Source organism: Harpegnathos saltator, unplaced genomic scaffold, assembly GCF_003227715.2.
Source record: "Harpegnathos saltator strain DR-91 unplaced genomic scaffold, Hsal_v8.6 scaffold163, whole genome shotgun sequence".
Lineage (NCBI taxonomy): Eukaryota > Metazoa > Arthropoda > Insecta > Hymenoptera > Formicidae > Harpegnathos > Harpegnathos saltator.
In genome coordinates this window covers 11,380-299,737 of record NW_020229943.1, presented here as the reverse complement: position 1 = coordinate 299,737, position 288,358 = coordinate 11,380, and the positions used below count along the sequence as shown (strand labels likewise).

The 288,358-nt window shown below is 41.2% G+C and overlaps 5 protein-coding genes, 6 long non-coding RNA genes and 1 pseudogene across 14 annotated transcripts; 4 read left to right on the top strand and 8 right to left on the bottom strand.

Moving 5' to 3' along the window:
* The first annotated feature begins 16,334 nt into the window (after nucleotides 1-16,334).
* LOC105181440 (uncharacterized) lies at nucleotides 16,335-21,797 on the top strand. The gene is made up of 9 exons (XR_003112601.1): nucleotides 16,335-16,568; nucleotides 16,682-16,873; nucleotides 16,949-17,041; nucleotides 17,466-17,636; nucleotides 17,798-18,025; nucleotides 18,106-18,377; nucleotides 20,128-20,743; nucleotides 21,446-21,516; nucleotides 21,601-21,797. It is a non-coding gene; the product is annotated as an uncharacterized LOC105181440 (long non-coding RNA).
* A 1,335-nt stretch (nucleotides 21,798-23,132) lies between these two features.
* On the bottom strand, nucleotides 23,133-23,849 carry LOC112588157 (uncharacterized). The gene is made up of 3 exons (XR_003112600.1): nucleotides 23,596-23,849; nucleotides 23,338-23,515; nucleotides 23,133-23,255 (listed from the first exon to the last, which is right to left on the bottom strand). It is a non-coding gene; the product is annotated as an uncharacterized LOC112588157 (long non-coding RNA).
* Nucleotides 23,850-32,325: 8,476 nt separating this feature from the next.
* On the top strand, nucleotides 32,326-34,257 carry LOC112588155 (uncharacterized). The gene is made up of 7 exons (XR_003112598.1): nucleotides 32,326-32,448; nucleotides 32,522-32,684; nucleotides 32,774-32,977; nucleotides 33,099-33,269; nucleotides 33,421-33,570; nucleotides 33,654-33,829; nucleotides 34,125-34,257. It is a non-coding gene; the product is annotated as an uncharacterized LOC112588155 (long non-coding RNA).
* A 24,606-nt stretch (nucleotides 34,258-58,863) lies between these two features.
* Nucleotides 58,864-59,224, bottom strand: LOC112588158 (uncharacterized). The gene is made up of 2 exons (XR_003112602.1): nucleotides 59,086-59,224; nucleotides 58,864-59,006 (listed from the first exon to the last, which is right to left on the bottom strand). It is a non-coding gene; the product is annotated as an uncharacterized LOC112588158 (long non-coding RNA).
* A 13,372-nt stretch (nucleotides 59,225-72,596) lies between these two features.
* On the bottom strand, nucleotides 72,597-75,896 carry LOC112588150 (uncharacterized). Its single transcript, XM_025296950.1, has 2 exons — nucleotides 73,314-75,896; nucleotides 72,597-73,190 (listed from the first exon to the last, which is right to left on the bottom strand). Exons 1-2 carry the CDS (start codon nucleotides 75,894-75,896, stop codon nucleotides 72,597-72,599), a joined length of 3,177 nt encoding a protein of 1,058 aa, XP_025152735.1.
* Nucleotides 75,897-76,833: 937 nt separating this feature from the next.
* Nucleotides 76,834-77,716, bottom strand: LOC112588156 (uncharacterized). Its single transcript, XR_003112599.1, has 3 exons — nucleotides 77,352-77,716; nucleotides 76,976-77,143; nucleotides 76,834-76,874 (listed from the first exon to the last, which is right to left on the bottom strand). It is a non-coding gene; the product is annotated as an uncharacterized LOC112588156 (long non-coding RNA).
* Nucleotides 77,717-86,187: 8,471 nt separating this feature from the next.
* Nucleotides 86,188-189,886, bottom strand: Septin1 (Septin 1). 4 transcript variants are annotated; one of them, XM_025296945.1, is made up of 7 exons: nucleotides 189,785-189,876; nucleotides 189,398-189,534; nucleotides 186,665-186,857; nucleotides 152,270-152,528; nucleotides 151,721-152,086; nucleotides 98,630-98,734; nucleotides 86,190-86,621 (listed from the first exon to the last, which is right to left on the bottom strand). In XM_025296945.1, exons 2-7 carry the CDS (start codon nucleotides 189,419-189,421, stop codon nucleotides 86,489-86,491), a joined length of 1,080 nt encoding a protein of 359 aa, XP_025152730.1. In that variant the 5' UTR covers nucleotides 189,422-189,534; nucleotides 189,785-189,876; the 3' UTR covers nucleotides 86,190-86,488. The 4 variants fall into 4 exon arrangements, with proteins under 4 accessions (XP_025152731.1, XP_025152730.1, XP_025152727.1 ...); XM_025296946.1 differs by lacking the exon at nucleotides 189,785-189,876 and having other exon boundaries at nucleotides 86,188-86,621; nucleotides 189,398-189,502; XM_025296942.1 differs by lacking the exons at nucleotides 86,190-86,621; nucleotides 98,630-98,734 and adding an exon at nucleotides 150,531-151,650 and having other exon boundaries at nucleotides 189,785-189,886.
* On the bottom strand, nucleotides 136,402-140,142 carry LOC112588147 (uncharacterized). The gene is made up of 4 exons (XM_025296947.1): nucleotides 137,286-140,142; nucleotides 137,061-137,208; nucleotides 136,869-136,976; nucleotides 136,402-136,793 (listed from the first exon to the last, which is right to left on the bottom strand). The coding sequence occupies exons 1-4, from the start codon at nucleotides 137,373-137,375 to the stop codon at nucleotides 136,591-136,593; spliced, it is 549 nt and encodes a 182-aa protein (XP_025152732.1). The 5' UTR covers nucleotides 137,376-140,142; the 3' UTR covers nucleotides 136,402-136,590.
* A 1,659-nt stretch (nucleotides 189,887-191,545) lies between the features above and the next one.
* Nucleotides 191,546-195,743, top strand: LOC105181932 (uncharacterized). The gene is made up of 6 exons (XR_003112597.1): nucleotides 191,546-191,874; nucleotides 192,187-192,381; nucleotides 192,575-192,703; nucleotides 192,805-192,920; nucleotides 193,010-193,268; nucleotides 193,727-195,743. It is a non-coding gene; the product is annotated as an uncharacterized LOC105181932 (long non-coding RNA).
* A 4,542-nt stretch (nucleotides 195,744-200,285) lies between these two features.
* Nucleotides 200,286-200,752, top strand: LOC112588149 (neurocalcin-delta B-like; the record flags this gene model as incomplete). The annotated part of the gene is made up of 2 exons (XM_025296949.1): nucleotides 200,286-200,507; nucleotides 200,624-200,752. Coding segments are annotated over 2 exons (261 nt in total), but the record flags the coding sequence as incomplete, so codon positions are not given.
* Nucleotides 200,696-202,636, bottom strand: LOC112588154 (uncharacterized; annotated as a pseudogene).
* A 37,778-nt stretch (nucleotides 202,637-240,414) lies between these two features.
* Nucleotides 240,415-243,344, bottom strand: LOC112588148 (uncharacterized). Its single transcript, XM_025296948.1, has 6 exons — nucleotides 243,275-243,344; nucleotides 243,062-243,183; nucleotides 241,787-242,411; nucleotides 241,250-241,552; nucleotides 240,978-241,093; nucleotides 240,415-240,936 (listed from the first exon to the last, which is right to left on the bottom strand). The coding sequence occupies exons 1-6, from the start codon at nucleotides 243,342-243,344 to the stop codon at nucleotides 240,415-240,417; spliced, it is 1,758 nt and encodes a 585-aa protein (XP_025152733.1).
* Between the last annotated feature and the right edge of the window lie 45,014 nt (nucleotides 243,345-288,358).

Sequence of the window (288,358 nt, the reverse complement as noted above, 5' to 3'; positions counted from 1 at the left end):
ATATTTCAAAAAAATATCTTTCTAAAAGTTATTATTATTCAAGAAAAACCTAACGACAAAAAATGTACGTAACATAAGTTTTTACAATTGTAAAATTTATTATAAAACTTACCTTTTTAAACAAAAAGGTAAAAAAAGGCGCCAAGCATAAGCACAACACATATTGTGTTATTTTTAGAAGTATCAAACTCAAATTTTTTTTTTTAATGTATATATGTGTACATAAATTTTTACAAGTAAAACTTATAACTATAATAAAACTCTGCAACACTATTCTACTGTACAAACGAAATGATATATTATTGAGTTGGCAACTAAGTGATTGCGGATTTTAAATAAGAATGAAAATTCAAAATTTTAAATTTGCTTTTTTAAATTTTTTTCAATGCACGTATGCGATACATTGAGCTTCTCTGCAATATCATGTGTTGTGCTATGACGATCTGAACCGATAATGGCCTTGATATGGGTCTTATCGACTTCAACTGGACGGCCAGATCGTTGAGCATTTTTCAATGAAAAATCACCAGAACGAAATCTGGCAAACCAATTTTGAAACTGCCATTCTTTCAAGGCTTCATTCCCATATATGGCACGCATTCTTGTGTGCTTGCGATGCGTTCTTGCCTTTTCAGAAATAATACAATAAAATATGTCTGAAGTGCACGTCTTGCTCTTCCATTTTTAAATTGGGATAAAAACAAAACTAAAGAACTAATCGATATAATTTTTGTATTAAATGAAAGGTAGAAGTCCAAACAATAAGAAAATATGAAAATATAGGTACTTTGAACACGTTAACGAAACAAAAGAAAGTGTAAAATCCATCTGTCGACAAAATCCGCAATCACTTAGTTGCCAACCCAATAGAATAATAGCGCCAACTGAGAAACCTAACATATATATATGATTATTGTATACTTAACTTAATATTTTTAGAAATCTCAAATTCAAATTATCTTCTTTTTTAAGATATATATTATATAATATATGTACATAAATTTTTAAAAGTAAAAATTATATCGTGTTATAAAATATATAGTGTTATAAAAATTTTACACGTTTGTTAATAGTGTCCAATATTCAAAAAAATATCTTTTTAAAGGTTATGTTATTCAAAATATTCAAGAAAACCTAGCTTACAAGTAAACTTTATCATTCTTTATTAGAATACTGAGTTATATGGTTATTTTACTTGTTATTGTAACAAATTAATTATTATAACAATGCAATAAAAAATATTTAATACAAAAAATCTTGGCGCGGCTGCACCAAAAACTATATCGAACTAAAACTTGTTTAATACATATATGACAGCATTTTTATTATAATAAAATGTACTTGTGAATTCTCTCTATACATATACGGTGTAATGTTTTATTTAAGTTTATATAGTGTTATAATAAATTATAAACCTTCACTATAGAATATACATATCGAATGTGTATATATTCTACATATTTTGATATTTTTTTATTGAAAGATGTTATTCTTATTATAATTGACGAAATGTCAATGATATCTAATTTGACTTTAAAAAACTATATCGAACTAAAACTTGATTAATACATACATGACAGCATTTTTATTATAATAAAATGTTCTTGTAAATTCTCTTTATACATATACGGCATAATGTTCTATTTAAGTTTATATAGTATTATAATAAATAAATCATAAACCTTCATTATAGAATATATTATAATAAAAATGCTGTCATGTATTAAACAAGTTTTAGTTCGATATAGTTTTTGGTGCAGCCGCACCAAGATTTTATGTATTAAATATTTTTTATTGCATTGTTATAATAATTAATTTGTTACAATAACAAGTAAAATAACCATATAACTCAGTGTTCTAATAAATAATGATAAATTTTACTTGTAAAAATTTATGTTATTTTATTAAAAAATTTTTCGAACGAAAGTTGCATGGCTTGAAGAACGACACATAACGGAAATGTGGACTTGACCTTGAGTGAAGTAACCTTGTCAAAATCAGGCCAAGGTCATTAATATTTTTTTAAATAGAAACTACGATTTTTTATTACATATTCTTGTAGCTTATTTCGAGAGCATTCCAAAACACTCTAACAAAGTTACATTTCATCGAGTACTTTCCGAGTTATGAAGCTTGGAACTTAAGGCAAGACCGATCACTGATCCGACCAATTAAGGCAAGATCAATTCGAATATGTCTCTAGCCGTTAATAAGTCTTGGCCTTAGAAGTACGAAATAAAACCTCCTTGCTTTTATTACAACATCCTGTAAGTTAGCAAATATTTTTCACACATACAAACATAGTATTATTATATTTTTATTGAGTAGCGCACTGAACAACTATGACATTGTTCTGAGAGTTTTCTCATTTAGAGCGACAAAACAAATATATTTTATGAATTTTTTTTCGCGCAGATAGAAAATTTCACGGATGTAATTATTTTTGGAGATTATTTAATACTGTATGAAAAATATTTATTAACTTACAGGATATTGTAATAAAAGCAAAGAGGTTACATTTCATACTTCTTGATTCTGTTACAATATTCTTTTATATTTCATACTACATCCTTGTATAACTTAAAATTATTCTTAAAATATTATTAAACAATTCAATAATCAAACCTGTGAACCTGCCCGACTCCGCAAAGTAATTAATAAAATGTATTTCATTTTCTTGGCGCCGAATATTATTAATATTATTACAAATAATATAAATTTTTAAAAATAAAATTTGTAAAAATTTGTATTATTTGTAATCTTATTATATAATTACAAATAAAATTACAAATAATATATATTACAAATAATAATATTATTAATAATAAAATATTATTTGTAATAATTTCGGTGCGTCGAGTAGACAAAACTTTTCAGTATTGTCATAGAGAGGAAAGGAGAGAGAGACAGTCGCGCCCGCGATTCAGATTATAGGTAAGAAAGAATTAGGCTCGCTCGTTGAGCGAGAACGAGAGCGACAAGGAGGGAATAATATTCTCTCTCTCTCTCGCTCGCTCAGCGCGTCGACAATTGCCGATCGCGTGGCTCACACGGATTGACCGAGCTGGCTGTGTGCGTATATGGGGGGGGGGAGGAGAATCCTCGTGCAAGCCCGTCACCAAATTCGCATCACTGATACCAATGATATCAAAACCGAACAAGCTACGGACAAGCGTAACTTGTAAATACCGGAGATCAATTGTTTATCAGTTCATAGACAATTAATATGACGAGATACCCGCGGAGACCCGTGTACTTCTCTTTCGTCTTTGCGTACAATTGCGATCAATAAAAAATTTTCACGAATTGTTCGGTTTTGACATCATTGGTATGTGTGTGTATGTATACAATTGCGTACACGTACAATTGCGATATACATTTATCACGTTAGCATTGATCATTTTTATTCATGCTAAAAGAAATAAGTATGATTATGTAAAGAATTTGTCTGCGTATTATTATACATTCTACATAGTTCTCCCTGTGATAGTAAAAATAACACACTTGAACAACCTCTACGCTCATATCACAAAGTCTGATCCACTGCGCTACTGAAGCAAATTGGTAATTCTTCTGCTATAACGACATTAACAGAAAAGACTAAACTTCAAACTACATTTCTCAAAAACATTTGAGATTTGCACCGTTTTTGGATAGCATTTGTTACTATTACATCAATATTATACTTTTCTAAAAGCAAAATCGCACGGTGATTTCAAGGATGAAGATTCCTCTTGTGTGAGATATTAATTATTCATTCTTTATTAATGGGAAAATATTTTTCTTTGGTTTAAATGTTCAAGAAAAGTTATTTGTCCTCTGAGAATCTTTCAATTTTTATGTTCGTGAAAAGTTTACAAAATTCGCAAAGAAAAAAAATTATTTTACTACCTACCTGTTCAAGAGTTGCGGATAAGAGATATTTTAACAAATCTGAATCTGAATCAGTCAACAAATTAAATTTTTCATTCAAAGAAGCATATGTAGGGTAAGCATAAGTAAGATAAGTATAAATAATAAATTAAATATTATTCTCTGAATATAATAATAAATAAATGTTTTTTTCTTTAGCTGAATCATCGAAGTAAATACTCTATTATAAATTGACTTTTCGGATTACAATATTAATTTGATTTTTCAGAGCTTTAAAATTGACTCTACGGAATAAGCTATTAAATTGACTTTTCGGAGTACACTTTTGAATTGACTCTTCTGACTACACATTTGTTAGTTGACTCTGTGGAGTACATATTTTTTAATTAACTCTTCGGAGAGAAGAGAAGAGGAACATTTTCTATTTTATTTAAAAAATCTTAATTTTTGCAGAAAACTGATTGATGAAGAAAAAAATTAATTCACGACCTCAACGAAGATCTTAAAAAAATTACTGCAAGAAATGAAGTTGTTGTTATTATATACCATATTGTACAATATTAAAACATACGCGCAATAATTATCTATAATTTGCATATATGGGCGTTTATGTAATTATAAGTAATATAAAAGTCATGACAAATTAATGTGGCCGCGTGTTATCTCTGTCGTCATTGCTAGAAATCGTCCGAACTCTTGAAATTATTTTCTTCCCGAATTATGAATATAAAACAATTTGGAAAGGAAAATAAGGGGGTGAAAGGGGAGACGGCGCTGTCTGCCTTACGGTAACATCGCTGCTGGCTCGCTTCGTCGCGATTGTCTATTCGCTGGTGGTGAGACAAAGACCGATTCTTCGTTTTTATCTAACTAATCTAGCTCGCTCGTGAACATAGCACAGAACAGAACCAAATAATTATGGACATAGCACGGAATAGTACCAACAAATCGTGAACATTGGCTTAGTAGTTCATGTCCATGAAAAATGGACCCAGTTGGCGCTGCGAATCAGCCAACTTTTCCATAACGCTGTAAATGCAGCCATGCCCGCTCTCAGGCTTCTCTCTGCGTCTACATGGATTGTTTACGCGTAGTCTACGTATTGTTTACATGGCCTTTTTCCCACGTAGACAATGTAGACAATGTAAACTACGTAGACTATTGTACATTTTATTATTATTATTATTATTATTATTTTTATTATTATTATTAATAAGTACAATATAAAAGAATTAAACTATAAAACAGTTACCACACCCACGTATATCTAAGGGAGGGTCTATAACCTTGCTTTAAGCCGTAAGCTGTAAGCAAATTGACCAACCACAGTCAATTATTCTTAGAATAATCTGGAAAGAAACGTATCCTTGGAATAATTGACTATGGTTGATCAATTTGCTTACGGTTTAAGGTTTAAAGCAAGGTTGTAGACTCTCCCTAATATGAGTGTGTTAATCATAAGCAAATATAATGTTCAAAAAAGGTAATAAATTGTATTAAATATTTATTTTATTGTAATAATTAATACAATTAACTACGAAGTTAAATTGTAAAAAGTCAAACATTTTTATGGGAAATATTAATAAATTTATTGATATATTCTTAGGATTAAATTAAGAAAAATATAAAAACTTATTCTTACATCTTTAATATTTTATATTTTACATATACATACATATATTACGTTTAAAATAAACTATTTATTATATGCATATATATATATATACATATATATATATTAATCGTTGGTTTTACAGAATATGTATACAGATTAAGTCAACACATACATTTAAATAACCTATAAAATAAAATTTCAAATAAACAATTATATGATTTCTAACAAACTTCTGAGATTCGATACACATATAGCCAAAGGCAACAGAAAAAATTTACCAATTTACATATTTAATAAATATCCCATAAACACAAAAGTTATATGAATGTTCAACTCAAGCAGCACACAATATTCTTAAATTATTTAAAGATATTTTAAAAATATTTGAAGTGTTTTTAAAATATTGTGTGTTATATCTTGGAAGAAATGTTTTACGATTTGCGACCTGTGTAGGTTTAAATGGACATTTGTACATTTTACAAACATTTACAAATAATTCTCGAGAATATTTGAACAATCTTGAAATGTTTACAAAATGTTTGTATGTTTGTGAGGTAAATAAGAGATACTAATAATCATTAGAAATATTTGAATCACGAATTTTATGTGTGTAATATATATGTAATAGTTTTCTAGATCGTTCAAAATCTAAACGATTGCGAATGGGCGATTGTACAAAAGACCAATTTGAAAATACCCTTTCAATTTGTGCTGATGATGCAGGTATTTCTTGCAATCTTAACGCTAAAGAAGATAAATTTGGATGATACACTTTTACCATATCCCAAAATATTATTGGATCTTCAACATGTTTTTTAAACAAAGTTTGAAAGATCCCTGTTCTTTCATTAAACGTATGAAGATCAACTATTCCTTTTTCATCGAGAATATTTAATAAAAAATTTGTATCTTCTTTAATTGTGTAACGAGGAGTTTTACCCCCGTTACCATCGTGTGACGGCGACCACCGATCGTCACACGATCGCGAGAAATCATCGCTATGCGCCCGGCAACACCTATGCCGCGGCAACCCGCCAGACCGCCGGAAAAAGCTGAATTCTGCGAAGTGATCGGGGGAGATCGGTCCCCCCAGAAAGGGGTAATTCGCGAAAATCGCATGCGCGACTTTCCGGGAAATCGGGGGGAACTAATCCCCCGATTATCGGCCACCGATCGTCGAGAGGAATTTAGGGTATAAAACCTGCTCTCGACGAGAGATCGAGGCAGACCGTGAGAGACAGTGAGTCCACTAGATCAGTTACCAAGGAGAGCTCCAGCGAGAATCGTGAAGAGAAGTCGACGAGAAGGCAAGGCATTCGCCGGTGAGTAAAGCTTCCACACCGTACCGAACCACCGGGAAATTTTACAAGACCCGGCAGCCGAGCCTCGTCGGCCGACCAGGCATCGCGACTTTACCGTACTTGTCCGTCTGTGTCGGCAGCAGTTAGCCACCGGCACAGAATATCTCTAAGTATCCGTTCGCGAATTCACCGTATCCGTCCGTCTGTGTCGGCAGCAGTTAGCCACCGACACGGAATAATTCTAAGTCTCTGTTCGCGAATTTACCGTATTCGTCCGTCTGTGTCGGCAGCAGTTAGCCACCGACACAGAATAATTCTAAGTATCTGTTCGCGAGATTACCGTATTCATCCATCTGTGTCGGCAGCAGTTAGCCACCGGCACAGAATATTTCTAAGTCTCTGTTCGCGAATTTACCGTATTCGTCCGTCTGTGTCGGCAGCAGTTAGCCACCGACACGGAATATTTCTAAGTATCTGTTTCCCAACGAACGGCAGCAGTTAGCCGCCGTTCCGCGATTTCTAAGAGTACGTCCGTCTGTGTCGGCAGCAGTTAGCCACCGGCACAGAATATTTCTAAGTATCTGTTCTCAAATTTACCGTATTCGTCCGTCTGTATCGGCAGCAGTTAGCCATCGGCACAGAATATTTCTAAGTATTTGTGCGCGGAATATAAGTGCTCGTCCGTCTGTGTCGGCAGCAGTTAGCCACTGGCACAGAATATTTCTAAGTAGCTGTTCGCGGATTTATACGTGCTCATCCGTCTATGTCGGCAGCAGTTAGCCACCGGCACAGAATATTTCTAAGTCTCTGTTCGCGAATTTACCGTATCCGTCCGTCTGTGTCGGCAGCAGTTAGCCACCGACACGGAATAATTCTAAGTCTCTGTTCGCGAATTTACCGTATTCGCCCGTCGGTGTCGGCAGCAGTTAGCCACCGGCACAGAATATCAGGTATAGTAAAAAGAAATCCATTATTTTTCCAATAGATGGCTTTAGTTATCTGTATCTCACGTTGTATAAGTCCGATCGGGTTCCACTAGAGCGTTAGAAAGATGAGATTTCGTACTAAAAAAACTTTTGTGACAGTTTTGTGATTAGTTGACTCAGTTTTGTTTGAGCGCACGTCAAAGATGGACACTAGCAAAGAGAAAATACGCTATATTTTATAGTTTTTCTTCGATAAAGGCGAAAACGCAAGCCAGGCGGCTGAAAATGTGAATAGTGTTTATGGTCCTGATACTGTAACAGCCAATCACGTGCAATTTTGGTTTCGTCGATTCCGTTTCGGTAATTTCGATGTCAAAGATGCACTACGCACTGGAAGGCCAATTGTCGAAAATATCGATAAAATCATGGACATTGTCGAGTCCGACCGTCATGTAAGCACTGTTTCGATTGCCCAAGAGCTAAAGATTGCACAAAAAACCGTTTGGAACCATTTGAATAAGGCTGGATACAAAAAGAAGCTCGATGTATGGATGCCACACGAGTTAACGCAAAAAAAACCTCATGGACTGAATTTCCATCTGCGAATCGCTGCTGAATCACAACAAAATCGACCCATTTCTGAAGCGGTTGGTCACTGGTGATGAAAAGTGGATCACTTACGACAACGTCAAGCGAAAACGGTCGTGGTCGAATCGCGGTGAGCCGGCGGAAACGGTGGCCAAGCCAGGATTGACGGCCAGGAAGGTTTTGCTGTGTGTTTGGTGGGATTGGCAGGGAATTATCTACTATGAGCTGCTCCCCTACGGCAAAACTCTTAACTCAGAACTGTACTGTCAACAATTGGACCGTCTGAAGGAAGCAATCGCCCAGAAGCGGTCAGCTTTAGCCAATAGGAGAGGAATTGTGTTCCATCAGGACAACGCCAGGCAACACACATCGATAGTGACTCACCAGAAGCTCCGGGAGCTTGTTTGGGAGGTTCTTATGCATCCACCTTATAGTCCGGACCTGGCACCAAGTGATTACGATCTGTTCCTGTCCATGGCGAACAATTTTGCTGGTGAAAAATTCGCTTCAAGAGAGGGTGTGAAAATCGACTGTCTCAATTTTTTGCCAATAGGGACGAGGGCTTCTATGAGAGAGGCATAATGAAATTACCTTCAAAATGGCAACAAGTTATCGAACAAAACGGCGCATATTTGACCTAAATCGGATAATTCTAACTATGGTAATTAAAGCCTTCAATTTCGTGCAAAAATAATGGATTTCTTTTTACTACATCTAATATTTCTAAGTATCTGTTCGCGGATTTATATGTACTCGTCCGTCTGTGTCGGCAGCAGTTAGCCACCGGCACAGAATATTTCTAAGTACTTGTGCGCGGAATATAAGTGCTCGTCCGTCTGTGTCGGCAGCAGTTAGCCACCGACACAGAATATTTCTAAGTCTCTGTTTCCGACCAAACGGCAGCAGTTCGCCGCCGTTCCGCGATTCATAAGTGCTCGTCCGTCTGCGTCGGTAGCAATTAGCCACCGACGTAGATTAATTTCTAAATTCCTGTGCGCGAGGATAAGTGTTCGTCCATCTGCATCGGCAGCCGTTGGCCACCGACGTAGAATATTTCCGAAGCATCGGTTCGCGGAATTATCAGTGCTTGTCCGACTTTGTGACCGTGGTAAGCTGCCCGGAATAAACCACCTCCCGCTTATCCAAAGAACAGCTGGCGTAAGTCGCCCTCAACAAGACTCGTGGCCGAGGACGTCGGACCGCCAAGAGGCCGCGGAACATCCCCTCTGATCCCGCGGATAGGGGACCATCCTTGCGGCTACGCCGGAATCACGGGCACCAAGGAACGGACATCGCCGACGCCACACCGAGCCAGCGAGCCGCCCACATACACTTATATATATATATATATATATATTATATAGCATCGAACGTCTTTTAAATAAACGGGGCGCCTGGCGGGACGCACCCAACTTGTTAACACAGAAACGCTGAACACACATTTCTTCCGAGAAGCTACCTTGGATTAGCCCTTCACCCGAGTAACGCACCGACGCAGCGGCGAGCGAGGCGTCGCGGAAGCGACGAGCCGGGCGTGACGGTGGGGCGACCGATCGCACCGAACCCCGCGGGCGTTACCGTTACAATTGTTCAGTTGTCAGCGTTTCATTTACATCCTCGTGATATTTAGGATGCAAATAATATGCAACAAGTGCATAAATATTAAGTGCCATTTTTTTTCGACGTTCTAATACAGATTGAAAGTCCCAGAATTTCTGTGGAAAATGAAGAGTTAATCAAAGATGTGCTACTTCTGCAAGCGAAGATTCAAATTTTTGCGCAACATTTATCAATTTGCATATTGTTTCAAAAAGCTCAATATTATCTTTTATTAAATCAATAAATTCATCATTAAATATCAATGTTTTGACAACTGTTTTCATTAGATCTTTAGATTTAAATAGATCATCATCAACTGTTAATCTTTTCATATAATGAAGGTTTTTTAACAAACATGCGTATGAATCTCGATATGTGCACCAACGAGTATCACAATTAATATTATAGATAAACTCACCTTTGCTCATCTTTCCAAATTTTATTGCTATGTTACTGCTCCAATGCATTAATGAATCGTGTTTCCTATTTCACTAGAAAATATCACCAAAAATGTGTCGTTACGGCGATACCGTCACATCCCGGGGGGTCACGTTAAAGTTTGTCGCTATCTAACGATGTTTATCGCGAACTAACGACAAATATCGTTACGCGTTCGTCGTTAGCAGTGGTACAGAATAGCTTCTTCTACCGATACTTGTCGGTCGACGCCGTTAACGACATCGGTAGTTGTCGTTAAGCGTGTACGGAATAGCACCTCCGATTTCCTGCAATACTTTCTAAAAATAGACATATTATTTTCATAAGGAAAAGCGGAGAACGATTCTAAATTACCAAGGCGTCTTACGTCATTACCCAGATAGCACACAATATTCTATGAATATTCTTATGAAGTACGAATGTTCTATTTTTAGAATATTCGAGTAGGATATTCTATGAATGTAAGTAGAACATACTACCGACTTCCTTTTTCGAATATTCTCACCAATATATTTTGTGGATGTCCTGTGGATGTCCGATGTATGTCCATGTTCCTTTGACATTCGAAGTTGTGCCAAACGTATATTCTATGAACATCTTTCGTAACAAAATAAACGTGCAATGAACATCCATTGAATGTCCGTTTGCTATATAGGTATATTGTGCGTTCACATCAGTAATTCGCGCCGTACGTCTACAAAGTCGCCATCTATACACGACGAAGTGAGTTACAACACCGAACTTCGTTGTCTCCAGACTCTGTTTTCGCTGTGCCCTTTCGCCAACATTTCTTGACATAATCTTAATCAAAGGTAATCTTCCTCTTTCTTTTGTAAATCATATTGTATCAAACATTAAATAAAGTGTAAGAATAGTTTCTTATATATTTTGTATCATATGTTTCACGCATCTTTAATAGTTCGTCAGTAAAACACTGCATAAAATTGGAGGTTATACTTTTAGAAAATTTTACAAGCAATATATAAATATTTATTTATATTCTTATTCTAATATTAAACTCTTTGTATGTTGCAGCAAAGAGAAACTTTTCAGCATAGATACACAGTCGCAATACAGCCGTGTTAGCGACTTCTTACGACGTGCGTCATTCTTTCATGTTATAAAGTATTTTATTTGTGTTCCGTCATCCGACATGTGAACAATAAGAGACACATATATCTAGTGTGGGACACGAAAAGTAAGTACGAATTAATAGCGTTTGCTATTGAGAAAACAAGAATAGCACTAGTGCAATAAATTCAGGAATAAAAAGGTTGTTACTACTGTTTCGATGCAGTTTGGAGCACAGCTAAATTGTTCAATAAAAGAATAAATGATTTGAGAAAATTTTCAAAATGAGTTCTTTTTAGGTTAATTAGCTGCATTCTAAACTGCATCGAATAGTGACCTTTTTGTTCATAACTGTATTACACCAGTGCTGTATTAATTTTACCAATAAGAAACGCTATACAAAAAGGAAATAGGAATGATTTTAGCTCATTCTACAATGGTTGTGAGCATATGACTATAAGACTGTCAGGAGTGAAATGAATTATTTGCATTTGCTGATAGCTTACGTTACAGCCTTATGCCATATACTTACAGCTATGAATAGGCTTTGTTACGTCATAATATAAAGCATGGAAAATATAGCAAAGAATTAATTTACAGATGTATTTAAATGAAGTACTCTTCCATGAATATATGTAATTACCAAAAAAATCCTATAATTATTTGTATAAGTTATAAGTTTAAAACAATCTGTTTGTTATTTTATTATAAGTTGAAATTATATACAATTGTATTTTGATTTCAGATTTTCATACCCATATTGCATTTTAATATTTTTATATATAAAAGTAAAAAAGAATGCCTAGGTGCAAAAGTAAACGTACTTTTTTCAGAAAAGTTAAAAATAACACAGATATGTGTTATAAACTTATGAATGAACATGTTAATTTAGATGTTGATGCTAATGTTAATTCGAATAATATGTACAGAATCAATTCTAGTAGTGAACGTAATAGTTCTAGCAAAATAGATGAAATAGATGATAGTGACAGCAGTATTGCTAATGATGAGTTTTCAAATCTTCTTACTGAAGATTGTAGTAATACTTTAAACAATTTGGATAGCCAACTTTTGACTATTTCTAATATTAACTTTGATGTTAATTTAGAGGACAATAGTTTAGAAAATAATTTTTTACATGGTTTGCGTCAATGGGCGATTACATGCAATGTGCCTCATGGCACTTTAAGACAATTATTAAATTTACTAAAGACGATACCTATTCATTCAAATTTACCAAGTGACCCTTTTTTTTTTGGTGACGCAGGGGAAATCCATCATGGATACCCCCCCCCTTGGGGGGGAGGGGGTTATGTTGGACTCTTACCGACTAAAACCCCTGCGGGATATCTACCTGTCGGGCCGTTGGGTGGGGAGATGGGGGAACTGCTCCCGCATTCCCTCCCCAGCCCCCCGGCCACAGGGCTCTCCGAGAGCCTCACGCCATCAATGTACCGCGCCCTGTCCCACTAAGGGAGTCCAAGGCGCGGTCCCCGGTGAGTTGCCCATGTTGCCAAGGTTGGCCTTCTGGTCACACCTATTAGGAGGAGGGAGATATCCACCCCCCCCTCCTTTACTCTTCCCCCCTTTAAGAAAGGGGGGGGTGGGGAAGCGGGCCCGGCCTCAACCGGGACACCGCCCCCCCTTTTCCCTGCTTGTCCGACCGCGCGGGGGGACCAGGGAAACCTAGTCCCCCCCACCCGGACGGTGGCGGGCCAGAGGCGGCCGAGGAGTCCCCGACCCGTCGCCCGGGGCAGTGGTGGCACCGAGTGGTGGGCTTCTTTCTTATCTGGTGCAGATACCGACCGAAGCAACCATGCCCGGTCAGCATCTGCACCAGGTGGAATGACATTCCACGTCCCCTCCTGCCCGTCACCTCAGACAGGCAGGGGCGGACAGCCGCGGCCGTCTTGGGACCGGACACCCTCGGGTCGGACAACTCGTCCTTCCATTTCCGAAGGGTCCGGTCTCTGGCCTGGAGTTTCAGACCCTTCATATCCCTGGCCCTTAGCGTCCCCTCCGCGCGGAGCTCCTTCACTCGCCAATAGAGAACGGATCTCTCATTGGCAAGGAGCTCCACGAGAGGGACGCCGGCCAGAGTGGTCGCCGCCATGTACGACACGGTCCGATACCCCCGAATCGCCCTTATTAACACCGGCCTCAAGGCCTGCCGGAGGGAGTGTTTTCCCCTCCGGCAGACCAAGAGGCTAGGCGCCCATATGGGCGCCCCGTAAAGGGCGATCGAGAGCACGGCCGTGACGTACAAGCGGCGTGCCATCCAACCCGGACCCCCCTGAGCGCGCATCAGACTGGCAACCGCCAGACCCACCTTGCGCACCCGGGGGGGGGGGGGGGCCAGGTTCCCAAAGTGGGGCCCGAAACTCCAACGGCTGTCCAACATCAGGCCGAGATATTTGATCGTCGGCCCGACGCGGACGTGGACGCCATCCACAAGGACCTGGGTTTCCGGAGGCGCCCCTCGACCTCGGCCGTAAAAGTATACGGCCTCGGTCTTCTGGGACGCCACCGAAAGGCCCAGGTCCTTTATGGTGCCCACCATCGATACCAGTGCCGCCTTCGCGCGGAGACGGGCTTCCCCCCAGTTCTCCCCCCGGCCACCACTAAAGTGTCATCTGCGTAGCGGATGACGTGGCAGCCCGGGGGGAGCGGAGTTCTCAGCACCCGGTCGAACGCGATGTGCCATAGCAGGGGGCCCAGGACGGACCCCTGCGGAACACCGCGCTCCATGGTGCGCCGGCCCTGGACCCCGCCCTCCACTGGGAAGGCGAGGTCCCTGTCCCCGAAGTAAGCCGAGAGGATATGCCGGAGATAGGCGGGCACGCCGTGATGCACGAGCGCCCGCCCAATCTCCGGCCACGGCAGGGTGTTGAAGGCATTCCTTATATCTAAGGAAACGGCCAGAAACACCTCGCCGTCCTTCTCCACGACCGCCTGGGTCAGGCCCCGGAGACACTGGACAGCGTCCAGCGTTGATCTCCCGGGCCTGAACCCAAACTGGCGGTCATGGAGGTTCGGCCCCTCCGAGGACAGGTGCCGGACGAGGCGGTCGGCAATGATGTGCTCGAGCAACTTGCCCTTTGCAGGGGCCGGGGTCCCGCCCCTCCTTACCAAGTGACCCTAGAACTTTACTTTCAACACCTCGGAAAACATTTTAAAAAAATTGTAGAGCCAGGAATGTATGTACATTTTGGTTTAAAGTGTGCAGTAGAAAAATTAACTTCTACGGTGGACATTTGCACTATATCATCGATTGATTTACTAGTTAATATAGATGGTTTACCTCTTAGTAAAAGTTCTAGTAGTCAAATATATCCAATTTTATGTTCCTTATATAAATATCCTAGTAATATATCTGTAATTGGTATTTACCATGGTTACGAAAAACCAACTAATGCTAATGAATTTCTCTCTGAATTTGTAGAAGAAGCTATTGAACTAGTAAATGATGGTTTTGTACTTCAAGGGCAAGTTTTACCATTTACAATTAAAGGTTTCATTTGTGATGCTCCTGCAAAATCGTATATAACTTTTTGTAAAGGTCATTCCGGATTTTATTCTTGTACTAAATATATACAGAAAGGTAAATACATCAAAGGTAGAGTCTGTTTCATTAAAAACAATGGAAAGAAAAGAACAAATGAGAGTTTTCGCCGTAAATTGCAGCCAGAATATCATAATGAAGTATCTATTTTAGAATATATACCTAGTCTTGGAAAGGTAACTAATTTTCCTTTGGAGTACATGCATCTAATTTGTTTAGGGGTTGTAAAAAACTGCTTTGCAACATATGGTTACACGGAAAACCTTCACATAAATTATCAAAGGAATGTGTAAGAAAAATATCGGATTTACTTTTATCCTTAAAAAGTTACGTTCCAATGGAATTTGTTCGTAAAACGCGTTCCTTAGACGAAGTAAAATGATGGAAAGCGACAGAATTTAGATTTTTTTTATTATATACCGGACCACTAGTTTTACTGAATTTAATATCTTCTAATAAATATTTACATTTTCTTACCTTACATATTGCAATAAGAATTTTGATGTCTACAGATTTAAAGAAAACATACATTGAGTTCGCAAATAGCTTATTACTATATTTCATTGATCAAATAGCAGTTATTTATGGTTACGAATATATTTCGCATAATGTGCATGGATTAACACATATAGTGGAAGATACTAAAATCTATGGAACATTGGATTTTTACAGTGCGTTTCCGTTTGAAAATTGTTTGCAAATCTTAAAAAAATTAGTAAGGAAGCCAAACCAACCGTTACCTTAAATTGTACGTCGTTTACATGAAAAAGATTATGTACTATCAACATGTGATACAACGCAAAACGATATAGTGTTAAGCATAAAGCATAAAGCATAATGAAGGACCTTTGCTATCAAATGACTTTGAAAAAGAATATAAGAAGTGTACATTCAAATATTTTACACTGAGCACAAGCTCAGGAAACAATTGTTGTTTACTTAAGGATATATCTGTAGTGCTTATTGAAAATTTCGCTATACGCAACAATAATTATTATATTATCGGTAAAAAATTTCAAAATGTTAGTAATTTTTTTAATGAGCCTTGTCAGTCGTCGCGATTAAATATTTACTCCGTTGATAATCTTGACTCTACTTCACTTTGGTTAGTAAATGATGTTAGTAACAAATTTGTTTTTTTTCCAAATAATAAATGTTTTGTCATTTTTCCTCTCCTTCATGTTTAAATTTTATCTTATATTACACATCACATGTGGAATTGAATCTGTAAATGTTTGTTTAACAATAGCTTTAATATTCATGGACTTTAAAATACATTAATGAAAAACTATTTTTGAAATACATATTTTCTTATTAATAAAAATAACATATATTTTGTTTTCTAAACCTATAAAATCGCATCTTCAGATTTGATTTTAATAAAAGTTTCGAGATAATGGAATGGATTATAGTTTATTTCGTTGATGATAATGTCGTTGAGGCAGTACCATCTAATTGGATGTCCGACGACACTTGTTATTGACCACCTTATAAAGGATAAAAAGTAATGCAAGCGATATCATCATGTACGTCTCCAACAATTGGTGAATGGCAATTATGTAACATACGGCAATTAGCAAATGGAAAAAAATATGGTAAGTTTCGACAATATCACATCTCAAATAATATCATTACATTTTATGAGATTGAATAGTTTTTTCAACTTATTAACTTATGAAATTATTAATTGCATGCATATTTGTTTCAGATAACTTGTTAGAAGCAAAAGCAAAGTGTGCGAAAGCAAAACATACGTCGGATCTTAATTCCGAAGTGGAAAATACAAGACAAAGAAAGAAAAAACGATTTTTCGATGAAAATAATTCAGGAGACGATATCGCTCTGGATGATAGTAACCTTACCCGTAAACATAAAATTTCATTATGTCCCACACGACAAAGTAAGATATAACTTATTTTTAATGTGTTATACAATATCTTACTTTGATGATAAATAGTGTTTCGTTTAATTACAGCGCAAAAAATAAACACCAATGTTTCCGAAAGTTCAAGTGACTTTTCCGAAAATGATATACGGAATACAAAACTGCCTTTTTCACCATCTAAAAGTATGTTTTAGCATATATATATATATATATATATATATATTACATAATCCATATAGCCATATTTGCAGATAACAAAATACCACAGCAGATCCATAGCCTATTATGTCCGTATTAAGCTCATGTTCTGTGCACAGCGTTTGTTGAAATAACCTTATGGCATGGTTGACGGCAAGAATGGTCATTCCTATCGCTAATCTGTCATCAGATTATTTCAACAAACACTATCCATAGAACACGAGCTTAATGCGGACACAGTAGGCTATGGATCCTGCTGTGAGATTTTGTTTTCCGCAGACTGATATATTTATATATTATATATTTATATAAGATATATATATATATATAATATTAATCATTTTATAAGCACTGATCAACTTTTAAATGGTAATAAAGAGAGTACAATTGTTAATTTTAACTTTGACAGCTGCTGTAAAATCATTATCTACTTCACAATCTGCAGTCAGAAATAAATGTGCGATTGAATCAACAGCAGTAAGAAAATCTAATGAGAAAGAAAATCGTGAACATCTACCCAGTACATCTACTTCCAATAAATCTTCATATGAAACTATACAACCATCTGATTATCTGTATGGTAATATTATATCTTTTTTAAGTTTTCCTAAATAGATAGCTACATATGTATTTTTTCTTTAATGTATATTATAATCATGAACAATGGTTTGCAGTTATGTGTGCTATCTATAATAATGGACATTACTAATCTAAATATATTTACGAAATACTTTGTTTCAGATGTTAATTTCAAAAAACAAGTATTACAATTGCAAATAATTAATATCAGATAACAACAAATGTCAGAAGATGTCAGTATGTTATTGATGAAAGCAAATTCGGAGAAAAATGAACCGATTGTTTCAAATGAAGATTTTATATTTAAAACTTATAATTTCCCTCTGAAAACTGTAGCAGAATTGGAAGAACTAGAAGAATTTTTAATCCAGGATGAAAATTTCAACACTTGTAAGTAAATTCATTAAGTTCATTTACTAATATATTCTGAGTGTATTTATAATTTATACAAATTTATGATTGTTGTTTAGGTCAAAGAAATTTTACAAATTAGGGGAACATCTTACAAAAATATGGTGAAACGTATATTGCCAAGAATAATGTCTAATGATTTGGCGAAGACATATAGTTGGATAAGTTTTAAAGGAAAACAGAAGTTTTCGAATCTTCGAACTTGCTCAGCAATATTAACTGCTACTCAAAAAACGCACGGTTGTTCCGAATCTACGATAGAAGATGTAATCAAATATTGGCTTGTAAAAGCTACTGAACGACAAAAGCAATTACAGAAAGAAAAGAAATCGTAAGATTGTTTCCTTCCAAGTAAAAGAACATTGACTGTTCAACATTTGCGAAGTTTGTTTAATAATTAATAACATGTTCGACATATATTTATTAATTATTCATTTCTTTAACAATTATTCATTTCTGTAATACTTGTGCATTTCTAAAACATCTTACATTCTGAAATTATCTTTTATTTTGACACATGATTACTTTCTTCACTCTTTTTTTATTTTACGATCTCAATATATACCTAGATATGCATAATCTTCAGTATTACTAGATATGCATAATGTTTTAGATCCATATTCTAAATCTAAGTATTAAGTTAAAATATTGTCTTATTCTATGTAAGTTCAAGAATTTTGTTCACGTTTTGAATGTTGAATTGATGATATTTTATGAGAAATGTTTTCAGCTTGCTTTTTGTTACACGAGACTCATTACGATAATTATACCACATTAATCCTTTAACACTAGAAATTATCTAAGGGATCGAAAGTAACTTGTTTGACATTCTTTTAAACATTGTTTATGTATAAAATATGTTAAGTTTTGCAGTTTTCCCACAATTTTATACATGATTAATTGTATAATGTTTTTGTTTTTCTAAAGTGTAAATATATGCATAGATTTATATATATATATATATAATCTTTAGTATTTCTAGTGTTAAATTCAAAAAGTTTGGTTATTATAGTGTTTTTTTTATAAAGAAGTTGATTCCACCAGTGAATGGACAGCTATACTAATAAATGGACGGGGAGATAGAATAGAGAAACGTTCAATAGAGATGATGATGTTTTACCCCGTAAATTATTAATTATTTCATTTTGCTTATTGTAGATTTTTCGTGAATAAATCATTTTGTCTGTTCACTAACTACTCGTCTATTTTTTGGTTGACTTACCAATACTTACATATTTATAATGTTTTTAAATTATGTTATTTTTTATTATTTTCTTTGAGAATAAAACATTTAGCTTGCAATCAATTAAATATATGTATTTTTTAATTACATATAAACCTCTCTCTAATATATATTCCAATAATAATAGTTCTAAACATATATGAAATTACCCATTGTTTCAAGCAGTTATAGTTATCTTTTTTACAAGAAAAGCATAAAGTATCTAATTTTGTACTTACAAGTTAATATTACAAGTTCATATTTCCACAAACGGCTAAATTCGATTTCACTTTTTCATAAGTAAAATCCAAATTATCATAGTTCGAAGACAATAGAACTTGAGAATGTTAACAGTTAACAGATAATATTAATACTTTAACATTCTCAAGTTCTATTGTTTTCTATGATAATTTTTGTTTTTTTTATGAAAAGTTGAAATTCATTTAGACGTTTGTAGAAATATGTTCATAGAATATTTATTCAATATTCTATGAAAATACTTGGAATGATTCGTAGAATATTCAGTACCATATTCTATGCATGTTTAAAGCATTTTCTGTTGCTATTCTGATAGAATATTCTATAAATATTCATAACTTATTATATAGAATATTCGATAGATTATGCTATTCACATTCTAATAAGATTTATATGAGTGCCATTCGAATGTTCTACGAACATACGATGAATATATAAGAATGACCTATGGAATATTCCAAATATTCTTGAAGAATATTCATAAAATATTCATAGGAATGTCTTGTGCTATCTGGGTAGTAAAGTGAAGCAGACTGTGAACATTATAACTAATGAAATTAGAACCATATAAAGTATTACTACGCAATACAAATTTTTCCAGTGCAAGTTCCGCGAACCTCAGCTGTTTCTCTGATGGAGATTTTAAAAGCAAGATTCTTATAGCACCATGTAGAAGCAAGAAGTGCTTATAGAGTCATTTAATATTCCATACATTACACCTGGTCCTGTATACAGAAGAAACTGGCGAAATTCTGTTGCTTTATACTTTGAAAAAATATCTAGAGATCTAGGGCGTCTTGCAAACTCGGCAGGACAATATTGTGTCAACATTTTTAAACGATCACTAATTCTTGAAATCGATCTTCCACACAGTTTCGACATTCGTGAGTATTTCCCATATACCCAAGCAGACAATAATTTTTTTACTACACCTAAGCATACTAAATGCATATATTCAAAGGGGACCTGCGAAACCATCCCCATAGGTAAAACTGCTAACGGACTTGTGCCCTCTTTGTGATGATTTTCATCACGACGCAATCTATAATTTTCATCCGTACGAAGAAGATGTTTGACACCATGAAATACATTGCGATCATCGATCTGCATGCCATTAACTTTGCACTTAGAGCATGGGTGATAAGATGTATGACCACGATGATGTAAAAGAAAAACTCGAGCAGGTGTATCAGCTACGAAGGCTCTTAATCTAATTGGTATTAAAGCACCGTGAAAATTTACACCTTCATTACAAATAGCTGTTATATCGACAATAAATTTTTCAAAAAAAGCATTAGCATTAGTTAGGCTTTTGTGCACCTTTATATATTCCAACAACGATGGGTTTTGAATTTTGTAAATTTGATATTTTATACCGAATCGGCCAAATTTGAATTGTACCTGATCTATCTAATGTACACCCACGGTAATCGATTCTGTTCCTTGGAAATTTTCACAAATTGAGAAGTGACTACGTTTCTACACTACTCACAATCCATGCACGATTAATAAAATAACTAAAACTTACGCTCGCTTATGGAAGATTGAGGCCTGGTCTACAATACGTGTCGTAAGTTGTAAGCCGTAAGAATTGGCGAATCACAGTCAATTATTATAAAAATAATCGGCTATAATTAGCCAGTTCTTACGGCTTACAGCTTACAACATCTATTAAGGTCATTCTACGACACGTGTCGTAAGTTGTAAGCCGTAAGAATTGGCGAATCACAATCAATTATTATAAAAATAATCGGCCATAATTGGTCAGTTCTTACGGCTTACAATTTACGACACGTATTGTAGAATGACCTTTATAGACCAGGCCTCAATCCTAATATCAAATGCACATTGAACATTAGAAAGATATTCTACAATTGCTACTTCCACATTGAAATGTATATATTTCCCTGGCTCAACAGTGCATACAACGACACGATGCCTTGGTGTGTTCAGCAAGGTTCTTACGTCTTTGGGCAAATGAGACAAACAAGTATGTGTTCCCAAACAGATAATATTCTATTTCCTTGGCTATGCGTCAAATTGCAATCAACAAATAAAGAAGCTAAATTTTCAGTAAAGGATGGTTCTGACAAACTACTAAAACATGAAGCCAATACATAAGAACCATCTGAAGAGATGGAAGATGAATATGATGCTCTATCATCCTCTACGTTTACTGCTTATGCTGGCAATATTTTCGTTAACGGAAGGCAAGTTATTAAAATAAGTACATTGCGATAAAGCTGAAACATTTTGCAATACGGAATTATCATTGGATTCTACATTGGTTACGTTATATGTACTCTTTCCTTCAGAATTTTGTAGCTGAAAATTGCGCCGTACTTCTTTCATAATCATATTTCTTCGTCTTCTTGATAATTTATGCAACGGTTTACGCGAGGTGGATAATTTTGAATATGGCTTCCCATACAGCACAGAAAGATTGCAGCAACATTGCAGCAATCTAGTTTTGCAAGATTGTATCATTGCAACATTATTGCAAAATGTTGCTGCAATTGTACAGCAATATTGCAGCAACATTAAAATGTCCGCTTGCAGTAATATTGCATTGCAATGATGCAGCAATATTGCATTATAATAGCGCAGCAATATTATACTGCAATAATACAGCAATATTCTGTTGTAATATTGCAATAACAATGTTATATAGTATACATGCAATAAAGTTACAGCTATTATGCCTATATATATATACATGTGCGTGCGTGCGTGCGTGCGTATAGAGTGGCGTAATAGCTGTAGTATACAAAATTAAACAATACAATATTATATAGCTCTAACTATAGCTCTAATATATGCAACTAAACCATTCTAAAACATGCATTCAACATTTTAATTATACAATTAATACAAATATTTATACAAGTATTATATTACATTTATACAAGTAATTATACAATTCCATATAACATAATTATGTGTTAATCTTTTTTCCACAGATACCAGCAGATGGAAAAATTGTCAGTATAACATTATTGCGATATTAAAAGTTCGCTTTTTATCACATCTAAAACGAAATATAACAATTACGTCAATGTTATGTTTTGTTATAAAAGTGTAATAAAAGGCGGATATTTGAATATTGTCATAATATACTGAAGTATTTTTGTCATTTGATATCCACAAGATATCTGTAGAGATTAGCAAACAGCTATATTACGTAGGATATCATAATTGCAAGTTATTAGTTAGACTCACATACTATAGTATAGGTATTATGTTAAACAGCAATCGCAGTAGTATTGTAACTATTAATAAGTCAAAATTATAACATATATATATATTTATTTATAAACGTATGTTACAACAATTAATATTAAATAAAAATTTGCTTCTTTGGTTAATATACTAAATGGTGCACATACATAATGGTGTTCGTAACAAAATATAAACATATGTATATAAAACATAAATAAAGTGTTTTATCAACTTTAGTAGTAAAAAATAAACGAAAAACATCAAAGAACTATCAAAAATTATGAACACATATATTTAAAAGGAACACATAAATGAAAAATGTTATATTAATACTATTAATAAAACTATTAATAAAAATACTATATTAAATGATAATATCATTGTTGATCATGAGCCACCGTTTCTCCAATTTTCTGCCTTGAAATCCATACAGTGCTTGTGCAAGCCATTTCGATACATATTCCGCATAGTCGTTGTCTGTCATTGCGCTGTGGGATATACGAACAGCTTCTGAAATATATATCATTACCATATTATTATTTTTCTAAAATTTTAAATAATAATTACATAGCATCTTGAATCTAAATAATACCGTTATTTGCAATATTGATCAAAATCATATTGCTTTACGGAGTAGAATAACACTTTTTTCTTTAAAATTCGTTCATTTTGTATAAAAGCGAATCGAAATAGCTTATAGTCTAATCACAATAAGGCCTTTCAGAAAGGTTATAAAGCTCCGTCAGTTTCTCAACATACATTTGTGTCATCTGCAACTTGACAAAATAAAATATAAAGGGACGAATTGTAATATTTTACGGAGTGAATTGCGTTGCAAAACGATATTTACGTTGCCATTATATGTCGATAAGCGTTCTTTCTCGTTTGAGATGAAAATATGACTGCGATCTAGATCAGTTTGAACAATCGCAGTCAAGTTTTTTGTAACATCTATCAACGAATAGAGGTTAAAAGAGGAGGTAAAAAGAGGAGGTTAAAGCGTTTAGCGTCGCATAGAACATTCGTTCACGGATATTCAGTTGTTACTGCAAATTAATATCTTTGCAATATAGCTGCAATATTGCAGAAATAATATTGCACAATATTGTTTTTGCAATTTTGCTATAATATTGCACTGCAATATGCAATTTTGCAATGTTACAACAATGTTGTTGCAGCTTCTGTGCTGTATGGGTTCATATTTACGTAACTTTGTTATTGTAAGTCCAGGTCCAAAATGTTTGCTTGAAATGTATGCTGAAAATGTATGCTTGAAAATCCTTGAGACAACTCGTTGAATATCACACTAAATATCACTTGAATACGGCAAATTCGTCCAACACAACATCTTTCCGAAGATGAATGGAAATGCACCAATCAGAATGCAGTATTTTCATCGAGCAAGCAATCCAGCACGAAAACAAGCACCGTGTGCCGCTGGCTTAAAACTTACGTTTATGCAATTATTTCAAGAATATAGTGCCAGTACTCGACAAGTAGAATAGCATTCGATCGACCAATGAGGACCACACGAACGAGACATTCTTTATCATGATTGGTTAATTGCATGCTGCTCTCAAGCATAGGTTAATTGCATGCTGCTCTCAAGCACAGTTTACTGAATGCATCCAATGGCTGCATTCAGTAAACTCAACAGTTGGACAACATTACTAGATTTTCCACTCAATCTCGCTCCTGATTGGTAAATACTTCTGGGTCTATGAAGAATCTAAAAGTATGCTCCAATCACAGACAATAATCACTAAACGCTCTCTGATCACTTTGTTCTACTGAACGCGGCCAATGGCTGCATTCAGCAGACTCAACAGTTGTACAACATTACTAGATTTTCCACTGAATCTCGCTCCTGATTGGTAAATACTTCTGGGTCTATGAAGAATCTAAAAGTATGCTCCAATCACAGACAATAATCACTAAGCGCTTTCTGATCACTTTGTTCTACTGAACGCGGCCAATATTACAACCGCTCACTGAGCGCTCAATGAGCTTTTACAGTTGATTGGTATTGGGTGAGTGCAAAAGTTCGTGCGGAGTTTCAATAGATGGAGTTATAAGCGTCGTAAAGTGTTGTCATTAATACTTCCATCTACATATTATATAACGTTGGAAAGGTGACGTCTTCAGCTGTTATTAAAAAAAAAATCATTTGTTTTCATACAAACTGCTTCGAGAAATATCACTTTAAAAATGAGTATCGATAAGGTGCATTTACGGCATGTTATGCTTTACGAGTTTCGGAAGGGAATAAACGTTGCCGCAGCCGTAAAAAACATTCAGGATGTTTATCAGAATGAAGCACCAGCTAAACGAACTGTGGAAAAATGGTTTGCTAAATTTCGGCGCGGAGAATTTAACCTTGAAGACGAGCCACGCTCTGGTCGACCTTCTGACATTGATGACGATGTTTTGCGTACTTTAGTGCTCAATAATCCGCGAATTTCAACAGAAGAAGTTGCTACAGCACTAAACGTTGACCGATCAACCGCTTTTCGGCGTTTAAAAAAGATGGGATTCGATTTGAAGCTCGATATATGGGTGCCCCATTTGCTGACCGAGAAGAACAAAATCAAGCGAATTTCTGCAGCCGTTTCTTTACTCGGGCGGCTCAATAACGAGTCGTTTTTGGATCGACTAGTGACGGGCGATGAGAAATAGGTCCTCTGCAACAATGTTCAGCGCAAACGGACATGGAAACAATCAGGTGAGCATGGTGACGCAATGCCAAAGGCCAGTTTGCACCCGATGAAGGTGATGCTCTCTGTTTGGTGGGATTGCAAGGGCATAATCTATTTCGAGCTTCTCCCCGCTGGCGAAACGATTGATTCGGACAAGTACTGTCGCCAATTAACCAATCTGAATCGAGAAATAAAAGAGAAACGTCCGATTTTGTCAAATCGCAAGGGAGTCGTCTTTCATCACGACAACGCCAGACCACACGTTTCGAAAAAGACGCTGCGCAAACTGAAGAGCCTGAAATGGGATGTCTTAACGCATCCACCGTATTCTCCTGATATCGCACCATCTGACTATCACTTGTTCCGGTCATTGCAAAATTATTTAAATGGAAAAAACTTTGACTCTTTGGAGGCCTTAAAAAACGGCGTCTCTTCGTTCTTCGAATCTAAACCGCGCAGTTTTTATGATCGAGGCATCCGTATGCTGCCAGAACGTTGGGAAAAGATTATAGAAAACGATGGAGAATATATCATTGATTGAATAAAGATTTTTGTTTGCCTAATCACTGTGTGACTTTTACTCACAAACTCCGCACGAACTTTTGCACTCACCCAATATATTCCTTTAGATTTAAAAATATACACCAATCAGATGTAAGAGTTCACTTAGTGCTCAGTGAGCGGTTGGTTGCGTTCAGAAAACAAAGCGCTCACTGAGCGTTTAGTAACTATTGGTCCTTACTATTAGATCCTTACATTCAGGCCAATAACGTTGACGAATTATTCAACCGTTGTGTAACCGTTGTGTTTTCTGAACGCAGCCGTTGTAGTACTCAGTGAGCGGTTGTAGTACTGAATGCACCCTTAGATGGACATTTGAGCCTGAGGGCCCATCTTGAAATTTTCGCGTATAAGCTATTTTTACTACGCAGTTTTTTATGATATGATTAAACCTCGGCTGGGGCTAAAATTCCTATCAAACTCTCAGGGTACACTTTTCGAACGCAGCTCGTAAGGCTGATGTCCCATGAGCGGAAATTTTCAGCAGAACGGAACGCTCGAACCAATCACAGCCACTCCATTCTTTTCACGAATAGAATAGAATGGCTGTGATTAATGCGCACGTTCCGTTTCGCTAAACATTTCCGCGGGGCATCGGTCTAACGTCCTCCTTCAACTGTTCTCTTAATAAGTTTACGATTTTGCGGTCAGTTATACAGTATATTTTTCGTGATTACGTCGAGTAATATAGAAGATAAATATTCTATATTGCAAGTGTGATATAGCAAGGGTTCATCATCTTCACTATGTCACAAGAAAGGTAAAAATATTTACTCTAATCTCTTTATTGCATGCTCTAAAATAAATTGCTTCTTTAAAATAAATATTTGCTTAATTATTTCCGGAATTAGCCCCCTTTATGAAATAATTTTTTGAAATAATTTAAAATAATTTTTTTTCTCTTCAATTTCATTATATATATAGATAGATAGATAAGCTGTTTATTGTTTTCCTGTGGAGTTACAATTTTATACATCTTGCTTCCTCGCCACTTTCACTCGCCCACTCCCTATACCTCCCCCCCCCATACACACACACACACCTTTTCTCCTTTCTTCCCCTCTATCTGTCCATTAATCTCTAGCTTATATCTAACTTAAATTATCTTACTAGCTTACTTACTAATTAGCTTAAATCCTAATGCTTATGTGCTATTGCTTATAATTAATGCTTATATACTACTCCTTATATCTATTGCTTATAACTAATTACATTTAATTAGTGGGACTTCCGTTTCCTTTCTCTTACTATCCCTCACCCTTCATTCATACTCTTATCCTATTTTCCCTCCCTCCCCGCTCCCTCCATACTCCATTCTCCCTCGTTCCCTCCCTCCCCAGATAACAGACTGACGTCAAATGACGTACTAATGACGTCTTAATGACGTTAGCTAACGTCATTAAGACGTCATTAGTACGTCATTTGACATCAGTCTGCTATCAGGGTCCTCTCCTTCTCTATTTTCTCTCATCCCTTCTCCTTGCCATCTCTCTACCTCTCTTATCCATCTCTCTGGCTTCTCTCCATCACCCAATATCTTCCTTACATCCCCCAATTTTATTATATAATCTCATTTCATTTTATAATATAATTTCATTTCAGTTTAATGTAACCACGTTAGGGGAAGGAGGAATTATTTCAAGTAAAATAAGGAATTGAAACTTTTAAGCAACCTCTTTAACCTCGAACAAAATATTCATATATGCATTGGCCGTGTCCAGCAGAAAAAGCTGCTTACTCAGCGCTTAGTGATTATCGTTTCTGATTTGTTCATTCCCCTGGATTTGTTAAAGATCTAAAAGAATACTCCAATCATAGATAATAATCACTGAGCGCTTAGTAAGCTTTTTCTGCTGAACGCGGCCACTGCTATTGTTTCAGATCCACAGAGCGACCAAAACGAAGTATAACAAAGCCTCCCCGATATTTAACAACATCATCACATGAAGGACCCCCACAGAGGAGGCGCTTCGCAGCATCTGCTGCAGCTGGTTCTATCAATGACGACATAGATGAAATAACAAGAACCTTGGAGGATGAAGCTACAACTTTTAATATAGAAACACACGTTCAACCTACATTAAATATACAATCATTTACAATCATTTACAAACACTAATACTGGACATAATACACAAATACACGTACATACACGCCTAACATACAGATGCACGCACACACCTCACCCATGCAAACATACACAAACACATTACCAACACAAACATATTTTATATTGAATAAAGAAGACGGACAAATCCTGTATACCAATAACAGTTTGTCCCATGTGCGAACTCCACAGCCACTGCAGCAGGAGAAAGGCTTCCAATATGGTCAAGGCAGTGCAATTTTCCCTCCGCAGGATGATAATCTAGAAAAAAGGTCTGTTCATTATCAAATATATGCTAACTAATTTTGATACATGATAAAATATATAGTTATTAAATAGATTATTGGAATAGATATGTATCTTTTATTTGAATTTCTAAAAGGAATTAAAAATTATTTGTCTATTTGTCTACTATTAGAAACTAATTGTAATTGTTGTTTTCGTTACAGGAGAAGTGAAGCACTCTTGACCAGAATGGAGGAACGCATAATTAACATAGAGGTTGAAATTAAGTAAGTTCTGTGACAAATAATCATATGTGTTTATAAACAGGATATCCCATTTCAAGTGTCCACTCCAAATATTTCTTTTATTTTTGACTTTAGAGAAAAATGATCCTGATATGTTTTATATGGTTTCGAGGGGGCCATAAGATGGTAAGATTGATTTGATCTTGAAGAGTCATTTGAAGGTCACGTGAAGGTTATCTCAATTTTTTTAGATAGAATCCCCTATTTTTTATTACATATTCTTATAGCTGACCTCGAGAGCTTCTCAAAACACTATAATCAAATGTTTTTTGGTGAAGTACTTTTCGAGTTATAAAGCTTCAAATTTACAAAATTTTGATAAAAATACAAAATATTTCGTAAAACATTCACTTTCTGATAGTCTTATCTTACATGATCCAACCAGTCAAGGCAAGATCCGAGCCTTGACTGGTTGGATCATGCTCGGATCTTCCCTTGACTGGCTGGATCATGCTCGGATCTTGCCTTGACTGGTTGGATCATGTAAGATACCCTAATAGCAATACTTCAGCAGACTGACGGCAGAATGAATCAGAGGTTTACAGCAGATTGGTGCCACCTGCTTATCCATTGTGCCTGCATTCTGACGGTAGAGTCTGGCAACATTATTTGACGGCAGACTGATGCCAGAAACAAAGCAGATCCTGACGTACACAGTCTAATGACAGATTGACGGCAAAAACGTAACAGATTCTGACATACGCAGTCTGGCGGCAGATTGACGGCAGAAATACAGTAGAATCTGTTGTGCGCAGTCTGGCACCAGAATGATGGCAGAAACGTAACAGATCCTGCCGTTCACAGTCTGACAGCAGACTGGTGACAGAAATACAACAGATTCTGCCATATTCATTTTTACATCCCCCCTCCCCCCTTCCCATTCAGTTATGCACATTACGTGAAGGTAATTATTAAAAAACAACACAACATACGAACGTATTTTTATTTATCACACAAGACAAAACGAGACAGCCAATCAGATTCACAATGGTGTTTACCGTAAATGACGGAACACGAAGACGACGATGTTTCTTTTCATAGCCTCAGGAAGTGACGACACACGATGACTTCGAGACGATGTTGGACTAACTAATAATAGGGTTTGTGAACGGTGAAGTGGTAATCTGCTGCGATATCTGTAAATTGAAATTATATTACAGTTGCATCTTTCTAACTGCAGTTATGTATAATATATGTTTAAGTAAATACATGAATTAAAAGTTACATTGTATTAATGTCACAATTTCCCACAGTAAATACAATACACGTGTCGTATTCATAGTGGCATAGCAAATTGTAGCATCGATACATTGTAACTCTTAATAATTGCTGGGATGAGACGGGAAAATCAGAGAAATCTGGATAAAAATATTTACCTGTGTCTCTTGCGTTCTTCGGTAATAGATTCGTCGATCCTCCGTGACATCCGATCCTCCTGTGATGACCTAAACATGTAAAATGTCCGGGAGACACTGTAAAGTCGATACAGAGTACCAATTGTCTATGCCCAGAAGTCGAAATTATTTGCCCGTTTCAACCGATTTTTGAGAGCTACGCCTATTTCTCTTGTTTCTCCGCTCGTCCAAAAGTCCCTACAAGGGAGGACGGTCACGCCGCACAGGTATAAGCTGTCATGTATCATTTGTAAGGATCTTCGAAAAGCGATCTTCAAGCGTGGCAATAGAAATGAAAGACTGATTGGTTCATTTCCTTATGCGTTATGCATTATGCCTTTATGCAAAAGTATGTGCTTCCCGCATTACTTGCCCGATTTAGCCGATTTTTTAAGGCTACGCCTACTTCTCTTCCTCTTCTTTCCGAAGATCCCTACAAATGACACATGACAGCTTATATCTGTGCGGCGTGACCGTCCTCCCTTGTAACTACCTTTGGACGAGCGGAGAAACAAGAGAAATAGGCATAGCTCTCAAAAATCGGTTGAAACGGGCAAATAATTTCGACTTCTGGGCATAGATAATTGGTACTCTGTGTCGACTTTACAGTTTCTCCCGGACATTTTACATGTTTAGGCCATCACAGGAGGATCGGATGTCACGGAGGATCGACGAATCTATTACCGAAGAACGCAAGAGACACAGGTAAATATTTTTATCCAGATTTCTCTGATTTTCCCGTCTCATCCCAGCAATTATTAAGAGTTACAATGTATCGATGCTACAATTTGCTATGCCACTATGAATACGACACGTGTATTGTATTTACTGTGGGAAATTGTGACATTAATACAATGTAACTTTTAATTCATGTATTTACTTAAACATATATTATACATAACTGCAGTTAGAAAGATGCAACTGTAATATAATTTCAATTTACAGATATCGCAGCAGATTACCACTTCACCGTTCACAAACCCTATTATTAGTTACTCCAACATCGTCTCGAAGTCATCGTGTGTCGTCACTTCCTGAGGCTATGAAAAGAAACATCGTCGTCTTCGTGTTCCGTCATTTACGGTAAACACCATTGTGAATCTGATTGGCTGTCTCGTTTTGTCTTGTGTGATAAATAAAAATACGTTCGTATGTTGTGTTGTTTTTTAATAATTACCTTCACGTAATGTGCATAACTGAATGGGAAGGGGGGAGGGGGGATGTAAAAATGAATATGGCAGAATCTGTTGTATTTCTGTCACCAGTCTGCTGTCAGACTGTGAACGGCAGGATCTGTTACGTTTCTGCCATCATTCTGGTGCCAGACTGCGCACAACAGATTCTACTGTATTTCTGCCGTCAATCTGCCGCCAGACTGCATATGTCAGAATCTGTTACGTTTCTGCCGCCAATCTGCCGTCATAGTATTAAACTGCGTTTGTTTGAATTCTGCCGCCAATCTGCCGTCAGACTGCGCACGGCAGGATCTGTTTCCTTTCTGTCGTCAAACTGCCGTCAGGCTGTTTAATAGAATCTGTTCAAATGTTGACGTCAATCTGATATCAAACTTCTGTAACAGATTTTGTCTTAATGTTGCTGGCATTCTGCCGACATCATCTGATATTGCAGAATCTATATTAATTTTGTCATCAGTTTGTCATCAACTCCTGCAGCAGGCGTCTGGCAAAATCTGTTTCGGACAGATTTGGTTATTAGAGTAAGGCTATCGGAAAGTGAATGTTTTACGAAATATTTTGTATTTTTATCAAAATTTTGTAAATTTTGAGCTTTATAACTCGAAAAGTACTTCACCAAAAAACATTTGATTATAGTGTCTTGGTAAGCTCTCGAGGTCAGCTACAAGAATATGTAATAAAGAATAGGGCGTTCCATCTAAAAAAATTGAGGTAACCTTCACGTGACCTTCAAATGACTCTTCAAGGTCAAATCAATGGTACCATCTTATGGCCCCCTTGAAACCATATAAAACGTGTCTGAACCATTTTTCTCTAAAATAAAAAATAAGAGAGATGTTTGGGGTGGACGCTTAAAATGGGACACCCTGTATATATACCCAGCAAGCACAATGTTACATGTAACGTACATGTTAGTTGTAGTTTCCTACTCAACAATGAAACTGTTATATAACACGTGTGTTACATGACAGTTATATCGTTGAGTAGAATGTTACAACTAACATATACATTACATGTAACACTGTGTTTGTTGGGTATATATACAACTTTACCGTGTTTTTTCTTGTTTCTTTTCATAAAATTAAGTGCAGGTATAAATAAAATATTAAAGTGCATCCAGTATCACCAATCCGCGTTGAGAAAACCAGAAGGCTTACCTATTACAACTATTCAACAAATGCAGGAGTTAGAACAATCAACAGAAGAATATTATACCGTTGTAAGTAAAATTAATACCTTTTACGTCACACGAAAATTACGTACATAATAACATAATATACTGCTTGTTTTAGGTCAATTACTTTCATTATATTGGCGGCTTCACTTTGAAAGAAGCAACCAATCTTTGCCTCAGAGAGGGTTTGCACGACTCAGTGGCGCCGTCATATATTTGATTCGGCCGCGACGAAGGACGTCAATCATTATATAATACTTGGCTCGTTAAGGCCATCTATGGTAAGAAATATTTTCAGTCTTCATACAGAGAGAGAGAAAGAGAAATTAGTTAGTATTGTCATCCAACAAGAAATGTGCTTCTTTCGCAGATGCTGTATGTAGAAACAACTACTTTGCAAAACCTCAGAAGTCAGAATTCCAGAAGCAGATGCGGGAGTCTTTGCGTGTAATGAAAGAAAGAAACCGTATGAAAGGAAACCGTGGACACCAACATAATCTTGCCCGACTGAACGCAGAGCATTTGTGGGACGAGGAGGAGGAAGAACACAATGATGATTGACAATATAAATCAGGTAAGTTAAAAATATCCGTTGCACATTTTAAGACGAGTAGTGAGAATGAAAAAGATGATGCTGATAACGTTGACAAGTTTGGGACCAGTCTGGGGAAGAAAGTCCAATATCTCTCTTTTAGATCAATATACTGAATTACAAAAATTGGCTGAAGGTATTAAACTTTTGGAATGCCTTCAAAAAACCGCGCCGTCAGTGTTAATATTTGCGAAGAAGAAGCGCGACGTGGATGCTATCCACGAATATCTGCTAATCAAAGGAGTGGAAGTTGTTGCAATACATGGAGGCATCGGTACGTCGTATTTCAAAGCACTGGGACTGTTAATAAATTGTATTAACATTTCGAAGTTAAACATCATGTAGATAAATTAAGTCTATAGCATGATATTTATTTTCGTATTTATTCTAGTATGTATAATATTCACAAACATTGTCAATTACAGATCAGGAGAAAAGATCACGTTCTGTCGAAGCGTTTCGCGCAGATCAGAAGGACGTTCTGGTTGCGATAAATGTTGCGTCCAAAGGTCTCGAGTTTGCTGATGTGCAACACGTAATAAATTATGATATGCCACATGATGTGAAGAATTACGGTAATATTTCGTGTTTTAATCTACAATTTAGGTTAATGCATCAGAAGAACTCAATGTTAATGTATCTCTCTTAATATTCACAGGATAGGACGTACTGATCGTTCCGGACGTACTGGCATCGCGACGGCTTTCATTAATAAGGCAAACGATGAATCGGTGTTGCTTGATCTCAAATATCTGCTAATGGAGGCGAAGCAGAAAGTGCCGTCATTCTTGTTGGAACTTTGCTCAGAAACCGAAAAATACCTCAATCTGGGAAGTAAGATGATAATTGCAATACATTTGCTTTCTTCTTGTGATGTTCAAATCACAAGCGAACACTAGCGTTTGATGACTGCGCCTATATTTGCGTTTACGATCGTCTCTTGACCAATTAGAAAAAAGCTACTGGCGATTGCGATTTTTCTGATTGATCAAGAGACAATCGTAAATATAAACGTTAGTGTGATTTGGGCATTAAACAGCGTTCATTCTCGATCTCACTGTGACTTGTAAATTCATCTGCAAATTTGAAATGGACATTTATGGACATTTATATTCTTTTCGTTTTACAGACGAACACGGTTGCAGTTATTGCGGCGGTCACAGAACCACAGAATGTCCGAAATTGGAAGCCGTGCAGAATAAGCAAGTGTCAAATATCGGACGTCGCAAGCTAACAATGCGGCAGATTACTAAATATTAAGATATTTTTTAGATAATTATTGTATATATATAGAATAACATATACAAAAAGATTATATATATATATATATATAATATATAAACATATATAAAAGATCTTTTAGTATATGTTAAAGCGCCGTAAAAACAAAATATATTATGAGAAACGAAATCTTATAAAATTGTTATATTCGCGTTATATTTGCGGAATAATTATGTAGAGAATCGATAGACAAGCGCGAAGAGTTCTTGCACTCCGCCAACTTCAAGGACTCCTTCATTTCATCGAAGAAATGCACTCACGAAAGAGACCAAGCAAAGCATATCGCAAGCGTTATTTTTATTAAAAAAGTTTTTCATATATTTACAAAATAAAATTAATATTGTATACTCACAAATACCAGTTCTAACTTCTTTATTCAGAAATACCAATTCTAACCTAACGACCAAGGTTATACACAGTGTCCCATAATTGTAAGACACGAACTCCATAGCGGCATAGAGCTAAGCGGGAGGAACAAAAAAGTCCTTTTTCATTTAGCGATATCTTACATAGTTTTTTAGTAATAACCGCGTAAAGTTTGGCGTTTGTCACGCCCATCGCGACCTATAGACGCTCCGCGGCGAGCTGTGTGCGTCGGGGCTGAGCGGTAAGGCGGCGCGCGTTGACCGCCGCGCCGGCGATGACGTTTTGACGCTTTGACGCCGTCGGCGCGTGGCCAGGCGATGATGAACGCGCCGCGTGTACGCTGCAAATCTAAGCGTGTTTTCTCTTTGCCAAAAGTGTGTGGCGCACACTTTTGGGTTGCAGGCGTTAATTAAACGTTTATTAAACACGACGACAAATGCGAATTAAACGCAATTGCGCGTGTTAAAATTACTTTTTCGCGTAGAAACACTATCATTTCCACACCACCTATGAGGTAGATAGCTTGGTGCGTTTTTTTTTTACGTGGTTTCCCCAGTAGGCCTAATCCACGGTTACTGATTAGTGTAGTAACTGTTCGAAGTGCCTTCCTCCAACTTGTAAGCAGAGTTCAGCTCTTCGTGTTATCTCTTGCGTCGCACGCCATATCCGGCGTGATGGTAGCGAAGGCCGCAATAATTGCTGCACGTACCTCCTCTTCTTTACCATCGCGCCGTTGCTCGACTAAGGATTTGACGTTTTCCCATACAAAATAATCGAGAACGTTCAAATCCGGCGACCGTGCCGGCCAAGTAAATGGGCCACCGCGATCCATCCACCTGTCCGGAAAACGCATATTTAATATTTCTCGCACTGCACGCGAAGAGTGCGCGGGAGCCCCGTCGTGCTGGAATATCATTGTTTCGCGTGCGCGGAGAGGAACGTCCTCGAGGAGAAAAGGTAGCTCGTTCTCAAGGAATTCCGCGTACCTCTGCCCATCAAGACGTGGCGGTAAAGAAAATGGGCCGATCTGAAAATAATTACCACATTTAAATAATTATACGCGTAATAAAACATGTTCCGCATGTTGCAAATTACAAGAATACGTACCACTCTGTCCGCAATTACTCCTGCCCACACGTTCACCGACCACTGGTATTGAAAAGCGCATTGCCGAACAGCGTGAGGATTCTCGGATTGCCACAGCAATGTGTTGCGAGAATTAAACACGCCGTTCGGTGTGAAAGTTGCCTCATCCGTCCACAGAAAACTGTCGGGAAATTATTGATTTCGCCGACACTGTGCGAGGAGAAGAGCCTCTGGCTCGACGATCGTTTCTCAGATGTTCAACTGTTTTTCTCTATCGCCTACAAAAAAACGTTTTTGACGGCAGTAGCTTCTGTGAAGTGTTCCGCGCATCACAGCCTTAAAACAATGGATTTCACGGCGACAGAATATTTTGATATGTTGATGTGCTACGCGAGGGCGGATTATAGCGATCATTTACGCGCGCGTCTTTACGCACAGCGATATCCTAATCGCGCGCGGCATCCTTCGCGAAATACTATTAGATTTTGTGTAAGATGAGCAAAGGAAACGGGGAGTTTCCTGCCGGTCCATAAACTTCGTGCTGGTGCACCTGTCCTACATTCGATCCGCGATGAGGAGAGAGTATTGCGCGAGATCGAGAACGATCCCGGATGTAGTGTGCGCGAATTATCGAGACGCCTACATTTATCCAAATCTTTGGTGCATCGCATCTTGCGTCAAAATAATTTGCGGCCCTGCCGTTATCGACGCGTACAACAATTACTTCCACGTGATGAAGCACCGCGAGCGCACTTTTGTGCAGGTATGTTTATTATTTTTATAAAGGACTAAATTAAAAAATGTTAATATATCTACGTGAAACACGTGCAGGTCTCCTCGCACAGTGTCGGCGAAATCAATAATTTCCCGACCATTTTCTGTGAACGGATGAGGCGACTTTCACACCGAACGGCGTGTTTAATTCTCGCAACACATTGCTGTGGCAATCCGAGAATCCTCACGCCGTTCGGCAATGCGCTTTTCAATACCGGTGGTCGGTGAACGTGTGGGCAGGAGTAATTGCGGACAGAGTGGTATGTATTCTTGTAATTTGCAACATGCGCAACATGTTTTATTACGCGTATAATTATTTAAATGTGGTAATTATTTTCAGATCGGCCCATTTTCTTTACCGCCACGTCTTGATGAGCAGAGGTACGCGGAATTCCTTGAGAACGAGCTACCTCTTCTCCTCGAGGACGTTCCTCTCCGCGCACGCGAAACTATGATATTCCAGCACGACGGGGCTTCCGCGCACTCTTCGCGTGCAGTGCGAGAAATATTAAATATGCGTTTTCCGGACAGGTGGATGGGTCGCGGTGGCCCAATCACTTGGCCGGCACGGTCGCCGGATTTGAACGTTCTCGATTATTTTGTATGGGAAAACGTCAAATCCTTAGTCGAGCAACGGCGCGATGGTAAAGAAGAGGAGGTACGTGCAGCAATTATTGCGGCCTTCGCTACCATCACGCCGGATATGGCGTGCGACGCAAGAGATAACACGAAGAGCTGAACTCTGCTTACAAGTTGGAGGAAGGCACTTCGAACAGTTACTACACTAATCAGTAACCGTGGATTAGGCCTACTGGGGAAACCACGTAAAAAAAAAACGCACCAAGCTATCTACCTCAAAGGTGGTGTGGAAATGATAGTGTTTCTACGCGAAAAAGTAATTTTAACACGCGCAATTGCGTTTAATTCGCATTTGTCGTCGTGTTTAATAAACGTTTAATTAACGCCTGCAACCCAAAAGTGTGCGCCACACACTTTTGGCAAAGAGAAAACACGCTTAGATTTGCAGCGTACACGCGGCGCGTTCATCATCGCCTGGCCACGCGCCGACGGCGTCAAAGCGTCAAAACGTCATCGCCGGCGCGGCGGTCAACGCGCGCCGCCTTACCGCTCAGCCCCGACGCACACAGCTCGCCGCGGAGCGTCTATAGGTCGCGATGGGCGTGACAAACGCCAAACTTTACGCGGTTATTATTAAAAAACTATGTGAGATATCGCTAAATGAAAAAGGACTTTTTGTTCCTCCCGCTTAGCTCTATGCTGCTATGGAGTTCGTGTCCTACAATTATGGGACACCCTGTATACGCCATGCGTACCATTTAAAGCGATCAGCTGATTTAATGCAAGCGTTGCTGCGAATTTGCTGTCAACTTGCACTCAAGTCTTGAGTTCAAGACCTTGCTCCGGTGTTGCCGCCAACTTGCTGCCTAGTTATGTGCGCAAGGTTCGCGTGCTGTTTGCTGCAAATTTGCATCAAATGCTTGACGTCAAGGTTTGCAGCCAAATCCAATGCCTCAAGACGCCGCAGATGACTATGGTTTTGGCATCAACATTTGATCAAATTTGCTGCGAATTTGCGTGCAACTTGCTCTCAATTTGCTTGCTGGGCACTCTCAGTTTCAAAATATTATAAAATATTATAAATGATTGGCAGAAAATTTGAAGAAAAATCTAATCTCTTTTCGTATCCATTTTCATCGAGTCTTATAAATATATATATAGTTAGCACTCTTGGACTTTTACACAGGTGGTGCTTAGGTAATGTTAAAAGGAAAATTGTATTATTACCCTTCCCTGAAAAGAATGCGGAAGATAATACAATTATATCAAAAAGCGTCTGTTTTCCAATGCCCCATTCTGAAATATTGTTTTAGCACAGTAACTTACTATTGTTTTAGCATAGTATCGAATTGAATGTGTGTGTGTAAAGAAAACCATGTAACATATAAATCAAATATAATAAATATAAAATTATTTTAATATTGTTTTATTCTATAATTATTATAATCAATATCACTGTTTCTTTCTTCTATAGAATAATATTGTTTTTTACAATACAAAATTATCTTATCTGTAATATATATGGAGATCCAAATATTCGTACATTTTATTACCTCTCAAAAGTGACATTGCGATTAACAATATGCCTTGATTGATTAATCTTATACAGGGTTTTTAAAGTTCCAGAGCAATCACATACTTATAGATTATATTATTCTGGACAAAAAAGTCTTATACATATTAGAAATAACTATGCAAAGTTTCCAGTTAGTAATAAAATAAAAACTTATTATCTGGGTCACACTTCTCATCATTGACTGAATGAGGCTATACAATTTTGACTATATCTCTACATACTATATTTATTACATATTACATTTATAAAACCGTTTCCTTTAACAAATAACTCCAAATTCTTTGTTTACTTACAAAAATAGAACATCTTTCTTTATTTCGACGTATGTTTTCGCAGGAATATTTCGAAATATCTACGTAGAATTTATATTGATATTTCGAGGATGAAATGCTTCGATTTATCGATAACAAAAGAACGTTACATCCACGTCGATATTTCGTGGATAAATGTCCATCCGCGTAGTCCACGTAAATTACGTGGATTTGATGTGGATATAACGTTGATGTTTTTGTGGGGTAGTACACGATTCCTTTCTGGTCCCACCAAACGCAGAGCATTGTCTTTTTTCCGAAGCGATTTGGCTGTGCCGTCGATGTTGATGCTTTGCCAGGTGAAAGCCACGAATTTTTGCGTTTGGGATTCTCGAAATATATCCACTTTTCATCGCCAGTAACAATTCGATGCAGGAAACTCTTTCTTTCATGCCGCAAAAGCAAAATTTCGGAAGTGGCTCTTCGACTTTCCATCTATCTCTCAGTCAACTCATGCGGCACCCATTTTCCTTCCTTTTGAATTTTTCCCATGGCATGTAAACGTTTGGAAATACCTTGGAGAGTCATGTTTAATGCCTTCGCAAGTTGATCTTGTGTTTGCGTATCATCTTCATCCAATAACGCTTGCAGATCGGCGTCCTCAATTGTTTTTGATCTTCCGGAGCGCTCCTTGTCCTCAGTGTCGAAATCGCCACTTCTGAAACGTTTAAACTAATCTTCACAGGTAGTTTTCGATGGTGCATGCTCGCCGTACGCCTCCTCAAGCAAACGACGTGCTTCAGCTGCACTTTTTTTCAAGTTAAAGCAGAAAAGCAAAGCTTCCCGCAAATGCTGTTTATTTGGCACAAAGCTCGACATCATCGTTGTTAGAAAAAATATTTTTGCGTTGCGATATGTGTTCGTATTATTGTTAACTGGTTATTGTTAACAGATGTCCAAGCTATAAAAAAAATACAACTTCAGACATGTATGCGACTACATGTGTCGTTAGCGCCATCCATGTGTGAAACCCGGATACTTAGTTGCGTACCTAGTATATATAAATTTATCTACATGGATATACTGTAACGCCGGTGCCTCCGGGTTCGATTTTTCTTTCGTCGATCCGGCCCCTGCGTCGCGATCGTCGTTAGCGAATCGCGCGCAGAAGTTTTTATTAGGAGAAGGTGATTTTTCGTTGAATGATTAGAGTCGATCGGTTTTGTTGACAGAGACGCTTTATTGTGTCGTTTCAGCACGCAATGACCGTGTGTTATTTTCGCGAGGTTCCCCAATGTTTGGGTACCGCTTCAACGCGCGATTTTGTCTCGCTTCGGCTCGTCGTCGCAGCGAACGGCCGTATTCCGCTGATGATGGTTCGGTTAGGTGCGTGACTGTCGCTTCGTTAACAGTAATTATTTTAACATACAGACAGTTCCGCAGATGGGAAATTCGCGGCCGTGTCTAAAATAGCGATTTCGTGCGGGCGTTATTGCAGGCGTTACTCGGATTTAAATGCTCGGGTTTAAATGCTTGGTTACGTCGGACGCTTGCTATACATAAGAACCCGCGCAAAAACGCGTCGCGTCGGGCCGCGTTATCGCTTGCGGTGCGAACACAGTAGGTAGGCCGCGCGTTCGTCGCGCGTGAGACTGGCGATTGTTTTTCCCGTGAATCGTTGAAATTACTTGCTTCGCGTCGCGTGATTTTCGTTGACGAGAGAGGTTCGCTAAGCCCTGCGGCTTGATCCCCCGGGTTCTACGAGTTGCGGGTGTTAGGCGATTTCTCTTTGTCTGGAAGTCACGATGCGCGTTGTTGAAGGAGTTATGCTGGGTCGGCGCCGCGCCGGCTAGTCGGTAGGTGTGGGTGACGACTCCGTCTGCCCCTTTCGTCCTTTCGTACTCTAAGTCCTAGAGGAAGTAGAGAGGAAGAAACAAAAGAAAGATATTTATGAGAGCGTTCCAGAGAACACACCGGAGTAACGGCAAACTCGCCGTTCGATCTCTGAATCGTGAAGACGGCACAAAATAAGATCGTTCCGGTGAACACACCGGAGCGACGGCAAACTCGCCGTCCGATCTCTATATCGCAAAGACGGCACAAAATAAGATCGTTTCGGTGAACACACCGGAGTAACGGCAAACGCGCCATTCGATCTTTATATCGCAAAGACGGCACAAAACAAGATCGTTCCGGTGAACACACCGGGGCGACGGCAAACTCGCCGTCCGAGCTCTATCTCGCAAAGACGGCACAAAACAAAATCGTTCCGGTGAACACACCGGAGCGACGGCAAACTTGCCGTCCGATCTCTATATCGCAAAGACGGCACAAAATAAGATCGTTCCGGTGAACACACCGGAGCGACGGCAAACTCGCCGTCCGGTCTCTATATCGCAAAGACGGCACAAAATAAGATCGTTCCGGTGAACACACCGGAGCGACGGCTAACTCGCCGTCCGATCTCTATCTCGCAAAGACGGCACAAACGAAGATCGTTCCGGAGAACACACCGGAATAACGGCAAACGCGCCGTTCGATCTTTATATCGCAAAGAACAAGGAGTAATCGCGGATGCCGACGGCTGCGGCCTTGTAGATTACTTACTTGCACTCTCGATTTCCCTGGATGCTTTCGGCGGACTTTCTGACGGCTATTCCTAGATGACGGACTTCCTCAGATGCTTCGAAGACTCCTCAAAGACTGCTTGAAGCTTGTCCCCAAGACTCGACTGACTCAAGACAAGAACTGTCGGGTTTATATATCCGTCATTTTCTGTCTTCGGTTTCTTTCGTTTATTAATCCGAATTTGATCGAGATTAATCGTGAGTATGCGATGTTCGCCGAGGATCGCGAACGGCTCGGCGCGAGTTCGGCTCGGTGGCCGATCATTCCCGAGCGTTGCTGCCGAGTCTTCGGCCAGCCTCGGGTGAGCGCGTTGAAAGGCGCGGTGACAGCGCGGGTCGGGGGGGGTGTGCGCTCAGCTGACTGCCGCGTGATGTTCAGCGGCAGTCAGCGTAACGACACATTTGCCGGTATGTGTCGTTACAATACCATATCTAATTATATATGTCCATACAGAAAAAAATATTGTTGAATGAAAAAAGAGAAATATCATTTGACTCAATTAATTGACCCAACAAACACAATGCTACATATAATGTATTGTACATGTTAGTTGTTTCCTGCTCAACAATGTAATGGTTATATAATACACGTGTTATGTAACAGTTATATTTTTTAGTAAAAGATTATCCCAGTAAGCAAAATGCTAATAGAATGCGCGCAGATTGACGCCAATTTCGATCAGATCTCCAGATCAAAACCATAGCCATCTGTGTCCTCATTAGGCTCGTGTTTTGTCGACAGGACCTGTATGACAGGTCGTGCGAGCAGATTGTCGGCAGAAACCGCGCAGGTCCTGCTGCCAAACTACACGTAGAGTCTGCGCGTAGAGTTTGCTCAGTTTCTGCCGCCAATCTGCCGTCAAATTACTGCAAGTCTTGCGCGGTTTTTGCTACAAATCTGCCGTCAAATATCTGGCAACAGGATCTGGCGCATATTTGACCGCAGATTGGCGGCATAATTTGATATAACAGATTCTGCGTTAAATTTGTTGCCTATTTGCCATCAAACTATGATAGCAGGCTTTGTTCGAAATCTGCTCGCGCAGGTTTGGCTATCTGGGATACGTAATATTGTGTTTGCTGGGAAATGTCCACATCATGGATTACTAAACAAATATAAACAAATATAAACATTCACTTCAATTGTATCTTAACAACATACTTTTCGATGTTTTTATAGCCGTATATAAACAAAATCCATATATGAATTTTTTTCCCGGGCATTAATATTATTTAGCGTGATCATTAAAACATAACTATTATGTAATTTAACGTTTATTGGATAGTAACAATTTCATATTATTCACATTGAATTACTAAATATATATGCATATACCTTTTTTTTTTTTTTTTTTGACGAGGAGGAAATCCATCATGGATACCCTGACCCTCGGGGAAGGGCCAGGGTTATGCCGGACTCCTACCGGCTAAAACCTCCCCGGGTGGCGCTGCGAAGGGACTTGGTTCGGGGCCCCGGTGCCGTGTAACTGCTGATCGGGGCCCCGAGTCCAGATGTTGCACCTTCTGTCCCTGAGGGGCGGGCGGGGGAGGGGGGAAGCCGACCCGAGGGTCCGCTTCGACCGCCGCTCCCCCAGGGGAAGGGGGAAGCCGGCCCGAGGGCCCGCTTCGACCGCCGTTCCCCTTTCCCACCCCTCACGCCTCGTCTCTTTGGTCGGGAAGGGGGAAGCCGGCCGAGGCCCGCTTCAACCACCGTTCCCGACCAGACGAGGCGCCGCCAATTGAAGAACGTTGTGTGGCTGACTGACCCACCGTATCAGCCAGCCACCCTACCTTGGGAGGGCTGGTTGGAGCAACGGGAGTCCCCGCCCGGTGCCCCACCCTCCCGCCCCTCCCGCGGCGGTTGCGGGGAGATGTACTCCCCTAGCCGCCGGGCTCTCCCCACCTCCGCGGAGGAATGGGGCGGGGGGTCCTAGTGACCCCCCTCCCGCATGTCCGACTGGTCTGTCGGACCTGCGATTCAGGGGGGGGAGGGGCATTATTTCGGTGATTGATCAATCACCGATACCCTCTCCCCCCCCTTACTCTCATCCGACGCCCGTTCTCGCGGGAGTCGGTGGTCTGCGGGTTTGGGGCCTAGGCCTTAGCCTCTGGCCCCATCCGCTCCCTTCTCCCGTCGCTGCCGCTGGTGGGGCAGCGAGGGGTGGCGGCGGTGGCAGTGCCACGTCCACCCCAACTACCGGGGCGGTCAGCGCTGCTGCCACCGCCACGAGTGGGGCAAGCCTCTGCAGCACCACCACCGCCACCCCTCTGTCTCTCTGGAGGGCTCCTAACTGCCCCCTCCAGTTCGTTCCTCTCGTCCTTCTCCTTCTTGGAGGAGGAGCAGGGGGGTGAGGAGGAGGCGGAGGTGGTGGCTGCGCCCCCAACCTCCGGAGTTCCTCCTCCTCCGAGGAGTCTGCATCCCCCTCCCTGCTCCTGCTCCTCCCTCCTCTCCATTGGCGGTGACGGTCTCTCCGCCTCTTCCGCCTTCCCCTTCCCTCTGCTCTTCGTCTCTCCTCCTCGTCCTCCTCCTTCTTCTTCATCACTCCTTCACAGAAGGTGTTGAATGCCTCCCATTTCTCTTCGCTCCCCAGTATCGCCCGGACTATACTGGGGAGCGAAAGGTCTCCGCCTAACTGCCTTTCCACGACTCCGCGCTCGTTGCTCCAGGCCGGGCATTCCTGGAGCGTATGCTGCGCGGAGTCGTGGCCATTCCCGCAGTGGTGGCAGGCGGCTGTGCGCTCCTTTCCTATTCGGCACAGGTACTCACCGAAGCAGCCATGCCCGGTGAGCACCTGTGCCGCCCTGAAAGTCAGGGCCCCATGGGCCCTTCCCACCCACTCGAGCAGGAAGGGCCGGACGGCCTCGACGGTCCTCCTCCCGTATCTGGCATTGGCCAGACACCTCTGCCATCTTTCGAGGAGGATCCGTCGAGTCTGGTGCTTCATTTCTCTAATCGTCCTGGCGAGCGGTATGTCCGCCCCCCCTCTTCTTAGGAGCTCGCGCTTCCTGTCGTACATACGTTTGTACGACAGGGCCACGAGCTCCATGGGGGGCATGCTCGCCAGGACTGTCGCCGCCACGCAGGAGACGGTACGGTAGCATCTCGCAACTCTGACCGCCAGCCCCCTCTGCACTCTGCGCATCTGCGCTTGCATCGGGCGACTGGCGGCCAGAGACTCCGCCCAAACCGGCGCTCCGTACATTGCTACGGAATTTAAGATTCCTGCGTGGAGGCGACGTGCCTTCATATCTGGTCCCCCGACGTTGGGCATCAACCTGCCCAGGTTGATTGAAATCATCCTGAGTCGGGGGACCAGCCTGTTGAGATGCTCTTTGAAGCACCAGGTGCCGTCCAGGGTGAGGCCCAGATATTTCATCTGGGCCTCTATGGGGACCCTGACTTGACCTATCCTGATTTGGGCCTGGGGTGGCTTCATGCCCTTGGCGTGGAGGAAGATCGCCTCCGTCTTCCTTTCGGCCACCACCAGGCCCAAGTTGCGGATGGAGCGCACAACCGCCGCCACCGCTAAGTTGGCCGTGTGAACGGCTTCCCCCCAGTCTCTCCCCCCGGCTAGGACGAGCGTGTCGTCGGCGTAGCACAGCGTGCTACAGCCGGGGGGGAGGGCTGTTCGGAGGACTGAGTCGTAGCCTATATTCCATAGGAGGGGCCCCAACACAGATCCTTGTGGGACCCCACGACTCATCCCCCTCTCTCTTACCGTGCCATCGGCGTCCGTCCACGTAAGACGCCGACCCCGGAAGTAGTCCTCTATGACGGCCGTGAGGTAGGGTGGGAAGCGGAAATAACCCCTCATCGCTTGCACCACCCTACCCCAGGGCAGGGTGTTGAACGCGTTCGCGATATCCAGGGATACCGCGACCGCCACCCTGCCCTCCGACACTATGGCCCCCGAGAGGGACTTGAGATGCAACACTGCATCCACAGTTGATCTGCCCTCTCGGAAGCCATACTGGCCGTCACCTAAGTCAGGACCCTCCCGGGACATATGCCTCTTGAGGCGGGCTGCTATTATGCGCTCAAAGAGCTTGCCCGCCTCATCCAGGAGGCATATGGGCCGGTACGCGGAGGGGGATTCCTCCGGCTTGCCCTCTTTTCGGAGGAGGACCACGTTGGCCCTCCCCCAGACTGGGGGGAATCTTCGTTCCTTCACCGCCCTGGTGAATAGGCTGGCGAGCCTGCCGCTCATGTACCCTGAGGCCAGGGTGAGGACACGGCCGGGGATACCATCGGGTCCCGGAGCTTTCCCGCTCTTTACCCTTTTGGTAGCCTCGGCCACCTCCTCCTCGGTGACTCCCGGAACCTCCCCCTGTTGTTCGGGGGAGGGGGTTACGTACTGGGTGATGGGGTCTTCCCCCCCAACCGGGAATAGGGTCCCCATCACCCGTCCCAGGAACCGGGAGTCAAGCGTCTCCGTCAGAGGGGGCGCCCATGGTCTCAGCTTTTGCATCACCATCCTGTATGGGCGCCCCCACGGATCCGCGTCCAGCGAGAGGAGGAGGTTGTCCCACCCCTTTCCTCTGGCCACCCCTATGGCATTCCGGAGTTCTTTCGCTGCAGCGCAGAACTCCTGCCGGGCGGCCAGAGTGACCTCAGGGTCCGCGTCCCAGCGTACCGCTCTGAACGCGCGCCTGAGGTGGACCGACCTCCGCCGCAACGCGGCAATTTCGTCGGTCCACCACCAGGCGCATCGTTTTGGGCAGGCCCTGACTCTGGGCATGGAGGCATCGCACGCGAGTGCGAGAACCTGCATAACCTCCATGACCTCAGAGTCAAGGTCCTGCCCGTCCTTCCATTGTGGCCAGGTGGAGCCCATCAGGGAGATTTCTAAGTCCTCCCTGCTTAGCTGGGCTAAAGCCCATCTACCGGGCCGGGGTCCTTCCTTGTTGCGGGGCCGCAGGCCATCGGGGGTGACGGAGAGCTCCATCTCTATTAAGAGATGGTCGGATAACGATTCGAGCTCCTCCGCCACCCTCCAGGTCCGCACCCTTCGCAGGGCCGAGGGGGTTGCCCAAGACAAGTCGATAATAGACTCCCCCCTCGACCCCACGAATGTGGATTTTACTCCATCATTCATTATGTGCAGACCTAGGCCCACGGCCCAATCCGCTGTTACCTCCCCCCTCCTGTCATCGCGCCGGGAGCCCCATAGCTCCGATTTGGCGTTGAAATCGCCGGCGACGATGACAGGACCTGGGAGATGTCTCTTGATGACATCTCCCATTTCTTGGAGCCTGGACTCGTAATCTACCAAGCCCAGGCTCTTTGCTGGGGGGAGGTATACCCCGACCACGGTGACGGCTCCCCACCTGGCCACAACAAACCCCCTGCCGCGGTCCAAATATTTGGCAGGGGGTGAGCGGCTGCTCGCCTTCCACACAATAGCGACAGAGCCCAACTCGTCCCCGAACCATCTGCGGTTCCTGGGGACATGGTGGGGCTCTGCCGCTATTCCTAAGCCTGCACCGCGCTCCGTCATAGTATGCTCGAACAGGGGGAGCGCTTGACGGGCGCGGTGCAGGTTCCCTTGTAATAATTTAGTCTCCATTATCTGGTACTGTGATTACCACCACTTTTTCCCCCGGCTGTTCGCCGTCGGTATCCTCTCTCTCTAATGGCCTCACTCTCTTCTCCCCCCTTTTTTCCTCCACCTCCATCTTCTCTTCTCCAATGAGGATCTGAGGGGGGGGCGAAAGAGGGAGCGAGGTTCTCCGCTTTCTTTGAGGGAGAGGAGGCTGGGACTCTGGCTCCAGTTCCCGATTTGCCTCCCTCTCCCTCTTCTTTCCTTCCTCCTCTTTCCTTTTCCCCTCTGGGGATGCAGGAGGGTCTCGTGGCGGCGGTGCGGTCGCCATACCCCCTTCCACTGCATCCCCAGGGACATTCTTCCTCCTCTTTGGGGGACGGCAGGATGGCCCCCCCATCCTGTGGTTCGACTGGACGCCAACCTCCGCACAAATTTGACACCTGACTTACACCTGGAGTTACAATCCCGAGCCAGGTGTCCAATTTCTCCACATCTATAGCAATTTGCGCGTCTGTCTTTGCTATTTTTACAGTTAACCTGTACATGCCCTTTCTCCATGCACTTGAAACACTGTAGTGCTCTCGCCTGCAATAGTTCCACCTTTGTTAGCGCCCATCCTATTGTTAATTTGCCCTCCTCCGCAACCTTCTTCGCCACCACGAGGGGGCATTGTACCCATAAGGTCCGGTACCCGTTCCAGGCCACTCTCATTTTACCGGTTTTCACCTCTCCTGTCTGGCATCCCCCTACTCTGGCAACAGCCTCTGCCACTTCATTTTCCGTAGTGGATATCTCCATTCCTTTCACTCTTATTTCTCCCATTTTCTGGGGTCTACTGATCTTGGCTTTATCTGCCAGTACCTCCTTTAGTTTATTGGCAAGTTGATCCGCCTGTGTGCCCCTTTGCTCCCCCGGTATCTCTATCACCAAGGCGCCGGTGGCCCCCACTCTTGTCCTGATCTTCTCGATCCCAATCCCTTTGAGGTCGATCTTGCTTTTAGCTTCCGTCAGTAGGTCCTTATACTGCTCTCGTTCGGCGGTAATAGTTACCGCCGCCGTGTTGGGGACTCTCCTCCTGTTTTTCTTCCCCTCCTTTCTTTCTATATTGACCACCTTTTTTATTTCCTGCCTTTTTTGCGTTTCCCTCTCCTTCTTTTTTTCCCTCCTACCCACTACTTTCGTCCACATTTCTTCCTGTGGTGTGGGAGTTTTCTGCGCCTGCTGTTCTTTTCTTTGGGCTCGTGTGGGTGGTAATTGAGGGTACTCCTGTTGGTATCTGTTTGCCCCCTGTTGTTGTACCACACCCTGGCTCCCCACTCCCTTTACCTTTTCCTCTTTCCAGGCCCCTTTTTTGGGAAGCTCCTTTCCTTGTGCTTTCCACTCATTCAAGGCTTTGAGCACCATTTGTGTAATGTTTCCCTCCAGTCCCTTCCTTTCATTCCTCTCTGGTTCTTCCCTTCTTTCTATCCTCACCCTTTTGTCCAGGAGGATGTTCTCTCTGATTTTGGGGCCTGATTTTGCGACCCTGGCTTCCTTTTTCTCCCTTATTGGGCGTCTCCTCTCCCTTGGGATCAACCCCTTTTGCACCTCTATGATCCCTATCGGTGCCTCCTCCTCCTCCTCCATCATGTCCGCCGCGGGTGGAGTTATCGCCCTTTCCCTTTCTGCGCGGGTCAGGGGCGGGGGAGCACTCGGTACACGCCGCGGTGTCTCTCCTACACTCTGACTCACGTTCCCCGGGTGCTTCGCGGGCGGGGAGGACACCGCTACATGCAGCGGTGCCTCCCTTATACCGCGGAGCATCTCCTTCACTTCTTCCAGCTCCTTTCTCACCTCCTTCAGAGACGCTTTTAGGTTCGTGTTCTCTGCCCGAAGCTCCTCTATGAGGTCTAGATTATCCCCACATTTGTCATGCGCCATTTGCATGGCCATAACGTTTGCTCCTGCCGTAATCGCCGCCGCAGCGTCTCTAAGAGCCTTTACGTGCGTGCCTTTGAGACTCTTCGATTTCTGCGAAAAACCCAATACTTTGGTAGATGCTTCCAATATGGACGCCGTTACGTCTCGGAAAGGGGCCTCCTCTAAGTGTTCCGTTATTCGTTTAATTTCAGCCTTGTACTTTCTATTAGAGGTACAATCCTGAAATTCCTCCGTCGGGTTTTCCATGCCTTTAAGTAGGAATTCTTCCCTTTGCTGTGCTATTATGGCCTGTTTTCTTGCCATAAATTCCTTCTTAAGACGGAATCCCCCCGTTGTCTCCGGCCTGCCCCTCCCTTTGATGGCCTTCTCCACGAGGCGCTCCTCATCCGTATCCCCGTTTTCGTCCCTGGGGATGTCCCACTTTCCTTCTCTCTTCTTGATGGCTTTTTTACCATCATCAGAGTCCTCTTCCCTAGAGGTGGTAAACGGCGTCGACTCATCGATCTTAATAGGCGATCTAGATCTGGACCTGGACCTGTCGCTGTCGCAAATCTCGTCCGCCTTTTCTACCTTTTGGGACTTAGCACTCCTAAGCCCCTCCCTCCTTACCGTAGTCTGGCTTTTGCCAGCTTGGCTTCTCGTGTCCATTTTATTAGCCTGGGTCGTCATATTTAATTCCGTATCCGATGAGTCAATGTTTGAGGAGTTTAAGAATTCAGTCATTGTGGTATAGAACCCACCACTCTGCACGGCTCCGGTGCCCGGGCATGCCCGCATCCCCCCGGCAAGGGGGAGCCTCCGAGTTCCCCCGGAGGAGCACCATATGGCACGGGCCGACGGAATATGACATCGTCGGCACAGGCCTCCCGCCCCCTACACGCGCCCTGACCACCATCTCTGGTGGCCAGACCGCTTTCGGGGGTCCCACACCTCCGACAATGTGGGCACCGTGCAGAGCGCCGCCACGCGGGGGGCCCCATGGAAGGAGATAGTTCACCGGTGTCGCACCCCACCGGGAACGTCTCCCCCATGGCAGCCAGCGTGCTCGCGCCGCCCGAGGGTCCGCTTTAGGGTGATGCGATCGCATTCCCTCGGGCACAGCACACAGGAGCTCCGACCCCGCCTCGGAATACGTCCGAGCGGCCCGGAGCACCCCTCCACCCCCCGGGTACCGCGAGGGGTTCCAAACCCTCGCGGTGTGCAGACCCGGGTGTGGGTACCTCTCTCCGCCTGGCCGTGGCCAGGACGGATGAGGGAGAGGATCGTTCCCATTGGCTGCCGGAGCACCGGCGTGCAATGCCTCCGGGAATGAGTCCTCTAGTTGGCGCCTGAGGGTGTCTCGACCCCGACCTCGGAATACGTCCGAGCGGCCCGAAACACCCCTCCACCCCCCGGGTACCGTGGGGCAAGCCCCACGGTGTGCAGACCCGGGTGTGGGTTCCTCTGTCCGTCCGGCCGAGGCCGAACGGGTGAGGGAAGTCGGGGAGTCCACCTTCGAGACGAAGGTGGGGTCCTCTCCCCTCGTCACCCTAGGGTGCCCCGACCCAGACCTCGGAATAAGTCCGAGCGGCCCGGGACATCCCCTCCACCCCCCAGGTACCGTGGGACTAGTCCCACGGTGTGCAGACCCGGGTGTGGGATCCTTCGTTCGCCCAGCCGTGGCTGGGACGAGCGAAGGAGAGAGATCCTCCCCTCTTCGGCTGCCGGAGCACCGGCGTGCAATGCCTAGGAGGGTGGGATCTCTCAGGACGCGGCAGCGTACCCCGACCCCGACCTCGGAAACGTCCGAGCGGCCCGGAGTACCCCTCCGCATCTCAGGCACCACGGGGGAGGAGGATCCCCATGGGGTGGAGCCCTGGATGCGGGTACGTCCCTCCGCCCCGGTCTAACCGTAACGGTCCAACCGAGGCGGGAGGAAAGGGTTCTCTCTCTTCGGCTGCCGGCTAACACCGGCGTGCAATGCCTCGGAGAGAGAGGTCCCCTTCCTGGAGCGAGTGTGGAGGAGGTCATCCCTGTCGGCTGCCGGAGCACCGGCGTGCAATGCCTTCAGGGATGATGATCTCCTCCCACCCGCTCTGTGACCGTGCTGGTCATGGACCAGGCTGGTCACTCAGCCCGGTCGGGTGCTCTTGGTCCAGTCCCTCCGTACAGACCACTCCGGCTTGGTAGAACCTGCCAGGGGCCGAAACCCCCGCCGGCACAGCTCTGTACATCATCGGGACCTTCAAGCCTCCCCACCACGTCAAGGTGGCACCCACGGGGAGGAAGGTATGGTGGGGACCCGAAGGTCCCCCAATACCCCCCCGTCGGTGAGGAACCGACGGAGGTACCTACCTAGCCGGCCCCTGAAGGGGGCCGGCCTTCCCGCCCCGGGAGGTGCTCCAGAGATGAGATCTACGTCACCTTGGAACCCCCTCCCGGTTTGGGGCTATCCCTGACTTGGTTGCGGTGGGAGGAGTTCCCCCGAAGGGGTCGGCCCTCCTCCCACCGCTCCCATCTAGGACTGTGGCCTTTCACCACGGTGGGTGTCCCGGCAGGTGGCTACTCTCGCCTCGACTGCCGGGCACATCCCACCGCGCCAGGCCACTCTAGTCCAGGGCCCGGGGCGTCACGGAAGAGAGCCTTCCTGGCTCTGCCTGCCGTGCACGTCCCCGGGTTGGGGTGTTCCGATCGGGCGGATGACAGATTACTGCCCATCCGCCCAATCGTCCCACCCCGCCTCCTGCATGAAGGAGCATGACGCTACTACTTCTTCCGCGTCGTCCTCGGTGAGCTCCATCCCCTGGGACGGAGTTTCCGGGCAGGGAGGAGCTGCCTCCGTGCTCGGTCCTACCTTTGTTGGCACCGATCGTCGTGCCTTCATTGGAGGGGGAGGGGGAGGGGGCATTTCCCCTCCTCCTCCTCCTGCTACCTCTGGTTGTCCTTTTCCGAGCTCCTCGCAGGGAGGGGGAGGCCCCTCACTTTGCGCGTGAGAAGCCTCCTCCCCCCTACGAGAAGCGCGAGAGCCCGGCTTTCGTCGTTGTCGTCGCCGTCGCCGCGGTTTCCTGCTCGCGGCGGCCCTAGGGACCGCCGTGCAAGCCCTGCCTCCCATACGATGGGCAGGGTTCCTCCTTAATGACTCGCACAGGGTGCACCGCGGTTCTGCGGTGCAGCCCCGTGCGACGTGTCCAGCCCCCCCACACCTGAAGCAGTGGCCACCCCTGGGGTGTTCTGCATGGCAGTCTACCGCCATGTGGCCAAAATCCAGGCAGCGGTAGCATTGGGTGGGGCGTTCTTCCAGCAGGCGGACTGCGGCCCTCGTCCACCCGATTTGTATCCCGTTGGATTCCACTAGCTTATGCGCTGCCTCTAGCGGGCAGCGCAACCAAATCGCACCGAGTCCTCCGGAGGACTGTCGGACCTCCCCGGTCTGAATGTCCTCCGGAGGACACTTGGTTAAGGAGCTTACCGCCTGTCGAACAGCCCCCTTAGTGACGCTGTCGTCCAGACCGACGATTCGGACCTCGGTCTTCTTCGTCGGCCTGGCAACGACAGCGTCACCAGCTAGGGCGTCCTCGAGATCACGGGCAAAGAGCTCGGCTTTCGCCCTAGCGCCATTGCCCGTGATCTCGAATAGAACTCCGCCATTGCGAGCTCTTTTATATTTTAACCCAGCCCCGGGGGCTAGGCCGTGCTCCCCGAGGTCTACCTTGGCCTTGGCCTTTGTCAAGACCTGCGCTGAGGTCTTTCCCGGCAACGGGGTGATTGTCACCACCGGGTTGCGCGGGAGAGGCCTCAGCTTCACCTTTTGGGCAATCGGGGGCCCCGCAGAGCGTGGTCCCTTCTGCCCTTTTGATGTTGTAGGGGGTGCCGCCTTTGTGGCGCCCGCGTATGTCGGTGCGGGCTTATTCACGGACGCGGTTGTACGTGCGGGTCCCGCCTTTGCGGGCTTCGCGGTCGCGACCCTGTCCCCTCCCCTCGTATTCGGAGGCGGCTGCCCTGCTCCGGGTTTTCCCCCCTTCCCCCTACCTTTCCCCTTTTTTCGGCTGGACACCGTTGTCCAGCCGTCGCCCCCTCTCGCATGTTGATCCTGCGGTGGCCTCGGAGGACCGAGCCTCGCCGCCGCTGCGAATACCGGGGGGACTCGTCCCTCCAGTATTCGCCCAAGGCGGGCGATTTCCGCCTTGAGGCCGCGGATTTGAATCTCCACGGCATCGGCTCCCCCCTCCGAGGCCATTTCGACCAGCCCCTCGATACTCTCCTCGATATCGTCGAGGCCACGTCCTGCCTCACCGAGCTGGTCGATTGCCACTCCATTGTATATGGCTTCCGCCCCCCTACCTGATCTCTTCCCAGGGAGTACGCGGAGGTCTCTGATGACCTTTAGACCATCCCACGCGTATCGCGCGATGTCCTCGGCGACCCTGGGCCTTTCCACCGGTGGGATCCCCCATGATTTTTCCTTCCTCCGGGCGATGAACTCCTTTGGATCACGGCCTTTAAAGCCGTAATCCACGGAGCCATCGTCCTTCAGCCAGTGGGCTCCACTTCCTTGGAGATTCCTGGGGTGATCCCCCTCCTCTCGCGTACGGGTGGAAGCCGGTTCTTCCACCCGTCTCCTCTTCCTCGCATCCGCCGATGCTACGGGAGCCGGGTCTCTACGACTCGGCCCCGCAGCACCGTCAGATACGTCCCTTCGGGCGGTAGTCCTATTGGACGACGTGCCCGCCTGGCACACGTCGCCCAGCCCGTCGTATGATGACGACGTGGAGGGGCCGGGACTGTACGCCCTCTCACGCCGTTTTCCGGCTCCGAGTACCGGAAGGTGTTCTCCTTTCTTAGACATTATCTCATAAAATGCAGGGGTTTACGTCCCCTGCCGAACGGGTGTGATTTCGGGGTTTTCCTTCCCCTAGACCGGTTGCCTGCCAAGGCTAACGAGCCCGCTCTGCCCGCGCTGTAGGGTCCTTTGGGCCTCACGAATGAGACCCTCCAGACCCTGGATAAAACCTGGAGGCAGCTGCCCATCCAGGAGTGTTATGGACACTCTTAGTCTGGCCCCTCTGTACAGACCACTCCGGCATGGTAGAACCTGCCAGGGGCCGAAGCCCCCGCCGGCACAGCTCTGTACATCATCGAGGCACGCAAGCCCCCCCACCACGTCAAGGTAGTGTCCACGGGGGGGATATATGCATATACCTGTCGTTCTGGTGAAATCCCACATGGCCGCAATCGTCGTAAACTAAGTCTTAAAGTATCTGCTAATTCCAATACAGTGTCCGGTAATAAACGAAATAAATTAGTAAACATATCGTTATGTAGTTCAAATGGATTGTTTATATCGCGCCAGGCTCTTCTCTCCTCTCAATGTCCTATCTGTCTTACTCTATTTTCTGTATTCAATAGGTCCCATTAAATATTCTTCGACCATACTAACAATTCACGTAATATATGTATAAGAATTAGATTTAAATTATTTATTTGTATTATTTATTTGTAGATTTGTCTATTATATAGCACATACAAAATATTTACATGAACAGAAAAATATTCACAAGTCAGAGCCGGAGTCCAGGGCTGCTAAATTCCCGTGTATACACAGTCTGTCCCAGATCCAATGAGACTAGTCTAAAAAAAAATACAAAGCGATTATTATTTTGATTTTTTATTCTTGTTTATTCAAAATAGTCTCCTTCTGAGTCAATACAGCGCTGGAAACGTTCAACAAATTTTTCGAAACATTTTTTATACTCATCGGCTGGAATGGCCTTTAGTATGGCGGTCGAAGTCTTTTGGATGACCGGGATGGTATCGAAACTATTTCCTTTCATCGCCAATTTCAAATTGGGAAATAGCCAGAAGTCGCACGGAGCCAAAGCAGGTGAATATGGTGAATGATCGATAACAATGATGCCCTTTTTGGTCAAGTATTCACGTATCATGAAAGCTTTGTGCGATGATGCATTATCGTGCAACAAAAAACCAACTGCCTGGCTCTCGATATTCCGGTCGAACCCGTCGATTTCTGGCCCTCAATCGTCGTAGAACTCCCAGATAATATTCTGCGTTCACCGTCTGACCTTCTGGGACGAATTCATTGTGAACAATTCCCTTTGAATCGAAGAAAACGGTCAGCATTGTCTTGATTTTGCTCTTCTGAAAGCGTAATTTTTTCTCTTTTGGCTCTTCTGGTGACTTCCATGCCGCACTTTGATGTTTTGTTTTTGGCTCGTATTGAAAACACCACGTTTCATCACCAGTTACAATGACTGACATGCTTGCCGGATTCCTTCGGGATATTTTTAACATGTCTTTGCAATGCTGAACTCTCCAATCTTTTTAGTCGTCTGTCAGAGTGTGTGGCACGAAGCGCGCACAGACCTTCCGTTTGCCCAAATCTTCGGTCAAAATTCGATAGACTGTGCTTTTCGGTATCCCAGTTTCTTCTTCGATGAGTCTCGCAGACACACAGCGGTCGCTTCGAAGAATTTCTTTGACTTTCTCAATGTTTTCTTCATTGGTTCATTCGAGTGATTTTTGGCGGCGGTACTTGGTCATCGTCTGCAAGGTCCTCACGACCGTTACGGAATCGGCCAAACCAACGGAAAACCTGTGTACGGGACATGCATTCATCCCTGTACACATTTTTTAGCGTTTCGTACGTTTCTGCACCACTTTTACCCAATTTAAAACAGAATTTAATATTCGCTCTTTGTTCCATGTTGGTTTTTCGACCGACGTACAAAGTGACTTTACATAAAATGTCAAACCACAGTGAAATATCAACCGAATTCGCTCAAATTTTGAGGTTAAGTAGATGAAGGGTAGAACATTCACCTATCATCATTCACTCATAGATGTCGCTGCGCTAAGAACTTTGATGGAACCAGTCTCATCGTATCTGGGACAAACTGTGTATTTAGCGTCCAACGTTTGTAGCGCTCTCTGAAATGGGACATTTCTTCGGTGGTACTAAAGTTCAATATGGCGTCATGTGTCAATGTGTGTGTATGTATAGCTGTCTATATACACATATTAACACATATGTGCGTGTAGTATACGAGGGCGGTCCGATAAATACTTAGCCTCACCGCTCGATGGTGCCACTATCGCAAGAGAAATTTATTATCGTGTAGTACATTCTCGTAGACGGCTACTGTCGAAATTTCAGCCGAATCGGACTCGTAGTTTTGTTTTGACCGCGTGTGGAAGCGGGCGTGCCCGCGGATTTTAGAAAAATGGAAAAAGAGCAATATCGGTCGGTGATTCGATTCTTGTTTTTGGAAGGGAATAGCGCAGCGAAATCAAAGAGCGCTTGGATGCTGTGTACGGTGACTCTTCTCCTTCAATGGCGACCGTCAAAAATTGGTTTAACGAATTTCAACGTGGTCGCACGTCGATTTTTGATGAGCCACGTCCAGGTGCCCCGAAAACGGCTAACACGGAGTATAACATGACAAAAATCCACGATCTCGTATTGGCAGACCGCCGATTGAAGGTGCGCGAGATAGCTGAGTCAGTAGGCATCTCAAAAGACCGCGTGAGTCATATCCTGCATGAAATTTTGGGCATGAGAAAGCTGTCGGCGCGATGGGTGCCGCGTTTGCTCACTCCGGACAACAAGCGCAACCGTGAGACCACTTCAGAGCAGTGTTTGACGCTGTTTAAGCGCAATCCGAAAGAGTTTCTGCGTCGTTTCGTGACCGTCGACGAAACATGGATCCACTGGTACACACCAGAGACCAAGGAACAGTCGAAACAGGGACTTCACCCGGCGAACGTGCTCCGAAGAAGGCGAAGACTGTCCTATCGGCCGGAAAGGTGATGGCCACCGTTTTCTGGGATTCACAAGGTGTGATCTACATCGACTACCTGGAGAAGGGCAAAACGGTCACAGGGCTGTACTATGCCGAATTATTGGGCCGATTCGACGCCGAATTGCAGAAAAAACGGCCCCATTTGGCGAAGAAAAAAGTGCTCTTCCACCATGACAACGCACCGGCTCACACCTCCGCCCTCGCCACGGTCAAATTGGTCAAATTGGGCTACGAACTGCTGCCCCATCCACCGTATTCTCCAGATTTGGCCCCATGCGACTTCTTTTTGTTTCCAAACTTGAAAAAGTGACTCGCCGGGCAGAAATTTGAATCGAATGAGGAGGTCATCGCCGCCACGGAGGCCTACTTTGCAGACCTCGAGAAAACGTATTTTTCAGACGGGTTAAAGAAGTTGGAGCATCGCTGGGTCAAGTGTATCGAGCTAAAAGGAAACTATGTTGAGAAATAAATCGCCACTTTTCCAAAATTTTCGTTTTTCTTTTGTAGGCTAAGTATTTATCGGACCACCCTCGTATATAGGAAATACGAGAAATATTAGTGCGAAGTAAAAATGCAGAAAATAATGTGTATTCTGTGAAATGTATTGGGTGAGTGCAAAAGTTCGTGCGGAGTTTCAATAAATGGAGTTATAAGCGTCGTAAAGTGTTGTCATTAATACTTCCATCTACATATTATATAACGTTGGAAAGGTGACGTCTTCAGCTGTTATTAAAAAAAAAATCATTTGTTTTCATACAAACTGCTTCGAGAAATATCACTTTAAAAATGAGTATCGATAAGGTGCATTTACGGCATGTTATGCTTTACGAGTTTCGGAAGGGAATAAACGTTGCCGCAGCCGTAAAAAACATTCAGGATGTTTATCAGGATGAAGCACCAGCTAAACGAACTGTGGAAAAATGGTTTGCTAAATTTCGGCGCGGAGAATTTAACCTTGAAGACGAGCCACGCTCTGGTCAACCTTCTGACATTGATGACGATGTTTTGCGTACTTTAGTGCTCAATAATCCGCGAATTTCAACAGAAGAAGTTGCTACAGCACTAAACGTTGACCGATCAACCGCTTTTCGGCGTTTAAAAAAGATGGGATTCGATTTGAAGCTCGATATATGGGTGCCCCATTTGCTGACCGAGAAGAACAAAATCAAGCGAATTTCTGCAGCCGTTTCTTTACTCGGGCGGCTCAATAACGAGTTGTTTTTGGATCGACTAGTGACGGGCGATGAGAAATGGGTCCTCTACAACAATGTTCAGCGCAAACGGACATGGAAACAATCAGGTGAGCATGGTGACGCAATGCCAAAGGCCAGTTTGCACCCGATGAAGGTGATGCTCTCTGTTTGGTGGGATTGCAAGGGCATAATCTATTTCGAGCTTCTCCCCGCTGGCGAAACGATTGATTCGGACAAGTACTGTCGCCAATTAACCAATCTGAATCGAGAAATGAAAGAGAAACGTCCGATTTTGTCAAATCGCAAGGGAGTCGTCTTTCATCACGACAACGCCAGACCACACGTTTCGAAAAAGACGCTGCGCAAACTGAAGAGCCTGAAATGGGATGTCTTAACGCATCCACCGTATTCTCCTGATATCGCACCATCTGACTATCACTTGTTCCGGTCATTGCAAAATTATTTAAATGGAAAAAACTTTGACTCTTTGGAGGCCTTAAAAAACGGCGTCTCTTCGTTCTTCGAATCTAAACCGCGCAGTTTTTATGATCGAGGCATCCGTATGCTGCCAGAACGTTGGGAAAAGATTATAGAAAACGATGGAGAATATATCATTGATTGAATAAAGATTTTTGTTTGCCTAATCACTGTGTGACTTTTACTCACAAACTCCGCACGAACTTTTGCACTCACCCAATATATATTTGACGAAAAAAATGTAAATATGTATACATAAAGAAAATATTAATACCTTAAACATAAATATAAGGACAATAATTTATTAATAATACTAAATTTTATAATAATATTAAAAGAAATTTATAATAAAATTGTATATTATCGCTGTCCCTAAAATGGTTGTAGCATACTCATAACTTTTTCTCCTCAGGTCCCTCCACTGGCTCCATTTTCAAATTCTTGAACCATTATAGCCTATGTTCAGCATTTCGTGGGAATTTATGCGATGGTGCTGTCTTCGACAACATACTCGTAACATCTTGATCCCGCTGTTATGAGACCTATAAAAAAAAATAAACCTTTATTTAGTTAAACAGATATTTGCATCATCAGTATATAATATTACAGTATCATGCATACTCAAATAAAACAAGTTGTTTGTCGCTAATAGGGAAAAGATTTTGATGGTTCTTCAGTAACTGTTTCTCCTTGTTTTTTCTTACTCCCTTGTTGAAGTCTTCTTGTAGTCCTTCTGCAAGAGAGAGAGAGAGAGAGAGAGAGAGAGAGAGAATACATAAATATATTCATAAATTATATATACAGGTTATAAAAGTCCCGGAAGAGCAAAATAATTCGAAAAATATGAGTCCTAGAAAAAATGCGAAGCACTAGGTTTTTATGATTTTTTCTTGACTATCTGACGGTGACCTTGTATTTGACCTTAACAATGACCTTGAAGGTCATTTCAAGGTCAGGTCAATTTTTTAAATGGGACCCCATACTTTTGACCCCAGAAATGAAAAGAGTGGAAAATTTTACGTTCGGATATGACATTGAACATTGCCAAATTTGACCTCTGAAGGTCACATAAAGGTCTAAGCTTGTTTTAGGCAGAAAACGCGAATATCTTCGAAAATGCACCTGTTAGAGAGCAATGCTACACATAAGAATAAGAATGTAGAGGTCAACGAGGGACATTCAGCCATGACCTTGCCCTTATTCTCAAGGTCATGAGTTCAGATTGTTATTAAGGTCAAACCGGATTTTTTTAGGACTGAAAATCCATACTTTTGACCTAAAAGTGTCAAGAATGAAAAATTTTACGTTCGGATATGACGTTTCCAACCTTGACCTTGTTCTCAAAATTATGCGTTTTACGTTACTTCATCGTTACTTGATCGTGAAGTCTACTGAAAGTAAAGCGTCTCGGAACACGACCACTGAAGTCAAGGTGTCTCAAACCCGACCACTGAAGGCAAGGTGTCTCAAACCCGGCCATTTAAGGCAAGGTGTCTCAAACCCGATCACTGAAGGCAAGGTGTCCCAAACCCGACCACTAAAGGCAAGGTTCAGTTAGTCCCGGCCACCGAAGGCAAAGCATCTTGTAACTCGGCCTGAGATTACAAGAGATGTTCAAAATGTTCCCCATTGACCGTTTGACAGTGTGTTTGACAGATCAAGGTTGAAAACGTCATATCCGAACGTAAAATTTTTCAATCTTGACACTTTTAGGTCAAAAGTACGGATTTTCAGTCCTAAAAAAGTCCGGTTTGACCTTAATAATAATCTTATCTCATGACCTTGAGAATAAGGGCAAGGTCATGGCTGAATGTCCCTCGTTGACCTCTACATTCTTATTCTTATGTGTAGCATTGCTCTCTAACAGGTGCATTTTCGAAGATATTCGCGTTTTCTGCCTAAAACAAGCTTAGACCTTTATGTGACCTTCAGAGGTCAAATTTGGCAATGTTCAATGTCATATCCGAACGTAAAATTTTCTGCTCTTTTCATTTCTGGGGTCAAAAGTATGGGGTCCCATTTAAAAAATTGACCTGACCTTGAAATGACCTTCAAGGTCATTTCAAGGTCATTGTCAAGGTCATTGTCAAGGTTAAATCCAAGGTCACAGTCAGATAGCCAGGAAAAAATCATAAAAACCTAGTACTTCGCTTTTTTTCTAGGACTCATATTTTTCGAGTTATTCTGCTCTTCCGGGACTTTTATAACACCCTGCATGTATGTTAGGTTTCTCAGTTGGCGTTACTATTGGGAACTTGAATAAGTTCTCGCTGTTTCCCGACAGATAGTGTTATCTTAGCCTTTTTGCATCGGGTAATACTACAGCCAACTTCATCGTGAAGCTCCATCATTAGGCTCGAAGTGACAGTATATGTTATTTCGCCGAAGCGTAAACAACATATTTTTTCATAGCGTTAACATGTCGAATTTCGTACCAAAAAAAGAGTATTTGCGGAGAATTTTACTGTATTACTTTAAAAAAAAAATCTGCAGCTGAAGCACACAGAATTCTTGTGAAGTCTTACGGCGACCATATTCTGTCGGAAACAATATGCAGAAATTGGTTTAGACGCTTTAAAAATAATTATTTTTATGTTGAAGATAAAGAACGCTCTGGCGCACCGAAAAAGTTTGAAGACGAAGAATGGAAGCATTACTCGATGAAGACCCATGTCAGACGCAAAATGGACTTGCAGAATCATTAGGAGTTGATCACACAACAGTTGCCAAACGTTTAAAAGCATTAGGAATGATTCAAAAATAAGGAAATTGGGTGCCGTACGAATTGAAACCGAGAGACGTCGAACGGCGTTTTTTCACATGTGACCAGTTACTCCAACGGCAGAAAAAGAAAAATTTTTTGCATCATATCATGACTAACGATGAAAAGTGGATACACTACGATAACCTGAAGCGTAGAAAATCTTGCTGTAAGCCCGGCCATGCATCAACATCGATGACAAAGCCGAATATCCATGGTTCCAAGCTCATGCTCTGTATTTGGTGGGATAAGCTGGGTGTAGTATATTATGAGCTCCTCAAATCCAACGAAACCATTACGGGAGATCGCTACCGACTACAATTGATGCGTTTAAGCCGAGCATTGAAGAAAAAACGACCACAATACGAGGAGAGACACGACAAAGTAATTTTGCAGCATGACAACGCTTGGCCACATGTTGCAAAACCGATCAAAACCTATTTGGAAACGCTCAAATGGAAAGTTCTACCCCACTCGCCGTATTCACCGGACATTACCGGACTTCCGATCTGGCTGAGCAGCACTTACATTCTTATGAAGATGGGTCGTGGATAACCTCAAAAGATGAGTTGTTCTTTCGACATGGTATTTGTATGCTGCCAGAAAGATAGGAGAAAGTAGTAGCTAGAGATGGACAACACTTTCAATGTTCTTTACTTTATTTTACTTTCTTTACTTTCTTTACTTTACTTTTAATTTTTAAAAATAAAGCATTTATTTTCACGAAAAAATAGCGAGAACTTATTCAAGTCCCCAATATAAATATTTAAATATTCCACAAAAATAAGCAGATTTATTGAAACAACACCTGAAACTTTACTGCTGTAAAAGAAATACTGGTGCTGCTTTGCGTTGCGTCATATTGCGTTACATTACGTAGATTTAATGGCGTCAAAAGTTCACGTCACTCAAATTAAACTTTCACAAGTAATCCGCTACCTAGGCATACTCGATTCGTGGGTTTACACGATCGTTACATGAGTATCATACATAATGCATGCACTTTCGTGCACTCTAATCGACAGTTTACCGTTAATCGACTGCCATTGTTTCCGTTGAGGCACCAATGTCTACCTTCTGCGCTATTATTCTGCGATAAATTTGTCTTCTCAGCTACTTTACCGATAACACGAACACTCAAGCGAAATGTTGTATTGTCTTTAATTATTGTTTATCACTTCAAATGTGTTGGAGAAGGTAAAGTGGACGTAATGATCTTCATCACCTCGTGGAGATAGTACGAATTTTCTCATCATATTCATGTTGCCTCACCAACTCTGTGGCTATTAAATATACATAATTGTGTTAAATAACGTGTATTAAATTATATTATATTAACATTAATGATGTACAACATTAAATATTACGTTGAATATTAGTAAATACTTGCCCGACAGAACGCATAACATTACGCTTTATATAAATACAATGCGTATTATTGATAAAAGGAGTGGTTCTTTTTACATACAGAGTGAAGAAAAAACCCCGGGACCACTGAAAATTTCGAAAAATATACACTTTATAAAAAAATGTTTCAGACAAAAGTTGTAGCATTGAAAAAGATCTATTTACCGATCAATAACTAGAGCTATTTTTGCTCTCTTATTAAGTAATCGTAATTGTAATCGCGAACGTTTAACGACATCGGCGCGAGTTTCGGTGCGGTACGTGTGTCCCAAATCATCCACACTTATTTATGTGTTAATTTAACACAAAGCGATTATGTAAAAAAGTAACACGTATAATATGCAAAAAATTAACATTTGAATGTCAGGAATCATAGTTTGTATTAAATTGACATACGTATAATGTTGAATTAACTAAAATAAATGCATTTACATATAAATTGTATTATTTTAACACTTGGAAATAGTTAATTTTAATGTAACAAGGAAAGTCTAAGTAACACTACGATGATATGTTAAATTAACACAGCACTATATAAAAAATTTAACACAAAACTTTCAACACACAAAAAATTTTAACACAAGTTCGAAACGTTTTTTACTGTGTAGGAGAAACTCGTAGTTCTCTATCGTATAAGTACGAAAGGAAATATATCGTTGTCAATCGTGTAATAAATTAAAAGTTGTACGCATTACTAAAGAACTGAATTTATTATTTTTTTCCTTTCTACTAAACGTTTTGAATTTCTTACATATGCTTTCATTTCGTTTGCATAAAGTAGGAGAAAAAATAACAAATTTGACAACGATAGGTTTCCTTTCGTATGCGATAGAGAACTACAAGTTTCACCTATCGTTTATGATTACGACAGATTTTCAGTGATCTATTCCTAATAGAATCCAATAAAACGATAGGACGCGTAAAGTCTCTGTATAAATTCTATCATATTTCGATACGAACGAACGATTGAATACTCTTCTAATAGCGAACGATAGATTACGACAGAAAATAATTAAATTGTCTGCACACTCTATCGGTTTCCATCGCTTTCACTCTTTCCATTCTTTTTTATCATACATTGCTTATAACTGTTTCAATAATTGGAGCTATTTTTGCTCTCTTATTAAGTAATCGTAATTGTAATCGTGAACGTTCGCGTCTTGGCGACATCGTTGCGAGTTTCGGTGCGGTGCGAAGCGGTGCGGCAAGACGTAGGAGGAGAAGCCTCGCAAGCGCGGGCAGTGGTCTATTGTTTCTCCCCTCGCCGCGCGCCGGTGTCTACTTATGGGTAGAGTGGGCCGGCCTGAAACTCGAGCGGCTCGACTCTTACGCATCTCGGCGGACGCTATTGCTGGACGTTTTTAATTAATTTCTTGAAAACCATTACGATTATCGCAAAACGGTATGGGACTTTTATGCTCATCTCAAGCCGTGCTAGGCCTCCACGAATTTTGTATATGTTGCTGCGGAACACCCTGTATATCACCCGCCACAGCTGCAGTAACCAGATGTTTAGCTCTGCAGTAATTGACGGTTCCATCTTCCCATCGTAATCCATGATAATTAGCAGTTAACCAGTAGGCCCTCGATTTGTCCGATCTTATGAGCAGATGCCATGGCATCGGAGTCGTGAAGATGTAGTGCGAAAGAATACTTCCGTGTTTCAGTATCGCTGCTTCTTTTACAATAAATCTCTTTCCAACCATGAATCCTTGCAAATCGACAAATGTCGGAACATCCATGGTGAAATATTCTTCGACACGTCCAGGAGAGAAATGCCGTTTATAGCACTTTGTTTCGTGTATTATCCTTTTCTCATATATACTTTCTAATGTTAGTTGAGTTTGCGCACTATGTCGGTTAGCGGGCTGTATTCAACTACACGATCATGCAGGATCAGACAGTACGCGGTAGTACGCCGGTATATTCTCCTTACACTCAAATTCTATCCGCACATCCACAGTGGTACTCTTGACGGACTCATATTGATGTGAACAATCGATCACCACGAAAGGACCTAGCCGCAGAAAGTCGGTAGTTGTTAACTATACTTCAGCACTGTCGCATCCATGATACGATTTACGAAAACGTCTATACATATCGTAAAGTATTGCGTATTTATTTTTTGCAAAGTCCAAATTCATGTCATCGTACGGATAACACTCTGAATTCAGATAGAGCTTCGCGTTGATCAATTTGCAGTCATCGAAACAAGTTATATTTTCTGACATGACATTCTTCCGGCCAGTCTGCAACGCAAAGATAACGTATCGAGGTTTTTCTAAATTAATAGCAGTTTTGACGGTCCACTGGTGTTTGGTCATGCTTTGCAGTACAGGAAATTCATATAGATCCCACGAGCGAAAACTCATACTCAGATATTGTCCGTTCTCCAAAGTTTTCAGCATGGAAAGTTTATTGATATTGTTCAAGATTACGTGAGGCATTCGTCATTGTATCTTGAATAGCTCAATCTTAGGATCCAGCGCTGGAGATCCTAATAGACTGTTGTTGTCGCTGCGCGATCGTAATAGAATCAATTCGTGACGCGCGTTAATCACTGTACGTTTATAGTCTTCACAGAATCCTAGCAACACGCTGAGTGGTACGCAAAAGTTGAAGTACCCGTCCGGCGAAATAGTGTCAGTCGTATCCCACGCGGCATTTTTCATGACAGCATTTTCGTCCGAAGATATCGATATATAGTTTTTGAGCGTTGAAGTTATTCCCACGTTTCTGTTACGATCAATCTCCACACCATCCAGTTCATAACGGATCTTATCAAACATGAATGCAATGCAATTATATCCCAACGTTACAGTCGCACCATCGACTGCAACTTGTTATTCATCTTCCCCTCGACATAGAGATAACTCTCGCATGGCAATATGTATAAATCTTGCTGTTATATGGGTATTCGTATCTCGTCGCTATATCCAAACGTTGTGTTAGCGTATGGATTGTACGTATGTGTCTCAATCTTGACGATGCGGTCGTCAAAGACCGGTTCACTTTCAATGTTCAAAATGTCAATCATCTTTCTCAATCGTTTCGTACGATGAATCCCAGAGATTTCAAAAATTCAACGTTAAACGCGCTGAGTTTCTTTCGAACGAGGGATTTTGTACTGTTAATCGCGCGTCTCGTAAAAAATATATTTCCCGCTTGTTTCTCCTGTTCCACTTGATTCACCACAAGCATTTCATAGATTACATTTATTATCGTCGCCGTCGTACATGCAATCTAATAGTAATCTCTTCTCCACGAAAATCGAGCGATTGTCCTTCTTGATCGACGACACGCACCGTTAAATCTGTAATGCTCTGTGTGATGATTGGAAGGTAAATAACATGTGCCAGCGTTTCCGATATCTTATATCCTGGTGGCACTTTAGGCGAGAATTCATGTATCGTATGTACACGCATACTGTTACTGTACGCACCACTGTCAACGCTACATTCTATACGAATGATATTCACGTTGATAATCTTAATCGGTGCGTCCGATTCGTACCATCGGTGCGGTTCTAATACACGACTCGATGAGAATCCTAAAAGTGAGCCAATGTTGTTTGGTTTGCTAAAATTTATCCTATAAGAACATTTTATTTCACTCCTCATCGTATTATTATTCGCACGAATTATTATAGGATATTTATTATCGTCATCTCTATATGGGTTATTTTTGGAACGCACTGTTTTTTGAGAATGTGAAATTGCACGTTTTAGATATTCGTATATGGCGCGCAATTCGTACGATCCTTCAGGAATCGTAATTTCTTCGTCGTTAGCACCATAGTAAAATTTATTATTCGATGAATTTACATTTGATATCGTATTATATGTTTCAAAATCCGTTAAACCATGCTCATAATCACCGCTCAAATCTATAGCGGGAAAATAGCTCTCCGTAAGGACGCTACTGTTGCCAGTCAACGTAAGCGTTAGCGACATGTTCGCAAAATGCCAAGCGAATACTGACTGCTGTTAGTGGAATGTCGTCATTTAAATCCATATCAATCCTCTGCAGTTTGGAGAAACCATAAGCACAAACATTCAAGAGATGTTCGATAGACATTTGATAGACGTTCGATAGACGTTCGATAGATGTTCGATAGACGTTCGATAGATGTTCGAGAGACGTTCGATAGACGTTCAAAAGATGTTCGATAGACGTTCGTGAGACGTTCAATAGACGTTCGACAGACGTTCGATAGACGTTCAATAGACGTTCGATAGATGTTCGATAGACGTTCGATAGACAATCGAGAGACGTTCGATAGACGTTCGATAGACGTTCAAAAGACGTTCGTGAGATGTTCAATAGACGTTCGACAGACGTTCGATAGACGTTCAATAGACGTTCGATAGATGTTCGATAGATGTTCGAGAGACGTTCGATAAACGTTCGATAGACGTTCGATAGACGTTCGTGAGACGTTCAATAGACGTTCGATAGACGTTCAATAGATGTTCGATATGGCGTAGTAAATGAAGGGCCTGGGGTTTGGGTCTGACCTAGTTTCGACTTATTTTTCCTCTCGTGACGTCACCATGCCCACTCTAAGAACCTTCACTAGATGTCTACTAGCAACAAACGACGGTGGTCTAGGAGCATTGGATAGTAACCGCGAGGGCCCGGGTTTGAGTCTAGCAGCATCCCGACAGATTTTCTCTCGTGACGTCATCATGTCCACTCTAAGAACCTTTACTAGACATCTAATAGCAACAGGCAACGGTGGTCTAGGAGCTTTGGAGCATTGGGTAGTAACCGCGAGGGCCCGGGATCGAGTCTACCTACATCCCAATACATTATTTTTCTCGTGACGTATGCGTGACGTCACGGTCGCCACGTGACGTCCCACCATGAGTTCCCCTTCCCCGCGCGACGTCATACCTCGCGCCCTAAGTTCCCCTCGTCCCCCTCAGCACTCCTGGGTTAGAACCCGCCTTACTATTCTACTAGTGTGTGGTCGGGCGATGTCATGATGGAAGACAATACCTTTCCTATTATTCAATTCGGGCCGTTTTCTTTCAATTGCCTGGCGTAATATCTCTAGTTGTCCACAGTAGAGTTGAGAATCAATCGTCTGACCAACTGGAAGTAGCTCATGGTGGACGAATACCTTCCAGGCCTACCACATACACAGCATCACCTTTTTCGGCGTCAATTCTGGCTTCGTGAACGCTTGTGACGGCTCACCATCCCTTATCCACGATCTTTGACGCTTCCGATTCGTACGTGATCCATTTTTCATCACCGGTTATGACACGTTTCAGAAATGGCTCGATTTCATTGCGTTTCAGCAGCGCATCGCAGATGTTAATTCGGTCTATCACGTTTTTCACGTTCAACTCATGAGGAACCCATATATCGAGCTTTTTTTTGTACCCAGCTTTGTGTAAATGGTTCAAAACAGTTTTGTGATCAATGCCTAGCTCCATACCAATATCGACACTGCTGATATGCTTATCTTGCTGGACTTTTTCAAGAATTTCATCAGTTTTTTCAGTGATTGGACGACCAGAGCGTAACTCATCTTTCACATCAAAATTACCAGAACGAAAGCGGGCGAATCATTTCCGCGCAGCAGATTTTGATAAAGTATCTTTACCATACACAGCACAAATTTTTTTCACAAGCCTGCGCAGCGTTCTTCCCTTTGTCGTAATAATATTGCAAAATATAGCGCAATTTTTCATTACTTTTCTCCATTTTCAAACGCAAACAACTTTCCAACCACTGCACCAATTTCGATGTTTATACATTCAAAGTAACGCTCGAAGTGTCACCTTTCTAACGAGCGTTTAGTGGTGTCGCTGCGATCTGTGTTTCCTGAATTATTTGCAATTGACGCCATCTATCGGGAAAAACGCCACGAACTTTTTCCCAGACCCAATATATCGTCCACAAAACACAATATCTTTTGTAGTAAAATTGTATCGCGCGTGACTCTTTGCGACGCTTTATTTGTTAATGACAAATTATTGACTGCCTAATTTCAAAATCTGGCTCCGTAGGGACTTTGGAAATAGTTCAAATGATATTTTATAATAATTTGGCGGTTATGTATATCATCCACGACGCAGAATATCTTGTTTTAAAGTGGTGGCTGGAAGTATTCATATACATACACACGCCAATACTAATGCACTGCTCATATACAGGGTGCACGATTTATCTGAAGACATTAAAATATCTCGAGAACTATGCATTGGATAAAAAAAAGTGGTTAATGAAAGTTGTTAGTCTCGAAGGGAAACATCCAATGATACCAAACTCGACCTCCCACCCCATCCCCTGGGGGTGGGGGTTGGGGGTAACTTTGAAATCTTAAATGGAAACCCCCATTTTTTATTGCAGATACGGATTTTACGCCACAAAACATGTAAATTTTGTCCGAAACTTTTTTTTTGATTCGTGGTAGATGGCGCTGTAATCGCAAAAAATTATATTTTCCGCAATTCTCTAGAAATGATCATTGGATTGAGAAATAAAAAATACCTGTTCAATATTTTTAAAGAACATAATAAAAGTTATTCCCCCCCCCATCCTCTCGGGGTAGGGTAAGTGATAACGTTCAAATCTCAAATGGGGACCCACATTTTTCATTGCAGAATTAGATTGTACGTGAAAGTTTTATTGAAACAATTTTTTTCATTCGTGATAGATAGCGTTGAATTTTTCCGAGAAACTACTTTTAGCGTTACACAGGAACAACGACGAGGACGTAGTTTTATGTTCCCTTCGGGTGCTTTTTTAATGTGAGTCCCCTTGCCTCTCACAGATCGGGGTGCTTTTTTAATGTGAGTCCACTTGCCTCTCACTATTCAATTAATTAGAATAAGTGTTCGAAATTTTTATCTTCAACTTCAATACACTTATTAATCCTTTTTTCAAATGACTGTACACAGGATAGAAGCATATCTGCGGGAGTTTCAGCGCAAGCGTTTCTTATGCGTTCTACCATTGTTGCGGGTTGAATCTGAGAGTTAACCCGTTGAACGCCGGGATCGCCCAGATCTTGGGCGCTAGAGCGAGTACGACTGGAGCCGACGGAAATCAGCCAAAAGGAGAGGACCGGTCGGTTCTCTGGACAATAACGTGGTCGAGTCTCCGAGTGCGAAGCGTTTATTAGCGTGGACCCAATACAGCGGCTTGTAGATCGCGAACAATGAAGTTGTGTCTCAATAACGAGACGGAGAAAATAATCACGCGCCGGAGCGACGCGTAGTTGAGCTTTTTACGATAGCCGAGCGGAACTTGAGAAAATGAGTTCGATAGCCGGATTCTGCTGAAATCTATTGTCATGATATCGATCGTAATTTTATATCGCTGATGCGGCTCAAGCCGATTGGCAGATTTGTACACATCGTTGGTTGACTGACACAAAGATCTAGACGGTAAATACATTGTTTTGCCGTTAGTCACGAGACATTAGACTGCCGCACGTTTCTTCTGATGGAAAGAGTGTTATTGTCACCGACACAATGAGACAGTGTAACGCGCCGAGACAATACCAGGCGGCAAGACAAAGATCGAGCAAATAATTCGTTTGTAAACATGGGTGATTTGCCCGAGCGGTGACTCGCTGTTAGCGGTGTCCAGCACACGCTCCGCGAGAATCCGCTGGACGATTTTAATGAGCACGCAGAACCGCCGATATGATTTTCCAATTCGGAACATGCCGCCCGCCTTGAAACAGTAGTTTCAAAAGACTGCTTAGCTTGAGCCGAAAGAAAATGATAGAGCGCAAAGCAATAATAAATGTACTCACGGGTCAGCGCAACTCGCTCTGGCCTCCTTGAAACGAAGCAAAACAAAACAAAATAAACGAAAGCATCCTTTTAAGGTAACGCAGCTTAAAACTAACGCATATTACCACGAACGCAACTTATAATTAACGCATTTTACCACGAACGCAACTTATAATTAACGTATTTTGCATAGAACGATAACCGAATGCAATAACCAATTTAAGTTGATAAATCGAGACTAAACTTAAATATAACGAGACGACCTAAGCCTTCGCGTCGCAATCAACCGGCAGCACGCATAATTTTACTATCGGACGCTTATATTCCGAAACAGCGGTTCTAACGGTCAGAACACGGGTCAAACCATCGGGACCAGGATGACACGCTGTGACTCGTGCTAACTCCCATTTGCAGGGAGGAAGCGAAGGATTGCGAATGAGAACGAGTTGATTTAATTTTAGCGATGAAGTTGGGCGGCGCCATTTACTTCTTTGTTGCAACGTGTTGACGTAATCGTTGTACCACAACTTCCAGAAGCGTTCGGTTAACTGACGCACGAGTTGCCACCGGGTGAGGCGATTCTCGTTCACATCGAGAAGCGACGGCTCAGAATTGACAGTGATAGCTGATCCGATTAAAAAATGACCGGGAGTCAGCGGTTCATAATCGTCGAGTGAGTCGGTAAGAGGCGCTATCGGGCGCGAATTTAGGCAAGCCTCTACACGACAGAGAACTGTGGTGAACTCCTCGAACGTCAACGTGTGTGTTCCCAGGACGCGACGCAAATGGTGCTTGACGCGGACTCCTGCCTCCCACAGCCCGCCAAAATGCGGAGCTGACGGAGGGATAAAATGCCAGGAGATGTTATCAGTGGCTATTGCATTTTGGACGTTAGGATCGCGAATCGAGGCACGATAGGCGCTCGTTAATTCTCGATCCGCACCGACGAATGTTGTTCCGTTATCCGAATAAATAGATTGAGGTAGCCCACGGCGCGAACAAAATCGCGAGAAAGCGCCGAGAAACGCCGGAGTTGAGTAGTCCGCGACTAACTCAAGATGTATGGCACGAGTAGCCATACAAATAAACAGCGCGATGTAGGCTTTACGCGAAGCGATGCCGCGACCCGCAGAGGTCCGAAATGACACCTGCCCGGCGTAATCGAGACCGCAATGCTGGAATGCGCGTTTTGGAGCGACTACACGAACCGAGGGAAGCGCGCCCATCAATTGGGACGGCGTCTCGGCCCGTTCGCGAGCGCATGTTACACACCGATGAATGACTGCACGATACTGCGAGCGCGAATTATCCAGAAGTCTCGGCGCAAACCACTCAATGTAAGTTGTAACCTGCCATGCAACGATCGTTGATGAGCATTGTCTATTATAAGGATAACAAGAGGATGGGCCGCAAGGAGAAGAGGATGTCGAGTAGGAGACGAAAGAAGCGAATTTCGCAATCTTCCACCGACGCGAAGAAGTTGATCGGAATCAAGGAATGGGTACAAAGCAAGTATCGGACTCTTTGCAGGAAGACTCGTCCCGTCGCGCAGAGCACGTATTTCATCAAGAAAGAGTCGAAGCTGAAGTGCGCGGAGCCAAAACGTTCGGGCTTTCCAGCACTCGGCTGCCGTAAGGGCGAACCCATGAGGATCTTGAGCGGGCTCAACCCTACGTTGGCGGCAGCGAGTGACGAAGCGAAATAGATACGCTGTTACTCGGAGAAGCTTCGGCCAAGAAGAAAATCTGCAAGATATTTCGAAGGGATCCTGCTGCGCAACGAGGTGAACGTGAACTCTCTTAATTTCAAGGTCAAGATCCGCGGGAACTCCAGGGTTCCGCAATGGTCAGTCAGCCTCAGACGACTGCAGCCACGACGGACCTCGCCACCAGAGCTCATGAACTAACAGCTCGTCACCGAGGAGTCCGCGGGAAGCGCAATCGGCAGGATTTTCGCCTGTCGGTACATGACGCCACTCTGCATCAGGCAGGCGTGTCTGCACATCGGCAACCCGGTTGGCCACAAAAGTCTTCCATTTCGACGGCTGCTGCAGAAGCCAGGCGAGAACGATAGTAGAATCCGTCCAACAAAAACACGGGACAGTCTCGTAACCAAGTGATCGCCGAACGAACTCCATTAAGCGCGCGAGCAAGACCGCAGCCGAGAGTTCCAACCGAGGCACACTTATAGTATGAAGCGACTCTCGACTAGTATGGAACAACTCTCGACTTTCCCGTTAGCAATGAAATAATTATTTCTCCAGCATATGTTACGACCCTCGCATAAACGACTGCCGCGTAGGCCACGTTCGAGGCATCGGCGAAACCGTGAAGCTCGACTAGTTGGGAGTCCGTGCCGAGCCCAAGCCAACGCGGGATTTGAAAATCATTGAGACAGGAGAGGCGCGAAAAAATGAGGTGCCAGCGATGCTGTAATTTAACCGGGACAGCTTCATCCCATGCAAGACCTTCCCGCCAAAGTAGCTGCATAAATATTTTTGCGGTAATAGTGATCGGAGTGACCCAACCGAGCGGGTCATAGATTTTAGCAATCGCCGCCAGAATAGCCCGTTTGCTTTTCGGAACGCGTCCTTCAAGAGACACCGTCACCTTGAAGTTATCTCGTGTCGGATTCCATCCGATGCCCAAAATCTTCAATTTCTCGTCAACCTGCAAGGACTTAGTGCATGCCAAGCCATGCTCGTGAGCATCAATGTCAGCCAGAAGCTCCGATGAATTGCTTGCCCACTTCCTAAGTTGGAAACCCCCACACTGGAGCAACGCATCGAGCTGTCGACGTACCTGTAAGAGACGATCGCGGCTGCCGTCTCCGAATAATAGATCGTCGACGTAAATATTATTCCGCAGCAACGGAACAGCAAGAGGAAAGCGAGATCCCTCGTCCTCGACGAGTTAGCGAATTACGCGCAGCGCCAAAAAGGGAGCGCAAGCCATTCTGTAGGTAACCGTCAGCAATTGATAGTCAGTCCGGCGGTCAGTATTCCACAGAATGCGCTGATAATCAACATCTCGCTCGTCTACCCAAATTTGCCGATACATTTTAGCAATGTCAGCGCTGTACACGAATTTATGAATTCGCCACCGTAATATGACCGCGGGTAGATCTGTTTGCAGCTTTGGCCCGGAAAGCAGATTATCATTCAAACTGCGACCCGTCGCCGTGCGGCTTGAGGCGTTAAACACGACGCGTAAATGACTTGTTTTACTGTCTGAGCGGTAAACAGGATGATGCGGTATGTAAACAGCGCGTGAGATGCTCGCAGCAGTGACCGGCGCTCGGCGCATATGGCCAAGATGCTCGTATTCCGCTAAAAACGCAGAATATTCGGCAAATTGCGCGGGGTGAGCCTGCAAGCGACGCGTCAGCGAGTCCAGCTGGCGTGCCGCCCTGACTCTTGTATCTCCCATAATGAGCGGAGGGCTCGTTTTGAACGGGAGACGAACGACATATCGGCCCTCGATTGTGCGAGAGTGCGTGGATCGGAAATGATCTTCGCACTGAATGTCCTCGGTGCTAAGAACCGAGTGTTTGGGAAGTTCCTCAATTTCCCAAAATTGTTGAATTTCTTTAGCGAGAATGGACATGTCGCAACAGTGATGCACGAACACACTGAATGCATCTGTCGCCTCAACTGCATCGTCCGGCGACAAAACGTGCTGCGCCGGTGCAGCTATTGGACCCGACAGGAACCATCCGAAAATCGAATTCTGCGCGGTGGGTTCACCGAAACGGCCTTCACGACGTTCAGCGAGAGTAACGACGTTGTAAAGATCGCAGCCGATGATGAGGTTAATAGGATCGGAACTGGTGGGATTCGAATCTGCCCAAGGTAAATCAACCAGGTGTGGATAACCCGAAAGAGATTCAACGTATTTCGGCGCGTAATGCGTAAGCTTCTCTAATATAGCGGCGCTAGTGTTATACGAGGGAGACATCGAGTCACGCGGCGAAACAGAGATATCCGTGGCATAACGAACTGTGCCTGCATGAACTCCGCCGACGGCCGACACCTGTACGGAAATGCGCCGTCGTTTCGCATGCAATACTTGCGCCAAGTTCTCGGATACAAAGGTCATTTGTGAGCCCTGATCCAGGAGAGCTCGAACGACGACCGTTCGGCCGCTCGACCCGATGACCCTCACCCAGGCTGTCGCCAACAGTACTTGTTTAATAACTGAACAATAGAATAACTGAACAATAGAAGAAGCGTGCAAGGACTGCACCGCGCATGGCGCTTCGACCGCCTGAGATGACAGTCCCGGATTCGGCTCCACTACCAGTCGATCTCCACCCGAATCCGCACCAGCGTGAAGCAGGCTATGATGCCTTTGCAGACAAACCCGACAGGAATGCTTACTACTGCACTCATTTACCGCGTGATTCGGACTCAGACAGTTATAACATCGTTGATACCGCTTCACGAGGTCACGTCGCCGGAAAACATTCCCGCGAACAAATGTCGGGCAAGCACTGAAATAATGGCGCCCCTTACATATCGGGCATCCGCCGAGTGCATGCGTGGATGTAGCAGCAACGTGAACTCGCGACGCAGGAGAAGACTCCGCCGCCGCAACGCTCGACGAGTTGGCGGCGAAGTCCTCGAGAGCACGCGTGCGACTCGCAAGAAATAAGTTAAGTGCTTCGAACGTCGGCGGATCACTACTCTCACTCATCCGAACATTCCAGGCCTTCCTGGTTACCGGATCCAATTTGTTACTGACAATATACACGAGAATATCATTCCAGAGGTCTGCCGGAGAGCGATTTAAAGTGTGCAAAGAAGCTACCGCGATATTCACGTCATCGTGGAGTGCTTGCAAATCGGATACAGACTCACGAGAAATCATTTTGAGATTGAGCAACGCGGATAAATGCTTGGTGATCAGCCGCCGTTTGTTCTCATATCGAGCGAGTAACGCCTGCCACGCCGTACCAAAATTATCGGCGGTAACCGGAATATTCCCGATACATTCGAGCGCACGACCTTTTACGCATGAAGTTAAATAATGCATCCGCGCGAAATCGTCTAAATCGCGATTACTGATTATGAGCGCGGTGAACCGATCTCGGAATTGCTCCCATTCTTCATAGCGGCCTTCGAATGGCGGCAAACGGATGGGAGGCAAATGTGGGAGTGATACCGAATGCGCACGAGACTGAGAAGAATTACCGGCGGCGTATGAACTCACAGGCTCCAATTCCTCCAAGCACTCGGTTAGAAAATCGTGCGCCGCCTCGAACACCTCCTCGGTAGCGTCGCAATAATGGTCGCGGAAGTAGTCCATCGTCCCTCGGGATGCTTCCGGCGTGGCCTTGGTTAGGAGAGCGTGCCCGTCCAAGAATTGCGACCAAGTGTCCTTAAGGATTGTCAGCCGTGAGCGGACCTTCCCGGCCGTCAAATTGTTCTTGCCGATTTTCTTTATATTGTCGATCGTGCGATCGATCACGCGCTTCAACTGAAGTTGTTTAGTAGTCAGTTGAGCCATCCTGATCGGCTATCACGTCGTTGTCACGCTCAGAATCCGGCTCGAAGGACCAAATGTTGCAGGTTGAATCTGAGAGTTAACCCGTTGAACGCCGGGATCGCCCAGATCTTGGGCGCTAGAGCGAGTACGACTGGAGCCGACGGAAATCAGTCAAAAGGAGAGGACCGGTCGGTTCTCTGGATAATAACGTGGTCGAGTCTCCGAGTGCGAAGCGTTTATTAGCGTGGACCCAATACAGCGGCTTGTAGATCGCGAACAATGAAGTTGTGTCTCAATAACGAGACGGAGAAAATAATCACGCGCCGGAGCGACGCGTAGTTGAGCTTTTTACGGTAGCCGAGCGGAACTTGAGAAAATGAGTTCGACAGCCGGATTCTGCTGAAATCTATTGTCATGATATCGATCGTGATATTTATAATTTTATATCGCTGATGCGGCTCAAGCCGATTGGCAGATTTGTACACATCGTTGGTTGACTGACACAAAGATCTAGACGGTAAATACATTGTTTTGCCGTTAGTCACGAGACATTAGACTGCCGCACGTTTCTTCTGATGGAAAGAGTGTTATTGTCACCGACACAATGAGACAGTGTAACGCGCCGAGACAATACCAGGCGGCAAGACAAAGATCGAGCAAATAATTCGTTTGTAAACATGGGTGATTTGCCCGAGCGGTGACTCGCTGTTAGCGGCGTCCAGCACACGCTCCGCGAGAATCCGCTGGACGATTTTAATGAGCACGCAGAACCGCCGATATGATTTTCCAATTCGGAACAACCATGTTTTCACGAGTTGTTGGCACTTGTTAATAAACATTATCTTTTAGGTAACCCCACAGAAAGAAATCCGGCGATGTCAAATCAAGCGACCTAGCAGGCCAATTAATCGGGCCACCTCTGCCAATCCACCGACCATTGTAATCACGGTCTAATACTTCCCGTGCTGCTATTGAGTTATGCGCTGGGCAACCGTCATGCTGAAACCACATACTTTGTCGAACGTCCAAGGCAACATCATTAAGTAGTGGTGGTAGTTCCTGTTCTAGGAAATTTCGATATTTGATTCCATTCAAATTACCTTCAATAAAATAAGGATCAATGAATCTGTTCCCTATGATTCCACACCAAACGTTAATCGACCAAGGACATTGATGTTCAACTTGTCGTAACCAGTGGGGATTTTCTACACTCCAGTAATGCATGTTATGTCGATTAACGCCACCATGATTTGTGAATGTAGACTCATCTGAAAATAGTACATTAGCAATGAAATTGGGGTTCGTTTGCATTTGTTGAAGTGCCCATTCACAAAACACCACTCGATTATGAAAATCATCGCCATGAAGTTCTTGATGCAGTGAAATGTGATATGGGTGAAACTTATGACGATGCAATATTCTGCGAATACTATCTCCAGAAATTCCGAAATCGCGATGTAATTGCCAAGTGCTTACCTGTGGGTTGTGGTGAACAGCTGCTAGCATAGCTATTTCATTAACTTCTCCTGTAACAGTTGTCCCTCGTTTTCTTTTTTTAGTTTGTACGCTGCCATCCGAGATAAAGGCAGTCACAACTTTGTAAAAAAAAGAACGTGAGCGAACATTGTCTGGAAAACGCTCAGCATATAAGGCAACAGCATCGTCAACATTCCTCCTACATTCACCATAAATCAGAATCATTTCAATTTTTTCTTCTACGGTTGCAGAATTTTCTACTTGCAATTCTGTTCAAATAATGAAGGGTAGATATGCAGGTAATAAAAACTAGTCAAGTAAAATGAAGTTGTTAGAGATGCTTTCAGTTCTAATTTTGAAAGAAAAGTGAGCTCTGACCGCATTGCCTTTTATAATAAGCCGTAGTTCGCCATATATCCACAGTAGTGCGTCGAGCAGTTCCCTTTTCGATTCGGGTTCCCATTTGAGATTTGAACGTTACCACCCACCCTATCCCGAGAGGATGGTGGGGGGAATAACTTTTATTATGTTCTTTAAAAATATTGAACAGGTATTTTTTATTTCTCAATTCAATGATCATTTCTGGAGAATTGCAGAAAATATAATTTTTTGCGATTACAGCGCCATCTATCACGAATAAAAAAAAAAGTTTCGGACAAAATTTACGTACTTTGTGGCGTAGAATCCGTATCTGCAATAAAAAATGGGGGTTTCCATTTAAGATTTCAAAGTTGCCCCCAACCCCCACCCCCAGGGGGTGGGGTGGGAGGTCGAGTTTGGTATCATTGGATGTCCCCCTTCGAGACTAACAACTTTCATTAACCACTTTTTTTTATCCAATGCATAGTTCTCGAGATATTTCAATGTCTTCAGATAAATCGTGCACCCTGTATACGCTAATACTGATGCATTGCTCGCGCGAGCGCAAGAGCAGGAAGGTTGGGTCATATACCACTATGGTAGACTGCACCATGATGCAACTGGGGTACACTTTCCGTATTATCTACACCAAAAGATATTTTGCCACGCAGGCATCATATTCGCTCATCTAACTTACATGGGCATCTTTCTTTTATTAGTATCTAGGGACGTACAGAGCCTGATTTTGCCTTTAGGTCCTTGAAAATTTGTAATAAATGAAAATATAGGCTCGTGTACCGCGGGATGCACTTTCATTCAAAATTTTTATTCAATTTTTATTTAGATCCTTTCTCCAAAAAAACGTTCTATATGCCCCTGCGGACGTTAATCCTGATTGCAAATATCATAAATATAAGGTGATTTTCTTCGTTCATAATTTTTAATATAATTTTGCCTAGTTCGCGGGACTCCGCGAAAGGTCTCTAGTGTGGCTCCTGCAGACCCTTAAGCACTTTTCGGTTTAATGCAGTGTTTCTGAGATATTTGAGTGGGTCCTTTAAAATGGGATACCCTGTATATATACATATATTCAGGATCCTCTAAAAGTCTGGGAACGCAAAAATATTTCCAAAAATATGAAAGAAACGAAAAAATGTTTCATACAATAGTTGTAGGGCTTAAAATGATCTATTTACTAGTTATCAATTTGACCATAGGTGGCGTTGCTAAGATCATATGAAGGTCAACTTTGTTTTTTTAAATGGAACCCCTATTTTTTATTTTTTATTGTAAATTTTTGTAGCTTATCTCGAGAGCTTTCCAAAACGCTATAATGAAGTAATTTTTTATTAAGTTCTTTCCGAGTTATGACGCTTGAAATTTACAGTACCGCTGGCATTAGCATTACCCGAAATGTACCGCGCGGAGTTTCGATCAGAGATGCTTCTCGGTCCACATATTCTAAAAACGCGTTGCGCTCGCTCGTATCTCGCTCTTTGTCTCTTTTATTTATTTTTCCGATTATAATATCACATTTTTTTCTGAAAAATGTTGACCGAAAAGGAAAGAATATTGCTACTTATTTATCGAGGATTTGGTGATCGTATTAAATCATATGAAGAAATAGCTGATTCAATGTTACACATCCTGGTCTTGATCCTATTTCTAAATCCACCGTTTACAAAACAGTGACTCGCTTTTTTGAAACGGGAACAGCTAAGAACCGATCTCGCAGCGGAAGGCCAAAATCCATAATTAATGATGATAAGACTTTGGATATTCTCCAATCATTTCAGGAAAATCCTCATTTGTCCGTATCAAAAACAGCACAAGCTCATGATATCAGTGAAGGTAGTGTTTCTAACATTTTAAAAAAGCATAAATATTATCCGTATAAAATTGTTATCACTCAAGAACTTATGGAAGATGATTTTGATAGAAGAATTCAGTTTTGTGAAGAACTGATGCATCAGTGTGATGATAATGCTAACTTTTTGAATTTTGTTATTTTTTCTAATGAAGCCACATTTCAAATAGATGGTGCTGTTAATCGCCACAATTGTAGATATTGGAGTGACGAAAATCCACATTGGATAAGTGATCTTCACACACAATATCTACAAAAATTGAATGTTTGGACAGGGATCTGTAATCGCGGTATTATAGGCCCATTTTTCATAGATGGTGATTTAAATGCTGAACAATATGAAAATCTATTGCAAGATTACATCATTCTTTAAATTGAAAATTTATTTGACGCAAACATGCAAAACGTTTGGTTCCAGCAAGATGGAGCAGGACCTCATTTTGCGGCACGTGTTCGAGAATTTTCCTAATCGTCCTAACCGTTCTTTTCCTAATCAATGGATAGGTAAGAGAGGTGCCATTGAGTGGCCTGCTAAATCATCTGATCTATCTCCCCTTGATTTCTTTTTTTAGGGACACATTAAAAGTAAGATTTATGCGACGAAACTATGTAATTTGGAAAACCTGAATAATCGAATGCAGAAAGCATCTCTAATCATTTTAGAACAAATGAGCCATATGATCAATAGTTTCTATGAACGTTTAGCTCATTGCCAAACAGTAGAAGGAAGACATGTCGAACATTTGATTAATTGAAAAAGTAAAAAACAATAGCTTGAAAAATGTAATGTGTGCATACACGCACACACACACACACACACACACACGCACGCACGCACGCACGCACGCACGCACGCACAATACGGAGAAGGTTTAGAGTTTTAAAATACTGCAGGAGTGACGAACCGTAGGATCCTGATCTCTGTAATGACACATACACATACACGCGCGCGCGCGCGCGCGCGTGCAAGGTGTAAATTCGACCATGCAACCTTCGCGCGATATACTTTGGGCAATGCTAATGCCGGCGGACTGTAACTTTCAAGTGTCATAACTCGGAAAGAACTTAATAAAAAATGACTTCATTATAGTGTTTTGGAAAGCTCTCGAGATAAGCTACAAGAATTTTCAATAAAAAATAAGAGGTTCTATTTAAAAAAACAAAGTTGACCTTCATATTTTTTTTTTTTTTTTTTGACGAGGAGGAAATCCATCATGGATATCCTGACCCTCGGGGAAGGGCCAGGGTTATGCCGGACTCCTACCGGCTAAAACCTCCCCGGGTGGCGCTGCGAAGAGACTTGGGTCGGGGCCCCGGTGCCGCGTAACTGCTAATCGGGGCCCCGAGTCCAGGTTTGCACCTTCTGTCCCTGAGGGGCAGGGAGGGGGAGGGGGGAAGCCGACCCGAAGGTCCGCTTCGACCACCGCTCCCCCAGGGGAAGGGGGAAGCCGGCCCGAAGGCCCGCTTTGACCACCGTTCCCCTTTCCCACCCCTCACGCCTCGTCTCTTCGGTCGGGAAGGGGGAGGCTGGCCGAGGCCCGCTTCACCACCGTTCCCGACCAGACGAGGCGCCGCCAATACACGTTGTGTGGCTGACTGACCCACCGTATCAGCCAGCCACCCTACGCTGGGAGGGTTAGTTGGGGCACCGGGAGTCCCCGCCCTGTACCCCACCCTCCCGCCCGGCGGTTGCGGGGAGATATACTCCCCTAGCCGCCGGGCTCTCCCCACCTCCGCAGAGGAATGGGGTGGGGGGTCCTAGTGACCCCCCCTCCCGCATATCCGATTCATGTATCGGATCGGTGAGTAGGGGGGGAGGGGTATCTTTCCGACAGTTTGTCACCGTCGGTACCCTCTCCCCCCCTTACTTTCATCCGACTCCCTTCTTCGTGGGAGTCGGTGGTCTGCGGGTGTGGGGCCTGGGCCGGAGCCTTGTCCCCCACCCGCCGCCATCGCCCGTCGCTGCCCTTGGAGGGACAGCAGGGGGTGGCGGCGGCGGTGGCGCCGTAGTCACCCCCGCTGCAGGGGGGGCGGTCAGCATGGCTGCCGCCACCATCAGGGGGGTGAGTCGCTGCAGGACCACCACCGCCACCCTACCGCCTCCGTTTCTCCGGGACCCGCATGGGGCACCGTGCCCCCTACGGGTTCCCCGTCTCGCTGCTGGTGCCTGGGGGGAGCAGGAGGGGGAGGGGGGAAGGAGGTGGTGGTTGACCCACCATCCTCCTGAGCTCGTCCTCCTCTGACGAGTCAACGTCCCCCTCCCTACTCCTGCTTCTCCCCGCCCTCCACTGGCGGTGCCTCTCGCGCCGCCTCCTTTTCCTTCCCCGACCCTCTGCCCTTCTCCTCGCTTCTTCCGCCTCCTCCTTCTGCGTCATTACCGATTCGCAGAAGGAGGAGAATGCATCCCATCTCTTCTCACTCCCGAGGATCGCCCCGACTATCCTCGGGAGTGAGAGGTCTTGGCCTATGGCCCGGACCATGACTCCGCGCTCGGCACTCCAGGCGGGGCAGCTCTGGAGTGTATGTTGCGCGGAGTCATGGTCATCTCCGCAGTGGTGGCATGTCGTCGTGCGCTCCTTGCCTATCCGGCACAGGTACTCACCGAAGCATCCATGCCCGGTGAGCACCTGTGCCATCCTGAAGGTCAGGGTCCCATGGGCCCTTCCTACCCACTCTGGCAGGAAGGGTCGGACGGCCTCGCCGGTCCTCCTTCCATACCTGGCATTAGCCAGGAGTCCCTGCCATCTTTGAAGGAGGACCTGTCGAGTCTGGTGCTTCATTCTTCTTATTGCCCTGGCGAGCGGTTCTTCCGCCCTCCCTGTATGCAAGAGCTCCCGCTTCCTGTCATACATTCTATTGTATGACAGGGCCATGAGCTCCAAGGGGGGAAAGTTGACCTTCATATGACCTTAGCAACGCCATCTATGGTCAAACTAATATGACTGCTAAATAGACCTTTCTAAGCCCTACAACTTTTGTATCAAACATTTTCTCATATTTTTCATATTTTTCGAAATATTTTAGCGTTCCCGGACTTTTTGAGGGCCCTATATACATATATATTGTTACGTCCCGTGGAATTTTATTGGATTCAATAAAATTTATTTGATTACGTCGCGGATATGACTATGAGGAAAGTGCCTCTGTACGGAGAACAATACACGGTTTGCGAAACACATCGAACGACATAGAGGAAGACAAATATTGTTTTATTAACTTCGATATCGAAGGGCTTACTGTGATCGGATGGCTGGAACACCACTGTTTAGGCGTCCGACGGAACGGGAGAAGGAGCCCTCGTATGTGCCGGCGTTCCTCCTAGCTGAGATGGTGGACGTTGAACGCTCGCGATATCGCACTCCCGGCTTCCGAATGTCGCGACTCTCTTTTCTTTTACGAGTTAATTAATAAGATCGAGAGGTTGAAATCACAAATAATTGAGACTGCAAAACTACGAGCTAGACAGTTGATTGCAACAATTGTAATGAGAAAGAACCAGAAAGAAAAAAGGAGATATACGAGAATATGAGAGACCGTCACGAGATGACGGAACTTGAAAATTCTCTAAGTACAATAGTCAAGGGGAGACTTGTGAGCACGCGTCCGAAACGTGTGACGGCCTCAACGAGAGTGAAGAAGCGGGCGGTTCGCCGACGGGCCCAGGAGTCCTTCTTCTTTGTGTCGGAGCAAGACGCGAGTTACTCGATACCCGGATGCAACAACGATAAGAACCCCGCCAAAGTGTTGCCTAAACAGTTCGGTTATATTAGAATGAAAACGTTTACAATTTTATAGTTAACCGCGGGTGGACAATAATGCGGCAATCGCGAATTTAGATACGACGCGATATAATGATAGGCCAAGGAAGCGTTCCTGGCGAATTCGGCGCAACAAGTTTAATAATTCTAACGGAGAGCGGCAACCGGGGTAGTACAATTTTATCAATCTTGAATTGATTTTCAATCTTGACACTTTTAAAAGTATGGATTTTCAGTCCTAAAAAAGTCCAAAAGTATGGATTTTCCGTTCTAAAAAATCCGGTTTATCTTAATAATAATCTTAACTCATGACCTCGAAAATAAGGGCAAGGTCACGGCTGAATGTCCCTCGTTAACCTCTACATTCTCATTCTTATGCATAACATTGCTCCCTAGCAGGTGCATTTTCGAAGATATTCGCGTTTTCAGCCTAAAACAAGCTTAGACCTTTATGTGACCTTTAGAGGTCAAATGTGGCAGTGTTCAAGATCATATCTGAACGTAAAATTTTCCGTTCTTTTCATTTCTGGGGTCAAAAGTAGGGGGTCCCATTTAAAAAAATTGACCTGACCTTGAAATGACTTTCAAGGTCATTGTCAAGGTCAAATCCAAGTTCACCGTCAGATAGCCAGGAAAAAATCAGAAAAACCCAGCATTTCGCATTTTTTCTAGGACTCATATTTTGAGTTATTCTGCTCTTCCGGGACTTTTATAACACCCTGTATATAATATATTGGTCTGTTTTCTTATTAAAATAAATGCGTTTTTCAAGCAAAAAATATCAAAACCAAGTTTAATATTAAACAAATTTCACGATTACACGTTTACAATTATAGTACTGCTCTGCGTTCTCTTCTCTTTTCCGTGTCTCCCTATATTAATTCGGATTTTATATATCTTAGTGCCTTTGGCAGGAATAATACACGGTAATCGAGTTCTTTGAATTTATTCAGAAAAAGTTTCCAATCTAAGTTACAATATTTATATTATAATATATGCATATATGCACATGGTACGTAAAAAAATGCATATATTATAATATATTATTACGAGGTTGTACGCTTACTACTTAATACGCATTTACTATTTACGTAGTATCTGCTACGTATGGAAGTATAATTTTTTTTTTTTGGTGACGCAGGGGAAATCCATCATGGATACCCCCGACCCTTGGGGGGGGGGGGTCGAGAGTTATATCGGACTCTTACCGACTAAAACCCCTGCGGGATGCCTATTTGTCGGACCGGTTTGTGGGGAGTCAAGAGCACTGCTCCCGCATTCCTTCCCCAACACCCCGGCCCCAGGGCTCCTTTCCAGGAGCCCCCCGCCACCTGTTACCGCGCCCTATTCCACAAAGGAAATCCAGGGCGCGGTCCCGGTCGGTCTAAGACCGACCGGTTGGCCTTCTGGTTTCACCTATGGGGTGAGGGGGCATCCGTCCTCACCCCTTACCCCCCTCCCCGTCAGCCAGGGAGGGAGGGTTTCTGGGGTAGTGGGCCTGTCCCCAAACGGGGCACCACTCCTCCCATTCCTACTTGTCCGAAGCAGGGGGGGATCTGGGCTCTACACCGTAGAGTTCCCAGATCCCTCCCGTCAACGGAGGCGGGCCCGAGGCGGCCAAGGAGGGCTTGGACCCCTGCTACTCAGTCCTTCCTCTTCCTCGGCCGGAGGCACTTCGGGCCTGCTATCTAGATCTCCCCCCGGGGAGCGCCGACTATACCGTCGTCGACGACGGGCTTGGCGTGGCCGGCGCTCTCGTTCGGCGGCCTCCTTCTTGGACTTCACGTCCCTGCAGAAGGAGACCGCTGCTTCCCACCCCTCTTCGCTCTCACAAATGGTTCGAACCATCTGTGGGAGCGAAATATCCTCCACTGGGACCCCCGCTGCCCCGGCCAGGACCCGGCGCTCCTCACTCCAGACGGGACAAGCCGCCAGAGTATGGGGCGCCGCGTCCATGAGCACGAGGCAGTGGTGGCACCTGGTGGTGAGCTCCTTCCCAATCCGGTGCAGATAGTTGCCGAAGCACCCATGGCCCGTCAGCATCTGCACCAGATGGTAGGACAGTGCACATCCCCTCCTGCCCGCCCATTCGGGCAGGCAGGGGCGGACAGCCTCCGCCGTCTCGCACCCGTACCCCCATGGGTCGGACAACATGTCCCCCCACTTCTCCAGGGCCACGACTTGGGAGCGTAAGGCGCGCATGTCCCCGGCCGTTAGGTCCCCCTCTTGGCGGAGCTCCTTGATCCTCCAATATAGGATTCGCCGTTCCTCGGCTAGGAGCTCCACGGGAGGGTCCCGGCCAGGGTGGTCGCCGCCATGTACGATATTGTGCGGTACCTCCTAATCACCCTTATGTACATAGGCCTCAGCGCCTGCCGCAGTCGGCGTATGCCATCGCGGTAGGTGCTGAGCTGGGACACCCAAATTGGCGCCCCCTACAGGGCGATGGATAGGACCGCACTCATGTACAGGCGGTGAGCCCTCCAACCTGGACCTCCCAGGTTGCGCAGGAGGTTAGCAACGGCCAGCCCTGCCCCACGCACTCTGGGGGCCAGTTCCCTAAAATGCGGGCCAAACTCCCATCGGCTCTCCAACGTCAGGCCGAGATACTTGATCGTCGGCTTGACGCGGATGTGGACGCCTATGGAAGTATAATTAGGGTATAATTATAAAATAAATCACTATATATATTATTTTAACATTATTACAGTTAATTTTTAATTACTCCAAAAAACTTTTAGATATATTTATTTGGGAATATTTAGGATTGTTTTATAAGAATTGGTGGATGAACTTTTCAAAACTACAACCCAAAAATTATTTGCAAATGTACATTTATTCACGATTTCTGGTGTTATAATATAAAATTGCTATTAAAGATATAAGGAATTCTTAAATAGGAGTAATTCATAGTTCAGAACATAGAAAATGTATCAAAAGCATTGTTAGTTTTCATATTTATTCGAAGTATATCTAGAATGCATATAGTGTGTTAAAATTGTCTTAAAAAAGACAATATTTATACGAAAATACTGCATCCATGTCAAGATCTTGATTATATATGTTATTAATAAAGTTTTATAAATTTTTTTTGGCACACGCATAACAGTAAGTCATTTCTTTTGCATGTTGGTATAAAAAAGAATGTTTAATTAAGGTTGTTGTTGTTGCATCTGTGCTTGCATCACAGCTAACAATTCTTGCATATGCCGTATTTCTGCTTCCTTTTCTTGTAATATACGATCCTTATCTGACACAGCGCTGTTTTTCTCGGATTCTACAAGACTGTATTAAGGAGAAATTCAAATATTAGTTGTAAAAGTAAGAAATATCGAAATAAGTTTTAGACAGTAAAGTATATTATATAGGGTGAGCCAAAAGTATGGAAATACTTAAAAATTTCGACAGATGTTTTACAGAAAAATATTTCAGACAAAAGTTATATAAGGCTCCAAATGATGTATTTACTAATCTTATCAGTTTGACCTTGAGTAGCGTTGCCAAGATCAGGTCAAGGTCAATTTAATACTTTTAAATGGAAACCACCATTTTTATTATATAATCTTTTTCTATTAATTAATGTTAATAACTTTTATTTGAAACATTTTTTTATTCGCTTAATATTTTTTTAGATATTTGAGGAAAACTTAATCACTTTTTCAATATTTAACTTATGATATCTCGCCTACTATTTGTTAAAAGAAAAAATGCTATTAGATTATTTTTTAGATAGAAATGCTATTATTTTTTACTCTACTACTTTTTTACTCTACTTCGTTTCAAGAATATATAGTACCCTGACTTTTGTTAATTTGATGAGTTTGAAATTTCCATAAGTCAATATGTTAACAAAAGTTAGGGAACTGTTACGTCCTGCTGACTCAGCGGACCCTAGGCTTCTTTTATAAATAAGGGAAATCGAATTTATTACTTATCATACGGCGCTCAGGCATGATACCACACGACGATATCTCTGAAATTTTCGATACCCCGAAAATACTAACAATCTTGAACCAACTCCTATCCTGTTTCCCACGCGCTTAATCATTGATAACAGTACCACGACATCGTTCTTAGAAATATCGATATTTACTTCTTAAGATAGCTGCCACGTTTTTTTTTATTTACAAAAGACTTTCGAAATCCTCTTATTGCCACATGCATCTTATCTCCTATAAAATAATCTTCTGGAACATTCCCCCCCAAAACCCCACTCTTTCAACCGAGCTGACTTTTTGAGAAAAGTCAAAAGCCTCACTTACTTCTCGCCGATCCAGCACCCAGGACAGACGCTTCTCTCCAGCACCCCTTCAGGGTTTCTTAATAATCAAGCCAACTTGTGGCTTAGATCGACCAGTATTCTTCACTTGTTAATTATTCGGTGCAACGATCTTGTGCCTTCTTCTTGTGCCTTCTTCTTGGGCCATTGAGAGCGATCCTGCCGAAACCAGCTGCCTGTCCTTGGCGCAGAACTTGAGACATCTATCCTCACAGAGACGCAGCAACCACATCTTTCATTGTCTACTAAGATCAGAGGAGTCCAGCAGTAAGTTATTTATATTTTCTTTTACCTGAGTGACCTCTTTCGTTTCATTTTTTTTATCTTTTCTTCTCTCTCTTTTCTTTTCCTTTCGTTTTACTTCCGTTTTCTATCCCCCTTGGCATTCCTCCTTAATTGTTAAATCAGACGCCAGTGGCCAATCCTTTCGATCACAGTCGAACACGGAATTTTGCTCAGACCGCGATTGTTTATACATCTATGTATACGTACACTTTATAAAAGCTTGTAAATTTTATTTCATTGTGAAATCCGTCTAATTACTAATAAAACAAGTTGTTTGTAAGCTAATCACGGTTTCCAAATAATTATTCTCAACCAAAAAATTCTCCCTTCCCTCAACCGTCGCTCACGGTCCTATCCCAGGTAAAAGGATTCAGTTCCTTGACCTAAATAAAGGATCACCGACGTATGTCCGCGCCAGATAAAGGGGTCATTCCGATTCTTGATCTGCACCGCTGACATGCGAATACGTCGGAGCTTGCGAAAGCAAGCGTCAAGTTGCGTTCCTCCTCCAGGACGTAACATACAAAATTGGGGGCTCGTCCGGGATGATAAGAGTGACTATTGGAAAAGGGTATGAATACGCGGTCTAAATCTGATAAAGACGAGGTGGAAAAAACTTTCCGCGGAGCTGTCGAGAATACACCACTTCGTCGTCCTCGCGAGTTAGAATCATCGGAACCACCTCAACATACATCTACAGCATTCGTGCCACACAACCAACAAACTACCTCTAATACCCCTGAAACATTTCCTGCACCTACATGTGACATCGATGCTCCAACCAACCGAAAAATTTTGAGTGATAGCCCACTCTCTCTTACCGCATTTGGCCTAACCGATTCACCTCAAAGAACTAATAAACCCTCGAGTCCTATCGCAGAAATATCTGTTGAAGAAACTAGTTTTTGCGCTGAACCTACGCGGTATAAATCTTTTGATAATTCCTTATATTCCTTCCGTTTGGTTGTCACAGAAAGTGAAATTGATCCTAGCAGTAAACTTACGGTAAAAGATCTTACGGAACAAAGCAATCATAGAGAACAATCTAATTTAAAACCTATTACAACCACAGAAACCATGAACGATAACGTAGTAACAAATAACTCTTCCTCTACTTTACGATATGCCGTAGAGGCTGTTTCTTTCTTTGATAGTCAAAATCTACCTGTAGAATATTTTATAGAAGGATACGAATTAGCAAAGTCCATGTTACCGCCCGAAAACGAAAAATATTTGACTAAAATAATTCAAACTAGATTAACCGGCGACGTTCGTCATTCTGTACAAGACCAGGATTTCTCGCGGATTAGTCAGTTAACAAATTTTTTGAAACATGTATACGGCTCTTCTAAAAGCTTAATGCAATTACAAGTTGAAGTAGGGCGAAATTACCAACGAACCGATGAAACAGTACTCACATACGCGAACAGAACAAAAGCAATAAGTAAACGTATTTTAGAAGCACATCGGATCACGAATAACGGAACAATAGATCGTTCTTAAACGTCATTAGAAAATGAATTGGTTCATAGTTTTATCAGAGGGCTGAAGCCCGAAATAGAGCAAAGAATTGCCATAAATTTGGATGTAACCGTAACCGTAGAAGAAGCTTTAAGAATTGAAAAAGAATTATGGGATATTTTCGAAATACGCGGGTTGCAAGGTTTTCAAGTCAATACAGATTTATGTCAAATATCTAAAAATCCGGTCATACAGCAGATAAATGTAAACTGATATTACAAAACACAACAAAATCCTTGGGGACTGAAATTTTAGTCTGTCAAATTTGCAAAAAACGGGGCCATAGTGCAGATAAATGTAGATTCCGAGAAGCTATCGGACAAAAGCCGGTAAAAATCGTACAAAGTGATTTCGTCTCATGTCAGATATGCTCTAAACCCAGTCATACTCAAAATTGCCGTTCACTTAATAATCAGCAGGTTATATGCCAAAATTGCCAGAGACGTGGTCACGTCTCTAGAGATTGTAGAGGTAATTCCTCTAATTTTACTAATATTATTTGTCAAATGTGCGATAAACCGGATCATAACGCGAAGAATTGTTACGCGAATCCTAACCGGAATAATATTCCTAATAACGAAGTATGTCAATGGTGCGGGCGACGCGGACATCGAGCATCTCAATGTAGAGAAAGACAAGTTACTAATAGCAATTCTTTGGGAAATAACGTCCAAATTATTTATCAAATCTGCAATAGAACGGGACATAGTCGAAATTGCCGTGAAAATCGGTCATCGGGAAATACTTCAAATTTTACAATGCAAAATTTAGCGAATCAATGCAGATATTGCAAGGAAACGGGACACACAATAGAAAACTACCTTCTAAGAGTCGAAAATAATTGAAAGAAGCAGGGAAACCAATCGGGTTCCCCGACGGCGGGCGCGACTCGGGGAACCGACGGGAACAGACGCGCGGTAATGACCAATCGAGCACAAGAAACCATGACGGAACTCCTTTAATACGGCAGGTAGAAATTAATTTGAACAAGGAAAGTTGTGTTCCTACCATTCAAATAAGCTTAGATAACAATAATTATTCCGAAACTTTTATGCTCGGCACCGGACTCCGAAGAATCACATAATAGATTCGAATCATATATTAAAGTTAAGTGGGATCAATGAATATCCCGTATATACTATAGGGGAAATAATAATAATAATTTTGGGCATTCCTGTTAATTTTCATGTTATCTCTGATGACTTTCCTATTCAATCTTGTGGCATCCTAGGAAACGACTTTTTCCAACAAACGAAAGCAAAAATTGACTATTCTAAAGGACAGTTAGATATCTTAAATATTAAAATTCCTTTTTATTCACCTGAATCTATAGTAGTACCTGCACGTTCTAAAACCTTATTTTTCGTACGAATTGGCAATTCACATGTTAAGAAGGGATATTTACCTAAAATAACTGTTGGCGAAGGAGTTGAATTTAAAAGTAAAAAACATAGATGGCAAAGTGTATATGGACGCAATCAACTCATTAGATAGGGAAGTGGAAATTATAATACCAACCATTAATATACGACCTGCTACTCAAACGGTATACGAAAAAAACGATGACATGATAAGGAGAAAGAATGAGATAGATGATTTTGACCATAAAGGAAGCACGGTTTTGGGCCTCGAGCCACGCGGACAACTATTCAATATCGAACAAATTGATAATCAAAGTAAACAAGGTTCAGTGAATATTAACAAAATGATAAAAAATAACAGTTCGAATGATAAAAGAGTAGAAGAGAAGAAATTTAAAATTTCAGGAATTCAAAATAATGAATTCGAGGAAAAAAGGAATAAAAATACAAGAAATCAGTGCATGAATATTAACTCTCAAAATATTCCAAATCAGGGAAGCAATTTCCAGACTTTCCCATCCTTGAATGATATCCTAATTGAAGTCCAGGAGGGAAATTTCCAAACCTCCTATAAATCCTCAGATAATATTGAAATTAAGGATAATATCCAGGATGATAAAAGGGTAGCGACCTCTCATACTACTCTCAAAATTCCTGGTTCGTTGAAAAACAATAAGCAAAGATTTGGCTCACTCATTCCTTCAAAAACAAGTTTAAATGATATTCATGAGGATAAGGATGGTTCTCAATTTCTATGTTCAAACCCTAACACTCCAATCCAAGGGGACAGTTTCCAGTTTCCCCGTCCTTCCAAGGAGATAGTAGGGAATCAAAGAGAAGGGAACCTTCACATAAGAAATTATGAACTTGATAGGAATATTTCGAGCTCATATAACAATAATAATAATAAAAGGGAATTAAATGCTGAATATCAAAATTAAGACAGTACAGAAAAATCTATAGAAGTATCAAAAAAATGTAATGATATCCAAGAAGGGGTTATTAAAGCTTCTTATGAAAATATTAAAACTCAAAAAATTAAAAAATGTAGTGAGAATTATATATAATAGATACAAATGAAACTATTACAAACTATACTAACTGTGTGCCAGTAATTGATCTTTCAATTTTCCCTTGTAACCAGGAATCTTTACAATCTTTTAACCGAAATAATATGATCGAATTTAAATGTAATCATTCTTCTAATAACAATACGACAGTTTTAGCTCTCCCAGCCTCAACCACAAATGCTGGTAAGTCTGCAGCAGCCGAATTTTTGACGGACAGACGAAATATTGACACGAATCAACGATCCGACGGAACGAAGCAACAGTGCGATATAGACACTGCCACTTATCTCCATAATGATTTCATTGATTCAAAGTCGCCTATAAACGTTCTCCAAATAAATTCAACCGACAATCATGATGACGAACGATTAGCGAGACTATTTGACCTAATGGATTTTAAATATTTAAGTAAAAATGAAATTAGTAGCATAACTGAACTAATACAATCTCACCAAGATTGCTTTCATTTACAGAGAATTTTATGGAGAACAATTAACTTCGACGCACGTACTACAACATCGTATATCGACTATAGATGAATATCCAATTAATACAAAACAATATAGATTTCCTCAAGTTCACAAACAAGAAATTAATAAACAAGTTCAAGAATTATTAACAAACAGTATTATTCGGCCTTCTCAATCGCCGTATAATACTCCAATTTGGATTGTACCCAAAAAGGCAGATCAATTAGGCAATAAGCGATGGCGTATGGTATTAGATTTTCGTTTATTAAACGATAAGACTATTGGAGACGCTTATCCGTTACCTAATATAATCGACATCCTAGATCAACTCGGTGGAGCTCAATATTTTTCTGTGTTTGATTTAGCTTCAGGATTCCATCAAATTGAAATGGATCCTCGCGATAGACATAAAACCGCGTTTACCACTCCTTTTGGACATTATGAGTTTAATCGTATGCCTTTCGGATTAAAAAATGCTCCTGCAACTTTTCAACGATTAATGGATATAGTTTTATCAGGAATACAAGGACAAGAAGCATTTGTTTACTTAGACGACACTGTAATATATGCATCATCTTTAGAGGAACACAAAAGTAAATTCGAAAAACTAATGCAGCGACTCAAAGAAGCTAATTTAAAATTACAACCCGATAAATGTCAATTTTTACGTAGAGAAGTCAATTATTTAGGTCATGTGATTAGCAATGGAGGAGTAAAACCGGACCCTAAAAAACTAGAAGCTGTACACGAATTTCCAATATCAAAAACACCGAAAAATATTAAACAATTTTTGGGATTAGCGGGGTATTACAGAAGATTTATTCCTGAATTCTCTAAATTATCAAGACCTTTAACACAACTATTAAAAAAGGAAATACCTTTCCAATGGGGATTAGAACAACAACAATCATTCACAATACTGAAGAACGAATTATGTAAAGAACCTGTGCTGCAATACCCCGATTTCTCAAAATCATTTATTTTAAAAACCGACGCATCCGGTTATGCCATAGGCGGAATTCTATCTCAAGGAGTTTTAATAAGGATCGACCTATAGCTTACGCATCCCGTACCCTGAGTGAGAACGAAATAAAATATGATACTTACAAAAAGGAAGCTTTAGCAATAATATATTGTGTTAAGCATTTTAGACCGTATTTATACGGAAGAAAATTTACTCTAGTAATAGATCATAAACCTCTGATGTGGTTTAAGAACGCTCAGGATGCGAACATGCGAATACTTCGATGGAGATTGAAATTATCTGAGTATAATTATGATGTAGTTTATAAGGCCGGTAAAACTAATGTAAATGCGGATGCATTGTCACGGAATCCTATTGACTCACCTTCGAAGGACTGCAAGATGATAAATACAAGAAGCAAATTGAATCCAAATGATCCAAAGGATGCTGAAATTATCCAACGCCTTCTTGAAGAAGACAGCGACACTGAAGAATCACACGAAGAAGACACTCACGAAGAATATCTCACAAATGATCACCCACATATCGAGAAATCAACCGAGGAGAATGTTCGTGACGCACATCCTTCCGACGACTGCGCACTGACTGAGGACTCTCTCGAGGATATTTCGTCACTGACTGACGAAGAAACAATGGAATCACCAAAAACTCAAACGGTGGAAGCCTTGGTCCATATGCCTGGACCTACGAATACTGAATGCAGGGATTCTACACAGGGACCTACCGAAGCCTCTCGGGCTATCATGACCCGAAACCGAGCGAAACAGCTGACTCAATCAAATGAATCACATGAAGGGGTCATAAAAGTAAAGAAACGAAACCTACCGCCAAAGCCGCTACCTGAGGACACGGACGAAAAAGATACTGAAAACGAACCACTCGTAACAACCGATATGAAATCACAAGGCAAAGAAAGCAATTTGATAGATTCTAGGGATTTACATTTTCTACGCAAAGATAATTTGCTATATTTTACAGATATTTCAGGGAATCCTGTGGATGATGGAGGAAATAAATTATTCGAAAAACAAGAAATGCCGAAGATTACAAATCTATCAATAAGCATCGCAAAATTTATAAAGCGAAACAAGAGATATCACATTATACTACCGATCAGCGAAGATCAGAAGGAAGGCCCAACTTTGATATTTAAAAATATAACACAAGCAATAATCAATTTGCGACAGACTGCTGAGAGCATGAATCTCACAAGTATAAGTGTAGCCAAGAGCGAATATATTCTAAATGTACCATGGAATGATATCAAAACTAAATTTCAGACAGGATTTTTGGATTCAACCATACGAATAATTATTTGCAAAGGCTTGATCAAATATCCACTAAGAGATATACGTGAAGCAATACTTCAGGAAATGCATTGCACTCCAGTGGGAGGTCACAGAGGAGTAACTAAAACATACAACAGAATTCGTCAGAATTATTACTGGGAAAATCTGAAATCAGACGTCCGACGTTATATTCGACAATGTCTGCAATGCCAATTAAAGAAATTGGTCCGAGTAAAAACTAAACAACCCATGGTAATAACGGATACTCCAGGATGGACATTCGATAAAATTGCCATGGATATAGTAGGACCACTGCCACGTACTAAAAATGGTAACGAGTATATCCTCACAATGCAAGATCAACTAAGTAAATTCAGCTTAGCCGTACCATTACCGGATCAAACTGCTGCAACAATAGACGATAAATTCGTGAAGAGATTTATCGCTATTTTTGGACCACCTAAAGCCGTGCTCACCGACCAAGGAAGAAATTTCATCAGCGATCTAATAAGAAAATTAGCAAAATATTACAGAATACGAAGGTTTCGTACAACTGCCTTCCATCCACAATCAAACGGTTCCTTGGAAAGATCTCACCACGCACTAGGAGAATATTTGAAACAATACGCAACCAATGAAAAGGAATGGGATGAATGGATGCATCGTGGGATCATTCTGCTTATCCTCACCTTATATCTTCCCGCTATCAAGGGGATAATAGGATATGATTGTGGTTCAGCTTCATCCAACATAACTACTATATCGCTTTTGACTATAGAAGACTATAGAAGAATGTGACATACCGCTACAGAAAGTTAATTCCACCAAGTTGAAATTACAACTATTACAAGCTAACGATTTCAAATCTGTAATGGTCAGGCAATCGCGACTAACGAACTTTGTCGCCCCTTCCTCTCAATTTAGAGCCAAAAATATTATAATGCATATATACTATACATCCTTATACTTTTATATATTTTTATATACTTATACCTTTATACTTTTATATACTCCTACACTTTTATATACTTTTATACTTTTATATACTTTTACATACTCCTACACGTTGTATATACATATATGTATCGCATTATATACTACATGCATTCATATTATATATCATATTGTACATCATATAATCCCTAAAAAAAATATATATATATATATATGTATATATTTTTTTTAATGATAATAATATTAATAAAAAAAGAGAGAGAGAAAAGAGAAATATTTATAATAATAATAATAATTTTAGAATAATTTATAATAATGATATAAATTATAACAATCAATTTCCTCTTTATAATGTACTATTTCAACATCATTTTCTTTTCTCTCTACTTTATACATACACATATATCCATATAGAAGGACGAAAGAAAAGAAGGAAGAGGAATTGGGGGTTGCCTTCTATCTTTCCTCTTCCTAATCCTAAACCACAAACAAAACAGAAATACCTTTATACTTTATTCAATAATTTTTAGGAGGACGAAAGAAGAGAAGGAAAATATGGAAGTCTCCTTCTATCTTTCCTCCTTTTAACTATGTTATTACGAGTATCTTAATTCGTCTATAAGTATAGCAATTAAAACTTCGCGTAATACGAAAGCCTTGAGCTAATACACTCCACTAGCAAATGTTGGTTACCCCAACATTTGTCTAAGGTGGGGGGTGTTACGTCCTGCTGACTCAGCGGACCCTAGATTTCTTTTATAAATAAGGGAAATCGAATTTATTACTTATCATATGGCCGAATGCACTCAGGCATGATACCACACGACGATATCTCTGGAATTTTCGATACCCCGAAAATACTAACAATCTTGAACCAACTCTCATCCTGTTTCCCACGCGCTTAATCATTGATAACAGTACCACGACATCGTTCTTAGAAATATCGATATTTATTTCTTAAGATAGCTGCCACGTTTTTTTTTATTTACAAAAGACTTTCGAAATCCTCTTATTGCCACATGCATCTTATCTCCTACAAAATAATCTTCTGGAACATTCCCCCCAAAACTCCACTCTCTCAACCGAGCTGACTTTTTGAGAAAAGTCAAAAGTCTCACTCACTTCTCGCCGATCCAGCACCCCTTCAGGGTTTCTTAATAATCAAGCCAACTTGTGGCTTAGACCGACCAGTATTCTTCACTTGTTAATTATTCGGTGCAACGATCTTGTGCCTTCTTCTTGTGCCTTCTTCTTGGGCCATTGAGAGCGATCCTGCCGAAACCAGCTGCCTGTCCTTGGCGCAGAACTTGAGGCATCTATCCTCACAGAGACGCAGCAACCACACCTTTCATTGTCTACTAAGATCAGAGAAGTCCTGCAGTAAGTTATTTATATTTTCTTTTACTTGAGTGACCTCTTTCGTTTCATTTTTTTATATTTTCTTCTCTCTCTTTTCTTTTCCTTTCGTTTTACTTCCGTTTTCTATCCCCCTTAATTGTTCCTTAATTCATTCCTCCTTAATTCATTCCTCCTTAATTGTTAAATCAGACGCCAGTGGCCAATCCTTTCGATCACAGTCGGACATAACGAACACGGAATATTGTTCTGAGTAATCGAGAATCATTGTTCTGAGCGCGATTGTTAACCACATATGTATACGGACACATTATAAAATCTTACAAATTTTATTTCATTGTGAACTTCCGTCTAATCACTAATAAAACAAGTTGTTTGTAATTGTAAACCAATCACGTTTTCCAAATAATTATTCTCAACCAAAAAATTCTCCCTTCCCTCAACCGTCGCTCACGGTCCTATCCCAGGTAAAAGGATTCAGTTCCTTGACCTAAATAAAGGACCACCGACGCACGTCTGCGCCAGATAAAGGGGTCATTCCGATCCTTGATCTGTTCCGCAGATTTGCGAGTACGTCGGAGCTTGCGAAAGCAAGCGTCAAGTTGCGTTCCTCCTCCAGGACGTAACAGAACTATTGTAACAATATGTTCTTGAAACTAAATTGGCGCACTCTGTATGATATAAACGAAAAACATGCAGCAGTCAAGTAGATAGATAGACCACTAATATTATACAGGGTGTCCCATTTTAAAGGATCCACTCAAATATCTCAGAAACATTGCGTTAAATCGAAAAATGTTTCAGACAACAGTTGTTTGGCTTGAAGGGGGACATAAGACAGCGATAGCATTTTGTTTATAGATGGCGCCACTTTCGACATTATCACTGATTATAAATTTTCTTAAATAGAAATCTCAGTTTTTTATTATATCATATTTTTCTACCAATTAATTTGAACAACTTTTGTCTGAAATGTTTTTTTATTTGCTTAATATTTTGAGACATTTAAGGAAAACTTATCTTTTTCAACATTTAACTTACGATATCTCACTATTTGTCGAATGAAAAAATAGTATTAGACTTTTTTACTTTATTTTCTTATCGACATTTGGAAATTTCAAAATTATTAAATTAACAATAGCTAGGGCATTATTATAGTAATATATTCTTGATAGTAAATAAAGTAAAAAAGTCTAATACTATTTTTTCTCTCGACGAATAATTAGCGAGATATAGTAAATTAAATGTTGAAAAAGTTACCAAGTTTTTCTTAAATATCTCAAAATATACTAAGCAAATAAAAAAATGTTTCGGTTAACAAAAGTTGTTTAAATTAATTGGTAGGAAAATATGATATAGTAAAAAACGGATTTCTATTTAAGAAAATTGATAATCAGTGAATATCTCGAAAGTGGCGTCATCTATAAACAAAATGCTATCATTGTCCTATGTCCCCCTTCAAGCTAAACAACTTTTATCTTACGCATTTTTTTATTTAACGCAGTGTTTCTGAGATATTTGAGTGGATTCTTTAAAATGGGACACTCTGTATATAATCTATGTGCATGAAACATTATATATTTAAAAATGATAAAGAGAATTTTAAAGAGAATATTGTATGAATGGCGATTACCCGTATCTTTATTCTCGACTATTGCAAATTTTTCTTTAGTCATGTTAAAAATCATATAATAATTTAAGATAAAAGAAAATGTGCACTTACGTTTGACGTCGAGGTGGTACTGGTGCTCCTTTCGCCAATCTTTCACTACGGTAATTTTCATAATGTACTTCTTGCGTTACTTCTTGTAAATCTTGCATATGTGTGCTAAAAAATAATATATACAAAATAATACTAATGTATAAATATACAATATTAATGTCATTATATATTAATTGTGCAAATTAATCTGGTACCTTCTCATAAAATTGAAAGTATATTCACAAAAAATCAAATATAAATTTAATGTTCGAAATAATCTCCATTATTTTCTAACTTTGTTCTATCTATCAGACAGTTAACGACAGACATCCTCACGAAAGAAACTTAGCTTTTGAGTCACCCTAATAGCACATGTTCTCCTAAGGATGAAGAAACATCCCCAGGATGTCCTCAAGACGTACTCTGGACGTCCTCTGGACATCTTTGCTATTAGGGTAGTCTTCAAAATCTTTCTGAATCTATTATATTAGTTCAAAATATATATCAGTCAGGTATTGTATATTGGAACAATTGGGAAAATGATAATCTAACAGGTTTAAGTCTAGTGAATAAATTATATGAAGAAATATTCTCCTCCAAAGTTTAGATGATGCAACTTTTACAGAAAAACATCTCAAACACTGAATGTTTTGAGAGTTTACTCTCAAATTTATATATACCCTTATATTTTAGGTGTCTACATTGAACACTGAGTATTCACACTGAATATTGAGTATTTACTCTAACATTGAATGTTTATATCTAAAGACTGAATATTAATACTCACAATTAAGTGTATACTTTAAAAGATGGAGTGTGTACATTCAATAACTGTCCAGATAGACAAATTTCGGCAGACTGTCTGCATAGAGACTAAATTCGAGAATTAAAATAATAATACATAAAGATGCGTCTTCATACAAGAAACATTGTAGCAGCATATAAAAGAAGCAATCTGATGCCATTGCACAATTGCGGTACATGCCACAATTGTAAAAATAATAAGTTAGGCAAGTGAAAACTTACGGTGGATAAACGTAAATAATAACGCTGATGAACAGGCACAATTACACAGAATTTATTAAAATATTGCCATACGTTTCGGTCTTATTTTTTGGAGTCTCCTCAGTGTAAACAAGTAAAATGATAACGCAATGAAAAAATATTTCACAATGAAAAAAATTTCGCAATAAAAAACTGTCTATTGAGAAACAGTGGATCTAGATGTAAAGGCTCAAAAACAAAAAAGTGTGAAAATTATCACTATTTCATAGTAAGCGTTGCGAGAGCATGCTTTATATCAATATACTCAATATGGTGTTCGACTGTTGGCGAAGAAGTGTGATTGTTTGATAATTTTCACATTTTTTTGTTTTTGAGCCTTTACATCTAGATCCATTGTTTCTCAATAGACACGGTTTTTTATTGCAAGTTTTTTCATTGCCAAAACTTTTTTCATTGCGTTATCATTTTACTTGTTTACACTGAGGAGGGTCCAAAAAATAGGACCAAAACATATGTAAATATTTTAATAAATTCTGTGTAATTGTGCCTGTTCATCAGCGTTATTATTTACGTTTGTCCACCGACGTTAGCTCTCATTTGCCTAACTTATTATTTTTATTTTTATTTGTATTTTTGTGAGCTTAGTTTATATTTAATTGCTACAATTGTGTCGGCAAGAGGACGTAATTAATCAGTAATATAAACAAAGTGATATTTTGTTGCAAAGTATAGAATAATAAATACGTATTTCTTATAGCAAGCATATTACAAACATGTTATGCCACTTCAATGGTATCATAAAATATACATTGAATGCATGCACACTATTGCCAACATGTCTGTCTATCTGGGTAGTATTCGCATTCCAGTTTGAGTGTAAACGCCGAACATTAAAAGTTTCCTCTGAACACTTGAATATAACACTGAATAGATAAGTGTAAATCCTATAAAAACTTTTGAATGTTATTCTTCAAATTGAATATTTTCAAAAATCACCTGTTAACTTTAATGATTTTGTGTTAACGCTAAAATGCTAAGTGCGAATACTTGTAAATTTAAAAACTGCTTTTTAAACATGATTGTTTAAATTGTATAAATAAATGCAGCCAACTTCGAGTATGCAATTGCAATTTATATAATAAACTGTTTTATGTAAATTATATATTTTATATAAATTCTTAAGTTAAATATAAACTATAAATATTGTATTTTAAATAAACTGAAAAATAATTGTATAACAATAATATGCTCTAATACAATGCTCCACTATAATTATTTATAATTATTTACACTGAGAGAAAAAAAATTAAAATATGCTAAACTAATACTTATTGATAAAATACTGCATAATCATAAGAATAATAGTGAAATAAATAATAAGTATGCCATATATCAAAATTGTAAGTATATATTTTTTTATAATATTATATTAATTAATAAATGTACATACGTATGTTGATCAGTTTCCATTTTATTAACTAATGTTATTATATAGGACTGTTACACAGTAAAAATATATATTTATTGTATATTTTTAGCGTATATACATTGCATTATTTTAATTTATCCAACCCTTACGAAAAACAACACTCAAAATAACACTCAATTTGAGCGTAAATTCGAACACTCAACTGACAAGAAGATGGCAAGACATGTAAAATCGATAATTGAATGAGTCATATATCATTCGAATGGGGGGGTTAAGTACAAAAACCCTAAAAGGGTTTACGTGCATGGGCCTTCGTTTGCGAGAAATTTGCAATTAAAAAAACAACTACATGTTAAGTGTAATAACTTGGAACCAATAAACGTGAACTCGATAGCCGCGGAGACTAAGGCACTTACTAGTATCTTGTCGTCTACGTCCGAGGTTTGAGTCCTCGCAGTGCCAACTTCTTTTTATAATACATTATATTACTATATTATATTAATATAATATATTACTATATTTTATATTTTAAATGTTTTTATTATTTTTTATAGGACAAAAATATAATGCACACGTATACAATAATATCTGTCTTATTACATAAAATATAACAAGAATAAACGTTTTAATTATTTATTATAAATTCAATGAATAGAAAAAATTATTATAAATTCAAACATTGCTGTATATTTTTCTTTATATATTGCCTCGAACATGGGACACGAGTAAAATCGATCTTTCTTGTTTGTCCCTTTATAAAAAAAGTTTCTATTGTTATAATAGGTATTCGTTTGCGCATGCGTATTATGATTTCAAGAAACTGTTAGGGCTACGTGGACCTCGGTTTTTCTTGATTAGTATTCTTTCGAATATTCAATATTCGAAATTATGTTATAATAATAGAAACTTTTCTTACGAAGGGACAAAAACGAAAGATCGATTTTATTCGTGTCCTATGTTCGAGGCAATACCAGGTATGTAAATATGAAACCGGAATTTTTATATAGAAAATATACGTTTATTGTATGAAAATAATAAAAAATATTTTATTCGAAATATTGCCCATCGCTAGCTATACATTTTTCCCACCTGTCTGACAATTTGTGGATGCCACGCCAAAAAACTGTTGCTCTTTTGAGGCAAACCAGTCATCGAGCCATTTTCGTACATTTTCGTAAGAAGTGAAGCGCTACTCAGCAAGTGCGTGTCCCATCGGTGCAAATAAGTAATAATCGGACGGAGCCAAGTCTGGTGAGTAAGCCGTATGCGAAAGTATTTCCCAACTAAACACCTCAATCGTTTCCTTGACCACTTTTGCTGTGTATGATGGTGCATTATCATGAAGCAAAATCACTTTGTGTTGCCTTTTTTGATATTCTGGTCGTTTTTCACGCAAAGCTTGATTCAAATCGATCATTTGTTGTCGGTAGCGTTCAATAATAACGGTTTTGCCAGGTTTTAGCAGTTCATAATAGATCACACCCTTCTGATCCCACCAAACACAGAGCATTGTCTTCCGTCCATAGCGATTTGGCCTTGCAGTCGATGTCGATGGTCCGCCTGGAGTTACCCATGATCTTTCACGTTTAGGATTCTCAAAATATATCCACTTTTCATCGCCAGTCACAATTCGATGGAGAAATGACTTTCTTTTGTACCTGGCGAGCAGCATTTCGCAAGTGGTTTTTCGGTTTTCCTGCTGTCTTTCATTCGGTTCATGTGGAACCCATTTTCCCATCTTCTGGATCTTTCCCATGGCTTTCAAACATATGGAGACGGCTTCTCATGTCACATTTAATTGATCCGCGAGTTGTTGTTGCGTTTGAGCGGCATCCAAAAATGCTTGCAATTCGCTGTCTTCAAACTTTTTCGGTGGTCTTCTACGTTCTTCGTTTCTCGCGTAAAAATCGCCACGTTCGAATTTTTTAAACCACTCAAGGCACTGTGATTTACCAAGAGCATGTTCACCGTGAGCTTCGATGCGATTCTGCAGCAGTTTTCTTCAAATGGTAACAGAAAATCAATGCTGTCCGCAAATCGTAGCTTCCAGGCACAAAATTCGACATGTTCAACGCTATTACAAACTACGCTGTTGTATGAAACTTGTATTATTGTGAGTTAAAAATCTTTGTTAGAAGTCAACAAATGGAAATGGCGCCAATGACGCGGTTTGACGGTAACTACATTGACAGCTAGGGCCATCTATGGGCAAATTCCGGTTTCATATTTACAGACCTGGTACATAAAGAAAAATGTACAGCAATGTCTGAATTTTATAATAAATAATTAAAACGTTTATTCTTGTTGTTTTTTGATATAATAAGACAGATATTATTGTATATTTGTGCATTATATTTTTGTCCTATAAAAAATAATAAAAATATTTAAAATATTATGAAATATAGTATTAGGTGTACAAGGACTTCCGTTTCCGGCGACGAAATAAGTGATAGCAGTGAGTGACAAGGCGAAAATAAGACGAGGGCACAGTTTAATTACATACAGTTACGACAGTAGCTGTCGGTTCCTTTGATGTCAGTGGTCATTGATCAGCCATGTTGAGGGCTGTACGGGCGCTCCATTTGAACGATATCAAAGGACTTACGCAAATCTCACGCAAAATATTTTTAAATTAGATCAAAGTTATGTATAATTTGTAGTATACAACTATATATTGATGTAAATTTACTTTTCATTTTTAATATCATCATATTTCAGGAATGTATTAATGGAATTAAAAAACAATATACGGAATGCCTGACGCATGACACGCAATACCGTCTATGAAGATAAATAAGGTCAAACTAAACAAAAAGTTCTCTACCCTTTTGCAAACGATCACATATATTTTTTATTATTAATTAAAAAAAAAGATACATTACATAGGAAATAATGACAGAGAACTTTTATGAAATTAGATCTAATATATAAGCATATGACAGTAAACGTCGCCATAAAAACTCATATGTAATGTATGCCGCATGATCATTCACGAATCTTATTTAATACATAACATATATATATATATATGTATGTATGTATGTATTGTATGCCAATATATTATCCTAAATAATTAATATCTTAAATATGCAAAAATAAAATAAGTTATATCTTTTATTGAATCATATTATGAATCTTTGTATTGTACAACAGCATAAATTGTTTTATTTACAATAAAACTTCTTTAGATGTCAAAATACTTCGGTTTTGCCCTAAAATAATATTAAATGAACTATTAATAATTATAGCAAGAATAGCAATTAATGGCAATTAGTAAGCATCTTATTTCCAACTTAAAGTAATCCAGATTTACATTAAAATATAAATATAGTGCAAGTGACGTTAATAATTGATACAAATTAAACTCAACACACAATCAAATAAATTAATATGAATTAGAAAGTAAATAAAGGTTAGCAAGGAAAAAAGGGTAAAATACAATAGAAACAGTTTAAATGAAAAAATATTTAAAAAATGATAAAATCAAATCTGTTTGTGTTTTTTTACTGCGTTCGGGAATAGATAATCCTTCATCTGCAAATAAATTTAAAGCTATATGCAGTTTCATAAAATATTACAATGTGATAAAAGTATTTCCTTTTATAACAATTACCTATTCCTTTCTGCATTTCTGTTGGTACATAATTTGAAGTACTAGGTTTTACATTATTTAGAATGGCTGATCCTATAAAACAAACATATTACTTTTTATACCATAAATAACAATTGGAATAATGAAACATATGAAAAATATAATGAAAATATGTACGTATATCTATACAAAGAGACAAAAAAGAAGAAAGAACAAAGAGACGGAGGAAAGATAAAATATAATAAAACTAATTTTGGGGTAATATTTTGGTCTTAAATAACTTACCTGCTTCTAATGGTTCTTGGCAATTAGACTGAGACATTGGAGTAGTTTTCCTCTTTTGTGTATTACACTCTTTTATAGGAACAACATACGACTGAAGCCTGTTTCGTAAGTCATTAAGAAACATTTCTTGTGAAAAATGTATAACACAAACACGATAATTTTTATACAATTCCTCACATGTCTTCTTTATTAAATCCTGACGCCCACAAGCTTCCACCCAAAGTTTACTTCAATAACAATTTTTTTCTTTTAATTTTTATTATTAAAGAAGTTGAGACTTTCATATATCTCATATAAAGAACGTATTAAATTCCAAAATAATTAAAACTAATTATTTAAAAGCTGTAAAATCTCTAAATATTTACATTATTACGTATATCTTTTATAATAAATTCTTGCATAACCTTAACATACCTTTTAATATCCTTAGAAAATCGGAAAAAGCTAATTTTATTTTCCGTTCCTCTACAAATATTTTTACATGTAAAAAAAGAACAGGAATTACCACCTCTGGCATTCATTTTATGTGGATAGTACACAAATACACTTAGATTTTTTATTTTTTGCTTTTTCACATATACGTTTCACATATATATTACATGTTTTCATTTATTCACATGTGACTTCGTAATAACAGTCCGCCATGTTCTTAGCCGTACAGTCAACGCGTGCGCAAAAGAAAATCGGACCTCTAAATCGGACGACTGTCGTAACTGTATGTAGTTAAACTGTGACGAGGTTCAGTGGGAAGTGGTGAGAATGGAGGGGGGGGGGGAGAAGGGTGTGGGAGGCAATGGAAGGGATTAGGGTCGAAGGTGAGAAAGGGCAGGAGGGGGGTGGTAGAAGAAAGGGGCAGAAGAGTGAGAAGAGCGAGCAGGTGGTTGAGGTTAGGAAGCGGAGAGGGTGGACAAAGGAGAGAGACGGGTGTTCGAGAGAGGTGGTGCGGTCTGGTGGCGTAGCTGGGAACTAAGAGACAGACGAAGGAAATTTGAAGGGAGGTAAGGCAAAGGTGGAGAAAGAAGGGTGGAATAAGAGGATGGAGGAAGGAGGAAAGGGAGGGAAGGGAGTGAAGAGGAGGGGAAGAGACGGGAGAACAGAGGGGAGAAGAGGAGAGGGAGGTTGACGAACGTAGAAAGGTTGAGGAGAAACAGCGCGAACAGCACAGGAAGTATAGAGAGTTGTATAGAGATTATGTGGGAGGGGAAAAGGAAGACAAGTGGGGAGAGGAAGAGGAGGATGAAGAGGAAAAAGGAGGTAAAAAGAATGTGAAGGTAAGGAAGGAGGAGGATGAAGAGGGAGAAAGAGGGAAATTAGAGAGAGAGGAGAGGGAAGGGGGGAAAGGAGAGTGGATAAGAGAGGAGGAAATGAAAGAAATGGTATGGAAATTAATAGAAGAAGTAAGGGGGTATAAAGAGGAAGTGAAGAGGGAGGGGGAGAAAAGAGATAGAGAAAACAGGGAACTAAGAGAGGAATTGGGAAGGGAGAGAGAAGAGAGAAAGAAGGAATGGGAGGAATGGAAGAGAGAAAGGAGGGAGGGGGAGGAAAAAATAAAAAGGATGGAGGAAAGGTTGGGGAGATGGGAGAAATGGGAGGGGGAGAGGATGAAGGAGGGAAGAATGGGGGAGAAGGGAGAAAAAAGGATAAGGGAGTTGGAGATACAGATAGATAAAAAGGAGCGGGAGGAAAGGAGGAAAAATATAGTGGTGAGGAGGGTGGAGATAGGAGTGAAAGGAGTGGAGGAAGATGTTAAGGAGGTATGACGGAGAATGGATTCAGAGGTAGAGATGAAGGAGGTGAAGAGGATAGGAAAAGGGCAGAAAGAAAGGGAGGGGATGGTATTGGTGAAGTTAGGAAGTTTGGAGGAAAAAAGGAAAGTGATGGAGGCGAAGAAGAAACTGAGAGGGAGGAGAGAAAGGATAGAGGACGATCTAACAGTGGAGGAGAGGAAGGCGAAGTGGAGGATAGAGAGAGGCAGAGGCGGAAAAAAGAAGGGGTAGGAGGGTGAAGGTGGGATATATGAAGATGTAAGTAGACGGGAAGATGAAGAGATGGGATGAAGTAGGGGGGGATGAAGTAGGGGAAAAGTGGTGGGAGATGAAGAGAAACTAAAATGGGGTGAGATAAAGGGAATGAAGAGAATGGGGAAGGAGTAGGGGGAGGAGAGGGAAGAGGGGGAGGAGAGAGGGAGATGATGTATACAAGGTGGCATTTTGGAACGTGGCGGGGTTGGGGAATAAAGATAGGGAATTCTGGGAGGATCTCAAGGGATGGGATATAATGGTGCTGTCAGAGACGTGGACGAAGGAGAGGGGTTGGGGAAGAGTGAAAAAAGGGTTACCGAAAGGATTCAGGTGGGAATGTCAGGGAGCGAAGAGAAGGAATAGGAAGGGAAGGGCAATAGGGGGAATGGTGATGGGAGTGAGGGGATGGAGGTGAGGAGGGAAGAGGAGGAAGAAGTTGAGGGAATGATGGTGAGGAAGGTGAGAATGGCGGGGGAATGGTGGAGAGTAATAGGGGTTTCCGAGAATGGGGATATGGAGGAAAAGCTAGAACGAATGAAGAAGTGGGTGGAGGAGAGAGGGGGGAGGGGAGGACGATAGTAGGGGGGATTGGAACGCGAGAACAGGGAGAGAGGGAGGAGAAGCGGTAGGAGGAGGGGAGGAAGAGAGAGGAGAGGAGGTTAGCAGGATGTCCAAGGATGAGAAGGTGTGTAAGAACGGAAGGAAGCTATGTAAATTTCTGGGAAAGGGTGGTGGATATTGAATGGGAATACGAAGGGGGATGAGAAAGGGTAATGGACATACATGGGGGGAGAGGGGCCATCGGTGATAGATTATGTAATGGGAAATGGAGAGACGATGGAAAGGGTAGAGAGGACGAAAGTAGGAGAGAGAGTGGAGTCAGACCATCAGCCGGTAGTTGTATGGATAAAAGGGGGAAGGGGAGGAAGGGGAAAGGGAGGAGAAAGTAAGGTAAGGAGGGGTGGGGGAGGACAGAGTAGGTGGTCAAAGAAGGAACTAGAAGGGTTTGGAGAGGAGTTCAGGAGGAGGGGAAAAAGGGAGGAGAGAGTGCAAGAAAAATGGAGGAGGTTAGAGGAAGGGATAAGAGAAACGTTGAGAGGGTGGGAGGGGAGAGAGAAAAAGGAGGTGAGGGGGTAGTGGGATGAAAAGTGTAGGGAGGCAAAGAAGACACTGAGGGGGGAGCTGAGAGAATAGAGGAAAAGGGGAGAAGATGGAGAAAAATATAGAGAAGAGAGGTTAAGGTATAAGAAGATATGCGAGGAGAAGAAGAGGGAACAAGGAGAGAGATGGGTGAAAGAATTAGAGGAAGTGAGGACGGAACAACAGATATGGGAGATGCTAAATAGGGAAAGGAGGAGGAGAGGGGGAGTGAATGAGGAGATAGAAATGAAGGAGTGGGAGGAATACTTTAGGAGAATATTAGGGGGAGTAGAGGGAAGGGTAAGGAGGGAAGTAAATAGGGGAGGGCAAGATGATGGGGAGGAAGGGATAGAGCAGGAGGAGATAAGGAGGGCGGTAAAAGGATTAAGAGATGGGAAAGCAGCAGGAGGAGGTGGAATTCCAAACGAGGTATGGAAGTACGGGGGACAGGAGGTGTAGAGATGGTTAGGGGAAATATGTGAAAAGGTATGGGCAGGGGAGGGTTGGCCAGAGGAATGGAGTGAGGGAGTGGTAGTGCCGATAAAGAAGAAGGGGGAAGGGGAGAGAGTGGAGGAGTATAGAAGGGTGACGCTGACTCAGACGGCATATAAAGTATACGCCGCGATACTGACGGAGAGGCTGAGGGAGGAGGTGGAGGGGAAGAAGATATTGCCGGAGAGTCAAGCGGGGTTTAAAAGGGGAAGGGGGGCAGTGGACAACATATATGTATTGAATTATTTAATAAACAGGCAAGTGGAGAGGAGGGACAGGAGATTGATAGTACTGTTCGTGGATCTAAAGGCAGCGTTTGACTCGGTGAATAGGGAGGTGTTGGGTAAAATGATGAGAGAAAGGAGAGTAAGGGAAGGACTGGTCAGAAGGTGCGAGGAAGTATTAGGGAAGACGAGGAGCAGAGTGAGAATAGGGGGGAGAGAAGGAAAAAGGTTCTGGACGGGAAGGGGGGTAAGACAAGGGTGTCCACTGAGTTCGCTATTATTTATATTACTAATAGCGGGCATAGATGAAGAGTTAAAGAGAGGGGGATGGGGGGTGTAAGGCTGGGGGAGGGGAGAGTGTACACGTTGGCATACGCAGATGACGTAGCGATATTGGCGGAAGATGAGGAGGGGATGAAAGGAATGATGGCAAGGCTGGAAAAGTATTTTGAAGGGAAGGGGTTGAAAGTTAACATAGAAAAGACGAAGGTAATGAGGTGTAGGAAGAATGGAGGGAGATGGAAGAAGATGGACTGGAGATGGAAAGGGAAGAGAATAGAGGAGATAAAGAAATATAAATATTTAGGGTATGTGGTGAGAAGGAGTGGAGGGCAGGAGGCACAGGTGAGGGATAGGGTGAAGAAGGCAGCAAAGATGATGGGGCAGATATGGGGAATGGGAAAAAAGAGATTTGGAAAGGACTGGGGGAAGAGGATGTGGCTGTTTGATAAACTGGTGTGACCGGTGGTAAGTTATGGGGTGGAGATTTGGGGATGGAGAGAGAGAAGAAAAATAGAAGAATTGCATGAGAGATATCTGAGATGGGTACTGGGGGTGGAGAGGTGGACGCCGGGATATATGGTGAGGGAGGAGATGCAGAGGAATCAAATGAGGTGCAGAGCGGGAATGAGAACGTGGGGGTATGAGAAGAGGTTGGGGGAGGGAGGGGGCGGGGAGATAGCAAGAATGTGTTGGTGGGAGATGAGGGGAAGGGCGAGAAGAGGAAAAAAAGTAGGAAGATAGGAGGAGGAGAGGAAAAGGTTTTTTGAGGACAGAGGGTGGAAAATAGATAGAAGAGATAAGGGAGGAAGGGGGAAGATAAAGGGAGAGGAACTAAAGAGCAGGGAAAGGAGAAGACAGGAGGAGGAAAGATGGGAAAGGATAAAAGAGTCAAGGTTTAATGAGGGATATGGAAGAGTAAAGGGAAGGGGAATACCAGAGTATCTAAAGAGGGGCTTGGAGAAGAGTAGATGGAGGAGAATAGCGAGGTTCAGGCTCGGGTGTGAATTGAAGGGAAGTAGATACTGGGAAAAGGAAAAAAGGAGATGCAGGATGTATGGGAGAGGAGAGATGTGGAAGCACATATGGGAGGAGTGTACGAGGTGGGGGGAAGAGAAGGGATGGCAGGAAATGGAGAGGGGGTGCTGGGAGAGGAGGGAAAGGTGGATGAGAGAGGTAGAGAAATGGTGGAGAGGGGAGGGGGGCGTAGGGAAGGAAGGAGGAGATAGAAAGAGCGGCGGAAACGGAAGTCAGGGTGTGAAAGGAGAAGAATGGAGAGTAAGAGAGAGGGAGAGAATGGAAGAGTGGAAGAATGAGAGTGGGTATGAGGAGCGCTCTCTCTCGCACGTGCGGGTCGTTTGCGAATAGTTTGTAAGGTAGAATAGGAGAATAGAGTGTAAAAGATAGGAGGAAGGGAAAAAACCCCAAGGGGAACAATAAAGCTATATATATATATATATTAGGCGTACAACTTTGCTTCCGCCGTTTTCCTATAGATGGCTTTAGCGGTAAGTAGTGGTCGAAATAAATAGATCATAGACGTCATGCAATAAACTTGAGCATCTGTCAACATAACCCCATAGAAACATTAGTCGATTTGTGTCTGCATCATCAAGTTATTCTCAATTGAAAATATCAGTTTACGAGCCAAATTCTCGTCATTCGCGGGAAGTTTTAATTTTCTGCTTCAATATGAAGAAATCTGCGGCTGAGGCTCATCGAATGCTCTCAAATACTTATGGTGAGGCCGCTATTAGTGAAAGAACGTGTCGTGAGTGATTTCAACGCTTCAAGAACGGTGATTTTCACGTCGAAGACCGGCATAGCGGTGGAAGAGAGAAGGTTTTCGAAGATGCAGAATTGGAGGCATTACTCAATGAAGACTCGTGTCAAAGTCAAGAAGAATTGGCACGATCATTGGGAGTGACTCAACAAGCAATTTCAAAACGCCTCAAAGACATGGGAATGATTCGGAAGCAAGGAAATTGGGTGCCGTACGAGTTGAAACCGAGAGATGTTGAACGGCGTTTGTTTGCTTGTGAACAATTGCTTGAAAGGCAAAGACGGAAGGGATTTCTGCATCGCATTGTGACTGGGGACGAAAAATGGGTTCATTACGATAACCCCAAGCGCAGAAAATCATAGGCATATCCCGGCCATGCTTCCACGTCGACGGCCAAACCGAATATTCACGGCTCCAAGGTCATGCTCTGTATTTGGTGCGACCAGCTCGGCGTAGTGTATTATGAGCTGTTAAAACCGACTGAAACAATCACAGGAGATCGTTATCGAACGCAATTAATGCGTTTGAGCCGAGCATTGAAAGACAAACGGCCGCAATACAACGAGAGACACAATAAAGTGATTTTGCAGCATGACAATGCTCGACCCTCGAATGTTGCGAAAGTGGTCAAGACATACTTGGAAACGTTGAAATGGGAAGTCCTACCCCACCCGCTGTATTCTCCAGACGTTGCTCCCTCTGATTATCACTTGTTTCGATCAATGGCACACGGCCTGGTTGACCAGCACTTCCGGTCTTATGAAGAAGTAAGAAATTGGATCGATTCGTAGATCGCTTCAAAAGATGACCAGCTTTTTCAATGCGGGATTCGTACGCTGCCCGAAAGATGGGAGAAAGTAGTGGCCAGCGATGGACAATACTTTGAATCATAAATGTATAACCAGTTTTTTACAATAAAGCCTCGAATTTCGGAAAAAAACGGCGGAAGCAAAGTTGTATACCTAATAATACATATTATAAATAAAAAAAGTTGACATTGCGAGGACTCGAACCTCGGACATAGACGACAAGATACTAGCGCGTACCTTAGTCGCCGCGGCTACCACGTCTCACGCTTATTAATTCCAAGTTATTACACTTAACATGTAGCTGTTTTTTAATTGTAAATTTCTCGCAAACGAAGGCCCATACACGCAAACTTTTTTAGGGTTTTTATGTACTCAACTCCCCCCCCTCCTCCATTCGAATGAAATATGACTCATTCAATTATCGATTTTACATGTCTTGCCATCTCCTTGTGAGTATAATATTCAACTTGACTGTAAACTCTTATACTTGAGTATTGATGTTAGTATTATCCACAATTTGAGAATTGTCTGTGTTATACTCAACTTGAAAGTTAATTTGACAGTTACTTTACAGTTGAGAATAACACTCAAATGAATACTCAAAGTTGAATGCTAAAGTTGAGAATAACTCTGAAGTTAATTCTTAAATTGAGAGCAACATTTGTACTTGTGCTTAAATCTGAAGTAGTTATTACACTAAAGCTTACAAGAAATGGCCGCGAATTGCAAAATCGATTTCCTAACGAGTTATAGCTCGTTCGATAGGTTGAATATAGGAGATGAAAACCCTAAAAGCGTTTGTGTGAATAGGCCTTTGTTTAAGAGAAATTGTACAACAAAATTAGATTCACGTCGTTATGCCACATATGAACAGAAACTATATACCACTTTTCAGTGAAACGACGTGGCTGAGGAGCCTAAGGCTCCGTTACAAAATTTTTTGCGCAGGCGGCTTTAGCGGCGGCGAGCGTTCGAGTCCCACCAACTGCGCTTCGCTTTACATTCCATTTTTTTTCTTATGTTAGGACAAATAATACATATTTTCTCATTTATTCTTATTATTCTTTTTTTAAGTAAAATTAAGAAAATTTCAGTCTATTTCAATATAAAACAAAATAAAACATAGTTTTTTCGTCATTAATTATATTTTTCACACAATTTATAAATGTATTATATTATACATAAAAATATTAATGTTATATATAAGTAGACACTTTTTTAATATAGCTAATGTAGTTTTATAACATGTTATAAAATGTTTTCATGATGTCGCAATGCTATGGATGAAAATTCGTGTAAAAACATTGGAAACATAACACTTTGTTGCACCATGAACATTTCATAAACGAATTTTGCTGTCCACACACGCATTTAATATTAAAAATATTTGGCGGAAAGCATAGGTGGTTAACATTTAAAAAGATATCTCTATTGTCAGCTAATTTGGACGCATACCACACATATTCAAGCATACATTTAAATCTCAGCGCAGATAATAAATAATGTGTGAGCGACTGTATTCGAATCGCATCAGCTCGAATATTTAATTATATGCTTTCGTTTCCTGAAAGTAAGTCCGGGCAGTTTTGAATTTTCTTTATTATAATCTTCACTTGGCTATAAAAATATACATCGCAAGGTTAACATATCGGTGTACACTTTGGCGGTATGATTTGTAAATTGCATGTCGGTTTGTTATTGTCGTCGCGAAATATTTCGTTGTAAGTTTGAATATTTTTCTGACCTGCCCAAGAATCAACAATAAACAAAAACGACTTGTTTTTGACGTATGGTTTAATAATACTTTTCAAATATTGCTCAAATAATAATGTTGTTAATTTGCCGGACTTGGAACATACAACAACGATATTTTTACATAATTCTAATAATTCATTAAATTCTTTCTGCATACGCACTCCAAAACTATCAGTGAATTCTTGCAAGCAAACGAACATTTTATTTAATAGCCTACCGGATTTTGTTAAAGGATACTGGGCGGTGTACTAATGTGTAATACTTTATTTAAATCGCCGATGTACAATTGAACTAATTTTTCATTAATGTGTGTGTAAGTGTGCGCTATATTAACTCGATACTCACAGCCCGTTTGATCTGTGTTAATTATAAAATCTGGCTTGTAGTCCTGTGAAACTGCTCGAATTAATGCTTGAAATTATTCCGTTGATTTTATGACCGCTTCTGGTGAAATTATTTCTTTTTTTGAAAGATATCGGACAATGCGACGATTAGAAATTCTACGTTCGTGTAGAAAAACAGTCAACCATGTCTTCGATGCTATAAAATGAAAAATATTTTGCTCTTCACTTTCTTTTGTTACATCATTATACTGCGCGGCTGCAGCTATGGCCCACCGTTGCAACAAATGCCTTGTCACTAATTATTTGTTATGTCTCGCTTCTGTGAAGCGATCGTAGGCGTTATTTTTTATTGCAGTCAACTTGTCTTTAGAAGTTCCGCCTGACAAAACAGAGTTTTTAAAACGTGAAAGATCACACGAACGCACAGTGGGCCGGAAGACCTGAAAAAGTGGCTAAAATTAATAAAATAAACTAATCTCTTTCAAACATGTACTCTACAGGTTTTTAGGGTTGCTGATTCCGAATCTGATGTCAAGAACTATAAATTCTATATGGCGGATCTAATAAGGCGACCTTTTTAGATCAAATATGCATGAAAATCGGAATTTAAATTATAGTCAACAATTTGGGGTGCTTGTGAGTACACTTTAAAAGAATAGAGAAAAAAATAAGAATCGCAAAAACAAACTTGTGCTTTTGATAGGAAATTCGATTTTATTTAATATTTAAAGTATGTATTATCACTATGCTGAGCGGCAATGCTGATTAGCACAGATATCCGTGGATATCGGCAATTTTATGTTGTAGACTCTCTATTGTTCAATATAGACGTCCGAACTACATTACAGTGCATACATATAAATACACATTAAGGTATGATTTTTCCGACAAAAGTGGCACGCTGTTACTCGGGTGTACTACTATCTAGTATTTTTACTGTGCTTCGCTCGTTCGCACTGTGTTACTCGATGCCTTGTAGCAATGCTTCTGAATCGTGTGGGACATGGGATCTCTCACCATTCGATATGGGATGTCACTACCACATGCATAACATATCGGTGACTCGAAGCCGAAACTTACCGAAAAGAGATTCGTGCAGCTTCGGAAAACGAAGCTAACCAAGTCAGTCGTCAAGATATCGGTTTGCTTCGTTTCCCGAGGCTGCCTGAATCTCTCTTCGGTAACTTCGATGACAAAGATCTACGCATCTATGTGCGTAGTGAAAAGTGGTTGGCCTGGTGAGGGCTAATAAATTTCAAGATTTTTAACAACACGCTTTGCAAAACGTTCAGTCACGAATTTCTTCGAAGAATATGAATTCGGGCAAAAATGGGCCGACTTTTCTTCAAGCGTACATTCTGAAAAATCTAATGACACCTTCATTTTCCTGATCGGATGATTGCCGCAAGTTGCCGCGACTCGGAAAAATGCAAAAGTTCGAATATCCGATAATATATTACTTTTATGTTTCGGAATTCCATTTCCTCCTTTATCTGAAGTACGATCGTTTTTTTCCATAAATAGTCAATGTACAAGTAGTACAATAAAACGAAGAAATATTTAAAATTCAAGTAAATACATCATGAATAAATATTTAATTAAATGAATAATTAGATATTTTTTCATACTAACTATTGAATTCAAATCGTTGTCAAATAAATGTCATCTATCCAATGCTTATAAAATTTTCAAAATATGTAATTTAAGTGGTCTACATAAAAATAAAAAATGCGTTTCATCTGATTTTTGAGATCGACTTTTGGCCACTTTTTCGGGTCTCCCGGTCTACCGTGGGACGGTGTAAATACTTTCTAAATCGCTGCTGTAATATCCGGAATGTCCAATGTGAATGTTCTTCAGCAGTCATTACGATCTTCAATTTCATCTCATATGGAATTGTTTCATAAGACGCACGAACTTTTTGCGGAGGTTCATAATTTTCATCAGGTACACTCTGAATCGTACTCGGTATATCTTCGCAAGGAATATCTTCTTGGTCTTCGTTCACGTAATATTCCTTTTCATCCATAATTTCATGTTGGCTCAACAGTTTGACAAATTTCTCAAATAATTTTCCACCAACCAATTTGACGTTATTAGAAAATTTTCGTGACGCGTCAGCAAATATCATGTGAAAATGTATAAGAATATCTGTAAATAATAATTTAACATTATAATTTTAAATTTTAATTTTAAATGTAAATGCTGACATTTTCCTTCTCCAATTATTTACTAATAAGACATATTTATCACGAAAATATTCGATCGCATCTGTCAGGTCCTCCTTTGTAATATCACATTTTGCAAGAATTTGCAAGTGTTTAATTGTTGCACCAGTAATGTCCGTTGTCTCCGTTTTTACTGCACGTTAACGTTTCTTGCGATGTTCTCTTTAGAAATGCTGTCATGAGACTGGTGATACGCATCACAATACATGAGAATCCCTCTGTGAAAACCGTTACAAGAGAGCAAAAATAGGGGACTTTTTAAACAGTGCCAGGTATACCTGCTGGTCCTTGTGCGAGTCCCATTTTCACATAATATTTCATACTGCTTCCATATTGTTTCAAATATATGTTATGAAATATTTCGTGAAAGAGACGAGAATAACAAATAAAAATCGACGTATGATATATAAATTATATTACCGCCACAAATTTATAAATTATGTGAAAAATATAATTAATGATGAAAAAACTGTTTTCATTTTGTTTTATATTGAAACAGCCTGAAATTTCCTTAATTTCACTTAAAAAAAAAAGAATAATAAGAATAAATGAGAAAATATGTATTATTTGTCCTAACATAAGAAAGAAAATGGAACGTAAAGTGAAGTGCAGTTGGTGGGACTCGAACGCTCGCCGCCGCTAAAGCCGCCTGCGTAAAAAGTTTTGTGACGGAGCCTTATGCGTGGCTGAGGAGCCTTATGCTCCTCAGCCACGCATCCACCAAAATGAACTTGGACAAGACTTTTAAAAAAAGAAAGAACTCTTCTTTACTTCAAATATGTACGAACTCTCACTTATTAACGAATTCTCTTGTTCTAACAATAATTAAGAATAGCGTTTGAGTCACATCAACTCGCGACGACGGCTCGTGACTCTCTCTCAGCTGTTGTTGTTTTCTTCTTATCGATTTTCCGTCGTCCAGACAATCAATCATCTTTCAGCTGTCAAAATCGGTACCGGATACCTAAGGCTCGAGGATTACGGACACTACCACAAACCTTGTAACTCGGATACAACAATACGATGAAAAATTGGATGTTCTATTTAAAAAATTCAACCCAAATTTGAGAGCCCTTCCAAGCTTATGCTCAATGTCAAATAAACATCGGCGTTTGATGCATTTTTTAAAACCTTACAACTTCTGTATGAAACATTTTGTTCTAAAATATCTTGTTTTCGAGATATTTCACTTGTCCGATACTTTCACCGCACTCTGTATATAAGAACGATTAAGGATATATTTAAAAAAATAGCTGGGTCTTTATCTAGAATAAGGGCCAGTCCAGTATAGGTTGCAATGCCTAGTTACAAGTTGCGGAATAGGAAGTTGTCAATTGCAAGTTGTAAATCATTGCAACGCCTAATCTACATAGAGATGTTGAGAGTTGCAAGTTGTGAAGAAATAGCCAATCAAAAAATAGAATGTTCGCTTTTTCGTTATCCATTAATTTTTATCAAAGATAGCTAGCTAAGTAATCTGATAATATTATTTATTTTTACCGATTAATCGAAGTTTGAAAGTAATGAATATTGAAATGATAATAATGAAATATTGAAATAGCCACTTTAATGAGATAAAATCTTTAATAAGAAATAAATAAAATTACTTGATATCTAACAGCCTCAAGGCTGCATTCAGGCTATAAAATAAAAGCTTTAAATTTTATATAAAGAATACATAAAAGAGAAATGTTTTATTATATTATATTATATATAAGACCTATTTTATTAAATGATTTTCCAATAATTTTCCAAATATTTTTTCTCTATTCTTAAAATCTGGTTTAGTTTTATTAATTAGAAATTGATTTATCTTTATGTGTACGATTAGTACACATAAAGATAAATATACGATCGTATTTCGGACTTATCCCACCCTTCTCCAACTGCTCCATGCACGTATAATTCGTACCGCTCTTCAGTATCCATTTTCTTTTACAAATAACGAAATACGTATAAGCATCTGCAAAACCATCAAAAATTACACTATACCATTTATATCACACAATTTTTATCTATGGTGTCAGGTTTTATTTTTCGTTTCCTAAACTCGGTACTTGATTGACTGAGATGTTGCTGGTTACTATCGCTAAAAAATTAAAAGTTGGGAAACTCTCTTTTAACAACTGCGACTGCCCCTTGCAACCAGAAATAACATTCTGCAACTAGTAGTTACCATCCTATGCAACTCGCAACTGCGTGTTTGCAACCTATTCTACGTATATCAGCTTTATGACTATACTACTAGTAGACTAGTATGTGCCCAGTAAACACAATATAACTGTTATGCAGGGTGTCCCATTTTAATGTCCCACCCCAAATAACTCTTCAGTATTGAAGTTTCAAGAAAAATGATTTAAATAAAAGTTGTAGCGATTTAAATGAGCTACCTTATGATGACCTTGACTTTGACCTTGACCTCTATTTTCAAGGTCATTTGAAGGTCAACTTGCGTTTTTTAAATGGGAACCCTTTTTTTATTACACTGTTTTTTTCTACTAATTAATTTGAACAACTTTTGTCTAAAACATTTTTTATTTGTCTAATATTTTTTTAGATTGAGGGAAACTTGATAACTTTTTCAATATTTAACTTAGGATATCTCGCTAATTATTTGTCGGAAGAAAAAGTGGTATTAGACTTTCTTGCTTTATTTAGTCTTAAGAATATATTGTTACAATAACGCCCTGATTTTTGTTAATTTGATGATTTTGAAATTTCTAAAAATCAGTGACATGTTGATGTGCTACGCGAGGGTGGATTATAGCAATCATGTCGCGGCGCGTCTTTATGCGCAGCGATATTGTAATCGCGCGCGGCATCTTTCGCGAAATACTATTAGATTTTACGTAAGACGAGCAAAGGAAATGAGGAGTCCTACCGGTCCATAAACTTCGCGCTGGTGCACCCGTCCTGCATTCGATCCGCGACGAGGAGGGAGTATTGCACGAGATCGAAAACGATCCCGGATGTAGTGTGCGCGAATTATCGAGACGCCTACATTTATCCAAATCTTTGGTGCATCGCATCTTGCGTCAAAATAATTTGCGGCCCTACCGTTATCGACGCGTGCAACAGTTACTTCCACGTGATGAAGCACCGCGGGCGCACTTTTGTGCAGGTATGTTTATTATTTTTATAAAAGACTAAATTAAAAAATGTTAATATATCTACGTGAAACACGCGCAGGTCTCCCCGTACAGTGTCGGCGACATAAATCATTTCCCGACCGTTTTCTGTGGATGGATGAGGCGACTTTCACACCGAATGGCGTGTTTAATTCTCGCAACATTGCTATGACAATCATTCATATAAGAATCCTCACGCTGTTCGGCAATGCGCCTTTCAATACCAGTGGCCGGTGAACGTGTGGGCAGGAGTAATTGCGGACAGAGTGGTATGTATTTTTGTAATTTGCAATATGCAGAACATGTTTTATTACGCGTATAATTATTTAAATGTGGTAATTATTTTCAGATCGGCCCATTTTTTTTATCGCCACGTCTCGATGGGCAGAGGTACGCGGAATTCCTTGAGAACGAGCTACCTCTTCTCCTCGAGGACGTTCCTCTCCGCGCACGCGAAATTATGATATTCCAGCACAACGGGGCTCCCGCGCACTCTTTGTGTGCAGTGCAAGAAATATTAGGTTGGGGAAAAAGAAATCCATTATTTTTTCGTTTATTTCAAGGCTTTATTTAACATAGTCAGGATTGTTCAATTTTGGTCAAATAAGCACCGTTTTGTTCTACAATTTGTCGCCGTTTTAAAGGTAATTTCATGATCCCTCTTTCATAGAAGCCCTTGTCCTTATTTGCAAAAAACTCGACTAAGCGATTTTCACAGTCTTCTCTTGAGGTCAATTTCTTACCATCAAGGAAGTTTTGCAATGACAAAAACAGATGGTAATCGCTTGGTGCCAGGTCCGGACTATAAGGTGGATGCATCAAAACTTCCCAACCAAGCTCCCGGAGTTTCTGACGAGTCACTATAGACGTATGTGGCCTGGCATTGTCCTGATGAAAAACAATTCCTCTCGTATTGACCAATTCTGGCCGCTTCTGGTCGATCGCTAGCTTCAAACGGTCCAATTGTTGACAATAGAGGTCCGAATTTAGTGTTTGGCCATATGAAAGCTGCTCATGGTGGAAGATTCCTTTATAGTCCAACCAAACACTCAGCAAAACCTTCCTGGCCGTTAATCCTGGTTTGGCCACCGTTTGAGCCGTTTCGCTACGCTTTGACCACGATTTTCTCACAATATTGTCGTATGTAATCCATTTCTCATCCCCAGTCACCATCCGTTTCAGAAATGGCTCGATTTCGTTCTGTTTGGTCAAGGCTTCGCAGATTGAAATTCGGTCCACCATGCTTTTTTGCGTCAATTCGTGTGGCACCCAAACATCGAGCTTTTTTTTGAATCCAGCTTTATGCAAATGGTTTAAAACTGTTTTGTGGTCGATCTTCAGCTCCTGGACGATACTACGACTGCTAACATGCCGGTCTACTTCGATCATTTCCATAATTTTATTGACATTTTCGACGACGGGCCTACCCGTGCAAGATGCATCTTTAACATCAAAATTACCGAAACGGAATAGACGAAACCAAAATTGCGCGTGATTGGCTGTGACAGTATCGGGATCATAAACACCATTCACAATTTCAGCCGCCTGGCTTGCATTTTCGCCTTTATCGAAGCAAAATTGTAAAATATACCGAATTTTCTCTTTGTTGACGTACATCTTTTATGTGCTATAACTCACAACTTAATCGACAAATCACAAAACCGTTAAAGAATTTTTTTTAGTACGAAATGTCACTTTTCCAACGAGTATAAATATTAACCTATGCGATTAATAAATCACGTGATATATACCACTAAAGCCATCAAGCGGAAAAATAATGGATTTCTTTTTCCCCAACCTAATATTAAATATGCGTTTTTCGGACAGGTGGATGGGTCGCGGTAGCCCAATCACTTGGCCGGCACGGTCGCCGGATTTGAACGTTCTCGATTATTTTATATGAAGATACGTCAAATCCTTAGTCGAGCAACGGCGCTATGGTACAAAAGAGGAGGTACGTGCAGCAATCATTGCGGCCTTCGCTACCATCACGCCGGATATGGCGCACCGTGCGACGCAAGAGATAACACGAAGAGCTGAAGTCTGCTTACAAGTTGGAGGAAGGCACTTCGAACAATTACTACACTAATCAGTAACCGTGGATTAGGCCTACTGGGGAAACCACGTAAAAAAAAACACACCAAGCTATCTACCTCATAGGTGGTGTGGAAATGATAGCGTTTCTATGTGAAAAAATAATTTTAACACGCGCAATTGCGTTTAATGCGCATTTGTCGTGTTTAATAAACGTTTAATTAACGTCTGCATCGTCGTGTTTAATAAACGTTTAATTAACGTCTGCAACCCAGAAGTATGCGTCACACACTTTTGGCAAAGAGAAAACACGCTTAGATTTGCAGCGTACACGCGGCGCGTTCATCATCGCCTCGCCGCGCGCTGATACACAGTGGGGCGAAATTGCGGGTAAAAAATCGAAAGTTTGAATTTTCACATGTTATAATACGAAATATTTAGTTAAATACTTCTACTTTTTTTCCTGTATCGCAAATTACACCGTGGCTAACAGAATACTACTTACAAGCCGTTAAAGTAACATAGGTCGAACGTCTGCGTATCGTTACTACAATGCACTCATCGATTCAACTCGAAGACACATGTATAAATATATTTCTATTCCAATATGCATAATAATATCGTTTTAAGGTTACTATTATATAAATATTTCTTGCACATTTTTCCAAAAATATTGATTCTTTGTCTTTATATATTAGTTTCCCCAAATGGGAATTTTGATCGTAAAAATATGATATTTATAGAAGGTTATAAAAAAAGCTTCGTATTACTTCGTCCTATGCCTTATATTTTTCGAAAATATATATCCAAGACTATGCGAATATGTTGAGATCAGATGCCTGTAGCTGCCCTTTAGCAATATATATCTCTTTGAAAATACTAATATATGACGAAATAATATCAGATATATCAAGCATTTGTTCAAAGAAGTACTTAAGAAATGGAAATAATGAAAACTACGTTTCTTTCTTCATTCTATTTGAGAAATACATGCTTTTACGCGAAAAATAAACAATTCTATCATATTATTTAAATTAATTGTAACATATCTGTCTCTCTTTTCCTCTTTCACGCGTACATGGATAATAACATTAAATGACCTGTTATCTCGAAAAAATAAGTTTCCAGTAATATTTTTTGGGAAAAGTAAATAACGTATCAATTTGTAACTTCACACATTTATTATTATCCTCTTAATATCGTATCAAAGCGTTGAAGCCTCTTTTCTGTAATATTTCAAATTTTCATCATGAGCTCGCAAAATGGAAAATAAAGTTGAAAAATGGAAAATTTCAAAAGAAATACAAAAAATGGTTTATTCAAAGTATCGTCCCTCGCTAGCTACACATTTTTACCATTTCTCTGACAATACATGAATACCGTAACGATAAAACGACGCATGTTTAGACTGAAACCATTCATCCAACCAATTTTGCATTTCTTCGAAATTGGCCAAGTGTTTCCCAGCCAAGCCATACGCCACCGATCGGAACAAGTGATAATATAAAGTATAAATATAAAGTGATAGCAGATCCCATTTCAGCGTTGTGATGGTGTCCTAGACGATGGAAGTGCGATGGCACGGAGCGTTGTCGTGCTGCAATATCACTCGTTCGTGTCTCGTGTCCCATTCTGGCCGTTTTTCGAACAATGCATGGTTCAATTTGATCAGTTGTTGTCGGTAGCGATGCCCATTGACAGTTTCGCCAGGTTTCAGCAGCTCATAGTACACGATTCCTTTCTGGTCCCACCAAATGCAGAGCATTGTCTTCTTTCCGAAGTGATTTGGCCGTGTCGTCGATGTTGATGCTTCGCCAGGTGAAAGCCACGATTTTTTTGCGTTTGGGATTCTCAAAATATATTCGCTTCTCATCGCCAGTAACAATTCGATACAGGAAACTTTTTCTTTCATGCCGCAAAAGCAAAATTTCGGAAGTGGCTCTTCGATTTCCCATCTGTCTCTCAGTCAACTAATGCGGCACCCATTTTCCTTCCTTTTAAATTTTTCCCATGGCATGTAAACATTTGGAAATACCTTGGCGAGTCATGTTTAATGCCTCCGCAAGTTGATCTTGTGTTTGCGTATCATCTTCATCCAATAACGCTTGCAGATCGGCGTCCTCAATTGTTTTTGGTTTTCCGGAGTGTTCCTTGTCCCAGTCTCGAAATCGTCACTTCTGAAGCGTTTGAACCAATCTTCACAGGTAGTTTTCGATGGTGCATGTTCGCCGTAGGCCTCCTCAAGCAAACGACGTGCTTCAGCTGCACTTTTTTTCAAGTTAAAGCAGAAAAGCAAAGCTTCCCGCAAATGCTGCTTATTTGGCACAAAGCTCGACATCTTCGTTGTTAGAAAAAATATTTTTGCGTTGCGATATGTGTTGGTATTACGACTGGTTATTGTTAACAGATGTCCAAGATATAAAAAAGCACAACTTCAGACATGTATGTCGACTACATGTATCGTTAGCGCCATCCATGTGTGAAACCCGGAAACTTAGTTGCGCACCTAGTGCGCATATTTTCAAAAAATGTAAGGCATAGGACGAAGTAATACGAAGCTCTTTTTATAACCTTCAATAAATATCATATTTTTATGACCAAAATTTCTACTTGGGAAAACTGATAAATAAAGACAGAGAATCAATATTTTTGGAAAAGTGTGCAAGAAATATTTATATAATAGTAACCTTAAAACGATATGCATATTGGAATAGAAACATATTTATACATGTATCTTCGAGTTGAATCGATGAATGCATCGTAGTAACGTTACGCAGATGTTGTCGACTATGTTACTTTGACGGCATGTAAGTAGTATTCTGTTAGCCACGGTGCAATTTGCGATACAGGAAAAAAAAGTAGAAGTATTTAACTAAATACTCCGTACTATACATGTGAAAATTCAAAATTCGATCTTTGACCCGTATGTCCCGCAATTTGCGCTTTCGCCCCACTGTGCAGCAGCGTCAAAGCGTCAAAATGCCATCGCCGGCGCGGCGATATTTTATTTAAGTCGAAATTAAAATTTTTATTAAGAGAATTTAAAAAGTAAGATATAAAATATTAATTATTTTGTTTTTTAAATGCAATTTAAATGTTATTCAAAGTAAACTAATATCCTTAGAGAGTAATACTTATAATTTTCATTCAATTATATTTTCTGAGTATTCAATATAAATACTAAAAATTAAAATAAATATAAAAATTAATATAGAAATGTTCTATGTTCTACCTGGGTATATGCTGTATTATAAATATAAACACTTTAAAATAATTACTTTAGTTTCTGAAATATTTATATCGCTTGACTATATCGTTACAGTTGTGTTAACAATAGAATAAACAAATATAAGTAATATGTAAGAAAGATGATGACATTGTGACCAAATCTTGGAATTTCGTTTATCGTAATATTCAAGTGACATTCATACCAAGATAACACACAATATTCTATAAATATTCAATGCTGCATCCAATGTATTGTTACAAGAATCTTCTCAACGAAATCATGTATAAATGTTAATAGAATATTTTATTTTGTAGAATAGTCTATAAATCTACTTAAAATATTACAAAAATCGTCGGTAGAAATATTATATTAATATTCCATAAATGTTCACTGAATGTAACAAAACTAGTCAGAGCAACGAATTCAAACGAACACGCCACTCTTGGTCTGTCTTGGTCTGTTTCTCAGCTGCACTGTTACACTGATGCGTGTAGCAGTGCAGCTGAAAAGAACAGACCAATAGAAAGCGTAGTACAAGGAACGGTATAATAAACAACATTTGACGGCCCACTATGATTAAAGTTAGTCTGATGTTATATTTATACCTTATGCATTTTCTTTGTTTTCCTGCAATAAAAATATACTTTTATTTTTTTGTAAAATAATAAAAGCGTGATTTGTGTATTATATTGTATGAAAAATAACCAAGGCGCCATCACCACACACACACTGCACAATCATTTTTAGAAGTTAAACAATATTACTTTTAAGATTATTATTAATGAAACGTAGATTCTCTAAAGCAACACTACATAGAAAAATAAAGAGAAGAACCGCAACATGTTTAGATTTATCACAAAATTATTCAAGTGATTCTGATAATGTATCAATATGTAATACTAATAACAATATTTCAGAACCCAATACAACAGTCATGGAAAATATAGAATTGCACTGTGATAATAAAACAGACTGTTTTAATACTTCAGATTCCTTGGATAATTTTGATAATATTACAGAATGCAATGCTTCAATAGATCTAAGACCAAATGTAGTAAAAGATAATGAAAATAATTTTATCAATAAATTACGATTATGGGTAATATCGCATAACATTTCACATTCAGCTTTACGAGATTTGCTACAATTATTAAAATCAGAAGCTAATATTTGTGTGCCTCAGGATCCCAGAACTTTGCTCCATACTTCTCGACACATATTCAGCAAACCTGTAGGTTCAGGCACTTATTCACACATTGGAGTTCAATCTACAGTTGAAAAGCTTATCAATTTGTTAGAGGAACAACCACAAAAATTAAATTTATTAGTTAACATTGATGGTTTACCTCTTAGCAAAAGTTCTAACACTCAAATATATTCCATATTATGCTCGATACATGAATATCCTCAATATATAGGAGTGATAGGTGTACAGTCTGTAAAGTAAGAGCGTGCACGGGTTAATGTGTAGAAAAATTTATTTTTAATGATTTTTAAGTACATGGATTTGTTGTACTCCATGAGAAGAAAAATGCTATACCATTAATAATGAGTCCAGTCACCACCGGCATTGATAATTGTCTGGCATCACCGAGGCATACTTTCCACTAAGTTGACTGTGTATTCGTTCGGTAAAGACCTCCAAATGAGACGAATTTGTCGTGTCAGCCGTTTCAAAGTGCACACTTTTTCCTCGAAGCTTGTGCTTGAGATATGCCCACACATTTTCAATGAGATTTGCATCTGGCGACTGCGATGGCCAATCAAGTGTGACGATGCCAGACTGCTCTTTCCACTCGGTGCAAAGCTTGCTCCGGTGTTTTGGGTCGTTGTCTTCCTGTAAAATCCAGTCCTCGTTTTTTTTTATGAAGCATCGTTCAGCAGTCGGCAACAAACACTTCTCATAAATTTTAAGCATTAAGGTCGGGTTCTGCTTAAACAAATTCACAATTTTTTTTCCATATTCCATTTTCCATATTCGGCGTCACTTTGCCTATCGAGCCACGTTCTGGCAAGTCATCGACATTTTTGATCTTCTTATATTGCTGAACCCACTTAGCGACGAACGATTTTGACTTTCCTATGTATTTAGCAGCCACTGCATATGACATTTTTGGTCCTTTGGGGTGGGAACAAAGGAACACAGCCTCGTAGCGCGATGCGTATGCAGCACTCATGGCGGTTAACGTGTTTCTCAGGTTAGAGTTCGACACCAACTGAATCTTTTGTGACAAAGCATTCACGACAGAGTTCATCTACTGGCTCACAAAAAAACTAGGACGATATTTGAAGCCAACTGCCATTTATGCCGTGCACGCTCTTACTTTACAGACTGTATATCATGATTATGAAAAGCCTAGTAACGTAAATGATTTCTTAGAAAACTTTATAGTAGAAGCTATAAAATTATCAGAACAAGGTTTTATTTATAAAAACCATATGATACCATTTGCTATTAAAGCCTTTATTTGTGATGCTCCAGCAAAATCACTTATTACTTATTGTAAAGGCCATACTGAATTTTTTTCATATACAAAATGTACGCAAAAAGGAAAATATATAAAAGGAAGAATATGTTACTCTAAAATTAATTGTGTTAAAAGAACGGATGAAAATTTTCATAACAGAGTCCAACCAGAAGAACATCATATAGGTAATTCAATTTTAGAAAGAATACCTTTGATTTATACTAGGTGCGCAACTAAGTTTCCGGGTTTTCTTAATCAATGAAAAATGGAAAATTTCAAGAGAAATACAAAAAATGGTTTATTCAAAGTATCGTCCCTCGCTAGCTACACATTTTTGCCATCTCTCTGGCAATACATGAATACCGCGACGATGAAACGACGCGTCTTTGGACCGAAACCATTCATCCAACCAATTTTGCACTTCTTCGAAATTGGCCAAGTGTTTCCCAGCCAAGCCATGCGCCATCGACTGGAACAAGTGATAATCGGAAGGGGCCAGGTCTGGCGAATACGGTGCGGTAGCAGATCCCATTTCAGCGTTGTGATGGTGTCCTGGATGATGGAAGTGCGATGGCACGGAGCGTTGTCGTGTTGCAATATCACTCGTTCGTGTCTCGTGTCCCATTCTGGCCGTTTTTCGAACAATGCATGGTTCAATTTGATCAGTTGTTGTCGGTAGCGATGCCCATTGACAGTTTCGCCAGGTTTCAGCAGCTTATAGTACACGATTCCTTTCTGGTCCCACCAAATGCAGAGCATTGTCTTCTTTCCGAAGTGATTTGGCCGTGTCGTCGATGTTGATGCTTCGCCAGGTGAAAGCCACGATTTTTTTGCGTTTGGGATTCTCAAAATATATCCGCTTCTCATCGCCAGTAACAATTCGATACAGGAAACTTTTTCTTTCATGCCGCAAAAGCAAAATTTCGGAAGTGGCTCTTCGATTTCCCATCTGTCTCTCAGTCAACTAATGCGGCACCCATTTTCCTTCCTTTTGAATTTTTTCCATGGCATGTAAACATTTGGAAATACCTTGGCGAGTCATGTTTAATGCCTCCGCAAGTTGATCTTGTGTTTGCGTATCATCTTCATCCAATAACGCTTGCAGATCGGCGTCCTCAATTGTTTTTGGCCTTCCGGAGCGCTCCTTGTCCCAGTCTCGAAATCGTCACTTCTGAAGCATTTAAACCAATCTTCACAGGTAGTTTTCGATGGTGTATCTTCGCCGTAGGCCTCCTCAAGCAAACGACGTGCTTCAGCTGCACTTTTTTTCAAGTTAAAGCAGAAAAGCAAAACTTCCCGCAAATGCTGTTTATTTGGCACAAAGCTCGACATCTTCGTTGTTAGAAAAAATATTTTTGCGTTGCGATATGTGTTGGTATTACGACTGGTTATTGTTAACAGATGTCCAAGCTATAAAAAAACACAACTTCACACATGTATATCGACTACATGTATCGTTAGCGCCATCCATGTGTGAAACCCGGAAACTTAGTTGCGCACCTAGTATGATTAGCAGTTTTCCTTTAGAATATATGCATTTAGTGTGCCTTGGTGTAATAATAAAAAATAATACCAATAATAATAGTAATCAATAATAATAAAAGACAAATATTCAAGATCAATAATAATACAAATAAATAATAACAAAAAATCAATAATAATAAAAAATAACCAATAATAATAAAAAAACCAATTTGGATATGGAACTTTCGATCCAAATTGGATATGGAACTTTCGATAAAATAAATTCTCTCGTTATCCCATCGGCTATGATTTAAAATTGCACCAAAAATAAATAGCAATACTGTTTTGCAAACGATTGTACAATTTAGATAATTTGTCTTTCAAACATTCTATGAACATTCTATGAACATTTTTGACATAGTATCAATAATCTACTTCGGATATTATTTGAATATATTACTGCGTGTTCCCTTCATATATATAAAATATTAAAACTAATCTCATTTCAACATTCTATATATATGCATAAAATGTTTTTCATCTTATCGATATATTGTGCGAATATTCTAATGTTCTAGAAAAATATTTATATAATATTTATAAAATATATTTATGTTATCTGGGTAAAATAACATATGCGATATTTTTAAGAATCTTTGAGGTTTGATGACGTTATTATCCTCAGGAATCTTATGTGTAACGTAAACTGTAGATTTTCATACAAAAAATTGTTCATATAACATATCAGGTGTAAAAAGAAATCCATTATTTTTCCAATAGATGGCTTTAGTTATCTGTATCTCGCGTTGTATAAGTCCGATCGGGTTCCACTAGATGGCGTTAGAAAGATGAGATTTCGTACTAAAAAAACTTTTGTGACAGTTTTGTGATTAGTTGACTCAGTTTTGTATGAGCGCGCGTCAAAGATGGACACTAGCAAAGAGAAAATACGCTATATTTTACAGTTTTTCTTCGATAAAGGCGAAAACGCAAGCCAGGCGGCTGAAAATGTGAATAGTGTTTATGGTCCTGATACTGTAACAGCCAATCACGCGCAATTTTAGTTTCGTCGATTCCGTTCCGGTAATTTCGATATCAAAGATGCACCACTGGAAGGCCAATTGTCGAAAATATCGATAAAATCATGGACATTGTCGAGTCCGACCGTCATGTAAGCACTGTTTCGATTGCCCAAGAGCTAAAGATTGCACAAAAAACCGTTTGGAACCATTTGAATAAGGCTGGATACAAAAAGAAGCTCGATGTATGGGTGCCACACGAGTTAACGAAAAAAACCTCATGGACCGATTTTCCATCTGCGAATCGCTGCTGAATCGCAACAAAATCGACCCATTTCTGAAGCGGTTGGTCACTGGTGATGAAAAGTGGATCACTTACGACAACGTCAAGCGAAAACGGTCATGGTCGAATCGCAGTGAGCCGGCGGAAACGGTGGCCAAGCCAGGATTGACGGCCAGGAAAGTTTTGCTGTATGTTTGGTGGGATTGGCAGGGAATTATCTACTATGAGCTGCTCCCCTATGGCAAAACTCTTAACTCGGAACTGTCAACAATTGGACCGTCTGAAGGAAGCAATCGCCCAGAAGCGGCCAGCTTTGGCCAATAGGAGAGGAATTGTGTTCCATCAGGACAACGTCAGGCCACACACATCGATAGTGACTCGCCAGAAGCTCCGGGAGCTTGGTTGGGAGGTTCTTATGCATCCACTTTATAGTCCGGACCTGGCACCAAGTGATTACCATCTGTTCCTGTTCATGGCGAACAATTTTGCTGGTGAAAAATTCGCTTCAAGAGAGGCTTGTGAAAATCGACTGTCTCAATTTTTTGCCAATAGAGACGAGGGCTTCTATAAGAGAGGCATAATGAAATTACCTTCAAAATGGCAACAAGTTATCGAACAAAACGGCGCATATTTGACCTAAATCGGATCATTCTAATGGTAATTAAAGCCTAAATTCTATGGTAATTAAAGCCTTCAATTTCATGCAAAAGTAATGGATTTCTTTTTACTACACCTGATATATGTATATTAGCCCTTATGGAAAAAAAACCCTCAATTTTGGATGTTAGCACTCAAAAAACGCTTAACTTTGGATGTTAAACACTGATAAAAACGCTGAACTTTGAGTGTTATACACCGAAAAAACACTCAAATTGGATGTGATTTCGGATCAATTGAAGATTACACTCAAATGAGGGTTAACGCTCAACGAAAACTCTCAAAATAACACCCAAGAAAACTCTCAAAATAACACCCCAATATTTATATTTACATTTTTACCCTATATTTCTTATCTATACATACACAAATACATGTATAAATACATACATGTATAAATACATATACATGTCCAAAAAACATTTTAGAAATATGATATCTCTAAAATGTTTTTCGGACATTGTATATGTATGGATATAAGCTATATTATCCTTTAAACAAAAAATCACAATGACTTCAAAATGAATAATAAAAGACTATAAAAACACACTTTATAATCATGATTAAATCATTTTCTTGTCATTTTGACGTTATTTTGACGTCACTTTGATATTATTGTGACTTTCTATTTTAATGTACAGTTCTAAAAGTCACCATAACGTCATTTCAATATCAAAAAAACATCATCAAATCATCACGAAAACTATATCGAATGACATCATCTTGATTTGTCTTAAAATGACTTTTTTTTTATATCATAATTATATTATTATGATTTTTTGTTTTACCTGGGTATATACTTTTGCCATTTTTATATCATTTTTGTGTTATTGTCTGTTCTGTTATTGTCAGTGACGTTTAATTGACAAATAAAGTCATATTGACATCATTATGACTTCTATGTTCTACCTGGGTAGAGTCGTCAATACGGGCTGATGTGCAGCGTTCGGTGTCGGCTCTGTTTTTATAATTCTCGCGCAAGAGAGTTTGCGGCGGTTCAGCTTTGCTGTAAATAAAGCTTTTCGTTCTTTTACCCAGTGTTTCAGTGATTCCTCTCCGCGCGTCGGAATTCGTCTCGCGAGTGCGCGACAATATTCTTGTAGCTTATCTTGAGGGCTTTCTAAAACATTATAACTGAATGTATTTTGCGAATTACAAGATTTAAAAGTTACAGTACCGCCGGCATTAGCATTATCCAAGGTGTACCGCGTGGAGGTTGCACGCCTGCGCGATTTCGACTTTCTCTTAAAATATAAAGTGAAAGGAATATTAAATATTTTGAGTTTCGAATTCGAGCAATAGTTAAAAAACAGCATTAGCTATCGTCACTTGCATTTCATTCAGTTATTATTCTTCAGCATTGTCTTTAGAGAAATTTTGAATTGATCCTAGTATTAATTTATTCGGTTTGTCTAATTCTTCAGCTTGTCAATATGCTACGTCTTTCAGAGCGAGAACATAGAGCATATCTCTTCTGATAATGAGAGGATGGGGTGATCGATTAAGGTCGTATAATGATATAAAGTAGCTTTTTAATTAAACATTTCGTGATTAAGATACTGCCATTTCAAAATCTATTGTTAAGAGAACAATAAAGCGTTTTGAGGAAACTGGTAGTGTGAAAAATTGTGCAATATCAGGTAGACCTGCATCAGCAACAAATCCAGAAGAATCATTAGATGTTTAATCCTTCATTGAAAATCTGCATGATTCTACCCGCAAAGTAAGACAGCAAAATGATCTAGATAAAAAATCTGTGCTTGAAATATTAAAACTTATTAAATTAATATTAAAATTATTAAATTTCATCTTTATAAAGCCCACCTCGTACAAGAGTTAAGTGATGATGATTTTGATAAGCGCATTGAATTTTGTGAGTTAATGATGGAAAGAAAAGATGAAGATTTTAACTATCTGTCAAATATAGTCTTTTCAGATGAAGCAACATTTCAGTTAAATGTCCAAGTTAATCGACACAATTGTAGATTTTGGTCACATACAAATCCTCACTGGATTGAAGAAACACACACGCAGTATCCACAGAAAGTGAATGTTTGGGTAGGCATTTTGAATAATGTTCTCATAGGTCCACTCTTTATTGACGGATATCTAACGACGATAAAATATGAGAATATGCTAAGAAACGAAATAGTTCCAGCGATACAAGCAATCATGGATGACAACTTCGAGCATATATGGTTCCAACAAGATGGTGCCCCCCCCCACATTACGGAAGGGACGTCCGTAATTATTTGGACACAGTGTTTCCTCAGCGATGGATAGGTAGAAGAGGACCTGTAGAATGGCCTCCTCGATCGCCAGATTTGTCACTTTTTGATTACTTTCTGTGGGGTTATTTAAAAAACAGAGTTTATAAAACGAATCCATAAAATCTGGATGATTTACGAAATCGGATTCTTGATGAAGCTGCTATTATTCCTATTGATTATATTCAAAATGCCGTTTCATCTTTTTACGATAGGGTAGCTTTTTGTCAAACTGTTGATAGTGGATATTTTTAACAATTGTTATAAACCTTTCCAGTCTTGCCTTAGTTGGCTGGACAGTCTCGCCTTAGTTGGCTGGACAGTCTTGCCTTAGTTGGCTGGACAGTCTTGCCTTAGTTGGCTGGACAGTCTTGCCTTAGTTGGCTGGACAGTCTTGCTTCTGTTGGCTGGACAATTGGCGATCTCGCCGTGAACTAGACATCTTAAAAAGCTCGATAATTTCGAAATAACTTACTTAAAGTGGGTAAAGTGGGTAAGCTTTGAAAAGATCTGAAGAAGTGCTACAAGAACTTATCTTGTAACTCGCAAAATATTTAACGAAAAATCATTAAGTTATAGTGTTTTAGAAATCCCTTGACATAAGCTGCAAGAATATGTAATGAAAAATAGCGAGTTCCATTTAAGAAATTTAAGATGACCTTCACGTAACGCTGATAATACTATTCAAGGCCATACTGATATTGCTATGTAATGCGTTACTTGAAAACCTACAACTTTTGTCTGAAACATTTTGTCATAAGAATTATATTTCTTGATATATTTCGGGGTCCTGGTATTTTTTGCTCACCCTGTATATCTTTTATATTCTTTTGTTATAAACTGAAGATAACATTATAATAATAATATAACAGTAATGTAACACGTTATATAATAGTAATTACGTTCATATTACATTGATGTTATATAACATAATTATTCATGCATCTATTAAAAGCTGCAAATGCTTCCTATTGCGAATAAGGGCATTCCGATAAAGAAAGAAATAACAAAGCGGAACAATAACAAATAAATGAAATTGTGGAAGGCTAATCAATCAGAAATTCTGTTCCGCTTTTTTGAGGATGCTTTGTGGATGCTTTGTTGTGTAGTTCTATGTTTTTCTGTACTTAATGCCTTCATCGCGCTTGAGTAGACCGTATTGCCTATTTATTAGATGTGTGAATTAATTCGGTCCATCTGACGATCAATTGCTGTATTATATAATTTTCTAACCTCTAATGTCTGCAAAAGGCTTTATTTTTTAGTTTTGATATCTGGCAATAATATTCAGTTGAATGTTTAACGTTAAACGTTTGGGTTTGTAACAATAACATCGTGTTTATCTGATTCGAAAATGTCAAAATTCGAGCTAAAAAAGCATAATTTCCGAGAAGTTCTCATTTTCTGTTTTCATTTGAAGAAAACAGCCGCTGAAGCTCATCGAATGCTTGTAGAAGCTTATGGTGAAAGTGCTGCCACCAATAAATCATGCAGAGAATGGTTTCGACGTTTTAAAAGTGATAATTTTAGTGTCGATGACAAACCTCGTCCAGGTCAGCCGAAAAAGTTCGAGAACGAGGAATTGCAGGCGCCAATCGATGAAGATCCGTGTCAATCACAACATGAGCTCGCGCAATTGTGGAATGTTGATCGATCAACAATTTCTGTGCGTTTGGTAACCATGGGAAAGATTTACAAAGAAGGAAGATGGGTGCCATACGAACTGAAAGAAAAAAACATCGAGGGACGAAAAACTATGTCTGAAATCTTGCTTGCCAAGCGAAAAAGAAAAGGTTTTTTGCTTCGTATTGTGACTGGAGACGAAAAGTGGATATATTTCGATAATCCCAAACGAAGGAAATCCATTAGCGATCCAGGAAAACTATCCACATCGATACCAAAGCGGAATATTCACGGCAAGAAAGTAATGCTCTGTATATGGTGAGACCAGAAGGGTGTAGTGTATCATGAACTATTAAAACAGAGCTAAACCATCACTGCCGAACTTTACCAACAACAATTGATCCGTTTAAACAACACATTGAAGAATAAGCGGCCGGAATATGCAAAGAGACACGACAAAGTGATCTTCCAGCACAATAACGCTCGGCCACATGTTGGAAAGATTGTGAAGGCCACCTTGGAAGCACTTGGCTGGGACGTTTTACCTCACCCGCCGTATTCACCAGACATTGCTCCATCCGATTATCACTTGTTCAGATTGATGACACACGGGCTTTCGGACCAGCATTTCAACAATTATGGAGAAATAGAGAAATGGCTCAATGAATGGATCGCTTCGAAGGACGAGTCGTTTTTCCGTCACGGAATGCAACAACTGACAGACAGATGAGAAAAAATAATAGCAAGTGATGGCAAATACTTTGATTAGTGCACTTTTTCATGTTTTTCATACTAAAATCTTTTTTTGGAAGAAAAAAGCGAACCGAATTCACACACCTAATATATTGACTTTCATAATGCATACTCATATGTATATCCTCCAAAAACGTACGTCGAATCCACGTGAAATGCACGTTGGATTCATGTGGAATCCACAAAACCACATGGATTTCACGTGGACACAACGTTCCTGTTTTCATGGGGATATCCACACTTATACTATTTAAACGTTTAAGAACACTTGTATATTATACAAAACTCACACAGAGAAAAATTTCTTTAGACTTAATATTCTTACATGTTTGATTTTGAGTTGTTTCATTAAAATATTATATTTTTACAATATTATTTTAAAAAATAAAAACTCTATTTCATTAAAAAATACTATGTTGATGAAAAGTACGATTTGAGATATTTTTCAAAATATTTTTTTGGATTTAATAATTAAAATTTTTTATTTAGACTTCCTTGAATTTATTTCAAATTATTTTTTGGGGGGTTTACTATTATATTCCATTATCAATAATTTTGAGACATAGTCTATATTTATATTCGTCACATATCAAATGTTGTTGCGTTGTTTTAATTTTTGACAAAAAAGGTTATAATGTTATTATAATTCATATGTATATCCTCCAAGGATATACAATGAATGTTATAAAGATATATCATATAAGTACAAGTCATAAGAACATCGTTCGAGTCATTGAGATTACTGCATGCCACTCGATTCAAGTTAATGAATTCAAGTTAAATAAAGCTTAGCGTGGTCAGCATTATGGATGGGTGACCGCTTGCACCGCTTGAAATCGAAGCTATCGACGGACGCAAGACACGAGAAAATTAGGGATAATTTTTTATATAACCATATTACAGTTATATAATAGTTATATAACATTTTAGTAACATGCAATATTTCTGTTATACAGGATGTTTCTGAATGGTCTACACAAACTTTCAAGATATGTTCCAGATACCAAAACAAGCAGAAAATGTCATATGAACATGGGGTCGAAAACGCTTCTTTCTAGAGTTATAATGATTTAAAGTTTTCCTGCAGTAGAATAAATTATAAGGTTAAATTGTATAGAAGTTCCAAACTGTATTTATGGTAAATATAGAGAATTTAGGCCTATTCGCCGATTTTGATGAGACTAGGCTTATTCGATGCGTTTCTGCACGAGAAACAACTTTTTCCTCTGGCAAAATCAGCGGTCTGCCCCACGAAGCGAGATATTAAACGTTAAAGTTGGCAATAGGGTAATTATGCACTTTAGAGGATGCAGTTGGTAAAGTGACGGCGGGGGGCGGAGCCCCCCGCCTTCTTAAAAAATAACCTAACCTAACCTAACCTAGGTTAGGTTTGGTTATTTTTTAAAAAGGCGGGGGGGCGCAGCCCCCCGCCGTCACTTCGCCAACAATACTTCACTAACAATAATTATTTTTTACAGTAAGAAAGATTAATAAGCGATTTATTTAGAACTGAAATTTGGTTTAGGTTACGTTATACAACTTCACTTCGTCTTGCAAAATACATATTGAGTGAAGAGAACATCGCCACAAAAATGAAAAGAAAATGTTAAATTCTGATATGTGATTTCTTAATTATGTATGTTTTATTTATGAAATATAGATACGAATTAATCATGGGTCAGTTGTATTCCATCCTGGTGGAAAAAATTGTCCGATGGCTTCGAAGAAACCAACTATTCGGTCGTTAAATTTGTATCGCCGTTTAAAGAAAAGTTCTGCTATATATCCGATTAAATATTTTTCTCGTGTTCCGTAGCGTGAAATATTGGCTCGAACTTCTCGCCACGTTCGTTCAATATTCTGGGTATGAGCTCCTATAACAATATTACTTTATATTCTTGTTGTCTACAAGTTGTACATATACAAGTATTACACATTTTATAACTTACCAGTTCCGGAATCTACAAAATTCATTGAGTAGTTTACAGTTAAGTGAATAAAGCCTTCGTCATTTAAGCAATTGTATGCCCTCCACATATCCGACATTATCGTTGTTCCTGGCAAAATCCATTTTTTTATAATATTCAACAATGTTTCTTTGGTACGATCTTCGACCGACACAATAAAGGTTTTGCCTGTACCTCGCTCAAAGGCACCGAAAATCCATTTGCCTGTGATTAGACGTCCGCGGTTGTATTTACGCTTCCCAATTTTTGCTTCATCTATCTCGACAACAATTTCCTCTCCGCCAATTGGATTTTGTTGATTTTCAAGCCAAAGAACGCACACCTGGGATGAAATACAGTTCAAAATAGAAAATATTTTCCTTAAAAGGAAATATAATTAGTAAATAAAGTATAACTTACCTCACGACAAAAACTTGACCAATCAACAATAGTTTTATCGCTGAGTTCTAATTCTTCTTTATAGAATGCAGAGCGCGGAGGACGTATCATCAGAAAGTACCCAATAAAACGGACAATTATCGTAATATCGAGATTAGTATTGGCTAGCCATGTACCACTTGTGAAACTTTGTTTAAATTCACACTGTATGAAATTTTTTTCTTTTTATTTTTGTGTTTAATAATCACTTTTCGACACCGAAACAATGTCGACATATTTAAAGCAAGTTTATTATTACATCGCGGACATATCATTTCCGTATTTGTTATGCCACATTTTCGCAAAAATTCTATTAATTCATTTTGGCGCTCACACATCGATAGAAATTCAAATAATTTCATTTTTCCATAAATTATAATCACAAGACCACTAACAATGAACTAAAGTATTCGATCGTCGATCGGAGAATATAACTTATAATTTTTGTATCGTGACAACACGAGAATTGTTTTTGTTCCAACGTGTATATGAGAACAGTAAGTGACTTTGACTTTGATCTTCATATATATTGTCAAGATCATGATAAGACTGTTGAAATAACTAGCCGAATGTTTGTACCGAACATGTATACACACACATACACACACACCGAAGGGGCGGTACGGGTAGGGGGTCGAAAGTTGTTTTCAATCATCCTGTATAGTCGGAGGACGTATCATCAGAAAGTACCCAATAAAACGGACAATTATCGTAATATCGAGATTAGTATTGGCTAGCCATGTACCACTTGTGAAACTTTGTTTAAATTCACACTATGTGAAATTTGTATAGTCGTCAACTTTAACGTTTAATATCTCGCTTCGTGGGGCAGACCGCCGATTTTGCCAGAGGAAAAAGTTGTTTCTCGTGCAAAAACGCATCGAAGCCTAGTCTCATCAAAATCGGCGTATAGGCCTAAATTCTCTATATTTACCGCATTTATTTATTTCTACGGATATAACAAGACAATACACTTGCTATAGTAAATGCTCAAAATGGCCTCCATTAGATTCCAAGGAAGCCTGTGCACGTCGCCGCATTGATTGGCGAACCCGTTGGAAAATACCAGGTATATTATGGATGATGTTGCAGCCATCCAAGATCCGCTGACGAAGAGTTGTAACATGTGGTATTGGGATAGAATAAACAAGAGTTTTCAAATACCCCCAGAAGAAGAAATCCAATGGATTCATGTCAGGTGAGCATGCTGGCCACGGTCTCCCCCGACCTATCTATCGACCAGAATAGATCACATTTAAGGTGGCATTTATAGGTGGCATTTAAGAATTATCTGGCGAATCGACTGAAATAGGGTGGTCATGCATAAACAACATTCTTTGTCATATAGGCAATAGCATATTCTCTAGGAGTCTTGGAAGTTGATTTTCTAGGAAATCGCGATAAGTTTCATCATTTAATCTTGCTGGTAAAAAATACGGCCCAATCAAGTGATCGCTGATAATTCCTGCCCAAACATTCAGGCTAAATTGCTGCTGATGCCAAAATTTCACAATACCGTGAGGATTTTTTCTGCCCAGAGGTGATTATTGTGAAAATTAATTATTCTATCCCTGTTAAAACCAGCTTCATCCGTAAAAAGTAAAAAAGAATTAAAAACTAGATCCACACACTGCTGTAAAAATCATTGAGAAAACACCAATCTTGCTAGAAAATCTGCTGGAGAGAGTCTCTGGACTCTCTGCAAATGATATGGATAAAGTAGCTATTCATGCAGAACTCTCCATATGATAATGTAAGATATATGTTCTGCTGCTGCAATTTTTCTTGTACTAATGCTGGGATTGTTGCCAACTCGATCTAAAATATTTTCTTCAACATCAATTGTTTGAACAGTTTTTGAAACACCAGTTTCTTGGCTGTTTGAATTGCTCAGTTTCTCGTAGTCAGCGATCAACTGCTGCAAATGTTTGATGATTTGGAGTTTGACGGTCTGGAAAAGTTTCTTGGTACATTCAAGAGGCTAACCGATCCATTTCCACCGGCACGGCCATACATCAGATGGATATCCGCCAATTCTTCAAATGAATATTTATTTATATTTTTAAAATAGGCTTACAAATGAGCTTTGTAGGATATTTTCAACTGAAATGCTTGCTTTTGGAATTATGATGCTTTGAAATTTTTTAATAATTAAACTTATTACGTCAAATTACATAGTCTTACTTCAAAACAAAACAAAAACAAAACAAAAAACAAATGAAAAGCTCGAATGTAGCAAGAAACTCCAGGCCGTCGAATTCCAAACCATCAAACGTTCAGCAGTTAATCGGCGATTATGAGAAATTGAACAATTCAAGCCGGTAACAGCCAACAGTGCTTCAAGAACTGTTCGAGAACTGTTTAAATCTGATGTTGAAAAGAGAAAATTTTTCTTAAGACGGTTCTTTGAATTGTCGTAATTCTTTTTCTATTGCAGGAAAATTTCGAATCGTCATAACTTTAGTAAGTAAGCGTTTTCGACCCCATGTTCATATGATATTTTCTGCTTGTTTTGGTCCCTGGAACATATCCTGAAAGATTGTACAAACCACTCAGAAACACCCCAGATAGTACAAGATGTCCTATGGACGTCCATTTTATGTCCATTTTACGTCAACACGTCCATGAATGTGAAATGGACGTCCATCGTATATTCGATTTTGGACTTATCAAAACGTCCATATTAGGACATCCATAGGATGTCCAATGTTGGACGTCAATGGTCATTATCCAAAAATTTTTATAGTGAATTTGATTGCTTGCACTAATGCGCACTAAGTATGCTTTAAGGCTTGTTTAAATTTCGTTTGTATATACGGGGTGTCCCATTTAACCTGACAAATCGTAATATCTGGAAAACTACATGTCAGATAAAAAAAAGTGGGTAATGAAATTTGTTCGTCTCGAAGAGGGACATCCAATGATATCAAACTCGACCTCCCACCCCACTCCCGAGGGTGGGGGTGGGAGACAATTTTGAAATCTTAAATGGGAACCCCCATTTTTTATTGCAGATTCGGATTCTACGCCACAAAATACGTAAGTTTCGTCCGAAACTTTTTTCTTTATTCGTGATAGATGGCGCTGTAATCGCAAAAAATTAGATTTTCTGCAATTCTCCAGAAATGATCATTGGATTGAAAATAAAAAGATACCTGTTCAATATTTTTAAAAATATTTTTAAAAAACATAAAAACAGTTATTCCCCCTCATCCCCTCGGGGTAGGGTGGGTGGTAACGTTCAAATCTCAAATGAGAACCCACATTTTTCATTGCAGAATTAGATTTTACGTGAAGTTTTTATGGAAACAATTTTTTTCATTCGTGATAGATAGCGTTGAATTTTTCCGAGAAACTACTTTTAACGTTACCCAGGAACAACGACGAGGACGTAGTAGCTTTCTGTTCCCTTCTATTGGGTGAGTGCAAAAGTTCGTGCGGAGTTTGTGAGTAAAAGTCACACAGTGATTAGGCAAACAAAAATCTTTATTCAATCAATGATATATTCTCCATCGTTTTCTATAATCTTTTCCCAACGTTCTGGCAGCATACGGATGCCTCGATCATAAAAACTGCGCGGTTTAGATTCGAAGAACGAAGAGACGCCGTTTTTTAAGGCCTCCAAAGAGTCAAAGTTTTTTCCATTTAAATAATTTTGCAATGACCGGAACAAGTGATAGTCAGATGGTGCGATATCAGGAGAATACGGTGGATGCGTTAAGACATCCCATTTCAGGCTCTTCAGTTTGCGCAGCGTCTTTTTCGAAACGTGTGGTCTGGCGTTGTCGTGATGAAAGACGACTCCCTTGCGATTTGACAAAATCGGACGTTTCTCTTTTATTTCTCGATTCAGATTGGTTAATTGGCGACAGTACTTGTCCGAATCAATCGTTTCGCCAGCGGGGAGAAGCTCGAAATAGATTATGCCCTTGCAATCCCACCAAACAGAGAGCATCACCTTCATCGGGTGCAAACTGGCCTTTGGCATTGCGTCACCATGCTCACCTGATTGTTTCCATGTCCGTTTGCGCTGAACATTGTTGTAGAGGACCCATTTCTCATCGCCCGTCACTAGTCGATCCAAAAACAACTCGTTATTGAGCCGCCCGAGTAAAGAAACGGCTGCAGAAATTCGCTTGATTTTGTTCTTCTCGGTCAGCAAATGGGGCACCCATATATCGAGCTTCAAATCGAATCCCATCTTTTTTAAACGCCGAAAAGCGGTTGATCGGTCAACGTTTAGTGCTGTAGCAACTTCTTCTGTTGAAATTCGCGGATTATTGAGCACTAAAGTACGCAAAACATCGTCATCAATGTCAGAAGGTCGACCAGAGCGTGGCTCGTCTTCAAGGTTAAATTCTCCGCGCCGAAATTTAGCAAACCATTTTTCCACAGTTCGTTTAGCTGGTGCTTCATCCTGATAAACATTCTGAATGTTTTTTACGGCTGCGGCAACGTTTATTCCCTTCCGAAACTCGTAAAGCATAACATGCCGTAAATGCACCTTATCGATACTCATTTTTAAAGTGATATTTCTCGAAGCAGTTTGTATGAAAACAAATGATTTTTTTTTTAATAACAGCTGAAGACGTCACCTTTCCAACGTTATATAATATGTAGATGGAAGTATTAATGACAACACTTTACGCTTATAACTCCATCTATTGAAACTCCGCACGAACTTTTGCACTCACCCAATACTTGGGTACTTGTTTTAGGTGAGTCCACTCGCCTCTCACCATCGGAGTGATTTTGCATAATTAATTTGTTAGTGGCATCTCTTCATCGTCCGCGCCCATAGAACTTAAGAGACGATCATTATTAGACACTTACCTTTCTAATCAGGAGAGGTGCTTAATCAATTTTTGAAGAGTGTTCCATGCCACTATCATTCTCTTCTGACTTTGCATCATGGATTATGTAACTGTGCAAGAAAAAATTGAAATGATTTTCATTTATGGCGAATGTAGGAGAAATTTTGAAAGTAATTTCTCGGAAAAATTCAACGCTATCACGAATGAAAAAAATTGTTTCCATAAAAATTTCACGTACAATCTAATTCTGCAATGAAAAATGTGGGTCCCCATTTGAGATTTGAACGTTATCACCCACCCTACCCCGAGAGGATGGGGAGGGAATAACTTTTATTATGTTCTTTAAAAATATTGAACAGGTATCTTTTTATTTTTCAATCCAATGATCATTTCTGGAGAATTGCAGAAAATCTAATTTTTTGCGATTACAGCGCCATCTATCACGAATAAAAAAAAAAGCTTCGGACGAAACTTACGTATTTTGTGGCGTAGAATCCGAATCTGCAATAAAAAATGAGGGTTCCCATTTAAGATTTCAAAGTTGCCCCCCACCCCCACCTTCCGGGAGTGGGGTGGGAGGTCGAGTTTGATGTCATTGGATGTGCCCCTTCGAGACGAACAAATTTCATTACCCACTTTTTTTATCCGACATGTAGTTTTCCAGATATTACGATTTGTCAGGTTAAATGGGACACCCTGTATATAGAGGATGCTAAATTTCAAACGTAACAGGTAAAAAATCTCGAAAACTGTGAAAGATATTAAAAAAAGCTAAAACATGTATTCCATGATTTCGAAGGGGAAAGAGAATGGCATTATCTGTTTCTTATTTGGGCGGCATTTTCAAGGTCAATTGAAGGTCAATTTAATTTTTTAAAATAGAAACTCCAATTTTTTATTATATTTTCTTTTTCTACAAATTAATTTTAACAACTTGTGTCTGAAACATTTTTTATTTGCCTAATATTTTGTGAAATATTTAAGGAAAACTTGGTAACTTTTTCAACATTTAACTTACGATATCTCGTTAACTATTCGTCAAAAGAAAAAATAATATTATACTTTTTTACTTTATTTACTATCAAGAATATATTACTATAGTAATGCCCTAACTTTTGTTAATTTAATAATTTTGAAATTAAATTTTACATATTGATATATTATAAAAATTAATATTTTTTGCATTTCAGAATTTTTTTGTTGTTGATAAACCTTTCCTTTACGTATTTTTGAATGTTTATTTTGCTTATAATTACAAATAGTGGAGAATTGAGAATGATGCCCATTTTAGATCCTTGATTTGGATATTCTATGGACGTCCAGAATTGTGAAAAACGAACATTCTATAGATGTCCTATGAACGTCCGTCGGATTTTCTTGGATGTCTTATGGACGTCCCGAAGTCCAAATTCGAACGTCCACTGGACGTCTGTTGGACGTCCATGTATTATGTGGGACCCCGTATAAGTACAACTTTCTATGAATGGGAAATTACAACTAACATATAGGGTGTACGAAAAATATCGAAATCCCTTAATATCTCAGAAAATACGTATTTTAGAAAAAAATGTTTCATACAAAGTTAGTAAGGTTTTACATGGCATTAAGGTGCATTACATGGCAATATTATTATGACCTTGAATAGTTATCAAGGTCATGTGAAGATCATTTTAATGTGCCTCGACAGCGGGCCCGAAGGTGGCGGTCGAGGAGCCACTCCTGATCCGTCAGGGGCCTTCTCGACCGCCTCGGGCCCGTCTCCGTCCGCGCAGGGGGGAGGGGCGACAGGCCTAGAGCCTGCCACTCCCTGCGCGACGGTAAGGGAGGAAGAGGGGGAGTGGGAGTCCCGTTTGGAGACGCCCCCCCTCGACCAACAAGGGGGGCTAGGAGAGAGGATGGGTGTCCCCTCTCTCTTCCGATTGGACCAGGAGGCCAATCCGACCGGGTGACCGGTCGGGGCACCGCGCCACACTCCTGAAAGGGAGGGACGCGGCACTTGGGCGAGGGGCTCCCTAAGAGCCCCAGGGCCAGAGTGTCGGGGAAGGAATACCGGCGTAGTTCCCCCGATTCCCCCCACTCCCGCTCGCCTGGCAGACACCCCGGTGGGGTTTTAGCTGGTAAGAATCCGGCATAATCCTCATCCTTCCCAAGGGGCGGGGATATGAGGATTTTCCCACCGTAATAAAAAAAAAAAGAAAAGGTCATCTTAAGTTTCTTAAATAGAACCCCTTATTTTTCAATACATATTCTTGTAGCTTATCTCGAGGGCTTTTCAAAACACTATAATTAAATGTTTCTTCGTCAGTTTTCAATTATTTTTCGAGTTACAAGATTTAAAAGTTGCAGTACCGCCGGCATTAGCATTACTCAAGGTTTACCGCGTGGGAGTTTCATGGTCGAATTTACACGTCTTTTGTGTGTGCGTGTGTAAGATGTACCGTCGATTTTGCTATTTTCATTTTTGTGTGCGAAAATCCTATTTCCAATTTTAACATTAGACTGGCATACTGTCAGAGTGTTAATGGCCAGCAATTTGAGCATTTATTATGAATGCAAACGCTCAGAAACATGTGACGGTATTTACGCACACTTAAATAAAAATATGTATGTATGCACACACGAGGCCACACGTCACACGCTCGCGCGCGAACTTGCAAAAGAGATGTAAATCCGACCATGCAATTTCCATGCGGTAAACCTTGAGTAAAGCTAATGTCGGCAGTACTGCAACTTTTAAGTCTTGTAACTCGAAAAATACCTAATGAAAAAACATTTAATTATAGTGTTTTGGAAAGCCCTACTGTGGGATATCGCATTCGACCGGGTACTTCGCTCCGTCCTCCCCTCCGGCTGCCACGTCATCTGCTACGCAGATGACACCAGTAGTGGCTGGGGGGAAGGATTGGGGGAATGCCTGCCTCCGAGCCGAGGCGGCGCTGGCATCAGTGATGGGCTCCATCGGGAGCCTGGGCCTTAAGGTGTCGCCCCGTAAGACGGAGGCCGTCTATTTTCACGACGGCAGCCGCGGAGCGCCGCCAGAGCGCGGGTCACGGTGGTCCCGGGGCATGGTGGACGGAGTCCGCGTCCGCATCGGGCCCAGTATGAAATATTTGGGTCTGATGTTGGAGGACAGGTGGAACTTTGAGCTGTACTTCGGGTGGCTGGCCCCCCAGGTCCAAAATCGTCCTGACGCTTGTCAGGTTGATGCAGACCCAGGGGGCCCTAGATGGCACGCTCGCCGCTTATATGTAAGTGTGGTTCTCTTGGTCGCCCTCTATGGGGCACCCATATGGGCGTCCCAACTTATGGCCACCGACCGCAACAAGCACCTGATGCGTCAGGCATTGCGGTCGGTGATCGTGAGGGCGATTCGGGCGTTCCGCACTGTCTCGTATATGGCGGCGACGACCCTGGCCGGCCTCCCCCCGTGGAGCTTATCGCCGAAGAGCGATGCACCCTCTATTGGAGGGTGCAGGAGCTCCGCGGGGAGATGGAGGTGGTGTTGGCTAGGGACCTGGCGGCCCTGAAGTTTCAGGCCAGAGCCCGGGTAATGGTACGGTGGGAGGACATGCTGGCCGACCCCGCGGACCCGGGCTTCGAACGGCCGAAGCCGTCCGCCGCTGTCTCGCCGAAATGGCGAGCAGGAGGGGACGCGGACTTACGTACTGTCTGGTGCAGTTGTTAACCGGCCATGGGTGTTTTGGCCGGTTCCTGCACCGGATCCAAAAGGAATCCACCGCTCGATGCCACCATTGCCCGAAGCTGAAGGTCAGGGTGGAACATACGCTGGCCTCATGCGAAGCATGGAACCAGCAGCGCCATGTCGTCGCTCGGGCAGTGGGCTGCGCCGGGGAAGACCTCTAGCTCCTGCGCCTGGTAAACGCCATGTGCAGGAGCGAGGAGATCTGGTCGGCGGCGGCCTCCTTCACGGAGGACGTCATGTCCCGCAAGAAGGCCGCCGAATGGAGGCGCTGTCCTAGCATCCGTCGCAAGGAGCGATAGAGAGGGCGGCGCTTCCCCAGTCTGGATAGTGGGCCCGAGGTGGCGCTGGTCGAGGAGCCGCCTCGACCGCCTCGGGCCCGCCTCCGTCCGCAGAGGGGGGAGGGGCCACAGGCCTAGGCCTGTAAGGGAGGAAGAGGGGAGTAGGTGTCTCGGTTGGGGACGGGCCCCATCCCCGCCTCCTCCTCGACTAACGAGGGGGGCTAGGAGAGAGGGGTGGGTGTCCCCTGTCTCCTCCAATCGGGCTAGGAGGCCAACCCGATCGGGTAACCGGTCGGGGCACCGCGCCCCCCCTGAAGGGGGAGGAGCGCGGCACTCGGGCGAGAGGCTCGCGGAGAACCCCAGGGCCGGGGTGTCGGGGAGGGAATGCTGACGCAGTGCTCCCGACTCCCCCCTCTCCAGCCCGCCTAACAAGCACCCCGGGAGGGTTTAAGCCGGTAAGAATCCGACATAACCCCACCCATTTCCCCAAGAAGGGAGGGCTATCCATAAGGACTTCCCTCCCGTAAACAAAAAAAGAGCAAGTGTTTTGGAAATCCCTCGAGATAAGATACAAGAATATGTAATGAAAAATAGGGGGTTCCATTTAAGAAATTTAAAATGATCTTTACGTGATCTTGACAACGCTATTTAAGGTCATAATAATATTACCATATAATGCGCTTTATAAAACTGTAGTAACTTTGTATCAAACATTTTTTTCTAAAATGTGTATTTTCCGAGATATTAAGAGGTTTCGATACTTTACGTACATTCTGTATATGTTGCTTGTAACGTATACATTATACGTATTACGTGTTACATTTCGTTACATTATGACAATGTAACTGTATTTAATGGGTGCAATATAACTACACATGCATGAGATTGAATTTAATTAAATATTTAACCCGTTGAATGTTATGGACGCATATATGCATATATTCAGCGGAAGCTATCAGTATGGACTATGGGCACATATACAGGGTGTCCCAAAAATAACGGACCACCCTCATAACTCCTCAGTATTGAAGTTTTAAGAAAAATGAAGAAAAGTTGTAGGGGTTTAAATAAGCTACCTTATAATAACCTTAACTTTGACCTTGACCTCTATTTTCAAGGTCATTTAAAGGTCAACTTGCGTTTTTTAAACGGGAACCCTTATTTTCTATTACACTGTCTTTTTCTACTAGTTAATTTGAACAACTTTTGTCTAAAACATTTTTTTGTCTGATATTTTTGAGATATTTGAGGAAATCTTGATAACTTTTTCAATATTTAACTTACGATATCTCGCTAACTATTTGTCGGAAGAAAAAGTGGTACTAGACTTTCTTGCTTTATTTAGTCTTAAGAATATATTGTTATACTAGCGCCCTGATTTTTGTTAATTTGATGATTTTGAAATTTTCAAAAGTCAGTAAGTACAAGTTCATATTTATAGCATATTAAAAATAATCAAAATAACGTGATCTCACGGACTCGGATTCGCCACACATCAAATCGGCCCGACAACTCATTCTTTTGTCATCCTTTGTTTATTCATTTCCATAGAAAATGTATTCATAGAAAACATCTGACCAATACAATTATCTACACTAATCAATACTAATTGATATCAATCCAAAGGAGCAGTCACTACAGTATTGTATTGGCTGTACAATATACAGGGTGGGGGGTTATAAGTTTACAACCCGAAGTGTGAAGGTAGATTGGGTTAAGACAAACATAAAAGTCTCATACCGTTTTGCGAGATTCGCAATTATCGAGTTATTGATGACAGAAATCTGAGGAATGGGAGCGCGCCGACATAGATGATTGGAGAAGCGTTGCAGCTATTTAGGCCACAGCGCGGCCCAGCCGATCCAGCAACTGTTGCCGGTGCGTGCCGAGGGGAAAGATAATGCGCCGCTATTCGTTATTTTATCTCGCCGGATCTACGTCTTGCCGCACGCCGCGTTCACACTTCGGGTTGTAAACTTATAACACCCCACCCTGTATACAGAGTATCCCAGATCAGACTCGTACCAGCTGAATATCTTGAAAATCGAGCGCAGCATACAAATGTTTTACCAAATGCATCAAATGGCGATGTCCATTTGATCTTGGGAGCAGTTATGAAGATCTCAAAATCAGCTTCAAAACCTCAAATAGAAACTCTAATTTTTTATTATATCATTTTTTTCTACCAATTAATTTGAATAAGTTTCATCTAAAACATTTTTTTATTTTTCTAAATCTTTTTAGAAGAAATTTAAGGAAAATTTAGTAACTTTTTCTACATTTAGCTTACAATATCTTGACAACCATTTGTCAGAAGAAAAAGTAGTACTAGACTTTTTTTACTCTATGTAGTTTCAAGAATATGCTGTTACAATAGTGCCCTATCTTTCGTTAACTTGATCTTTGAAAATTTCAAAATCAAATTAAAAGTTAGGGTACTATTGTAACAATATATTCTTAAGACCAAATAAAATAAAAAAGTCTGTAGTACCATTTTCTCTTTCAACAAATAATTACCGAAATATTGTAAGCTAAATATTGAAAAAGTTATCAATTAATATTAAATATCTCAAAAGTATTAGACGAGTAAAAAAATGTTCCTGACAAAAGTTTAAATTATCTGATAGAAAAAGATGATATAATAAAAAATAGGGATTTCTATTAAAAAAATTCAAGGTGACCTTCCCCTAGCCTTGACGCTGTTTAAAGTCATACTATCAGGTTAGCAACAAAGTCATGTCGCTTTTCGTGTCGTAGATGGCTTTATTTGTCATTAAACGCAATTAACTTCACTTCAAATCCTATAACCTTTACATCATTTGACAGCTGACTTTAAAAAAAAAGCTTTCTTTAAAAAAAAAAAATGCATCATTTGGTAGAATTGTTTGGCATTGAGTTAAAAATGAAAGATCAAAACGAGCATTCCGCCATATTTTATTTTTTTACTTCCAAAATTAAAAGAACGCAAGCCCGTCAAAAGTTATCTGCTATACAGGGTGCACGATTCATCTGAAGACATTGAAATATCTCGAGAACTATGCATTGGATAAAAAAAAGTGGTTAATGAAAGTTGTTAGTCTCGAAGGGGGACATCCAATGATACCAAACTCGATCTCCCACCCCATCCCCTGGGGGTGGGGGTTGGGGGCAACTTTGAAATCTTAAATGGAAACCCCCATTTTTTATTGCGGATACGGATTCTACGCCATAAAATGAGTAAATTTTGTCCGAAACTTTTTTTTTGATTCGTGATAGATGGCGCTGTAATCGCAAAAAATTATATTTTCTGCAATTCTCCAGAAATGATCATTGGATTGAGAAATAAAAAATACCTGTTCAATATTTTTAAAGAACACAATAAAAGTTATTCCCCCCCCCATCCTCTCGGGGTAGGGTGGGTGGTAACGTTCAAATCTCAAATGGGAACTCGAATCGAAGAGGGAACTGCTCGACGCGCCACTGTGGGTGTATGGCGAACTACGACTTATTATAAAAGGCAGAGATGGATTGGCAGAGGTGGCCCGATTAATTGGCCTGCCTGGCCAAAGGTCGCCTGATTTGATATCGCCGGATTTCTTTCTGTGGGGTTACCTAAAAGATAAGGTTTATCAACAAGTGCCAACAACTCGTAAAAACATGGTAGAATGCATAAGAAACGCTTACGCTGAAACTCCCGCAGATATGCTTCTATCCTGTGTACAGTCTTTTGAAAAAAGGATCAATAAGTGTATTGAAGTTGAAGGTAAAAATTTCGAACACTTACTCTAATTAATTGAACAGTGAGAGGCAAGGGAACTCATATTAAAAAAGCACCCCGATCTGTCAGAAGCAAGGGGACTCACATTAAAAAAGCACCCAAAGGGAACATAAAATTACTACGTCCTCGTCGTTGTTCCTGTGTAACGCTAAAAGTAGTTTCTCGGAAAAATTCAACGCTATCTATCACGAATGAAAAAAATTGTTTCAATAAAAATTTCACGTACAATCTAATTCTGCAATGAAAAATGTGGGTCCCCATTTGAGATTTGAACGTTATCACTTACCCTACCCCGAGAGGATGGGGGAGGGAATAACTTTTATTATGTTCTTTAAAAATATTGAACAGGTATTTTTTATTTCTCAATCCAATGATCATTTCTGGAGAATTGCGGAAAATATAATTTTTTGCGATTACAGCGCCATCTATCACGAATCAAAAAAAAAGTTTCGGACAAAATTTACGTGTTTTGTGGCGTAAAATCCGTATCTGCAATAAAAAATGGGGGTTTCCATTTAAGATTTCAAAGTTACCCCCAACCCCCACCCCCAGGGGATGGGGTGGGAGGTCGAGTTTGGTATCATTGGATGTTTCCCTTCGAGACTAACAACTTTCATTAACCACTTTTTTTTATCCAATGCATAGTTCTCGAGATATTTCAATGTCTTCAGATAAATTGTGCACCTTGTATATGGTGAGGAATCCTTAACAGAACGCCAATATTAGCGTTAGTTTGCTCGTTTTCGTTCAGAAGATTTTTGTCTAGGAAAAATACACTACAGTCAGGCCAGCCAATTAAGACGATCGATGACGATAAAATAAAAGCATTGCTCGAATCCAACCGCCATTATACGATACAGGAAATCGCTGAAAAGCTAAACATATCACATATGAGCATTGAAAACCATTTAAACTTGGATACGTCAGCAAACTCGATATCTGAGTTCCACACAAGCTCAAAGAAATTCATCTCATCAATATCAATAATTCTCTCCTAAAACGTGAGCAAAACAATCTGTTTTTGAAACGAATATTAATTGGCGATGAAAAATGATTTGTTTACAACAATGTACGAGAAAGATCGTGGAACAAACATGATGAGCCGCCACAAAACTTCTAAAGCAGACATTCACCAAAGAAAGATTTTATTATTTGTTTGGTGAAATTACAATTATTGTGATATGATTATTGTGGATATTGTGTTTTTTTGAACTGCTTAAAAGTAATCAAATGATTCAGAATTGTACTATCGTCAATTGGACAAATTACACGAAGCAATCAAGCAGAAGCGCTCAAAACTGATGAATCATAAAGATGTTGTTTTTCACCATGACACACTAGACTACATACATTGTTAGTCATCTGCCAGAAATTATTGCAGTTTGGATGGGATGTGTTACCATATCCACCATATTCATCTGATCTTGCATTATCAGATTACCATTGATTTCATTCCTTGCAAAATTCCTTGTAGGGAAAAAATTCAATTCTGATAAGGTCATCAAGCAGAACTTGGATCAGTTTTTCACCAATAAAATTCTCTTCTGGAATCATGAAGCTACCAAACAGGTGGCAAAAGGTTATTGAATTAAGCGGACAAAATATTACAGAATAAAATGTTTGTTTTGTATGAAAAAATCGCTTTTCATTTACATAGAAAAAACGACATTTTGCCAGTCTGATAGTATTGTTATGTAATGGGTAGCTTAAAACTCTACAATTTCTGTATTTAGTATTCTTTTCTATCTTGCATATTTTCAAAATTATTCGGAAGATCTGATCTTGTTTCCTCACTCTGTATAAATACAAAAGTATCGGATTAATTTGCACAATAATATCATATAATTACAATAAAAATAACTTACATTAGCATCGTTCTTAATTTAATAAAATCGCAATGATCAGGATTTTCAACTTCAACAACACCCCACGGATACAATCGACCCCGTACTCTCTTTCCTTTGACTTCAAGCAAGGTATTGGCACCACATACTGCAAATGGGACAGCCTCTTTTAATTGACGTACTTGTTCTTTGTAATCTTCATCTTCATCACTATCACAGTCTGGTAAAGGATATATTTTGATTCCATTGCCTTCAATCTCTTCCATAACTCTTTTTTTTAAACGTAATACTTCTTTTTTGGTAAGTACATCAGCTTTCGCTATTACAGGTACTATGTTAACTTTGTTATGAAGTTGCTTCATAAATTCAATATCTAATGGTTTTAACCTGTTATCAATGAAAAAAGAAAAAACTGTATTATTAAATATAAAATATAAAATATATAAATTAAATAAGTTTGTTAAAAAATAGATTTTATCTAAGATGTTTTAAGTTTCTAAACCTTAATAATAACCTAATCATAAACAATTAATTTAATTATATGCGATAATAAATTATGTGTGATCGTACCCATGACCAAATGGAGAGATAAAATAAAAACAACAATGTATTCTGTTGTCCACAATATTTCTTCTGTTTAAACCACTTTCATCACGAAGGAACCTCTCAAACTGATCATCTATATATTGAATGATAGCTCTGAAACTATCTGTATTATCAATTGCATCTCCATAACCAGGTGTATCAACAACTGTTAATCTAAGTTTAACGCCTCTTTCTTCAATTTCAACCGTTGAAGCGTCGAGTTTAACAGTTTGATTTGTTTTTTCTATTTAATAAATACAACAAACATATAATAAGTAATATATATAATAAATAATAATATACAAAATATAACTACAATATAAATATATAAAATATAAAAATATATAGTATACAAAATAATAATATATAATATATAAAATATACAGGACGTCCCATGGGAAATTGCTATTTTCTATTTCGTAAGTACAACAAATGAACATATAAGTGAATATATATAATAAATAATAATATACAAAATATAACTATATTACAAATATATAAAATATAAACATATGTAGTATACAAAATAATAATATATAATAGCAGGTTGTCTAAAAAGTATTGAGCCTTTTGCGCACGAGATAACGTTAGTGTCCCAAATCTCAAGGTATATGAGTCGCAGCAGGTCAGGCCTAACGTCATTTGACAGCTGACAGTTGAAGCTAGTAGATGTACAAAAAGTGTTGGAATTCTTATAATCAGACATAAGGTATTGCGCCGTGGAGATGAATGAACTTTCCGCAAAACTGCGCTACATTTTACAATTTTATTTCGATAAAGGCGCAAATACTGCGCAGGCCCATGAAGAAATTTGTGCTGTTTATGCAAGATATGTTATCAAAAGCAACAGCCAAAATATGGTTCAGTCGCTTTCGTTCTGGAAATTTCGATGTCTAAGATGCTCCTCGCAGTGGGCGACCACAGAAAAAGTGGATGATATTCTGGCAAAAGTCGAGCAAGACTGGCATGTAAGCAGTCATAACATCACCAATGACCTAAACATCCATCACCAAACAGTGTTAAACCATTTGGAGAAAATTGGCTACAAAAAGAAGCTCGATATTTGGGTGCCACATGATCTGACTAAAAAAAATTTACTCGATTGAATTTCTATCTGCGAATCTCTATTGAAACGTAACGAAATTGAGCTAAAAGTGATGAAAAGTGGATAACCTACGACAACAATGTGCGAAAAAGATCGTGATCGAAGTAAGGAGAAGCTCTACATTCTGTGGCAAAGCCCACACTGACGTCCAGGAAGATTATGCTGTGTGTTTGGTGGGATTGAAAGGGCATCGTGCATCACAAGCCCTTCCAATCACATCGAGCTACTGTCATCAGGCAGAACAATAGACTCGGACCTGTACTGTCGACAATTAGCGCGATTGCACCTAGCAATTCAAAAGAAACGGCCGAAACTGGTCAACAGAAAGGATGTCGTATACCACGCTGACAACGCCAGACCGCATACATCTTTAACGACCCGTCAGAAATTGAGAAAACTTGGCTGGGAGGTTTTAATGGCTGAGTTCCGATATTCACTGCCAGTACTGAAAATATATAGTTTGTGTCACGTATACTATAGATTTTCAGTACTGACAGTAAATATCGGAACGCAGTCAGTGTATACACCGTATGGCCTGGACCTGGCACCGTCAGGCTATCATTTGTTTCGGTCTCTGTAGGACTCCTTGAATGATGTAAAGTTAGTTTCAAAAAAGGCCTGTGAAAACCACGTGTCATAATTTTTTTACCAGAAACCATAGAAGTTCTATAGCGACGGGATTATGGTGTTGCCGGAAAAATGGCAGAAGGTCATCGAACAAAATGGTGCATATATAGGTTTCATAATGTTATTTTTAAATAACAATAAATGTATTCTTAATTTTCCTCCAAAGGTTCAATACTTTTTAGACAACCTAATATATAAAATATACAAGGCATCCCATGGGAAATTGCTAAAACTAAATGATTAATTCTCCCCTTCATGACTTTAAAACGGGCCTTAAGGTTAATATCACCCGGCTGAGCGTCCGCAGTTTCATTCTGGTTGTAATAGAAGCAAGACTGTGCGCGTCAAAATGAATCATCTGACAATGAAAGAAAAGGTCTATCTTATCGAGTGCTTCTTTTCAAGAAGAAAATTATATAATAGAGCTTATAGGGGGTTTCGTACTAAATATAGAACACATAAAATACAAGCAAAAATACACTGAAAACTTTAAAATTCATTAATTACTTAAACTTAAGCGTTATGTCGCTCCATTTTTTTTTGGCAATAAATCTATATTAAAATAATTTTTTATGTAGTTTTTAACAAAATTATCAATAATTTTATGCAATATGGAACTATCAACGATAGTAAAAAGTATAGAATTCATGAATTATTCAAACTTAGGTATTACGTCACTCCACTTTTTGAAAATAAATCTGCATTAAAATAATTTTTGTGTAGTTTTTAACAGAATTATCAATAATTTTACGCAATATATCAAAAATCGTAGACACGATCTACGCCAGGTACTTCTGTCTCTAGCTGTAGAAGAAAATATTGAAGAAATTAAGAATTATTTTGAACAAGATCCAAATGCTTCCATTCGTAAAGCTGCCTAAGCCCTTCAAATATAAAAAATAACAGTGTATACAGAAATTTTTAATATTTATTGAACATGCATATAAAATATCTAATCAATTGTTAACTGAACACGCTATGATGAAATGTATGGAGGAAATCTTCGAAGCAATCCATAAAGTTTATAGCATCCGAGTCATCGATTTGAGATATCCCAAATTTATTCAGAAAGGACTAGAATGGCCACCGTATTCACTAGATTTAAATTCATATGGCTTTTCTTTTCGGGGATATTTATTTGGGGGTACATTAAAGATAATTGTTATGTCGGAAATCCAAAAATAGTGCCAGATTTAGTAGCAGCTGTTAAAATGGTCGTCAGTAATATTAAAGACATGTTAAAAACATTTTTACGAATTTTCGTAAAAGAATTGAGTTTCGTACAAATTCAGATGCTGCGTACTTAGAAAATATTTATCATTAGCTTATTTGATCGTTAACATATTTATCATCTTCTCTCATCAACAAAATAAACTAATATACTAACATTTTTTCAAATTTTATTTATACCCATTAAAAACTGTAGACTTTCCTCTTTTCAACGCAATTTTTGTTTTTACAATAACTGAGTATATTCGAAAATGGTAGCTGATTAGTTTAAGCAACTTCCCATGGGGCATCTTGTATTATTATACGAGGATAGTTTGATAAGTCAGTGACTTTTTTAATAAAAGATATTTTTTTCGGCAAATAAGAGTTTTATTTCTCAACGTAGTCTCCTTTTAACTCGATACACTTAGTCCACCGTTTTTCCAATTTTTTTATTCCTTCCAAATAATAGGTTTTCTCATGGCCTTCAAAATAGGCGTTTGTTTCAGTGATGACCTCTTCATTCGACCCAAATCTTTTACCGCTCAGCCATTTCTTCAGGTTTGGAAACAGGAAATAGTCGCAGGGGGCTAAATCTGGTGAATATGCTGCATGGAGTAGCAGTTTGTAGCCCAATTTATGGATTTTTGCCATGGTGACTACACACGTGTGCACCCGTGCATTGTCCTGATGGAACAGCACTTTTTTCTTCTCCAAATGTGGTCGTTTTTGCTTCAAATCAATATCGAATCTGTCCAAAAGCTCTGAATAATATTCGCCGGTGATCGTTTTACCCTTTTCAAGGGTGTAATCGATGTGAATGATACTGCGTGCATCCCAAAAAACTGTGGCCATGACCTTGTTGGCCGACAGACCCACCTTGGCCTTCTTTGGTGCACGTTCACCCGAAGAAACCCACTGTCTTGATTGTTCCTTGGTCTCTGGTGTGGTGTGATGGATCCATGTTTCGTCTACGGTAACGAAACGGCGCAAAAACTCGTTCGGATTGCGGCTGAACATCGCCAAACACTCCTTTGAAATGGTCACACGGTTGCGCTTATGGTCGAGTGTGAGCAATCGCGGCACCCATCGCGCGGATAGCTTTTTCATGTCCAAATATTCATGTAAAATGTGATGTACCCTCAGTTGAGATGCCTACAGCCTCAGCCACTTCACGCACTTTCATTCTCCGATCGTCCAATATCATTCCATGGATTTTATTAACGATTTCTGGCGTGACGACCTCTTTTGGGCGACCTGAACGTTCGGCGTCACTTGTGCTGGTACGACCACAACGGAACTCAGTAAACCACTTCTTAACTATTGAAATTGATGGTGCAGAGTCCCCATAGTATTTATTAAGCTTTGCCTTGGTTTCGGTGATGGTTTTTTTACGCAAAAAATAATGCTTAATCAGCACACGAAATTCACTTTTTTCCATTTTCGTTAAAATTCACGAGGTTGTCTGCTTTCAATGGCTGTCAAACACTAACTAAATGGCGCAGCTTGCCCAAACTTGTACAGTAGTCTATTAATAGATGGCAGTTGACGGGAGCAGTGCTGCATTTAAAGTTACTGCGCGGAAAATTCAAAAAGTCACTGACTTATCAAACTGCCCTCGTATTATATTCTTATGAAAATTAGAAATTAAGAAAGGGACTCGTTCAAAAGTTTCGATAAAACTTAATAAATATTAGGAGTACAAATAAGTTTCCGCCGTTTGACAAAAGATGGCCCCACCAGAAGGTTATGTTGAAATTGTCAAATGTAAAACGTAATATCGTAAGTTTGGACATCTGGTAACAACATAACCTTGAAGTATTAGTGATTCCGTATCAGCATCACATAATTTTTTTCGTGCGAAGATGTCAAGTTTTGTGCCGAATAAGCGTCATTTGCGAGAACTTTTGATTTACTTCTTTAATTTGAAGAAATCTGCAGCTGAGGCGCATCGATTGCTTGTAGAAGCATATGGTAAGACTGCTTTAAGTGAGAGAAGTTGTCGTGAGTGGTTTCAAAAGTTTAAAACTGGTGAGTTTGACGTGGAAGACAAAGAACGTAGTGGAAGGCCGAAAGTGTACGAAGACACGAAATTGGAAGCATTATTGGAGGAAGATCATGCCAAACGCAAGAAGAACTTGCACTTACATTAGAAGTGACTCAACAAGCAATTTCACATCGTTGGGTAATCTTTTTTAAAATCGTTAAAATCGTTGGGAATGATTCAAAAACAAGGAAATTTGGTTCCATATGAACTGAAGCCGAGAGACGTTGAACGCCGATTTTGCACGTGTGAAATGCTGCTTGCCAGGCATAAAAGAAAGGGTTTTTTGCATCATATAATCATTGGTGATGAAAAATGGATCCACTACGATAACCCAAAGAAGAGAAAATCATAGAGACCACCTGGCCATGCTTCAACATCGACAGCCAAACCGAATATTCATGGAAAAACTCATGCTGTGTATTTGGTGGGATCAGCTTGGTGTCGTGTATTATGAGTTGCTCAAACCGAGCGAAACCATTACTGGAGCTTTCTACCGAACACAATTAATGAGATTGAGCCGAGCACTCAAGGAAAAATGCGCCCATTACTACTCCAGACACGACAAAATTATTCTCCTACATGACAACGCTCGGCCACATGTTGCAAAACCGGTCAAAACCTATTTGGAAACACTTAATTGGGAAGTCCTACCCCACCCGCCGTATTCACCAGACATTGCCCCTTCCGATTATCACTTGTTCCGGTCGATGGCACATGACCTGTCTAAGCAGCGCTTTACATCATATGAAGATACTAAAAATGAGGTCGATTCGTGGATAGCCTCAAAAGATGAAGAGTTCTTCCGACGTGGTATTCGAATGCTGCCAGAAAGATGGAAAAAAGTTGTGGCTAGTGATGGACAATACTTTGAATAAAACGTAATGTACCGTTCTTTCACAATAAATTCCTAATTTTTGATAGAAAACGGCAGAAACTTATTTATACTCTTAATACATTTTCATGTTTAAAGCATTTTCATGTTTAAAATGCGAAAATAAATTAATTTTCTAAAAAATATTACATAAAAAATATTGTTAAATATTTAAGTGCAGTTTTGTATTTGCTGGAAAAATAATATAAAAATAAATATTATTTGCTAATCTTTGTTTATTTCTATTTCTATAAATTATTTTTAAACATTTATAGGTAACATATTTTCTATTGTTAACTATAAGAGTGATATATTTTTCATTTCTGACTACTTCCTAGACAGCACCGGACATCCAATGGATGTACGTTTCATGTCCAATTTATATCCGTATGTCCGATTTACCGTCCGTGGATATAAATTGGACGTAACAAAGATGTCCTTATTGGACATCGGACCTGTAGGACGTCCGATGTACGTCCTTCGGACGTCCTTCAGACGTCCTATGTCCGAAGTTGTGACAAACGTATGTCCTATGGACGTCTTTTGTAAAAAAAATGGACATATAACGGACGTCCAGTGGACATCCGTGTGCTGTCTGGGTTAATATCTGCACATAAATTGATTTCAATCCATATACTAGAAAATATAAAATACATATTTCATACATACAATAAATTATACAAAAAATGTCAAGCTATTTTCTCCGAAATCATCAGAGATATGAACATGATTTATTTTTTTACATTAAACAGAATATGAGAACTAACTATATGCCCTTCGTTCGAAATTAGCTGTGGCCAATAAAAAATATAAAATTGGCAGCAGTGATAATTACTGGTACAACGTTCCATTTGCTCATCAATAAAACTAATAAACAGTTGATGCAATAATGATTCCAAACAATTTATTGATCCTAAAGAATTGATTTCAAAGAATTAATTAATTCTAAAGAATTAATTGATTTAAAATTAATAGATGAAGCGACAAATGTACTATTATTATGAGTATAGTTACAGTCGTGAACAAAGTTAAGTGGACAGGTATCATAAATAACAAAAGATTAATTTAATTTAACTAATGTCAAAAAATCAAACCTTTATTGCTTATTTAAATTAACGACGTATAATTTGACAAAATATAAAGAAAAACCAATTGTAATAAATAATATATTAGAATTTTTATTAATTAATGATAATAGTGTGAAACTGCACATGGTCAAAATTAAGATCAAGAGACACGGCAGTGTCTCGCGCCAGGTGCACGCGAGAGCGACACGACGCGCACGGGCCGCGAAACCGGCCGGGTTTCTTTACGCGAAGCACTTACAACAGAACGGTCGGGGGCGTCCTTCACCGATTTGAATGGGCATTGGATATGTTGTAAAGGATCAAAAAATATTAGACACGTATTTTTTTTATGTGCTTATCTCGAGGTTTAGGGGTTGAAATCACCCCTTGAAAAAAACGGATTTTTTCGTTTTTACCAAATATCTTCTAAAATATGAGAGATATGAAAACATAGTGAATGTAAGAGTTTTACAATATTTCATGCTCTTTGCACCTGTCAATTCAAAATTTTCAAAATATCAAATTTACCCTCCCCGCTCCCCCTCCACTCATTATTTTCACAAATTTTGAAAAATTTTGTAAGAACAAAAATTAAAGAGCATTGAATTCCAAATCCAACCATATATAATAATGTTTTTTTCCGAGATACGGACTTCTCGAAAAATAGATGGAAATGTCCGTGTATACCCGTAACACGCTATGCACAGCGCCTACCTCACTCGATAATATACGCAACACGTCCTCTTCGAATAATAGGTGATTAATACCGATACGGAGAATATGTAATCATAAACCATTTCAATATATAGGGTTTGTCGAAAGTGTGGAAACCCTTAAGTAATTTTTGTAAAAATGAAAATATCAAAAAACGGTAAAACACGTATTTTGATATTTCAAAAAAGCTACCCTATGACATGGATACCGATCATTCCCCACCTCTGGTACGCGGGGGTAAAAGGGGGTTGAAAATTTTTAATTGGACTAAGGGTCGAGTGGGGGCTCATTTGAAAGGTCTTTTCATAACAAACACATCCTTAAAATTTTAAGTCACTACGATCCCCCCATTAAAAATGGCGGCCGTTCAAAATTCGAAATTTCATGCACTTAGTGTTATCCAGGATCAACCGGCTACTTAAAATCAGTTGATCTCACAGCTACTTAAAATCAGTTGTTCTCACGGCTACTTAAAATCAGTTGTTCTCACTGCTACTTAAAATCAGTTCTCACGGCTACTTAAAATCATTTCTCACAGATCTTAGGTAGATTAAAAATTAAACGTTTTAAAAATGGCTGGCGAATTGTCGGAACGTGAAAGCATCACTACCTTCATGATGCGTGGATGGGGTGATAACGAGCGGTCGTATGCTGCTGTCGCTCAATTATTTAATGAGACGTATCCGAATCGTCGAATTAATAAATCCACTGTCTTAAAAACAATGGAACGTTTCAGAGAAACTGATAGCGTAAACAATCGCCCTAAATCAGGGAGATCTGCCATTAACGAAGAAAAACAACTTGATGTTCTGCAGACATTTATTGAAGGTCCCAATTCTACTATTAACAGAGCCGCTCAAACTCACGATATTGCTCCCATTGTCCGTTTGGAGAATTTTAAAGAAAAACAAGTCCCATCGATACAAATTACAATATGTTCAAGAATTGCAAGACGGAGATGTAGAACGTCGTATAGGTTTCTGTGAAAGAATTATTGCACTAATAGATGTCCGGCCCATGTTCCCTTATCAAATTGTTTTTACAGACGACGCAACTTTCACGTTAACGGGAGAAGTTAATAATCAAAATTTTCATTTCTAGTCAGATGAGAATCCGAATTGGGTGCGGGAAACTCACACATAATACTCACAAAAAATAAATGTATGGTGTGGAATAATAGATGGCTACTTAATAGGACCGTTTTTCTTTTTTTAAGAAAATCTGAACGTTCAAAGGTATGACAGATAGTAATCTACAAGTATGTAGATCAAATATTTCCTGCCATACGAAATATTTTTCCAAATAATTTCGAAGAAATAGGGTTTCAGCATGGTGGAGCTCCTGCTCATTTTGGTTTAGGGCCACGTCAAATTTTAAATGAGACTTTTCCATTACGATGGATAGGAAGAAGAAACAGAAATGAGGGAGGAGAGGATTGGCCACCTCGGTCACCAGATCTAACTCCTCTTGATTATTATCTATGGGGACACCTGAAGAATAATGTTTACAAAACAAAACCTGAAAACATCCAAGAATTGATACAGCGAATAAGGGATGAAATAGATTTGATACTTTTTGAGACGAATCGCAGAGCCATTTCTGCATTCTATCAAAGATTGGCATTTTGTCAGGAAGTAAATGGCAGCCACTTTCAGCATTTACTTTAACACACTGAGTAAAATTTATTTAAAAACACGGAATAAAAGGATTTGAATCATTAAAGAGAGATGACAGTTTTCAATCGTCTGTTTTGCAACCTATCACGACACATTCACACTTGTTTAGCCACAGGCACGCACGCACGCACGAACGCACGCACGCACGCACGCACGCACGCACGCACGCACGCACGCACGCACGCACGCACGCACGCACGCACACACACACACACACACACACACACACACACACACACACACACACACACACACACACACACACACACACACACACACACACACACACACACGCACGCACGCACACGCACGCACGCACACGCACGCACGCGCACACACACACACACACACACAAGGGATCAGATTCATGCCACTTCCACGCAGTTGATCCTGGATAACACTAAGTGCATGAAATTTCGAAATTTGAACGGCCGCCATTTTTAATGGGGGGATCGTAGTGACTTAAAATTTTAAGGGTGTGTTTGTTATGAAAAGACCTTTCAAATGAGCCCCCACTCGACCCTTAGTCCAATTAAAAATTTTCAACCCCCTTTTACCCCCGCGTACCAGGGGTGGGGAATGATCGGTATCCATGTCATAGGGTAGCTTTTTTGAAATATCAAAATACGTGTTTTACCGTTTTTTGATATTTTCATTTTTACAAAAATTACTTAAGGGTTTCCACACTTCCGACAAACCCTATATATTGAAATGGTTTATGATTACATATTCTCCGTATCGGTATTAATCACCTATTATTCGAAGAGGACGTGTTGCGTATATTATCGAGTGAGGTAGGCGCTGTGCATAGCGTGTTACGGGTATACACGGACATTTCCATCTATTTTTCGAGAAGTCCGTATCTCGGAAAATAACATTATTATATATGGTTGGATTCGGAATTCAATGCTCTTTAATTTTTGTTCTTACAAAATTTTTCAAAATTTGTGAAAATAATGAGTGGAGGGGGAGCGGGGAGGGTAAATTTGATATTTTGAAAATTTTGAATTGACAGGTGCAAAGAGCATGAAATATTGTAAAACTCTTACATTCACTATGTTTTCATATCTCTCATATTTTAGAAGATATTTGGTAAAAACGAAAAAATCCGTTTTTTTCAAGGGGTGATTTCAACCCCTAAACCTCGAGATAAGCACATATAAAAAAAATACGTGTCTAATATTTTTTGATCCTCTACAACATATCCATTGCCCATTCAAATCGGTGAGGGACATCCCCCACCATTGCCTTGTAAGTTCGAACCCTTCTATGTCCTTTATTACATAACGGTCATTTTCGAGTATACTATCTATAACGTATGGCCCTATATATAATGAAAGATGGATTTCATCACGTTCCGATTACTGAAGATTCAATTAAATTCATTTCTTTTGTTACTCCTGATGGATAATATGGGTATCTGAAGATGCTATTTGGGTTGGCTAATGCACCTACTGCTTTTCAAAGATATATTAATACCATCTTTGAATCACTGTTGGTTACAGGCAAAATACTTATCTATTTAGATGATATTCTAATTCCAAGTGACTATTGAAAAAGATTTAAAAATTATAGCTGAAATATTGGATTTATTATCGCAACATAAACTAGAGCTGAAATTTAGCAAATGGCGATTTTTGAAAAAAGAATAGAACTATTTAAGAGCTTAACTATTTAGGATACATTATTTCCGCTTCTGGTGTTACATCTAACAAGAGCAACGTAGAAGTTGTTCGTAAATTTCCCCAACCTCGTACAGTTAAGCAGGTACAAAGTTTTCTAGATCTTACTAGTTATTTCCGAAAATTTTGTAAACCTAACTTTGCTTCTTTCGCGGGACCATTGTATGATCTCCTTAAAAAGAATAAGCTTTTTATGTTCGGACAGAAGGAGTTGGCAGCTTTTGAATTTTTGCGAAATATGTTAGTAAACCAACCAGTATTAGCATTTTATGACTTTACAGCTATTACAGAATTACATATTGATGCAAGTTCGTATATCTGTGGCGCAATTCTTTTATAAAAGCAGAATGACCATAAAATGCATCCGATAATGTATTTCAGTAAATGTACCTCAGAGGTGGAAAGTCGATACCATAGTTATGAACTTGAGACTCTGGTTATTATCTATCGCTTTTGAAATTACGAAAAAATCCGAAAGTGAATGGATGAATAGGTTTTAAAACCTGAGTCGTTCTATCGCGGAATTTATCTCTTACCAGAGAAATAGGAAAAAGTAATACAAAATAATGGAAAATATTTTGACTGATTAATCAATTTATTTTATAATTGAAATAAATGTGTTTTTCAAGCAGAAAGGCGGATATTAATCGAAACATTTATTATTTATATTTTGAAATAGTTTTTTTTTATTTTTACCAGTAAAATTATTCTCAATAGATATTCGCAAATAATTATCGGGTTCAAAACTTGGATAAATGAGCGCGCGCCGGGATAGTAAGGAAAAAGCGTTTCGTTCGCAGTTGGGTCGCACTATAGTTCGTTCGAGCTATAGTGCGACCCAACTGTTCTAGCAACGATTACCGATGCGCGACGAGGGAAAGGACAACGTCACTGCTTGTGTACTTACTTCGCCGCTTCTACGTCTTGCCATATCGAATCTAGGTTTGCGTCCATAGCTGCTATATATTCGCGATTATGAAATTATTTTATGAGATTGTAAAAATAGCTTACAATAGCGTTCAAATATATTTTGACATATATTTTTTAGAGTTATTTGAATAAATTAATCATATATTTCTCTAAGGCATCTCTGTAATATAGTATCTTTCTTTTCTCAAGTATCCAACTAACTGAAATATTTGTATACAAACATAAGATCGTAAAAGTCAAATTTTCCGAAATGTCACAGTTAAAAAATACTTTGACACCGCGATTAAATATAATATTGGATACTTGAATAAGTTTCTGCTGTTCTTTGTCAAATAAAAGACCTGTGTTTCATGAGAAACAAAAAGAATAATTTATTCAAAGTGCCCATCGTTAGCTATAATTTTTTTCCACTTTTCACGTAATAAGTGGATTCTGCAATAGAAGAACTCCGGTTTTTTTTAAGCGAATCAATGTTCAAGTCAATTTTTGATATCTTCATATGAAGTGAAATATTGCTCAGCAAGTTGCCGGAAGGAAGTACATCGCCTTGTGGGTAGATATTTCAACAGGACAACGATCCGAAATATATCCAAAGATGTCAAGACATTTCTAGCCAATAAATTTTGCTAAATAATAATATAACTGTTTGTCAACATTTACGATTTTCAGTATTTCCATTATACTTTATTAATCGAAAATGAACTTATATTGTTATAATATAGAGTATGTATTGTTTAAAATATGTTAATAAAACATTAATATTATTTTGTTCACATGTAATTTTTCAAATAAATGAGTTGTCAAAATATTTTTGAGTGCTATATATATTGAAATTATAAAAATAATTTATATTGATATCATAAAAAATTCTGCGATAACAAAAAAAGAAGAATCAAAAAAAAAGAAAGCCATAAAAATCAATGGAATCTATAGAGTATCTCATTGTTTTCTATAGTTTACCGTACCTTGTTGAAGAATATTCAATCAAATAGCTAAATATTTCATGCGTCTTTCCAATTTTCTGATAAGATAGATAGGTATGGAAAAAGAACATAAAAAAGTTAATCATGAATTTACAATGGAATTTACAACTTCTGTTATTATATATAATGTTTAGAAAAGAAAACGATAAAATAATTCGACATAAATGTGTATACTTAGGAAAAGAGATGATCAAGAATCAATTGTGCATTTATAGTACTTTTTTATCAATGCAGAATTTACAACTACGGTGCAACACAATAAAAAATTATAATTATTGATGTCATAAATAACATACTTACGAAAAAAAGACAAAGAATCTATCGTGTGAATCTATCGTGATAAGCTTTTGTTAATTTATTAAGAGGTTGCAATAAAACTCGCTGTTGACATGTAGATGGCTCTAGCTGCGTATGCTGTGGGCAGTGATAGATGTCTCTTATGTCATTTTGAAGTGCGAACATTTCCTACTAAAATTCAGTCAGACGCCATTCTTTGTTTACATAAGGGCTTTTCTACAACTGAATTAAAACAGAACGTGATAAATTGTTTTTCCGATGTGTGCTTCTACACTACTTTGATTTGAAAAAAAAATGCAGTTGAAGCTCATCGACTGCTTGCGAAAACTTATGGTGAATCTGCTCCATCGGAAATTCTACAGGGTCATCGAAAAGTATCGGACCCCCCCTAATATCTTCAGTTAGAATATATTTTGGAGAAAATGTCCAATAGCAAAGTTGTATGGTTTCAAGCGGGGAGTAAGATGATGACCTTGACTTTGACCATGTCTTTCAAGGTTATTTCAAGGACAACCTTATTTTTTTTAATGGGAACCCCAACATTTTATTGCATATTCTTATAACTTATCTCGAGAGCTTCCCAAAACACTATAATAAAACATTTTTTCGTTAAGTACTTTTTGAGTTATAAAGGTTTGAAGTTGACAATTTATTAAGTGGTGTGTGATTCCGGCCAGTTAAAGCAAGAGTGGTGTGTGATTCCGACTAGTTAAGGCAAAAGTGGTGTGTGATTCCGACTAGTTAAGACAAGAGTGGTGTGTGATTCCGACCAGTTAAGGCGAATTTCATTCCAATTGGTCAGCTTGGGCAGAATATTCAATTGTACCAAACAATTCACAACAAATGTTCAAATTGTTACCCTTCAACAGCCTGGCAATGTGCCAATCTGTTATAAACAGCTGAAACCGCATTCCGGAACGTTTCCGGCGGTATTAGTTCTATCTCTCGAGTTATTCTCTTTCTTAAATCATCTAAATCTTGAGGCTTGGTGGCATAAACTTTACTTTTCAAGTAACTCCACAAAAAAAGTCAAGTGGGGTCGAGTCCAGAGACCGAGGTGGCCACTCAATATGACCCCTTCGCCCTATCCACCTGAAAGACTTCATTCAAATATTGATGGACAATGACACCATAATGAGGTGGAGCTCCATCCTGTTGGAAATAAATTTCATCCATATTTCCACCAGCTATGTCTCGAATAGCTGGAACAATTTGTTCGCGAAGCATGACTGTATATACTTGTGCTGTCAAATTGCCTTCAATGAAGAAAGGGCCAACTGGTCTACCATTAAGAATACCAGCCCATACGTTAACTTTTTATGGATATTGGGTATGATTATCTCTTATCTAGTGAGGATTAACGTCACTCCAGTATCTATAATTGTGTCTATTTACATTTCCAGTCAGTTCAAATGTTGCCTCATCAGAGAAAACAATATTATTAAGTAATAGAGGATCGTCGACAATCATCTCCATCATAAGATCACAAACTTCGATGCGTCTATCAAAATCGTCTTCGGACAACTGTTGGACCAAATGGAGTTTGTATGGATGCCATTTATTCCATTTCAGAATTTTACTGATAGATGCATGACCGATTTCGTGTTCTTGTGCAACGCGATTGATGGAAATGTGGGACTTTCAACGAAAGACTGTAAAAAACATCTAATGCCTTATCATTATTTGTTGCTGTTTTACGTCTACCAGATCTTGGGTGGCTTTTAACGCTACCAATGTCCTCGAAACGTTGAATAGTACGAATTACAGTAGTTTTGGAGATTCTATTATTTTCATTCCAAAAATTTTCATTAAATAATCGCGTTACTGTTTTATACCCTCTTTGTTGATCTCCCCATCCTCGCATCATTAACAGTGTTATTCGATCTCTTTCAGAAAGCTCCGCCATTCTTAATTAGAGCAAAGAAGAATTAATCAGGTAAGTGATAGGAAATTGATCTAAATCAGAGCTCGGCAAAATGTGCACGCGACGGCCGATTTTCGACTATCTCCGCCCACCGCTATTCCCTTTACCTCTCCGCTCCGCGCGCTGCCTACAAGCCGTTCGAACCTCAGGAGCGTGTTTCCAATAGTTTTCCACGTCATCCATGAGGTACTATTGTTGACGCGTTTTTTTTTAAGTGGTATCCCCAGTAGGCTTCTTCATTTTTCAAAAATGAAATTTATAAAAAATGAGAAGTGTTCTTCTTTAAGCGACGATTCCTTACCACGTCTTATGCGGCTCGCTACATGCAATATCCAAATTGACGTTTCCACTCTTACCAATGAAAAACGCCGAAAATCGAATTGAATATTCTTCACTTAACATATTTTATTTCGCTTCTGTTCAATTAGTTACGGGTTGTTACAGTCATCAGTGGATTAGGTTTACTGGGGATACCACTTAAAAAAAAACATTAACAATAGTACTTCATGGGTGACGTGGAAAACTGTTCGAAACACGCCCCTGAGGCTCGAACGGCTGTAGGCAGCGCGCGGAGCGGCGAGGTAAAGGGAATAGCGGTGAGCGGAGATAGTCGAAAATCGGCCGTCGCGTGCACATTTTGCCGAGCTCTGATCTAAATAATTAAGTAGAGAAAAATACTAATTATTAAGTGTTGGTCCAACTATCGATTTGTTTATTTCAACCAGCACTAGCAAAAAGCTCGTTGAGCAACTGAAAATCTAATAGATCAATTAATAATATTAGGGGCTTGCATGTATTCTGATCATTTTTTTCACTTTAAAAAGGCATTTATTGAAAAAAATCGGTACAATATATTTCAATCAAAATATTTTCCATCATTTTCTACAACTTTTTCCCATCTTTCTGGCAACATGGCGATACTGTGTTGAAAGAACGATGTTGGTTCGGAAGCGATCCAATCATCGATCCATTTTCGCACTTCTTCAGCATTTCGAAACCGTGTGCCAGCCAAGCCATGCTGCATCGATCTGAACAAGTGATAATCAGAAGGCGCTATGTCTGGTGAGTACGCTCGGTGCGGCAGAACTTTCCATTCGAGCTGCAACAGTGTATCCTTCACAACTGTTGTAACGTGAGGTCTAGCGTTGTCATGCAAGAGGATGACTTTGCGTCTGTTACTCGCTATTGCTGGTCTCTTTTGCAACAATACGTCGTTCAATTTGTTCAATTGACGTCGGTAGACATCTGCAGTAACAGTTTCATTCGGTTTTAGCAGCTCGTAATACACTACACCGTGCTGATCCCACCATACGCACAGCAAGACTTTATGGCCATGAATATTTCTCTTTGGTGTCGATGTGGATGGCTCTTCTGGATTAACCCATGACTTTTTGCGTTTGGGATTGTTGTAGTAGATCCACTTTTCATCGCCAGTAACAATACGCCACAGAAAACTCTTCTTTTTTTGCCTGGCAAGCAATGAAACTGCGATGTTGAAACGGTTCGAAATGACATTTTCAGTCAATTCGTATGGTATCCATTTTCCCTCCTTTTGGATCTTTTCCATCGCATGTAAACGTCTGGAAACAGTTGATTCATCAACTGCTAAGCTGTCTGAAAGTTCTTTGAGAGTTTGAGCTGAGTTTTCGTCCAATAAGTCTTGCAATTCGTTGTCTTCGAACTTTTTTGGTCCTCCAGGCCGTTCTTTGTCATTGACATTAAAATCACCACTTTTAAACCGTTGAAACCAAAACCGACAATTGGGATATGACGGAGCAGCATCACCATAAATTCTAAAAAGTGTTTGATGGGCTTCGGCAGCAGATTTCTTCAAATCAAACAACAAAAGTAATGAATGTCGAAAATGCAATTTTGAGCGTTCCATGATTAGCGTCTGTATACACTGAATAACTCAATAATACTAAATGGTAAACTGTTATTTTATGTAGAGAAATGTGAAAACCATCGAATTTAACAGTTAGGTTAGGTTGTTTTACATTGATACTTCGCATTTTCACCAATATATGGCGCTGATCAAAATACATGCAAGCACCTAATATTTACGAAAAAGTTCTGGGCTATTGGAAACAAAATGAAAATGTTTGGGACAATCAATTGAAGCGCACTGGCTTCTTTTATTACAGAAACAATTTTTGGGGCTGTTCGTTTTCGTCCACGAGGTGACTGCTGCTCGTTAAGAAGAACACAGCACTGCATCAAAGATTCAAATCAGTGATCCGCATTGTTTGCTCAAGAGCTTGTATTACTATTGGTGCCTGCGAGAGTGAGACAATAAAGATCAGCCCCGCCAACGCCTTCGGACAACACGCATTCCAGCAGCTTCTCGCGATCATCTTCGGGCAGTTTTCCGCCATAGCCTACTAGCATAACCGCTTGAAGCCGTACAACTTTGCTATTGGACATTTTTCCAAAATGCATTCTTACTGAAAATATTAGGGGGAGCCGATACTTTTCGATTAATGTATTTTCTTCAAACCAATTAATTGGTGTCATTATTTCGCGCACAAAAGTATTAAGGTTATGATTACTGAAAACTAAATAATATTTTACAAGATATTTTACATTTTGTGTCACAAAATTGTTAACTTCAAATCTTTATAACTCAAAAAGTACTTAATGAAAAGATGTTTTATTATAGTGTTTTGGAAAGCTCTCGAGATAAGCTATAAAAATATGCAATAAAATGTTGGGGGTTCCATTTAAAACAATAAGGTTGACCTTGAAATGATCTTGAAGGACATGGTCAAGGTCAAAGTCAAGGACATCGTCTTACTCCCCGCTTGAAACCATACAACTTTGCTATTAGACATTTTCTCCAAAATGCATTCTAACTAAAGATATTAGGGGGGTCCGATACTTTTCGATGACCCTGTCTGTATACAGGGTGCACGATTTACCTGAAAATATTGAAATATCTCGAGAACTATGCATTGGGTAAAAAAAGTGGTTAATGAAAGTTGTTAGTCTCGAAGAGGGACATCCAATGATACCAAACTCGACCTCCTATCCCACCCCCTGGGGGTGGGTGTTGGGGGCAACTTTGAAATCTTAAATGGAAACCCCCATTTTTTATTGCAGATACGGATTCTACGCCACAAAATACATAAATTTTGTCCGAAACTTTTTTTTTTATTCGTGATAGATGGCGCTGTAATCAAAAAAATATATTTTCCGCAATTCTCTAGAAATGATCATTGGATTGAGAAATAAAAATACCTATTCAATATTTTTAAAGAACATAATAAAAGTTATTCCCCCCCATCCTCTCGGGGTAGGGTGGGTGATAACGTTCAAATATCAAATGAGGACCCACATTTTTCATTGCAGAATTAGATTGTATGTGAAATTTTTATTGGAACATTTGTTTTCATTCGTGATAGATAGCGTTGAATTTTTCCGAGAAACTACTTTTAGCGTTACACAGGAACAACGACGAGGACGTAGTAGTTTTATGTTCCCTTCGGGTGCTTTTTTAATGTGAGTCCCCTTGCCTCTCACAGATCGGGGTGCTTTTTTGTGAGTCCCCTTGCCTCTCACTGTTCAATTAATTAGAGTAAGTGTTCGAAATTTTTACCTTCAACTTCATTACACTTATTGATCCTTTTTTCAAATGACTGTACACAGGATAGAAGCATATCTGCGGGAGTTTCAGCGCAAGCGTTTCTTATGCGTTCTACCATGTTTTCACGAGTTGTTAGCACTTGTTGATAAACTTTATCTTTTAGGTAACCCCACAGAAAGAAATCCGGCGTTCTTTAAAATGTTCTTTAAAAATGTTCTTTACGTATGTTCTTTAAAAATATTGAACATCTCTATGTTCTTTAAAAATATTGAACAGGTATTTTTTATCCCCCTTCGAGATTAACAACTTTCATTAACCACTTTTTTTTATCCAATGCATAGTTCTCGAGATATTTCAATGTCTTCAGATAAATCGTGCACTCTGTATAGAAGTTGGTTCCGACGATTCAAAACTAATGATTATGACGTTCAGGAACAACGGCCAAGTCAATAGAAAAAGTTTGAAGATGAACAACTGTGAGCTCTATTGGAAGAAAACCCTGCTCAACACTCAAAGAATTGACTTAACAGCTCGAAATCGATAAATCGACCATTCCACGACGTTTACAAGCCATGGGAAAGATCCAGAAAGGAGGGAGATGGCTGCTACATGAATTGACCAAAAACGCCATTGCTAATCGTTTAAATATCTCGATTTCTTTGCTTGCAAAGCATGAAAAGAAGAGTTTCTTGTGGCGTATCGTGACCGGCGATGGAAAATGGATCTATCTCGACAACTCGAAACGCAAGAAATTCTGGATTAATCCTGACCAACCATCAACGTCAACACCAAAGTAAAACACGGTCACAAAACAATACTCTCTATTTGGTAGGATATGGCAGGTGTCTTGTACTATGAGCTGTTGAGAAATAGTCATAGCCGAATGTTATCGATAACAATTGGAGCGTTTGAATGATAATTTGACGTAAAAACGACCATCAAATCGCCGAAAATTGATTCTTCTCCATGGCAACGGCCTCATGTTACTATAGCCATGAAATAAACATTGATGGAACTGGAATGGGAAGTTCTCCCGCGCTCCGCATATTCTCCAAATCTGGCCCCAAGTGATTACCATCTGTTCCGATCGATACAACACGCTTTGGAAAATACACGTTCTCATAATTATGGAAAAGTCGAAAATTGGGTTGCTGAATGGATTGGCTCAAATTGAGTCAAAAGGCAGACCGTTCTTTCGTCGCGGAATTTAACTTCTGCCAGGAAAGTGAGAAAAAGTCAGAACTTCCGAGGGCAAATACTTTTATTGATATATTCACACATTTTGTTATTGAAATAAATACTCAAAAAATATAAAAAAAACAGCGGTTTTTAATGCAACCTCCTAATACTATTCACAATAAGGATAAAACATTGATACAATCTTTCTCTCATCGATTTCTTTTAATTTTTTTTTTATCAGGGTTGCAACAAATGTTCTTTCAATAATATTCGAATAGGCATAAATATAAAATTTCTTCTAGTATAAACTTATAAGTTTTGCCTTTGCAGATATTTTCCGCTGCATTTGGTGTTCTGCTTGAGATAACTCTATTCACATCTTTCCGACATTAAATTATTTCGTGGCAAAGAGAAGCTTACTATTTCCCAATCACGAAATCTTAGTTTATAATCTAAATAAAAATGGATTCTGCACAATAATTGTCAACGCACTTGGGAATAAGCAAATAAACGCAGAACTCATGGCAAAAGCCAATTTATATCCTCAGAGGGTAATGCTTTCTATTTGGTGAAATTGCAAAAAAATAATTTATTTCAAGCTGGTCTTCCTTAACTAAACGATTAGTTTTGACAAGTACTGCCAACAATTACATAATTTAAAGACAGCAATCTAGGAGAAACATCCAATTCTGGTTCAATTATAAAAGTCGTTTTTCACTACAGTACGAAACCACAACTGCAAAATAGACCTTGTACAAATTAAAGAAAGAAAAGGGATGGGTTGTCATATCGCATCCACTGTATTCTCCTGATATCGCACCATCAGATTATTATCTGTTTCAATCATCGTAGGATAATTTAAATAAAGAAAAATTCGCATCTTTGAAAGCCATCAAAAAACATTTTTCTTCCTGTTTCAACCCAAAATTGAGGTCGTCTTATAATGACATCCGTATGCTATCAAAACGTTGGAAAAAGATTACAGAAAATAACAGCGATTACATCACTAATTAATAAAAAATTTTTACATGGAAAATTACTGCTTGAATTTTAATGAGAAATTGGGCATGAACTTTTGTACCTATTCAATGTAATAATAACAATCATTATTATATTCATAATTGTTATAAGATTACATATCATGCATATCTGTATTAATCGTCACCTCTGATTATGAAAAAATAAAAAGAGAACTTATCAACCTTTGGAAATTTCAAAATCATCAAATTAACAAAAGTCAGGACGTTATTGTAACAATATATTCTTGAGACCAAATAGAGTAAAAAAAATCTAATACTATTATTTCTTCTGACAAATAGTTAGCCAGATGTCGTAACGTAAGTTAAATATCAGAAAAGTTAGCGAGTTTTCTTTAAATATCTCAAAAAATATTGGGCAAATAAAAAAATGTTTCAGACAAAAGTTACAATTGGTAGAAAAAGATGATGTAATAAAAAATAGGGGTTTCTATTTAAAAAAATTAAATTGACCTTTATCTGACTTTGGCAACGTCACTCAAGATCAAACTGATAAAACTAATAGATAGATCTCTTGAAACTCTACAACATTCATATTGAATATTTTTTTTTTAAACGTAACCCCTCTGAAATATTCAGGAGTCCCAGGACCCCCTTTTTATACATATTGTTGTGTCTGAGCCACAAGGATTGTGGCAGCGTCCGTTGTCCGCGAACCTTAGGCATCTGATTTTGACAACTGAAAAAAGATTGTCTGGACGACGGAAAAATCGATAGAAAACAAACAGCTGGGAAATTGAATTCGAGCCGTTAACACGGGCTGACGTGCAGCGTTCGGTGTCGGCTCTGTTTTTATAATTCTCGCGTAAGAGAGTTTGCGGCGGTTCAGCTTTGCTATAAATAAAACTTTTCGTTCTTTTACCCAGTGTTCAGTGATTCTTCTCCGCGCGTCGGAATTCGTCTTGCGAGTGCGCGACATTTTTGTAGGCTCGTCCAGGATAGTAGAAAACTATCCTGAGATTTACGTGTACGGTCGCGAGTGTACGGAGGCGGTGAATGGCCCAGCGGATAACAAGAAAGCGGCAGCATCTCTACGAGACGATGATGATGGAAACCGGGGCGGCGTGTTCTTCGGGCGCGGTACCAAATGCGATGCGGGAAATAAAGAGGAGCTGCGACAACTCCGAGCAGAAAGGGAGCGAGAGCGACAGAAGCTGCAAAGTCAGCTGACTGCGGCTGGAGAACTAACACAGCTAAGTCGCCTTCAAAATTATGTTTCTTCCGCAGAAAAGTTAAAGCCCGACATTTATGACAGGACGGTCCCGTTGCGCGAATATATTGGACAACTCGAGATGATTGCGTGGGCGAATGGATGAGATAATTTTGTTAAATCGATACAATTGGCTGCCCATTTACAAAGAAAAGCGCGTTCGGTTTTACCAAGTGTGTCGGTAATTCCTTTCCGGTTTTTTCGCTAAAGAAAACACGTTATTTACAATGGATAGTTAAAATATATTTATTCAAAGTATTGGCCATTTGATTCTATACATTTTGTCCATCTCTCAGGCAATTTATGGATGCCATTCCAAAAGAACTGTTTCTCCTTTGAGCTAAACCATTCATCGAGCCATTTTTTAACTTCTTTGAAATCGGCGAAGTACTGCTCTGCAAGCGCGTGCCCCATCGATGCGAAAAGGTGGTAGTCGGATGGAGCCAGGTCTGGAAAGTACGGCGGGTGCGATAAAACTTCCCATCCAAGTGATTTCAACACTTCTTTGACTGGTTTTGCTGTATGAGACGGCGCGTTGTCATGCTGCAAAATCACCTTATCATGTCTTTGAGCGTATTGTGGACGTTTTTCAATCAATGCACAGTTCAAATTGATCATTTGTTGTTGGTAGCGATCAGTATTAACTGTTTCTCCAGGTTTCAACAGTTCATAATATACGACACCAACCTGGTCCCATCAGACACAGAGCATGGTCTTGCGACCAAAGCGATTTGGCCTTGCAGTCGATGGGCCGCCTTTGCCAGGTGATAACCATGATTTTTTTCGCTTGGGATTTTCGAAATAAATCCATTTTTCATCACCCGTTACTATTCGATGCAGAAATGATTTCCTTTCATACGTTTGAAGCAGCATTTCACTGACGATTTTTCGATTTTCCAATTGCCTGTCATTCAATTCATGTGGCACCCATCTTCCCATCTTTTGGATCTTTCCCATCGCTTGTAATCGTTCACAAATTGCTATTCGGCTCACATTCAACTTTTCTGCCAATTGTTTTTGAGTTTGTGTTGGGTCTTCATCCAACTCCTGCAATTCCGCATCTTCAAACGTTTTCGGCCTACCAGGACGTTTTTTGTCTTGAACGTTGAAATCACCACATTTAAATTGTCGAAACCACGTTTCACATGTTCTTATGGTTGGAGCATGCTCACCGTAAGTCTCTACCAGCAAACGATGACTTTCAGCGGCTTTTTTCTTTTGATTAAACAAGAAAAGTAATGCGTGCCGCAAATGCACGTTTTCAGGCACAAAACTCGACATTTTCAAAAAATTATTAATCTATAACGCTGTTATTTTGGCGGAACGTAACTTGTGTAGTTTTGAGGTTAATGTCAATAGAATAAAATGACATATGTATCAAATCATAACATTGCATATTTATGGCTAGTGACATCTGTTACAAAAACCGGAAAGTAATTACCGACATACCTGGTAGATACATGGAATGAGGAAATGAGTTTTTCGTTGAAAAATAGACTTGAGCTAAGATTCGGGGACCGAAAAAATTTCCAAAATTCTTATATACGATTCTCGAATCGAAAGCAGAAGCCAGGGGAAGATTTTGCTTCTTTGGGAGGGGAGTTGGAAAGATTGACCCGGAAGGCTTATCCTGAGTGTTCAGCAGAAATTCGGGACAAAATTTCGTGTGCCCAATTTATCGCAGCGATAACAGATGGTTTTGTAAAGCAGACATTGCAGCTAGAAAATGTTACATCTTTGAGGACGGCTATTGAACGTGCATTGTCAATTCAGGCGATACAAGAAATGAGTTTTCCTTTTAAGAGTGATAAAATTATTAATCAGGAATTTGAATCTCCGCGTATAACGAAATTCACAAATGGACGAGAGGGTTTTTGCCAAGAAAGGCTGAATGAAAAAAATGTAAAGAAGGATTACGGAATAAACTATGTTAGTAAAGGGAGAAATTCGGGAAATTATAAAAATTCATTTCAGAGAAAAGGGACAAATGTCGTTTCTGAGAAACAAGAATGCTGGAATTGTGGAAAAAGGGGGCATTTTAGGAAGCAATGTCCGTTATTAAAGTTTGAGAAACAGTCAAACTAGGTTTTGCCGAATTAGCCGGGATTGAGTCGGCAGAGGAAAGCGTGATCCCGAAAATTAATAAGTTTTGCGTTAGACGCGTAAGTTCGTCTCTATTTTCATATACGGGAAAAATTAATGGACAAAATTGTAGAATTAAGACAGATACGGGCTCATACGCGTCAATCGTTAGTAGAAGGTTAATCGAAGGATGTGAAGTCAATACGGTAGGTAGTTCATTAAATTTAATTTACCCGACGGGAGAAAAGGTTCCAGTTTGTGTACGAGTACAACTGAAAGTTGAATTAGGAAGATTTTCTTTAGAAATGTTTATGTACGTTGTAGAAATGGGATGACTGTCTTTTGGGGACTGATTTCTTGTCAGAAACGGATGTGGAATCCAGCATACGGACGATTTTAGGAGTTTCACAACCGGAGGCAATGAGGAGGCAATTCACAATGAGGAGGCAGTTTTGTGCGCGCAAATTAAAGAAAATAAGGAACAAGAATTGGAGGAGTTGCCAATTTCCTTTTCGTGTCATGTAAAAGGATTAGAAGATTCCCAGAAACAAGTTAAATTTATTGCAGAGTACAAAGACGTTTTCTCGGAGGCGGTCACGGCCGGAAATTGTAAAGTGGTCGAGCATACAATTGATTTGTTGGAAAAACGGCCCATTAAGCAGAATCCTCGACAGGTTCCACTGAAATTGCGATCGGAAGCTGAAAGGCTTGTTAAAGAAATGCGGAGAAAGGGAGTGATAGTGATAGAGGAATCATATAGTCCTTGGTCATCTCCGGTGGTTTTGACTAAAAAGAAGGATGGATCTTATAAGTTTTGTGTGGATTTCCGTTGTCTTAATGCAAAGACTGTAAAGGATTCTTATCCATTACCGAGAATGGATGATTTGCTTGATCGTTTGTCGGGAAACGTTTGGTTTTCGACAATAGACTTGAAAAATGGTTATTGGCAAATAAGGTTCCGAGAAGAAGATAAAGAAAAGACGGCTTTCTCTTTGGGAAAAGGATTGTGGCAGTTTATTGTCATGCCGTTTGGGTTGTGCAATGCTCCAACTTTTAAGCGAATGATGGAGAAAATTTTGCATAGGTTGTTATTTAAAATTTGTCTGATTTATTTGGACGACGAAATCGTTTTTAATCCGACATTTCAGGGGATGTTGGAAAATTTACGTGAAATATTTTCAAGGTTGCGGGAAGTAAATTTGAAGATTAATCCAGGTAAATGTGTTTTATTTAGTAAAAGTGTAACCTTTCTTGGTCAAATAATTTCTGAAAAAGGAGTAATAACGAATCCACAAAGATTTCTGCGGTGGCGGAATGGCCTGTTCCCACAACTAAAAGGCAAGTTCGAAGTTTTCTTGGATTTTGTTCATATTATCGGAGATTTGTTAAGGGGTTTTCGTTGATAGCGAAACCTTTGTTTGTTTTGACGGAAAATTTGACTAAATTTTCATGGACCGAACAGTGTCAGCAGGCTTTTGAAAATCTTAAGCAAGTGTTGACTACTCCTCCTGTTCTTTCTTTTCCTTTAGAAAATATGAAATTTGTTCCTGATACTGACGCTTCAGGCCACGGAATTGGCTGTTTTGTCACAGATTTAATATGGAACTGAGAAAGTTATAGCTTATTATAGTCGAGTTTTAAATAAATCAGAGCGGAATTATTGTGTTACAAGGCGAGAACTGTTAGCAATTGTGGAATCTTTAAAATCTTTCCATCATTATCTCTATGGACAAGAGTTTGAAATTCGAACAGATCATCAGTCTCTAAAATAGTTGCTATCATTTAAGAATTTAAAAAGGCAGCTGGCTCGTTGGATTGAAAAGATACAACAATATAATTTCGTAATTGTTTATCGGAAAGGTAGCGCAAACAAAAATGCTGATGGACTTCCTCGTCGACCCTGTGAAGAAGATTCTTATGGTTATTGTTCAAGGTTAGAATCAAAAGAAGTTATAAATGACAAGGAAGTGTTGAGACAAATAACCTTCGGAGAAAAAGGTTCTGTCAACTGTAGAAAAGAGCAATTGGAGAATCCTTCTATTTCTTTTATTTTGCTCGGAAAAGAGCAACGACAACGTCCGCTCTGGCATATTGTTTCTTCAAATGATATTTCGGCAAAAATTTATTGGTCCTACTGGGATTTATTAATCTTAAAGGATGGGATCCTTTATAAAAAGTAGGAGAATCCGAATTTAAAGATGTATGTTCTTCAAGTTGTTGTTCCTCGAAGTAGGATTAAAGAGATTCTTGAAGCTCATGATTCTCCATCCGGCGGACATTTTGGAATGAATAAAACTTTAGATAAGATTCGAAAGAAATTTTATTGGGCTACTTGTAAAAAGGATGTCGAGAATTGGTGTAAATCTTGCAAAGTTTGTATCGCAAAAAAAGGTCTTGCTGATAAGGGGAAGCTCCTTTGCAGATTTATAATGTTGGATTACCGTTGGAGAAACTCCAAATGGACATACTTGGGCCTCTTCCTATTACTTTTTCAGGAAATAGATATCTGTTGGTGATTGTTGATTGTTTCACTAAAATGGGTTGAAGCTTTTCCTGTGAAAAACATAAAGGTCACTACTGTTGCAAATGTATTTGTGAAACAATTTATTTCTAGACATGGGGTATCTCTGGAGCTTCATACTGATCAGGGTAGGAGTTTTGAGTCACGTTTATTCCAAGAAATGTCAAAGTTGTTGGGTATTAAAAAAACACACTTCCGCGTTACATCCTTAGTCTGACGGCCAAGTGGAACGGCAGCATTTTACTATTATAAATTATTTGTGGAAATTTATTTCCGAAAATCAAAGAGATTGGGATTGTTGGGTGCCGATGTTTCTTCTCGCGTATCATTCTTCAAAATATGAATCTACTGGAATTTCACCGGCCGAATTGCATTTTGGTCGGGAACTTAAGTTACCCTTGGATTTGTTACGTGGGATTCCTCCTTCCAAAACAGAGATAACAAATGTTTATTGCCATCAATTTTGAAAAAAATTAGATTTCATTCATGAGATTGCTAGGCGGAATTTTTGTCAGAAATCTTTATCTGCTAAATTTCGTTATGATCGAAATGCAAGAAGGTGTCATTTTGCCGAGGGAAGTAAAGTCTGATTTTTCAATCCTTATCGAAAAGTGGGGAAAGCGCTGAAGTTACAATCGCATTGGGAAGGACCTTTCAAAATTGTTAAGAAATTGAGTGATGTAGTCTTTTGCATTCAGAAGTCGAAAAAGCATAAGAAAATAGTTCATTCAGATATGCTTGCTTCTTTTTGTGAACGAACGGTTTGATGTCGGTAGAAAATCTGAACCCGTTAGTAAATATAAGATATTTGTTTAAAAGACAAAGATTTATTCTTTTCTATGTTTTTCAGAAACATCGTTTTCTTCTTCGTTGCCTTCTCCGTAACCGTTGTCTAATTCTTCAGAATTTGTCCGTCAACAACGAATTAAGAAAGCTGCTTCCCCCACGGTTTTTGACCATGGTTTTTCCGTGGGGCATTGGGCGAATGCTGAGGCAGGGACTTGGGGTGTTCTTCAAAAGAACGTTGGGTCCACGGGAGTTCCCCCCCCCTGTCCGAAGAAGAGCCAAAGAAGAAACGGACGAAGAAGCGGAACAATAGTCGAATTTTGGAAAAGTCCTAGGAAACTGATCACCTCCTAGAAGACGGAAATGGAGATAGGCGAAGTTCTGTAGGCGGAAAGTCAAGATCGAAGTCCTTGATTGAGATTGGAAATTCATGGAGTTCGATAACCTGTAGCAACAGCTCAGGGTAGAACAGGAACCATGGAGATCTCTGGAATTAAGAAAGAGGATGACCTTGCCTAAGAGAATTGTCGGGACGACAATTTTTCGTTCCCCCAAGAGAGGGAGCAATGTTGTGTCCGAGCCACAAGGATTATGGCAGCGTCCGTTATCCGCGAACCTTAGGCATCTAATTTTGACAACTGAAAAAAGATTGTCTAGACGACAGAAAAATCGATAGAAACAGCTGCGAGATTGAGCTCGAACCGTCAACAGAGGCTGACGTGCAGCGTTCGGTGTCGGCTCTGTTTTTATAATTCTCGCGCAAGAGAATTTGCGGCGGTTCAGTTTTGCTGTAAATAAAGCTTTTCGTTCTTTTACCAGTGTTCAGTAATTCTTCTCCGCACGTCGGAATTCGTCTCGCGAGTGAGCGACAATATATATACATATATACATATATATATTTTATATCTGTATATATGTATATATAGGGTTGTAAATGTATACACTGTATACAGGGTGTCCCATAATTGTAACACATCAACTCCATAAGAGCGTAGAGCTAAGCGAGAAGAACGAAAAAATCCTCTTCCATTTAGCGATATTTCGTATAGTCTTTTAATAATAACTGTTTGGTAAGGTTTGGCGTTTGTCATGCCCATCATGGTTTATAAATGCTCCGCAGCGAGCTGTGTACGTCGAAGCTGAGCGATAACGCATTTCACGCTGACTGTCGCGATGGCGTCTTAGCACTTTGACGCTGTGTGATAATCAGCGCGAGCCACGTTACCGCTCAGCCTTGACGCGTTACCGCTCAACTCGGCGCAGAGCGTCTAGGCCGCCATGGGCGTGACAAATGCCAAACTTTACGCGGTTATTATTAAAAGACGATGCGAGATATCGCTAAATGGAAGCGGACTTTTTCGTTCCTCTCGCTTAGCTCTACGTCCCTATGGAGTTTATGTGTTACAATTACGGGACACACTATATATATGGGTGTCCAATTTCAAAGTTTACAGTGCTATATTTCGCAAACCGATGATTTTATTGAAAAATGTTTCAAACAAAAGTTGTAAGGTTCAGAGGGGGACATCTGACGGTGACCTTAGCTTGACCTTGGATTGTTTGAAGGTCACGAAAAGGTCAACTTTAAAATCCTAAATCCTCCCATTTTTATTGCATATTCTTGTAGCTCCTGTCGAGACGTTTCCAAAACATTACCTACTTTGTCTTTTGCGTAAGCTATTCCCAAGATGAAACTTCAAAGTTGCCATACCGCCGACATTCGCATTATCCGATGTACGCCGCGGGGAGATTGCTCGGTCGGATTTGTACATCATAGTACACTTTCCTTCGGGAATCACCTCGATGCCACTTTCCCTCATCGATGGATAGGTCGGCATGGTCCAGTTTGGTGGCCACCAAGATCACCCGACCTTATCCTCCGGATTTTTATCTGTGGGGATTTTTGAAAGACGCAGTGTTCCATCAACCGCCAACGACGCAGCAGAATATGATGGATCGCATCAGAAATGCGTGTCAAACGACTCCAGCAAACATTCTTCTGAATCTCGTCGAAAGTTTCGAAAAGCGAGTTCGAGTGTGTCGAACTGTCGATGACGGCGTTTTCGAACATCTATGATGAATGAGCCCCTCTCACACACAAAATCGGTCCTTTCTAGGGCCACTATGATGTACAAATCCGACCGAGCAACCTTCCCGCGATGTACATTGTACTGCGAATGCCGGTGTGACAACTTTGAAGTTTCATATCTTGGGAATGGCTTACGCAAAGGACAAAAGTAGGTAGTGTTTTGAAAACGTCTCGACAAGGGCTACAAGAATATGCAATAAAAAATAGGGGGTTCCATTTAGGATTTTAAAGTTGACCTTTACGTGATCTACAAATGATAATCCAAAGTCAAGCCAAGGTCACTGTTAGATGTCCTCCTCTGAACCCTACAACGAAACATTTTTCGATAAAATCACCGGTTTGCGAAATATAGCACTATAAACTTTAAAATTGGACACCGTGTATATACAGGGTGTCCAGTAATTAACTGCCAACCCAAAGTGTGAAAGTAGATTGGCTTAAGACAAACATAAAAATCCCATACCGTTTTACAAGATTTACAATAATTATCGAGTTATTAATTACAGAAATCTGACGAATAAGCGCGCGCTGAAATAGATGATTGGAGAAGCATCGTAGCCTCTCGGGTTACAATGTGGCCCAGTCGATCCAGCAACTGTTAGCGGCATGCGGCGAGATAAAACGACGAATAGCGGCGCGTTGTCTTTTCCCTCGCCGCGCACCGACAACGTTTCTAGATCGACTGCGTCGCGCTGTGGCCTGAGCAGCTGCAACGCTTCTCCAATCTTCTATATCGGCGCGCTCCCACTCCTCAGATTTGTCGTTAATAACTCGATAATTGCGAATCTCGCAAAACGGTATGAAACTTTTATTTGTCTTACCCCAATCTACCTTCACACTTCGGGTTAGCAACTAATTACCGGACATCCTGTATATATGCATATATACAGGGTGAGTATTTTTAATCTTAACAGGCAAATATTTTGAAAATATGCAATTTTACAAAAAAACTTTTTAAATAAAAGTTGTATGATATTAAGGGGGACGTACAATAGTGACCTTGGTTTGACCTTCGGACCTACTTAAGATCTACTTAAGGTTAGAGATCAACTTAATTTTCTCAAATGGAACCCCCTATTTTTTATATCATATTCTTATAGTTTATTTTAAGACCTTTCCGAAACGCTATAATAAAGAATTTTTTACTGAGTACTTTCCGAGTATTAGACTCAAAAGTTAAGTTAGGTGAAGGTTAAGTTAATCCACTATTTTAAAACGATTAGGTTGAGACAAAGAAAGAATGATGACATTGGATGACTTCGACATACTGTCCTCAAGCTCAAGTTGAGGTCACCTTGAATTTTTTAAATATACTTTTTATTCTAATTCTATTTTTAGCGCTACCCAGGAATAATGGCGTGGACGTAGTAGTTTTGTTCCTTTTGAGAGGTGCATTTCCGTGAGTCCCCTTGCTTCTCACGATTTATGTGAATTTATAACATGACGTACACAGGTCACTATTGTATGTCTACATGGAAGCGTCTTAAATATCTAGCTCATCCCTAGTCTCCTAACTCGGAAGGTATTCAATACAAAAAATACTTTATCATAGCGTTTTGGAAATGTCTTGAAGTATAAGAATATGATATAAAAAATAGGGGGTTCCATTTGAGAAAATTAGGTTGACCGTCATCCTCTGATCTTAAGTAGATCTTAAATAGGTCCGAAGGTCAAACCAAGGTCACTATTGTACGTCCCCCTCAACATCATACTTTTATTTAAAAAGTTTTTATGTAAAATTGCATATTTTCGAAATATTTGCTTGTTAAGATTAAAAATACTCACCCTGTATACGAGGTGTTCCGTAACTCGAGGTAAATCGCTCGGGAGATGAATAGGAAACCAAAAGCAAGAGAGAAAATTGATACAAACATAGGTCCGAAAATGCGTTGTTTTTATCGACATTTTTATGTTAAAGTTTGAAATTTTTCTTTCGAATTTTTTGTCAAAATTGAAACATGATATGGTTTTTATGAGTTTCAAAACATAACTAAAATCAAATAAAAGTTGTGGACTGCTTTAGCAGTACCCAGGATGCATCACGTGGAGGTACAGCCCGCTTAGCATCCCTTGGCAGAGATCAGGACCCTACAGTTCGTCATTCCTGTGGTATTTAGTGATTTCAAATCCTCTTTTATTTTTGAGGTCATTTAAAATCTTTTGTTTATAAACGGCCAGTTAACAATGTCCATGAACTGAGGCAAAAAATAACTAATGGGTTTGAAAATATTAGAGAAAATCCACAAATGCTACAAAGAGTTCGTTACAAAGAGCTCATTAGAAAGAAGACTTAAAGCTTGCATTCATGCAGAAAGAGGTCATTTCGAACACCTTATATAATTTTTACATTCTCACACACACACACACATAGCAGAGGATTTAGAGTCGCTAAATACCAGGAGTGACGAACTGTGGGGTTCTGATCTCTGCCAAGGGATGTTAAGCGGGTTGTACCTCCATGTGATGCATACTGGGTAGTACTAAAGTAACCCACAATTTTTTTTATTTTATGTTTTGAAACTCATAAAAACAATCTCATGTTTCAATTTTGACAAAAAATAATTCGAAAGCAAAGCAATTTCAAATTTTAACATAAAAATGGCGATAATTTGAAAACGCATTTTCGAACCTATGTTTGTATCAACTTTTTTTCTTCTTTTTGGTTAGCCATTCATCTCCCGAGCAATTTATCTCGACGGAATACTATACGGGACATCCTGTATACAGGGTGGCCCACGTAAAGTGTTACAAGTCCATAACTTTAAAAATATTTATTAAATAAAAAAATTGTTCATAAGGAAGTTTCATGTATTCGAGAGGCCTTTCTAACTATTAGGTTGTTCGGAAAGTTCGTTTCAAATTGTTGAAATAAATTAAGAGCGCAATATTTTACACAAAGAGGAACTTTATTGAAGCAAATATGTACCGTTTTGTTCAACGACCTTGGCCCATCTTTCAGGAAGCTGCATGATGCCTTTGCTCCAAAATAAAGGTTTCTTATTGGCGAAGAATTTGTCAAGATGACTTTTGAGGACTTTCAAAGACTCGAATTTCTTGTCCCGAAGAAAATTTTTTAAAGAAAGAAATAGATAGTAGTCAGATGGGGCAAGGTTGGGAGAATATGGAGGATGAGGAAGAACGTCCCATTCGAAGTCTAACAGCTTCCTACGGATAGACATTGCGACTGAGGTCTGGCGTTATCATGATGGAAAACAATTTCACGCCTGTTGGCCAATTCAGGGCGCTTCCGTGCTATGGCAGTCTTCAGTTCATCCAGTTGAAGGCTGTACTTCGCCGCGTTGGTGGTTTCGTTTGGTTGAAGAAGCTCATAATATACCGCCATTAAAATCCCACCAGATACTCAGAAGAACCTTTTTCGCGTGAAGTCCCGGCTTGGCCACTGTTTGCGTAGATGCGTCGCTGGTTCCCCACTACCTCTTGCGGCTAACATAATTGTATAGGATCCAACTTTCATCGCTTGTTATAATCCTCTTCAAGAACGGTTCTTTTTGATGCCGTTGAAGCAGCATATCGCAGACGTTCACACGTTCCAGCAACTGCCCTTCATTCATTTCGTGTGACACCCACACATCCAGTCGACTTGAGAATCCTAGCTTCTTCAGATGGTCATGCACGGTGGAAACAGACTTGTGCAGAGTGTCGGCGAGTTCTCTAACTGTCACTCGAGGATTTTCGTGCATGAGATCCATGAAAAGCGTTTCATCAACCTCCTGAGGCCGGCCTGAGCGAGCTTGATCTTCCATGTTGAAATCGCCAGCTTCGAATCTTCGATACCATTTTCGAACTGTCTGGTGAGTGACGCAGGCATCTCCATATACTGAGAACATCTCATTCAGGGTCTGCGAAGCCGTGAAGCCACGTTTAAAGCAATATAGCATCACATGACGAAAATGGACTTTTTGGTTCTCCATTTTTCAAACTGATTTCTGACGAAATAGTTGCACTTAAGAAGATCTGCGAAGTTTCCTTAGCGGGCTCATAGATCCGGGAATGTTTGTTGACAAACATAAAATCGTTTAGAGCGCCCTCGTTCTTACTGATTACATAGAAATGTGGAGTGCGCGAAATTTGAAACGAACTTTCCGAACAACCTAATACATAAACGTAAAGTCGCCCTCGCTTCCTCTTTAAGGCGGGACGGGGGTAACTTCATAATTTTAAATGGAACTCCCTATAAAATGTTACATATTTGGATTCTGCGGGAAAAAACAAGTAAATTTTATCTGAAACATTTCTTTGGAAAATGCTTCTATCAAAAGTTATAAGTATTTAAACTTTTAGCGATTCATAATTGAACTCCATTGACACAAAGTTGCGTTCGCGACACAACAAAAATAAAAAAGACCTTTTTGAATACCATTTATTTTTTGAATACCATTCTTTTCCCCTTCGAAATCATGGAATATGTCTTAGCTTTTTTTAATATCTTTCATAGATTTCGAGATTTTTTAATGCGAAATTAAAAATAAGACACCATGTATACAATATAGGTACCCTCTTATGTCCACCATCAAACCATATAACTTTTGTTTAAAACGTTTTTCCATATTTTTTATACATTTCAAGATATTTCGATGTAAAAGTTAAAATAGAACATCCTGTATATAGTGTTATGTAACAGAACATACATATAGTGTTATATAACAGTAGACATAAATTAATATTCTGTATGTTTTATAATTTGGAAATTTAAAACAGAATGTTTAAATAATAAAGATAAATAATTTTACTTATGCTTACCAACTGCATCAGGAATTACTCGTTCAGGATATAAATCCGTAAGGAATAAGCTATTTACTAAAGTAGATTTTCCAAGACCAGATTCTCCAACAACCATGAGTGTAAACTCGAAACCTTTTTTCACAGATTTTCGATGTACTTGATTAGGTAAATTCGCAAATCCTACATATCCAGGTGTTTCAAGACTAGCAAACTAAAAATAAAAAAAGATATATTTAAAAATTTATTATTTCTTTTTAATACAAAATATATAATAATAAAAAATATATATTCTAAGATATTTCATACAAAGTGAATATTACAAATAATAGATTGCACTATATAAGGCCTGTTACTTTTTTATGAAAGTATATTTTAAAGTTATTTTTATTTATTTAATACAATAAGATAGCAATGTGTGTTATAAATAAAACATAACTATAAATATATTCCTTTTAATTAAAAAGAAATAAAATATAATTTGAAACTTTGTAATTTCAGTTATTTAATTTAATAAATATAATAAACTTTTCTTGTTACATATAAATCTAATAATATAAAAGTATTAAGAAATAATCTAATACTATATAATCTATTTAATTGTTTAATTTGACTCAAAAGATAATTTAGTAAATTTACGGAAAAACTTACATAACATGATTAATCTCAACGTTGCAATAAGTTGCAAAAAATTAATTCCTGAGTAAAATACACTTTTGATATTCTTTTATAATTTCTAAGATATTTTAAGTTGAATATATGTATATGTGTGTATGTGACTAAAAATAGAAGAAAAGTTTATAGAATGATATTATCTCATCATACATCTTATTAACAATAAAAAAATGTTCCTACTTTTTTGTTATAGCATTATATGTACAAATAAATATATATATATATATAACAATCACCAAATAAGTTATCTAACTAATATTAAGTTTATAGATGGCTTGTTGTCTGTTATATTTGAATCTTTCGTTTTTCTATTATGTAATCTACTGTATATTAAAATAACAGACCTTATAAGACTAACAAAACTACCTATAAAAAACATGAGTTTAAACAATATCATTTTTTAAAAGGAATATTTCAATATACTTTTCTTTCTTTTATATAGAAACCTTTGCTAACAATTTTAAGATCTGTTATTTTAGTATATAACTCATCGATTCAGTAAAGTGAAGGATTTAAGCAATATTTCAATAAAATATAAACCTTACATAGAGATCTTTATTAATTTAGTCGAGATTTACTATTTAGTGTATGATACATACTATACATACTATACATACTATTTAGTATATGATACTATTTATACTATTACTATATATACTATACATATTATTTAGTATATGATATATTCATCAATTTAGTAAGCTGAAAGATTCAAATATATTTAACAGAGAAGCCATTTTGTTGCATACTGTGTAATTTTGTATGAAGAAATGAATGATATTTATATTCAATATTTATTCGAATATTTATTCTCATCTTTGACATTAGATAGAAATTTATGTAGTCACATATGCATTTTTATTTGGAAGTCAGAAATTCATAACATATTCAGCAAAGCATACTGAGAATATAAAGAAAGTATACAATAAATCAAAATATATCTTAGTTCTTACTATTTTTAAATACAATAAAACATATGCTGTAAAAAATATCATTCTAAGATAATATACACAATTCTTGCTCTTACTTTTATTATATATTTTTAATTTGAAATATCTTCGAAATCATAAAAGAGCATTATCTGATTCAAAGCACGTTTTATTCAAAAATTAATCCTTTATAATATGTGAGGTCATTCATGATGTAAATTTTCCTATAGATTTACTGATAATATATTGAATTATACTAAATATATTAAAAATTTAACTGTACATTAATTGTATATGTACATATGTATTATATATATATGTGTATATGTATGTAAAATACATATATAAATAGATATATTGTCACACAATTAGTTGGGAATTTGGAAGTGACTTTCTATTTAAAATTTGCTTTTATTGATTATATATATACAGAGTATCCGGAATCTTTTGGAAACAAAAAATTGTGAAGTTAATCAGATCAAACTGAGAAGAAAAGTCATGTACCATTTTACAAAAGACTGCAATAGTTATTAAGTTATTAATGATAAAAAATTACTACATTTAAAAGCTCTCTTAATTGGTAACTTGAAAATTTGCACATTTATTTACAAAATGATAACCGACTTTCTTGTTCCTGCAGAGAATTTAAGGAATTTTTGTTCCTGCAAGAATAACTTAATTTACAATTATATGACAGCTATTGTGCCTAGCGACAGGTTCGTCTAGCCTAGCGTCAAGATTCAAGGTTCAAAGTTCAATATATTCATATATCTTTTGAGTTTAATCTGATTAGTCTTCAATTTTTTATTTCCAAAAGTTCCCAGACATTCTGTACACATATATATATATATATATACATATGGGTGTGTATGTATGTGTGTCTGTGTACACACCATGTATGTTAGTTTATAATAATGTTTATAACTAAATCTTTTCATTCATATTATTTTTTGATAGTATATACAAGAAAGAACATGTTTTAATTTATTAAAAATTATTTTTATGTAGTACAACTTCAGAAAGGAAAATATAAGATAAAAATAAATATAAATATACATGTTCAAAAAATAATTAATATATATTTTTAAATTAGGAAGATAAATCGCTATTGTGTCACCAGAAAAAGAAAGTTGAAATATATAATACTTACTGTTTTTACACTTTCACTAGACATTTCACCAAGTTGTTTGATTGTAAATAGTCGAATGATGAAACAAGACTGCACGCTCTTTATCTCTTTTTCTTTTTTTAATAGACGTTATACAGCTGACCAATTCTGTTCAATTTCTAGATTAATGAAAATAAACCAAACGGACACACAGTATAATAGTCACCACGTCGTATCACGACAGGATGCGACAAAATAACATACGACAAATACGTATATAAGATAGGTTATTTTATGAAATAACCTGAAAATATTCTTCTTCGATCGACATTATTTATATAAAATTCCGCTCACAAAAGTAATATCAAAAATTATATCAGAGCCGCTGAATATATATTTGTTCATCAAATTAGACGAATGGAAAATTACCTCACAAATTTTCAGGACGAACAGAAAGCACATCTGTATTGACTGAACAAGATACAATGATAGAGACTATGAATCCGACGAGGAGAGGGGAAGTTAAAGAGGACATTATGAATTGAAGTAACTTAAGGCGTGGCATCTAAAATGACTAAACTTACTAGTATTTCCTTAAATTCTCTTAATTTTCTTAAAATATTATAAAACGATTTTATTATATTTGTACTAAGTTGTAATATATATTCTCAAATAAAAATTTTTTAAAATTATATAGCATTAAATAGTCAAATCTGCTGATATATTTCCCAAATAAACAGACATATTGGCAATAGGACAGAGTAGTCTGCTAACAGTTTCTGTTAACAGGATGGCTATAAATTGTATATAAGACCTGTCCGATACTATCAATACGTCCGATACTACTGGTACATTCTCACATAGCAAAACTTGATACGTACCCTAGGTACGTCCAATACTCAGGTAGAACATAAAAGTCATAATGATATCATAATGATGTCAATGATTGCGTTCAGCAGAGAAAGCTGCTTTGCAACTGTTGTAAAATTCATGAATCTGATTGGAGTATACTTTTAATTTGGTTGAATCCAAGAGCATGTACCAATCAGATTCACGAATTTTATAACAGTTACAAAGCAGCTTTCTCTGCTGAACGCAGCCATTATGACTTTATTTGTCATTTAAACGTCATTGACAATAAATGAGACAAAATTATATAAAAATGGCAAAAGTATATATATGCTGCATTATAAATACAAACACTTTAAAATAATCACTTTAGTTTCTGAAATATTTATATCGCTTGACTATATCATTATAGTTGTGTTAACAATAGAATGAACAAATATAAATAATATGTAAGAAAGATGATGACATTGTGACCAAATCTTGGAATTTCGTTTATCGTAATATTCAAGTGACATTCATACCAAGATAACACACAATATTCTATAAATATTCAATGCTGCATCCAATATATTGTTACAAGAATATTCTCAACGAAATCATGTATAAATGTTAATAGAACATTCTTATTTTGTAGAATAGTCTATAAATTTACTTAAAATATTATAAAAATCGTCGGTAGAAATATTATATTAATATTTTATAAATGTTCACTGAATGTAACAAAACTAGTCAGAGCAACGAATTCAAACGAACACGCCATCTCTTGGTCTATCTTTCTCAGCTGCACTGTTAAGGCTCGTCTACATTAGCTGTAAGAGTAAGGCTGTAAGGTTGCAAGACACGAAATGAAATATTTTCATTCGCTGACAGCTTACGTTACAGCCTTACAGCCTTACTCTTACAGCTATTGTAGACGAGCCTTTATACTGGTGCGTGTAGCAGTGCAGCTGAAAATAGAACAGACCAATAGAAAGCGTAGTATAAAGCCAGTGGCACACGGTGCTTGTTTTCGTGCTGGGTTGCTTGCTGGATGAAAATACTGCGTTCTGATTGGTACTTTTCCGAAGATGGATGGAAATGCACCAATCAGAACGCAGTATTTTCATCCAGCAAGCAATCCAGCACGAAAACAAGCACCGTGTGCCGTTGGCTTTAGGAACGGTATAATAAACAACATTTGACGGTCTGCTATGATTAAAGTTAGTCTGACGTTATATTTATACCTTGTGCAATTTCTTTGTTTTCCTGCAATAAAAATATACTTTTATTTTTTTGTAGAATAATAAAAGCGTGATTTGTGTATTGTATTATGTGAAAAACATAGACCTTATATATATATGGACTGGTCATACATAGCAGATCGTGTCCGGAGGAGGTTAGACAGAGAAACGTACTTTTCGGGACTTCTCTGTCTTTTCATCTCCGGAAATATGTTTTGCGCATGCGTGGATTAAATAAACTATTCTGATTGGTTGTACGCAACATGATATAGTTTCTGCAAACATGGCGATGTAGGTATTTGTGTTGTGCCAGATATTGGATAGTGCTTGATGGGATAAATGATCTGATCTTTTAAAAAGATCTTAAAAAGAAGAAAACTTCACCATGGTTGAAACATGTGTCCTTTGCGGTGTGAAGTATTGTACGAAAAATAGTGTTTCTTTTCATTCGTAAGTATTAAGCAAATTTTAGTTATACAATGACATAGAAGTAAAGAAAAAGTCAGCTATCATCTCGATAGGAATGGGACGTGGAATCCACGTCGAATTCATGTGAAGCACAGATTGAAGCATAGATTCGACGTGGACTCCACGTGAATCCACGTTGATTCCATGCTTCCTATCGAGATGAAGCTTCCACATAAACGCCTCGACGCTCATTCAACAACCTTTACTTGTTCTATGCCTCTAACGGGTCGATGTTGTAAGATACTCTATATTATTATTAACTAAATTATATTAACTAAACATTAACAATTTTAGTTTCCCAACAAATGAAAAATATAAAAAGTTATGGATGGAAGCGTGCAATTTAAGTACAATAAAGAAAAAAAGTAAGATTTGTTCACGTCACTTCAGTTCTTTACAATTTAAAGCATGGAATGAAGGACGTAGATTATTGAAGAACGATGCAGTTCCATTATTATTTTTTGGAGAAAATAAAACATATTTAAAAAGGTAATATATATATAAATATATATATATATATAGGTAAAATATAAAATATACCCAAAGGAAAAATATTTAACTTGCAATTTTACATGTGTTGCATTAGAGTTATTTTTCACATCTTATTAATGCGTTCTAAGAAACTATTTTTAAGATATTTTGATTTGATTAATAATATAAATTTTGTTTTTCATCTTTTTAGAATAAGAAAACAGTCTTTGTCTGCTTCAATTATTTTACCAGACTCGTTTTTTTCATCAACGTCAGACGCAGCAAATATAGTTCAACCTATTCATAATGAAAAAGAAGAAATGGAATTTACATCACCAAGGTATGATATTTTTGCTTTTAAGAAAATGTTAATGTTATTTTTTAACGTTTAATTATTGATGATTAATGGAAAATTTACATGTATTTTGTAATTCGTTATAGAGCTGATGATTCAACTTTATCTGTATGTAAGACAACACATCCACGTTAGAAGGAAATGAGAATGAAATAACAGACATAAATATTCAACAGGACAATATAGAAATACAATATTTCCAGTAATATTTACTTTCTTTTATCATTAAATATATTTACTGGTAACTATATATAAATACCTGTGTGTTGACTAAAATATCTTATTTTGTAGGAAATCGCTTGATAGAAGGAAGAAGATTTGGCGTCCTGTAAGAGTTGGAGACTGTACAGAAGAACATTTTTCAACTCCACGCCGTGCTAAACATTGTTTTGACGTAGTAGTAAGAAAACTTTCTGACTGTCGAAGACAATTGGATACTTCTAAGAAACGTATAAAAAGGTTAGAGTCAAAAATGCACACACTCGAAGATTTACTTAAGAAATTACAGAAAAAACAATTAATATCAGAAAGTGCAGCTCAGATGTTACAGGTATTTATTTAAAAAAATTCTATTGACATTTGACATTAAGTAGTAGTTAATACAATGAACAAAAAATACGAATTTTATTGAAATCAGTTTCAACAGTTTACAATACTTTATCCTTATATCAATAAATTGTGTGCGTGTGTGTGCCCGCATGCGTCTGTGTTCATATACTTGTAATAATAATGATTTAATTGTATAGTTTGTATTTAATATAATAGAATATAATTTGCACATAATTTAATTTATAAATCGCAATTTATCTTGAAATTTTGATATTGTAGTGAAACATTGTTTACAGTCTGTGTAATATATATAATACGTAATTGTGTTGCTATTTTTTATATTGTACTACTACTCAATGTTTTAAATAACAATGCCAATTTTTTTCTTAATATAGCAAAACGGTCAATTTTGTTTAACGGACTTTTGTTTGACTTATAATTTTCTTTTTATTTATACAGACAACAGCATCTGATTCGCTTGCACAAATCATGAAAAGACATTTATCGGGAGTTAAGAAAGCGCCTTTTAACTCTGACTTAAGGCGATTTGCTTTAACATTACATTTTTATTCTGCTAGAGCTTATGCTTATGTTACCAAATCTTTTAACAATTTATTACCGAGTGAGCGTACAATACGTAAGTGGTATAAGACGATTGACGGAAAACCTGGATTCACGCACGAATCTTTTAATTCTATTAGACAAAAAGTATAAGAAGGAGTCGTTATTGTTAATATTGTCATTGACGAGATGGCGATTCGGCAACACTTTCATTGGGATGGTCACAAGTATTTTGGTTTTATTAACTTAGTTCTAGGTTTTATTAACTTAGGTTCAGATTTTACTTACGATCATGATTACTATGTAGTATGATGATTTAGATTTGGCAAAAAACGCTTTGGTATTTCTTGCTGTTGCTTTAAACAGTCATTGGAAAATACCGTTAGGATATTTTTTAATTGACGGTTTAAATGCGATGGAAAGAGCTAATTTATTGAAGACTTGCTTATCTTTATTACATGACACAAAATGTCATGTTTATTCAGTTACATTTGATGGAGCACCCGTTAATAAATGTATGTGTGCACAATTAGGTGCAGTTTTTAATTTTAATACTTCGTGTATTTTTCGCCATCCCATAACAGGAGACAATATTTTTATATTTTTGGATCCTTCCCATAGTATTAAATTAATAAGAAATGCTTTTGGTGAGAGAAAAGTATTCTTTAATGAAAAAGGAGAATTGATAAAATGGGAATATATAATCGCTCTTTATAATAAAGAAAAAATAGAAGGTTTAAAAGCTGCCACAAAATTAACTGGACGTCACATTAATTATCACAATGAGAAAATGAATGTTCATTTAGCAGTACAAGTGTTAAGCGATAGTGTGAGCAAAGCACTAATATATTGTGTAGAAAAAAAATATGATGGTTTTCAAGGAGCTTTAGCTACTGCAGAATTTTGTTCTCTAATGAATAGAGCGTTTGACATATTAAACTGTCGAAATAAATTTTCTAAAAGACCCTTTAATCAGCCCGTTAGTAACAATACCTTAATTAATAGAATATTCAGACTTTATATCAACATTTAAAACGTACATTTCTAATTTAAAAGATAATATTGGTAGACACATTATACATTCAACACGAAGTACAGGTTTTATTGGAATAGTACATTGTTTAGAAAATGCACTTGAATTATATCGAACTTTGCACTCAAAAAAATATATAGAATATTACTTAGCTATAAATTATTGCAAGATCACTTGGAGTCGTTCTTCAGTGCAATCCGAAGTCGTGGAGGTTCTAACAGCAATCCAACATGTATTCAATTTGAAAGTGCTTACAAAAAATTATTAGTACATCATCAGGTATCAGAATCAGAATATGCTAATTGTACAATATTAGATACATCAATATTACCAGTTTGTTTTGAGACATAAAAATGCAAGTGATATTAGTAATATCGATAAAAACAGTGAGCAAGTGATTACCAATAAAAATGTTTTATTTGATCATGATTATATTTTTGGCATTCCTTCTTTAAGTATATTTGTTACTGATATTACTGAACACATAGCTGGATTTGTTGTTAAACAATTAAAAAAAAAATTTCGTGCACAGTATGTAAAAAATATTTGGAAACAAACGATACAACCAACTTAGTATTATTAAAAAAAGATAGAGGTATGTTACTTAAACCATCAAAAGACATTTTTTATGTTTGTACATGGGTAGAAAGAATTATTAGACAATATCAAAGTGATATTTTTAAAATAAATGTAAAACCTGTAATTATAAACCGTGTTGTACAATATGTATTACCTTGTGTCTTTTTAGACATGAGTGATCATATTCTATCTCAGGAACCATTCAATAATCATAAAAAGCAATTAATTGTAAGTATTATAGAATGTTATGTAAACATACGATGTCATCATCTAGGAAAAATGTATGACAAAGAAAAAAAGGAAAGACAGAAATTAACAAAATTAATTTTATTTCAGCATGAATGAAGATACTGAGTAATTTTGTGTATCGTATTTTTATTTCCCTTCATGAAACCCTCTGAATGATTTATGTCAATGATATTAATTCTATTATTAAGTATCTTTCGATTCTATACAAAAATATATAAATAATGTTTCATATGCTAACATCTAGAAATAGTAAACGTAACATCAAGAGACACGACAATGGGTGCGGCCCAGCCCCCGCTACAAATGTCTCGAAGCGTTTCTCCTTCTTTTTCTCCTTTCCGGATTCGAGTGAAGAGAGAGAGAAGGAAGTAAAAACGCTTCGAAGCATTTGTAGCGATTGCTGGGCTGCGTGTTAAATGTGTAATAAGTTAGAGTGAGATAAAAAATATATTTATCTCACTCTAACTTATACAGGGTGTTCCGCAGCAACATATACAAAATTCGTGGAGGCCTAGCACGGCTTGAGATGAGCATAAAAGTCCCATACCGTTTTGCGATAATCGTAATAGTTTTCGAGAAATTAATTAAAAACGTCCAGCAATAGCGTCCGCCGAGATGTGTAAGAGTCGAGCCGCCCGAGTTCAGGCCGGCCCACTCTACCCATAAGTAGACACCGGCGCGCGGCTAGGGGAGAAACAACAGACCACTGCCCGCGTTTGCGGGCTTCTCCTCCTACGTCTTGCCGCACCGCTCCGCACCGCACCGAAACTCGTAACGATGTCGCCGAGCCGCGAACGTTCGCGATTACAATTACGATTACTTAATAAGAGAGCAAAAATAGCTCCAATTATTGAAACAGTTATAAGCAATGTGTGATAAAAAAGAATGGAAAGAGTGAAAGCGATGGAAACCGATAGAGTGTGCAGACAATTTAATTATTTTCTGTCGTAATCTATCGTTCGCTATTAGAAGAGTATTCAATCGTTCGTTCGTATCGAAATATGATAGAATTTATACAGAGACTTTACGCGTCCTATCGTTTTATTGGACTCTATTATGAATAGATCACTGACAATCTGTCATAATCAATGGTGTATTAACGATAGGAGAAACTCGTAGTTCTCTATCGTATAAGTACGAAAGGAAACCCGTTGTCAATCGTGTAATAAATTAAAAGTTGTACGCATTACTAAATAACTGAATTTAATTTTTTTTCCTTTCTACTAAACGTTTTGAATTTCTTACATGTGCTATCATTTCGCTTGCATAAAGTAGGAGAAAAAATATCAAATTTGACAATGATAGATTTCCTTTCGTACGTATGCGATAGAGAACTACAAGTTTTACTTATCGTTTATGCACCCATTGATTACGACAGATTTTCAGTGATCTGTTCATAATAGAGTCCAATAAAACGATAGGACGCGTAAAGTCTCTGTATAAATTCTATCATATTTCGATACGAACGAACGATTGAATACTCTTCTAATAGCGAACGATAGATTACGACAGAAAATAATTAAATTGTCTGCACATTCTATCGGTTTCCATCGCTTTCACTCTTTCCATTCATTTTTATCACACATTGCTTATAACTGTTTCAATAATTGGAGCTATTTTTGCTCTCTTATTAAGTAATCGTAATTGTAATCGCGAACGTTCGCGGCTCGGCGACATCGTTACGAGTTTCGGTGCGGTGCGGAGCGGTGCGGCAAGACTTAGGAGGAGAAGCCTCGCAAGCGCGGGCAGTGGTCTATTGTTTCTCCCCTAGCCGCGCGCCGGTGTCTACTTATGGGTAGAGTGGGCCGGCCTGAACTCGGGCGCCTCGACTCTTACACATCTCGGCGGACGCTATTGCTGGACGTTTTTAATTAATTTCTCGAAAACTATTACGATTATCGCAAAACGGTATGGGACTTTTATGCTCATCTCAAGCCGTGCTAGGCCTCCACGAATTTTGTATATGTTGCTGCGGAACACCCTGTATATCAGTCACGCATATGCAAAGCATATTTCCGGAGACGAAACGACAGAGAAGTCCTGAAAAGTACGTTTCTCTGTCTAACCTCCTCCGGACATCACTTCTCAACAGAAACTATTGTCAATTGCCATTCCATATATATAAGGTCTATGGTGAAAAATAACCAAGGCGCCACCACCACACACACACACACCACAATCATTTTTAGAAGTTAAACAATATTACTTTTAAGATTATTATTAATATGAAACGTAGATTCTTTAAAGCAACACTATATAGAAAAATAAACAGAAGAACCGCAACATGTTTAGATTTATCACAAAATTATTCAAGTGATTCTGACAATGTATCAATATATAATAGTAATAACAATATTTCAGAACCCCAACAGTCATGGAAAATATAGAATTGCAATGTGTAATAGTAAAACAGACTGCTCTAATACTTCAGATTCCCTGGATAATTTTGATGATATTACAGAATGCAATGCTTCAATAGATCTGAGACTAAATGTAGTAAAAGATAATGAAAATAATTTTATCAATAAATTACGATTATGGGCAATATCGCATAACATTTCACATTCAGCTTTACAAGACTTGCTACAATTATTACAATCAGAAGCTAATATTTGTGCCTCAGGATCCCAGAACTTTGCTCTATATTCCTCTATAGATATTCAGCAAACCTGTAGGTTCAGGCACTTATTCACACATTGAAGTTCAATCTGCAGTTGAAAAGCTTATCAATTTGTTAGAGGAACAACCACAAAAATTAAATTTATTAGTTAACATTGATGGTTTATCTCTTAGCAAAAGTCCTAACCTTTCAAATATATTCCATATTATGCTTGATATATGAATATCCTCAATATATAGGAGTGGTAGGTGTATATCATGGTTATGAAAAGCCTAGTAACGTAAATGATTTCTTAGAAGACTACAGTAGAAGCTATAAAATTATCAGAAGGTTTTATTTATAAAAACCATACGATACCATTTGCAATTAAAGCATTTATTTCCCAATGAGCAAAATGAGTGCAAATTGAGCGCAAATTGGCAGCAAATTCGATCAAAACTTGATGCCAAAACCATATGCAACTGTGTCTTCTTTAGGATTGTGTTTTGACGTCAAGGCTTGATGCGGGGCAATTTGCAGTAAATTTGCAGCAAAAACAACGCAAGTTTTGCTGCGCATAACTTAGCACCAAATAGGCACCAAACACCGAGCAACACTTGCGCACAAGACACGAGAGCAAATTGGCAGCAAATCTGCAGCAAGCCTTGCACTCAATCAGCTGATTGAGATAGTGGCGACGTGCATTGGGTTTTAAATGACTCCTAACCTATATATTGCTAAATTTTAATTACAATTCTGCATTTAAAAAGGGAAAGGTGTATATAGAAATAAATATTTGACAAAACAGACTGTGTAATTTATTATATAAATATATATACATATAAGATCACGATATTCGTAATTATCGTTATTTACATGTAAACGAAAGGTGAGAAATGAAATATATGCGGACATATTGACTTGTATATTCTATATAATTTCTATATAAATATTTTACAACTATAGGTACTATTCTGAATTTTGAAATTTTGACTACAAATTCATAATCAGCAATTCTAAAAACCTTTAGTAAGACGTGAATTAGACGCAGATTATTTCTAGAAAAAAGTCAGACACGAAAGGGTTAAGTCACATTGCATAAGTTTTTATGTTATGACTACGAAAAAAATATTAGTATACAAAACTATTCAGAATTCTTATTTTTACTTTTCACTACATGAAACGAGCTAACACGCGCACGGTAATCGTTACACACTACAAGAACTTACGAGAAAAGATTACAAAAAAAGTATCAAAACTTGCGACCAATTTTTCACGCGTCAAGAGAATACTTAGAAGGAAAGATCTCTTTCCCATTTCTTCGCGAGAAGTTCACGACATCGCGTTCTAAATTAACGTTCGCTCAAATATTTTCAACTAAAAGTCCTGTCTTTTCAGGACTGACGACGATACGGTCCGCCGGCGGAGATGCTGCGCAAACAGTGTGACGCCTGGCGATTTGAAACCCGCATACGCTAAAAACTGTTCCCATTGGGTGACCCAACCAGATACACGCAAATCGTCTTCCATAGTTTCGTTAAGGACGGCGACGGTTTCGTCAGCTTCAGCAATCTTCTGGATGCCACAGCATCGATCGTGAACGGCATTGTCGATCAGCTCTCTTGGATATTTGGATGAGCAGTAATAGCTGTTAGTAACGGACCGTCTGATTCCAGGTTCATTTTCGAGCGCAACCTGAAAGATTTTTATTTTGTGTCAGTTAAGAAGTTCGGTTTGATTTTCTGTAACTTCTTTGGACACAGATTGACCACTTTGTACTTTACTTTTTTCTTGCTGTTTAATGATGGCTGTGCAGAGAAAATTTACATATATAATAATTTTTCCTCGGAATAATACTCAAAGTTAAAAAGTGACATTTAAAAATGTTAATATTAGTCGCAATAGAAATTTTACTTGATTATTGGATATTTATTAAATATTTGATCACTGATACTTATTGAAGTCAATAATCTCGAAGGTCATAACATGCGAAATACTCTCTGGACCTACTTTTCATTAGATTCTATGATTTTGATGGAGACGGTTGCATCACGAAGCGAGAAATGTTGGTCGTAATATCCGCGATTTATGAGATGGTGCAGGACGCGCAGACCATCCAGCCCGCAGTTAACATCCAAGTGGACAAGTTCTTCAAGGAGATGGACACAGACAGAGACGGAATAGTCACCAGGGAGGAATTCATAAGCGGTTGTAAAAATGTACGAGCAATTAATTTCCATAGCGTCTCGCGATGCGACATCGTTATTTTAGTGATAATGAATAGTAGAAACGTGTATACATTTTGAAATTTAATAAATATTTTATCCTCTTATAGGATACCATTATATACAACCAGTTGAGTTTATTTATTTAATAAGATTTGGTGACCGAATGAAAACGTCCTTCAGAGATTAACGAGCAATTTATCCACACACGCGTAAAGCCATTAAAATACTTGTAAAAACTCACCCGATTTCTCCTCTTAAATAGTACATACATTCTCTATGTCATTTATCGTGAGAGTTCCTGCGCAATATGTTACAATCGCAATATCACCGTAAATGATCAGTCCATTTAATTAATATCACATACAAAGGGCTTTCAGAACAGTCTCTTTTGTGAAATGTAAAACACGCAGGCGAGGAAGAACGTGAAGGCCAATGCAAGTAATACTTCATCAGTGACTTCGCATTTACCATATTTTCCTAAGAGCTTTCCCGATTGCACTATCACTTGCTCTTGATGCTCCAGCTCGTTTCTCGTGTTATCAACCTTGTCAGAGGATGTTACTGAAACAACAGCAAAATTGGTAGAATCGTAATAATTATTCTTAAACAGACAATATATAGTGAGACGATAATAATAAATAATAATTTATCTAACAAAGAGAGAAATTACATGGTGCAGAAGTAATCCTTGCGGCTGTAACGCTTTTTTCAGGTGATTCTCAAGATTTGAAGGTCACTTTTTTTTTTTTAATGGAATGCTGTTTCTGAGCTTATTTTTCGATAACAGTTATCAAAAGAAATACAATCACCTATAATAAAGAATGATTCAAAATCAGTTATGATACAAAAAAACATTTTAATAAATTTTATTACATTTTTAATTAAAACATTTTATTTAAAAAATAACTTAGGAAAAAATGATAAAGGATTTAGATTTTTAAAGCTTAGTTTACTTAGAAAATAAAACTTTACTACTATAAGACAATTGTTTCAGTACCATGTATTTTCTATTAAATATTTTTCTATTCTCACATCTCATATGTTCAAGATATTCAAGATAGGATAATAGCTGCTTCATTCTGCATGATAGATATCTAATAAATTCAATATTTTTATGAAATAATTCAAAAATATAGTACGTACACAATATGTCCAATAAATCAGTACTTCTCTGAGTTGTCTCAGCTAGATGCCTTACGATGCTGAATAATTTGTCTGTGATTTGGCTAGAAGAATCTGTCAAACTTTGTTTGTCTCGTCGTTTACGAAGAGCATTTTGCCGCTCCTCTGGCAGGGAGAGCAGATTCTCCCTAACTAATTTATCTATGACACAAGTGCTAACGACATTAGCCTTGCGAAAAACCACCAAGAACATATTTAATTGCTCCTTATAGCTCTCAACGATGGACAACAACTCAGTCTTCTTCTTCTCATTTGGTTCGGTTTCAGCAACAGACGCTAATCGCTCTATGGAGGATTCTAACACCGCAATTTTGGTCCTACCTTCGGTATTGAATTCGTCTAATGCTTTCAACAGCCCAGTGCATTGTTATATGTCCTTAACAGAAAATACATGGTGATTTGTTATTTGGCTTATCAGAATATAATTCCTAACATATTATTTATTATTGTAAACATGATCCTACTATTTATTATTGTAAAACATGATGTTAATTTTCTCTTCTTCTTTCCTTCTTCTTTTCCCAGAATTGATGTTAATCTAAAGTTGAGATTGAGGTTATATCTCATAGTTTATGAGATAGAATCACACATATATATACATATATTTACTTGTATTAAAGTGTTCACTTGAAAATGATCTTCATAATATCCCGACGTATCAGTTCTACCGTGTAATTCTCGGAATCCATTTATGTGTAAATTATTTACTCCTACGTATCACTCCTCTCTGTATGCTACGTAGACAACAAAACTCTGGGGCTTAATTATTTGGTCTGTTCTTTTCAGCTGCACTGCGGTCACTGCGGCATTAGTGCAATAAGTTAGAATGAGACAACTATATTTTTGCTCACTTGAACTTATTGCACTCGTTCAGTAGTGCAGCTAAAAAGAACGGACCACTTGAAAGGTACAAGTAGAGAGAAGCTTGAGAGCAGGCATGGCTGCATTTACAGCGAAAAGTTGGCTGATTCGAAGCGCCAACTGGGTCCATTTTTCATGGATATGAACTATTAAGCCAATGTCCACGATTTGTTGATACTGTTACGTCCTGGAGGAGGAACGCAACTTGACGCTTGCTTTCGCAAGCTCCGACGTACTCGCAAATCTGCGGAACAGATCAAGGATTGGAATAACCCCTTTATCTGGCGCAGACGTACATCGGTGGTCCTTTATTTAGGTCAAGGAACTGAATCCTTTTACCTGGGATAGGACCGTGAGCGACAGTTGAGGGAAGGGAGAATTTTGGTTGAGAATAATTATTTGGAAAACGTGATTGGTTTACAATTACAAACAACTTGTTTTATTAGTGATTAGACGGAAGTTCACAATGAAATACAATTTGTAAGATTTTATAATGTGTCTGTATACATATGTGGTTAACAATCGCGCTCAGAACAATGATTCTCGATTATTCAGAACAATATTCCGTGTTCGTTATGTCCGACTGTGATCGAAAGGATTGGGCCACTGACGTCTGATTTAACAATTAAGGAGGAATGCCAAGGAGGATAGAAAACGGAAATAAAACGAAAGGAAAAGAAAAGAGAGAGAAGAAAAGATAAAAAGAAATGAAACGAGAGAGATCATTCAGGTAAAAGAAAATACAAATAACTTACTGCTGGACTTCTCTGATCTTAGTAAACAATGAAAGGTGTGGTTGCTGCGTCTCTGTGAGGATGGACCCAAGTTGCGCCAAGGACTAGAAACTGGTCTCAGCAGGATCTCTCGCAATGTCTCAAGGGTGCACGAGATCGTTGCACAGAAGAATAGATGACTGAAGAACACTGATCTGTAGTGAGTCAGATCAGTGTTCTTCAGTCATCTATTCTTCAAGAAACCCTGAAGGGGTATTGGAGAGAAGGCTCTGTCCTGGCTGCGGGTCGGTTGGGAGAAAAAATAGAAGTGGCATAGCTTTTTTACTTTACCAAAAACGTCACCTCGGTCGAGAGGTGGGGTTTGGAAAGTTGTGTCAGGCTCCAAAGTTTATGTCCAAATATGGGTATAGGATTTTGTTGCAAACTTTTCGGAAGTGGGGTTTTAGTAGAGTTCTTAGATAAATATGATAAAGGATTGGGTATCTATGGCAGTAAAAGATTTCAAGGTTTCGCTAGGGTTAGTCAGAGGTTGTGCGCGATAGGAATTTATGAATAACGTGGGAAACGTGTGAGTTTCCGAAGATCAAAGGCTGGCAACATCATATAACAGCATGAAAGATTGTCTGGTCGGTCCGTCTTCAAAGAAAATTATTGCTCCGAACGTGAAGTTATTTAAGGTTATTTGGAGAGGAGGTATATGGCCAAAATGACTCAACGGATCTTTTCCGACGGAAATAGAGGAAACTCTGGTGATTAACGCAGAGAGAAAAGAAAGAGAAATCTGTGTGTGTGACGTCACAGTTCTCGGAGGGTCGCGGAATGTGAATATTTGGTAGTATAATAAAAAATGCAATCCGCCCTACTTGACAACAAATTCAAAGTATGCAGAGTCAGCAGGACGTAACACCCCCCACCTTAGACAAATGTTGGGGGTAGCCAACATTTGCTAGCGGAGTGTATTATGTCAAAGCTTACATACTACGCAGTTTTTAGTTGCTAAGCCTATAGATTGATAAGAATATAATTAAAAAGAGGGAAGATAGAAGGTGACTTCCATCTCTTCCTTCTTTTTCTTCGTCCTTTTTTTTTTCTTTTAAATTATTAGCTAAAATATAAATGTGTTTGTATGTATATTGTAATTTTTGGGGTTAGAAGGGGGAAAGATAGAAGGCAACCTCCGAATCCTCTTCCTTCTTTTCTTTTGTCCTTCTAATGTGTTAGACAAGTGTATTTTGAGCTTATGTTTTAATTTTATTTTGGAGTAGAAGGAGGAAAGATAGAAGGCAACCTCCAATTCCTCTTCCTTCTTTTCTTTCGTCCTTCCGCGGGTGTAATTGGATAAAACGCAAAATGTATGTGTATACTGCGATATATGTATATATATATATGAAAGTATAAGAGTATATAAAATTATATAAGAGTATAAAAGTATAAGTATATTTAAATATATAAAAGTATAAGGTATAGTAGTATAAGGTGTATAATGTATAAGGTGTAGTAGGTATAGAAAGAAGATGATTGCGCTGAATCTGCGATACATCTGAAAGTTGTAATTATTTGAGTAATGAGTGTCGAAAATTTTCCGGGTGTTTAGCTTGCTTTTAGAGTTGGCGTAATATAAGAGATTCAAAGTCTGTTCGGATGTACGATACGACTGTTTTTCTTCAGTTTGATTTTGATATTGTTTCTATTTACTATTTCTAATACTTCGTGCGGTCCCGTATATTGATCTCCAAATTTCTCGGGTTTGGGTCCTTTTAATAAAAATACCTGATCTCCGGGTTTAAATTTCTGAGGGTTAATTTTTTTATCATAACGAATTTTTGATTTTTCTTTGGCTTCTACTAAATTATTATTTGCTCTTGTTTGAATTTGATGTAACCTAGTAAATAATTGTATTAGATAATTATCATATGTTCTAATTTTGTCGTCTTCAAGTAGTGGTCGTTTGAAGGTATTCGTGCAGGTCTCCCGAAAACTAATTCGTATGGCGTATGTTTAGTTCCTTCGTATATGCTAGTGTTATAATTTTGGATAGCTAAGTCTACCCATTCGTCCCATTCTTTTTCGTCGCTGGCGTATTGTTTCAGGTATTCTCCCAATGCGTAATGAGATCTTTCGAGTGAGCCATTTGATTGAGGATGAAAGGCGGTGGTGCGAAATTTTCGTATTCTGTAGTATCTGGCCAATTTCCTCATTAAATCACTAATGAAGTTTCTACCTTGATCTGTGAATACAGCCTTGGGTGATCCAAAAATGGTGATGAATCTCTTCACGAATTTATCAGCTATTGTTGCAGCAGTTTGATCCGGTAATGGCACGGCTAAGCTGAATTTACTTAGTTGATCTTGCATTGTGAGGATATACTCGTTACCATTTTTAGTACGTGGCAGTGGTCCTACGATGTCCATTGCTATTTTGTCGAATGTCCATCCTGGGGTATCGGTTATTACCATGGGTTGTTTTGTCTTTACTCGAACCAATTTCTTTAATTGACACTGCAGACATTGTCGAATGTATCGTCGGATTTCTTCTTTCATGTTCTCCCAATAGTAATTTTGGCGGATTCGGTTGTAAGTCTTGGTTACTCCTTTATGTCCTCCCACTGGAGTGCAATGCATCTCTTGGAGTATAGCTTCTCGTATACCTTTTGGCGGATATTTGATTAGCCCTTTGCAAATAATTATTCTTATGTTGGAGCCTGAAAATGCAATTTGAAATTTTGTTTTAATGTCATTTCAAGGTACATTTAATATGTGTTCATTTATAGCGATACTGATGCTCGCAAGATTCAATTCTTCAGTTATTTTCCGTAAGTTGATAGCTACTTTGCTTATGTTGGTTAATATCATTGTCGGTTCTTCGGTCAGATCTTCGCTGATGGGGAGAATGATGTGATATCGTTTAGTCTTCTTTATTAATTTACCAGGTGTATGCATAAGTTTTTTCCGGTTTTTTGGTACAAAAAACACGTAATTTTCAAGGGAAATTAATTTTTATTTTATTCAAAATATTGGCCATTGGCTTCTACACATTTCGCCCATCTTTCAGGTAACTTATGAATACCATGCCAGAAAAACTGCTTGTCTTTTGCGGCAAACCATTCGTCGAGCCATTTTCCAACTTCTTCGAAATTGCTGAAGTGCTGCTCTGCGAGCGCGTGCCCCATTGATGCAAAGAGGTGATAGTCAGATGGCACCAGGTCTGGCGAATACGGCGGGTGCGGAAGGATGTCCTATCCAAGCGATTTCAAGGTTTCTTTCACTAGTTTTGCTGTGTGAGACGGCGCATTGTCGTGTAACAAAATCACTTTGCCATGTCTTCTGGCCCATTTCGGTCGTCTTTCGATTAATGCGTGCTTTAAATTAATCATTTGTTGGCGATAGCGTTGTGTATTAACGGTTTCGCCGGGCTTCAAGAGTTCATAATACACAGTTACAATACCGCTCTGGTCCCACCAGATACAGAGCATGGTCTTCTTGCCGAAGCGATTTGGCCTTGGTGTTGAAGGACCGGCTTCGCCAGGTGAAAGCCACGATTTTTTCCGCTTCGGGTTTTCAAAATAAATCCATTTTTCGTCACCCGTCACAATTCGATGCAAAAATGATTTCCTTTCGTGGCGTTGAAGCAGCACTTCACAAGTGACTTTGCGATTTTCCATTTGACGTTCATTCAAATCGTGTGGGACCCATTTACCGAGTTTATTGATCTTCCCCATTGCTCGTAAACGTCTGCTGATTGTTTCTTGTGACACATGTAATGCTTCTGCTAATTGCCGTTGAGTTAGAGTTGGGTCATCATCCAATAACTCCTGCAATTGCTCGTTTTCGCATTTTTGTGGTCTACCAGAGCGCTCACTGTCTTTCACATTAAAATCACCACTTTTAAATTGTCGAAACCATGTCTCACATGTTCTAATCGATGGAGCGTGTTCACCATATGTTTTTACTAACAAACGTTGACTTTCAGCAGCCTTTTTCTTTTGATTAAATAAGAAAAGCAATGCGTGCCGCAAATGTTCTTTTTCAGGCACAAAACTTGACATGATCACTGAACGATAAAACAAAGACGCTAGTTTTTGGCGGACTCAACTTGTGTGTGTTTGTAGTTTAATGTCAGACGAACAAAATGACGTATGTGTGAAATTAATACGCTGCGTACTTTTCGCTGGCGCCATCTCTTAGTTAAACCGGAAAACACTTATGCATACACCTGGTAGGTACGCTAACCGATAACTCTGCCAATTTCGGTATTTCTTGTCTCTCGAATAATTTTTTAGCACCGGCATCGATAGGATTTCCTGAGGTATCTGTAGAATACAGCAAATTATCCCTGCGTAAAAAATGGGCATCTCTGGACTCGATTAAATTTTTCCCTTTGGTTTGGAGGTCGGTGTCCTGTGAATTTTTTGTAATAATCATTGGCAGTTCAATGTCACTGTCATCGGTATTCTCAGGTAAAAGCTTCGGCGGTCGTCGTCGCTTTTTTGTGCCTGCAGATTCTTCATTTATAACCCCGGTTTTTTGCTTGGCTCGACTTCGGGTTAGCATAGGCCGAAAGGTTTCAGCGGACCTTTTTTCTAACTCTTGTTCTTTAATTTGTTCCTTAGGCGAATCGGATGCGTGAACTAGTGCATCATTTACATGTATACTCGGAGGATCGGCTAACTCTTCAGGCGAGAAGAGTATAGAGTCGGTGGGAAAGTTCTCAGTTTGGTTCGGAACTTCGAGCGGATAGGTTTCATACGGATTTCTCGTATGTGGGCTATCAGTTTGTTCATGCTGTGTGTTTGTGCTTGTCTTCTTTGATTGTGATTGGTTATCAATTGAATTGGTTCCGTGTATTTTCTCTTCGTCAAGATCTTCGATTCGAACGTGATCCTCTGATAAGTACGTCATATTAACATCATTCTCGTCTGATTCTTCAGGATTATCGTCCTCTTCTAAAAGGTGTCTGATGGCTTCGGCATCTTGTGGATTATTCGGATTAAATTTACTTCTAGTGTTAATTACCTTGTAGTTCTTTGAAGGTGAGTCAATAGGATTCCGTGACAATGCATTCGCATTTACATTAGTTTTACCGGCCTTATAAACTACATCATAATTATACTCAGATAATTTTAATCTCCATCGAAGTATTCGCATGTTCATATCCTAAGCGTTCTTAAACCACATCAGAGGTTTATGATCTGTTACTAGAGTAAATTTTCTTCCGTATAAATACGGTCTAAAATGCTTAACACAATATATTATTGCTAAAGCTTCCTTTTCGTAAGTATCATATTTTATTTCGTTATCGCTCAAGGTACGAGATGCGTAAGTTATAGGTCGATCCTTATTAATAATTCCTTGAGATAGATTTCCGCCTATGGCATAACCGGATGCGTCGGTTTTTAAAATAAATGATTTTGAGAAATCGGGGTATTGCAGCACAGGTTCCTTACATAATTCGTTCTTCAGTATTGTGAATGATTGTTGTTGTTCTAATCCCCATTGAAAAGGTATTTCCTTTTTTAACAGTTGTGTTAAAAGTCTTGATAATTTAGAGAACTCAGGAATAAATCTTCTGTAATACCCCGCTAATCCCAAAAATTGTTTAATATTTTTCGGTGTCTTTGGTATTGGAAATGCGTGTACAGCTTCTAATTTTTTAGGGTCCGGTTTTACTCCTCCATTGTTAATCACATGACCTAAATAATTGACTTCTCTACGTAAAAATTGGCATTTGTCGGGTTGTAATTTTAAATTAGCTTCTTTGAATCGCTGCATTAGTTTTTCAAATTTACTTTTGTGTTCTTCTAAAGATGATGCATATATTATAATGTCGTCCAAGTAAACGAATGCCTCTTGTCCTTGTATTCCTGATAAAACTATATCCATTAACTGCTGAAAAGTCGCAGGAGCGTTTTTTAATCCGAAAGGCATACGATTAAACTCATAATGTCCAAAAGGAGTAGTAAACGCGGTTTTATGTCTATCACGAGGATCCATTTCAATTTGATGGAACCCTGAAGCTAAATCAAACACAGAAAAATATTGAGCTCCACCGAGTTGATCTAGGATGTCGATTATATTAGGTAACGGATAAGCGTCTCCAATAGTCTTATCGTTTAATAAACGAAAATCCAATACCATACGCCATCGCTTATTGCCTAATTGATCTGCCTTTTTGGGTACGATCCAAATTGGAGTATTATACGGCGATTGAGAAGGCCGAATAATACTGTTTGCTAATAATTCTTGAATTTGTTTATTAATTTCTTGTTTGTGAACTTGAGGAAATCTATATTGTTTTGTATTAATTGGATATTCATCTATAGTCGGTATACGATGTTGCAGTACGTGCGTCGAAGTTAATTGTTCTCCAGGTAAATGAAAGCAATCTTGGTGAGATTGTATTAGTTCAGTTATGCTACTAATTTCATTTTTACTTAAATATTCAAAATCCATTAGGTCAAATAGTCTGGCTAATCGTTCGTCATCATGATTGTCGGTTGAATTTATTTGAAGAACGTTTATATGCGACTTTAAATCAATGAAATCATTATTGAGATAAGTGGCAGTGTCTATATCGCACTGTTGCTTCGTTCCGTCGGATCGTTGATTCGTGTCAATATTTCGTCTGTCCGTCAAAAATTCGGCTGCTGCAGACTTACCAGCATTTGTGGTTGAGGCTGGGAGAGCTAAAACTGTCGTATTGTTATTAGAAGAGTGATTTAAATTCGATCATATTATTTCGGTTAAAAGATTGTAAAGATTCCTGGTTACAAGGGAAAATTGAAAGATCAATTACTGGCACACAGTTAGTATTATTTGTAATAGTTTCATTCCTATCTATATAATTCCTATTACATTTTTTAATTTTTTGAGTTTTAACATTTTCATAAGAAGCTTTAATAACCCCTTCTTGGATATCATTACATTTTTTTGATACTTCTATAGATTTTCCTGTACTGTCTTGATTTTGATATTCAGTATTTAATTCCCCTTTATTATTATTATTGTGATATGAGCTCGAAATGTTCCTATCAAGTTCATAATTTTTTATGTGAGGGTTTCCTTCTCTTTGATTCCCTACTATCTCCTTGGAAGGACGGGGAAACTGGAAACTGTCCCCTTGGATTGGAGTGTTAGGGTTTGAACAGAGAAATTGAGAACCATCCTTATCCTCATGAATATCATTTAAACTCGTTTCTGAGGGAATCAGTGAGCCAATTTTTTGCTTATTGTTTTTCAACGAACCAGGAATTCTGAGAGTAGTATGAGAGAGTCGCTACCCTTTTATCATCCTGGATATTATTCTTAATTTCAATATTATCTGAGGATTTATAGGAGGTTTGGAAATTTCCCTCCTGGACTTAGGATATCATTCAAGGATGGGGAAGTCTGGAAATTGCTTCCCTGATTTGGAATATTTTGAGAGTTAATATTCATGCACTGATTTCTTGTATTTTTATTCCTTTTTTCCTCGAATTCATTATTTTGAATTCCTGAAATTTTAAATTTCTTCTCTTCTACTCTTTTATCATTCGAACTGTTATTTTTTATCATTTTGTTAATATTCACTGAACCTTGTTTACTTTGATTATCAATTTGTTCGATATTGAATAGTTGTCCGCGTGGCTCGAGGCCCAAAACCGTGCTTCCTTTATGGTCAAAATCATCTATCTCATTCTTTCTCCTTATCATGTCATCGTTTTTTTCGTATACCGTTTGAGTAGCAGATCGTATATTAATGGTTGGTATTATAATTTCTACTTCCCTATCTAATGAGTTGATTGCGTCCATATACACTTTGCCATCTATGTTTTTTGCAAATTTTTGAGATTTCAATTCAACTCCTTCGCCAACAGTTATTTTAGGTAAATATCCCTTCTTAACATGTGAATTGCCAATTCGTACGAAAAATAAGGTTTTAGAACGTGCAGGTACTACTATAGATTCAGGTGAATAAAAAGGAATTTTAATATTTAAGATATCTAACTGTCCTTTAGAATAGTCAATTTTTGCTTTCGTTTGTTGGAAAAAGTCGTTTCCCAGAATGCCACAAGATTGAATAGGAAAGTCATCAGAGATAACATGAAAATTAACAGGAATGCCCAAAATTATTATTATTATTTCCCCCATAGTATATACGGGATATTCATTGATCCCACTTAACTTTAATATATGATTCGAATTTATTATGTGATTCTTCGGAGTCCGGATTTCTTTAATTAAATTAGGCCCTGATCCGGTGTCGAGCATAAAAGTTTCGGAATAATTATTGTTGTCTAAGCTTATTTGAATAGTAGGAACACAACTTTCCTTGTTCAAATTAATTTCTACCTGCCGCCATTAAAGGAGTTCTGTTATAATTTCTTCTGCTTAATTGGTCATTACCGCGCGTCTGTTCCCGTCGGTTCCCCGAGTCGCGCCTGCCGTCGGGGAACCCGATTGGTTTCCCTGCTTCTTTCGATTATTTTCGATTCTCAAAATGCAGTTTTCTATTATATGTCCTGTTTCCTTGCAATATCTACATTGATTTGCTAAACTTTGTATTGTAAAATTGGAAGTATTTCCCGATGACCGATTTTCACGACAATTCCGAGCACTATGTCCCGTTCTATTGCAGATTTGACAAATTTGGACGTTATTTCCCAAAGAATTGCTATTAGTAACTTGTCTTTCTCTACATTGAGATGCTCGATGTCCGCGTCGCCCGCACCATTGACATACTTCGTTATTAGGAATATTATTCCGGTTAGGATTCGCGTAACAATTCTTCGCGTTATGATCCGGTTTATCGCACATTTGACAAATAATATTAGTAAAATTAGAGGAATTACCTCTACAATCTCTAGAGACGTGACCACGTCTCTGGCAATTTTGGCATATAACCTGCTGATTATTAAGTGAACGGCAATTTTGAGTATGACTGGGTTTAGAGCATATCTGACATGAGACGAAATCACTTTGTACGATTTTTACCGGCTTTTGTCCGATAGCTTCTCGGAATCTACATTTATCTGCACTATGGCCCCGTTTTTTGCAAATTTGACAGACTAAAATTTCAGTCCCCAAGGATTTTGTTGTGTTTTGTAATATCAGTTTACATTTATCTGCTGTATGACCGGATTTTTTACATATTTGACATAAATCTGTATTGACTTGAAAACCTTGCAATCCGCGTATTTCGAAAATATCCCGTAATTCTTTTTCAATTCTTAAAGCTTCTTCTACGGTTGCGGTTACATCCAAATTTATGGCAATTCTTTGCTCTATTTCGGGCTTCAGCCCTCTGATAAAACTATGAACCAATTCATTTTCTAATGACGTTTTATAAGAACGATCTATTGCTCCGTTATTCGTGATTCGGTGAGCTTCTAATATACGTTTGCCTATTGCTTTCGTTCTGTTTGCGTATGTAAGTACCGTTTCATCGGCCCGTTGGTAATTTTGCTCTAATTCTGCTTGTAATTGGATTAAACTTTTAGAAGAACCGTATATATGTTTCAGAAAATTTGCTAATTGACTAATCCGCGAGAAATCCTGGTCTTGTACAGAATGGCGAGCTTCGCCGGTCAATCTAGTTTGGATTATTTTAGTCAAATATTTTTCGTTGTCAGGCGGTATCATAGATTTTGCTCATTCACATCCTTCTATAAAATATTTAACAGGTAAATTTTGACCATCAAAGAAAGGAACGGCTTCTACGGCATATCGTAAAGTAGCAGAGGAGTTATTTGCTACTACGTTATCGTTCATGATTTCTGTGGTTGTAATAGATTGTAGATTAGATTGTTTTCTAAGACTACCTTGTCCCGTAAGATCTTTCACCAAAAGTTTACTGCTAGGATCAATTTCGCTTTCTGTGACAACCAGACGGAAGGAATATAAGGAATTATTAAAAGATTTATACTTCGTAGGTTCAGCGCAAAAACTAATTTCTTCGACAGATACTTCTGCGATAGGACTCGGAGATTTATTAGTCCTTCGAGGTGAATCAGTTATACCAAATGCGCTGAGAGAAAGTGAGCTATCACTCAAAATTTTCCGGATGATAGAAGTATCGACATCAGATGTAGGAGCAGGAATTGTTTCAGAGGTATTAGAGGTAGTTTGTTCACTGTGTGGCACGAATGGTGTAGATGTATGTTGAGGTTGTTCCGATGATTCTAACTCGCGAGGACGACGAAGTGGTGTGTTCTCGACAGCTCCGCGGAAAGTTTTTTCCACCTCGTCTTTATTAGATTTAGACCGCGTATTCATACCCTTTTTTCAACAGTCGCTCTTATCATCCCGGCTAAGCCCCCAATTTTTATATGTTATGTCCTGGAGGAGGAACGCAACTTAACGCTTGCTTTCGCAAGCTCCGACGTACTCGCAAATCTGCGGAACAGATCAAGGATCGGAATGATCCCTTTATCTGGCGCAGACGTACGTCGGTGATCCTTTATTTAAGTCAAGGAACTGAATCCTTTTACCTGGGATAGGACCGTGAGCGACAGTTGAGGGAAGGGAGAATTTTGGTTGAGAATAATTATTTGGAAAACGAGATCGTTGCACAGAAGAATAGATGACTGAAGAACACTGATCTGTAGTGAGTCAGATCAGTGTTCTTCAGTTATCTATTCTTCAAGAAACCCTGAAGGGGTGTTGGAGAGAAGGCTCTGTCCTGGCTGCGGATCGGTCGGGAGAAAAAATAGAAGTGGCATAGCTGTTTTAATTTACCAAAAACGTCACCTCGGTCGAGAGGTGGGGTTTGGGAAGTTGCGTCAGGCTCCAATATGGGTATAGGATTTTGTTGCAAACTTTTCGGAAGTAAGGTTTTAGTAGGGTTCTTAGATAAATATGATAAAGGATCGGGTATCTATGGCAGTAAAAGATTTCAAGGTTTCGCTAGGGTTAGTCAGAGGTTGTGCGCGATAGGAATTTATGAATAACGCGGGAAACGCGTGAGTTTCCGAAGATCAAAGGCTGGCAACATCATATAACAGCATGAAAGATGGTCGGTCCGTCTTCAAAGAAAATTATTGCTCCGAACGGGAAGTTATTTAAGGTTATTTGGAGAGGAGGTATATGGCCAAAATGACTCAACGGATCTTTTCCGACGGAAATAGAGGAAACTCTGGTGATTAACGCAGAGAGAAAAGAAAGAGAAATCTGTGTGTGTGATGTCACAGTTTTCGGAGGATCGCGGAATGTGAACATTTGGTAGTATAATATAAAATGCAATCCGCCCTACTTGACAACAAATTCAAAGTACGCGGAGTCCGCAGGACGTAACAGTACTATGTCCATAATTATTTGGTTCTGTTCTGTGCTATGTTCACGAGTGAACTAGTTTAGTTAAATAAAAACGGAGAATCGGTCTTTGTTTCACCACCAGCGAATAGACAATCGTGACGATAAACTGAAGCGAGCCAGCAGCGATGTTATCGTAAGGCAGACGTCGCCGTCTCCCCTTTCACCTCCTTGTTTTCCTTTCCACATTGTTTTATATTCATAATTCGGGAAGAAAATAATTTCGAGAGTTCGGGCGATTTCTAGCAATGACGCGACAGAGATAACGCGCGGCCACATTAATTTGTCATGACTTTTATATTACTTATAATTACATAAACGCCCATATATGCAAATTATAGATAATTATTGCGCGTATGTTTTAATATTGTACAATGGTATATAATAACAACAACTTCATTTCTTGCAGTAATTTTTTTAAGATCTTCATTGAGGTCGTGAATTAATTTTTTTCTTTATCAATCAGTTTTCTGCAAAAATTAAGATTTTTTAAATAAAATATAAAATGTTTCTCTTCTCTTCTTTCCGAAGAGTTAATTAAAAAATGTGTACTCCACAGAGTCAACTAAAAAATGTGTAGTCAGAAGAGTCAATTTAAAAGTGTACTCCGAAAAGTCAATTTAATAGCATATTTCGAAGAGTCAATTTGAAAGCGTACTCTGAAAAATCAAATTGATATTATAATCCGAAAAGACAGTTTATAATAGAATATTTATTTCGATGATTCATCTAGAGAAAAAAATTTTTATTATTATATTCAGAGAATAATATTTAATTTATTATTTATACTTATCTTACTTATGCTTACCCTACATATGCTTCTTTGAGTGAAAAATTTAATTTGTTGACCGATTCAGATTCAAATTTGTTAAAATATCTCTTATGCGCAACTCTTGAACAGGTAGGTAGTAAAATAATTTTCTTTCTTTACGAATTTTATAAACTTTTCACAAACATAAAAATTGAAAGATTCTCAGAGAATAAATAACTTTTCTTGAACATTTAAACCAAAGGAAAATCTTTTCCTATTAATAAAGAATGAATAATTAATATCTCACACAAGAGGAATCTTCATCTTTGAAATCACCGCGCGATTTTGCTTTTAGAAAAGTATAATATTGATGTAATAGTAACAAATGTTATCCAAAAACGGTGCAAATCTTAAACGTTTTTGAGAAATGCAGTTTGAAGTTTAGTCTTTTCTGTTAATGTCATTATAGCAGAAGAATTACTAATTTGCTTCAGTAGCGCAGTGGATCAGGCTTTGTGATATGAGCGTAGAGGTTGTTCAAGTGTGTTATTTTTACTATCACAGGGGGAACTATGTAAAAAATATAATAATACGCAGACAAATTCTTTACATAATCATATTTATTCTTTTTAGCATGAATAAAAATGATCAATGCTAACAAGATATTAATTGTCTATGAGCTAACGTCATATTAATTGTCTATGAGCTGATAAACAGTTGATCTCCAGTATTTACAAGTTACGCTTGTCCGCAGCTTGTTCGGTTTTGACATCATTGGTATCAGTGATGTGAATTTGGTGACGGGTTTGCACGAGGATTCCCCTCCCCCTCCCCATGCACGCACACAGCCAGCTCGGTCTATCCGTGTCAGCTACGCGATCGGCAATCGTCAACGCGCTGAATGAGCGAGCGAGCGAGAGAGAGAGAGAGAGAGAGAGAGAGAGAGAGAGAATATCATTCCCTCCTTGTCGCACTCGTTCTCGCTCAGCGAGCGAGCCTAATTCTTTCTTGCCCATAATCTGAATCGCGGGAGCGACTGTCTCTCTCTCTCCTTTTCTCTCTATGACAATACTGGAAAGTTTTGTCTACTCGGCACACCGAAATTATTACAAATAATATTTTATTATTAATAATATTATTATTTGTAATATACAGGGTGTTTGATAGCTGATCATGCAGACGAAAGTTGGAGATAGATTGGGTGTAGCCGAGAAGAAAAGTCATGTATCATAATGTCAAATTGGCAATAGTTACCGAGTTATTAATTAAAAAATGTGAGCCAACGAGCGCGTAGAGAGCGGAGGGCGGCCGCAGTAAGCACGTAGACATTTGATACAGTCGGAGTCAGTGAGTGGCGGTAGGCAAGCGCGCGCGGTGAGGGGCAATGTAAGCGACAAGAGGCGATCGCACGCGACGAGGAGCTAGTGAGCACGAATGACGAGGAGCGAGCGAGCGCGAATGACGAGGAGCGAGCGAGCTTTTTCTTTATAGCTTTTTCCTTATAGCTCGCTCGCTTCTCGTCGTTCGCGCTCGCTTGCTCTTCGTCACGCTCGCTCGCCTCTTGTCGCTTGCGCTCACTCGCTCCTCGTCGAGCGCACTGGGGATCCATCTTCTATGAAGAAGAGCCGGATCCCCCCCGCCGACGGAGGCGGACCTGTGGCGGCCGAGGAAGGCTTGGACCCCTGCTACTCAGGGGTCCTTCCTCTTCTTCGACCAGTGTCATCTCCGGCCCGCTTCCTAAATCCCCCCCTGAGTCGTCGCCGATCACCCCGTCACCTCCTGCGGGGTTCGTGCGGTCGGCGCTCCCTCTCGGCGGCCTCCTTCTTGGACATTACGTCCCTACAGAAGGAGGTCGCCGCTTCCTATCCCTCCTCGCTCCCGCACATGAATTGAACCATGCACGGGAGCGAGATGTCCCTCATTGGGCACCCCATCGCCCCGGCCAGGACCCGGCGCTCCCCTTCCCAGGCCGGACAAACGGCCAACGTGTGGAGCGCCGTGTCCATTAGCACGGAGCAGTGGTGGCATCTGGTGGTGAGCTCCTTCCCGATCCGGTGCAGGTACTTGCCGAAGCAACCATAGCCCGTCAGCACCTGAACCAGATGGTAGGACAGTCCGCATCCCTTCCTGCCAGCCAACTCTGGAAGGTAGGGGCGGACTTCGCCGTCTCGCGCCCGTACCTCCGTGGGTCGGACTATTTGTCCCCCCACATTTCCAGGGTACGGGCCACGGCTTGAGTTTTCAAGACCCGCAAATCCCCGGCCGTTATCTCCCTCTCCTCGCGGAGCTCCTTGACCCTCCAATACAGGATCCGCCGCTCCATGGCGATGAGCTCCGGGAGCTCGGGAAGGAAACCGGCCAAGGTGGTCGCCGCCATGTACGATATTGTGCGGAACCCTCTGATCGCCCTAATGTACATGGGCCTCAGCGCCCACCGCATTCGGCGTATGCCTTCGCGGCAGGCGCTGAGCTGGGGCCCCCATATGGGCACCCCGTACAGGGCGACCGACAGCACCGCACTCACGTACAGGCAGCGAGCCCTCCATCCTAGACCCACAAGGTTGCGCAGAAAACTGGCCACTGCCAGACCGGCTCCGCGCACCCTGGGGGCCACTTCCCTAAAGTGCGGGCCAAGACTCCAACGGCTGTCCAACGTCAGGCCGAAATACTTGATCGTCGGCCCGACGCGGATGCGGACGCCATCGACCAGGACCTGTGTCTCAGGAGGCGCCTCTCGACTGCCGTCGTGAAAAAACACTGCTTCAGTCTTCTGGGGCGCCACCCTGAGACCCAGGTCCGCGATGGTTCTCACCACCGATGCCACCGCCGTTTCAACGGGGAGGTGGGCTTCCCCCCAGCTTCTCCCTCTGGCCGCGACTAAAGTGTCGTCCGCATAGCAAACAACGGGGCAGCCCGGGGGTAGTGAAGTTCGCAGCACGCGGTCGAATGCGATGTTCCACAGCAGGGGACCCAGAATCAATCCCTGCGGAACACCGCGCTCCATCGCGCGTCGGCCTTCGACCCCGCTCTCCTTTGGGAAGGCGAGGTCCTTGTCCTCGAAGTACGCCGCCAATATGCGCCGGAGATAGACGAGCACCCCGTGGTGTTCGAGGGCCCGTCCGATCTCGGGCCAGGGCAGGGTGTTGAAGGCGTTCTTGATGTCTAGTGACACTGCCAACAACACCCCACCCCTTCTCTCCACGACCGTCCTGGTCAGATCCCGGAGGTACTGGACGGTGTCCAGTGTGGATCTACCGGGCCTGAAGCCGTATTGACGGTCGCGGAAGTCCGGCACCTCCGAGGACAGGTGCTGGACGAGACGATCGGCAACAATGCGTTCGAGCATCTTGCTCGCCTCGTCCAGCTGGCAGATCGGCCTGTAGGCCGACGCATCCCGGGTGGCTTGCCCTCCTTTGGGAGGAGGACCAATTTGGCCCTCCTCCATGCCGGGAGAAATACCCCCTCCTTGAGGCACCCTGCGCATAGACGCGGATAGGTATTCGTCGCCGAGGGCGAGAGCCCAGGCTCGGCCAGGGATCCCATCGGGGCTGGAGGCTTTTAAGACTTGCTTCCGAGCTTTCCCCTGGACTTGACGAGCTCCTCCGATTTCACAGCCAGGTGCTCCCCTCTGTCCCCCTCCCTCATTTCGGGGACGGGATCCTGGGAGGGCCCCCTTCCACCCTCGGGAGGAGCGTGTCAAGGAGGCCATCGAGGGCCTGATTGTCCAACGTCTCCGTTGGCGGGGACGTCCAGGGGCGGATTTTTCCCATCGTCCTCTTGTACGGGCGCCCCCACGGATCGTCATCCAGGGATCTCGTCAGTTGCTCCCAGGCTGCTCGCTTAGCCTTGGCGATAGCGTCATGGAGGGCCTTCCTGGCCGCCAGGAAGCCCTCCCTCGCCCTCGCGGCTTCCCCGCCTCTTCGTCGGGTGCGGTAATACAACCGTCTAGCCCGACCGGAGGAGTCGCGAAGTACCGCAAATTCTTCCGTCCACCAATAGGCGACCCGACGACGGCGGGGATGGGCTTGGGGCATCGCAGCGTCGCACGCCGACGCCACGATACCCACTAGTTCCCCAGCCCCCTCCAGGGGGCTGGAGGCCCATTCACCTGGCTCCTTCTCTAGGTGCCAGATGGCCACGAGGACGGCCGCCTTGAACCTATCCAGTCGAGTCGACCTATTCCTGTCTAATCGACTGGGAGCCCATCTCCTGAGGAGGGGAAGTCCCCCTCCCCCGGGCAGCGGTGGGCCCGCACCTGTGGAGGTCTCGGTAGGCGGAGGGCCCACACAATGCTCCGATGGTCGGATAGTGTTTCGCCCTCCACCTCCACCTTCCACTCCCGGAATAACCGGCCGAGGTGGTTGCCCAGGTCAAGTCAATGACCGTTTCCCCCCTTGACCGCACATAGATGCTGACCGACCCCTTGTTCATTAGCAAGAGGCCCAGCCCCGCTGCCCAATCTATTACCGTCTCGCCCCGGGGGTCCCTCTGCCGGGGACTGCAACCCCACCCATCCAAGTGGGCGGTGAAGTCCCCGGCGATAACGACAGGTCGGGGATGGCACCTGCGCACCACTTCCCCGATCCCGTCTAGAACCTCCATAATTCGGGCGAGGTCTCTCAATCCTTTCCTATTCCTCCGGTGGTGAAGGTAAACCCCCACCACCGTGATGGACCCACAGTCGACAGCGACGAACGAGAATCCCTTTTTCCTTAGCTCGCAAGGTGGGGTCCCCGCCGCGGGGTTTGCCACCATGGCCACCGAGCCATTACGACTGCCGAACCAGCTCGCGCTGTTCGCCGGCACGTAGTGTGGCTCGGTGACCACCCCCAGCCCGGCACCCAGCTCAAGGATCCTGTTTGACCACAGGTCCTGAGCCTGGGTGCCGGTGCCGAGGTTAGCCTATAAGACCCGGAGGAGCGTGAAGGCTAAGGTCACCTCCTCCAGGCTACCTACTTCCATCCCCTCTTGGGAGCCATCTGTCGGCTGAGCCGCTTCAGTTTCCCCGAAGGGGACATTAGCCTCGGTTTTGGTGGCCTCAATCGCGGGTTCCTCTAATTGCGCAGTAACGTAGGAAGTCCCTACCTCGGCAATCCCCACCCCTGGGGAGTATGGGGGAGGTGCGTTTCGCTGGGGAGTCGAGGGTGACACTCTCTCCGGCTCCCCGTCTACAATTGTTGGATTTTCCAATTTCTGGGTCCACCCTCCTCACCTTTCCTTTCCTCTTGGGGTCAGGGTCCTCGTCCGACTCCTCCTCCCTCGGTTGGTACCCTTCCTCCATTATCTGTCTCTTCCCCGAGTGGGGCGTCGTCTCCATTGTCTCAGACTTAGGCTCGGGGGAGGAGAAATCCCACCCGTGTTGTTCCTCCTCCCATTCCTGTGACATTATTATGGTTGATGCCACTTCGTCATCCGCCTGATCCCTCACCTGTGATCGGGTCTCCTTTGGTCCCAACTCCTTCGCGGGGTTCCTCGTAGGGGAGGTGTCGGGGCCGTTACCTCCCATCTACAACACCTAGTCGGATGGGGTCTCCGCGGGGCTCGGGCCTCCCCCGCTTCGACTCCCTCCTTCCTAGTCTGATTCCCTTTTCCCACCTATTTTCCTCCCTCCTTCTCTTCCTGGAAGGGGGCTTGCAGGCTGGCCCTCCGATATTATGACCGGAGGGCCTGCCCGCCTCAGCGCAGACAGGGCATTTAGCCGCCGCCTGGCACTCCTTGGCGCGATTGCCGGGGCTACCGCAGCGGTAACAAAGACCGTTGTGGTCGACGGCGCTCGTGCACTGCTCGCGCACGTGCTCCCGCTCTAAACAGCGGTAGCACAATAGTGCGCGAGCGTGCAGCGCCGTCACCCCGGCACAGGTCCACCCTACCGGGACCCGCTCCGCGGCAGCGACCGTCGCGGCCGCCGCCAGCGGACACCGCACCACCACCGCCCCTATGCCCCTTTGGAAGACGCTCATTCTTCCCGCGGATACTTCCGCAAGAGTGCATTCCCCAACGCGGGCTACTGCGGCCGCCACCTCGTCGGCCCCGGTTGTCGCATCCAGGCCGGAGAGTCGCAGCGCTGCGAACTTCTCCGGTCTCCGGACCCGAAAACCGAGGCCCTTTTCTGCCGCCAGCTTGCGGAGTTCGTCCGCAAGCCAGTCGGCGGAAGGTCCTGATTTGAGGCCGAGCACTTCGACCAGCATGGGCCCACTGAGGGCTTTGCGGACCCTCAGGGACGATTCAATCCCCAGGTCTGCTGGTCTCATACGGCGCCTGGCCTCAATCACAAACTCTTGATAGCGTCCCTTCGGGCACACGAGGGTGACGGCCGCCGACCTCGGCGGCTACTGCATGCCCTGCCTCGCCTCCTTCACCCCCCTCCCAGGTCCTACATTTGCGGGAGGATTAGCGGCTCCTCCCTTCGCTTTCTTCCTTCTTACGACCTTGGGCCCACGACTCCTCCTCCTTTCTGGCCGGCTCCTGTCTGCGTCCCTGGTTGAGTGCGTTCCATAACCCCTTTTCAGCGGTGTAGCGGCCCCACTCCTTCAATTCCTTGGCAGGGACTCCCATGCCCTGCTCCTTCCTCCTGTCACCTGCAGTCCCTGCCCAGGAACCCGTAAGCGGACCCCTGCCTCCACCGTTCAGGGTCCCTTCACGTTCCTACACCTTCTTCTTCTTCTTCTTCTTCTTCTTGCCCTGTCCCTTCTCCTTGACCATCCCCGACTCCAATGGTGATGGCGGAGCTCGGGTTCCTCCTAGAGCGGACTCCTTTCTTCTTGGAGCCGGAGTGGGCGTCGGGGCCCCTACCACCACAGGTACCAGGCTACTCCTCCCCTCGACGTCGAGGCGGGCCACCACAAGCCTCAAGTTGTCCAGCCTCGCCCTGACGCCGCCAGAAGGGGCCGTAGTTGCCAAGGCAGCGTCCAAGGCCTCTTTCGCCACCTCCGGTCTGCTCACTGGGGGAGGGGCCTCCTCCGGGAGGTTGTCATCATACGACGGCACCTCCCCGGAGGAAACCCCTCTCCCCGTCTTCATTTCCTCCTCTCCCGAGAGGAGGGGCGGAGAAGGTTTCCCTATCCTCCTCTTCTTCCTCCTCTTCCTCTCAAGGGTCCGGGCTTCCTTCAACTCTTCTTCCGTCGACGTGGAGCTCCCGGTAGCATCCGCGTACGTTCTCCTCCTCCTATAATTTACACTGGAGGGGAGAGGGGGGAATTCTCGGAGGCTAGAGGTCGACGTGGCGGCGGGCTTGAGAGCTCTCAGCTCCTCGGCCTGCTGCCTCATCTCAACCCGCAACCTCCTGTTATCCTCCCTCAACCCCTCCATTTCTCTCCTAAAAGCGGAGGCCTCCTCTCCCTTCCCCTCCTGCTCCGCCACCCTGGCAAACAGGGTGGCCATCACCGCCTCAGTGGTGGCCACGGCGCGGTTGATGAGTCCCACAAAGGTCCATTTGAGGGTCCGGAACCTTCGTGCGATCATCTTCACCGCGCCCAACACGCGGCCGACCTCCGAGGCCAGCTCCGCGGTTCTCGCCCCCCTAAGGAGCTCGACGGAGGCGGGATCCCGATAGACCTCCTCGGCCGGGCGTGTGTCCTCCATAGAGCGATACACCCCCTTGTCGAGGAGGTCCCAGACTTCCCTCTCCAGGCTTACGAGCTCCTGCTCCTTCTTCATCTCTGCCTCCTTCTCTTTCCTCTTCCTGATACCCACCCTTTTCCCCGTAATAGCGGGTCTCACCCGCTTCTTTGGGGCGGGTATCAGGGAGGGGACATTTACCTCCTGCACCGACGAGCTACCGCTGCTGGTGTTGGTGTCGCCAGCCCTCATCCTCTTCCTGCCGCCGATGTTCTTGGCGGCTCTTCCATCCGTCCTAGGCGCTGACGCCGACGTCCCCACTGCACCACTGGCCGTCGTTGCTGCCCGTGAGGCCCTCAGCGTCGCGGCCCGGGTCGACCTGACCGCCCCGTTGTTCGTCCCCGCAGATGTTGGTCCAGCAGCCACATTCCCGTCGCTGGTTGTCCTAGACATCGAGGACCGCTCAGTCCTCGTCGCCAGGGTCTGGATGCTCCTGCAAGCACGGGGGATGGGGATCCTGGGGATCCTAGATCCCTGGGAGAGGATTACGTCGGAACGGATCACCGGCACTCCGGTTTTCCGTCCCACCGTTCCAACTCCCCTTTTGGTTCCCCCCTTCCCCATCCCTTGTCCCTTTTCTACTTCCCCCTTCCGTGTCCCCTTGTTGTTATGGGGACGGGCTCCCTCTTCGAAGTGAGGGGGCCCGGCCTATTGGTCCCTGGTACCGGTTCCTTTTTAGTCCCGGACCCCAGGGACTTCTCGGTGCCCCGATGGGTGGTCGCCTTCTGCCTAACCGGAAGGCTCACCTGTCCACCCCCGCGGTCAGAGGGGACTAGCCGACTACGCGCCGGCGAGGACGGTGGACGATCCTCTGAGCATGACCCCTCGGAGGCTAATCCTCCGAGGTCCATGGCCGTATCCTCCTCGGGGGGTGAGGAAGAGGCTCCTGCCTTGCGGATCTCATCCACCTCGGCTACTCCCACACTTATATCTGATGAGAAATCGCCCCCTATATATATTTTTTTTGACGAGGAGGAAATCCATAATGGATACCCTGACCCTCGGGGAAGGGTCAGGGTTATGCCGGACTCCTACCGGCTGAAACCTCCCCGGGTGGCGCTGCGAAAGGACTTGGGCCGGGATCCCGGAGCCACACGTGACTGCTAATCGGGGTCCCGAGTCCAGATAGACACATCGTCTGTCCCTGAGGGGTGGAGCGGGGTGGGAGGAGGCGAGCTTAAGCTCTCCTCAACCGCTGCTCCCCAGGGAGGAAGGGGAGGCGAGCCGGAGCTCGTCCTCAACCGCCGTTCCTCCCTTTCTCCACCCCTTATGCCCCACCTATGTGACTGGGAAGGGGGAAGCCGGCAAACGCCTGCGCTTCTACCACCGTTCCCAGTCAGGCGGGGCGCCGCCAAGATATTTTTGCGTGGCTGACTGACCCACCAAATCAGCCAGCCACCCTGCGTTGGGAGGGTTGGTTGGGACACCGGGAATCCCCGCCCGGTGTCCCACCCTCCCGCTTGGCAGTTACGGGGAGAAAACGACCCCCTAGCCGCCAGGCACTCTCACCTCCGTACCGGGGGAAGAGAAGAGTCAAAGACCCCTTCTCTTTATGGCCACCTACAGTGGGTCTGTGGGGTGGAGAGGTACATGATGCAGTGACAACACCACCGCTGCATCATCTCCCCCCCCTTATTCTCACCCGACCCCCGCTTTGGGAGTCGGCGGTTGACGACGGGTGGGCGGGTGTACCACCCCCCTCTCCTCAATTCTCCTTTTGCCCCGGATAGGGCAATCGGCGGCGGCACGTCTAGCGTCGTTGCCGCCCCTCTTCCATCACTACGTATCGCTTCCCCTCTTCTGGTCGTCCCTCGACGAGCGATCTGTCGGGTGTTGGGAGCCCTTCCCTGTGATGATGGTGGTGACAACACCCTAGGGAGAGGAGGGGGAGCAGGTTGAGGGGGTGGCTGCATCATCATCCTCGCAGCTTCCTCCTCCGAGGAGTCAACGTCCCCCTCCCTGCTCCTACTCCTCCCCGCTCTCCATCGACGGTGGCGCTCAATCCTCCTTCTTCTTCTACCGCGCCCCTCCGCCTGCCGGCGAATCTCCTCCGCAGCCTCCTTCTGTGAGACAACCGTCTCACAGAAGGAGGCGAAAATTTCCCATTTCCTCTCGCTCCCCACTATAAACCTCACAATTGTGGGGAGATCATTGCCCAGTTCCCTCACCACGACTCCGCGCTCCGCTGTCCAGGCCGGGCAATTCTGGACTGTACGTTGCGCAGAGTTGTGGCCATGCCCGCAGTGGTGGCAGTGCGTTGTACGTTCCTTCCCTATTCTGCACAGGTACTCACCGAAACACCCGTGTCCGGTGAGTACCTGTGCCATCCTAAAAGTCAGGGTCCAGAATTCCCTGCCCGTCCACTTTTGCAGACAGGGCTGAACGGCCTCGATGGTCCTCCTCCCATATCTGGCATTGGCCAGGATTCTTTACCATCTCTGGAGGAGGACCTGCCGAGCCTGATGCTTCATGCGCCTTAATGCACCGGCGAGCCCCTCATCTGCCGCCCCCCTGTTGATGAGCTCCCGCTTCCTGATATACATGTTGCGGTACATCAGGGCCAGGAGCTCAAGGGAGGGGGGCATGCCCGCCAGAGCCGTCGCCGCCACGTGGGATACTGTCCGGTAACAACGGGCCACCCTGACTGCCACCGTCCTGTGCGCCTTGCGCAAAAGTGCTTATAACGGGCGGCTGGCAGCCAGGGATTCGGCCCAAATCGGCGCACCATATAGTGCCACCGAGTTAAGCACCCCAGCGTGGAGGTGACGGGCCTTCCAGTCTGTTCCCCCGACATTGGGCATTAATTTGCCCAGATTGGCTGGGATTATTCTCAGCCGGGGGACCAGGCGGTTAAAATGCTCTCTGAAGCACCAGGTGCCGTCCAGAGTGAGGCCCAGATATTTCATCTGGGCCTCTAACGGGACCCTGACTGAACCTACATGGATCCGGGCCTAGGGTGGCTTTCTTCCCTTTTGGTGAAAGAAGATCGTCTCGGTTTTTCTTTTTGCCACCACCAGGTCCAGACCTCGAATGGAACGTACAACGCACAACACCGCGAAGTTGGCCATCCCAATGGCCTCCCCCCAGTCTGTCCTTCCGGCTAGGACGAGTGTATCGTCAGCGTAGCAAACCATGCTACAGCCGGGGAGAGGGCAGCTTGGAGGACTGAGTTATAGCCAAGGTTCCACAAAAGGGGGCCTAAAACAGACTCCTGTGGAACCATGCAACTCATCCCCCTCTCACGTACCTTGCCGTCGGCGTCAGTCCAACTAAGACGTCGACCCCGGAAGTAGTCCCCGATGACAGCCATGAAGTAAGGCAGGGAGCCAAAATGCGTACGCATGGCCTCCAACACCTTACCCCAGGGCAGCGTGTTGAAAGCGTCGGCAATGTCTAATGATACCGCCACCGCCACCCTGCCCTCCTGCACGATGGCTCCCGAGAGGGACCGCAAACGCTGAATCGCGTCCACGGTCGATCGTCCCTCTCGGAAGCCATATTGGCTGTCATCGAGGTTTGGACCTCTCCGGGACATATGCTCCACGAGGCGGGCAGCTATAACGCGCTCAAAAAGCTTGCCCGTCTCGTCCAGGAGGCATATGGGCCTGTACGTGGAGGGGGAGTCCTCCGGTTTGCCCTCTTTACGGAGGAGGACCACATTGGCCCTCTCCCAGACTGGGGGGAACCTACCTTCCCGTAAGGCCCGCGAAAATACCTTCGCGAACCTTTTATTCATATACCCCGAGGCCAGGGTGAGAACGCGGCAGGAGATGCCATCTGGACCAGGTGCGTTCCGGCTTTTGATCTTCTTGGCAGGCTCGGCCACCTCCTCCTCGGTGGCCCCCGGTACCTCCCCCTGTTGTTCAAGGGTGGGAGTTACATAAGGGCCTATGGGGTCCCCCTCCCTAAAACTTTTGGACATCAGGCCTTTACAATGTTTTAAATGTTTAGAGAAAGGCCATGTCCAGACTAACTGCAACAACAATGTCGACAGAAGACAAAGTTGCTACAGATGTGGGACTGAGGGGCATCTGGCCCGCGAATGCACGGCTTCGGCTAGATGCGTAATATGCGCAGATGCTGGCCAGTCATCCGGGCACAGAATGGGAGAACCAGCGTGCCACCCCCCAAAAAGAAGAAAGGGAAGAGGGGAACGGCAGGTGTCCGGGACATCCGCACCGACGCCTCCCGAACCTGCGGTTCCCCCCATACTGAGGAAAAGGAAGAGGAAGTTGGGAAGGAGGAGGAGGTAGTCGGGGAGGGGGAGGGAAATTAGGAGATTGGGAAGAGGACACCCATGACCCTCTCAAGGAACCGAGGGTCTAGCGTTTCCGTCAACGGGGGCGCCCACGGTTTCAGTTTTTGCATTACCATTTTATATGGGCGCCCCCATGAATCCGCGTCCAACGAAAGGAGGAGGGTGTCCCACCTTTTTCCTCTGGCCCCCCGATAGCCTCCCTCAGGGTAGTCGCGGCACGACAAAACTCCCTGCGGACGGCCAAAACGGCCTCGGGGTCTGAATCCGGGTCATTTCTGACTCGTCGGAAGGCCCGCCTGAGGTGGACCGACTTTCGCCTTACTCGGCTATGTTGTCGGTCCACCACTAGGCGGACCTTTTTGGGCAGGACCTGACTCTGGGCATGGCCGCATTGCAAGCGTCTCCATGATTTCCCTGACCTCAGAGTCAAGGTCCTGCCCATCCATTTGCTGTGGCTAGGTGGCAGCCAAGGAGATGTCAAGGGCTTCTCTGTCCAGCTTACTCAGAGCCCATCTCCCTGGTTGGGGTTTTTCTTCTCTGCACTGGGACCGCAGGCTATCGGGGGTGACGGATAGCTCCATCTTTATCAGGAGATGAACCGAAAAAACCTCGAGTTCGTCCGCCATCCTCCATGTCCGCACCCGCTTAAGGGCCGCAGGGGTAGCCCAAGTAAGATCAATGATCGATTCCCCCTGCGACCTCACAAAGGTAGATTTTTCCCCTGATTAAGCAGGTACAGACTCAGTCTTGCGGCCGTCCTCCACCACCTCCCCACGCCCGTCACCCTGCCGGGAACCCCAAAGCTCTGATTTCGCATAGAAGTCCCTGGCGACGATGACAGGCCCAGGGAGGTACTGTGTGACAGCCCTGCCTATTTCTTGGAGCCTGGACCTGAAACTCGGCAGATCCAGGCTCTTCGTTGGGGGAGGTAAACCCCGACCACTACGAGGACTTCCCACCTGGTCACAACAAAGCTTATTCCTCCACCCAATTGGATGGCGGGGGGCGAGTTTTCGCCCGCTCTTCAAACAATTGCAACTGAGCCTACTTCGTCCCCATACCACCTAGGGTGGTTTTTGGGGACTCTGTATGGCTCTGCTATTATGCCCAATCCTGTACCGCGCTCCGTCATAGTATGCTCGAAAAGCGGTAAGGCTTGACGGGCGCGGTGCAGGTTGGATTGAAGAAGTTTTGTTGCCATTATGACTGTATCAGTAGTTTGTCAGCTGGCTCTTCTTCTTCTTCATTTTTATTTCCCTCTCTTGGGCGGGAGCGTTTTTCCCCCCTTCTCTCTATCTCCATTTCTTCTGTGTCCTTTTTCCTCATCAGGGGGGTAGGGGTCTCAGTGGGAGGGGTGGATGGAGATGGAATGGGCTCAATCTCCTAATTTCCCTCCCCTTCCCCGACTACCTCCTCTTCCTTCCCAACTTCCTCTTCCTTTTCCTCAGTATGGGGGGAACCGTAGATTCGGGAGGCGTCGGTGCGGATGTTCCGGACACCTGCCGTTCCTCTCTTTCCTTTCTTCTTTTTGGAAGGTGGCACGCTGGTCCTCCCATTCTGTGCCCGGATGACTGGCCAGCATCTGCGCATATTACGCATCTGGCCGAAGCCGTGCATTCGCGGGCCAGATGCCCCTCAGTCCCACATCTGTAGCAACTTTGTCTTCTGTCGACATTGTTGTTGCAGTTAGTCTGGACATGGCCTTTCTCTAAACATTTAAAACATTGTAAAGGCCTGATGTCCAAAAGTTCCGCCCTTACTTGGGTCCAGCCTATGGCCAGTGTCCCCTTTTCTACGATTTTCTTCGCAGCCATTAGGGGACACCGGATCCATAGAGACCTGGACCCATTTGGCACCACTCTAATTTTGCCAGTTTGGACTTCGGATGTGCGACACCCCCCTATCTCTGCCAAATATTCCCTGATCTCCTCCTCCCTGGTGGAGATCTCTAATCCTCTTAATCTAACTTCCCCCATTTACTGAGGTCGGTTGATTTTGGCTTTGTCCGCTAGGACTTCTCTTAACCTACCCGCCAAGAGATTCGCCTGTGCGTCCCTATTCTCACCTGGGATCTCCAGGATTAGAGCTTCCGTAGCTCCTTGTCTAGTTTTTATCCTGGAGATCCCTAACTCACTAATATTTATTTTCCTTTTGGCTTCCACAAGGAGGTCTTTGTACAGTTCTTTTTCTGCGGTAATAGATACCGCAGCTATATTAGGAACCTTTCTTTTGGGTTTTTCCCCACTCCTTCATTGTTCTGTCCGGCAGCCAGGTTTTTTACAGCTGCTTCCTCTCCATTTCCTTCTTTTGCACCCTTTTCTCCTTTCGTACCATAACTTTTGTCCAAGGGACCTGTGGCTCTACGCAGTTTTGTTGTGAGGGAGGGCATCCCTCATTCAGGGAGGGGGAAGGTAAGATTTGGGATCGGGGTTGCAGCTCCTGTTTAGTTGCAGCAGGTTGAGTACCCGGCTCCAGTCTTCCTTTCTTCTTCTTCCTTTTCTTTTTCTTTTCTCCTTTCCCACTTTTCCCTGATTTAAAGACTATTCTTTGGACTCTTGTCCTTGTCCTTTCCCTTCCTTTAATCGTGCCCAGTTGTCCATAGCACAGAGAACTATGGAAATCACTTTATCCTCCATAGACTCCTCCCTTGTTTGTCCTGGCAAGATTTTCCCTTCCAGCCTTACCCTGATGTTGTTGAGCAAGATATCTTCCTTTATCCTAGGCCCCTTACTTTTTGTGTTCCCTCCTTCTTCTACGTTCCTAATTGAATGTACCTTCCCTTTCTTAATAGTTCCCTTTTGAACTTCGATTGCCCCCACGACCATAGGTTCCTCTTCATCGGTATCCGCTGCCGGGGGCTGGATCTCTCTTCCCTCTGGCCTCGATAATCTTTCCTCTTCCCTTACGTACCCCGGAGGCGAAGAGATCGTTGCCCGACACGGCAAGGCCCCCTTTATACTCTGGGGTGCGTTTCCTTTGAGCAACGAGGGCGAGGAGGACACCGTCGTTGACAGCGGTGCCTCCTTTATACTTCGTTGCTCGGTCCTGCCCTTCTTCGAAGGCGAGGAGGCCATTACTGCTAGAAGTGATGCCTCCTTTATACTTCGGAGTTCCTTCTTCATTTCTTCCGTCTCTTTCTCCATTTCCTGTTTAGAGTCCAGAAGCTGCTGGCTTTCCTCTCTTAATATCTCCATGATGTCCAAGTTTTCTCCCTCCTCACCCGTGGTTATACGTTTGGTCATGATTGTGGTTCCCGCAGCAATGGCTGCTGAGGCATCACGGAGTAGCTTCACGTATTGGCCATTCAGGTTTTTTGAGCGAACGGAGAATCCTAGAATTCTTGCTGCCGCCTCAAGGACAGAGGCAGCCACATCCCGAATAGGGGCTTCCTCAAGGTGGTCCGTTACTTTTTTCACCTCCGCTTTATATTTTCGGTTGTCAAAGCAATCCCGAAATACCATCCTAGGGTTTTCCAGCCCTTTTATAAGGTTTTCCTCTCTTCGTTGCTTAAGGAAGACCTTTTTCTTGGCTTCAAACTCCAGTTTTTTTCTGTACTCTCCCGTCGTCTCTGATCATCCTCTTGACGGGTCTCCTTCTTCTCAAACTCCTCTTCGTCCGTCTCCCCATTGGGTTTCCTGGGATTATCATATTTCCCAACCTTGGGGTCCAATATTTCTTCCTTTCCTTCGGAGGATACGGATTCCGATCGCCCATGAGGATTCATTCATCCTCATGGGCGACCGTGACCTCGATCTGGATTCAGGGGGAGGATTAGTCCTTCCTTCCTCTTTCCGTGCCTTGGCACTACGAAGTCCTTCTCTCCTCGGCAGCCCGCTGGTGCTTGGCTGCTCGTCCAGAGCAATCGCTTCCTTCCCCTTCCTGCCAGGACCCATAAGGGTTGCTGGTTTACTCTTGTCCATGCGACTTGCCAGGGTTTTTTCATCATCATCCAGATCCGAAATGTGCGTAATGTTTATAAAGAGTTCGCTCATTTTGGTTTGAACCCCTCAACTCCGTACGGCTCCGCTGCCCGGGCGTGCCCGCATCCCCCCTGGAAAGGGAGGAGCTTCCCAGTTCCCCCGGAGGAGCAGCATATGGCTCGGGCCGGCGGAATAATCATCGCCGGCACTGGCTTCCCGCTCCCTACACATGCCCTGACCACCATTTCTGGTGGTCAGGCCGCTTTCGGGGGTCCCGTGCTTCCGACAACACGGTCACCGCACGAAGCGCCGCCACGCGAGGGGCCCCATGGAAGGAGGTAGCTCACCGGTGTCGCACCTCACCGGGAGCGCCTCCCCCATAGCAGCCAGCATGCTTGCGCCGCCCGAGGGTCCGCTTTAGTGCGATGCGATCGCATTCCCTCGGGCACAGTACACAGGGGTTCCGACCCCGCCTCGGAATACGTCTGAGGGGCCTGGAACATCCCTCCACCCCCGGGTACCATGAGGGGTTCCAAACCCTCATGGTGTGCAGACCCGGTTGTGGGTTCCTCCCTCCGCCCGGCCGTGACCGGGACGGATGAGGGAGAGGTCCTCCCCTTCGGCTGCCGGAGCACCGGCGTGCAATGTCTCCGGGGGTGGGGTCCTCTATTATGGCACATGAAGGTGTCTCGACCCAGACCTCGGAATACGTCCGAGCGGCCCGAGACACCCCTCCACCCCCCGGGTACCATGTGGCAAGCTCCATGGTGTGCAGATCCGGGGGTGGGTTCCTCGTTCCGTCTGGCCTAGGCTAGACGGGTGAGCGGGATGGTCTACCTTCTTTGGCTGCCGGAGCACCGGCGTGCAATGTGTCCGAAGGTGGGGTCCTTTCCCCTCTTCGCCCTAGGTTGTCTCGACCCCGACCTCGGAATAAGTCCGAGCGGCCCGAGACATCCCTCCACCCCTCGGGTACCATGGGGATAATTCCCCATGGTGTGCAGACCCGGATGTGGGATTCTCCATCCACCCAACCAAGGCTGGGATGTATGAGGGAGAGAGGTTCTCCCCTTGTCGACTGCCGGAGCACCGGTGTGCAATGCGCCAAGCGTGAGAACCCTCAGGACGTAGTAGGGCACCCCGGCCCCGATCTCGGAAACGTCCGAGCGGCCCGGAGTACCCCTCCGCATCCCAGGCACCATGGGGGGAGGATCCCCATGGGGAGGAGCCCTGGGTGCCGGTACGTCCTTCCATCCCCGAACCGTACACAACGGACAGATCGGGGTGGGTAAGGAGGAAGTCCTCTCTCTTCGGCTGCCGGAACACCGGCGTGCAATGCCTTAGAGAGAGGGGTCCCCTTCCCAAAGCGAGTGTTGAGGAGGTCACCCTTTTCGGCTGCCGGAGCACCGGCGTGCAATGCCTCCAGGGGTGATAATCTCATCCCACTCACTTTATGACCAGTCTGGTCATAGACCAGGGTGATCGACCAGCCCGGTCGGGTGCTCTTGGTCCAGTCCCTCCGTACAGACCATTCCGGCATGGTAGAACCTGCCAAGGGTCGAAACCCCCGCCGGCACAGCTCTATACATCATTGGGACCTTCAAGCCTCCCCACCACGGCAAGGTGGCACCCACGGGGAGGCCAAGTCACCCCTTATCGGGGGTGGTAGGCTCTGGGACGAATTGCTACACCCGTCCTTTCGGAGCCGTGAGCCCGAAGGCTCTGAGCCCAAGAGCTCGGAGTTTTGTTTTTTTTTATTTTTGAGATCCATTTCGAGTCCCACGAGTGCGGCAGGGAAGGGGCGTCGTCCCCGGATAGAGCCCCCGCATTACCTGGGGTAAGGCTAGCTTGTCCCCGTGGTGCGCCAGGTTCCACGGGTGAGGAACCACTAGCGACAAGTCACGCATCTGCCATTCATTCCATAAGCATGGCATGCCTCAACCGTAAGATTACGTGGTGTTTTATAGAGGGCCCGCCTCGCGGTCCGGCCAAGACAAGACGCCCGGCCCCAGAGACATGACCTAGGGTTATGGTGTGCTAAACTAGGGTCTGCCGGGGTTCGCCTGGATCCTCCGTACCAGGGTGCCGAAAAACCCTGGCCCCTCCCAAAAATATGGGGTTGTACGTGCCTCACAACTACGGGTTTGAATTCAGGGTTTTCCTTCCCCTAGACCGGTTACCTTCACCCGGCTCACGAGCCTGCGCTGTATGGACCTTTGGATCGTACGAATACGGTCCTTCAGTCCTTATGTAAAACTTGAAGGCAGCTGCTCCTCCAAGAGTGTTATGGACGCTCTTAGTCTGGTCCCTCCGTACAGGCCACCCCGGCATGGTAGAACCTGCCAGGGGTCGAAACCCCCGCCGGTACAGCCCTGTACGTCATTAGGGCACGCTAGCTCTCTCACCACGACAAGGTGGCGTCCACGGGGGAGACTTGTAAAAACCTGTTATGTACATATATATACATAAAAAAAATAATTTGAGTTTCATACTTCTAAAAATAACACAATACGTGTTGCGCTTGTACTTAGCGCCTTTTTTTACCTTTTTGTTTAAAAAGGTAAGTTTTATATAAGTTTTACTTGTAAAATCGTATGTATTATCTTTAAGTTTTACTTGTAAAAACCTGTTATGTACACATATATACCTTAAAAAAAAATTTGAATTTGAAATTTCCAAAATTACACAATACATGTTGCATTTGTACTAGACGCCTTTTTGTTTAAACGGGGGAGACTTGTAAAAACTTATGTTATGTACACATACATACTTAAAAAAAAATAATTTGAATTTGAAATTTCTAAAAATAGCATAATACGTGTTGCGCTTGTACTTGGCGCCTTTTTTTACCTTTTTGTTTAAAAAGGTAAGTTTTATAATAAATTTTACATGTAAAAACTTATGTTGCGTACATTTTTTGTCGCTAGGTTTTTCTTGAATAATAATAACTTTTAAAAACATATTTTTTTGAAATATTGGATACTATTAATAAATGTGTTAAATTTTTGCCATGAAAAGAATACAAACATTTGTAGCGCCTCTGGGTCAGTGTTTTTTATTTGCGTATCATCAGCTTCAATCCAATCAGATTTACCTTCTCTATATATACTTGTGTAATGACCGCTTGCAATGCACGATCCATGATGAAATATGGCATTCATTACTTTATACAACTGTCCTACTACTGATATTTTAGTTGTTGGGACAGCACGCAAAGTAAATTTGTTCATACATATATACAGGGTATTAGAAAAGCCTAAAAACGGTCAAATATCTCGAAAATAAAACATTTCTGAGAAAAATATTTTCAACCAAAGTTGTAGGGTTTTAAAAGTCCTATTGAGTAATGATATTCGTCTGACCTTGCGTAAAGGGATCAAGGCCAGGTCAAGGCCAACATAATTTTTTTAAATGGAATACCCAACTTTATTACACAGTGTTAAAGATAACAGCGAGATGTTTCCAAAACATTACTTGATGACCTATTTTTGTTAAGAATTGTCTGAGTTATGAGCTTGAGAATTTACGGTGTCGCCAATATTAATATTATCCAGGATGTACCGCGTGGAGGTTGCATGGTCGAACGTTACACCCCCCCTCCCTGTGTGTGTGTGTGCGTGCGTGTGTATGTATCAGCAAAAATAAGGGCTCCGGGGTTCATCACTACCGCAGTATTTAATGACTCCAAACCCTCTCTGTTATGTGTGTGTATGTATGTGTGCGCGTGCGCGTGTGTATGTAGACGGGTTTTTATTGAATTAAATGTTCAAATTGTCTTCCGTCTGCTACTTGACAATGACTTTATCGTAGATGAAATTCATTTGAAACGTTTCGTCTCATTTCTGGTGAAATAAGATTTACTTGGTGCAGTATGCGTTCCCTTAGGTCTGCCAAGTTAGCAGGTTTCATTCCGTACACATTGTTTTTAACATATCCCAATAAGAAGTAGTCCATAGTAAAGAAAGATCTGGTCATCTAGAGGGCCACTCTATTTCTCCAAATCTTGTTATCCATCGGTTTGGAAAAGTATCAGTTAAAAATTGACGCACTACTACTGCATAGTCCTTATCTCTGATGACATACACACACACACATACACACAGGGGGGTACTGTAAAGTCCGACCATGCAACCTCCACGCGGTACATCCTGAATAATACTAATGCTAGCGGCACCGTAATTCTAAAGCTCATAACTCAGACAATTCTCAACAAAAATAGGTCATCAAGTTGTGCTTTGGAAACGTCTCATTGTCATCTTTAACACTGTGTGATAAAAAATGGGATATTCCATAAAAAAAAATCATGTCGGCATTGACCTCGCTTTGACTCCTCCACTCAAGGTCAACCGGATATGATCATTCAATAGAACTTTTAAAACCCTACAATTTTATTTCGAAATTTTTTTTTTAATGTTTCGTTTTCGAGGTATTTGACCGTTTCCAGACTTTTCTAACTAAAGTGACATGCTCCATTACCGATGATTTTATTAAAAAATTTTTCGAATGAAAGTTGCCTGGCTTGAAGGACGACACATGACGGAAATGTGGACTTGACCTTAAGTGACCTTGTCAAAATCAGGCCAAGGTCATTAATGTTTTTTCAAATAGAAATTATAATTTTTTATTACATATTCTTGTAGCTTATATCGAGAGCTTTCCAAAACACTCTAACAAAGTTACATTTCATTGAGTACTTTCCGAGTTATGAGGCTTGGCAGTTAAGGCAAGACCGATCACTGATCCGACCAATTAAGGCAAGATCAATTCTAATATGTCTTTAGCCATTAATAAGTCTTGGCTTTAGAAGTACGAAATAAAACCTCCGTGCTTTTATTACAATATCCTGTAAGTTAACAAATATTCTTCATGCATACATGGTATTATTATATTTTTATTGAGTAGTGCACTGAACAACTATGACATTGTTCTAAGAGTTTTCTCATTTAGAGCGACGAAACAAATATATTTTATAAATTTTTTTTCACACAGATAGAAAATTTCACGGATGTAATTGTTTTTGGAGATTATTTAATACTGTATGAAAAATATTTATTATCTTACAGGATATTCCCTAATAACCAAATCTGTCCGAAACAGATTTTGCCAGACGCCTGCTGCAGGAGTTGATGACAAACTGATGTCAAAATTAATACAGATTCTGCAATATCAGATGATGTCGGCAGAATGCCAGCAGCATTGAGACATCTGTTACAAAAGTTTGATATCAAGAGGCACGGTAGTGCCTCGAGCCAAGTTCAGGCGCAATTTCGTTGCGCCCGAACGGCGCGAGGCACACTGTGCCTATTATTACGCGAAACTGCGAGTTGAAACGAGGTGAGATATTCATATCTCAGGAATGGCTGAACCGATCGATGTTTTTTAGTCCCAATCGATTCAGCCTTAAAAATAGGAAGAAAAGTGTTCTTGTGCTTTTTGTGTACGTTGTCTCTAAGTGGAGATATTTTAAGATTAAAATCTGAATCACAGAAATTACGATTCAGTAAGAAAGTAAGAAAGAAACGCTAGGCTGCCGAGGAGAGGGGATTTGTGCTTCTCGTTTTTCCGACACCAGAGGCGTTACGAGCGCGCTGAAGAAGTAAAGAGCAGCGAGTGCGAGTGAGCGAGCGATAGGGAATAAGATGGTCTATTCTTTTCAGCTGCACTGCGGAACTAGTGCAATAAGTTAGAATGAGACAACTATATTTTTTCTCACTTTAACTTATTGCACCAGTTCAGTAGTGCAGCTAAAAAGAACAGACCAAGAGAGAGAAGAATATCGGGTTGGTAGAACAGGAGGTGAAATAAAAATAAAATATTGCTAGTTTATTTATTTTATATATATTATATTATACAGCACGTGAATTCGAGTCGAACACGAGCAACGTGATCGCAACGTTGGTAGTTTACGTCGAGCAATGAGCGACAGTGAAGGTTTGACAATCGCGCATTTCGGTTTTGAAGCTTCCTAACCTCAAAAATATCACAATGCTGCGCTCACATTTTCGACTGAAAGTTGACTTTTCCAAGTTTTTTCACGATGTGCGTCGGATCTGCTAAATTTTTATTGATTGATCACTAAGATATTTGGCATAAGAGAACCATTTTTTTGGTGACGCAGGGGAAATCCATCATGGATACCCCCGACCCCTTTAGGGGGGGTCGGGGGTTATGTCAGACTCTTACTGACTAAAACCTCTGCGGGATGCCTACCTGTCGGACCGAGTGGAGGGGAGTCAGGGAAACTACTCCCGTATTCCCCCCCCAACCCCCCGGCCCCAAGGCTCGTTGCCGAGCCCCCCGCCATCCTTTACCGCGCCCTGTTCCGCAAAGGGAATCCAGGGTGCGGTCCCGGTCGGTCTAGGACCGACCGGTTGGCCTTCTGGTGTCGCCTATGGGGTGAGGGGGCATCCGCCCTCACCCCTTACCCCCTCTCCTAAAGTCGGGGAGGTGGGGTTTTTGGGGGAGTGGGCCCGCCCCAAAACGGGCACCACTCCCCCCTAACCTATCCTGTCCATGGCCAGGGGATCCATCTTCTTCCTAGGTGGAAAAAGAGCTGGATCCCCACTGCCGACGGAGTCGGGCCCGAGGCGGCCGAGGAGGTCTTGGACTCCCGCTAGTCGGGGCTCCTTCTTCCTCCTCAGCCGGTGTCTCCTCAGACCCGCCTAAATGGTCCCCCCCTCTGAGTTGCCGGCCGCCCCGTCGTCGTCGACGACGACGGATTGTATGTGGCCGGCGCTACCTCTCGGTGGTCTCCTTCTTGGACATTACGCTCCTACAGAAAGAGGCCGCCGCTTTCCATCCCTCCTCGCTCCTGCACATGGAAGCCACCATGCGTGGGAGCGAGATGTCCCCGTCGCGCCACCCCATGGCTCCGGCCAGGACACGGCGCTCCCTTTCCCAGGCCGGACAAGCGGCTAGAGTGTGGAGCGCCGTGTCCATGAGCACGGGGCAATGGTGGCATCTTGTTTGTTGGCTCCTTTCCTATCTGGTGCAGATACTTGCCAAAACATCCATGGCCCGTCAGTATCTGCATCAGATGAAAGGACAATCCGCATCCCCTCCTGCCTGCCAATTCTGGCAGGCAGGGGCGGACGGCCTCCGCCGTCTGGCTCCCGTACCCCCGTGAGTCGGACAATTTGACCGCTCACATCTCGTGGGTACGGGCCACGGCTTGAGACTTTAAGGCCCGCACATCCCTGGCCCTAAGGCCCCCCTCCTCGCCGAGCTCCTTTATCCTCCAACACAGGACTCTGCGCTCCTCCGCAATGAGCTCCACGGGAGGGAAGCCGGCCAGGGTGCTCGCCGCCATGTGCGAGACCGTTCTGATCTCGACATCCTTATAAACATTGGCCTCAGCGCCTGCCTCAGCCTTCGTTGGCCCTCGCGGCAGGCGCTGACCTGGGGCGCCCAAATTGGCGCCCCGTATAATGCGATCGACAGAACGGCCGTCGCGTATAGGCGGCGAGCCCTCCATCCTAGACCCCTAAGGCTGCGCTAGAGACTAGCGACTGTCAGTCCCGCGTTGCGCACCCTGGGGGCCAGATCCCTAAAGTGCGGGCCAAAGTCCCACCGGCCGTCCAACATTAGGCCGAGATATTTAATCGTCGGCCCGACGCGGATGCGGACGCCATCTACTAGGACCTGGGTCTCGGGTGGCGCCCCTCGACTGCCGTCGTGAAAGAACACGGCTTCAGTCTTTTGGGGCGCCACCTTCAGTCCCAGGCCCTCGATGGTTCCCACCACCGATGCCACAGCCTCTGCGCAGAGGCGAGCTTCCCCCAGCTCCTCCCCCCTGCTGCCACTAAGGTGTCGTCCGCGTAGCAAACGAAGTGGCAGCCCGGGGGGAGAGGAGTTCGCAGCACCCGGTCGAACGCGATGTTCCATAGCAGAGGGCAGAGCACCGACCCCTGCGGAACACCGCGCTCCATTGCGCGCCGACCTAGAACCCCGCCTTCTTTATTGAAGGCGAGGTCTCTGCCCTCGAAGTAGGCCGCCAACATGCGCCGGAGGTAGGCGGGCACCCCGTGGTACTCGAGGGCCCGCCCCACCTCCGGCCAGGGCAGGGTGTTGAAGGCGTTCTTGATGTCGAGAGACATCGCCAACACCCTGCCCCCTCTCTCCACGACCGTCATGTCCCGGAGGTACTGGACGGCATCCAGCGTTGACCTACCGGACCTGAAACCGTATTGACGGTCGTGGAGATCCGGCCCCTCCGAGGACATGTGCTGGACGAGGCGGTCGGCAATGATGCGTTCTAGCACCTTGCACGCCTCGCCCAGCAAGCAAATCAGCCTGTAGGCCGGTGCGCTCTCGGGTGTCTTGCTCTCCTTGGGGAGGAGGACCAACTTGGCCTTCCTCCATGCCGGGGGGAATACTCCCTCCTTAAGGCACCCACTTAAAACCCCGCGTAAGGCGGCGGATAGGCTCTCTTCGCCGAGTGCGAGAGCCCAGGCTCGGCCAGGGATCCCGTCGGGGCCGGGGGTTTTCCCCTTGGCTCCGAGCTTTCTCCTGACCTTGACGAGCTCCTCTGGTTCCACAGCCAGGCCCTCGCTCTAGTCCCCCTCCCCCAGTTCGGGGGAGGGGATCCTGGGCGGGCCTCCCTCCACCCTCGGAAAGAGGGTGTCGAGGAATCCTTCAAGGGCCCGTCTGTCCAACGACTCCGTCGGCGAGGGCGCCCAAGGGCGGGCTTTGCCCATCACCCTCTTGTACGGGCGTCCCCACGGGTTGTCGTCCAGGGAGCTCGTCATTTGCTCCCAGGCTTCTCGCTTTGCCTCGGCGATGGCGGTACGGAGGGCCTTCCGAGCAATCCGGTAGGCCTCCACCGCTCTCGTGACGTCCTCGCCTCTTTCCCGGGTCCGGCACAGGTGCCTTCTGGCATGGACGGAGTCGCGGAGGTCCGAGATCTTTTCCGTCCACCAGTACGCGACCCGGCGACGGCGAGGGTGAGCCTGGTGCATCGAGGCGTCGCAGGCCGGTGCCAACATACCCACTAGTTCCTCAGCCCCTTCCTGGGGGCTGAGGGCCCACTCACCTGGCTCTTTATCAAAATGCTAGGTGGCCACGAGAACGGCCGCCTTGAACCTATCCGCATCGAATCGACTGAGGGCCCATCTCTTGGGGAGGGGAAAGTCCCCCTCCCCGGGGCAGCGGAGGGCCCGCACCTGTGGAGGTCTGGGGAGGTAGAGGGCCCACACTATGTATCGGTGATCCGACAGTGTTTCGCCCTCCACCTCCACCTTCCACTCCCGGAATAACCGGGCGGCTGAAGGGATCGCCCAAGTGAAATCGAAGACTTACTCCCCGTTCAGCCGCACACAGGTGATGGCGGACCCCTCGTTTATCAACGAGAGGCCGAGTCCCACTGCCCAGTCTATGAGAGCCTCACCCCTGGAGTCCCTTTGCCAGGGACTATATCCCCATCCTTCCGAGTGGGCGTTGAAGTTCCCGGCAATCACGATGGGTCGGGGATAGCACCACCGTACCAAATCCCCGATCCTGTCGAGGACCCTCTCAATGCGGGCGAGGTCTCCCAGACCTTTATTATTTTTACGGTGGTGGAGATACACTCCCACCACCGTGATGGGCCCGCAGTCGACCGCCACAAACGAGGACCCCTTTGCCCTGAGTACACAGGGAGGTGTCCCTGCCGCGGGGTTTGCCACCATGGCGACCGAGCCGTCACTGCTGCCAAACCAGCCCTTGCTGGTATGTAGCACATAGTGCGGCTCGGTCGCCACCCCCAGTCCGGCACCCAGCTCTAGGATCCTGTTACAAAACAGGTCTTGAGCCCGGGTGCCGGTGCCGAGTACCCTGGCCTGTAGTACCCGGAGGGGTGTGAAGGCTAATCCTTGTTCACCTCCTCCGGGCTATCTACGTCCACCCCCTCATGGGAGACCTCGGACGGCAGAGCCGTCCCGGTCTCCCCCGAGGGGGTATTGACCTTAATGTCGGTGGCTTCCTGTGCAGGTGCCTCTGAGTGCACAGAGGCTTGGGGGGTCCCTACCTGTTCCCGCCCTACCCCTCGGGAGTATGGGGGGTGTCTACTCGGGGAGTCGGGGGTGACATTCCCGCCGACTCCCCACCTAGGGTCGATGAGGGTTCCTCTTCGCCCGAGGCAACCCTCCTCACCTTCTCCCTTCTTTTCGGGGCCGGGTCCTCGTCGGAATCCTTCTGCCTCCTTGTCCTCCGTCCCTGTCCGCTTCTTGCGTCCCAGGGGCGCGGTCTCCATCCTGGTGTCGGAGGAGGAGGTGTCCCGCGCGTACTGTGTCCCCCACTCCTGCGACATGAGGACGGTGGAAGCTACCTCGCCGTCCTCCCCTTGGTCCCTCGACGGTGGCGTCATCTCGGGTGGGTCCCTCGTTGGGAGGGTGTCGGGGCCGACACCCTCCACACCGTCCCTCGTCGGAGGGGTGTCGGGACAGACATCCCCTTCTGCAACACCCGGTCCAGGGGGGCTTCCGCGGGGGTTCGGACATCCCCCGCATCAGTCCCTCCCTTTCCGGTTCGCTTTTCCTCCTCCTTCTCCTTCCCTCTCCTCCTCTTCCTTCTGGGGGGGGGGTTTGCAGGCCAGCCCTCCGACCTTATGGCCAGAGGGCCGCCCCAGTTCGGCGCAGACCGGGCATTTTGCAGCCGCCGTGCAGCCTTTGGCGCGGAGGTCGGGACTACCATAGCAGTAGCATAGACCGCTGCGGTCGACGGTGCTGGTGCAGCGTTCGCGCACATGCCCCCAAACAAGGCAGCGGAAGCATAGTTGTGCGCGAGGCGGCAGCGTCGTCACCCCGGCGCGGGTCCACCCTACCGGGACCCGCTTCGCGGCCACCGCCAGCGGACACCGCACCACCATTGCCCCCACGCCCCGCTGGGAGACGTTGATCCCTCCCGCGGAGATCTCCGCGGGAGTGCATCCCCCAGCGCAGTCTACCGCGGCCGCTACCTCTTCGGCCCCGATTCCAGGCCCCGGGTCCAGGCCGAAGAGTCGCAACGCTGCAACCTTCTCCGGTCTCTGGACCTGAAAATCGGGGTCCTTTTCCGCCGCCAGCTTGCGGAGTTCCCCCGCAAGCCGGTCGGCGGAAGGTCCGGCCTTGAGGCCAGGCACCTCCACCATCATGGCCCCGCTCAGGGCCCTTTGGATCCTTAAGGGTCCATCGATTCCTAGGTCCTTTGGTTTTATACGGCGCCTGGCTTCGGCCATAAGTTCATGGTAGTGGCAATCGGAGCATCTCACCGTTATGGCTGCCGACTTCGGCGGCTTCGGTGCGCCCGGTCTGGCCGTCCCCTTCCCCGGTCCTACCTTGGAGGGAGGATTTCTCGATCATCCCTCTCCCTGGGTCTTTTTCCCCCTCCTTGTAACCATCGTTCAGGTCTCCTGCTGTTGTCCGGCTCCTTGGGTGTGGTCATCTGATAGCCCCTTCTCCACAGGTTGGCGGGCCCGCTCCCTCAACGCCGTCGCCGGAACTCCCATTCCTTGGGATTGTTCCTGGGCGCCTGACTTCCCAAGCTGGGGCTTCAGGGGAAGGCTCCCTCCTCTCCCGGCCGCCCTCTCCTGTTCCCTCTTTCTCTTCAGTCTCCTCCTCTCGCTCTCCCTCTTCCTCCTTCTTGCCTCTTCCCCCTTCTTCTTGGGCCCCGACTCCGCCCGCCGTGGCTGATCCTGGGCCCGGATCTCTGTGGGGTTCGGCACCTCCCTCCTCCTCGGAGCCGGCGTTGGCACAGGGACTCCCGATGCCCCCGGCGCGTAGCTACCCCTCCCCTCGACGTCGATGCGGGCCGCGACCACCCTAAGGTAGTCCACCCCCGCACCGACGCTGGGAGGGGAGCCCGGCACACTAAGGGTGGCGTCGAGAGCCTCCCTAACCCCTGCCGGCTTCCACGTCGCGAGGGGAGTCTCCTCCGGAGGTTGTCGTTGAACGACTTGATCTCCCCGGGGGAGGCCCCACTCCTTACCTCCATTTCGAATTCCTCCGAGAAGGGAGGTGGAGGTAGTCTGGCCGTCGTCCTCTTCTTTCTCCTCTTCCTCTCGAGGGTCCTAGCATCCCTGAGCTCCTCCTCCGTGGACGTGGAGCCCCCTGTTGAATTTGCATAGGTCCTTCTCCGCCTAGAATCAATGCTGGAGGGAAGAGGGGGGTAGTCCCTGAGGCTGAGGGCCACAGGGACTACCCCCTCTTGAGCTCAGAGCTTTGAAGGCGGCAGCCTTCAAAGCTCTGAGCTCTTCAGCCTGCCGCCCCATTTCAGCCCTCATCCTCCGGTTTTCCTCCCTCATCCCCTCCATCTCCTTCCGGAGGGCGGAGGAGGACCCACCCTCCTCCCCCTCCATCGCCGCTACTCTCGCGATGAGGGTGGCCATTGCCGCCTCGGATGTGGCCATGGCGCGGTTGATCAGACCCACGAAAGTACCCTTAAGGGTCCTGAACCTTCGGGTGATTATTCGTACCGCGCCCAAAGCTCGGCCCACCTCCGAGGCCAGCTCCGCCGCCCTCGCATCCCTCAGCAGCTCTGTGCAGGCCGGGTCTCAGTAGACCTCCTTGCCAGGGCAAGTATCCGCCATGGATCTGAAGATCCCCCTGTCGAGGAGGTCACGAGCCTCCGTCTCCAGCCGGCATAGCTCTCTCTCCCTCTTTTCCTCCGCCTCTCTCTTCCTCCTCTCCGCAATCTCCACCCCTTTGAATGTCGTGGCTGGCCTGCTACGCTTTCGCTGGGGGGATCAGGGGAGGGGCAGTCACCTCAACAACCGAGGACCCTCCACTGCTGGTGTTGTTGTTTGTCACCCTGGTGCTCTTCCTTCCTGTGTCCCTCGGGATGTCCTCCTCCATCTCCACAGGTGATGCCACAACCGCCGCTGCCGCCCTTGTTGTCCTAAGCGTGGAGGCCCTATTGGGCCTCACCGCCCTGGGCGACTCCTGGACTAGTGCAGTGTCTCCCTCGGTGGTTGTCCTCATCGTCGATGGATGCATCACCCTCGCCTCCAGGGCGACGGTGCATCGCCTCATCCTTACAGGGATTCTGGAGCCCTGTGATAAAATAATGTCGGACAGGATGACTGGCTTACCAGTCGTCCGGCCCGACGCTGCCGTCCCCCCGTTAGCTCCCCTTCCCCACATCCGAGGAGGTCCCTTTCTTGGTCCCCGGCATCCCGCTGGGGCAGGTCCTCTCTTTGAAGAGAGGGGACCTGGCCTGTTGGCCTCTAGTACCGGGGTCCCCTGGTCCGTGGGGATCCCGGACCCCAGAGACTTGTCAGTCCCTCGATAGGTGGTCGCCTGCTTCCTATCTGGCAGGCTCACTGTCCCACCCTCGCGGTCGGGAGGGGACAGCCGGCTACGTGCCGGCGAGGGCGGTGGTCTTCCCTCAAGTTGTGGCATCCTGGAGGCTAGCCTTCCAGGGCCCACGGCCATACACTCCCCGGGGGTGGGGAGGAGGCCCCTGCCAAGTGGACCTCCACCTTCTGCTCTTCACCCACGCTCACCTTTGAAAAATCACCCGTACTGGGTGGTCGACTCTCGGACGGGCTATCAAGCCCGCCACTACGGAGCCTTGAGCCCAAGGGCTCAGAACGCGAAGGTTCAGGGTTTTGCTTTTTTGTAATATGTAGGTCCATTTTTCGTCCCACGAATGTGGCAGGAAAGGGGCGTCGACCCCGGGTAGAGCCCCCACATTACCCGGGGTAAGGCTAAAATGTCCCTGGGGTTCGTCAGGTGCCCTAGGTGAGGAACCACTAGCGACAGGTCACGCACCTGCCATTCATCCCTAGGCGTGGCATGCCTCAACCGTAGGATAACGTGGTATTTTATAGAGGACCCGCCTCGTGGTCAGGCCAATTAAGGCAAGAACCCCGGCCCCAGAGACATGACCTAGGGTTACGGTGTGATAGGCTAAGGTCTGCCGGGGTTGCCTGAGTCCCCTGTATCAGAGTGCCGAAGCACCCTGGCCCCTCGCAATTGTGTCAGGTTATACGTCCTGACAAGTATGGGTTTGCAATCAGAGTTTTCCTTCCCCTAGAATGGTTGCCTTCACCCGGCTCACGAGCCCGTTCTGCCCGCGCTGTAAGATCTTTTGGGCCCCACGAATGAGACCCTCCAGACTCTATTAAAACCTGGAGGCAGCTGCCCATCCAGGAGTGTTATGGACGCTCTTAGTCTGGCCCCTCTGTACAGACCACTCCGGCATGGTAGAACCTGCCAGGGGCCAAAGCCCCCGCCGGCACAGTCGTCATGTCACATCGCCGGCTCTATACGTCATTGGAACCTTCAAGCCCCCCACCACGTCAAGGTGGCGCCCACGGGGGAAAAAAAGGGACACTTTTTTGGTCCCCTTCCCCACCCAATGACCAGCAACCTGGCACAATCGACGGCCATCCCTTCCGAAAGGGGCCCCAATGCTCGACGGCGTTTGCCTGACGGATCAGGTCGCCTGTCACCTGCCGGTTCCGACTATCTCCAACCGCCGAACACCAAGGTACTCCCCTTTGGACGGATAACCCCCGACTGTGTGCTCCAGATTTCCCGGACACCGGGTGTTGTACCATTGATCGCGCGCTGAATGGTGGGTGGTGAACCTCATCCATCCCGCACGCAATCCCGGCACCGTAATTATCATGCCTTTCGGCATGCGCCAGTCGAACTGCTTCCGGTCGCGGTATCGTGTGTCCGTATACACCCTCTACAGGACCGGTCAAGGCGCAGGGACGACCAGCTGCGGGAGTCTCCCAGTCCTGCAGTAGTGCATCCGAGAGGCCTCATCACCGCCATCGATGCTACGCCGCCACTCCACCCGGGCCGAACAACCAGGCACCAGACCGTCAGACTCAGGAGGATCAGCAGTCCGACGCCCGCCCAACCAGCCCACGCGGCAGGCGCCGCAGCACCGTCTCTAACGGTAGCATACCTCCATGACCCATACGCCCGTAACAGCCGACCAGCAACTTTTCCATGAGGGTGAGACTGGGACACCGATGAGTGCATCCCCCAAGGTTCCTCAAGGAATGCCCACCCGGCACCCAGAAAAACCTTCCTTCAGAGGCGACCTAAGCTAGTTCATTCGTCGCGCTTATCCTCTCCGGCACTGTGACGAAAGTGGCCCCATCCACCACCGCCACCCCAACCAATCGAGGATCAGCGGCGTCCCCAGCCCTCTCCGGACCCCACCCCCCACACACACATTCATTCTGGATGGCTAGCCATCCTACACCCAGGAGGAGCTCGTCCCGTCCCCTGAAAGCACCCCCGCTCCCGCCGCCGAGCGAGCCCCCCAGGCGCCGCGGAACTTCGGCCTAACGGATCAGTGAGTACTAGCCCACCGTTGCCGACTATCCTCCGCCCCCCGGCACCCAAAAGGCCCCTCCCGTCGACAGAACCAGGACCCACGGGGTCCGCCACGCGCTCCACCGGATGTTGCCATTCGGCAGCGCTCATGTAGAGGAATTAGACCACATGAGCTCTGCCTTGTGGACTTCATGCGCTCGGCTGTCTCACTAGACTAACGAGGCCGCCTCCCCGGGTTTGTTCTTTGAGGTTCTTCCTTCCTCCTCGGTGGACTGGGAAACCAATCTCACGAATCCGAGCACCCGACTGGTTTGTTCACGAAGTTGCCTCTCCGATTTGGTCGTCCCAAGGCTTGGCGAGTCCTAAACACCGCCCCGGACTAACAAGTCCAAACACCCGACCGGTTTTAATCAGAGTTTTCCTCTCCGGTTTGGTCGCCATGCTGCTAACGAGCCCAAACTCCCGGGTTTTTACTTTGGGTTTCCCTTCCCCTCGTTTGGTGTCTGTTCGACAGACTAACAGGCCCAATCGCCCGGGTTTATTATTCGGGGTTCTTCCTGCCCTAGTATCGGCTGCCTGGACTGCCAGACTCACGAGCCCGAACACCCGGTTATTGTCAGATTTGCTCTCTGTTGCGGTTGCCCGAAGGCTAACGAGCCCGCACGCCCGGGTTTTCACATTGGGTTTCCTTCCCCTGGTTCAGTTGGCTGGCACCATCTGCCTAACGAGCCCGATCACCCGGATTTAGTATTGGAGTTCTTCCTCCCCTAATAATAGATTACTTGCCCACGAAGTCAAGCTCTCGAGCTCTCGCCCGTGTTTGATATCGGAGTTTCTAATCTCCGGAATAGGTTGCGCAAGGCTAACGAGCCCACTAGCCCGGGTTTTTACAGTGGGTGTCCTTCCCCTCGTCGGGTTGTTTGACAACCTCCCAAACTAACGAGTCCGATACTCGGGTTTTCGTGGGTTTTCCATCCCTCGGTTTTTACATTGGGTTTTCCTTCCCCTTGTTCGGATGTCTTGGAAAAATAGACTCACAGGCCCGATCACCCGGGTTTATTAGTCAGGGTTCTTCCTTCCCTCTAGTTCAGGTGCCTGGACTGCCAGACTCGCGAGCCTGAATGCTCGGTTTGGTTCGGAGTTTTCTCTCCGTTTCGGATGTCTGGACCGCCAGACTCACGAGCCCGAACGCCCGGTTTGTGCGGAGTTTTCTCTCCGGTGCTGATGCCCTGAAGCTAACGAGCCGTACGCCAGGGTTTATTAGTCAGGGTTCTTCCTTCCCTCTAATTCAGATGCCTGGACCGCCAGACTCACGAGCCCGAATGTTTGGTTTTTACGGAGTTTTCTCTCCGGTGTAGATGCCTTCAGGCTAACGAGCTGCACACCCGGGTTTGGCATTGGGGTTCTTCCTCCTCTAATAATAGGTTGCTTGCTCACAAAGTCAAGCTCTCGAGCCCACGCCCGGGTTTGATAACGGAGTTGCCAATCTCCGGAATATGTTGCCTAGGCTAACGAGCCCAGTAACCCGGGTTTTTACAATGGGTTTTCCTTCCCCTCGTCGGATTATCTGGCAACCTCCCAGACTAACGAGCCCGATGTCCGGGTTTGGTATTAGGGTTCTTCCTCCCCTTCATATAGGTTGCTTGCCCACGAAGTCAAGTTCTCGAGCCCTTGCCCGGGTTTGATAACGGAGTTTCCAATATCCAGAATAGGTTGCTCAAGGCTAACGAGCCCACTAGCCCAGGTTTTTACAGTGGGTTTCCTTCCCCTCATCGGGTTATCTGGAAACCTCTCAGACTAACGAGTCCGATACCCGGGTTTTTACAATGGGTTTTCCGTCCCCTCGTTGGGTGCCTAGAAAATAGGCTAACAGGCCCTCATCGCCACGGGTTTTTATGGGTGTCCTTTCCCTGTTTGGTTGCCTCCCAAAGGCGGGGCTAATGAGCCCTAACGCCTGCGCTGCAGGGTCCTTCGTGCCGCTCTAGAGCAGCCCTCAAGTCCCTTAATGCTTCAAGAGGCAGCTGCCCATCTCGAAGCATGTATTAGTCGCTCTTAGTAGCCACTTTCCTCGGTTCACCCTCGAACTTGGAATCCTGAGATTCCAAGTCGAGTCCATCCCCTTGGATCATTGTGGCCATCAAGCTTCTGCACCACAACAAGGTGGCGACCATCCGCAGAAGGCCACAAGAGAACCATCCATTTGTTGTTGAACGATGCCGAATATCTGCCACCGATGGAGGATATTCGCATTCTCATCGAAAACGAGACGATCAAGTAAGTATAATTCTTTTAATATAAAGTTTTAAACTTAACTTTTCATATAATTTTAGTTCAAATAGGTTTTAAGTGTTTATTCATTAATATTATTTGTATGTCATTAATAGATAGAGTAATTCCTGGATCTGGCATATAGGACGAAGTTTTAAATGCATTAGTTACTGTATATCAGATTCCTGGATCTGGCATATAGAACGAAGTTTTAAATGCATTAGTTACTGTATATCAGACAATTACAAAAATTTCTCTAAGGTTAAAGCATGTCACAATATTTCACACGATAAGGTTGTCGAAACAACAAATGTTATGACTGAGAAAATAAGAATAAATGCAAGTAATATATTGGATATATCTGACGATCCTTTGAATGATACAGATTCAGCTTTGATATGTTAGTATATTTTATAATACAAGAAATGTAATGTTTACTACTACAATTAATTATACAGAAGCAGATGCAGATTCATATTTTCAAAGGTTACATATTACAGTAATATAAATGAAAGTTGTAATACATTCAAATTACAAAAAACAAATTATATGAAAGAATATTAAAAATAAATAAAAGATAAAAAAATATATATTTCAATAGGGTCGTCGGCCCCTTCTTTCTCTTCGTGCGCTATATCTGGACAATTTTCCAATTGCTTGTATAACAGATAATATAGTTTGTATCTGCGATATCTGCCACCGATGGAGGATATTCACATTCTCACCAAAAACGAGATGATCAAGTAAGTATAATTTTTTTTAATATAAAGTTTTAAACTTAACTTTTGACATATTTTTAGTCCAAATAGGTTTTATGCGTTTATTCATTAATATTATTTGTATGTAATTAATATAATCTTATTCTTTACGACGTGATTTTCGCTCGCCGTCGGCAAACGGCCGTCGGTCCACGCGTCTCGGCCGTTCACACTCTCACAAAGTGGTTGGGCGCCAGGTGCAGCGGACTGCACCGATTATCAACACGAAACGGAACACCACCAAAGGGCCGAGACACGCGAATTCGACGGGACCGATAGCTCCTCGGTATTTTAAGTCGGTAGACGGGAGGGTTCGATCGAGGATCCGGGACGCAGTCGGGAAAACACAAGAATAGTAATGCGCGTTTTGATTATCTCACATTTTATTCTTTTGGGAATCGGAACGGTCCGACCCCTCGATACGGTAAACTCCGCTGTGTGCTCTCGCGAATTCGAGGTTTGCTCTTCGCCGACAACTAAAACGAGACACGATACGCACGGGACACCGAAACAATAAAGCAGGTGGACGGTCTTACAAATTCGGGAACCTCCCGGCGGCGTGGTCCTTCGACCTCCTTCCTCTTCTCGCTCCTCCGCAATTCCGCCTCCCCCTGCAACCCCCTGGGCGCGTGGAACTCCACCAAACTCCTGCAGTCCACCAAACTCCTCCTCTCACGCCCGGTAAACGGTATCCTTATTCTTTCGCTAACGATAAACGACACTCCTGTCTTAGGCGATACTCACTCCGCAGTACTCGGAAGTAGACTCACGAAGTAAGAGATAAGAAGAAGGAGCGAAACGGAAGTTCGCTCTTTTATTATTTTTCCAAAAGTAGTGCCTCGTCGTTCTTCTTTGTTGTGTCGAGCTACCCGTCTCTCCCCGTTCCTCGTTTGATCTCCCAATCCGGGAATCCTTCCGCGGATCTTTGTTTTCGATCCGCGGGACGGGTGCTCGGTCTCACTCTTGCGCGTTCTCCTTCTCGCTCGCGCTCCCGCGGTCTTTTCGCCTAGGCCGGCTTTGCTTAGCCGACGATCACGCTTCGAGCACGGGAGCGACGACAGTTTCGCCGGATATTCCTGCGGGCCTGTGGACACGGGAACGGCAGCGAGAATCTTTTAAGGCGATACAGGAATCGATAATAGAAGGTGGAGCATTCACCTGAGGTGGCGGTCCGGTCGATGGGTGACGTCCTCTGGTTCCTCCGGTCTCGATGGGCGGCACAGGAGGTCCAGGGGCACAGAGCTCGGGGACGCGGGACCGTTCCACCTGCACGCTCCTATCACTAACATTAATTAATACGGGGGAGGCAAGGCGGCTCCCCCCCCCGAAATTCTCGCGCGATATGTTTTCCCCCCCGCAAACCTCGCCCAAGGAGCGAGGGTCGCACTGTGACGGGCGCCTCCCTGGCTGCCACGTCACATCTTATAGAGTAATTCCTGGATCTGGCATACAGAACGAAGTTTTAAATGCATTAATTACTGTATATCAGACTAATAATTACAAAAATTTCTCTAAGGCTAAAGCATGTAATAATATTTCACACGATAAGGTTGTCGAAACAACAGATGTTATGACTGAGAAAATAGGAATAAATGTAAGTAATGGATTGGATATATCTGACGATCCTTTGAATGATACAGATTCAGCTTTGATATGTTAGTATATTTTATTTATATTGCACTAAAACAAATATAATAATCTTTATAATATAGATAATGAATTATATTTATTTTTAGATAATAATACAAGAAATGTTATGTTTACTACTGCAATTGATTATGCAGAAGCAGATGCAGATTCAAAGGTTACGGATTAAAGTAATATAAATGAAAGTTGTAATACATTCAAATTACAAAAAACTAATTATATGAAAGAATATTAAGAATAAATAAAAGATAAAAAAAAATATATTTCAATAAGGTCGTCGGCCCCTTCTTCTTCTTCATGCGCTATATCTGGGCAGTTTTCCAATTGTTTGTATAACAGATAATATAGTTTGTATCTGCGATATCTGCCACCGATGGAGGATATTCACATTCTCACCGAAAACAAGACGATCAAGTAAATATAACTTTTTTTAATATAAAGTTTTATACTTTTAATGTATTTTTAGTTGAAATAGGTTTTATGCGTTTATTCATTAATATTATTTGTATGTAATTAACTTACAATCTTATTCTTATAGTTAGAGTAATTCCTGGATCTGGCATACAGAACGAAGTTCTAAACACATTAGTTACTGTATATCAGATACTAATAATTAGAAAAATTTCTCTAAGGCTAAAGCATGTTACAATATTTCACACGATAAGGTTGTCGAAATAATAGATGTTATGACTGAGAAAATAGGAATAAATGAAAGTAATGGATTGGATATATCTGATCCTTTGAGTGATACAGATTCAGCTTTGATGTTAGTATATTTTATTTATATTACACTAAAACAAATTGAATCTTTATAATATAATTAATGAATTGTATTTATTTTTAGATAATAATAAACAAATGTAATGTTTACTACTGCAATTGATTATACAGAAGCAGATGCAGATTCAAAGGTTACGAATTATAATATTCACTTATATATTATATATTATTATTATATAGTATTTATTGTTTTTTGCAGCCTTTGAAACTTGTTGATGACTATATATCTCAGATATCCAATTTTATTACAGGCGAGGTATTAAGTTCCTGTATAAGATAATAAATATTGGAAACGTATTAATATTATACGCATATAAATTATTATATATACAGAGTGATTCAGACCACTCGTACAGCCCTTTTATTTCGGAAATAGAACATTTTAGAGATAAATATTTCAGACAAAAGTTGTAGGGCTTCGAAGGATCTATTTACTGACGTTATGAATTTAACCTTGGTCTTAAATGGATATCCCAATTTTTTATTATATCGTCTTTTTCTAGCAATTAATTTGAACAACTTTTGTCTGAAACATTTTTTAATTTTATTTAAGGAAAATTTAATAACTTTTTCAATATTTAACTCACGATATCTCGCTAACTATTTGTCAGAAGAAAAAGTGGTACTAGAATTTTGTGCTCTATTTAGTCTCAAGAATATATTGTTACAATAGCGCTTGACTTTTGTTTGCTGATTTTGAAATCTCAAAATCATCAAATTAACCAAATTCATGGCGCTATTGGAACAATATATTCTTGAGACTAAATAGAGGAAAAAAATTTAGTACCATTTTTTCTTCTGACAAATAATTAGCGAAATATCGTGAGTTAAATATTGAAAAAGTTATTCAGTTTTCCTTAAATATGTCACAAAATATTAGTTAAATAAAATAATGTTTCAGACAAAAGTTGTTTAAATTAATTGGTAGGAAAAGAAGTTGTAATAAAAAATTCGGATATCCATTTATAAGATTTTTATGTTGATCTTGACTGGACTTTTCAAGGTTATCCCAAGATTAAATTCATAGCATCAATAAATAGATCCTTTGAAGCCTTACAACTTTTGTCTGAAATATTTTTCTTTAAAATGTTCTATTTTCGAAATAAAAGAGCTATATGAGTGGTCTGAATCACCCTGTATATCACGTTGACCGCCGCGTCACCCGTATTCGGGTGACAGCAAAAGTTCTCATCGGGCCGCGTCACCCGAATACGGGTGACAGTAAAAGTTCTCAACGGGCCGCGTCTTCGGCCGTATTCGGGTGACGCTTATTTGACTACTTACAAAGGATCTTCGAAAATATTTGGACAGATATTTCACAGGATGTAATAAAACTATTGAATTATTATAAAAATGGTTTATTAAAAAAATTATTTGGAGTGTAAAACATTAAAACATTCTATGCAAAGCTGAGGTTGGTCAGGACATTTTGAACAAAAAGTTATTGTTTTCTTTCACTAAGTTGAATTGTACTTTCCTCGGTATCATCAACATTTCTTTTTTCTTAAAAGATTAATTCTCGTAAATTCTCGTCAATAGTATCTTCATTACATTCACTATCACTAAGATTGCATTTATCAATATCCGAATCAGAATCTGACGATGTAATTCTATTTATATTTCTCTTTCTGGGCAATCTGATCTCTTCCTTATCGCTGCTCTCCGAATTTATATAAATATCGTAACAGGTTTCTTCTTCACTGCTATATGACTCACTAAGAACTAACTTTTCTATTTTTCTTTTCAATATTGAAACAAATTAAGGCAGAGATTTTAAGTTATACCACTCGATACTCGGCAAAGATTCGAACTGTTCATGCAGAGTAGCGAGGTGACAAGTGAAGACTTTAGGAATGTACCGATAGTAACAAATGAACAAAAATGAGACAGCAGCGCACGCTTCGTACAGCGGCGCGCACGGCTTGACGGAGATTTCGTTGCAAACACGTGCGGCAGTCAACGTGATATACAATTATTATAATAACCTTTTTAAACAAAAAGGTAAAAAGAGGCGCCAAGTACAAGCGCAACACGTATTATGCTATTTTTAGAAATTTCAAATTCAAATTATTTTTTTTAAGTATGTATGTGTACATAACATAAGTTTTTAAAAGTAAAACTTATACAAAAAAGTGATATATTAAAACAATAGCGCCAATTGAGAAATCGTTTACTTAATATTTTTAGAAATCTCAAATTCAAATTATTTCCTTTTTTCAAGATATATATTAAGTACATAACATAAGTTTTTACAAGTACAAATGATATCATGTTATAACAATTTTATACGTTTATTAGTAGCGTCCATTATTTAATTTATCATTATTTATTATAACATTGAGTTATATGATTGTTTCACTTGTTATTATAATGTACTTAACATAACTTTTTACAAGTAAAAATGATTACATGTAAAATTTATTATAATAACCTTTTTAAACAAAAAGGTAAAAAAGGCGCCAAGTACAAGCGCAACACGTATTGTGCTATTTTTAGAAATTTAAATTTCAAATTATTTTTTTTTAAGTATGTATGTATACATAACATAAGTTTTTAAAAGTAAAACTTATACAAAAAAGTGATATATTAAAACAGTAGCGCCAACTGAGAAATCGTATATTTAATATTTTTAGAAATCTCAAATTCAAATTATTTCCTTTTTTAAAGATATATATTATGTACATAACATAAGTTTTTACAAGTACAAATGATATCATGTTATAACAATTTTACACGTTTATTAGTAGTGTCCAATATTTAATTTATCATTATTTATTATAACACTGAGTTATATGATTGTTTTACTTGTTATTATAATGTACTTAACATTACTTTCTACAAGTAAAAATGATATCATGTTATAAAATTTTAACACGTTTATTAATAGTGTTCAATATTTAAAAAAGATATCTTTTTAAAGGTTATTATTACAAATTTAAATTATTTATTTTAAGTATAATATATATGTGTACATAACATAAGTTTTTACAAGTAAAACTTATACAAAAGAAGTGATATATTAAAACAGTAACGCCAACTGAGAAATCATATACTTAATATTTTTAGAAATCTCAAATTCAAATTATTACCTTTTTTTAAGATACTACATGGGCTGAAAAGTCTTTGGCCTGACAATATAAATGGCGCCACAAACTAAAAATCCTTATATTTCCTATAGAGTACCAACCTTAACTTAGATGCTGTAAAAATTTCATGATATTTCGTTGACTCGTGTACAAGTTATAGCTTTCGAAGTGACGTTGCCTCTGGATTTATCTTTACTATGGAAAAAAGTGAATTTCGTGTTTTGATTAAACATTGCTTCCTGATGGGAAAAACATTGTTGAAGCAAAGGCATAGCTTGATAAATGTTACGGCACATCTGCCCCACCGAATTCAACCATCAAATATTGGTTTGCTGAGTTTCGTCGTAACCGTACGAGCACAAATGATGCACCACGTTCAGGAAGGCCAAATGAGGCAGTTACTCCAGAAAACATCCAGAAAATCAGTGAAATCGTGTTGAATGACCGCAAAATGAAATTGAGTGAGCTAGCTAACATCATAGGCGTCTCAAAGGAACGCGTTGGTCATATCATTCATGAATATTTACACATGAAAAAGCTTTGCGCGCGTTGGATGCCGCATTTTTTGACAATTGAGCAAAAAGCGGAACGTGTTCGACTTTCAAAGCAAAATCTGGCCCTGTTTAACCGCAATAAGAAGGAGTTTTTGCGTCGATTTATCACAATGGATGAAACATGGATCCATCACTACACACCGGAGTCCAATCGGCAGTCAGCGGAGTGGTTATTGCCTGGTGAAAGCCATCCGAAGCGCCCGAAGACACAACAATCAGCTGGCAAGGTTTTGGCCAGTATTTTTTGGGATGCGCATAACATAATATTCATTGATTATCTTGAACATGGTAAAACTATCAATAAAGAATATTACTGTACATTACTGGATCGATTGGACGACGAGGTTAAGGTCAAACGGCCACATTTGGCAAAGAAAAAAATTTTGTTTCACCAAGACAATGCTCCAACTCACTCGGCTCGCGATACGACCGATAAATTAAAGAAATTGCGCTATGAATTGGTCCCGCATCCCCCGTATTCTCCAGACCTGGTCCCCAGCGACTATTTCCTTTTTCCCCGACTGAAGCAGTGGCTCGCTGGTAAAAGATTTTACTCGAATGAGGAGGTCAAGTTGGAAACAAATGCCTATTTTGAGGGACTTGACACCGAGCACTATAAGACCGGCATCGAAATGTTAGTGGACCGTTACACTAAATGCATTACTCTAAATGGAGATTATGTCGAGGAATAAAACACTTTTTTCATTAAAAAAATCGTTTTTTCATTGTTAAGCCAAAGACTTTTCAGCCCATGTAGTATATATTTATTATGTACATAACATAAGTTTTTATAAGTAAAAATGATATTTATTAGAACACTGAGTTATATGATTAATTTACTTGTTATTATAATGTACATAACATAAATTTTTACAAGTAAACATTATATCGTGTTATAAAAATTTAACACGTTAATTAATAGTGTCCAATATTTTAAAAAGATATCTCTTTAAAGGTTATTATTATTTAAGAAAATTCAAGAAAAACTAACTACAAAGATGTGAATAACATTAATTTTTACAAAATTTATCATTATTTATTAGAACACTGAGTTATATGATTTTTTTACTTGTTATTATAACAAATTAATTATTATAACAATGCAATAAAAAATATTTAATACAAAAAATCTTGACGCGGCTGCACTAAAAACTATATGGACTAAAACTTGTTTAATACATACATAACAGCATTTTTATTATAATAAAATGTACTTGTAAATTCTCTGTCTATATATACGGTATAATGTTTTATATCTAATTAGACTTTTATGTATATACATCTTCGAAATAGTTTTTGATGCAGCCGCGCCAAGATGTTTTGTATTAAATATTTTTTATTGCATTGTTATAATAATTAATTTGTTATAATAATAAGTAAAAAAATCATATAACTCAGTGTTCTAATAAATAATGATAAATTTTGTAAAAATTAATGTTATTGACATCTTTGTAGTTAGTTTGTTTTGAATTTTCTTGAATAATAATAACCTTTAAAGAGATATCTTTTTAAAATATTGGACACTATTAACACGTTGAATGCCACGCTAGTTTTACAGGGATTGCCCGTGGCGCCACGATGAATTTTTTATTATGCGATACAATTATGTGTGAAATATTATCGACAACAGATAAGTTACGATGTATAATCACATTTGAATGAATTTATCTTACGAGGGTCACCGGTGACCCCCGTGGCGCTGAAGTGCGATTTCGCGCGATTCACTTATATTTTGCGATTGTCAATTATCTCATATTATTTCTTCACGTTGCTGAGTAATTGTTTCACGTGTTTATTCTTGTCGAGAGCGTCTAACAATCAGGTAAGAGCGTCTATTATACTTTTATACGCTACAAAAATTTTTGCACTTCGTGTTGCCTATTTCATTTTTTAGTTTGCCCTTAAAGTTAATATAATGTCAAATGAAGATTATGCGTTAAGCAATTCAACTGACGATACATTTTTACCAAGTCCCTCCAAACGATGTCGAGTGCTGTCAGATAGAGAGGAAAGTTCCTCGAGCAGTTTATCTGATATGATAATAGCATCTTCAGTACGTCACCGTCGAATTGAATCAGTTAGTGAAAGTGAAGTTGAAGATGACGGTAATAATGAAAATAATACACAAGAAGAGGAGTGTGATACAAATTGGCATATTCCTTTGGCCAGTCAAGCAAAGATCACATTTTCGAATTCATCAGAAATCAATACACATCACTCTGAAATTTTTGATTATACTGAGCCACATAGTTTTTATTTTCTTTTTGTTACGAACGAAATATTCCAAATTATTGCGAATCAAACGAATATATATGCTGCGCAAATAATGTCAGAACAGCGATCGCAACGTCTCGATAAATGAGTTGAAACAAATCCTAACGAAATAAAACGGTTTTTTGGCCTAATTATATGGATGGGACTAGTGCGATTACCCAAAATTCATCTGTATTGGAGTAGAAATGAAGTATATAACCAGACATTCCCACGTACAGTGATGTCAAGAAATCGATTTGAATTACTTTTGCGGTTCGTTCATTTTAGTAATAATGAAGAAAATGATCCTAACAATAGATTGTCTAAAATTATTCATATTATCGATATATTAAAGAGTAACTTCACGAAATATTACAATCCAGATGAAATATTATGCGTAGATGAATCATTAGTGCCATTTCGAGGTCGCATAATATTTCGACAATATTTGAAAGGAAAACGTCACAGATACGGAATAAAAGTTTTTAAATTATGCGGTGGTGCAGAATACATTTATTCTTTTCAAATATACACGGGAAAAGAAAATAATAGAGATAAAATAGCAGGAAATAAATCGTCTGAGGTTGTAATGTCTCTTTGCAAAGATATATTAGGTAAAGGCCATACTATCTGCACAGATAATTGGTATACAAGTGTTGATCTGGCGGAAAAATTAATCACAATGAACACACATTTAGTGGGTACCCTACGAAAAAATCGGCGAGGAAATCCAGTAGAAGCAGTGTCCCAAAAATTAAAACGTAGAGAAGTTATTGCTCGCGAAAATAAAAAAGGTATAACAGTCTTAAAATGGAAGGATAAGAGAGATGTATTGATGCTTTCTACGAAACATTCAGCAGAAATGACTACTGCATAGTCTGCAATGACTACGTACATAAGAAATTCTATTCGTATGAAAAACCAAAAATAGTTGTGGAAGACAATCTAGGAAAATCATCTGTCGATTTATCTGACCAAATGATAGCATATAGTTCACCACTGCGTAAAACTTCAAAGTGGTATAGGAAATTAGCAATAGAACTGTTATTAAATACATGTATGGTAAATGCAATGGTATTATTCAAACAGGTAACCCGCACAAATATTCAAATTCCCGATTTTAGAATGAAAGTAGCAATGTATTTAACAAAATGTAATGATAATGACATTGAGATTGGCATTTCTCCACGTGAAAGCTTGTTGAGAAAACCACGTCATGAATTAAAAGCAATGTCGGGAAAAGCTAGAACTGTGCGACGATTTTGCAAAATATGTTACCAAAAAAATTCAAAGAAGCTAGGGAGAACAACTGCAAAAAACTGTAGTAAAAAAGTCGTGACATATTGTGAAGACTGTGCTGGTTCACCCTTTTTATGTTTGGAGTGTTTCAATACGACACATCGCAATGTGCGCGCATAAGAGGTCTATATGTATTTCATGTATAAATAAAACTATTTTTATGTTTTATATTGCATTAATTTCTTCAAACCATTGTAGTAACGATGGTAATAATGAAGAATTTTTAAGTATTGACATTTGTTCTAATTATATATTTCAACTAATCTTGGCGCGCCGGTCACCGGTGGTCCCTACGGCGCTACCGCCAAGTTGAGTGCCGGTCACCGGTGACCCCCGTGGCATTCAACGTGTTAAATTTTTATAACACGATATAATGTTTACTTGTAAAAATTTATGTTATATACATTATAATAACAAGTAAATTAATCATATAACTCAGTGTTCTAATAAATATCATTTTTACTTGTAAAAACTTATGTTATGTATATAATAAATATATATCTTAAAAAAAGGTAATAATTTGAATTTGAGATTTCTAAAAATATTAAGTATATGATTTCTCAGTTGGTGTTACTGTTTTAATATATCACTTCTTTTGTATAAGTTTTACTTGTAAAAACTTATGTTATGTACACATATATGCTTAAAAAAAATAATTTGAATTTGTAATAATAACCTTTAAAAAGATATCTTTTTTAAATATTGAACACTATTAATAAACGTGTTAAAATTTTATAACCCGATATCATTTTTACTTGTAGAAAGTAATGTTAAGTACATTATACGAGGGCAGTTTGATAAGTCAGTGACTTTTTGAATTTTCCGCGCAGTAACTTTAAATGCAGCACTGCTCCCGTCAACTGCCATCTATTAATAGACTACTGTACAAGTTTGGGCAAGCTGCGCCATTTAGTTAGTGTTTGACAGCCATTGAAAGCAGACAACCTCGTGAATTTTAACGAAAATGGAAAAAAGTGAATTTCGTGTGCTGATTAAGCATTATTTTTTGCGTAAAAAAACCATCACCGAAACCAAGGCGAAGCTTGATAAATACTATGGGGACTCTGCACCATCAATTTCAATGGTTAAGAAGTGGTTTACTGAGTTCCGTTGTGGTCGTACCAGCGCAAGTGACGCCGAACGTTCAGGTCGCCCAAAAGAGGTCGTCACCCCAGAAATCGTCGATAAAATCCATGGAATGATATTGGACGATCGGAGAATGAAAGTGCGTGAAGTGGCTGAGGCTGTAGGCATCTCAACTGAGTGGGTACATCACATTTTACATGAATATTTGGACATGAAAAAGCTATCCTCGCGATGGGTGCCGCGATTGCTCACACTCGACCATAAGCGCAGCCGTGTGACCATTTCAAAGGAGTGTTTGGCGATGTTCAGCCGCAATCCGAACGAGTTTTTGCGCCGTTTCGTTACCGTAGACGAAACATGGATCCATCACACCACACCAGAGACCAAGGAACAATCAAGACAGTGGGTTTCTTCGGGTGAACGTGCATCAAAAAAGGCCAAGGTGGGTCTGTCGGCCAACAAGGTCATGGCCACAGTTTTTCGGGATGCATGCGGTATCATTCACATCGATTACCTTGAAAAGGGTAAAACGATCACCGGCGAATATTATTCAGAGCTTTTGGACAGATTCGATATTGATTTGAAGCAAAAACGACCGCATTTGGCGAAGAAAAAAGTGCTGTTCCATCAGGACAATGCACGGGTGCACACGTGTGTAGTCACCATGGCAAAAATCCATAAATTGGGCTACGAACTGCTACCCCATGCAGCATATTCACCAGATTTAGCCCCCTGCGACTATTTCCTGTTTCCAAACCTGAAGAAATGGCTGGGCATTAAGAGATTTGGGTTGAATGAAGAGGTCATCACTGAAACAAACGCCTATTTTGAGGGCCTTGAGAAAACCTATTATTTGGAAGGAATAAAAAAATTGGAAAAACGGTGGACTAAATGTATCGAGCTAAAAGGAGACTACGTTGAGAAATAAAACGCTTATTTGCCGAAAAAAATATCTTTTATTAAAAAAGTCACTGACTTATCAAACTACCTTCGTAATAACAAGTAACACAATCATATAACTCAGTGTTATAATAAATAATGATAAATTAAATATTGAACACTACTAATAAACGTGTAAAATTGTTATAACATGATATCATTTGTACTTGTAAAAACTTATGTTATGTACATAACATATATGTGGGGGTCGAGTGAACTCCCGCTCGACTCGGCCTTTCAACCCCGCACAGCAAGGGTGGAGTGATAGATATAGAATTATAGGGGCACGGCACCCGTACTTTGGTTGGATGTGTTCCTTCGCGGCGCTCGAGGACAGACCTCGAGGGCCCCCAGTGAACCGACTCGAAAGATAGGAAGAAATGCTGTTTTTTTATTGCTTACACTTGGCTCCTCGCGCGGGGCGCGCTCGCTCGCGAACAAGAAAAGGAACCGGAGAAACAATGAACGCACGCTCGCCGGCGTCACCGCGCAGGCGGAACGCACGTGATGCTCGCTCGACGCGAGAGCTCGCAGCGGTCGCGCCGAGGTTCCACGTGTTTGGAAATGAAAAACAGATGGAAAGAGAAATACACCAACGACGGCTACCGTGTAGCCACGTGGAACGCACGTGATGTACGCACCACAACGCGACCTCGCAGCGGTCGCGCCGAGGTCGACACGCACAACACGCGGCAACGCACGTGGAACCCACGGCCGAGCACGTGAACACGCGAGGCGCAAAGCCGCCGACTGGGCCGCGAGATCGCAAGGGCCGCTCGCCCGAAGGCGCGCTCGAATATCACCGGGCGACGTCTCCCCGACACAAAGGGCGGCCGCGCGCGACAGCGATGCGTAACAACAGACACGGCGCGCGGGAACCGAACTCGCGCTGCGAATAAAAAGGCGAGACGCACTGCACTAAAACACGACAGCCCGCAAAACGACCGGCGGCGCGTTCCGTCCGACGAGAAGCCCGCGACGGTCCGTCACACGCACGCGTCTCACCTCGGAGAGAAAGCTTCGAACACGATTGAAACGCACTCCCGCTCGGGGGAAGAGACACTCTCGCACTGGTAGCACTTACGTGGCACGAGCGACTGTTTCCGCTGCCTCCGAAGTGGCAGCGGGTCCGCGCTCCCTGCGGCAGGTGGCGGGAGCTGCTCTTCCGCCACATATATCTTAAAAAAAGGAAATAATTTGAATTTGAGATTTCTAAAAATATTAAGTATACGATTTCTCAGTTGGCGCTACTGTTTTAATATATCACTTTTTTTTGTATATGTTTTACTTTTAAAAACTTATGTTATGTACACATACATACTTAAAAAAAAATAATTTGAAATTTAAATTTCTAAAAATAGCACAATACGTGTTGCGCTTGTACTTGGCGCCTTTTTTTAACTTTTTGTTTAAAAAGGTTATTATAATAAATTTTACATGTAATCATTTTTACTTGTAAAAAGTTATGTTAAGTACATTATAATAACAAGTGAAACAATCATATAACTCAGTGTTATAATAAATGATGATAAATTAAATATTGGACGCTACTAATAAACGTGTAATCAGATTGACGTCAACATTTGAACAGATTCTGTTAAGCAGCCTGACGGCAGATTGACGGCAGAAAGGAAACAGATCCTGCCGTGCGCAGTCTGACGGCAGATTGGCGGCAGAATTCAAATAAACACGGTTTAATATTATGACGGCAGATTGGCGGCAGAATTCAAACAAACGCGGTTTAATACTATGACGGCAGATTGGCGGCAGAAACGTAACAGATCCTGACGTACGCAGTCTGGCGGCAGATTGACGGCAGAAATACAGTAGAATCTGCTGTGCGTAGTCTGGCACCAGAATGATAGCAGAAACGTAACAGATCCTGTCGTTCACAGCCTGACAGCAGACTGGTGACAGAAATTCAACAGAATCTGCCATATTCATTTTTACATCTCCCTTCCCCCCTTCCTATTCAGTTATACACATTACGTGAAGGTAATTATTAAAAAACAACACAATATATGAACGTATTTTTATTTATCACACAAGACAAAATGAGACAGCCAATCAGATTCACAATGGTATTTACCGTAAATGGCCGAACACGAAGGCGACGATGTTTCTTCTCATAGCCTCAGGAAGCGACGATACACGGTGACTTCGAGACGATGTTGGAGTAACTGATAATAGGATTTGTGAACGGTGAAGTGGCAATCTGCTGGGATATCTGTAAATTGAAATTATATTACAGTTGCATCTTTGTAACTACAGTTACGTATAATATGTTTAAGTAAATACATGAATTAAAAGTTCTATTGTATTAATGTCACAATTTCCCACAGTAAATACAATATACGTGTCGTATTCATAGTGGCATAGCAAATTGTAGTATCGATACATTGTAACTCTTAATAATTGCTGGGATGAGACGGGAAAATCAGAGAAATCTGGATAAAAATATTTATCTGTATCTCTTGTGTTCTTATGGTGTGGTAATAGATTCGTCGATCCTCCGTGACATCCGATCCTCCTGTGATGACCTAAACATGTAAAATATCCGGGAGACACCGTAAAGTCGACACAGATTACCAATTGTCTATGCCCAGAAGTAGAAATTATTTGCCCGTTTCAACCGATTTTTGAGAGCTACGCCTATTTCTCTTGTTTCTCGGCTTGTCCAAAGGTCGTTAGAGAAGGTCGAAAAGAGAAGAGAAGTAGGCGTAGCCTTAAAAAATCGACTAAATCGGGCAAGTAATGCGGGAAGCACACACTTTTGCATAAAGGCATAATGAATAACGCATAAGGAAATGAACCAATCAGAGTCTTTCATTTCTATTGCCACGCTTGAAGATCGCTTTCCGAAGATCCCTACAAATGATACATGACAACTTATACCTGGGCGGCATGACCGTAGGGACCTTGTAGGGACCTTTGGACGAGCGGAGAAATAAGAGAAATAGGCATAGCTCTCAAAAATCGGTTGAAACGGGTAAATAATTTCGACTTCTGGGCATAGACAATTGGTACTCTGTGTCGACTTTATGGTGTCTCCCGGACATTTTACATGTTTAGGTCATCACGGGAGTTTAGGTCATCATCGGATGTCACGGAGGATCGACGAATCTATTACCGAAGAACGCAAGAGACACAGGTAAATATTTTTATCCAGATTTCTCTGATTTTCCCGTCTCATCCCAGCAATTATTAAGAGTTACAATGTATCGATACTACAATTTGCTATGCCACTATGAATACGACACGTGTATTGTATTTACTGTGGGAAATTGTGACATTAATACAATGGAACTTTTAATTCATGTATTTACTTAAACATATTATACGTAACTGTAGTTACAAAGATGCAACTGTAATATAATTTCAATTTACAGATATCCTAGCAGATTGCCACTTCACCGTTCACAAACCCTATTATCAGTTACTCTAACATCGTCTCGAGGTCATCGTGTATCGTCGCTTCCTGAGGCTATGAGAAGAAACGTCGCCTTCGTGTTTCGCCATTTACGGTAAACACCATTGTGAATCTGATTGGCTGTTTCGTTTTGTCTTGTGTGATAAATAAAAACAATTATGTTCGTATATTGTATTGTTTTTTAATAATTACTTTCACGTAATGTGCATGACTGAATAGGAAGGGGAGAGGGGGATGTAAAAATGAATATGGCAGAATCTGTTATATTTCTGTCACCAGTCTGCTGTCAGGCTGTGAACAGCAAGATCTGTTGTATTTCTGTCGTCAATCTGCCGCCAGACTGCGTACGTCAGGATCTGATACGTTTTTGCCATCAATCTGTCACTAGACTGTGTACGTCAGGATCTGCTTTGTTTCTGGCATCAGTCTGCCGTCAAATAATGTTGCCAGACTCTAACGTCAGAATGCGGGCACAATGGATAAGCAGTTAGCACCAATCTGTAAACCTCTGATTCATTCTGGCGTCAGTCTGCCGTCAGTCTGCTGAAATATTGCTGCTATTAGGGTTGTAATAAAAGCAAAGAGGTTTCATTTCGTACTTTTTGATTCTGTTACAATATTCTTTTATATTTCATACTACATCCTTGTATAACTTAAAATTATTCTTAAAATATTATTAAACAATTCAATAATCAAACCTGTGAACCTGCTTCGCAAAACTGACTCCGCAAAATAATTAATAAAATATATTTCATTTTCTTGGCGCCGAATATTATTAATATTATTACAAATAATATTACAAATGATATAAATTTTTACAAACAAAATTTGTAAAAATTTGTATTATTTGTAACATTATTATACAATTACAAATGAAATTACAAATAATAATATTACAAATAATATATATTACAAATAATAATATTATTAATAATAAAATATTATTGGTAATAATTTCGGTGCGCCGAGTAGACAAAACTTTCCAGTATTGTCATAGAGAGGAAAGGAGAGAGAGGCAGTCGCGCCCGCGATTCAGATTATGGACAAGAAAGAATTAGGCTCGCTCGTTGAGCGAGAACGAGTGCGACAAGGAGGGAATGATATTCTCTCTCTCTCTCTCTTTTTCTCGCTCACTCGGCGCGTCGACGATTTCCGATCGCGTGGCTCACACAGATAGACAGAGCTGGCTGTGTGCGTGCATGGGGAGGGGGAGGGGAGTCCTTGTGCAAGCCCGTCACCAAATTCGCATCACTGATATCAATGTCAAAACCGAACAAGCTGCGGACAAGCATAACTTATAAATACCGGAGATCAACTGTTTATCAGCTCATAGACAATCAAGAGACACGGTAGTGTCTCGCGCCAAGTGAACGCGCGAGCGAGGCGGCGAGACCGACCGTGTATTATTACGCGAAACCTCTAGTTGATCATAGGATATATTTTCGTACCGCTGTAACGGCTGAATCGATTAGGTTCTGCATAAGCTCAATCGATTCCGCAGGTTCGAATTATATAAGAAAACTATCTTCATTTTTGCTCTACATGTCCTGTGAGCTTTGAGAAATTTATTCTCAAAGTACGAAATCGTGAAATTTACGAATCGTTCAACAAATGTCCGACTGACTTTACTTCTACTAGAGGGCGTCACGAGGTCACGCGGTTACAAAACGGTCAGTTAAAAGTACATCATTCACATAAATACATATTCATAGACCATTCAATATACATCGATTTACGATCGACTTACAATTATATACATCGATTTGAGTGGCCATATTGTATGAAGAAGAAGGAGAAGAAGAAGAAAACTTTTTTGTTCACGTTCGTGGCGGTTGGATGTAGTTACTGTAACTGCGCATGTTTTTGATTTTGGTTAGTATATAACTTGAAATTTAATTTCGTATAACCTTTGTTATTACCTAATAAACTATTCTTAGTTGATGCTTCCATTTTTCATTTTGTACTGTCTAATTAATATAATAAATAATCGATGACTGCGGTAATGAAATATACATTGATACTTTAAAAATCATTACGCTTAAAATAAAGTTATCCTTTGATAATATACATTTTAATCTATTGTAACACTTTCTAATTTGACATGCTGTAACTTTACATCATTACACAAACTTCTCATACACATTAGTGATGTATAAAATAAACTGTATCTTCTTATATGGATCATTAACGTATATAAGAGATTTGTATAATGATTATTATAAATTATAGCATGCCGTCAGAGTGTGTTACAAGACATTAAATTGTATATTATCAGACGATAATTTTATTTTAAGTGTAATAAATTTTAACATATCACTTTCTATATTTTATTGTCACCATAGCCTTTGAAAAGCACAAATATGTATAATATTGAATAATGTACAAATAAGTACATAAATGAAAGCATCGTCTAAGAATAGTTGAATCAGATAATAAATAATAAAGGTTATATGAAATTAAATGTAACATAATACGTCACATATAAAACTGGTACATATAAGTTTATATAATTTCTGCTATTTATAAATTTGTTTAATTCTGATTTGACACTTAATTCATGCATACTAATTTTTACGCTGTATTCAAAGGTTGTAGTAGCAATAAAATGTAGAAAGCGATATTTTAAGATTCATAACGTTTAAATAAAGTTAGTACCTAATAATATGCGACTTAATGTCTTGTAACACATTTTAATGTATTGTAACACATTTTGACTAACATGCTGTAACTTTACATCATAGCACAAACCTCTTGGATGGATCACTAACGTGTTCAAGAATTTTGTGTAATAATATTTAGTTGCAGTATGTCAATCAGAATGTGTTACAATACATTAAGTTGCATATTATCAGATACTAACTTTATTTAAATGTTATGAATTTTAAAATATTACTTTCTATATTTTACTGCTACCACAATCTTTCAAAATCTCAAACAATATTGAAGATTTCATTTATGCACTTATTTGTACAGTATAAATATTATTTGGATAATGGCATCACCAAATCAGGTCATGCAAGATGGTGATGAGATAATAGTAAGTAATTAAATATAATATATAATAATAGTCTTATTATATTATATATATTTTATACAACTTTTATTATTTGTTATGATAAGTGATATAATAAGTAATACTTCAGTTACACACGTTTGTGCTTTTCGAAGAGTGCGGTGACAATAAAATATAGAAGGTGATACGTTAAAATTCATTATGTTTAAAATAAAGTTAGTATCTGATAATATGCAACTTAATGTATACTAACACATTCTGACTGACACGCTGTAACTTTACATCATTACACAAATCTCTCGTACACCTTAGTGATCTATAATAAACTGTATTTTATTATGAACAAAATAATCCGGTATATCAAATAAATTCCGAATCACCGTACGAAATACAAATATACGCGCGATCACGACTATTCGTACAAAATCATAGCACAAAATATATTAGTACTAATTGTACGATCATTATTCCTTTGAAATATTCACATTCATGGTTATACTCGACACCCTGCAAAAAAACAATTTCTATATCCTGTCCAAAAGTCAAAAAATTAGCCAAACTTATAAGATCAGGATTGATAAAAGCACACCAGGAATGTAAGTTCACAATTGACGACATAACTCTAGCTGCTCCTGGTACGATAAAGGAAAACACAATTCCAGCATATTTACCTAATTACAATCTAACCTTTTTAGGAACCAAATCACTAGTAGAGGAATACAAGAACAAAATACCACAATTAAATCTAAAGAAAATTCCACATCCTGACGAATTATTAAAATTAAGTACCAAATTAGAAGATATAAGTCTAAATTTAGAAAACAGACAAAACCCATTATTTACGCACAGCTACATCATTTTCCTTACGATGAGCTGCATAATTATTTTAATAATAACAATCTCCACCATATGGGTCATTAACCAACTAAGAAAACGCAAACGCAGTAACCCATCGACATGAAAAAAAAGGGGGGACCTAGCATTAACATGACACGATTGTAAGAAAAAAAAACTGTCACCGGGAACCCATATAATTATATCTATCTGTATAATTATTGTAGTTATTTAATGCGAAAACGTCGTGCCTCCGTTTTCTTTTCCCAATAGGGGGAGGGTGTTGTAACCGCGTCCTAATTATTCCACCTTACACTGCAGTTAGTTAGTAAGCACGTCTTACACAATTCGGTCAGAGTGCTGACACCATAAAGTTGTAATACATAAACTTGCAACTATGCTGACTGAGATCACGAAAGTAGGTTATTGTGTCAGTCATACCAAAGGCATCAGGATATATAAGACAGGAGCCGAAAAAGAAGAGCAGATAGATAGAAGATCGAATCGAGAACTGAGCGTCTCGTTAGTTACGTATAAATCCGGGTCCGTCAGTCCACGCTAGTACGTAAGCACAAGTGTACGGAGGAACAAATAAACACCACCTTCTTTTGTACGACCGACTACTTCTATCTCGCCTGGACCAGCGAAGCTCGGGATTCCAATCCCTAAGACCACGAATGAACCCGAAACCTAACCGGCCTTAGTGCATCAGGCGCGAAGGCCACGATAAATTGAAGAACCGAAAAGAAATAGAAGCTCTTGACAAAGAATCAACAGATATATTTTATCCATCTTTGGTAGATGATTATTATCCAAATAGACCTAAAGAATTAGAATGTACGTCTCTTTATGAATTTGCACAGTGGTACGATATAACAAAAACCAAGCCGCGGAACGAATTCACCGAATATTATAAAATAGGTAATGGCAATTATTTGAAACGGCAACAACGTGGATATCTTATCAAACATAAAAGATATGATATTAATATCCAACCCGAAAATTATTTCTTTTCGCTACTATTAATGTTTAAACCTTGGCAAAAATTAGAGGATCTTAAAGACGGATGTGAAACTTATGCTGAATCATTTCAAAATATAAAGTTACATCTTATAGAAGCGTTAAAATATCACGAAAGATTGGAAGAATTGCAAAATGCATTTGAAACTGCGAAACAGTTAGTCGAGCAATGTTTGAATGCCAATGCACAAAAGCACGTATTTCAGGATGATTCTGAAAATCCTATAGGTATACAAAATATAGAAGCTGGTGAAGCAATGCAAGATTTTAGAGATCTCGGTGATAAATTAGCTCAAAAAATTAATGTACCTGAAATGGTTGAAAAATTGAATACTGATCAGAAAAGAGTATTTGATAAAATAATTAATACTGTAAGATCAAATAAAGTATTACGATTATATATTAGTGGAGAGGGTGGTACCGGGAAAAGTTTCATAATAAAAACAATTAAATGTTGGATAAGACAGAATCTTTTGTTTGAAGATTTGCTTCAGTTACCACCTGTACACGAGGATTATGTTTTCGTACAATTATCAGATGCAAAAATTAATAAATACCTTGGTTCTTTAGGTACTGTTAATTTATGGGCTACGTTATTTGACTATGACGAATTAACAATCAATATGCGTCAACAAGGAGACACATCTTACCATGATTTATTGTCCAAAATTCGAATTGGTTTACTGACAAAATCTAATTCTAAGATTCTTGAGAATAGGAAAATATCATTCAAAGGTATTTCATTTGAGTCTAGATTAAATGAATTATGTAATTTTATTAATGATTTGCCACCGGACACCGTATGTTTGTTGCCTACTTGTCACATGTGCAACGTTCTGAACGATGCAATGTTACATCGTATATCTTCAAAACAAATATTATTAATTGCTCAAGATATTATTGAATGTATTCCATATTTAAAAAAAAAATATTAAAGTTATTGTCAGATAATGATGATAATAATTCTAGGTCAGCTGGCCTTTCACAGAAAATTGTTATTAAAATTGGAGCAAAAATTATGATACGGCGTAATATTGATGCGAGTTTGGGTCTTGTAAATGGTACAATTGCTACAGTTATTTCAATTGTAGAAAATAAATTAACCAACGATATAGAAAAAATAAAAATTCTTTTACCGTCAGGTACGGAATATTTCATTGAATGAGTAAGTGTTAAATTTGAAGTGATGGATAGAGCAAATGTCATTAGAAAACAATTTCCACTATCTCTAAGTTATGGAATTACCATTCATAAAAGTCAAGGACTGAGTCTACAGAATGCTATCATGGATATAGGTAACTCTGTATTTAATTGTGGTCAAGTTTATGTTGGATTATCGCGAGTAACATCCATAAAGGGATTGTATTTAATTAACTATGACCCTTTATCAGTAAAAGCTAGTGAAGAAGCTATTATTGAATATAATCGGTTAAAAAACATGTATAAAACAGAGGAAGCAATGATTACTATTTCAAAACAGCGCCATCGTAAAGTAAAAGATGTCTTGTGGACATTGCCAAAGATAGTTTCTTCTGTTCAGAAGCCGTATCAAGAAACTAAACAAAATTTTACATGGGTTACAAATGGTTTTCAAAACACAGATAAGGTTTCATATTATGCAAATGCAGTATTACAATGTTTATTACATTTAAATGATATTAGAAAATAATTGTTCATTTCTGATAAACTAAATGTTTTAGGTAAATTAGCATATTGTTCGGAACAAGACCGAACATATGATAGCTCCGGAGAGCTGGCTGGAAATAAGGGATCGCAGAGCGACGTCCGCCTGCGTCCAGGTTCGCTCGAGTCCGCTCGACGACCGACCGGTCGTCCCGATCGAAGGCCGAGGCCTCGTAAGGCGACCACGGACCCTGCTGAACACGCAACGTCGCGCGCGTTTCATGCTTCATTTTGCATTTTTGCGCATATTTGTATCTTCATTATTTACCAAGTTATGATCATTTGAAATTTTGTAATTTTTTCCCAAATTTTTAGTGTACCGGGTTTTTTGCGTTTGAGTGTATATATATATAACATATATTACTGGATTATTTATGAGTTCCATAGTTTAACGTAAAATCCTGATATAGATGACAGCGTATCAAGTCAGTATTCAGATGAAAATAACGGATTAAAGTCATTCGTGTGAACTGGGTGTATTAATGATGTTATTACTTATCTTCTTTTATTCTGACGATTTTGACATGTGCTAAAATGTTTAAATGTTGGATTGAAATTTATAAGGATTCAAAAGGGATCACAAAGTCTATTATTTAAACACAAACACACCCACCTCCACACCCCCGGGAGCCGGGGGGAGGGGGGAGCCAAAAAATCTCAAATGGCATGTTAGGTTGAGTGAGGGCTCGTTCGAAAGGGCTTTCCGAGACGAAAACTACGTGAGGTCGCCGAGCTCTCCACGATTTTTTTTCGCAGAGTTATGATCATTTGAACATTGAGATTTTGCGAGGACCCACAGCGACAACAGAAGAAAGGTCAGACTTCACGCAGGCACGCGCGTTCCTATGTATGCGTGCGTGTGTATGTGTGTATGTGAGTGCGTGTTCGGGCAATTAAGGCAAGACCGCTAGCGTGTCCGACCAACTAAGGCAAGACCGAGATAGGAACACTGGCGTATGTGAAGGAATAAAAACACTAATTATTTAATCAAATGTTCAAATTGATGTCCTTCGACAACTTGGCAGTGTCTTAAATGAACGTAAAACGTTTTAATTACGTTAGTTAAAAAATCGGGTGTGATTGAATTTGAAACATTCACTATTTTTTCCCGCAGCTCTTCTAAATTTTCGGACCTAGTCTCATAGACCTTTGTTTTCAAATACCCCCAGTAAAAGAAGTCTAATGGGGTCAGATCTGCTGATCTCGGCATGCTTCTTCTACCAATCCATCGATCAGTGGAAATATCGTTTGGAATATTTCGAGCTTGCAGAGAAAAATGAGCTGGAGCCCCATCCTACTGAAACCAATCATTGTGGAAAGCTTCTCCAGCAATATCTTGAATAGCCGGTATCACTTGGTTTCTTAGCAGATTGCAATAATTTTGAAAACAAAGGTCTATGAGACTAGGTCCGAAAATTTAGAAGAGCTGCGAGAAAAAATAGTGTACGTTTCAAATTCAATCACACCCGATTTTTTAACTAACGTAATTGAAACGTTTTACGTTCGTTTAAGACACTGCCAAGTTGTAGAAGGACATCAATTTGAACATTTGATTAAATAATTAGTGTTTTTATTCCTTCACATACGCCAGTGTTCCTATCTCGGTCTTGCCTTAGTTGGCCGGACACGCTAGCGGTCTTGCCTTAGTTGGCCGAACACGCACACACACACACACACGCGCGCACACACACACACACACACACATACGCACGCACGCACACACAGGAACACGCGTGCCCGCTTAAAGCCTGACCTTTCTTCTGTTGTCGCTGTGGGCCCTCGCAAAATCTTAATGTTCAAATGATCATAACTCTGCGAAAAAAAATCGTAGAGACCTCGGCGACGTCGCGTTGTTTTTGTATCGGAAAGCCCTTTCGAACGAGCCCCCACTCAACCCAACATGCCATTTGAGATTTTTTGGCTGCCCCTCCCCTCAGCCCCCGGGGGTGTGGAGGTGGGTGTTTCTGTTGTTAAATAATAGACTTTGTGGTCCCATTGAATCCTTATAAATTTCAATCCTATATTTCAAACCGTTCAAAACTATTTAGGTGGCCCTGACCTTTGGTAGGCACTATATAAATGCAACATACATATAAATGCAACATACAGGGTGTCCCATTTAACCTGACAAATCGTAATATCTGGAAAACTACATGTCGGATCAAAAAAAAGTGGGAATGAAATTTGTTCGCCTCGAAGGGGGACATCCAATGATATCAAACTCGATCTCCCACCCCACTCCCGGGAATGGGGGTGGGGGGCAACTTTGAAATCTTAAATAGGAACCCCCATTTTTTATTGTAGATTCGGATTCTACGCCACAAAATACGTAAGTTTCGTCCGAAACTTTTTTTTTATTCGTGATAGATGGCGCTGTAATCGCAAAAAATTATACTTTCTGCAATTCTCCAGAAATGATCATTGGATTGAAAAATAAAAAATATCTGTTCGATATTTTCAAAAATATTTTTGAAAAACATAATAACAGTTATTCCCCCCATCCCCTCGGTGTAGGGTGGGTGATAACGTTCAAATCTCAAATGAGAATCCACATTTTTCATTGCAGAATTAGATTTTACGTGAAGTTTTTATGGAAACAATTTTTTTCATTCCTGATAGATAGCGTTGAATTTTTCCGAGAAACTACTTTCAGCGTTACCCAGGAACAACGACGAGGACGTAGTAGCTTTCTGTTCCCATCGGGGTGCTTGATTTAGGTGAGCCCCTTCACCTTCCACCATTTAATTAAATTAAATGTTCAAAATGATGACCTTGAACTTCAATGCCCTTGTTGATTCGTGCTTCAAATGCCTGTACGCATTTCATAAGTATATCTGGTGTAATTGCGGCGCAAGCATCCCTTATTCATTGCATCATGTTTTCGCAAGTAGTAAGTGTTTTTTTATAAACAGCATCCTTTAAGTAACCCCACAAGAAAAAATCTGGCGAGGTAAGGTCTGGCGATCTGGCTGGCCAGTTCACCGGTCCTCCTCTACCGATCTAGCGATTATTGTAATCCTGATCTAATTCCTCACGTGCTACTAACGAATAATGTGCTGGTCAGCCATCATGTTGGAATTACATGTTTTGTCGCACTTGTAAGCTTAAGTCTTCGAACAACTTTGGTAGTTCTACTTCAAGAATATTTCGGTATTCGCTAAAAGTAACTAAAAGTAACTAAAAGTAACTAAAAGTAAGTTTCGGTAACGCTAAAAGTAGTTTCTCGAAAAAATTCAACGCTATTTATCAGGAATGAAAAAAATTGTTTCCATAAAAACACGTAAAATCTAATTCTGCAATGAAAAATGTGGGTTCTCATTTGAGATTTGAACGTTATCACTCACCTTACCCCGAGGGGTTGAAGGGGAATTACTGTTATTGTTTTTTAAAAATATTTTTAAAAATATTGAACATGTATTTATTTGTTTTTCAATCCAATGATCATTTCTGGAGAACTGCAGAAAATCTAATTTTTTGCGATTACAGCGCTATCTATCACAAATCAAAAAAAAGTTTCGAACGAAAGTTACATATTTTGTGGCGTAGAAGCCGAATCTGCAATAAAAATGGGGGTTCCTATTTAAGATTTCAAAGTTGCCCCCCACCCCACCCCCCGGGAGTGGGGTGGGAGGTCGAGTTTGATATCGTTGCATGTCCCCCTTCGAGGCGAACAAATTTCATTACTCACATTTTTTGATCCGACATGTATTGGGTGAGTGCAAAAGTTCGTACGGAGTTTGTGAGTAAAAGTCACACAGTGATTAGGCAAACAAAAATCTTTATTCAATCAATGATATATTCTCCATCGTTTTCTATAATCTTTTCCCAACGTTCTGGCAGCATACGGATGCCTCGATCATAAAAACTGCGCGGTTTAAATTCGAAGAACGAAGAGACGCCGTTTTTAAGGCCTCCAAAGAGTCAAAGTTTTTTCCATTTAAATAATTTTGCAATGACCGGAACAAGTGATAATCAGATGATGCGATATCAGGAGAATACGGTGGATGCGTTAAGACATCCCATTTCAGGCTCTTCAGTTTGCGCAGCGTCTTTTTCGAAACGTGTGGTCTGGCGTTGTCGTGATGAAAGACGACTCCCTTGCGATTTGACAAAATCGGACGTTTCTCTTTTATTTCTCGATTCAGATTGGTTAATTGGCGACAGTACTTGTCCGAATCAATCGTTTCGCCAGCGGGGAGAAGCTCGAAATAGATTATGCCCTTGCAATCCCACCAAACAGAGAGCATCACCTTCATCGGGTGCAAACTGGCCTTTGGCATTGCGTCACCATGCTCACCTGATTGTTTCCATGTCCGTTTGCGCTGAACATTGTTGTAGAGGACCCATTTCTCATCGCCCGTAACTAGTCGATCCAAAAACGACTCGTTATTGAGCCGCCCGAGTAAAGAAACGGCTGCAGAAATTCGCTTGATTTTGTTCTTCTTGGTCAGCAAATGGGGCACCCATATATCGAGCTTCAAATCGAATCCCATCTTTTTTAAACGCCGAAAAGCGGTTGATCGGTCAACGTTTAGTGCTGTAGCAACTTCTTCTGTTGAAATTCGCGGATTATTGAGCACTAAAGTACGCAAAACATCGTCATCAATGTCAGAAGGTCGACCAGAGCGTGGCTCGTCTTCAAGGTTAAATTCTCCGCGCCGAAATTTAGCAAACCATTTTTCCACAGTTCGTTTAGCTGGTGCTTCATCCTGATAAACATCCTGAATGTTTTTTACGGCTGCGGCAACGTTTATTCCCTTCCGAAACTTGTAAAGCATAACATGTCGTAAATGCCTTAACTTTATCGATACTCATTTTTAAAGTGATATTTCTCGAAGCAGTTTGTATGAAAACAAATGATTTTTTTTTTAATAACAGCTGAAGACGTCACCTTTCCAACGTTATATAATATGTAGATGGAAGTATTAATGACAACACTTTACGACGCTTATAACTCCATCTATTGAAACTCCGCGCGAACTTTTGCACTCACCTAATAGTTTTCCAGATATTACGATTTGTGAGGTTAAATGGGACACCCTGCATATACGCAAACTCATTAGTAGAATACATTGATAATGTGGGGATATCAGGCAGGTATAAAATATATATCGGGCCATTGCAGATCCTCTCCACTGCCAAAAACTGATAATTTTGATCTTACATATGTATCTCGGAGGCTTTAAAAGCCCGTATAAACTTCGTCCGATCCAAAAATATTGGATATTTTACAGGTTTTATACATTTGACAAATTTGCGCGTCCGCTATTTTGAATTGAGGGCTTAATTTAAAAACGGGCTCGATACGATTATAGAGCAATTCATCGCGAGTAAATTAAAAAAAAGCATGGCAATCGGTTAAGAATTATGCCGTCTAGCGATTTTTGTCCACAAAAAGACCCATTTATCCCACTGTGCGCCGGGAGGTTCCCGAATCTGTAAGACCGTCCACCTGCTATCATTTTCAGTGTTCCGATTAAAGGTCGCGTCCGAAAAATAATTGTGTTGCGCCGAGCAATGTCGATCTCGCGGGGAAGAACAAAGGAAACGTGTACCGTCCCGCGGGATTTCGGAGCGTGCCGATTCGCGAAACAATAAACGTCTGATTCCGATAGCAAGAACGCCGCTCTTTATTTTTCTGCACGACTTCCCGATTTCCGGCCTAACCTATCCCGTCTACCGACTGAAAAGTTCACGGAGCTACCGGTCCCGTCCGAATCTCGCGTCGCGGCCACGCGACGGTGGCAATTAGCGTTGGTGAGTGGTGCGGCTATCCGCACCTGGCGCCCAACATATTTCTTTTGTGTGACAGACCGTGACGCGGGGATCGGCGGAAATTTGACGCTGAGAAATAACGTTGCAACACGTTCTTTTATTTGGAGATTTACTTCAATTACCACCTGTACACGACGATCACGTTATTGTACAACTATACGTGAAAAAATTGATAAATATCTCAGTTCCTTGGTCAGTGTTAATTTGTGGGTAGCGTTATTTAACTATGATGAATTAACAATCAATATGCATCAACAAGGAGACACATCGTACCGTGATTTATTGTCTAGGATTCGAGTTGGTTTATTGACAAAGTCTGTTTCTGAGATCCTGAAAAACAGAAAGATAGCTTTTAAACTTTGCTTTATTGAACCTAGATTAAATGAATTATGTAATTTAATTAATGATTTGCCATCAGATACGGTATCTTTGTTATCTACTTATTATATGTATGATGTTTTAAACGCTGCAATGTTAAGTTATATGTCTTCGAAAGAAATAGCATTAATTGCTGAAGATATTGTTGACTGCATCCCGTATGTAAAAAAGAAAGTATTAAAGTTGTTGTCAGACAACGATGAAAATAATTCTAGGACGGCAGGACTTTCGAAAAAAACAATTATAAAGATTGGAGCAACAGTTATGATAAGACGTAATATTGATGCTAGTTTGGGACTTGTGAATGGTACAATTGTTATAGTTATTTCAGTCGTAGAGGACCCATCTACCAACAATATAGAAAATATCAAACTTCTTTTACCGTCAGGTATAGAATATTTGATTAAAAGAGTAGGCATTAACTTTGAGGTAATGGATAGAGCGTACGTTATTAGAAAACAATTTCCTTTGTCTGCATGAAATTACTATTCATAAATGTCAAAGCCTGAGTTTACAGAATGCTGCCATGGACATAGGTAATTCTGTATTTAGTTGTGGTCAAGTTTACGTTTCATTATCGCGAGTAATGTCTATAGAGGGGTTATATTTGATTAATTATGATCCTTCATCAGTAAGAGCGAGTGAAGAAGCTATTATTGAATATAATTGGTTAAAACAAACATATGAAGCTGAAGCAGCGATGATTACTGTTTCAAAAAAATGTCATCGTAATGTAAACGATATTTTGTGGACGTTGCCAAAAATGATTTCCTGTGTTCAAGAGTCACATCAAGAAATTCAACCGAGTACTGCATGGATTATACATGGTTTTCAAAATACAGATAAAGTTTCATATTATGCTAATGCAATATTGCAATGTTTATTGCATTTAAATGATATTAGGCAATTATTTCAGATAAATTAAATATTTTAGGTGCATTAGCATTTCAATATGAAAAGGGAATAGCAAAATTGAGTACATATTCGATACGGCAATATTTGGGAGAATATTTTTTTAGTAATATAAAACGAGATGCGTAGAACTTTTAGCAGCTCTTTGTGAAAAATATGAGTCTAAAAAATTTATTCAGTGTAAAATAAATACTACAAGCCAATGCAAAACTTGTGATAATACAAAATGTATTACGAGTAGTTCTATTTTAATATCTATTAATAATTTACAAGAAAAAAGTTCTGATTTTCAACATTTGATAAATATTACATTTGGATGTTGATATCAGTCCTTTAACAAGTTATGTGAACATTGTACAGGAAATGACCTATTATTTAAAAATGAAATACAGGGTGGTTCGCAATCACACTCCATATACCCCGAATGGTGCACAGTTCGCGTGACGCGAACCATGAGCGCGTCGGCGACGAGGACGAATGAACAGAGACGGCGGTGTTTCGATCCTCCGATTGATTCTCGCGGTGATTTGCTTCACCGCGTTGTACTGTATCGCGCAATGGCTGTACTTCGAGATGCTCCATCGTCCGCGCATCGACGACGCAATCGAGCGAGATCTCGCAGATTGGTACGAGGATGACGGGAGTGTTGACGACGCAACGAACGAGTCCGATCGGCGCGATCGATCCGCCCGATTGGATCGAGCTCAAAGATTGCGGCGTCGCATGGGCGTCGGTATCGATTCGTTGCTGTGAGTACGCTTCGTCGGCGCCAAACCGCGTCGGCGATGACGCTCCGTCGACGCGAAAGACCGAGACGGCGAGAACATCGTTGACGGCGACGGTTCGACCGAGAGAGACCAATTTTTGCGACGAACCGAGTGTCTGATGTACGGCTCGTTCGTCGCGTCGACGAACGAATACGTGGACTGCAGAACGTATTGCGGCGTGACCGCTGGCGTGGAGTACCGTTACTACGATCGATTGGGCGTGCTTCTGAACGAACGACGCGGTCGCGTGGGCGGTTACTGTGTGCCGACCGACGCTGCCATCTGCAACGAGAACACGAGTCTGACGGTTTACGGCTCCGACGGCTGGCGATGTTTGTCTCAAACGCGAGCGTTCGCCGGCGAGGGCGGTAATCGAATCGTCGTTTGCAACGGTCAGTTGCTCGATCGAGCCACCGGCAAAATCTGGCACGGTCACATCGATTTTATGCCCGCGTTCGACTCGATCGACGAGCTGTTGCCTGACAATCCGAACGGTGACGGTGGCGGAGGGTTTCGATTCGTGTGTCCGCTGTCTTTGTGGGACGAACGCGAGTACGTGACCGCGCCTTTCGATCGTTTGTTCTTACTGCGCAACACGTACGCTTCTCTCATTCCGCACGCGGACGAGTCGATCACGCCGAATTTCGAAGAGAATAGATATAAGTGTGGCGATATGGCTCGTTACGACGAAAGATTGCGCACATGCGTACCGGACGATCGCACTGCGCGCGAGGACGCTTTCGATTGTCGTGCGTCGCATAGCGCGCTGGGGAACGGAATTACGTATCTGGAGCCGTGGATAACAATTTCGCAGGCTCGAGAATTGATGGGCGTTCCGCGAATGTGCGGCGTGGAGCACGGCAGCGCCGATCTCGGGGCCGCGGGAGTCGGATACGTTCGATCGTACGGCGCGCTGTTCGAGCGAGCGGTACCCTCTTCTACGGCTATGCTTCTATCGTTGCTCTCGTTATCGCAGATAACGCGCTAGTCGCCTCTCGTTATCGTAGATAATGCGCTAATCGCCTTTCGAGTCGACGCTCGAGCGCGACGATGAATCAGTGTCGACGAGGAGACCTCAGCGGCGACACGTTTCGCGCCGATTCGTAGTCTGAGAATTTGATCACAGAAAAACTATGACGACTTCGCACGTTCTGCCCATTATTGTATTGTGCGCGCAACAGTCCCTCATGGAACTTGAGATTTGGACGAGGGTGTTATTGGACGGTCCTCCGGTATCGAGCGCTATGCCTCCTCGACACGTCGATTACGCGCTGTTTTAGCGACGCGTGTCCACGTTCGACGACATCCTCGTACATCACGCTGACTGGATGACGATTGAACACATTCGACTCATGGCTCGAGCCGGTCTCTTCTACAGCGGACACGGCGACAGGACCCTGTGCTACCATTGCGGCGTATCGTTATCCAACTGGTCTCGTTCGGACGAGCCCGCTTTCACGCACGCCTTGTGGTCGTCGCGTTGCGCCGTTGTATACGATATGACACTCGTGCGAGCCGCTACCGGTGACAGAGGCGAGATCAAACGACTCGATCGTCAGGAACAACGACCGGTCGCGGTCGAAAAATCGGACGTGCAAGCGCGATCTCACGACGATCGTTTTGCGCATTGAATATAAAACAATAAAATATTTTTTTTCGACAACAAACGTTTTTTTCTTTCGAACAAAGTTAACACGATCCCATTTTCGCTGCAATCGACGACGGCCTCGTTCCCTTGAAACGCATTCATCGCGCGAGGTGGCTCGAACGCGTGTCACCGCGTGCAGCCAGGCACAGAGCGGGCGATGTTAGACACGTGGAGGAAGAAATTAACTTGTGGTGGGAGAAAGTGTACAGGATGGGGAAAAATTATTGGTCATGCTTTTGCCAGTCGATTCTACTCGTTGAGATCGCCAACATTGCATCATAAACATGGTGCCGCAAAATTAACTTTCAAGGTCATTTTCAATGTCAAATTTTTTTATTAGCTTAGTCGATTCTACTCGTCGAGCTGAATAAAAGTCTCAAAGGGACTATATGCCGAAAATCAATATTTCATAGAGAAATCTTCGTTTGAAGTTTTTAGAAGCCAAAAAATTTTGCCATCGCCGCCTCAGAGGTGGTGGCAGCCCGGTGCAGCAGGCTAATTAATGTTCTTTTGAGAAATCTGGAACGTTTCGCCACCAGCTTCACTGCCCCCAGAGCTCGACCCACCTCGTCGGCTAGCTCCGACGACTTGACCGCCCTTAGGACGTGCAAAGCGGAGGCGTCTCTGAACACCTCCTCTGCAGGGCGTTCATCCAACATAGTGTGGATGCGCCCCCTTTCGATTAGGAGGCTCTACGCCTCCTTTTCCAACCTCCTAAGGTTCTCCTCTTTCCTCTCCTATTGCGCCTTTTCCCTCTTCTCCTTCAACCCTACCCCCTCACCAGTTGTGGCAGGTCTCCTCCTCTTCTTTTCGGCTGGAATCAATTCCGGAACTGGTCCTTCCACTAACTCCACCGCCGATGTAGACCCGCCGTTTGTAGAGGCCCTTGCCCTCTTCGTCCCCACGGTGTTGTTAACCGTCCTTGTTTCGGTGCCACTCACCTTGGCGGCCCCTGGTGGCTGCAGCAACGCTTTCCCCCCTGCTCTCCGAACCTAGAACTTAGATCCCTGGGAGAGGAAGACGTCGGTGACGACGACCGGCCATGCGATCCTCGTCCCCGACGCCCTCTCTCTTCCCAGTCCCTGCCTCCTCCTCCCCCAGGTTGGCCCCAAGTGCCCCCTTACTGTTGTTGGGGGCAGACTCCCTCTGCGTCCTCTTTGAACAAAGGGGGCTGGGCTTGTTGGCCCCTGGTACCAGAGTCCCCTGGCCCACATGTACTCCAGACCCCAGGGACATGCCTGTCCCACGTTGGGTGGCCGCTCTTGTAACCCTCCGCGAAGAGCTCACCCTACCTGTCCTCCGGTGAGGACGGTAGTCCCGACTACTGTCGCCAGTAGTCGTTGAGGGGGATGGACTACCCTCTGTTGATGGCCCCTCGGAGGCTAGCCCTCCGAGGTCCATTCGCTCTCTCTCCCCGGGGGGAGAGGAGATGGCACCCGCCGGCAGATCTCTGCCCATCCTATTCTCTCCTCTCTCTTCCTCTAAAAAATCACCTGCCGAAGCAGGTGGTGAGCCCTGAGACGGGTTGTTACACCTATCTTTTCGGGGCTCTGAGTCCGAAGACTCGGAGAAATTTGGTTTTTTAATTTGTGGAGATCTCATTTTCGTTCGAGTTCGGCGGGAAGTGGGCGTCGACCCCGGGTAGAGCCCCCGTATTACCCGGGGTAAGGCTAGCTTGTCCCTTGGGTTCGCCAGGTGCCCAAGGTGAGGAACCACTCGCGACAGGTCACGCACCTGCCATTCATCCCCTAAGCGTGGCATGACTCAACCGTAGGATTACGTGGTCTTTTATATTGGAGGACCCGCCTCGCGGTCCGGCCAATTAAGGCAAGACCCCCGGCCCCAGAGACATGACCTAGGTTTACGGTATGATAGGCTAGGGTCTGCCGGAGTTGCGTGAGTCTCCTGTATCAGAGTGCCGAAAAACCCTGGCCCCTCGCAATTGTGTCAGGTTATACGTCCTGACAAGTACGGGTTTGCAGACAGGGTTTTCCTTCCCCTAGAACGGTTACCTTCACCCGGCTCACGAACCCGTTCTGCCCGCGCTGTAAGGTCCTTTGGGCCCCACGAATGAGACCCTCCAGACCCTGGTTAAAACCTGGAGGCAGCTGCCCATCCAGGAGTATTATGGACGCTCTTAGTCTGGCCCCTCTGTACAGACCACTCCGGCATGGTAGAACCTGCCAGGGGCCGAAACCCCCGCCGGCACAGCTCTGTACATCATAGGGACACGCAAGCTCCCCCACCACGGCAAGGTGGCGTCTACGGGGGAGTATTCGGCACGCACTTTGTGCCTGGAAGCTATGATTTGCGAATAGCATTGATTTTCTCTTACCATTTGAAGAAAACTGCTGCAGAATCGCATCGAATGCTTGTCGAAGCTTACGGTGAGCATGCTCTTGGTACAGTGCTTTGAGTGGTTTAAAAAATTCAAACGTAGCGATTTTGACGTGAAAAACGAAGAATGTGGAAGACCACCGAAAAAAGTTTGAAGACAGCGAATTGCAAGCATTGTTGGATGAGGATGAACGTGCGTGGTACGACTAGCGTATTCGTAGAGTTTTGCCGAAATTCGTTAAACACTACGCGTACGATACGATGCGCGCGTTAGCGTTTTTTTTTATAATAAAAAAGATGCAATGACAAGAAACGAAGCGAAAAAACGATCATTGTTAACGTCTACAGGTTGCGTGAAAAGTTCGCGAAGCGCGATGCACCAACGATGTAAATTGTATCGTCGATCAATAATAAAATACAAATATGGGCATGGATGAAATGTGAGTTTCTTTAATCCCTGTTATCCATCACGCAACAAACGTGTCCGATCGTTTCTGCTCGACCGCGCCACGCGTTACGCAACAAACGCACCCGATCGTTTCCGCTCTACCGCACCACGCGTAGCATTCATGCTTCGTTGACTCCGTCTCGGAGCAACGCGAATCAGATGTCGTTCACGCTCCGTCGACTCCGTTTCGGAGTAACACGAGCCAAATGTCGTTCACGCTCCGTTGGCGGAACGTGAATGCTAATGAAATCTAGTGTTACGTAACAAATACAATCGCGTCGTTTGCGCTCGATCGCACCACGCGTAGCGTACATTTCATGTCTTATCGATAATATAATCGTTCGTATCTTTCGGCCACATAAATAACGATGTTCTCTCATGAAAAAAACAATTCTTATATTTATCGACTGTCTAGTGTTTACCAAAACAAAGCCCTCATGTTTCAATGTCCCTGGTAACAGATCTATAAAAACGAGAGTCAACACTTCAAGCCTTCAGAGTCTCAGAGATCATCAAACTGGTTTATTTCTTCAAGCGGCAAATAAACGATGAAGATTCAAGTGAATACAAATAAATTGGTAGAAAATTGACTATTTTATAACGGTCGAATTAAAACTATCACTTTGATTTTTTGTTCGTAGCATTTTATGAACGAGGAAAACGATATGTCGTCTAAGTCGGGTTTTCCCGTACCGGACGATTTAGTGCTTGTTGCACTCCATATAGTAAATTCGATCAGCGACAGCGAATTACGTAATCTGTTCGGAGATTACAAAGGCGATAAGAACAACAGTGAGCACGAAGAGAGCCGTCACGTAAACGACATCGATCACATCGATCGGGAAGAGGACAATGAGCGATTCGACGCGAATGACCACGTCGAGTGCGTAGAAGACAGCGGAGATGTTCAAATTATAGAAGAAATACTCGCATCTTCGGTGAGTACATTCGTTCGATCAGAATTCTTGAACACACTATTTTTTTTACATTCGAACCGGCGATGCACCGTTAGTGCATCGCGCTCCGCGAACTTTTTACGTAACATGTAGACGTTAACAATAATCGTTTTTTGCTATGTTTTTTCCATAGCATTTTTTATTATCGAAAAACGATAACGCGCACTTCGTATCGTACGCGTAGTGTTTAACGAAATCCGACAAAACTCTACGAATACGCTACGTGTATCACGCACGACATGAAACGCAACCAAGTGATCGAACAGAAACGATCGGGCGCGTTTGTTGCGTGATGGATAACAGGGATTAAAGAAACTCACATTTCATCTATGCGCATATTTGTATTTATTATTGATCGAAGATACAATTTACATCGTTGGTGCATCGCGCTTCGCGAACTTTTCGCGTAACCTGTAGACGTTAACAATGATCGTTTTTTCGCTTCGTTTCTTGTCATTGCATCTTTTTTATTATAAAAAAAACGCTAACGCGCGCATCGTATCGTACGCGTAGTGTTTAACGAATTTCGGCAAAACTCTACGAGCACCTCGACAAGGACCGCTTCCGTATCGTCGATCAGCAACACGAATACGCTACTCGTACCATGCACGACATGAAACGCAACGCTAGCATCGTGTGATCGCATGTCAACCAAGCGAGCGATATCGAACATTCTCGCTTGTGCGCTCGATTCGTTATTTGCAGTTTCAAGTAACGACCGTTGTTGCGTAACACGGCCTCGAAGTCTGGATCAAGAGGCACGGTAGTGTCTCGCGCCAAGTTCAAGCGCAACTTCGTTGCGCCCGAACGACGCGAGGCACACTGTGCCTATTATTACGCGAAACTGCGAGTTGAAACGAAGTGAGATATTCATATCTCAGGAATGGCTGAACCGATCAACGTTTTTTTAGTCCCAATCGATTCAGCCTTAAAAATAGGAAGAAAAGTGTTCTTGTGCTTTTTGTGTACGTTGTCTCTAAGTGGAGATATTTTAAGATTAATGTCTGAATCACAGAAATTACAATTCAGTAAGAAAGTAAGAAAGAAACGCTAGACCGCCGAGGAGAGGGGATTTGTGCTTCTCGCTTTTCCGACACCAGAGGCGTTACGAGCGCGCTGAAGATGCAAAGAGCAGCGAGTGCGAGTGAGCAAGCGATAGAGAATAAGAGAGAGAAGAATAGACCGCCGAGGAGAGGGGATTTGTACTTCTTGTTTTTCCGACACCAGAGGTGTTACGAGCGCGCTGAAGAAGTAAAGAGCAGCGAGTGAGCAAGCGATAGGGAATAAGAGAGAGAAGAATATTGGTAGAACAGGAGGCGAAATAAAAATAAAATATTGCTAGTTTATTTATTTTATATATATTATACAGCACGTAAATTCGAGCAACGTGATCGCAACGTTGGTAGTTTACGTCGAGCAATGAGCGACAGCGAAGGTTTGACAATCGCGCATTTCGGTTTTGAAGCTTCCTAACCTCAAATATATCACAATGCTGCGCTCACATTTTCGATTGAAAGTTGACTTGTCCAAGTTTTTTCACGATGTGCGTCGGATCTGCTAAATTTTTATTGATTGATCACTAAGATATTTGGCATAAGAGAACCATTTCATTTGTTGTTGAACGATGCCGAATATCTGTCACCGATATTCGCATTCTCATCGAAAACGAGACGATCAAGTAAGTATAATTCTTTTAATATAAAGTTTTAAACTTAATTTCTCATATATTTTTAGTTCAAATAGGTTTTATGTGTTTATTCATTAATATTATTTGTATGTCATTAATAGAGTAATCCCTGGATCTGGCATATATATGGTGGACCTGAATTCTTACCCATCGTCGGCAGTGAGACGTCGAGGAATTGTACGCGCGGACTGGCATCAGAGTCGAGAGATCTGATTACGTTTTGGACAAATATTCGTTTTTCGTATAAAAATAGGTCGCACGTCAACAAGAAGCAACAGACACAATCAAAATATCGGCAAAATACATGGTGGACTTGAATTCTTGCCCATCGCCGGCTGTGAGACGTCGAGAAATTGAACGCGCGGACCGGCATCAGAGTCGAGAGATCTGTTTACGTTTTGGACAAAAAAATATTCGTTTTTCGTATAAAAATAGGTCGTACAACAAGAAGCAACAGACGCAATCCAAATATCGGCCACAAATATTAGCGATGATCGCGGGGAAATATCCAAATAATTGCGGAACGCAAATAGGTGTATATGTTCAGGTTGTTTCATCCTAAAGTCCTATAATAGAGTATCTTTAAAGTTTGACTTCACCCTTGGATTTCGGAAACGGTTTCAAATATGGAAAAATGTTTCAAACAGAAATTATATGACTTAAAGGTGCACATAAGGTAGCGATAGCATTTTGTTTACTAATTTCACCATTTTTTTAATATTTACTGATCATTAATTTTCTTCGACAGAAATCCCAATTTTTTTATTATATTGTCTTTTTCGACCAATTAATTTGAGCAACTTTTGTCGGAAACATTTTTTTATTTGCCTAATATTTTTTGAGATATTTAAAGAAAACTTTTTCAACATTTAATTTACGATATCTCGCTAATCATTTGTCGAAAGAAAAAATAGTACTAGACTTTTTTATTCCATTTGAAATCAAGAATATATTGTTACAATAGCGCTCTGACTTTTTGTTAATTTAATAATTTCGAAATTTCCAAAGGTTGATAAGTTAATAAAAATTGGGACACTATTGTAGCTATATATTCTACGGACTAAATAGAGTAAAAAAGTCTAATATCACTTTTTCTTGCGATAAATTGCTAGCGAGATATCGTAAGTTAAATGTTGAAAAAGTTTTCCTTAAATATCTTAACACTTCGCCAACCGCGCCATAACTAACTCAACGCTTTCTACCGCGCATTTCTTCAAGTTGCTAAGAGAAAGGTGGGAGATCTCCCCAGTCGGTTATGGAGCGACTTACTTCAAAGTAGGGAGATTTCCCCACTCGGTCGGCAAAGTGTTAAGCGTCCTGTGACGACGGAACAACCTATCGAGCCGATAACTTTTATGACTACGATAACGAGGCCTCTACTGTCGCCAGGACACGGTCGGTCATGACACCAGTCGAATACCTGACTTCGATATTACGATTGCAACAACGGCCACATTTTGAGTGTCTTGAAGTTATTATTCGTCGGAATAACTTTTTTGACCTGGAAGTGTGCGACGTTGCAGAGCTCGTTACTTGTTACACGACTATACATATACATTGAAAATAAATGAATAAAGATAAATATACAACAGCCCAAATTAGTTGAGTTTACTTTCTGCGTACAATGTATTCCATATGTCTTGTCCTAACGCCGCATACTGTCGTCGTCGCCCAAATATTCGTTGTATTTGTGTGGCGGCGTGATTGGTTTATACCATGAAGCTAAATTAACGATATCCGCAATGCTGAGAGATGGCATGTCTAGAACAATTTCTCTGTTCGTTCCACTACGCGTTTGATCGATACCGCCGCCGCCGTCACCACCACCATCCTGTTCACCGTCGGTGCTAGAAATTCGGAGGTAAAATTCGCGCTCTGATACACCGATGCGTTGCAAGTAAATTCTCATGCGCTCGGGTTTTACGAATTCGCGTTTGAAGCGAGCGAAGTCGCCAGGTGCCCAGTATTTGAACGTGTCCATGGCCGCGCTGCTGTGCGAAATATCATCGACGTTGCCCATCGAATCCGCCAGAAAGCGACCGGCCAAAGTGGCCAAAGACGCACGACTCGTCATATATCCGAAAAAGACGGCGGTGCATCGCCGTCGAAACGCATCGTCCAAATTGTCCAATCGATTCGTTGTAAACACGCTGAACACGCCGTAGTTATCCGTACCGTCGTTGGGCTCTAGTATCGTGAGAAACCGCGTGAGCAAGCTGTAATCGCCGCTGCTGATAGGTGGTGCGCCGCTGCTACTGCTGCGATTCTTTACCAAGCCATCCACTTCGTCCATGAGCAAAACAACATTGCGGCCGGTTACGTGAACCAAAGCGTGCATACGTTCGTACAGGATGCGTAAGTTCTTTTCCGTTTCGGATCGATATGAGGAGAGAAGATTCTCAGTGTTCACGAACGCCAAGTTGAGTCG

Coding starts and splice junctions, on each gene's coding strand:
- LOC112588150 (XM_025296950.1), bottom strand. CDS start 75,896: ATGGCTCAACTGACTACTAAACAACTTCAGTTGAAGCGCGTGATCGAT. Junction 73,191..73,313: donor CTCCCTTTTTGGCGCTGCGC/GTAATTCGCTAA, acceptor CGTCTCTTACAG/GTACGTCGACAGCTCGATGC.
- LOC112588147 (XM_025296947.1), bottom strand. CDS start 137,375: ATGATACGTCCTCCGCGCTCTGCATTCTATAAAGAAGAATTAGAACTC. Junction 136,977..137,060: donor TTTCGGTGCCTTTGAGCGAG/GTACAGGCAAAA, acceptor GGATTTTGCCAG/GAACAACGATAATGTCGGAT. Junction 136,794..136,868: donor TTTTGTAGATTCCGGAACTG/GTAAGTTATAAA, acceptor ATATTGTTATAG/GAGCTCATACCCAGAATATT.
- Septin1 (XM_025296942.1), bottom strand. CDS start 189,421: ATGTCTAGTGAAAGTGTAAAAACA. Junction 152,529..186,664: donor AGTAATTCCTGATGCAGTTG/GTAAGCATAAGT, acceptor TTTATTAAATAG/AAAAAACAAATCAAACTGTT. Junction 151,651..151,720: donor AAATTAAGAACGATGCTAAT/GTAAGTTATTTT, acceptor GTATTTATACAG/AGTGAGGAAACAAGATCAGA.
- LOC112588148 (XM_025296948.1), bottom strand. CDS start 243,344: ATGGGGCGGCAGGCTGAAGAGCTCAGAGCTTTGAAGGCTGCCGCCTTC. Junction 243,184..243,274: donor AGCTCTGAGCTCAAGAGGGG/GTAGTCCCTGTG, acceptor CAAATTCAACAG/GGGGCTCCACGTCCACGGAG. Junction 242,412..243,061: donor CGGAGGAATTCGAAATGGAG/GTAAGGAGTGGG, acceptor CCTCCCTCCAAG/GTAGGACCGGGGAAGGGGAC.